The sequence below is a fragment of the Rutilus rutilus genome, assembly GCF_951802725.1.
Source record: "Rutilus rutilus genome assembly, chromosome: 11".
Lineage (NCBI taxonomy): Eukaryota > Metazoa > Chordata > Actinopteri > Cypriniformes > Leuciscidae > Rutilus > Rutilus rutilus.
In genome coordinates this window covers 31957345-32214934 of record NC_140216.1, presented here as the reverse complement: position 1 = coordinate 32214934, position 257590 = coordinate 31957345, and the positions used below count along the sequence as shown (strand labels likewise).

At 38.6% G+C, this 257590-nt stretch overlaps 16 protein-coding genes and 2 long non-coding RNA genes across 48 annotated transcripts; 7 read left to right on the top strand and 11 right to left on the bottom strand.

Annotated features, from left to right (window-relative positions):
* Positions 1–4376: 4376 nt before the first annotated feature.
* rxrba (retinoid x receptor, beta a) lies at positions 4377–21046 on the bottom strand. 17 transcript variants are annotated; one of them, XM_084423474.1, is made up of 14 exons: positions 20826–20973; positions 20122–20258; positions 19212–19441; positions 17811–17837; positions 17145–17298; positions 15998–16177; positions 15364–15387; positions 14412–14572; positions 13254–13383; positions 12936–13068; positions 9999–10040; positions 9437–9528; positions 8922–9027; positions 4377–8761 (listed from the first exon to the last, which is right to left on the bottom strand). In XM_084423474.1, exons 2-14 carry the CDS (start codon positions 20135–20137, stop codon positions 8614–8616), a joined length of 1443 nt encoding a protein of 480 aa, XP_084279600.1. In that variant the 5' UTR covers positions 20138–20258; positions 20826–20973; the 3' UTR covers positions 4377–8613. The 17 variants fall into 17 exon arrangements, with proteins under 17 accessions (XP_084279600.1, XP_084279591.1, XP_084279601.1 ...); XM_084423465.1 differs by having other exon boundaries at positions 20859–20973; XM_084423475.1 differs by having other exon boundaries at positions 14412–14569; positions 20859–20973.
* Positions 21047–22452: 1406 nt separating this feature from the next.
* On the bottom strand, positions 22453–32873 carry sdha (succinate dehydrogenase complex, subunit A, flavoprotein (Fp)). Its single transcript, XM_084423463.1, has 15 exons — positions 32767–32873; positions 31874–31957; positions 31143–31304; positions 30401–30544; positions 30073–30237; positions 29848–29996; positions 28414–28538; positions 27935–28103; positions 27546–27741; positions 26510–26681; positions 25504–25622; positions 25222–25333; positions 24396–24526; positions 23973–24086; positions 22453–23081 (listed from the first exon to the last, which is right to left on the bottom strand). The coding sequence occupies exons 1-15, from the start codon at positions 32824–32826 to the stop codon at positions 22995–22997; spliced, it is 1989 nt and encodes a 662-aa protein (XP_084279589.1). The 5' UTR covers positions 32827–32873; the 3' UTR covers positions 22453–22994.
* Positions 32874–33502: 629 nt separating this feature from the next.
* ccdc127b (coiled-coil domain containing 127b) lies at positions 33503–35116 on the top strand. 2 transcript variants are annotated; one of them, XM_084423496.1, is made up of 4 exons: positions 33503–33829; positions 33920–34004; positions 34121–34252; positions 34347–35116. In XM_084423496.1, the coding sequence occupies exons 3-4, from the start codon at positions 34132–34134 to the stop codon at positions 35027–35029; spliced, it is 804 nt and encodes a 267-aa protein (XP_084279622.1). In that variant the 5' UTR covers positions 33503–33829; positions 33920–34004; positions 34121–34131; the 3' UTR covers positions 35030–35116. The 2 variants fall into 2 exon arrangements, with proteins under 2 accessions (XP_084279622.1, XP_084279621.1); XM_084423495.1 differs by lacking the exon at positions 33920–34004 and having other exon boundaries at positions 33570–33829.
* Positions 35117–51555: 16439 nt separating this feature from the next.
* LOC311299700 (major histocompatibility complex class I-related gene protein-like) lies at positions 51556–68666 on the top strand. Its single transcript, XM_084423484.1, has 5 exons — positions 51556–51691; positions 53470–53730; positions 63355–63633; positions 64198–64491; positions 66068–68666. Exons 1-5 carry the CDS (start codon positions 51643–51645, stop codon positions 66316–66318), a joined length of 1134 nt encoding a protein of 377 aa, XP_084279610.1. The 5' UTR covers positions 51556–51642; the 3' UTR covers positions 66319–68666.
* Positions 68667–68934: 268 nt separating this feature from the next.
* On the bottom strand, positions 68935–75341 carry LOC311300227. Of its 2 annotated transcripts, none has more exons than XR_014629243.1 (3): positions 74466–75341; positions 70432–70501; positions 68935–70119 (listed from the first exon to the last, which is right to left on the bottom strand). It is a non-coding gene; the product is annotated as an uncharacterized lncRNA (long non-coding RNA). The 2 variants fall into 2 exon arrangements; XR_014629244.1 differs by lacking the exon at positions 74466–75341 and adding an exon at positions 70933–70965.
* Positions 75342–76955: 1614 nt separating this feature from the next.
* On the bottom strand, positions 76956–80094 carry LOC311299333. Its single transcript, XR_014629104.1, has 5 exons — positions 79975–80094; positions 78759–78946; positions 78544–78652; positions 77970–78109; positions 76956–77098 (listed from the first exon to the last, which is right to left on the bottom strand). It is a non-coding gene; the product is annotated as an uncharacterized lncRNA (long non-coding RNA).
* Positions 80095–115151: 35057 nt separating this feature from the next.
* oxr1b (oxidation resistance 1b) lies at positions 115152–171664 on the bottom strand. 5 transcript variants are annotated; one of them, XM_084423762.1, is made up of 17 exons: positions 171564–171664; positions 167289–167376; positions 153835–154031; positions 140015–140100; positions 136310–136417; positions 135410–135526; positions 132276–132419; positions 131063–131247; positions 130199–130872; positions 129111–129279; positions 123457–123625; positions 120238–120318; positions 117899–118018; positions 117467–117619; positions 117206–117301; positions 116869–116942; positions 115762–116788 (listed from the first exon to the last, which is right to left on the bottom strand). In XM_084423762.1, exons 2-17 carry the CDS (start codon positions 167303–167305, stop codon positions 116653–116655), a joined length of 2526 nt encoding a protein of 841 aa, XP_084279888.1. In that variant the 5' UTR covers positions 167306–167376; positions 171564–171664; the 3' UTR covers positions 115762–116652. The 5 variants fall into 5 exon arrangements, with proteins under 5 accessions (XP_084279891.1, XP_084279888.1, XP_084279889.1 ...); XM_084423763.1 differs by lacking the exon at positions 120238–120318; XM_084423764.1 differs by lacking the exons at positions 153835–154031; positions 167289–167376; positions 171564–171664 and adding an exon at positions 147157–147265.
* A 512-nt stretch (positions 171665–172176) lies between these two features.
* naxe (NAD(P)HX epimerase) lies at positions 172177–175986 on the top strand. 4 transcript variants are annotated; one of them, XM_084423445.1, is made up of 8 exons: positions 172214–172229; positions 172386–172401; positions 172933–173116; positions 173254–173362; positions 173451–173561; positions 173682–173792; positions 175072–175219; positions 175415–175985. In XM_084423445.1, the coding sequence occupies exons 3-8, from the start codon at positions 172950–172952 to the stop codon at positions 175615–175617; spliced, it is 849 nt and encodes a 282-aa protein (XP_084279571.1). In that variant the 5' UTR covers positions 172214–172229; positions 172386–172401; positions 172933–172949; the 3' UTR covers positions 175618–175985. The 4 variants fall into 4 exon arrangements, with proteins under 4 accessions (XP_084279572.1, XP_084279573.1, XP_084279574.1 ...); XM_084423446.1 differs by having other exon boundaries at positions 172177–172401; XM_084423447.1 differs by lacking the exon at positions 172386–172401 and having other exon boundaries at positions 172180–172225.
* On the bottom strand, positions 175979–180023 carry rab25a (RAB25, member RAS oncogene family a). Its single transcript, XM_084423449.1, has 5 exons — positions 179049–180023; positions 178659–178854; positions 177464–177657; positions 177082–177162; positions 175979–176920 (listed from the first exon to the last, which is right to left on the bottom strand). The coding sequence occupies exons 1-5, from the start codon at positions 179083–179085 to the stop codon at positions 176805–176807; spliced, it is 624 nt and encodes a 207-aa protein (XP_084279575.1). The 5' UTR covers positions 179086–180023; the 3' UTR covers positions 175979–176804.
* Positions 180024–180029: 6 nt separating this feature from the next.
* On the top strand, positions 180030–182847 carry sf3b4 (splicing factor 3b, subunit 4). The gene is made up of 5 exons (XM_084423444.1): positions 180030–180104; positions 180413–180541; positions 180627–181169; positions 181989–182312; positions 182406–182847. The coding sequence occupies exons 1-5, from the start codon at positions 180071–180073 to the stop codon at positions 182570–182572; spliced, it is 1197 nt and encodes a 398-aa protein (XP_084279570.1). The 5' UTR covers positions 180030–180070; the 3' UTR covers positions 182573–182847.
* A 1112-nt stretch (positions 182848–183959) lies between these two features.
* Positions 183960–191614, bottom strand: gabpb2a (GA binding protein transcription factor subunit beta 2a). The gene is made up of 8 exons (XM_084424157.1): positions 191419–191614; positions 190486–190593; positions 189220–189387; positions 188920–189114; positions 187148–187289; positions 186873–187040; positions 186092–186204; positions 183960–185811 (listed from the first exon to the last, which is right to left on the bottom strand). The coding sequence occupies exons 2-8, from the start codon at positions 190591–190593 to the stop codon at positions 185482–185484; spliced, it is 1224 nt and encodes a 407-aa protein (XP_084280283.1). The 5' UTR covers positions 191419–191614; the 3' UTR covers positions 183960–185481.
* A 2000-nt stretch (positions 191615–193614) lies between these two features.
* On the bottom strand, positions 193615–195476 carry mllt11 (MLLT11 transcription factor 7 cofactor). The gene is made up of 2 exons (XM_084422571.1): positions 195341–195476; positions 193615–194157 (listed from the first exon to the last, which is right to left on the bottom strand). The coding sequence occupies exon 2, from the start codon at positions 194149–194151 to the stop codon at positions 193912–193914; it is 240 nt and encodes a 79-aa protein (XP_084278697.1). The 5' UTR covers positions 194152–194157; positions 195341–195476; the 3' UTR covers positions 193615–193911.
* Positions 195477–197187: 1711 nt separating this feature from the next.
* mindy1 (MINDY lysine 48 deubiquitinase 1) lies at positions 197188–208264 on the top strand. Of its 4 annotated transcripts, none has more exons than XM_084423659.1 (12): positions 197188–197277; positions 197375–197439; positions 197741–197815; positions 197949–199005; positions 200072–200129; positions 202039–202103; positions 202652–202810; positions 202889–202991; positions 204175–204317; positions 205145–205333; positions 205559–205699; positions 207669–208264. In XM_084423659.1, exons 4-12 carry the CDS (start codon positions 198397–198399, stop codon positions 207747–207749), a joined length of 1548 nt encoding a protein of 515 aa, XP_084279785.1. In that variant the 5' UTR covers positions 197188–197277; positions 197375–197439; positions 197741–197815; positions 197949–198396; the 3' UTR covers positions 207750–208264. The 4 variants fall into 4 exon arrangements, with proteins under 4 accessions (XP_084279785.1, XP_084279784.1, XP_084279782.1 ...); XM_084423657.1 differs by having other exon boundaries at positions 197207–197277; positions 205145–205336; XM_084423658.1 differs by having other exon boundaries at positions 197201–197439.
* An 879-nt stretch (positions 208265–209143) lies between these two features.
* On the bottom strand, positions 209144–221895 carry rfx5 (regulatory factor X, 5). 2 transcript variants are annotated; one of them, XM_084423551.1, is made up of 10 exons: positions 221843–221895; positions 220398–220545; positions 219511–219544; positions 219033–219115; positions 218733–218852; positions 217996–218112; positions 217407–217485; positions 217072–217270; positions 216620–216714; positions 209144–215176 (listed from the first exon to the last, which is right to left on the bottom strand). In XM_084423551.1, exons 2-10 carry the CDS (start codon positions 220487–220489, stop codon positions 214181–214183), a joined length of 1815 nt encoding a protein of 604 aa, XP_084279677.1. In that variant the 5' UTR covers positions 220490–220545; positions 221843–221895; the 3' UTR covers positions 209144–214180. The 2 variants fall into 2 exon arrangements, with proteins under 2 accessions (XP_084279677.1, XP_084279678.1); XM_084423552.1 differs by lacking the exon at positions 221843–221895 and adding an exon at positions 221655–221695.
* An 815-nt stretch (positions 221896–222710) lies between these two features.
* Positions 222711–225098, top strand: mrpl24 (mitochondrial ribosomal protein L24). Of its 2 annotated transcripts, none has more exons than XM_084423550.1 (6): positions 222711–222844; positions 223111–223297; positions 224227–224322; positions 224417–224520; positions 224618–224748; positions 224846–225098. In XM_084423550.1, the coding sequence occupies exons 2-6, from the start codon at positions 223115–223117 to the stop codon at positions 224980–224982; spliced, it is 651 nt and encodes a 216-aa protein (XP_084279676.1). In that variant the 5' UTR covers positions 222711–222844; positions 223111–223114; the 3' UTR covers positions 224983–225098. The 2 variants fall into 2 exon arrangements, with proteins under 2 accessions (XP_084279676.1, XP_084279675.1); XM_084423549.1 differs by having other exon boundaries at positions 222725–222844; positions 223114–223297.
* Positions 225099–225749: 651 nt separating this feature from the next.
* prcc (proline rich mitotic checkpoint control factor) lies at positions 225750–231306 on the top strand. Its single transcript, XM_084423314.1, has 6 exons — positions 225750–226400; positions 226478–226525; positions 228273–228758; positions 228849–228941; positions 229879–230025; positions 230164–231306. Exons 1-6 carry the CDS (start codon positions 226170–226172, stop codon positions 230314–230316), a joined length of 1158 nt encoding a protein of 385 aa, XP_084279440.1. The 5' UTR covers positions 225750–226169; the 3' UTR covers positions 230317–231306.
* Positions 231307–232351: 1045 nt separating this feature from the next.
* mrpl9 (mitochondrial ribosomal protein L9) lies at positions 232352–236518 on the bottom strand. The gene is made up of 7 exons (XM_084424663.1): positions 236224–236518; positions 235744–235903; positions 235547–235671; positions 235117–235170; positions 234901–235002; positions 234641–234724; positions 232352–232524 (listed from the first exon to the last, which is right to left on the bottom strand). Exons 1-7 carry the CDS (start codon positions 236329–236331, stop codon positions 232411–232413), a joined length of 747 nt encoding a protein of 248 aa, XP_084280789.1. The 5' UTR covers positions 236332–236518; the 3' UTR covers positions 232352–232410.
* Positions 236519–245355: 8837 nt separating this feature from the next.
* lix1l (limb and CNS expressed 1 like) lies at positions 245356–255252 on the bottom strand. Its single transcript, XM_084422988.1, has 6 exons — positions 254774–255252; positions 249393–249556; positions 249042–249182; positions 248253–248348; positions 248097–248174; positions 245356–246551 (listed from the first exon to the last, which is right to left on the bottom strand). Exons 1-6 carry the CDS (start codon positions 255105–255107, stop codon positions 246297–246299), a joined length of 1068 nt encoding a protein of 355 aa, XP_084279114.1. The 5' UTR covers positions 255108–255252; the 3' UTR covers positions 245356–246296.
* Positions 255253–257590: the final 2338 nt, after the last annotated feature.

Here is a 257590-nt window from a genome sequence, read left to right as displayed (position 1 = left end):
ATATGGTTGAGGTTTGTTTACTTGACTCAATATGTATTCACACACTCCAGTTCAAAAGTTTGGGATCGGTGAGATTTCATAAGTCTCTAGTTGACTTATAAAACTTATTGATTTAAATTACTTGTTGACTTGTTTCCTCCATGGATTAAAAAAATGGGTAATTGCAACTTTTTCCTCTCAGAACTGTGAGATAAAAACTCAGGGTAACTCGAGGTCCAATTCTCACTATTAACGAATTGCTTATTAGCATAAATTACTATGATATTGGTTGTTTATTAGTACTTATAAAGCACAAATTAACGCTTTATTCTGCATGACTATATTCTACATCCCTTAATCCCACCCAATACCTATATTTAACAACTACTTTACTAACTGCAGTAATTAGGAGTTTATTGAGGTAAAAGTCATAGTTAATACTGAGAATTTGATCCTAATCTAAAGTGTGACCAAACTCGGAATTGCAAGAAAAAAGTCAGAATTGTTTGATACACTGAAAAAAATGATTCTTTGAATTTAAATATTTTTTTTTATCGTAAGTGGTTGCAGACAATTGATTTTAGCTACATTTAAACAAATGCATTAAGTTGAACTAAAATTGATTAAGTTCAACTTAATGCATTTGTTTAAATGTAGCTAAAATCAATTGTGTGCAACCACTTACGAGAAAATGTTTTATTAAATTCAACGAATCATTTTTTTCAGTGTAAAAAGTTGCAATTATCATTTGTATTTTTTATTCCTTTGCCGAAACAAGCTTCCATACTTATGTTCACTGGATTAATTTTTTTAATTTTTTTTTTATACAGTCAAAACAATAATACTGTGAAATATTATTACAATTTATTTATTTATTTTCTATTTTAATACATATATACACACATAGGCTATATACATAAAATGTAACATATATTCCTGTAATGGAATTCAGTGTCAAATGATCCTTCAGAAATCAATGTAAACTGTCACTTTTGATAAATTTTTAATGTCTTAAAACCTTACTAATCCCCAATTTTTTAACAACAGTGTATAATGTGAATTAATTATGATTGTTGGTATAATCTCTAGTCTCAAAGATCTGCAAAGGTAATCCAGGTCAAGGCCTCCATAAGACAACAAAAACTAAGGAAAGGAAAACTAAATGGCATAAATGTCAGTTACTCCAGTGTAGTTCACTTTTCCAGCTGACACAACAGCATAGTGAGTGACAATCAAAAAACAAACTGTTACAAGATGAAGAAGATTATACAGAAGGTGTAACAGTGTGCGTGACACGAACATCAGAGTGAAGGTGAGGAACTGAAATACACATGATGATGAACAGCTGTGATGAAGATGAGTGTCCCTGAAACTGATGAGTGGCAGGACATGTGATGAATGAAAACGAACTAAAAGTCAGTGAAAACAAAACTAAGAACAAACAGTAAATGACATGCAATAATAAACTCGTCTCTTTTCCTCGCCATCTTACGGTTTCTGATCTTTACTCTAAGTATTTGTGCCTGTTTTTTTGTTTTTTTTTAAATGACGAATTACAGTGTTGGTTAGTATATCCTCATATGCACTTGTTTTCTTTTGCTCTCCAGTGCTCTTCTAGAGGAAAACATCGCATTCATGAAGAAATGATCTATAAGTAGAAGTATGTTTTTAAGAGAACAAAAGGCTTTGGACATCCACACTGCCACACAGCAGAAGCACAGACTGCAATTTTTCATGCCTTCCTTTGCTATACAATCACAGAACATCAACAACTATAAAAAGACAGTTCTTTAGCACAGATCTGAAAATATGAATATGGACGACAGACAAAATAATACACAACTTCAAACAAATCAGTATTAGCTACTAATTACATCTTCAACTCTGTAATTAGACTACTGTACTAATTACTATTTAAAAAAAAAAAAGTTGCATTACTTATTACTTTCTAAATCCCATATCAACCTCCATCAGTTGAACGATATATAGACTTGAAACTACTATTCAAATTTATTCAAATAAACAATTGTGTGAATTATTCTTGAACTGACCAAAGAGAGGTTACATTAAATTTTAACATTAGACGTTAAATCTGTTATTGTTTCATTTAAAATTGTTCTATACAGTATTTAATGCAATTATATCAGAAGTAACTAATTAAATTGACAAATTAAGAGTAATCGCTTTACTTTTTCAAGGGAAAAGTAATTAAATACAGTTATTAATTTGTAATGCATCACATTCTGAGACGCATATGTTCATATTGAGGAGCTCATAAGGACATTTGCCATCAGAATTGATTCACATATTTAACCACTGTTTATGAACAATAATAATTTGGTTAAAGGGATGAATGAAGTGGAAATCAACATCCAGGACTTTCCTTAAAGATTCAGAGTTCTTATTTCGAAAACCCATTTCACTTCAACTATGACTTGAAGTTTGTGGCCATTAACTGCAGTTTGAGCATGGCTCTGTTAAACTCACAAACATGCAAACCTCTTATATGGCTGATACATACTGATCATGCAAGAATAATGCTCATTAGTTAAACTCATAATGATCTCTTCATTTTTTCCACTTCTTGTAGTCAGTAGGATTTTTACAATTGCAATATTCCCTGACAGAGAAGAAAGTTTAATTTTAAATATGCGTTTAAAAAATACATTAAGAAATATATGGCCAACATACGGTCTACTTTGCTGGGAAATTAATTCAGTTTTAAGGAACAGTGATGGTCATTGAAAGAGAGCAGTGAGGTTTCTGTCCTGTATTCACCTCACACACACTCACACACACCGCTGCTGGTCCTTGTAACTTAACCGATAACTGAGGAGACAGTGTTACTTCACACGGCTATTTTAAGTTTACCAGAGCTGTAAATGCATTGTCACGTTTTATTAATGTTAAGCTCTGCTCAAGGGAACCTATACATTAAAAATATTACAAAAACAAAACAAAAATTAGACCCTTTTTGATATGTAATTTAAACATATCAGTTCAGCATCAAGGCATCGTTTCCCCCAACAATCAAATGACTCACTGGATACAAGGTGAAGGTGTTATGAGTAAAAAAAAAAAAAACGGCTTGTTGTGCCTTATTGTAGTCGTGGCAGAAATAGATATTGTTGCAAACTAAATTCTAAAATTGTTAAGGATTAGGTTTTGGCGTCAGTTCTAGACCTGCAGAATGTTTACTGCGCAAATATAACTGCGAAAATATGCCGCACTCATCATTCCATACAGAGGAGTCATTGTAAGAGCGACACCAAGCGGCGGACGGAGGAACTGCAGGCGCATCTCACTCAGGAAAACAGCTTTTGATAGACAGCGGGTTCAAAACACGCATCGAATATTACATATTATAATCTCATCATACATTATATATTATTTTTTTTAAATAATAAGCAGTGGGTAGTTGTAAAATTCAAGCGCCATAACATCAGATAAGAGACTAAAGATAAGGCCTGCTCAAATAACTCTCGTTGCATTCCTTCACAGTTGTAAGCCGCACTGGATAAAGGCGTGTGCTAAATTAATAAATGTAAGAAGAACTCATTAAACAACCTGGACATTCACACTACAGCTTTTTATCCATTCTGCTTTCTTTTTGCGTGCGTGGCCTAGAATTTAGAAAAGGAAGAAGGAAGTGAGGGAGGAGTCAGAGTTGAGGCAGAATGTCATTGGTGCATTCCCGGAGTGACGTTGCAGAAGCCCTCCCTCTAGCGGCCGGAGCACGACACTGCAGCGCCAGCAGCGGCTCAGGGCCCGGGGGTCCTGCTGGACTGAGGAGTGAGGAGGACCACACCAGTTCTCCCAAAACACAAGACTCCACTAACTCAGAGGGCAAGAGTTTCTCTTAGTAAAGACAGGTGAAAGACCAATTTCAACAATATGGTGTAAAAGAGGGGGGAAAAGAATTTGAGCTTAACTCGCATGTCCATTAACTTTTTTAAACATTAAGATTTTAAGCTAAAATGTATATTATATATTAACGTATTGGTTTAGATTTTGTAACTACAATTTTTGTTATTATTTTAAGATAACATTTGAGGTTTTTGCAATTAATTTATGCAAAAATGACAAAATTATTTAAAAATGTATTTTTCAAAGTACAAATATTTAATGTAGTATATCGCACATTTGTAGAATACAAGTCACAAACTATACAGTGATTAAATGCGTGTATAATTTATTATAGTCGCATGAGTCACATATTATGATACTGCTTCAAATTTAATGTCAAGTGTTTAACGAAAGAATAGATAAATCATGATTACCTACTGTGTTCCTTTAAACTAAAGCAATCCTACAGGTCTGGCAAGTGAAAGATGCTTCAGAATGTTTGTGAAAAGGCCGGCAGATTGCTAAGATAAGAGAAAAACTTCACACAACTGTACTGTATTAAAACCTTTACTTACACATGGTACATCCAACAAAAACAGATTCTGAATTAATGACAATAAAGCAAAAAGAAAGACATTTCTTTCTCCACACTCAATCATTTCCACAACTGCTGGAGACAGATTAAAAACTAGACGAGAAAAATGAAGAGGGAAGGGTGTGTGGAGAGGGGGGGAGACCCCAAATAACATAACAGTTTTGCACTAATACGTCAGGATACACAAAGATGTAAAGCATAAGAAAAGAGAAGTCAGAAAACATAGTGAGAAGCGATATTTTTGTTGCCGTTTTTCTTTCGATGGGAGTAAATTAAGAAAGCTCTGTCATATCATATCAAGTATGAAATCTCTTTCCCGTTAAACAATCACCGTATCACCCCCCCCACACTTACAAGTACAAAATCATCATCATCATATTAGCCCTCCTTCAGCTGTACATCCATTCAACATGATCATGTATGGGTGAACCTCACAAAAAGCATGTCCAGGTCACATTTCAACTCAAAATCAATAGAAAAAAACAGTAATGCATCCAGAAATGTTTATTCCAATTATTCTAAATAGTGATTAATTACTGTACGCCAATCATTTTGATTCAAGTCAGCATAAAATACTTCACACTTCCAATGATACATCACTTTGTTTAGGTGACGAAAAGCGAAAATTGTCCATTAAAGTGGAACTTGTTTTTCCGTCTTTCGATTTTGCGGTGAAGTGTGACCCGGTCACATTCTTGACAGGTTTTGTGCAATTCACCTGTATGAACCCACTTCACCTTCGCAAATGCTTCAATTTCACTCATATCTTATGCATATATATCTCATTACAGAAGCAAACATTCACCGATAAGCCAAAAACGAAGATAAAAGTGAATCAGCTCTCAGACTGTAACATGCACACCCACTTCATTCTCAGGCAGAGATTAATTCAAGTTTGCACTGTGCATATTTCAGAGCGCCACTCGGCTTCAAATACACAAACAGGAGGGCTTTCCCACATGTGACGACAATTGCAGCAACAAGGCCTTAGAAAAAAAACACACACTACCAGAACCCTCTGGATCTCTGAATCAGCTCAGTATAAATAGTTGCAATAGGGGCTCCGTTTAGTGATCATCACAGTACACAGTCAACCAATAGGGGTTAGTCAGCCAAAAAAAACTAAAACGAAAAAACACTCCCCTCACACCTGTTTGGCAGTGCTGAATCAGTTCAGGTGCATGACGGATAATTCAGGGGTTACGGTCCATTGTAACGAGACGTTGTACATTGTACAAAATCCTGTGCAAGCCTTATTCATTTTTATGAATGCCTTGCAACCCTAAGCTAATTTTGAGAGCTGATAAAAGGTAAGATTATGAAAAAAGTAACAATTTTGGGGAAGAGAGAAAAAAAAAAAGTGGACCCCAAAAGACAGGGAGGGTCGGCCACACAAGCTCACAGCGCATGTCTGGATTAATATGTAGTCAAGCGAAAAGTCGATTATGGCAAACTGCAATCAAGTAATAGGAGACGGCCATTGCACTCCATTTCAAGGAAATACGGTGAAGATTTTTACCACATGATGACTCTTGTATGCATCTTTCACATAGGATTTTTTTCTGCAAAGCTGCACACACACACACACACACACACACACACACACACACACACACACACACCACACCTACACCCTATAGGCTGACTGGCAACTCTGTCAAAGCTCCAGACGCCCACTTGAAAACACAAGCACACAATCAAACGAGCCTTCCCACTGTTCAGATATAGAGCAGACACCAACTGAAATAGCTTTAATTCCTGGATAAATGGAACCTGGATAGACCAAACACACGAGAAAATACAGAACCTCTTTGAGGAACTAACGGGAAGCCAAATTTATAGGACCAGAAGTCAGTCGTTGATCACATTAAAAAGGCTTCAAAACAGGATTCTTCTTCTTACCACTGGCCCTAACAAAACTAACACAACAGGGAAGTTAAGCTAGGGGGCAATGCTAGTCACAGAGAACCAAAGCTATAAATGGAAGTCTGGATTCAGTCAAATGTCAATGGCTAGCATATTATGGATTACAGTACGATCCAATGATCCTTCAAACATATGAGAACGATCCTATCCGATGTTAATTCTTCCGTCTTTCTGGCCGGTTTCGGCATGACTATACTCTCAACTGGAAATTAAGCACCTTATGGATATATAAAATCTGGATACTACAACTGAAATCATTATGCAGAATTAAATCTTATGTATTAAATAAGAAATTGGCATATCAAATTCAAGCTTACTGGAGAAATTGCATATTTTGACCACTGCTGTGTTTCTATTTTGGTGTCAACGTTTACGTCTAACTGTTGTCGTTACTAGCACCAAAAAATGGTGGGACCACTAGCAATCTCTAGATATTTTTCTCTATAAAAACTTCAAACACTGTCAGTATTTGATCTCAAGTCTCTGCCTAAAATTACTTGGTTTGAGCCACAGAAACAGGCATATATGAAAATAGTGCCCACCATCAATACTGGTGCATTTTCTAGATCTTGTTTAACGGCCTGAATTCTTCCTTCCAAGACTATACAAACGTCCGCACATAAATGCATAGAGATTGTAGTGGATGCTGGTTTTTGACACTTCGACCTTTAAGATTGAACGCAAAATTCTTACATGACCCTAGTCCCTCAGTCCCTGTTGAATAATTCAGAGTTGCTATGAGGGAGGCAACCAGTGCAACTGGAATGTAGAAGGTGATTCTCCTACAACACATTAAAGCTGGAATACACACTACACTACCTTTAAAATCAGAACAGATTTTTAAACACTAGGCATTATAAACTTGCAGACTTTGTAAATGGTTACAGAGATAACATGCAGAAACATGCTTCTTGTTGCTAGATGCGTGCCAAATGAAATCTAAAATCGGCATAAACTATTGAACGTTTGATATTTTCCGACTGGATGGAATCACAGTCTGTGCCCATCATCATACACTACACGGTTTTCTCTGAAATCGTTCAACTTCGACTGTCCAAAAATTGCTCTCAATTTCTTCCCGACTGTAAAACCAAGGCAAAAATCTGCAAAAGTTGTGTAGAGTATTCCAGCCTTTACACGAACCAGAATCTCTTTTGTTGTTTATCATGCCAAAGTTAATACCAGTATATTCCAAAGGAGCCTGATGACAAGCTGATTTCATAAACACAAAAGAAAAAGGCCTTCTGCACCGATCACGTGGAAAGGACAAGAGTGGTTGGACATACTACACAGCACACACACACACTTTATAAATATCTGTCCTTTCGGGGTCATATGGTGTGGAATTGGTTCCTATTTGAGGAATTGGTGAAGAAATCGATCAAAAGAACATGGGGAAAATTATGAAATGGCAAAGGTGTAAGGTCCTCTAGAAGGTACCAAAACCTATTTGCTCATTTAAAATAAAAAAAACCAAGAAAAACAAGGTCGACCCTCCTATTGCCGCCAAAAAAAAAAAGCAGGATTTTCCTGCGAGAATTAATCTGTGCCTTTAGGCCCTCCTTGGAACATGATAAAAAATTCATGTTCAAAAAACCTGCATACATTTATTCACAAATGTAAAACCCTGGCCTGCATTTCATATGGGCCAGATGAAGCAGGCCGAGAATTTCCAATGCCGTTTATAAATCAGACTCATTTCATGAGTACAGTACAAAGTAGGATTTCAAGGTCAAAATCCCAAAGATAGCAGTTAGCAGTATTCCACAGTCAAAAACAAAGAGGCAGGTCTGCCGCGACTCGATTCGTACCAGCCAAATGGCTCGCCGGATTCTCGCCCCGGTCACACATGCACTGTAAATTCAGCTGAAGGGCTGTATAACTGCAACGATAAACGAAAAAGAAGTACAATTCGTGCATTCAGAGTAACATACAGACCAAAGCAAATCAATATGAGAGTTGGAAGCCAAAGTCTTTAAATTGAAGCTTATGATTTAGAACCTCCAAGGAATTTGAAAAATAAGCTCTCTCTGGACAGCTCACACTGTGTAAAACCTTACATGGAAAACAAGTTTTTTTTTTTTTTTTTCAGACAGCTTTGAGTCTTTTTTTTCGGGGCTGTACTGGTTTGAAGGTGCGGCAAGGAGAACGTGTAGGGGAGTGGGGGAAGGTGTTAATGGGAAGTGAGACAGTAAAGCCCCAGAGTCCAGGGGGGACTGCGATACCCTGGTGCAAACCGGATTGAACTGGATCGAGCCTAGTCCAGGTTAGGTCAGCTGATGAGGCGCTTCAAGCATTTCCATTAAGAAGGTGTCGATTGGGGTGTCTCCAATCAGCTTGAAGAAGAACAGGTGCTCCAAGCATTTTAAGCCAATGGAGCGAAGCGCTGGGAGCCGGAGTAGGAGCTTGGCAAACCTGGAAACCAAGTGAGATGTTGAGAAACTGCACTGAACTGCAATATTAGCAACAGTAATGATCACCCTTTTTTTTCCACTATGAAGATTGTAAATGGGATTTTACTGAACCCTACTGTTGTGAACTATTGAGGGATAGAAGTGAAAATGATGTGCTGTACCTCCCCTGCTGGTCAGGATATCTCTGTTTACAATAAGCCTCCAGCGATGCATAGACCTTCTCTCTCAGTAACTCCACTTCACTTGGGCTTGACAATCCCTTTGCATCTGCACAACAGACATAAAACAAAAAGTTGTCATCAGGTAGGTCAGAAACAGTAGGAGTGAATATCAAATCAGAAAAAAAAATAAAAAAATTCTCTTGATCTGAACTGGACTTTGCACAATTACAGTCTTAGCTCATTCTAAGTTTGGATTTTGGTTGAATAGAAATTGACTATGAACTAGAGATGCACCGATAACACCTGGTATCAGTGCATCAAACAAACATTTCTGGGAAGTTTGTAGTTAAATAATTCTATTAAATTTTAAATTACAAATGCAATGAAAATGCGTCACTGGCGAGTACCAAAAATGAAAGTATCTGTGTCGTATTTGATCTGGAAAAAAAAGCTATATCAGAATATTCTTAGTATGAACAAATATGAATTGAATGTTTATGACTTTGCGGACTGACCTGGGTTGAAGAGGATGATGGCTCTCAGGCAGCCCAACTCTGTTTTATCCATCTGCATGTCTCTCATCTTGCTCACCAGCTCCGTCAGCACCCTGACGCCATGAAAATGGGGGCAGGAAGGAGCATGGGATGAAAACCAAGAAGGGAAAGGTGGAAAAAAAGAAGAAGATTTAGGTTAATTTCTGAAGCACCACAATTCACAATCAGGCAACAGAAAAAAGCTTGGTGAAACCGTTTTCATAGCCACTTAAAAACATAAAAATCCCTGGTATAACAGGAATATAAAATAAAACAGTCCTCAGATTTCATCTTAATACGACAAAAAGAACATTCAGAAATTAACTTTTTAAAAACAGAGCATGCAACATAAAACATCAGTCACTCTTGCTAATATTAATCCAAGCAATGCATTCAATCACACAGACACACATACAAAAGGTCAGTTTGGTCTTTACCTGCCCCAAACAGCCCCAGACACAATTTTATCCAAAATAAACTCTCAAGCTACAGGCTTTTCTGACTGCTGCTGTTTGTTTGTTGGCGTGTGGCGGAGTGTCATTACCTGTCGAATATGGCCCCAACCTCTGCATTGTGCGCACTCTCCCTGTGTGTTCAATCACAATGTGTTATTAAAACGTCATTACACATATCATAGTTATATAATGTCTCCCCGCTCCAGAAAGGCCCAGGCAGAGACGTTAAGACTCCACGTATGTTGGCGGTAGGCCCAGTTCAAAGAGTAACAAGCTACAGGCTCTTGTTGAAAGGAAGGCAGACGGATCATTGGATGGCAGCAATGAAGCTAGAAATGACAATTCCCAGCGCAGAACAAATATAACATAACATGATCAACAAAAAAAAACAAAAATCAGGATAAGAACAGGGCTCAACAATAAGGATGGACACTTTAACGACTGAATCATGTACATGTAATTTCAAGTCATGCAAACTTTGATGATTTGAGCATTGATGTTTTGCAAAATCTGTTGATGCAAACCGTACCAAGGTTCTCTTAAAGTCCCCCTGTGGTGAAAATGAATTTTTTAATGTTGTTTATATGTTTCTGTGGTGTTTTTAATATGCTTTTAGACAAACCATGTGCAAATTTAGAAGTCAACACCATTGCAGAGTATTTTCTCTTTTAAACTGCAGTGATCTAAAGACTTTTTCAGTTTTAAATCACTGGTGTTTCTGTCATCACAAACTACCTTGTAACCAATCACGTCAACGTGTGGGCAGGCTTTAGCATATCATTAACTGTGAAACAGGGGAGTCTCAAGAGAAGCCAGGTTATCCCGGAATATTTTTCTGCTGATATGAAAAATCAGGTAGATTTAACAATATAGCGGGTGTATCAACGTTATGATGAATATATGCCTTTCTCCACTGACGTTCTGAGTTGTTCAAACGAACGGGAACATGGTTTGTGTAACATTAGCATCACATTATTAGCTGTTTGATAACACAGTCAAGCAAAGGGCTAATCGTATTAATTACCATTATCTGTCCGACGTTGTAAAGAGCGATACCATTGTGCAGTGTTTTCCTCAGTAAGTTGACCGAGAGGATCTCTGAGCTGGTGTGAGTGAGTGGAGGCGGGGCTAATTTGCATATTCATGGGTCCGCATATACTAAATGAAGCAAGGCTTTATTACGTAATTTTAATTCACACACAATTTCTAGCTACTGCAAATTAAAACATATATATATTTTGATACAAAATATAACACTTTAAAACTACGAAAACTGTCGATAGAATTTTTGTACATTTTTATTTCAGATTTTGCTAATGCTATGATATGTAAATATCTGAACAATAGTAATAATGTATACAAAATCACCGTTGAGCCCGGAAGGAAAAATATAATATTATTATTGTTGTTGTGGAATATAACAGTTCATTCGTTTAGTTATGTTATCATTATGCGCTATATTTACTCAACATGCCTTAATTGCTTAAAATGCACATAAAATGATTCTGAAGACACATCAGATTTTGCACAGAGGATTAAATAGCATCTCGAGCATGAGCCAATAAAGCAAAGCAAGAAGCATGTGTACACAGCACATGGCACCAACAGGACGACAATGAAGCGCTGCGAAATCAGGTGAGATGGACAGTGAAGCACAAGGACAGGGAGGGAGGCTCATTTCTGAAGCAGAGACATTATGACAAGATGAATGGCAACAAAAGACAATTTCATATGAGCATCACAACAAACTGTAGCACAGCACATCTAGAATGAGCTAATTTAAAACAACAGCCTGTAGCTCATTATTCCTGGATTTGCATTAGACAAAGACAAAATATGGAGTCTTCAGAAGACTAGGGGAGAAATGTGCTAAATTTGTTCCTTGAAATAAGCAATTGCTGTAATAAACAGCGATTACATGACAGAACACACTTCATATGTGTGCCTGTACTGATTATGTAAATGGGAGTGTGTTGAGACTAAGCAGAGGAGAGCGTTGGTGCACATATAGGTGTTTGCATGTATGTGCATATGTCCTGTCTGTCGTTCAGTGTCATTCTAAAAAGCACACTATATATAGCAGCGTCAAGGCGGCAGGCTGTTGGGAGGTAAAAGGTATTTTTTCTTTGTCATGACGCAGGAAAATCCAACCACCTTTGCAGCCTTAAATGTGTCATAAAAAGCAAGAATCAAAGCTGTTAAGTTTTATGAGCGCAGGTTTACCACAAACTATGATACAATAAACTATTTCTTGCCTAATCCTTTTCACACATAAGCAAAGCAGGTCACATGCACATCCTTACATAATTGCAACAAGAAATTATTCAAGAAAAGCACTGAATTGAATAATATTAACAAATGTAACAAAATTAATTGTCATTAAGTCTCATTTGCAAAGTCTGATTCCAGCTAAATGAAAGTGCGATGCGAATATGAATCATCATCAATAGCTATGTTTCAATTTGTGAATTTATGCGGAAAATAGGAATATCGCAAAAACATTGCACGTTCCAGCCCATGTGAGAGAACAAAAATCGTCACTTCATGGGAAATTGGCGCAAAATATCTAATAAAAATGGAAGTTGATGCAATTGGGGAAGCCACTGTGGCTCTTTTTTCCTACATCATACATGACTTGTGTCTCAGAGCGCACAGACGAAAAGCAATAAACGCTGTCATGTTATCTTGTGTTCAGATGTTGGGTTTTGGGAACACAATCATGTGAGACACTTCTAGGAAGTCATTATATCAACTTATTCTGATGAAAGACTTTGGCTCAGAATGATTAAACCAACAACTGAGATGCTGTGCAATGAAATTGGTCTGCTGGAAATCTCATCTAATGTTGAGGCAAAGTCACGCAATTATTATTATTTTTTGCGCATCAAGGGATGTAATCAGTAAATGCGTTTCCATTATAGTTTATGCGCATGTCGTCTTATCTGATTAAAAAAAAAAAAATGCATCCACCTTTTTAAAATGTATGTGCATCTTGGCAGTCTGCAGTCATGGGACATGACTATTACCTGTCAAAGATGGCTCCCACCCCAGCACTGTGAGCACTGTTCCTGTGCACATGGAGGCCAGTGGCCAGCAGAATGCCATCCTTCACCGTGATGGAGCGATGAGAGAATGATGCGATCAATAGCTCATTCCAGCCTGACAGACAAATAAAAGCAGCATAAGATGAGTGGGGTTTAATATTGAGTAAAGTAAATTATTAACAGTGTTTGCTAAGGGAAGCATCACTACAATACAGTTTGCAGATTTATATTATTAAATGGTTTTCAGAAATATGAAAATACGTTATTCGGAGTAAAAAAGACAGAGGCAAACAGGTTTACCAGCACGCAGTAGGATGACCTGGTCATCCAGAGACAGCTCACTGAAGTGAGGGATCCTCTTTGCCCACTCCACCAAAGTGAACAGCTGTTTATCAGCTGCCTGGCAGATATTTGTGACTGGGTCGTTCGGCTGAGGAGAGGTAAAAATAAAGTATTATGGGTAAGTGGTAAGCAGAGGAAATTAAACAAAAACAGTAACATCACACTAGTCTTTTTTTTGTTATATAGCAGTAGAAATCTGCATTTGAAAGAGGCCATATTATCCTCTTTTACAAAGTCTTGATTTTGTTTTTGGGGTCTACTAGAATAGATTTTCATACTTGGATGTTCATAAAACACATTTGTTTTCCTATATTTGACCTTGTTGCAACACCTCTCTAACCCGCCTGTCTGTAACACTCTGGGCTGCGTTTCCCAAAAGAATTGTATGCCTAAGTAGATGGTAAGAACCATTGCCAACAATGGTCTCTAAGATCTACTTTGCTCATTATGCTTTCGAGAAATGCAGCCCCGTTTAATTCCTGTCTCAATGAGGCCCCTCTTTCCAAAAAGCGCAATGTGCTCTGATTGGTTGGTTGGACCAGTGTGTTGTGATGGGGAAATGTTTTGAGCGTGTTTCGGAAATGTCCACGAGTTTCAACACACTACTAACGCAACCAGGCCTCACCCCGCCTTTTATATGCCTATGCCTTGGGTAGTGGCATAGTGTGACGTGTACGTTCCCATGAGAAGAAAACTCAAGACTACAATTGTGGCGTTTCAGGGAATAGAGAAGAACTCCCTTTGGAGCGACTTTGTGTTTTGTAACTTTGCAGATATTATTCATGCACAAACAGCAACATTACACACTAAAGAAAGTTAAAAATGTACAAAAATAGGTCCTCTCTTTAAAATCTGGAGATGGTGCTAAATATGCATTCAGTCTGTCTCATTACATCTACATGCATATTGCAAGTAAAAATGTCAAAAGCTTCATTAAAACTGAATGCTCTAATATGAATGGCTGGCTCTATGAAACTTCCTGCATTGGTCAACCAGCCTAATGTCATTGGGCTGCTACAATTAGAGCCCAATTACTTTAAAGGTCTGGATCACGCAACAGATCATCCTGGCACTAAAGATCATAAATCCTCTTTAACATGCTTATCTGTTACTTACAGAGCTTCCACCTGAGCTGCCATCCGCATGCAGCTCAGTCTTCTGCTCCACGGCCATTTCTGCTTCCAGAATCTTCTCCACTGGCATCTCTTCATTCGCAGCGCTGGTGGACTCCACCTCTCCTTCCCGCTCCTTGTTCCTCTGACGCTCCTCCTGAACTGCTGTATCGCACACAGGGAAATGAAGAAAAGGACCAAGACGGGGAAACAGAGATGAAGGATAGAGCAGAGGACAGTGTGAGAGAGATTAACATGATGGGAAAAGGAAAATGGAAAGAGAGAAGGGGTAGTGAATAGGGAAAGCGGTAAAGATGAAAACAGGTGTAGAGAGACACAGAGATATACAGACACATGTAGTTCCTGGATAGTTTTCAACACATTCATTCACACAATTAAGTCCTCCAGCAACATTCCTTCTTCAATGACCCAGTAAAAGCTACAAAGGTCCCTTATTGCACAAATTCAAAACATCATTCTCACATGACTAATATTTTTTTGCTGCATCGTGTCATTAAAGGGGTCATATCATGTGGAATTAAGTTTCCTTTGACCTAATGATAACAGTTTGATGCACTATGAAAATATATGGTAAATTCAGACCTGAAAATTTGCCAGTTAATCTGCAAAAAGTCTAGACTGCATGTATGCTATTACTTAAACATTAAATAAATTAATAACAGCAAAATATTGTGCTGTTTCTAGCTGGGTTGGGGGCTAGTGATTATTTTTAACAAGGTCTCTTATCATTTCAGACTCTAGGCATCAATTTGAGAGAAAAATTATAAATCACTTTAAGAAAATATTTTCATATTTTCAAGCGAATCTCAGAAGAGGAAAAAAAGATGGCATGACCCCTTTAATGGCTGTGACTAATATCCTACAGAGCAATTCTTTTACCATTCCCACATTCACACACACGACCAACCCTCCCTCCCTCCCTGCTTTCTCCTTACATCGTTGACGTTCATCTTGGACCACTACAGAAGGAGAGGGAGGAAGAGAGAGAACGAGAGGAAACAAAAGAGGGAGAGAGGGGGACAGGTGTTAGTGGCGACAACAGCTCTCCCTCCCCCTCTCCTCTCCTCTCTGGTTTGTGCTGTGATGTATATGACTTATGAAATCTACAAGTCTCTGCTATACCTACTCATGTCATTACATATAATCATAAAATAAATAAAATTAAAAGTGAAATAAATAAAATAAATGTCAAACTAAAAATATATATAAAAAATAATACATTTCTGCCATTTTTGGGTAAATCCCAATTGCCATTAAATTGTACATAACATTTCAGAGCTTGTTTGTCTATCAACCACCCTGCTCTCTAGATATTACCATCAGTTTGTTTCCTCCACCACAGCAAGGAATATTTCACCCAAATTGTGGAAGATCAATCTTTCTATTGCATTAACTCATAAATATAAACATAGTGACCAATGTAGTTTACAAACAAATGACTATTAAATGTAGGGGCATTTATAAGGGGAGGAAACACTGGCATCAGACACTGAAAACCCTTACAGTGGAACTCATATTGGGTCTGTAGTATGTGTATGTGTTAGGTGGGACAGGAGTTCTGGTTCTTACCCTCTCTCTTCATCCCCATGGCCAGGCACTTCTGGTAGCGGCAGTACTGGCAGCGGTTCCTCTGGCGTTTGTCCACCAGACAGTCTTTATTGTCTCTGCATGTGTAGCTCAGGTCCTTCCTCACGGTGCGCTTGAAAAAGCCCTTGCAGCCCTCGCAGCTGTACACGCCATAGTGCTTGCCTGGAGAGAAGACACATGAGGCCAGTTTAGGTTTGTTAATTAGGAAGTTAATCCACAGATCAGTGAGCACAAATTCGATAATTTCATAATGTTGACGCACAATGTTGTTACATAAGTGTTACATAATGAAAAGCGTTTTTTTGTTGATATGTCATGAATCTTTTTTTGCTTTGCACAATCAAACGGAAAAAACCATTGAGTTGAAGTACTTTTTATTTGTAAAATATTTAATTACCACATGGCTATGTAATACACACTCTCCGTCACGGCCACTTTATTAGGTAAACCTGTTCAACTGCTCTTTAATGCAAAATCTAGTTAACCTTATCTAATCAATGAATCACATGGCAGCAACTCAATGCATTTAGGCATGTAGACATGGTTAAGACGATCTGCTGAAGCTCAAACTGAGCATCAGAATGGGGAAGAAGAGTGATTTTATTGACTTTTGCTGCTATACTGGGGTTTTTTTTACGTACAACCATCTCTAGGGTGGGGAAAATATCTATTGATCATCAGTTCTGTGGATGAAAATGCCTTGTTGATGCCAGAAGTCAGAGGAGAATTGCCAGATTGTTCGATCTGATAGAAAGACAACAGTAGCTCAAATAACCAATTGTTACACCCAAGGTCTGCAGTAGAGCATCTTTGAACGTAAAACACATCTAACCTTGAAGCAGACATATCAAGGCATATCAAATACATATATAGCATTTTTTCCATTACATTAACATGAAAAAAAAATGTTTTGTGATTTAAACCGTGTCAAAAATATCTTACACTAAATTACTCTTACCCGATTGATGATACTGTTACTCTATTTTATTCTGATTCACTATTTTACTCACCTATCCAATAGCTATAAACAGGCTATAAACATTTAAAAGGAAAAATACATGTTCATAAGGAATGACAGTTTCAGTTTTAAGATCAGACCACTTAGGATTAGTGTTTATGAGTGACTTACCAGAGGAGCGATCCCCACAGATGGCACACAAACGCTTCTGTGAGAGCATGGGTCCTGGGCTGTGGCTGGACAGCGGCTTCAAACCGAAGGGTGGTTTCACGTCATCAGAGCTGCTGACGGCATGCAGGCCCGACATAGACACAGTGGAGTTGATCTGAGAAGGGCGATGAGAAAGATGAAGAAAGAGATAAGGTGGCAGAAAAAAAGACAAAAGTTGTATTGAAACTATGAACACTTGAAAAATGTAACACTTCCTATTTTGTTAGTGATAAACAAAAATCAAATTGCAAAGTAAAAGAAAAAAAAATACATGTTAATTTCTTATGGTCAGTAACACATGCCTAATTAGCCCTTAACCCTTAACTGATCATAACCAGACATTTTTCCCCAAATCATTCAAACACCATTCCATCACAAATCAACTTGAGCACAAGTGGAAGATGATCAATCATTAATCATTTTAATTTGATTGCATTTTGATGTCATTTGAACAAAACCCCTTAAAGACGGAACATATCCAAGGAATCAGAGCAACATCCAAACAGAGCAACATTTCAACATTTATGAGCAACAGTAAAGGGAAGAAGACATTAACATGAGAGGAGCGACTAGAAAACGAGGAAAGCATGAGAGAGTCAGGAACTGAGAGAGGGTACAAGGTCTCACCTCTATGTTTCTGGGAAACATGTTCATCTGTGAAACAGAAATGCAGTGATGAGGAGGGGCGCAAAAAAGCCTGTGGAACGAGGGACGTGGTGCTACAATACCAAATCCACTATGCTATTTTGTATTGTTAACAGTAAAAATTTTGACTAAAAAGAAATCGGGTTTCGACAGAAACCTACCTAAGAGACTTTGGAAATTAAGGTCAAAATACCAGACGGTCTGTTAAAGATTAACATGAAAGGCTCAAATAAACTCTGTAAATAAACTGGGATTTAGATATTTTTTTAAAAGCTGAGCCAAACCTTTGAAATTTTGCAGGTCTAGTTGCATATTGCTAGTCATTGTACAATACCATTCAAAAGTTTGGTGTTGATAAGATGTTTTAATGCTCTAATGTCTCTAATGCTCACCACAGCTGCATTTATTGGATGCAAAAATACAGTTAAAACAGTGAAATATTATTACAATTTAAAATAACAGTTTTCTATTTTAATATATTTTAAAATGTAATTTATTCCTGTGATCAAAGCTGAATTTTCAGTGTCTTCAGTGTCACATGATCCTTCAGAAATCATTCTAATATGCTGATTTGCTGCTTAAAGATGATTGTGCTACTTAATATTTTAGAGGAAACTAATACTGTTTTTCAAGATTCCTTGATTAATATAAAGTTTTGGAAAAATTCTTTGAAAAAGAAATATTTTCTAACATTATAAATGTCTTTACTGTCTCTTTTGATCAAATGAATGCATACTTGCTGAATAAAATAATTAATTTCTTTGAAAATTTCTTTTGAACTGTAGTGTACATTAAGATGTCGACGACAACTATGATATTAATGCAAATTTAACTATTTAAGTGCAGCTTTTGTCCTAAATCTACACTACTTTGTTGAATTTTCATGTACTCAATACCAAAAAAAAATCTGAATTCTGCCAGACTTTTCTGCCAGGGGCTTTTACACGACACCGTTTTCAACTAAAAACGTAAAACTTTTTATCTGTTTTGGCCGTTCATTTACACGACAACCTGGGGGCCTGAAAACGCAAACTTTTGAAACCAGGTTTCAAAGTGGAAGTTTTGAAAACGATATTATCATCATCTCTGTAAACTACAAAAACATGAATTTGTGAAAACGGTGAAGTCAAGCACATGCATATTACATGTTCAGTCTATAGGCACAGTGTTTTCTTTACAAAGTGACAAAGTGCCTGTGTCAATAGGGATCGTTTTGACAATGTCTGTTCGTGAAACTTCTATTTTAGTACATTGTGGTCGTGTAAACGTACCCTCAGAAACCAAACAAGCTGGGCTGTTTATTTCAATGCAAACTCAAAGGCCTGTAACTGAAATAATGAGAGTCTGGTGGACAGTTGGGATTGATAACATGAAAGTGCTCACCTGTGGGCTGCTGATGGGGCCGTAGCCTACAGAGGGAGTTCCAGGAAGGCAAGGAGAACCCAGAGAGGAGCTGATGACTGAGAAAGGTGAGCCCATGCTGCTGATGGGACTGTTCACGGCTGAGGTGATGGGTGGCAGAGAAGTCATGGAGGCGGCTGAAGGGGCCAACGGGGGCGAACGCTGACCTGATGGTGGTGAGGAAACGGATGAGCTGTCTGGACTACGAGAATCTGTGAGGAGAAGCAGGTTTATGGATCAGACCGAAGCAAGCATGTCTATGTGGCCAATCATATAAAAGGAATTTTTCTGATAGATTATTAAATAAGCACATTTGTCAAGCTTTGTCTCATGAAATGCAATGAGCTTCAAAAAGCTAAATGTAAATTATCTAAAAATAAATAACTGTAGCCTTGATCAAACTAAGCGAGAACACAAACTGCTTATTTATCTTGGATACATGCAAAATAAACCGGGTTACACTTTATTTTAAGGTGCCTTAGTGAAATTGTACATTTAACTAATGAGTATTATTAATTAACGATATGTACTTACTATAGAGTTAGGATTTGGTTTAGTTACATGTAATTACACACATATTACTGCTAATAATATAATAAGTACAAGTAACGTGTAAAAGACACTAAAATTAAGTGTTACCATAAACTAATAATGAGACTAAGGCATTTAAACTAAAACAATCATGAAACACTGGCAAATCAATGAATAAATTTAGCAGGAGTATTAACCTTTACGTATCAACTGATTATATGCAAAACACAGTGTCATTCATATCCTTAACACTGAACTTAAGATGAGCAATGCAATTAAAATCTAAGCTTACAGCTCGAAGTGTAAATTTTACTGCACAAACGTGAGGCCACATGTGGATATATAATCAAAACATTCTCACCTCTGCTGTCGCCCATGGTGTGCAGCCGGGCTCTGTTGTTGACACCGACACACTCGCTCTGATGTCGGATGGCTGTTCAACTCAAGACCGCGGACTGAGGCCCGGGCCCCTGGATCTTTTACCAACTGAAGGTATCCCTACAGTTAACCAAACGCAGCGTGAATGACATGTAATATCATGTAAACGACAAACACGAAAAATATAAATCGTCACTATACCCCAAAGCGAGTTATATTGCATTTCTATGTAAACATGACAGAAAAAATTTGATTTGTAAGAGTAGTCACGTGGCTTTTTAACGCATATGAATAGTTAAGAAAAGATTCAATATGTTCTACACTGAATTAGTGTGATGAAACAGGATTAATCACGTGTAAGCATGCAGAACGTAATTTACAGTCTCGGCTAGCTGATTAGCCTACTGGATAGCTTACATTTAACAGCAAAACAAGCCATATTACGCCTTAGAAAATTGCCCTAAATGTATCCGTAAATTCACTAATTATGTTTAAGTGTACGGAAGATTTTTAATTTACAAGCGTCGTGTGTAACAACACGCGTATTTATATTTGCATTCGGCTACTCGAGTCAACTAGCATGTTAGCTAGCACGCTAATAACTCTGCAGGCACAAATTACTGCCCACAAACAAACAGCGGAAAACCGAGCAAAGTGTTATTATAACAGGGTTATAACTACATATACCTGTCACTTAATGTAAACAACAGCAGCATTTACCCGAGGTACGTAAATATGATGAATATTGTATATTTAAAATGGCTTAATTAGGGCCGCGACTCTCCGTTCCCATCTCTTCGGTGTGATCCTCGCAGTCGCCCTGATCTTCCTTTCTGAGGAGGAAACTGAAGCTGTTTACGTCCGAGCACGGAAACTGACGCCATTTTGGCTCGTGTAAAGTCTCGAATGGAGCCAAAATGTCTTATTCCAAAAATAGTTTATTTCTTCATTCAAAGTACATTATATAACTGCTTCTGGGTGATTATTCACATGTGTCACATTAACATGTTTACATAATAGATTTTTTTTTCGATGTTAATATGTTAAATGTTTTGTTAAATTCATTTTTTATAAACAAACAGGCACAATAAGGTGATATTTTGCAATTAATATCAATATATTTATAATTAGTAGATTTTATATATTATAAAAAAGCATAAAGTTTAACTGTAATAACTATTGTGTACAAAATGACTTGGTAGGATTTTTTAATATATTTTTTTAGATAAATTAATAATTTTATTCAGCAAGGATGCAGTGAAAGCAATCTATAATATTACTTAAAATACTTTTGATTTCAGATAAATGCAGTTCTTTTGAGCTTTACACCAAAGAATCCTGAAAAAAACACACACACTACATTACACAAAAGATTTGGTAGCAAAACTTTTCAACATATTTGAACATATTCTGAAGGATCATGTGAGACTGAATTTACTGTATTTTTATCAAATAAATGCACTTGATGAGCAAAAAAAAGACTTCTTACTTGACTTCTTTAAAAACATGAGTAAATCTTACCGACCCCACCCATTTTAAGCAGCGGCTTACATTACAATAATGTAAATATACATCATCGGTGCATCTAAACTGCTAAGTCTTTTGTTTGACAGAATGATAATGTGTTCATACATCATAGCATGTCTATATGAACACTCAATTCTGGTTTGTACCTCACACTTATTCATCATGTTAAGTCTTCATTTATCTCCATATTATGGTTTCCAAAATGGTGTATAAATAAACAAACACTATCTTGCCACTGAAGTTTGCCAAGATAACTAGTGCCTAAGCTTTTCAGTGAACTCAGCTGCCATCCACAGGCAAGAGTACTCTACTACAGTCAAACATACATGCATTTAGATTTAATTGCAATGTAATTACTTTTTCCCTGCTCAAGTATCTGCACAACTCAAACAAACCTTTCAGATGTGCTGTCATTCTGGTATGCAGAATAGTAGGACGCAGGAGAAGAAAGATAAACACTCTTACTTCAGCAATATATATATATATATAAAAAAATGGCACAACCATTGTTTATCTAAAGTCATTTTTGCTTATTAGTATGGTTGAATTGGATCATTGAAGGTCAGCAGCAAAGACATTGGTTAAAAAAGTGAGATTAAATACACAAAGTATATGTGTGTTGTTTAACATTTTTAATTATTTGCATAATATTGAGTTTGCATTTTGCGTGACTTTACTAGTTACTTGAAAAAAGTAATCTGATTACCTAACTCACGTTACTTGTAATGCGTTAAATTCTCTCTCTCTAGTGAACACCAAAACATGTCGGTCAATATCAGAGACACAATCATTATAGCCCGGATCATCTTTATTGAGTTTAAACAGAACCTACAGAACAGAACATGCAAGATGTACAGAATTGTATATACAGATGAGTTGTGAGTATATTTGAGAAGCAGAGGTCACCACGGTCAAATACACGTGAAACCGGACATTACATTAGCACCACAAACTGTTAAGTAATGAGCTAACTACTTAAATTTATTTTCCACAAGGTGCAAGTGCTTCTTGACTGCATTATGACAAGAATTCAACATTTAAGCATTAAATATGTAATGATTTACTTGCCAGCACGTGTAGAGCAAATGTGATGGATGCGTTTCAGAGAATAAAGCAATATCACACAGCCGTTATTGTTAACAGAACAGTTACTTTAACAGGAAGTCTGACTACTGTAGCTTGTCATTTGCTCTGATATTTCAGTGAGTAGTATTGTGATCACATTTAAATGAAGTGTAGCCTGTCAAACGCAAGATATTCCTTCATTTATTTACTGGCTGATTATAATAAGCAAAAGGGCGGAGTCAGCTGGGGTATACCAGGATGTGTTTAATAGGAACGGATAGCAGGGGGAATGGCAGCACATTCTTCTGCGTTCAGAGAGTGATCAATCACAGGTCTGTATTCCAGAGTAACCTGAAACACACGTTTGTTCATGTTAGCTCATACAAATGGATGTTTTCTTCCTTTATGCAGACTAACAAGACAGATTTAAAGTGCCCCATTATGCTATTTTAAAGGTTTCTAATTTTGTTTTGGAGATCTACTACAATAGGTTTACATGCATCAAAGGTTGAAAACACTTTAATTTTCTCATATTATACATTGCACATCACCTCATTTCTCAAAGAGCCTGAAAACAGTTTGTTTGAGATTCAGTCTCTCCAAAACCCTCCTTACAGCAAGCTTTCTCTGCTCTGATTGGTCAGACGGCCCAGTCTGTTGTGATTGGTCTACGATATGCTAATTACCATATCAGGATTTCAGCTCCAGAGGCTTCCTCAGCACTTGATACACAGTAATACGAACAATTTTATTTTTATTTACCCTTTATTTTACCAGGTGATGTCCCATTGAGATATTCAAATCTCTTTTACAAGGGAGCCCTGGGAATGACAATGCCGTCAGTTTTTACCGTATCAATTCCAGCATGAGTCCTCATCCTTTTTAAGAGCATGCAAAGTGGATTCTCGACATGTTGATAACACGAACCTAACTCTTCCAGTCTCAGCTACAACTTGAGTGTTTGAGGGTCAAAGTAGACGTTGTTCATGAGCAGCCAATGAAGACCATAGTCTGGCATTATGCAAATTTGTTACATTGTTATGTAGGGACGTAACAGGGAATGAGACTGGAATTCCTGAGGACTCGTTTCAGCAGTTCAGAATCGATTATTTTTTAAGGACATAATAACTTTATTTGTCATGCACTTTGATCTTTAAAACATTTTACATTCACAAACAGCTAAAAAGCATAACAGAGGCACTTTAAATGTGAACAAAGGAACCGAATACATTCTATATTTACCTTTCCTGTCTTGGGATCCACGTAGGACAGTGTGTGTTTCCTCCAGTGCTGTTCATAAGGCTTCTGCACTTGTCCCTGCAGGGGTTTGGAATAGTCGTACTCATCCACACGCTCCTGTAACAAGAACAAGGAAACAGAAACATTAAAAACACAAACATTATCAACATGACAGTTGTGTCTTTAACACTATGATTCCTACAAAGCTGCAAAACCAGATTACAAATAACTGAAAGCAACAACATTCCATGTCAATGAATACTATATACTCTGTACTATGCACTGTATTCTATTTTATAATAGATAAGATGTCAAAGTTAGACAAAAATGTACAGAGCACAAAAATCAAAGAACTTTATTATGGCTCTGTTAATGGTACAAAATATTGTTGTCCTTAGAGAAGCATGCTGGTTTCAGAGAGCTGACCTTGAAGTCCTCGCGAGCGTGAGCGCCCCTGCTCTCTTTACGGGCCTCAGCAGAGACGATCGTCTGCACTCCGTTCAACATCAGATTCTGCAGCTCCAGAGTTTCCACCAGATCAGTGTTCCACACAATGCCTGAAGACATAAAAGATTAATTTAGTGTACAACGCAATAAGAACCATCATACTGCAGGGATAACACAACCTTAATGTACAGTAATGAAGATTATCAAATGAACAGCGAAATTCTAAGTTTCTAAACTCCCATTCTTAGACATTCTCATTAGCAAATACACTGGCTAGTTTGGGGTCCATTTTTTAAAATTCTCTTATGCTGATCAAGACAGTATATATTTGAACAAATATAAAAACAATTGAGACACATTACATTTTGAAAAATGTAAGATTTTCCATTTTAATGTGACGCAAAGCTGAATTTTCAGCATCATTACTCCAGTCTTCATTGTCACATGATCCTTGAGAAATCATTCTAATATGTTGATTTGCTGCTCAAAAAACATTTCTTATTATTTTCAATGTTAAAAACTGCTAAATAGTTATGTGGAAACCGTGATACATTTACTCAAGATTCTTTCATGAATAGAAAATTCAATAGAACAGCAATTATTTAAAATGATCTTTTGTCACATTATAAATGTCTTTACTGTCACTTTTGATCAATTTAATGCATCCTTGGTGAATAAAAGTGTTAATTTCTTATCTTAAAGATATTAGTGACCCCAAACTTTTGAGCTGTAGTGTATGTTAGTGTTTTTTGGAGGTATTGAACTTTTAATTGATTTAATTTCTCCTGTGCCAGTCTTCTCTGACCTCTGTCAAATGTCTTGATGTCATCCATCGACTTGTAAACGGAGTCCATCTTTTCACAACCCTCCTTCAGGACGTCTCCTGTGCGGAACACGGCAGCGTGAGTCTGCATGGTCTGAGAAAGAAAAACAGAAAACAGAAATTAAATTAAAATTAAAATATAATAATGACCACTGGAGATCATAAGATGAGGCTTCAAAGTCTAAACAGTCAAATTGCTATTTGATCAGTCTATAAATATTGCATTTCTTTTAGGAACTAGAGAACTCCAGTGAGGTGACGTGCCTTCTGCATGTTGAGCCTGATTTCTGAGGTTCTGGTACTGCCGTTAGCAAAACGGATCTTGTCCAGATTGGAGACAGATGCCTCTCCTGCATTGGGTTTCAGAGGGGAAAGTTTCTCTCCTATGTGACAGGACAAAAATATCACACAATTTATTAATAGTTTGTACAATACTATTAACAAGTATTAAAGGGGTGGTTGATTATGATTTCACTTTTCTAACTTTAGTTAGTGTGTATAGTTGCTGTTTGAGCATAAACAAAATCTGCAAAGTTACAATGCTCAAAGTTCAAAGCAAAGAGAGATATTTTATTTTAAAGAAATAGCTTTTTAAGGACTACAACAAACGGCTGGTAGGGACTACACGAGCTTCCTCCTAGGTCAGTGAAATCACAAACCATAGAATTTACATAAACCCCACCCCCGGGAACACGATTTATAGGTCATCATGACACAATATGCTAATCAATGACTAGAAGATAACTACACATAAGCTACATAAATTCATCAATTAACCATTTAGAAATGTCCTATTGCATTCTACATGTTGTCACTTCTTCTTGAGTCTCTCCATCATTGTCTGACTCCGGTTTGAACATAAAAGGCTAAAAGTTTTTGAAATTTTCAGTGCATGTCTGTGTGAGGTAAAAGGACACAAGCTCTTGAAGCTCCGCCCTCTGTGCTGTGAGCAGCAGCTCATTTGCATTTAAAGGATCAGACACAAAAACTGTGAATTTTTGCTCACCCTCAAAAAGTGACAATTTTAACATGTTATCTAAAAATATCTGTGGGGTATTTTGAGCTAAAACTTCACATACACACTCTGGGGACATCAAATACTTATTTACATCTTGTGAAAAGGGCATTATACCACCCCTTTAATAGTTTTTAGAAAACATATAAACTAATGACTTTATAATGCCTTAAAACTCCATTTGTCTTGTGTCTAATAAAGGGCACTCTTCAATTTGGAGCATTCCTTCATGATTTCTGAGTGTTATGAAGCTACCTGGAGTGTTTACTTCAGCAATAGTCAGGGCACAAGCGCGTCCAAACACAACGAGATCCAGCAGTGAGTTGGCGCCCAGGCGGTTGGCACCATGCACCGATGCACAGCCGGCCTCGCCACAGGCGTACAGGCCTGGCACCACCTTATCCTCTCCATCCTGATAGGTGATGACCTGCGAGGATTACAGAGAGGATATTAGTATTATGTTCTCATAAGAGTAGAATGGAAACAGTGACTGTAACATTTGTGTTTAATTAATCAAATGTAATATTAATGTACACTTACAGTATCTTTCAAAAGTTTGGGATCACTAACATTTTTCATGTTTGTGAAAGAAGTCTCTTATGCCCATCAAGGCTGCATTTATTTGGTCGAAAATACATTAAAAGAGTAATACTGTGAAAAATTATTACAATTTACATTAACTTTCTATTGTAATAATATAAAAATGTAATTTTTTCCTATAATGGAATAACTGAATTTTATCATTTAATACTCTAGTCTTCAGTGTCACATTATCCATCAGAAATAATTTTAATATGCCTATTTGGTGCTCAAGAAAAGAAACATTTCTTATGATTATCAATGTTGAAAACATTTGTTGTTTTGCTTAATATTTTTGTGGAATCTGTGATACATACAGCATTCATTGGAAATAGAAATATTTTGTAGCATTAAACAAGAATCTTTTCTAATTTTAATGCGGGTCCTAAAGCTCTTGCCTGATCATAACCCTTCTTTTTCCAGTGATATTCCAATGACCTTTTCTCTTTTGTAATGTCTCTCAACCATCTCTCTGTCTACAGTCTTTCTTCAAATCTCCCTCTTGCTCCCCCTCTCTCCTCCCCCATCACGAGAGGACACGCCCCCTACTGCTGATTGGCTACAAGTGTGTTGTGCTGCTTGGTCCGATCCACTTTCAACAGCGTTTCTCAGAAATAGCTAACTGAACCCTAATTTAAGGGTTCGAAGTTTGTTCCAATTCCTAACCTAAGATGAGCAGTAGTCAAAGTGATGGTGAAAATGGGCAGAATACCTGTCCCTTGTAGTTGGTGGGGATGCCGCCCATGTTGTAGTGGACAGTGGGTAACACTGGGATGGGTTCTTTTGTGACGTCCACTCCAGCAAAGATCATGGCGGTTTCAGAGATGCCGGGCAGGCGAGCGGCGAGCTGCTGGGGTGGAAGATGATGGAGCTGCAGGTGGACGTGGTCTTTATCTGGCCCAACACCTCTGGTGGAAACATGGGGGAAACTCTTTTTTTAGAAAGTTAACACCATACATTTTTTCAATCAATCACATACTGTCTGTGCAAGTGAAGTGAAAAACAAAACTTGCGATTCATTATATAAGCAGCAAACTGGTGACTCTGTTGTGGGCACAAAATAGCAGATTATTATTATAGAAAAAATTAAGTATTTTATACCTTCCTTCTCTGATCTCAATGGTCATGGACCGTGAGACCACATCCCTAGAGGCCAAGTCTTTGGCATTGGGCGCATAACGTTCCATGAACCTCTCGCCTTCACTATTGATTAAGATTCCTCCCTCTCCACGGCAACCCTCTGTGATCAGGCAACCGGCTCCATAGATACCTAAGGGGATTACATCATAGGTCATTTAAAACCAGTCACAGGTTGGCTGAAGGCATCTGGAACTCAGATCATCAAGTATCAACATAGATGCATGTAAACACAGCAAAGAAATAGTATAACCATGCATGTAATATATAACTACTAGCTAGATAACAGATAGATACAACTAATGTGACATGAGACATAATCATGTTGTAAACTATACTGAAGTAGCAACTTGAGTAAACCATTTCTTCACAATCGGTGGCAAAGATTTATGCCATTTATGCCAAAGAGAACTTTTCCAGGCTTATAAAAGAAATAACCTTACCTGTGGGGTGGAACTGAACAAATTCAAGATCCTGGCAGGGCAGACCCGCACGTGTCACCATGGCATTACCGTCTCCTGTGCTCGTATGGGCTGATGTACAGCTGAAGTATGTGCGGCCATAACCACTGCAGAGAAAATGAGATAAATATCTTTATTTGCATGTTGTAAAAACACACGCTGTATTAATAATATGTACAACCTCATACTTTACCAATAATAATTATAGTTTTGTCATTAAAAAATATAGATTCAAATAAAAAAATCTTTTATTATTAATTTTGGTGAACAAACAGAACCAATCAACCTTAAAAGATGCAATTAATAACAACTGTAAGAAAAAGCTTTTTTAAAAGCCTGTGAATACTAACGTTGCTGCTCTCAAAGGGATGGTTTGGAGTAAAATCAGCCTAGGGTCCTTTGCACCATGACCTCGAGCCAAACACCCCCCTAGAAGCCTTTTTTTCCCTTGGTTGAACATTATTAAAGTTAGAGCTTATTTAGAGAAATCAGCCGAATGGCTTAGTGCAGGCGCTAATGGATCCAAGGCTGTATCTCGTAAATTACCCCACTAATAATGCCCGGAATGGTACCAAACTTCTACAGTAGTACAAATAGGTTCTGTACTCATAAAATGAGGCATTGGAAAGTTTGTAAGTACATCAGGAGTTTATTTAAATAACACTTGCCTGATGGCTTATGCTATCGCTAACCCGGACGTCGAGGTCACTTCCGTTATTTGGGAAAAGCCTGTAAAAGTCCTGGCAGAAAGCGACGCATAAGGATGTAGTGTAATGACGGCCAGTTCCAGGAATGCACTAATATTTTGTTGGTAGTACCAGTTTGCAACAATTATTAGTTAACACTAAGTTGTCAACACTTAGACGTCCAGGTTAGCGGTAGCATAAGCCATCAGGCAAGTGTTATTTAAATAAACTCCTGATGTACTTACGAACTTTCCAATGTCTTGTTTTATGAGTACAGAACCTATTTGTACTACTGTAAAAGTTTGGTACCATTCTGGGCATTATTAGTGGGGTAATTTACGAGATACAACCTTGGATCCATTAGCGCCTGCACTAAGCCATTCGGCTGATATATCTAAATAAGCTCTAACTTTAATAATGTTCAACCAAGGGAAAAAAAGGCTTCTGGGGGGGTGTTTGGCTCGAGGTCATGGTGCAAAGGACCCTAGGTTGATTTTACTCCGAACCATCCCTTTAACTAACACAAAATATTTATTAAAAAGTTCTCAAAATATAATATAAATATTAGATGACTATAAGTTCACTAAAATACATAAAATTGTTAAAACTGAAATTAAAAATGTAAAATCTATATTTATTATGTAATCAATAAATACTTTAACTGTATATAAATAATACAAAAATAACACTGCTGAATGCTTGAGACAGAAAACTAGATAATTTCTCTTACCCAGTGGCAATAACCGTGTTCTTGGATCTGAAACGGTGGATGGATCCGTCCTCCATGCAGAGTGCAATGACTCCCTTACACTCTCCATCCTCCATCAGCAGATCCAGGGCAAAATACTCGACAAAGTAACTGGTATCATACCTCAGAGACTAGACACCAGCAGACACAATTAGACAGGGCTCAACAGGTGTTCCAGTTCAAGCTGACTTTCAGAATCTCACTCACCCGTCCATAGAGTGTGTGAAGAAGGGAGTGACCCGTCCTGTCTGCCACACAACAGCATCTGTGAGCCTGACCTCCTTTACCAAACTTCAGACTCTGACCTCCGAAGGCACGCTGATAGATCTTCCCGTCCTCGGTACGGCTGAACGGCATACCAAAGTTTTCCAGCTGAAAAAATATAACATCCGCTGATGAGATTGGAGGAAATCGCAATCTATATCAGTCATACCGTAATGTTTGAGTTAAAGACAAGAAAACAACAGGTCAATAATCATTCCTCAATACTTTCAAAAGAATTATGACAGTGACAGGTCATGTGATCATCTCTCACCTCCACCACTGCAGCAGGGGCTTGCTCGGTCATGTAATGAATGGCATCCTGGTCTCCCAGCCAATCAGATCCCTTCACTGTGTCATAAAAGTGCCAACGCCAGTCATCGTCCTCCATGTTTCCTAATGCAGCATTAATCCCACCCTTTTTTATAAAGGGAGAAATAAACGTTAAAAATAAATAAATATATATATTAAATACCATGTTTTTAACCTTTACAAAGACCATATATATATATTGTATGAAAAATATATATTTTTTTGAATCTTAAAAAAAATAGGCAGTGATTAATTCATGGTCATACTTTCAGAGAATATTAATTTTGTATTAGAACACATGTATCAAGTCTTTTGTTTTTTTCAAAGTGGTGTAAGAATATCCGAGGTGTCGTTTCAAAGGTTGAGCTGCCTTGTGAACTTTAGACTTCTTGAACTGAAAATCCCTGCACAGCTCTCAGACGTTCTACATGACTGATTCTCATTCAATCTCTTCCTGAGCAAACCACCTGATTCTGATGCATTAGAGTCTTGATATTATGTATTGTCCTTTAAAAAAAACAACGAAATCATTCCTAAATGAAATATCAGCAAACCCTGATTTGTAAAAACTAGTATACATCCAGAGGATAAATTGTTATGCTGTTGCAGTATATAACGGTATAGGAGACACATATTGCTTTTTCTTACTAAATAATAATAATAATAATAATAATAATGAGAAACACAAGAGGAAATCTCCAAACCTGTGCGGCCACTGTGTGTGAGCGGGTGGGGAAAAGTTTGGTGACACAGGCTGTGTTGAAGCCGGCCTCCGACAGACCGAAAGCGGCACGAAGCCCTGCGCCACCGGCTCCCACAACCACAGCATCAAACTCATGGTCTACTACTGGATACTGAGTGGAGATCTGAGGAGACAAACACCATAAACGCATTGATCACACAAGGCCACTCAACTATGACATCTAGTTTTGCTTCTTTAAAGGTATAGCGGAGGATTTTCTTTTTCCGGGTGGATCATCAAGACTATTGGTCCTCCTAAGTGTCAATCATTCTGGGCATATGTTTACGTAAGGCCGTCGTACGTGCTCGTGCACACGATTCACACGATGGCGTGCGCTCAAAACACAGGTTGGGCTTCCCACTGATGCCTCAGTCGTGAAGTTTCTACTTGACAGGTAAAGTTTGGCATGCTATTTGGAGGAATCCATTTAAAATCACTGCTAGTAAAAGTTAATGTAAGCTATGATTAGCTCGTGCATGCTCTCTCGTGCACACGTTTAATAGGCGTTCCCTCTCGGGAGCAGGTAGAGTGTTGCGCATGTGCATTTTTTCAAAAAGTGGAGAGGGCGGTTCTTTTCTAAAATTCGGGAAAATCCTCCGCTAGTAATGTTAGTGCATTTAATTGCCAATGCCAGATCCTACACGCAAAATGAAACCTGGTGAAACCAAACAAGGAAGCAGCATAAATACTTACACCATCTGAGACTTTTGCATCTCCCTTTTTTCCATAGATGGAGAAATGCAATTTGCGGTTGCTTGCCTGGCACACGGCTGGCAGCTGGATGGAACAACAAAAATGTTTAATTAGCTTTTAATTAAATTTATTTTATTTCACTTTTAGTAACAAAACATCACTGTAATATAATACAGATAGTGACAGCACTCAAATGTAAGCTGGTCTTTATCGGTGACATAACAGTGCGATATCTGATTATTGTGTTTTATTTTAACAAAATATAGTTTGAGCAGTTATATTGTAGACTTATAAGATAAACCCATTTGCTGTGCTTGTGTATGTTTATGATTAGTAGGACACATATTGCCATAACACATCCACAAACTTTTAACAGGTGACTGTAGCTGTCAGTTATGTCTGTAATAACACTAGCCAGCCACAATTCAACTTTCATAGCAGTCTGTTTTTATTCTCACAATCAATGAGAAATGAAATAAAAATCATGCATTCAAACACTTCAGAAGAATTCACGATAATAACATGAACTTCCAGTATCGCATGGCTAATGCTAACGCTGCCAGCTTGACCTTCAATAGACCCATAATTACAAAACATATAAACTTCACTTCTATGAAATTACACATTACATTAGGTTTAAAACTCTTAAGTATTACTGATAAAAGGATAAGCTCCATAAATAAAACAGCATCATATAATGCGTTCACTCATGTAACAAAGACACTGATATGTAACAGGGTTACCTAACACAGCAAATGATGGTTACAAAACCAACACATAACAGACTACAATAGATTACAGCGTCACCTCAGTATAAAACGATTTAACTCTCGGCATGCAAAGACTAAATGCCATTACAATAGAAAGAATGCCCAAGATCTGACAGGACTTACAGCTTTAGATGACACAATCTTTTTGCCGAGGACACGAGAGGCAGCGCACACTGCAGCCATGTTGCCCGATTCTGTCTATGTGTGTGTATGGCGCTCGTGTACGCTGTGATGTAAGCGGTAAGGGAAGTCCGACTCATTTCCACGAATCGGTTCTTTCGAACAGTTAAAAAGATTTGGTGAGTCTTTTCCCTACTGCGGTGTAATAGATTCATTTATATATATATATATATATATATATATATATATATATATATATATATATATATATATATATATATATATATATATATATATAAGTTTGTATCCCACCTGATTAAAAAAAAAGTCGTTGAACTTTTCACAACATCAGCCAAATCCTCACTTCAAATACTCTTACTTTTAATTTCGCTGATCGTTCGAAGCTTATTCAGTTATGGGTTCGGTTCGGATCGGTCTGCTTCGTGAATGGGTCTGGTCTGTCTCTGTCAGCTGTTATACCTACAAAAACAAACGATATTAATTTTAAATAAGTATAAGTGCTCACTATACAGTGAATGATAAAACAAATTGGAAATAATGTGATTTATTTATCTTGATAAATTGATACTTAATAATAATAATAAACAAATAATTGAACATCATTACTTAGTAATTTTTATAACTAAAATATTTGAACATTTATCACTTAATTTAAAACGTGATTGCAGTAAAGGTTGTTACATGCAGAGCAAATACAGGCTCAAGTTCATCCGGGAGCGAATCGGTTCGAATGATTCACGAATCGGACATCGCCCACCAGTTTCGCAGCTTCAGTTGAGGACCGTACCAATAATTGTCCACGCTGGGGGGATTTGTTTGTTAGCGTCATGCAGAAAACAAAGTCAAGCATGTATTTATACTGGGTGGAGTTATTTACTGTAAATGCCATTGTATATAATATAGCCTTCACACTTTAAATAAGCGATATTCTTGTCCAAGAACATTAACGCAGGTGTTAGCTTTACCTTGTCATGGTATAGCGACTATTTTAATCTGTTTGATAACGGGGGTCAAGTCAACTTAAGGTGCTTTGGATACTGGCAAGGTAACATGGACATCTGATGTAGTATTGTATTGCCAGCATGTATTGTGCTTGCATGATTAATGGGACGTTTTCTTTGTTAAATATAACTAGACAAATCGCAAAAGCATGTCGTGGAAACAGGAAGTGTCATATTTCAACTAGGATATCGTCTTGCGCTGCATTAAATGAATTAAATGTAAATGCTACCTCAGTTTCATTATGTTTGCATAAGGACAGTATTTACAGTAGCATTTCCCTTTTTATATAATATTGGTCATATGTTTGATTTAGAAGTATGTGTTTATTTTTCAGCTGCAGTCCCCATGAACAACCTGAATGACCCTCAGGACTGGAATATAAGGCCAGAGAGACAAGGTGATGGCGGTGACAGCAGTAAGTGGAACTATGCCTTCCTGGTGCCCATGCTGGGGCTCGCTGCCTTTCGTAAGTAACACTATTGCCCTTTTCTAGTGTGTATGTTTTAATTAAGTGTACTTAAATTGTAATTTTTTTCTTTCTCCTGGGGATGGATTCCTAGGATGGATCTGGTCCAAGGAGTCTCAAAAGGAAATCGAGGAGGCCAAGGTCAAGTACGAAAAAAATGTAAAGACAATCCAGAATGACCTGGATGTGAAGTACCGACAGACGCTTTCTGAGAACCGCAGAGAAACAGTTCAGCTCGAGTTTGATCTAGAGAAAGAAAAGCAGCGGGCACATGGCTACCGTCAAGCCCTGGCATCCCAGAGTCAGCAGCTCGAGGAGCAACGTCGAGGCATGAGGTTGGAACGAGAAGCTCTAGAAAACGAGAGATCTAGATTGCGTCACGGAGGACCTGGTGGCGCCCTCTTCCACGAGGCTTTGCAAAAGGAAAAAGAGCGAGAGATGAGGGCTTCATTGGCTCTGAAGGAAGTAGAATACAGGCTGGTGGAAAGACAAAGGGCCTTTTGCAGTATTTTGGTGCCTCGTGCGAGGAGGGTGGAGATGGAGAAAGACCTTCTGGTTCGTACGGCCAAAGAGCCAAATCTTACACATCTAGAGATGGAGGACGGTCTCAGGGATATTTTTAAGAATGATCGCAGTTGTGCAGAGTATCTCAACACAGATGAACGGAAGAATGGAAGTCTCATGTGGCTGTATCTCAGATATTGGCAGCTGCAGGCCACACTTCAAACGCACCAGAGAGCTGAGGCTTCTATACTCGGGATACAGACAAAAAAGTGACATTGGTAGAACAGAAGTGAATCTATATCAGTAAAATGATGTACCTGTATTTTAAATGACCTCATTGCCAATAAAGTAAATGAGATTAAAAATGTTTTTTATTTATTTATTTCTGTGAAGCGCAAATCCAAATTTGTACATACAGTACTGAAAGTTTCAATACCATATACAGAGTAAAATACCTCATATTTTACTGTTGTAACTTGTAAACTATTTTTAGGACTAATAGTCAATATTCAAATATTTAACAAAACTCATCCATACCTCGTCCATCCTATCTAAGTAATGCCACTGTTGACATGAAGACACCAGAAAGAGAGAAGCAGTCCATATCAGTGTGAACTTTTCCTGGTGTGTGTAATATGGAAATCACATATTTAATTTACATTTATGCATTTAGCAGATGCTTTTATAACCAACCAGTGCTGAATAAATAGTTGAGGGTGGATGACCATAAAAAGATTTGAGGAATAACAGCATTGTGTTCAATTCAGTCTATTTTGATATTTAAAGGCAAGCTAAATTAGTCTTACATATTACATGAAGTCTTAAAAGAATTTAAGTTTAAGGTAAAAAAAATAAAAATCCAGTATGCATACCAATATGAGTTGTGTAACAACATAAAGCTACCACACCTACTAATTTGTAGAAACATGTTGTTGCTTGCAGTGAATATTTTGTCTTCTTGAAACCAGTGAAAGCAAGTAATCTGAAGATATGAGCAGGTTAAAATAAAAGCTGATGTACTCTTTTTATATTTACTGATAGTTAAAATTAATTATCTGAATGCACGTTTTGAAAGGAATAATAGAGCAGCTGGAAATGGTGGGAATAATAAAAGATAGCTGGATCTGGCCTCTGCTGATTTCAGTGTGACTTAGTGTTGTACCCTAAGTATTAAATTATGTGTCAACATGGTTATGTTTGGCAGAAATCATTTGCAGCAAAACTGTGCCTTATTTTGCTCAACGAACCAGAGAGGAAGACTTAACCAGCATGGCCTCCAGTTTAGCACGTCAACTCAATATAAAGGCTCATCTCATCAAGTTATTCCAGCATCCGGTGCCCTGCTCAAGAGCCACAATAAATATGTGCGTTGATGAAAACTTAAGGGTTTACTTGAAACTGAGCAAAAATAGAAAAGGACATTCAAGGGATTATTTCAGGAAAAATCATATGTTTGACCCATTGGCACTATAGTATCTTCGACACAAAATTAATTTTACTACTGTTTACATTTTAATATCAGGAGCCTGTTTCAGAAAGGAGGTTCAACCAGCTCTGAGTTAAAACTTGAACTCTGAGTTTTCGGTTACAGAACAGCAGGGGCCTGTACCATGAAGGTAGCTGAACAAACTCGGGGTTACAGGATTGGTTTTGAGTCGACAAAACCAAACCGATGCAATCAGGCTTTATTGGTACCATGATGCAGCTCATCAACTTTCTCTGTCAACTCAGGCTTTGATCCTTAAAGAGCATCTTGCAGGTTAGAAGACCCAACAAGTCAATGTATAGAAAAATAATGTAGGAACTAGAATTTCTTTAAAAAAAAAATTATAAATACGCTACAGTGGCTTCTGGAGTCGTTTTTGTGAGAAAATTTTACTTCCGCATCTGAAAATGGGCATGACGGGCGAGAGTCGTGACGTAGCACGAGGGAGAGCGGTCGATTCAAACAGGGAAAAATGGATCGCAATGACATTTCGGACGCTGAGGAAATTGTTGACGGACCACAGCCATACAATTATGAGCCTGCTAGGCAGCCAAGAGAGCAGGGACAGGCCAGGATTAATGTTAGACAGAACATATTGGAACTTACAATAACAGAAACTAAGCTTTGATCAGGCGTTTGTACATAGCTCGGCGATTACTATCTTTTACATGAGTCTACAAGGGCGATTATAAAAAGTGTCAATGATGTCATCTTACTCAGCAAATATATGAAGAGTTTGGTTCCAAAACGCGACAAATGTTATATATTTAGGTCCCGCAAAAATCTGTATTGTAGGCCTATCTGGTCGGTGTTGAAAAGTCCATTTTTAATTTTACGTAAAATGCGATATCCGCCGTGTTATTCTGTCATGTTTTCTCCCTTTCCTTTTCCTTTTCCTTTTCTCTGCAGAATGCGATACGCTCAAGCTCAACTAATCACAGCGCCGTGAGCGCACCATTCCACGCTTTGTAAACCGTAACGGCGGCGCTTTGAATAAACCCGGCATCCTATTTTTACTTCTACTTTGTGATCCACACTTTTTTTTTTTTTTTTATATATAATAATTTTGACGGCATTGGTGACCCTGTGGTGGTTTCTGCGGTGGGGAAGAAACGTAAGCCATCGACATCTAATCATTTTTGGCTACTTGAGGAGATTAAAAAGATGAGGCTCGCGGGAGGAGGAAAAATGCCGACTGTTGCTTGTTCTCACACGACAGCATCAAACTTCTGTTACGCTGACACTTTGACCCCAGGGGATCTCTTGAAAAACTTTCAATTGTTTTACTCAAAGTCAACGAAAACCGAGCAGGACCAAGCGTGTTTTGAAACCAAACTCTTCATACACAACAGATATAGGCTATACAGGAAATGTGGTCATCACTGGTTGTGAAGGCGGTTCATCAATTGCAAACAAGTCATTGCGCATTGTGCCGATCTGAGTCGTTAAGTCTCACCGCTATTCCTGTGATGAAATTATGTGTGTTTCTGTCTCGTAGCCGCTTCACTCGCTGTCGTCTTGTAGTAAGCTGAAGCAAACTCAGATGTAGATGGCTTATTTTCTCCTTCTCGCTCATCTGTTCGTGTCTAATATTGTACTTTGCACAACGCTGCCATTGTCACCGCATGAACTCTCACGCGAAGATGACAGCGTAGGTTATGCATATTATGCATACCTAATCTCGTCACCAGTCTGTGTCCCAGCCCAGCAGTCTGCAGTCAGCACAAGCCCATTACCAGTCTGTATCCCAGCTCAGCGGCCTGCAGTCAGCACAAACTAGCTCTCAGTCTGTGTCCCAGCTCAGCGGCCTGCAGTCAGCACAATTCCGTTACCAGTCTGTGTCCCAGCCCAGCAGTCTGCAGTCAGCACAAGCCCGTTACCAGTTTGTGGACCAGTCCAGTGGCCTGCAGTCAGTACAAACCAGCTCTCAGTCTGTGTCCTAGATCAGCGGACTGCAGCCAGCACAATCCCGTTACCAGTCTGTGTCCCAGCCCAGCAGTCTGCAGTCAGCACAAGCCCGTTACCAGTTTGTGGACCAGTCCAGTGGCCTGCAGTCAGTACAAACCAGCTCTCAGTCTGTGTCCTAGATCAGCGGACTGCAGCCAGCACAATCCCGTGACCAGTCTGTGCCTCTGCCCAGCAGTCTACAGTTAGCATAAGTCCGTGACCAGTCTGTGCCCCTGCCCAGCAGTCTACAGTTAGCACAAGCCTGTTACCAGTCTGTGTCCCAGCTTAGCGGCCTGCAGTCAGCCTAATCTCGTCACCAGTCTGTGTCCCAGCCCAGCAGTCTGCAGTCAGCACAAGCCCATTACCAGTCTGTATCCCAGCTCAGCGGCCTGCAGTCAGCACAAACTAGCTCTCAGTCTGTGTCCCAGCTCAGCGGCCTGCAGTCAGCACAATTCCGTTACCAGTCTGTGTCCCAGCTCAGCGGCATGCAGTCAGCCCAATCTCGTTACCAGTCTGTGTCCCAGCCCAGCAGTCTGCAGTCAGCACAAGCCCGTTACCAGTTTGTGGACCAGTCCAGTGGCCTGCAGTCAGTACAAACCAGCTCTCAGTCTGTGTCCTAGATCAGCGGACTGCAGCCAGCCTAATCCCGTTACCAGTCTGTGTCCCAGCCCAGCAGTCTGCAGTCAGCACAAGTCCGTTACCAGTCTGTGGACCAGCCCAGTGGCCTGCAGTCAGCACAAACTAGCTCTCAGTCTGTGTCCCAGATCAGCGGCCTGCAGTCAGCACAATTCCGTTACCAGTCTGTGTCCCAGCTTAGCGGCCTGCAGTCAGCCTAATCTCGTTACCAGTCTGTATCCCAGCCCAGCAGTCTGCAGTCAGCACAAGCCTGTTACCAGTCTGTGTCCCAGCTCAGTGGCCTGCAGTCAGCACAAACCAGCTTTCAGTCTATGTCTCAGCTCAGCGGCCTGCAGTCAGCACAATCCCGTTACCAGTCTGTGTCCCCGCTTAGCGGCCTGCAGTCAGCCTAACCCCGTTACCAATCTGTGTCACAGCCCAGCAGTCTGCAGTCAGCACAAGCCCGTTACCAGTCTGTGGACCAGCCCAGTGATCTGCAGTCAGCACAAACCAGCTCTCAGTCTGTGTTCCAAATCAGCGGCCTGCAGTCAGCACAAGCCTTTTACCAGTCTGTAGACCAGCTTACTGGCCTGCAGTCAGTGCAAACCAGTTCTCAGTCTGTGTCCCAGATCAGTGTCTTGCAATCAGCACAATCCCGTTACCAGTCTGTGGACCAGTCTGGCATCCAACAACCCGCTCAAGCCAGTTCACAGTCTGTGGATCAGTCTGGCATTCAACAACCCACCCAAGCCAGCTCACAGCCTGTGGACCAGTCTGTCATCCAACAACTCACCCAAGCGAGTTCACAGTCTGTGGACAAGTCTGGCATCCAACAACCAGCCTAAGCCAGCTCACAGTCTGGCATCCAACAACTCACCCAAGCCAGCTCACAGTCTGTGGACCAGTCTGGCATCCAACAACCAGCCCAAGCCAGCTCACAATCTTTGGACCAGTCTGGCATCCAACAACCAGCCTAAGCCAGCTCACAGTCTGGCATCCAACAACTCACCCAAGCCAGCTCACAGTCTGTGGACCAGTCTGGCATCCAACAACCAGCCCAAGCCAGCTCACAATCTTTGGACCAGTCTGGCATCCAACAACCAGCCCAAGTCAGCTCACAGTTTGTTGTACTGTCAGGTAGCTTGTTGTCAGCCCAAGCCAGCTCATAGTCTGTGGACCAGTCTGGCATCCAACAACCAGCCTAAGTCAGCTCACAATCTGTGGACCAATCTGGCATCCAACAACTAGCCCAAGCCAGCTCATAATCTGTGGACCAGTCTGGCATCCAACAACCAGCCTATGTCAGCTCACAATCTGTGGACCAGTCTGGCATCCAATAACCAGTCTAAATTAGCTCAAAATCTGTGGACTAGTCTGGCATCCAACAACCAGCCCAAGCCAGCTCACAATCTGTGGACCAGTCTGGCATCCAACAACCAGCCCAAGCCAGCTCACAGTCTGTGGACCAGTCTGGCATCCAACCACCAGACCAAGCCAGTTCACAGTCTGTGGACCAGCTCAGTGGTCTGCTGTCAGCACAATCCCGTTACCAGTCTGTGTCCTGGCTAAGCAATCTGCAATTAGCATAAGTCTGCTACCAGTCTGCGGACCAGCCCACTGGCCTGCAGCCAGCGCAAACCAGCTCTCAGTCTGTGGACCAGTCTGGTATCCAACAAACAGCTCAAGCCAGCTCACAGTCTGTGGATTAATCTGGCATCCAACAACCCGCCTAAGCTAGCTCACAGTCTGTGGACCATTCCAGTGGCCTGCTTTTAGCACAAGCCTGTTACCAGTCTGTGGATCAGCCCACTGGCCTGCAGTTAGCACAAACTAGCTCTCAGCCTGTGTCCCAGATCAGCAGCCTGTAGTCAGCACAATTCCGTTACCAGTCTGTGTCCCAGCCCAGTAGTCTGCAGGCAGCACAAGCCTGTTACCAGTCTGTGTCCCTGCCCAGCAGTCTGCAGTCAGCACAAGCCCGTTACCAGTCTGTGGACTAGCCTAGCATTCTGCAGTCAGCACAATCCCGTTACCAGCTTGTGTCCCGGCCCATCAGTCTGCAGTTAACATAAGCCTGTTATCATTCTGTGGACCAGTTCAGTGGCCTGTAGTCAGCATAAGCCCGTTACCAGTCTGTGGACCAGCCCAGCAGTCTGCAGTCAGCACAATCCAGTTACCAGTTTGTGTCCCAGCCCATCAGTCTGCAGTCAACACAAGCCCATTATCAGTCTGTGGACCAGTTCAGTGGCTTGCAGTCAGCACAAGCCCGTTACCAGTCTGTGGACCAGTCCGGCAGTCTGCAGTCAGCACAATCCAGTTACCAGTCTATGTTCCGGCCCAGCAGTCTGCAGGCAGCATAAGCCCGTTACCAGTCTGTGGACCAGCCCAGCAGTCTGCAGTCAGCACAATCCAGTTACCAGTCTGTGTTCCGGCCCGGCAGTCTGCAGGCAGCATAAGTCCGTTACCAGTCTGTGGACCAGATCAGTGGCCTGCAGTCAGCACAAGCCCGTTACCAGTCTGTGGACCAGCCCAGTGGCCTGCAGTCAGTATAAACCAGCTCTCAGTCTGTGTCCCAGCCCAGTAGTCTGCAGTCAGCACAATCCTGTTACCAGTCTGTGGACCAGCCCAGTGGCCTGCAGTCAGCACAAGCCCGTTACCAGTCTGTGTCCCGGTCCATCAGTCTGCAGTCAGCACAATCCAGTTACCAGTCTGTGTTCCGACCCAGCAGTCTGTAGTCAGTACAATCCTGTTACCAGTCTGTGGACCAGCCCAGTGGCCTGCAGTCAGCACAAGCCTGTTACCAGTCTGCGTCCCAGCAGTCTCGATTCCAGGTCTTTCCTAAGCCAGAGCAGTCAAGTTATAGGTCTCTCTCCAGTCTTGGTCCCGAATCTTTGGAGCAACCCACTAAAATACCACTTCAAGACTCAGAGTCATTCTGTCCGCTGGATTCACTCTGTATCAGGACCACTGAAGGACAATGTAAAAGAAGAAAAATGAGTTCAGCATCGAGGGAAAAGAAGAAAAAGAAGTGTTTTGTGTTTTACTCTGTATGTGGTGCTCTAATCCCCCATGCCTTTATAAGGATCCAGGATCTTACTAAAAAATATGGTGAAAGATTATGGTAGGACAACAGTTTAATGCACTGACTATAAATGTAATTCGAAGGTAATATATTGTGTATGTACTTAAAAAATATATTGCCAGTATAAAAAATAAATAAAAATAAAATAAAGTTGCCCTCCGAAGAGGGGGGGGGTGGAGGTGGGCAAAAAAAAAAAAAAAAAGAAATGTGTCCGAGTGCGGTCCGCCTTGCTCTGATGTCATGCTGACCTACGTCAAAAATCTCTCGCGAGCGCAAGGCGCACGTGTCGGATTCTGCAGTCGGGCGCAGTTGCTCACCACCGACTGCGCTGATCAAAAGCATGATGGGAAACGACTTACTGACGACACAGCTTAATGCTCATTGGTTTAAACAACTGTGATGTATTGTTGTCTTTTAAAATGTTTGGTTTTAAAGGGATAGTTCACTTTGAAATTAATTTTTGATATGTTTTAGCTTACCTCAAGGGCATCCAAGATGTAGGTTTCTTTGTTTCCGCAGTAGTTTCAATTTTGATATTTTTAGGTCAAACCGTTCTTGTCTGTCAGTCATATAATGCAGGTCTATGGTCACTGTCTCAAAACACAAGCACAGAGTCCAAATTAAAACAATTCCCCATCGTCCAAATGAAACAATTCCCCATCATAAGTACACATTGATGGCCTAAGACACGAAACGAGCGGTTTGTGTGAGAAAACGAACAGTATTTATAGCGTTTTTACCTCTTATACACAGCCACGTCCAAGTGATCTGATCTGACGTGTACGCAGACTGGTGCATAGATATATACACTAGATGTCGCCTTAAAGACATTCGTTCCAATGAACTGCTGTAGACAAGGCGACATCTAGTGTATATATCTATGCACCAGTCTGCGTACACGTCAGATCAGATCACTTGGACGTGGCTGTGTATAAGAGGTAAAAACGCTATAAATACTGTTCGTTTTCTCACACAAACTGCTCGTTTCGTGTCTTAGGCCATCAAGGCAAGGCAAGGCAAGTTTATTTATATAGCACATTTCATACACAATGGCAATTCAAAGTGCTTTACATAGAAGAAATTAAAATAATAAAAAGAAATAAGAATAATTAAAACAGTTTAGAAAAATAAAAAATAAAATACAGTACAAACAGTCGGACGAACATTGGCACAGTGCTCATTCAGTAAATGCATAGTTAAACAGATGTGTTTTGAGTCTGGATTTGAATGTGACTACAGTAGGAGCACATCTGATCTCCTCTGGAAGCTGGTTCCAGCTGCGGCTGGCATAATAGCTAAAAGCGGACTCGCCATGCTTAGAGTGAACCCTTGGTATTTCAAGCTGATATGATCCTAATGATCTGAGTGATCTGTTGGGTTTATATTCAGTGAGCATATCTGCAATGTATTGAGGTCCTAGGCCATTGAATGATTTATATACCAGTAATAATACTTTAAAATCAATCCTAAATTTAACTGGGAGCCAGTGTAAAGACCTGAGGACTGGTGTGATATGTTCATATTTTCTGGTTCTGCTCAGAATCCTGGCGGCAGCGTTCTGTATGAGCTGCAACTGTCTTATGGTCTTTTTGGGAAGGCCAGTGAGGAGTCCATTACAGTAATCCACCCTGCTGGTGATGAAAGCATGCACAAGTTTCTCTAAGTCTTGTCTGGAAACAAAGCATCTAATTCTTGCAATATTTTTCAGATGATAGTATGCTGATTTAGTTATTGCTTTGACATGACTACTGAAACTAAGGTCTGACTCTAGTGTCACACCAAGTTTCCTGACTTGATTTTTGGTTGTTTGACCCCTAGAGTGAAGGTATGCGTTCACCTTGAGAACTTCATCTTTGTATCCAAACGCAATGACTTCAGTTTTGTCTTTGTTTAACTGAAGAAAGTTTTGACACATCCAACTGTTGACTTCATCAATGCATTGGCACAGGGAGTCAATGGGGCTATAATCGTTGGGCGATAGGGCTAAGTAGAGCTGTGTGTCGTCTGCATAGCTGTGGTAAGCAATTTGGTTCTTTCTCATTATTTGGCTCATTGGGAGCATATACAGGTTGAACAGGAGTGGCGCAAGAATTGAGCCTTGAGGGACTCCGCATGTCATGGATGTCCACTCAGACTTATGGTCTCCTATACTCACATAATAACCTCTCCCATCTAAGTATGACCTGAACCATTTTAGGACTATCCCAGAAAGCCCCACCCAGTTTTCCAGCCTGTCCAGAAGTATGTTGTGATCGACAGTGTCAAATGCAGCACTGAGGTCGAGTAGTACCAGCACTGATAATTTGCCTGAGTCAGTATTTAAGCGAATATCGTTTATTATCTTTATGAGCGCTGTCTCTGTGCTGTGGTGCGGTCGGAAACCAGATTGAAAATTGTCAAAGTATCCATTCGAGCATAAGAATATGTTCAGCTGATTGAAGATAACTTTTTCAATGATCTTGCCTATGAAAGGAAGATTTGAGATCGGTCTATAGTTGCTTAATATGGTCTTATCCAGATTGCTCTTTTTCAGGAGGGGCTTGACAACTGCAGTTTTTAGGGAGTTTGGAAAACTCCCAGAGAGAAGTGAAGCATTTACCACTTCTAGAAGATCTGCTTCTAAACTGTTTAACACACTTTTGAAAAACGATGTGGGAAGTGTGTCAAGAGCGCAGGTTGATGTTTTAAGGTGCTGTACGGTTTCTTCCAAAATTTTGCCATCAATTTCTTTGAAATCAGACATAGTAACTACTTTCTCAGGTGGTTTGATCTGTCTGACCCCAGCGCAACTCAAGGATGTGCTGATCACCTTTCTGATATTATTGATTTTCTCAGAGAAGAAAGAAGCAAACTCACTGCACTTGTTGTCTGAGAGCATTTCACTGGGAATCTGGCTTGGGGGGTTTGTCAGTCTCTCTACAGTAGCAAAAAGAGTGCGTGTGTTGTTTAAATTGCTGTTTATAATATTTGAGAAGAAAGTCTGTCTAGCTTTGCCTAGTTCCATATTGAAAGCATGAAGGCTGTCTTTGTAGATGTTATAATGGACTACAAGTTTTGTCTTCCGCCACATGCGCTCTGCTTTTCTGCATTGTCTTTTCATATTTTGCACTGCTGTTGAGTTTCTCCAAGGTGCCTTTTGTCTGCCACTCTTCTCCCTGACTTTCACAGGAGCAATATCATCAATTACACCTTTAACTTTTGAGTTAAAAGAATCAAGGAGAAAATCAACAGAGTCTGCAGATATGCTTGGTGTTAAAGATATAGCCTTCATAAATAGGACACTAGTGTTCTCATTTAAGCATCTCTTCTTGACAGACACAGATCTAGCTTCAGTGGCAGGAGAGATCAATATATCAAAGAAAATACAGAAATGATCAGACAGTGCTACATCCTTAATAACAATCGATGAAATGTTTAGACCCTTACTGATAAGTAAATCTAAAGTGTGTCCACGATTGTGTGTGGGTCCATGTACATGCTGAGTCAGATCAAAAGTTTTTAAAACAGTTTTGATTTATTTTGCCATATTGTTTTCTGCATTATCTATATGGATGTTAAAATCTCCAGCAATGGCAAAACAGTCAAACTCTGAGGTAATTGTTGATAACAGTTCTGTAAAGTCCTCAGCAAAGGCTGGAGAGTATTTTGGAGGCCTGTAAATAATGAAAAGTAAAATGCGTGGAGCACCTTTTAACACAATACCCAGATATTCGAAAGACAAGTAATTCCCAAATGATATTTGCTTACATTGATAGATATCTTTAAAAAGAGCAGCTAGACCCCCACCTCTCTTAACTGCTCTGCAGACACTCATAAAAGTAAAGTTAGGAGGGGCTGCTTCATTGAGGATTGTTGCACTGCAGCTGTCTTCTAGCCAGGTTTCATTTAGAAGCATAAAATCCAGGTTGTTTGTGGTTATTAAGTCGTTGACTAGAAGTGATTTATTTTTAAGTGAGCGAATGTTTAAAAGAGCTAACTTAACAGACTTACTTTTCCCCACAGCAATATTAGTTTGACGTGTAATAGGCACCAGATTAGTTGGGTTTGCTGTACGGCTATTGAAGGCCTTAGACTTTCTATCATGTAATAGAACAGCAATAGAGAAAGATACAGGCACACTGGGTTCCCGCTTGTTTTGTAAACATTTGAGAAAGTTACTGTTATCAAAACGGGGACCCGACACATATCACTGAGAGCTGGTATCAGTTGTTTTTGGTTCACCTCGAGCAGATGGAGGAGGGTGTGGGCCCTGGCGTTGTGGCAGAGGCCGAAGAGCTCTCACAGGAGGAGGGGGAGGGCGAGCTGGGCCCGCAGGCTTTGGTGGTAGTGGTGCCTGTCTTTTTTTAGTTGGTATCTGGGGGCTTGCAGCAAAAGAGTGGGATAGTCTGGTTCCAGCATGCACCAGTTCTTCCATTTTCTGTGAGAAGCACAGTAGTGGCGTTGCAGGGGAGAGGGAGAAAGTGTCTGGTGAAAGGGGCTGTTGCTCTGGTCTTATAGGAGGCTGTAATATGCTGTCCTGGCTTCCCTGGCTGTTTTCCAGGAAGTCGTCCTTGGGTGCTGAATCTTCAAGCAGTTCTGATATGGCTGTCTGTGGTGAGCTCTGTGTGCAGGGCTCAGCTGAGATTGTGTCCGTGAGCAGAGGTTGTTGTGGCGGAGTGGTGTTATCATGTCCATTTTGCTGCTGAAGTGAAGTCCCGTGGTCATTCATACTGTGTCCAGGTGTGTGTGTGCCGTTCAGATTGAGTGGATTGGCACAAACCGCAGAAGGATGATTTAGGGAGAAGTAGATATTGTCCTTTAACACTCTTGAACCAAGTTTGTTTGGGTGATGGCCATCCCGATGAAACAGTTGTCGTTGACTCCAGAAAAGATTGAAATTGTCAATGAAGTTCACTGCTTTTATATTGCAGGTTTTTTGCAGCCATGTATTTAGCCCAAGCAACCGTGAAAACCTGTTTGTTCCTCTTGCTGGTAGTGGTCCACTGATGAATGTTTGAACTTTCAGACTTTTAAGTGTTTCAAAAAGTTCATAGAAATCCTTCTTAAGGAGTTCTGACTGCTCTTTATGAATATCATTCTTCCCCACATGTATGATGAGTCGATTAGCAGTCTTATGTTTCATCAGAATGTTCTGAAGTTCCCTGTTTATATCAGAAGTTGTTGCTTGTGGAAGGCAGCACGTAGTTGTATCCCTGTTGCTAATGTTTCTGATTATGGAGTCCCCCACTATCAGAGTCCTGGGCCCGGCTGCGCTCTGAGCTGAGTGCCGCTGTCTGCTCAATCAGTGCCATCAGTGTGTACTTATGATGGGGAATTGTTTCATTTGGACGATGGGGAATTGTTTTAATTTGGACTCTGTGCTTGTGTTTTGAGACAGTGACCATAGACCTGCATTATATGACTGACAGACAAGAACGTTTTGACCTAAAAATATCAAAATTGAAACTACTGCGGAAACAAAGACACCTACATCTTGGATGCCCTTGAGGTAAGCTAAAACATATCAAAAATTAATTTCAAAGTGAACTATCCCTTTAAAACTCTATTATCATGTTTTATGTGTATAGCCTATGTTATGTGTGAATATTCCCAAACTATCTGACTATACTAAAGATCTCTTTGGGTTATGCAATTTATTTTTTTATAAAAAATAAATAAAAACACATAGGCTATATGTCTGTATTAAAGAAAAAAATATTGATAAACATGTATTTGGAATGGAATTAAATAACAAGTACTTTGGGTGTCTTGTTCATTTTATTTATTTTCATATAGAAGCAACAGAACTTAAATTCCATCCAGTTTATTGGCAACACTGTGCACGAGCGTGAATCCCGTGAATCCCGCAATTTGCGTGTACACCACAACTATAAAAAAGCCAATATAAATGGAACGCAGATATTATGAGTCACCATGGCAACAGCACCAGACAAAAAGAGGTCTTCATATTTCTCACCAGCAGAACTGGATGTGTAATCTAAAATTAATCTAATACTGTAATTTAATTAAAGGGATTACTCTTAATTCTTCTGTAATTTAAAGTAAAATCTGATGTAATTGCATTAGATAGAACAATTCTTTATATTTAACATACATTTTTAAAAGGTATATTTTTAATGTAACCTTCTCCCTCTACACACTTTGGTCAATTCAAGATTTATTCATGCAATTGTATATCGTTTATTTGAAAGCATTAAAAGTGCAGTTTCTTGTCTCTCCTTGTATTGTTCAAGTGGTTGAGGTTGATATGGGATTTAGTCATTAATAAGTAGACCAATGCTTTCTAAAGATAGTCATTACATTAATCTAATACACTGTTGAGTTGAAGATGTTATTTGTAGTTAGTAATACAAGTAACTTACCAAACTGTTATAATATCAGAGGTGAAACTGGAAGAACAGTATGTTATTAAACCTAATTTTAATTTTCATGTATACAGGTGCAATCCTGCAGGTATTAAAAGAACATGGCAGCAGCTGAAAATTAAATATAAAAACATAATTCAATCAAGTAAGGCTTGAGCATATCATGGGTGTAGGCTACCAGACTTTACAAACATTTGACATATTAAATAACTAAATAGCATCCAGTGTCTAGAAGTGCAGCAGCATTTTTGGCTGAGGGAATTCCTGGAGGGACTTCAGAGCCAGTCACTCCCGAAGATCCAAGGGGCTTCATAAAATGTAAGAGGTTTACATATGTTATTTTTTAATATCAGCTATTTTTTATTTTTCCATTTATTTTACTTTGGGTTGGGTTTTTTGTTGGTCCCAACAGATTCTGATGGTAATATCTGTCTTTTGGAGCCTCCTGTCCCAACAGAACCCCAGGCAGCTGTAAGTAGCCTGCTCAATACACCAGAAATTATGACAAATAGTGTTATAAAATGTACTCAACCAAATGCTCATCTTCACAGGATGATGGGGATAAAGAGTTTCTGCTGCCACAGAGAGGCCTCCCAGCAAACATTTGGACGTTTAATGACCGTTGAAAAGACGTCCGACAGAGATGTCCCGTCATGGTTGAAAAATAGTTCCAAAATGGAAGTTGAATCGACGTCTTTGACGTCGTCTGGCCGTGAATTCCACGTCTTTTCTGGCCGTGAATTCCACGTCTCTTCTGCGTGTCCCAAGACTACTACAAGAATAATCCTTGTCTGATATATATATATATACTCTTGTTACATTTATATATATATATATATATATATTGTCTTGTTATATATATATATATAAATATAGCTGCGAGCAGTGATGGAGGGCCTGCTCGCAGCTATATTTATTATTCTTCTTCTCCAAAGTGAATCGCTTTTTAGAGGGCCTAAACATGCTCGAAAACTCATGAAACTTTGCACACGCTTCAGAAGTGGTGACAATTTACGTGTGATATGGTTTTCAAAATTGGGGGGGGCAAATTCGGTAAATTATTGCCCCACATTTTGCCCTGGCTCTACGTTTCACGTACAGGTATGAAATTTGGTACATACATGTAATGACCCAATACCTACAAAAAAGTCTCTTGGAGCATAGCCCTAAACACATTTTTTGCAATTTCCTGATGTTGTACTTTAACGAACTCCTCCTACAGTTTTGATCTGATCCTCTTTAAATTTGGTGAGTGTAATCTTAAGGCCTTTGCGACGTTAAATTGCGAAGATCTTGAGTTTTCGTCGAAGGGTGTGCCCTCGGCGGCCTGACAAACATACACCTATTTTCGGCCTTTTGGTGATATATGCATGATCAGATAAGTTCAATATTAATGTTGCTTGCAGTTCCGATGTTGCTAGGCAACCACAGATAGCCTGCACTTAGGCATACAATTTCCAATCTGCCCCAAACTTCACATGTTTGATAAGAGTCCTGTCCTGAACACATGACCATGCTCATATTTGGTTATAGCAATAGCGCCACCTGCTGGTTGCAGGAAGTGTGGCAAATACAAAATGTGCTCGAAAACTCATGAAACTTTGCACACGCTTCAGAAGTGGTGAAAATTTACGTGTGATATGGTTTTCAAAATTGGGTGGGGCAAAATGGCTTAATTATTGCCCCTACATTTTGCCCCGGCTCTACGTTTCACGTACAGGTATGAAATTTGGTACATACATGTAATGACCCAATACCTACAAAAAAGTCTCTAAGAGCGCAGCCCTAAACACAACAGGAAGTCAGCTATTTTGAACTTCCTCCCAGATTTTGTGCAGTTTTTGCCATTTCCTGATGTTGTACTTTACTGAACTCCTCCTACAGTTTTGATCTGATCCTCTTCAAATTTCGTGAGTGTAATCTTAAGGTCTTTACTAAAGGCGCCGGGTGGCGGTGGCAGGGGTGCGAGTGCCCTTTTCATCGCTGCTTGCAGCTTTAATTATTATTATTGCTGATATTTTATATTTTTCTTAAAAAAGAGACATTTAGATACAATTCTTCCATAAGCACCTGATTCATTCTAATTAACTTACATACTTCTGACAAAATTCTTACTCTGCTGTTTTACTAATTGCTCTTCCACACCTACCTCTGTTCTTTCTTCTTCTTTTCTTGTTTGTTGAAACTTTTATTAAATTAATTGCTTATGCTGTCCCTCTATTGTCACTTTAAAACTCTTTTGTCCAAACTCATAAGCCTGGTGCAGCACTGACATAATCTGGAAAAGGAAGGGATACATGAAAAGTCAGTTCTGAGCACCACAAATCTAGATACAGAATTGTATTTCTTTTTTCTTTGTTTTATACTTTATTTTAATATGGATCACAATGTTATTATATTGTATGTGATTGAGATTACCCAGAGCTAATAACTATTCTAAAAACGCTGTGAACAAGTAAACCTAAACTTTAAATAAAGATATTGAAATGATTGACATTCATGATTGAAATCTTGTTTAAAATTCAATGAGATGTGTGGTATTTTGAAATGTCTGTTATTTTCATGCACCTGCAGCTGATACTCGATACTACATTAGACACAAACAGTCCAAGCATGAGTTGAGCCATATCATGGCTTCTTGGGATATTATGTGTCTTAATCATGACAGAAGAGATCTGTGCCTCATCTTAACTAACTAGTCTTAATCACCAGGCCATTACTGCACTCCTCAACTACCATAACTTTTATATCTTTATTTATGTGTTTGTGGGTAGCTATTGTGTATTGCCCTTGTCTCTCGCTCTCCCTCTCTCATTACTTTAAAAAAAATAACAGCCTTCCTGATTATTGATTCTGGCCTTAACTCTTGATATCTGTTTGGCTGATTGATCCAACACCTCAACCAAACAAACCAGAATGCATGTAAAACGTGATAATTAAGCTTTGTTTATTAAATGACCTTCACTGATGAGACCGTTGCTTTTTGTGTATGACTATGGTCTTATAGCACTGCCCTGTGAGTTGTTTTAGTTTACCTTGACAAAACATATGAACCAGGATAAGGGTAGCCTATACCTTGTACAAGGATATTTAGTGGTGGCCATAACCATTAATTTTTGCTGGCATCTCAGCTCGGATAGTTGAATTTTAAAATAGGGGTTTTAATGTTAGCCTATAGTCGTATGATATGTCCGTTGTCTATAGGCTAATAATGACTTCATTTTGGGTTTACTTTCAGAATGCAACCTAAGAAATACAACACAGTGACTGATGACGTTACTATTGTTCTGAAAATCTATTGGCTGGAATTCGCTGTCGTTTTACCAGATCGCAGACTGGTACTGCGACACATTTTCAGGCAAAGTTGTGATTTTTTTTATAGCCAAAATCAAACATGCGGACCGTGGTTCTCTTGCTCCTCGGAGTTCATCTAGCCTATGCTGGTGAGTTGATGGTTTAAAGGTGACTATTTAAATTTTCATTATGGCTCTACTGTGTAGCACAAATATTTTGAAGGGTTTTTTTTCTGCATCACTTGGGTCACATTCTGCATTTTACAAATTAGGCCTACTAAAAATTATTTTAAAACAACTTTACTCACATTTGGAGTCTGAGCAATTAAAATAGGCTATGTGATGCTCTGGAATGCAGAACATGTTTGAGAATATTCCATTAGAGAACTAGAACGCGAACTCCATGAAGGAATCTGAATAATTTATAAATAGTTTAATTTCGTTTGTTGTTTTACATATTATTTTAATAATATTTAGAATGTGAATTGTTTTATTTAGATACCTTTTTGAACTTCTTGAGTAGCCTGTGGCATGTGGTAACATAGCGGGTCAGTTTCATTTGTGACCTGAAAGAGATTTTTCTGCCCGGAGAGTAACGACGCAAATGCTTACTTAGTTCTTTTCTCTTAACTTAAATATTAATTGTTGGCTATAATGGTTGATTTTTCCATTTCATGACAAATGTATAATCAATGCATAGCCTACAAATAATTGATGTATAGAAACTCAAAAGAACAAACTTGTGGTGAAAGATCAAAAGCTTATTAAAGGATTTGCAAATGAAGAAATCGATTGTTGAATAATTGAATATACAAAATTTACTAATCGAATAACATTTAAAACGCTTACGGTTATCACATTACATATAAATATGCCTGGAATAACTATATTATTTCTACCTTTATTGACCACTAGATGACAGTAAAAGGTTACCCTTATCTAATGCCACAAATGGGTTTTGAGTTAGGCTACATCTCATACCAAAAGAAATATGTGACTCCTTTCACAATTACAAAACCAGCTATTTTAATCAACATCCATATGAAAATGCTCTAATGTGTCTTTCACAGGATATATAGCAATGTTTATGACACTTCTTGGGTTTTATGTTCAAAAAATGTCCCCAAAAATGTTCCTACTCAAATGAGGGAAACATATTAAGTTAACCCAAACAAATTTAGATAGAGAAAGAGATATTAACAAAAAGAGATCTAATCGATTGGTTGCTGCATTTATCAAACCCAATTTTGCTCATTTTCAAAAAGCCTTTAAAATGTTTTTATAATCTGTAAAGGTTAATTTTAAGTAAAAATTTTTCTTTCTATTTAAATTATTGTACCGTTTCAATTTATACTTACAAAATGTGAAAATGTGTGAAAGAAATGTGTCAAGAACTTGCTGTTGAATTCTGTAATTTTGAAAGTTAAAAAATGCCATCAATAGGCTCTAAATACAACTTTTACATTGCCATATTTTATATTAATGTCGGAATAATAATAATAATAATAGCCTAATAATAATAATAATATTACAAACATTTTGTTTTAAATGTTTTAAATCATTTAAAATTTTAAATCGTCTAATCTTGTTCATAACCAAAGGACCATCAATCATCATGCTTTGCTTGATTGTTGAAGGTTATCTTATAGCACATGCTCTTGTTGTCTTTATGACATTTGATCAATTTTATTTGTTATATCTGAAGGATTTGTTTTTGTTTCTCTGCAGTTAAATGATAATGTGCAGTTAATTCGTGCAAATGCTTGTTTCATCTGAACGCTACAGATTTCTTTCTTTATTGTTTTTGTTTTCTTGATAACCGTGTGAACACTGTAAATCTCAGAAAAGATAAACACAAGGATCTCTTATTTCAGGTAGTAAATACATTTTATTTATTTATTTATTTGTGTTTGTTTGGTTGTCCACAGGAACACACTCTCTGAAATACTTCTTCACTGGTGTGTCTGGAGACATCGACTTCCCAGAGTTCACTATTGTTGGTCTGGTGGATGAAGGGCAGTTTATTTATTTTGACAGCAACATGAAGAAAGTTGTGCCAAAAACAGAGTGGATGAGAGAGAAAGAAGGAGCAGATTACTGGGACAGTCAGACTCAGATTGCAACTGGAGAACACCAGAACTTCAGAAACAACGTCCAAATCGCAAAAGAGCGGTTCAACCAATCAACAGGTATCTTCATCATGAACACACAAAAACTGAATACAGTATTGGAATACTGCATTATACAGCCCAAACAAATGCCCTAAAAAGTATTTGGGCACAACACAAAATTATATTAAAGTATGCTTTGGGCTTTAATGTGAAGCAATTTTATTTATTTAAAACAAAGGAAGTCAAATTTTTCTTTGAAATTAGAAAAGTGTTTGAAAACTTTTAAGTAGAAACATTGATCCATTCATAGTCACAAATGTCAATAAGTCATAAACAAGCTCAATAAATTAAGAACATTTTTTATGTAAGAAACAGATCCTCTACTACATTATCATCAGTCCAGTAGATCCCTTTTATCTTCCTTTCATCTTCTATATACACATATCCTCTTTACAGAAACCACAGGTTCTTCCACAGTTAACTCAATGCAGATGGACTCTAGATTAAATGCTGCTCTTTCATTTTTCTATGATTCAAGAAATATCTCACTTTTCCCCACATATGTTTTAGTCTGTCTTCTGCACATGGGGGTATTGCAGAAACTTTTTATATTAAGTCTTGAGTTCAGATCTGACAAGTTAATTTAGGATTTTTCACAAATTCGTATTACAGATGCAAATCTTAACTTTATTTGGGATTCTTATCCTATCTTACAAAATCTCATTTTATTAGAAAATCTGAAACCCCTCCATCGAGTTCAGTAATCAACTCTCAGGCCTGTTACCAAGCAACCAATGCACAAGCAGCTGCTAGACATTAAAATGGAGAAACAAAATAAGTGTGCTTTTAATTAAGTGTTGCAGAAAGAAAAGTTTTGATAAGCTTGGTAGAAAAGGAAGTCCGATATTATTTATGTTTGGTTGTCAAAGTGCAGCACATCATTTGGGTGTTCAAAAGGTCTTTTCACCATCAAACATCGCTGTTCTTCATCTTGTATCTTTAATAAATGTGACGTCAAAATTATTTAAAAGCCAACTGTAAAAATCACATAATAATAGCCCTGTCTGAGAATGACGTCACATTTATTAATGATACAATATGAAGAACAGTGATGTTTGATGGTGGAAAGACTTCGTGAACACCCAAATGATGTGCAGTGACAAAACTCTGACAAACAATGACAGACTCCTATGAAATAAAAGGAGTAGGCTTTGCCTTTTCTACCAAGCTTATCAAAACTTCACTTAATGAAAAGATCCACTTATTTTGTTTCTCCATTTTAAAGCAACAACATGGAACTTTTCAACCTTCATAATATATTTCCAAGACCCTTGTGATGGTACATCGACTTACAATAGGTTGAATGACACGTCTGCCATAGCCTGACAGGGTCTGTATCGTTTTTACTGGCACTATGTAACTTCAGGGTTCGGGTAGTAACCAGAGCACAAAAAGAACTACACAATTTGACTGCTTTACGGCATACGTCACTTCCCCCACCATTTCGTCAAATTTGGACGTGAGCGGTCAACCAGTGTTTAGGCTTGTTCGACTTCATGCAGCTCTGCGCAGACCGATCGGCGGCTGACTTAAAGCAGTGCATGCCGGTTAGAAATTTTGTCCGACTTGATACAGCGCCGACACCACGTGACTGTGACGTATGCCATCAAAGTACCGCGAGAGCGATTCGAGAGTAGCCGGAGAACTCAGCCAGCGCAGCTTCTCAAGAGCGGCTGCACGAGGGCTGATGACGACACAGCTGTTCCACGATTGGCCGGATTCACTGCATGACAACGATCACGTGTGTTTCGTGTTTATCCGAACACCTTTAGTTCCTCTAACGCTCACAAATCATTTTTTTTATAACAGTAAACACTCTTTTCATGTAGTTGCGATGTTATATTGTGTCATGTTTATTAAATTAAAACTGATTAAAAAACGTAGACTCCACTTCATTGATATAACTTATGTTGAACTTTATTCTTGTTCAAACAGACGTTGCATGAAGCTGTAGGCCTACATAAAGTATTGAATGAAAATGTCTCTGAAACATTATTTGGCAAAAATTGCATTTATTTCACTTCAGCTGTGGTATGCAAACACCACGTGAGCGGTCACTACGGGAACCAGAAAGTGTCCGACTTCACGTCTCCGTTTGCAGCTCCTCCCCGCCTGCACACGCGGCTACTCTCGCCGATCGGTTACATCCAGCCGCAGCCGATGTCGAACACACCTTTTGTTTTCGGCTTTCGTGCGTATGTTTTTGTCATGGGGGCTGTTTACACCTGGCCACTTTATGCGTTTTCTCAGATCTGATAGCTATCCGATCGTGAAAAGTCCAGGTGTAGTAAATGCCCTCCGAAATGCATTCGAGACGGATTTGAATCCGATCCCTCAAACCACTTCAGGAGGAGATCTGAGACGCATTCCAGACGAAACTGGACAAGTGTAAATGCATGTGGTTGTTGAAAGAAACCAAATTGTACTCCTCCCAAAAATAAAAAAATAAAAAATAAAAAAAAACGTGTGAGAGCGTGTTATAGGCTATATGTTATATCCAGATATGACGACGCTACTGGAACACGCATCACCGCAGATGAGCAACTGCATCAAGCCAACGTGCAAACTATCGCAAATCAAAGTGAAAGTGAGTCGCAGACGCTTAACACACAATCTTCATCATTAAAAGTAAAGAAACAAAATGAACTTACCAGGCTTACTGCTTTCTCTTAGGCTATTGCGGTCTTTGATTTTGAAATTTTAGCTGATGATCTGTGAAATGCAGCTCATATCTGTTGCTTTCGGTGACGTGCACTCCATTCAATCTGCATATAGCGCGAGAATTGAAGATCGGATTTAAATCCGTTTCGCAAAAATACATTTATGTGACCAGGTGTAAATGGAATCGTTTTGATAAATCAGATAGCTATGCCTCACAAATAAGTTTGCCAGCTGAACTCAGGTGTTGTGAGGTGTATTTATCACGTAGTCCTGAGGGATATCAGACTACGCTGTTGACATAATTTCTGCGATTATCATGAGAACAGTTTTCAATATCTCACATAATTATCAGGACATAAATAAGCCTAAAGTAGAGGTTGCAAATAGTATGAACGAGCACAATTTGCAAACTATTATGATAAATTGCAATAATCATGTCTAATGTCTAAACATCATAACGGCCAATGTTATGAAATAATGCGACGTACATTTAACTTAATTGATGTTATCTGGCATTTTGTAATGTTTACATTCCAGTAAAAACAACAGAAATTAAATTGTACAGTAGGCCTAGACTATAGCCTATTTACTTGTGATTTAGCTGCAATCATGTAAAAACGTAATAATATAGACCCCTTCAATGTTTGTAAACATCGAACGCCTAGGTTGGGTGCGCGCGCAGCATGGGGTCAGAAAAATGGTGCGGCTAATAGACCGGCATATATATGCACTGTCTTTGCCATCACAGGAACGGGAACAGAACCATAATAAACTTGTTTTAGTTAATGGCGATTGTCTGCCTGATTAGAGTCCTGCACGGGTTCGGACGAGTGACCCGCAAATTTTGCTCAAACGGGTGAAAAATATCCAAAGTGTGTCGGGTCGGACACGGGGGAAACACGGGTCTAAACACGGGTTTAAAACAATCACATGCAAACGTAAAAATATATTCAGATTTTTAGGAACACGTCTACAAAAATATGCCTGATTGCCTGTATTTCAAGTTGATAAAATAATTTAAAATCCACATCAGTTTATTTGTCCACGCGCCACGCCCTCCCAGGATCTTTCACTTTTAAAAATGCATCATAACCGCGCGCGCGCGCGCGATCTGCTTGCAGTCGTCGAGATGGATGCTGAGGTGAGGAGTTGAAGAAAGAATAGCTAGTGGAGATTGTAAAGTTGTCGACAGTCATCAAAAATCAAGTCCAGTGTGTGGGAGAAATTTGGAGTTATCTGAAGAAAATATTGTGAACGGCTTATTTGCTGCATGCATTTTCGTGTTGGATAGCCGCACATGTGGAACTTCATCGCCGAGGAACCACGCAGATAACTGTGGTAACAAAACCAAGCAGTTCTGTCGAACAGTTTTTTTTTTTTTATTTAACACTGTTAAGTATGTGTATTTTTTATATAATAAACGGGCAGACTGGGACATAATGCTACGATCAAAGATGCTCGTGTTTAGTGTTGTTATTGACAGTTATTGTGACAACAACGGTATAGTTAAGCCCTGGTAAGTAAACAAACGTTTTCTGTAAACTGTAGACTGGTTTAATAGTTAGGTGAAGTTCGATATCTGGCATTAATTGTGACCTGTGTCATGCTACTTAGCAGATAGCAGCAGTATCTGAACCATGACTGTAAAAAAATAGATCTGAACAGATGTCGTCTATTTTTTTTTTTTAAACGGATGAAATCCTGCAGGAATCCGGAAAAACTTGACTCCACAATTGGTGTGATTTTCACAGTCCACGACGCAACAATAAGGCATTTTTTGACTAGAAATTCTCTGGTTAACACACAATTCAATGGGATGGAATGAACTTTCTGACCCCGACATGCGCACTGCGAACTTAGAATTTTCCTGTGACGTCGACCGTGAAGGGGTCTATAGGCAGGGGTGCACATAACTTTTTTAGTGAGTTACTCAGGTGAGTACCAATAGATGGTGTTTGGTACTCACCCCATATGTAGCGTGGTCTTAATAAGTGCAGTCTTCCTCACTGTCCTCCTCAGTGTCGCCACCACTGTCCTCTGCTTCAGATTCCTGCATGGTAGATGATGAAGATGCTGCAGATGCACCTCCCTGTCCTTGGTTGAGCCTCCGATTAGCTGTCTCCATCCAGAGGTCAACAGCTTGCTTTGGGTCAAATGTCTCTGTGGTCTGCTTTGACAGGTGTATCTGCATCAGGGCTGAGAGACGAGCATGTGACAGACGAGATCTGTACTTGGTTTTTATTATGTTGAGATGTGAGAATCCCCTCTCACAAGCTGCACTGCTTAAAGGCAGTGTAAGAGACAGCTTAACCACCTTGTTGATGTTGGAGTAAGCATCTGGGTTACTTGTATTTACTATGTGGACCAAGTCATACACAGAAGAGGCTCCCAGGCGTTTTCCTGCCTGCTTTAAGTGCATCCATTCTGTCACAGTGCTGTCTTTGTCAAGTTGCAATGTGGCCTCATATTTCTTGAGAATGCTGCAAACTGTTGCATTTCCAAAACTGTGGAGGTCTTGCATTTCCTGAGGCCATGTTGAAGGATCAAATACTAAGAAGTGATCACATGATTTGAGGGAGTCATATCTGATTTCAAACTCTTCAATTAACCCCCTGAGTAAGTTTGTCTTGTCTTTGTCAGCATCAGCATTAGAAACAGTGTGTGCCCTGTAACCTTCACTATCAAGCAGAAGTGTGAATTGCCCAATGGCCACCATGAGTTCATCCTTACATTCTCCAATGGTCAGCTTTTCCTTCTGAAACCTAATGGATGTGGTCTTCAAAATGTTGCCAATGTCAAGCATGTGTGACAGAAAGCACTGAAAACGTTCTGTGCAGATATGCTGCAAGTCACTGTTATCCCTCGTAGCCAGTTGCATTTTAATGGCTGGCAATAGTCTTGATATTTTTAACAGTGTTTCATGCCTCCATGCAGACCATCTGATATTATGAAACTTACCCAGTTTCACAAAGGAGATCCCATTTTCGTCACAAAGCTTCTTCAGTTCAGCAGTTTTTTTTGCTCCCCCTTTTTGTAAATAAAACTGCAGCAGCTTGACCACAGAGCGATTAAATGTCTCACAGTAAGTAACGTTGCGATCAGCTGATTTTGCGCAATTCTCCAGTGTGTGTGCGGTACACAGAATGTGCACAAGGGAGTCTCCAACCACAGCAAGTCGCCGGAGTTTTGGCACAACGCCGTTGTACATACCGACGTTTACAGCAGCCCCGTCTGTGCACACAGCAACCAACTTTGTTGTCCAGTCATCCAAGCCTGTGTCCTGGAAAAGTCTAACAAGTCCGTCTGTTATGGCTTGCGCAGTTCGGTCAGCACCCAATTCAATCAGTCCAATAAAGTCTGAGGTAAACTCCCCGTTGCTGGACACAGAAACAATGTAAACGATTTCCTGCTCAGTTTTTGTGACGTCCTCAGATCCATCAAAAAGCAACCCCCAAAATTCAGCAGACTGCAACTTGGCTCGTAACTCCCCGCTGATGGCGCGGGCGATGCTTTGCATGATCCGTGTGCCCCCTTCACGTGAATGATATGCACCTCCGACATTTACTCCTAGCCGCTTCAGTAAAGGAATATACTCAGAATAGGAAGACATGGGACGTGCGTGTTTAGCTTTATGGAAGGCGAGGAGAAAAATATTAAACAGAGCTTGCCGCTGTTCTTCATTCAGCTTGTCTCGCCATCGGGCAAGTGGGCGACTGGACATTTCTTCTCGGCTAGCTTGTTTATTAGCAATAGCTTGTGCCACATTCATGTGCTCCTTGCTCTTTTCATGTTTGTCAAATAAAGGATGGTTGAAATTCTTTGAGCCTTTATAAAACGCACCTGTTTTGTCTGCTAGTTGTGGATTTGAGCGGCAAATCTTGCACCACATTTCAGTTCGCTCATCGTTAGCTTCAAGCCACTGCACATCTTTGAGCCACTTTTCCGAAAAAAGTCTTTTTTTCGGCTCTGACTCCAGTTGACGTTTCTTTGTAGGTGGCGAAACGCCAAAGAAGCTGCTTAATGTTTGTTGCTTTTTGGACATCTCTGACAGTATAACTTAGTTGAGAAATAGTCATGTCATGTGCAAGGTTAGATGAAAAGATCGGGTAAGAACGCAAAGGCGCGGAGTAATACAAGTCGCATTACGCATTCCTGATTTTTGTCGCGCATGCGTACCTGCGTACCAGTTATGTGCACCCGTGTCTATAGGCTAATATATTTACGACAGTGCAAGTACTCAACAGCGACTCTAGGGGTCGCTGTTTGACAAAAACACAAATTCTACTTAGTGTGGCTTTAATCTCTAGAGTTTCCCTTTTACTTCACAGCAGCTGTTTGCACTCATTGGTTGCTTGGTAACAGACCTAAAAGTTGATTACTGATAGAGGGGTTTAAGATTATCTAACTACAGATACAAGTTTGTAAGATGGGATAAGAAATCCTAAATCAACTTAAGATTTGCTTCTCTAATGAATTTGTGAAAAAATCATAATATTGTTCTGAAAGTGATTCCAAAAATATCATTTCTCTGTGCCATTATCGTTAATTCTTAATTCTTAATTAATTAATTATTTAATATGGAGAACGATTTTTTTCGCTATCTTTAGTTATCGTCCTTGGTATAAACAAGCCTTAATTGCTTTCACACAACAGTGGGACTGTCTGTCTAACTGTCTCTCTTATCCACAAAAAGGGCTCCACAACTATCATCTATTAAAAGTATGTTAAACTTCCAGACGAGGATTTGTCAAGGCAGAATTAAAATTGAACTTGAAGAACTTTACAAACTTTAGAGTTTGAATCTGAGAAGGAAAGAAAAAGAAAAAAAGAAGACAAAGTAGCCGATATAGACATCAAAGTAAAATATGCTAAAATAGTAAATATTTTGACAGACAGAAACAAAGAGTTTCAGACTTTCTATTCTGTTTTTTGAAACATTTAAAACTCTGAAACATTTGAACAAACTCACATAGAAATATATTAAAGGAGGACTTACATTTTTTACATTTACAAGTATGGATATGATATTTATCCATAAATAAAACAAAATGTACAACATCACAGAAGGGTGAATTTAAATCACACTTAAAAAATAACACATCTTGGGTTATAGGAGGAATTTAAAATTCTTTGACTGACAACCAGCTATGTATATCAAACAAAAATTTAGAAGTAACCTCACAATAAAATAATAAATGATCAAGTGTTTCAGGAAAAGAAGAAAATAAGGATATAAGCCATAAGGATCCACCTCAAAATGAAATCGTTGTATAAAATCATTGGCTGGGAAAATCTTAAACATAATTTTGTAGTGAGTCTCCTTGACCTTTGAGCAACTGGGTATGCCATATAACAGGTAAAAGACATGACGGGGAGTAATTGTTGGGTTTCCATGTTTTCTGGGTACTTTCCATAGACTGTTAAAAAATACCACTTTAAATTTACGGTAAAAAACTGGCAGCTGTCGTCAGAAATTCCATAAAAAAATACTGTCAATGTTTCCAGTTTTACAGGATGCCTATACATTTTACAATTATAACCGTATATTTAATTTAGTGATATAATGTTAACATCCTTACTTTAACTACCAAAATGTGCCTTTTCACCTTAAAATGCTCTAATAACATCACAATAAAGGAGGCACATATAGGTCTATTAATAGATCTATTGATATTGATATTGATCTATCTTTCTATCTATCACTATAAACAACTACCCTAAATACCCTAGCAACCACATAACATCACACTAGCAACCACCCCAAGTACTTAAGTAGCCACATACCAACATCCTAGCAACCACCCATAATACTCTAGCAACTACATAGCAACACCCTAATAACCACCTAGCAAACATTCAGAACATCCTAGCAACCAACAAGAATGCCTAAGCTACTTCATAACAACACCCAGGCAAACGTCTAGAAACCAACCAGAACACCCTAGCAACTGCTTAGCAACCATGCAGAACACCTTAGCAACTGCCTATAAACCACAAAACAACACAATAGTTACCACCTTGCAACCATCCGGAACATCCTAGCAATGGCTAGCAATGCCCTTGAAACCAAACTGAACACCATTGCAAATACATAGCAATCTGTTTTATTTGTCTGTCTGAGAGCACAAATGTCAGGACATGTCAAAACACCTCCAGAGCCCAGAGGGTTAAAACCTTTAAACTTCAAGCTTTTTAAAATACTGTAATTCACAATTCAAACTGCTTCAAAGTTAAAGCTTTAGGAACAAAAAATTGCTCATCTAGTTTATAATCCTTTTTTCTTTAACGGGACCTAAAAATGTCCCCACAATATATATATATATATATATATATATATATATATATATATATATATATATATATATATATATATATATATATATATATATAAACAGGTTTTGCTATCGTTGTGGGACATTTTGTCCCCCTCTATGTTGAGATGTCTCACCAATCAACAGTGTGAAGAATCTTGATCATTTTGCTACGAGATCAACCAAAGGGAGTTTTGTAACCAGAGTTGGTTACTTCAGAGACATCTGCTCTGAAAAACTACTCTTTCTAATGTTTCTATGAGATTATTCATAATAAAACAGAGAAAAAGAAGGGAAAAAGATGAGTAGGGGTGGGAATTGTATAAGGTTTAACAGTTCTGGTTCTGAGACACAGATCTGGTGCAGTGAATAATTCAACAACCACTTTAAGTCAGTGAGAGATTCAAATTGATCATTTAAAACAAAGACCAACTGATTAAAAAGAGACAGTTCATAAGAAGCATTTATTCCCATTATTATTGAATACACTTCTGCACATTATGATTTGTGAATGCGGAATGGAGGCTAAAATACAAAAATAATATGTTCAGTCAGATTTATTTGATTCTGAGTCAGACATGTTGGGACTTTCTGATTGACTGATGATTTTAATCTGATTGTATGAATTGATTAATTATTCAGATTCATTCAAACGGTCTCTTTTCCTCAGGTGTGCACACAGTCCAGGAAATGTACGGCTGTGAGTGGGATGATCAGACTGGAGCAACAGATGGGTTCCTGCAGTTTGGATATGATGGAGAGGACTTTCTGTCTCTGGATTTGAAGGAGCTGAGATGGATTTCCCCAGTGCAGCAAGGATTCTCCACAGCACATAAGTGGAACATGAACAGAGGCCTTATTGAGAGTGACAAACATTACTTTAACACTATGTGCATTGAGTGGTTGAAGAAGTATGTGAACTATGGAAAGAGCAGCCTGCAAAGAAAAGGTACATCAGTTCTTATCCAGCATTGATTATAAAGCCCTACATGTTCTGTTAAAAAAAATGTATGTACACTAGAATTGTCATTGTAAAAAATTGTTTTGTAACTTGAGATATCTCACAATGCTGTAGTGTTCTTTCCTTCAGAGTATTGTTTTGATTATTTTAAGCAATACAGATCATGTGATCATGTAGATATGAATTAAAATGTATTCTTTAAATGACTTACAACAAAAGATCCAGGAAAAGCATGTTAATCGAATCCTGTCAATTATGAACCGCCTAGAAAAGCATAAGCTAAGTTGCCATTATGTGTTGTAGTGGCTAAAACTCAGTGTTCAGTTACAGGTTACTGTACAGACTCCTAAAGTTAAGAAAACCCTTAGATTACTTGTGTGTTTATTTACTCGGTGTGACAAAGTTTCATTGAAGGCCAGGCACTGCAGGAAGACTGATAGTAGCCGAATTTTTAGATAATTAGAATCTGGATAAGCAGGTGCTTTAAAATTGTCTTGTTTGGGAAGACGTCAAAATTGTGTGTTGTCTCTCTCTCTCTCTCTCTCTCTCCAGTCTCTCCTCAGGTGTCTCTGTTGCAGAAGTCTTCCTCTTCTCCAGTGACGTGTCATGCTACAGGTTTTTACCCCAGTGGAGTTACAATCACCTGGATGAAGAATGGACAAGAGCATCATGAGGATGTGGATCTTGGTGAACTTCTTCCCAATGAGGACGGAACCTTCCAGAAGACGAGCACCCTCAGAGTCACACCTGATGAGTGGAAGAACAACAAGTTCAGCTGTGTGGTGGAACATCAGGGTGAAACCATCAGCAACATTCTGACAGAGGACAAGATCAGATCTAACAATGGTGAGAGTGATTATCTGGGGTGCATTTCCCATACAACAACAGAACTCGCTGCTTATCTACTATAGTGCGATGCATCGTTGAAGGAATCAACTAGCTAATCACGACTATTTCCTGAAACCACATTGTAGCAAATTGGTTGTTCAATCACGTTGGTTAAGGATGTCACACACGTGGTGGAGTAACAATTTTAATGAATCTATTTAAGATCAAATTAATGCTAGATGTTTCGCTATAAATTACGGGCATGGCATCTGAGGACTATTTATAATTTTTCTGTTATTTTTCTTTATTTCTAGATTCATTCATTGGCTCGTTTTGCGTACCAGAGCGTATTCGCACATGCGCACTCTTTAAAAACGACGCTTTAAATCTCTTGACAAACTAAAAAGACACAAATGACAAAGTCATGAGTTGAATCCATTTCAAATCTTCATTTTTTGGATGTTAGTAAGTGTGGTGTGCTGCTTTATGATAAAGGTATGCTGCCCAAATTGTAAATGTGCAATAAAAATATTAAAAAGACAGGAAAGATGTTTATCATTTTAATTAACATCTCTTTTTCAAAATAATTTCAAATTACTCACATTTCTATTTCCCATTTATATTTAATGTTCAAACAAATACAAATGCATTCACAACCTTGCAACCATGTTATTGAAATTTTAATAGGCTACATAAAGTAATACATCCTTTTCATTCAACTTTTGGTCTGCAACAAGAGAATAATAACAAACAATTAAAAAAAATTGTTTAGCTTTTAATGCCTTTTACGTGACACTGTTTCTTTTCATGGCCATTGATTAAAATATAACATAAAATCAGTTGCCATAAAAAATCAAATAATCAATCCTCCTGATGTTCTCTTGTATACTTTCCTTATGTGGGCTTCTAGGTCGCTAGCGCCTTTATTTGACACTATAGGCGCGTTTCCATTACAGATTTGCGCAAAACTTTTGCGTTCTTTTTCTTCTTCTAAATGTCGACAAAAAACTATTGTGAAATGATGGCGTTTCCATTAACTGATGTTATGCGACTAAAGCCTATTTTTTTCCTCTCGCAATGAGTCATTCCAAAAATCATGGCGATGGATGTTGGTAGGTTTACGTATATCCCAGCCACTGCGCTGGCCATTATTTTTAATCGAAGGAGACGTATGTGTGTTATCCAAGCATTACTGGTAAGGAAAGCCCCTTATACTTGGAGCGGCTGGTGTTTCTGGGTGTTTCTCCCTCATATCTGCTTCGAGGTCTTGATTGTGGCATTTCTTTGAGGTTTAGAATCCAGTATTCCTGTAATTCTTTTGTCTCGTATTCTGTCCAAACATACCGCGTCATCGACGTCAGGTGACTGTAAATGAGCAAAAACCGTTTCCATTGCAGTTTTGCGAAATATTTCTTTTTCGAATCGCCTGAAAAACCACCTCATGCGAGCATAAACTTTTTTGCGATAAATGGGAGTTTTTGCAACATTGACGTGTTTCCATTGGGTGTATTTTCAATTCTAAATTTCAATTTGCGCAATTTGAAGGGTAATGGAAACGCGGCTAATGACACGTTCTCTCTCTCTCTCTCTTTAGTCTCTCCTCAGGTGTCTCTGTTGCAGAAGTCTTCCTCTTCTTCAGTGACGTGTCATGCTACAGGTTTTTACCCCAGTGGAGTGAAAATCTCCTGGATGAAAAATGGACGAGAGCATCATGAGGATGTGGATCTTGGAGAACTTCTTCCCAATGAGGACGGAACCTTCCAGAAGACGAGCACCCTCAGAGTTTCACCTGATGAGTGGAAGAACAACAAGTTCAGTTGTGTGGTGGAACATCAGGGTGCATAGCCGCGGGAACATATTTTATCAGGGGGGTGCTGGGCAGCGGGGCTTAATGGGTGGGGCTTGATATTGCAGGGCGGTGCTATGTTAGAATTTTATTTAAAACAAAATCCTAATATTAAACAGCCCAAACAAAAAGATGAACATACAAATGAATGAGTACAGAGTTGTGAGAACGCTCAGAACTCATGATACATTTTAAAAAGCACGTAGCACACAAATCTGCATATTATCTTATGATAGCTCACTCAGGAGTGCTGGTTCACACAGAAAACAATCTTTCACTCCATGCGAGATCGGCTTATTGCCTTATGATCTATTAATTCCATAAAAATGTAATATTACAGTTTTATAGTCATAAAACCCTATTCGACAACATATAAAAATGAAATAATCTTTAGAGTAATTTTATAAAGGTTGAAGGTGTTCTTAAAAAACAGGTTGAAAAACAAAAAGTTATTTAAAAGTCATGTCATCTTAAATTCCAATGTAGTGAAACAGCTGTCGTCAGGGGGTGCTGCAGCACCCTCAGCACCCCTAGTTCCCGCGGCCATGTAAGGCCAATATTATCCGTCTGCAGTCCCAGGAACGCATTTCTAGGACCCTAGTTTTTGTGACAGCGCCACCTACCAAGTCGGAGAGCCGCAGTCCCAGGAACGCATTTCCAGGACCCTAGTTTTGGAGGACCGAAAAAAGTGCCATCAAGGCAGTATTTCCACCTAGTTTTAACTACATTAGAGTTTTAGAGGTTTTTAAAAGTTTTATTACACCCAAATACTATTTTCTTTATTGAAATAAACCTGGTTCCTAGGAATGTTGAGAAATTATTGGGTCTAAGTAGCATAATATAATAACTCAAGTAAAATAAACAAGGAATCATGTTTCAGTCACTAGATCGACCACATTTTCAAGTACAGAGGGAAGACTCTGGGGGTAGATTTAAGATTTTGCAATTATACTGCCTTGATTAATGCTTGATTTGCTTTAAACTGATGTAACCTATGTAGTAATAATGCTTTTGCTTAAGTGAATATATGTAACCCAATTACTAATGCTGCACAGAAAATGTGTGATTTCACTATTATTAAGAAAACTACTTACTTGCATGAAATGTATGTATTGACTGATTTAGAGTAGAAAGCATTTATGTATTAGAAATTGTTTTTATAATAAACAGAAAATGTAGTAGATAAGATATATTTTACAGACTATTAAGAGGAGAAAAAAGAGAAAGAGAGCTCGAAGACGACGCCGTGAACAACTAAAGGCTCTGGTGAAGGACCTGGCAGCACTCCATGTGATGATGTCAGAAGAGAGTTTGGCACCAGCGATAGACCGTTGTTGGAAACTTTTTATTTCTTCATCGAAGCAAAACCAGGAGAAGTTGGGATATCGTTCAAGTAGAAGTTATTCTTTATTGAGCGTGCTGCAGCTCTTCCGAACAGTCTAACTAAGGGAACTTTATATGGTATTTTATAGGCATTCAGTGGGCAGTTCCTTAAATGTTGACCTTAGACACAGTCTTAGAGATGACCACTAAATCTAATCATCTAAAGACAATAGAGATAATTACCCCCGACTGTGATTGAGTCAAAAACAAATGGTCCTCCAGACTTGTATCCACATCACATGGTCACAAGAACTAAAGTTATGTAAACCATCACACCTGGTTTGACTCTTAGTAGGAAGGTCAAAGACCAACTGCTGACTTGCAGCTGACTTCTAATCGGTGAATTTATGCCATCATGTTCACCTTGAATGCCCAATACAGTGTAGTTCACCTTAATTTTTCATGTGATATTATAAAGCATGTAGGATCAGCAGATCTTAAACATATTCTTAAATTTGTAATCCCACATTTCCCCCTTTGGGAGTTCTTAAAAACTCTCACAAAATACAAATTTAGACACTTAAAAGTTCATTCTTGTAACTTGTGTAAGTTACAGGCACATAGCAAGTTCAATCTTGTATCGTGTGTGATAGTTACAGGCACATAGCATGATCTTTGTTGTTCATCTGTAATTGCATGTTGACACAGAAACAAACATGCAATTAGGGTCCGTGAAGTCTCTGCATTGTGTATTTTTTTTCGAACCATGAAGAATTATCTTCAGTCATCTGGTGTAATGCTGTTGAAAGATCAAGATTGCTTGTTGGTTAACCCGACATTAACCCGGTGTAGCACTCATGTAATGGTGCAGGCTTGTAGTCTTGATCATGTATTGCCGTAATCTTTGCGAGGTCTCACTCACAACGCACAACTTTGTGTTGGGTGATCCAGGCATACCTTTACTAAAATATTATGGAAGTCGTTGTACCGTAATTGTAATTAAACCATTTTTTATTTATTAATATTATGGCTTCATGATGATTTCAAGTTTTTGTTTGTTTGTTATTAACAAATACCTACTAACACTTCAACATCCGGCGCAAAATGAAAGAGATGTAGGCCTATTATTTGAGACCCAGGAAGGGAAAAGATTACTGTTAAAATGCAGACCCAGAAAGGGAAACGATTACTGTTATAATACAGACCCAGAAAGGGAAAATATTATTGTTAGGCCTATAATACAGCCCAGAAAGGGTTAAATGTGCACATAAGAAATAAATTGAAGAGTGAAGACAAGAGTAATAGGCCTATAAAAAGTGAAGAAACCACTTAAATAGCTCTATATTAAAGAGGCTAAGCTATGGCAGCAAAAGCTAAAGAAAAATCCAGCAATATTTTTATTCAAGCATATACATGGGGCGATTCTCATGTATTAGGATGGCAAAAAATAGCCTTACAGGCAGAGACATTAGTCCAGGAGACTGAACCAGGAGAAATTCTCCTTTGGCTTCCCTCCAAGGAGGGACTGCAGTTAGGAAACTTCAAGGAAAGTGAAGTAGGTCTGGCAGTATTGCGATGGATGCAAGAACTAGCAAAAAATGAAAACTGTACATTACAATTACAGTGCAAAACTCCAGAGGCGGAAAATATAATCAAAACTATTAACAAAAAAGATGAAGGCAAAATAGAGATTTATGACGTGTGCGGTAAAGCGTTAAAAAGAGAAAAAGGACACTTACCAGACATGGAAAGAGTTAAAAGATACCAGACTGGTATCAACGACTTTGAACAAGCGGAAGAAATCCGCTTGACGATACCAATAACTGAAGATGAGGACTGGGCCAGTGTTATTACCATTGCCCATCAACACACCCCTACACCAGAATCATACGAGCTACAAATAGGCAGAATAAGACTGCTTGTTAGAGACAGTTTAATCGAAAGAACAGAAGGAGGCGTTGTAATACTAAATGGAAATAAACAAATGATAACTGGCTCTGGAACAGCAGGGGCAATTTTCAATAAATTAGGTAATCAAACATTACAGGAGATAGAAAGTATGAGAGCCCAGCTCAGACCGCAACACGCAGTGACAGTGAGAATAACCTCTGGCCTTCCACAGTGGAATTATGTAGCGCATACAATAATGACTGATTGCAGAGACGAACTCTGTAGTGCAGAACGCTCCTGGTTAGAGGCCAGGACAATAACAACAGCAGTAATAAAAAAAACAATAAGCAGACAGGAAAATCAAATACATATGACTTAAATGGGAACAGGACAATTTAAACACCCAGTAAATTCGGTATTAGAAGACATAATATCGGGAATTACAGATATGTCCCAGGAAGGTCACTTGACCATAAATCTATTAATGCCTAATATAAATCAAGAAGAACTTGAAACAATTCTTGAGAAAAGGGAGGAAAGGGACCAGCATGGATCCTCTCAGCCGTCTGCTCCTCTATGGAATGTTCCTGCAGGGGAGAGAAAAATGCAACAGGGTGAGACAGAGTCTGAGGACGAATCTGAGATGTCGGAGTTAGATTATGACTCAGACATATCAGATTCCTCACCATTTTTTATAGATAGTGAAAGCAGTGAAACAGAAAATATTTACAAAGAATCTAGACTGCGGAATAAAAGAGGAGGCCAGATGAGTGACAAACCAAATACAAAATGATTGGCCGGAAGTTCAGGTAAAAGGAATTTCATTCAAAAATCCTCCCTTGAGAAAAGAGGTAAGACATTAGGACAAGAAGATTGTTAATGATAGAAGTTTGACTTACGGACAAATGAGATCAGCAAGCAGCTCCCCATCTCCCCAGAGAGTCGCTCGGATGGAAGGATGGTCTTACACTGGTAAACAAACATTGTTTCAAGAAGGATACGAATACAATAGAAAAATAGTTAAAGAACTAGAAAAAGTAGTTAATTCATTAAAATCAGAAATTAAAAGTCTGAAAAAAGAAATAGAAACATTAAAAAATACGGAAGTAATAGGACTGGAGGACAGAATTAAGGAGGACGGTGGTAGACAGGTCACAAAGCAAAGAAAAACAGTCAGGATTCGGCCAGCAACTCCTGGATTTACAACTTCTCACAGACAATTAGAGACTGCAGAATAGTGTACATGCGAAACTGCTGGAATTACAATTAACAGAAGCGGTTAGGAAGCAGGTAGGAAATAAGAAATCGCACGAGGACCAGAGTGCATACGCAGAGCGGATAATGAAAGCGGCTGAGAATGCGCAGCTGAGTCGTGATGCCGCTACGAGACTAGTACAGACCTGTACGGGGCACCCTATCTCCTCTGAGGCATTGGGAAAGATGAGGACTTTGACAGGTATAGAAGATAAAATTAAAGAATGGACAAAAACCCTCATTAATGCCCAAAAGAGCAGATTCCCTTATTAGGAATTTGGCTATCTATCGAATCCCTAATTCCGACAAAGTTCCCTTGCTGAGGCACGTGGGGAAGGAGAATCCCAGGCGGACGTAATCCCAGGTGGGGGGGGGGGGGGGGGGGGGGGGGGAACTCCCACAGAAGTCAGGCTTCATTCCAGCAGACAAATGGGAAGATATGACCCCCGCAGAACGAAATAAAATAATTGAAGACCGAAAGAACAGAAATCATAAAAAAGATTAGGAGGACTAAGATAATTAAAAAGGCAGAAAAACAATCTCAATTAAACAACGAGGAGGACACATGCAAAATTAAGAAGAAGGAGCGAGTCAACTCTGATACAGAATGAAGGTTAGCTGGCCAGTTGAAACAGAGACTGTGTGACCCAAGAGTTAAAGGAACACTCCACCGTTTTTTGAAATAGGGCTTATTCACCTTCTTTCCTACATTTAGATAGGTGGGCAAATGCATTTTTGTCTCAGTGCATGCATTGTTTTAGTTTGACAGGGTCAGCGCTAGCTTAGCTTAGCATAATGAATGGAATCATTTGTTGCCAGCTAGCATGTCCTGAGTAAAAGTGAAAAAAAAACAAAAAAAAAAACTAATTACTTCTTGTGGCCTGCGTATTCACAACGAGTACAAATAGTGATGCAGATTAACACTAGGCGATTTCCTAGGCAGATATTGACTTATATATTAAGGACTATATTAAGGGGAAGCACAGGCGAAGCACTGCTACTTGGGCGTGATATCTCTGCACCCAAGTAGCAGTGCTTCACCTGTGCTTCCCCCTAATATAGTCCCAAGTCAATATCTGCATAGGAAATCGCCTAGTGTTAATATGCATCAGGGACGTGCACAGGAATTTTGAGGGGCAGTTGCTCTGAACTGAATCCCCCCCCCCCCCCCCCCCCCCCCCATTTTTTTTAAAAATTAATCTCGCACTTGTTCATAGTTTTTTGTATTATGTCTGAATATATTCAGTTGAATTTTGCCCATACAAATTGCCTTATCTGACCGTGTTTATGTCCAAACTCAATGCCTCATATTATGGTCTTATTAATATTTATAAAGATTGCAAAACGTCAGAGATGACAGGTTTATGATATACAACTTTGTAAACAGTATACAAAATGTATTAACAATATGTTAAATGTCACCAAAATACACATGAGAAAAAGAGTTCCTCATATTATTGTTTATTGTTTTTTTATTATTATTATTATTATTTTAAATTTGAAAAGAAATAATCGGGATTGAATTGACAGATGGGGAAAAACTCGCTTAAAAAAAAAAACGCTTAAATTTCTGGAAAAAATACAATCCTTTTTTAACCTTTTGGCTTCCCGTACATTCAGTTGTGCTTCTTGCTCGTATCAGTTCTGATGGTACGTATGGTAACTGGGCAACTACGCATGATTTGTAGTATGATTGCATAAAGGGAACAGGAATTCCGGTAGGGAACAGAATCAGCTGCTACACCGGTCGCGTGCAGCGCTGCAGCCACTTAAACAGAGTTTGCCCTTCCCCTACTGACTTTCACTTTCGGTGCCCGAATGGAAGTGAATGAGGCTTTGCGAAAACATTTTTTTTTTATCTAGGCCTACGTGAAATTCTGCATCCATTGTACGATACGAATTTTTTTTTTTTTTTTTTTTCTCGGAAGGGCAACGTGAGTCGAGAAGGGCATATGGGCAGTTGCCTGGGCAACCCCCCTGTGCACGTCCCTGATATGCATCACTATTTGTACTTGTTGTGAAAACGCAGGCCACAAGAAATAATTAGGTGGGTTTTTTTTATTTTATATATTACTTTTACTCATGACATGCTAGCTGGCAACAAAGGATTCCATTCATTATGCTAAGCTAAGCTAGGGCCGACCCTGTCAAACTAAAACAATGCATGCACTGAGACAAAAATGCATTTGCCCACCTATCTAAATGTAGGAAAGAAAGTGAATAAGCCCTATTTCAAAAAACGGTGGAGTGTTCCTTTAAAGAAGAAAATGAAAATTTCTATATTGATATTCAGGGATTTAAGTATTTTGTATACACCGGTGCTGAAATTTCTGTTTCGACTGAGCCTTTAGAGACAAATGGTACGATAAATGTACAAAAACATATGACGGACAAGTTAAAACAGAAAAAACAGGTGAACGATATGGAATTAGCCTACTAATTGAAGGTTCTGAAAATGTATTAGCAGCAAAAGACCTGAAAAAAGGTTTAAAGATTAAAGCCGGTTGATTATGAGCAAGAATTAAAAAGAATTGAGAATGAAATAAAAGGTTCACAGTGGGCTAAGGTGCAGTTAATGACAGAGCTACGTAAAACTTGGAGCAAAAATGACTGCGGCAAAGTAGATGATAGATTTGCCCGTTATTGAGGGTGGAATTCATAAACCACAACGGCAATACCCAATTAATAAAAAAAGGAATGGCAGAACTAAATCTAACCATACAAGAGCTCGAAGAACAGGGAGTTATATAAAACAAGTTAAAGGAGCTATAACTAACTCGCCGATGCAGTTAGCTGCGAAACCGGATAGTCAGGTCCGAATCTTCAAGATTGTGTAACCCTGTAGGCATTTTTGAGGAAAAGTTGTTAGGCCTATACCACATTTTTAGAAAGTTCAATGTCTCCTGAATAAGGATCCACCGTATAACATTGAAATAAAGGTCCCATTTTCTTGTAATTGTTATTGAAACAACAGGTGCATTATTCACAGCCGAAACACTACAGGTGGATAGGGTAAAATTTGTAAGTTATAGATATGTAACGAGTATTTAACTCGTCTTGTAGGGGAAAATGTGTTAGCGCTGCCACGGAAGACTGAATAACGAAAAGATCTTAGTCTCCGCTTTCAGTACTTTTAATCTCATTACACACTAAATGTAGGCTATGTATGCTGTGTACTACTTTATTGGAATGTACAGACCGACGAGGGTAGGCTTCAGTTTGTGTAACGTCACAAGATGGCTTCCTGAAGTAAAAGTGAATGTGTGAGACTCCTCCCTCCCCTGGTCTAATAAAGTAGCTGAGATGCCCCTACTCCTTGACAGCTCTAAACAAAAAGGTACAATGCAGGTAAGTACAAAAATTTTACAATATTTATTCTCTGTGTACTTTTCTTTCTTGTAATCAAGCGGTAATTCTGGACTAATAATCACAAAATAAAAGAAAATAAATAAAATGTATGGTCTTTGTGTTTTCTTTTAAACTCACTACAACACAACCACTTTCGATGTAAAAGCTCTAAACCATTTAGTTGTACAATGGTAAATCTCACTTCAAAATGAAAAAAACACACTTGTAATCACCACTTAATGATCAGTTTTCAAATGATCAAACAATCACATTTTGAAAAACAACAACAATGGTATACACAATGAAATTTCACATCTGGAAGAGCACTTACGTGAAACGTCCCTTTATGTGTTCACTCACAGTTCACTTTAGGTTCTGTGACTCAACTGAACTCTCACAGTTCAATGTTCATCGGACCAAAACATAAAAAAAAAAAATAGATTGAAGAGTTGAGATGAGTTGTCTTGACGTAGCGTGCGTTGAAATTAACTTTCGTATCAATATCACTCAGGCTCAATGAAATGTTCCACAAAAGAAAACTATTAATGAATCAAAAATGAGTCAAAAAGCAAATGAATCGAACTCAGATTCATGAATCAGAATGAAATGTATCAACTGGAATATATCAAACTGAGATACACAAACTGAGATGAGTCAAATTAAGATGTCGTTGGATGGCAGGGTAATACAAAATAGTCTTAACCTCAAATCTTCTCGGAAAAACTATGTTCAGCACCAACTGCAAACAGCAATTCCCATCTCACGTGCGACGACACGGGCCGAACACACAGATACGCGCGATCAGTCTGGTTGAAACGTTAGTTCGTAAGGGTGCTTCTCAATCAAGATGAAAGGAGTCAAAAAAAAAAAAAAAAAAAAAAAAAAGACAAAAATCTCTTCAATCGTCACCAATCAAACGCAACTTTAAATGCACTCACAGTTCTCGTAGCCTTCACAAAACATTACTGCGTCACTCTAGCAGCCCAATCCAATGCGGTTCACGGATCAAAACTACGAAAACGTGGGATACAGCTCACAAAAATCACTTGATGTCGTCCTTTATTCGACTAAAGCCCCGATTAACTTCCGTTTAAGTTACTTTACCGGACAAGCTTCTCGAACACGACACAACGCTCACTTTCTCTTCTCTGCCACACTCTCATACACTCCGCTCTTCTTCTTCTTCTCTCGCCGCGCACACTCAACGCCGAAAACCAATCCACCCGTCAAAATAAAAGTCTGCCAAAAATAATAATGATTTTTAGGTAATATACCGTTACAGATATCACCATAAAACCTTTCCAGTTTTTCACTTACATAGAGACAGACATTTTTTGTATTACAAGTTTTCTGAAATGTCATGTGGGCTGGAGTGCCCATAGAACGAGTTTCCTGGCATGTTGTTATATCAACAGATGCCTCCACAATGGGCTGGGGCGCCATGTGCAATGGACATGCTGCCGCGGGCTCCTGGACAAGACCCCAGCGCCTTTGGCATGTCAATTGCCTCGAGTTGCAGGCTGTACGTCTCGCCCTGCACCGCTTCTGTGCGTTGCTCAGGGGTCAGCACGTATTAGTCCGATCAGACAATACCGCCACAGTAGCGTACATCAACCGACAAGGTGGTCTGCGCTCCCGTCGTATGTCGCAACTCGCCCGCCACCTCCTCATATGGAGTCAGAAGCATCTGAGGTCGCTTCGAGCCATTTATATCCCCGGAGACCTGAACCGTGCAGCCAATCTGTCTCGGTTTCGGCCTCTCGCTGGAGAATGGAGACTCCATCCCCAGTCGGTTCAGCTGATTTGGGATCAGTTCGGGGACGCACAGGTAATAATAATAATAATAATAATAACTTTATTCTTATATTTATTTATGTATTCGTTTATTTAACAGGGACAATGCAGTATAACATTGCTACAATTTCATGCAGCCGATGCTCTACATATAGGCTTCTAGCCAGAGGCTAATTTGCAGCCCCAGTCCCTGGTTGGGCTAAAAAAAAATAAAAAAAATAAAAAAAAAATAAAAAAAAATAAACAACTAAGACTATGTACAACCATCAATGTTCACATATCTGCTTTTGTTTGAACCACTTTTTCAGTTTTCTTTGAAAAATATTCAACTGTGTTTGCATTTTCAATTCAGCTGACAAGCTGTTCCATAACAACGTACCTCGAACTGAAAATGTAGATTGTGCAAATTTAGTTTTTCTCTGTGGTGCTATACAGTTCTGTGTAGTTGCACCTCTTGTAGCGATCCCCTTACTACACTGTAAAAAATGCTGGGTTAAAAATAACTCAACTTGGGTTGTTTTATAACTCAGCCGCTGGATAAATATTGCACCAGCCCAGCAGTAGTTAATTTGACCCAGCAAGATGGGTCGGTCATATTTAACCCAACAGATGAGTTAAATATTCTACCCAAATGCTGGGTCAAACTAATTACAATTATGGGTTGATTTAACTACATACTTTGGTTAAATAGTGTACCCAAATGTTGGGTCAATTTAATTACAATTATGGGTTGATTTAACTACATATTAGTTATATAGTGTACCCAAATGCTGGGTCAAATTAATTACAATTCTGGGTTGATTCAACTACATACTTGTTATAAAGTGTACCCAAATTCTGGGTAAAATTAACCCAAATGCCAGATTAATTCTAACACATTACAGTACAATTTAAGAAAATAAATTGCAATAGACTACCCATAGCTATAAAACTGTTAAACTACAAACTTAGAACAGAATACATGCTAGATTTATGCATATATTATGCAATAAACACTTAAACAATACAAAAACAAAACAACAATGTAATCTCTGAATTTTTTTAATTAACATTAATTAATTGCAACAATATAGTGGAACTGGTGCAGTTCATAAAAAAAATATAGTGGAACTGGTGCAGTGGAGATTTGCATGCCTTGGCCTCATGAAGGTACTCCATGTTTATTCCAGGCTAAAAAAGAAAGAATACAATAGAGCGAGAGTTAGAGAGTGCAAGTGAGTAAGGACCAAATGTCTACCGACTACTATAGTATAATTAAAATATAGACATTGTGAGGACCATTTTCCTGGTCCTCACTAGAGAAATTGTTTTATGATAAAGTCTAGTTAACTTTACAATTTGGAAAAGATTTGGTGCATTTATAATTCAAAAAGTTGAACTGTAATAGTCTACATCTCATTGCACATAGCCTAACAAAATATTTTTTTAGTAAGTCTTAGAGCATAGCTCACATTACAGAAAACAATTTCAAAAAACGATTCAGACCTCAATTGACCTAAAAAGCCATAAATTGATTGATGATATATCATTACAATAAACATGTTCAGAAAACGAATGTGGCCCACCTATCTGACTATCCTATCTGGCCAATGGGCAGCGGGGTTAGGCGGTCAGATAGATGGGCCGCAAATGCTTTGTAGATTTAGAAGACTTCTTTAGAGTCAACCTCATAGAGTCAGATCCAAATTGGTTAAAATACAACAGTGTCAACTTTCTGATAATTATGTTAATTTCTGCACTCAATACTTTGTTGGTGCCTGTTTTAGAACAAATTACTGCATCAGTGCAGTGTGGTACAGAGGTTACCAGCCTGTGGCACTGCTGAGGTGTTCTAGAAGCCCAGGATGCTTTGAGAGTGACCAACTTTATAAAGCTTATAGAACAGCCATTTTCCGAATACTGTCAGGCTATATTTGATGCCTGTCCCCAAAAGTATAGTAAAAAAACACCTGGATATGCATGTGTGCATGCACAGTCTTGAGCTCAGATATGTTGATAAAATGAATAAAGTTTCCCCCTTTAGATGTGCTTGAGGACTTACAGGCTTATGGTCGATGAAGGCCAAGCTGCATTCCTGAATGGTGTGGCAAACCACTTTCGCACCGCAGCCATGGCCAACTCTCCAAGTTGTAGGTGGAAGCAAGGCTGGCAGTTGCCTCAGGGCGAGTTCCCCAACACCATCTGTAAGACATAGGTGTCAATACAATGTGGAATGGCATACCTGTGATTTCACAATCCCCGCAATATCGTCGCATAAATATCCTGCATATTCCATCGCATTTTTTAAGAAAACGTGCCACATAATCAAGGATTTTTGCCCGTAACAATCACAAAAAAACTCTGCGTTTTTCTGGAGGGACTGGTTAATGTTATTAGTTACACCGGTACTGCTGTGTTGACTCTGCTGTGAAAACTTGGCATTTTTTGTACCCAATTAGCATAAAGAGGCTGACGGATTTATTTAACTATTCCTATGATGATATCACTCACTATTCTCTATTCACTAAGTCACTATTCTGGCCAAAATTATGTGAAAAGTTTTTGGTCAAAAAACTTAAAAAATGTTGGAAAGAGGAACGCTAACATATTAATATATTATATTACGAATATATTACCTGGTGTTAATCCATCCAGGGGCAATGTCAGCTCTGTCTTGCCAGGTACAGGATCTTCTCAGCATAGATGGGTAGCCATGTTTCAAACAACTTTGATCTTCTGTGCAATCTATAAAATGGAAAACACATTTTTAAAATTAATTCAATGTAGCACACTAATAAAACGTTTTAAACAATGCATCCTCATATTCAAGATCATATTTCCCTATACCTACCATGCCTTTGGTCATCAGGCGAGGGAACTCTTCGAGGATCTGATCGATGGTCCAATTGTAGTCCCTAATCCACTTGGCCCTGTAGACTGCCGTGTTCTGCATGTGGGTCTCTATCTGGCTGAGGGGCTGAGAATTGTTTCTCAACCATTATTTAAGCTGTGACGCACGTTCGTCTGATATGGTACATTCTGTAAAAAAAGAACAAAGTTGTCAGTCACTGAAATATGATTGTTTTGCTTCATCAAATAATTATTCCATTTAATAATTACCTGGTATGAGAGCCCTTGCAAGAGCGCCATCAACTTAAGTTATACAAAATATAGAGAAAACAATCCTCCCTCTCTACAATTCATATGACAAATTGCATAAAGTTACATGTAAATAGTCTATGTTTTTACTGCACAATAATATTTGTGGCTGCTCACTGCATAGGGCACAGAAATATATTATATATTTCTTAATGTTACAGGACCCGCGCAGAAGGCCAAGTAACGTTAGAGAGACAGTTCTGCAAAATAAGTGCATCCATCCGATCTTTATATGTATACATAACTTAAACCAAACACAAATAAAAGTAAACTCATAATGAACACTATAACCTTGTAACTGGAGTCAATTTGAATCGAATTAAACGCATTTCACAATAACCTCGTGTGTTACAGCGTTCACAAAATGGCGGACAGTCTGCATAGACCTATATTCAACATATTCACAACGTTACCCGAAATATCTGCGGTATGAACATATACATTTATATTACAGTGCATATTATCAAGTTGTTGTAACAATAGTACCTGCAAAATAACAGGACAAATTGATGAAACCGGAGACACCGCGTCACGTCGCACCAAATCCTCAGATGTGAGGGGGCGCAGGCGCGCACAGAGTCCTCCTTTCAGTTTTCAAAATTGTCCCGGTTTCTCACCACAAAAGACTATATTCTTTTTACACTAATCCTGTAATGATTTACTTTCAAGTCCCACATATCCGCATGAATAAAAATAAACTTTTGCTTAATGTATAACACCTTACAAAAATGTAATTCAGACCAAATAAGCAGGCTATCCGTGCTGATAACGGCTAAATGGCTAACGTTAGCTACGTTGTTAGCCAAACCAACCAACTAGCCTCGACATCGACAATATACGTGACAGATAGTAATTTAATAGGTAACGCAACACATACAATGTGATTTAGACATGTAGTGTACACATACCTTTTATTATTTGTTTGCCTCGCTGGATGATCAGTCAAAGGTTCTCTGCTGTGACGAGCGCTCGGTGTGTGGACTCCGGTGACGATATGATGACGTTCGAAGCACAAACAACCCACGTGCTGGGTCAAACGATATAATGTTGGATTGATGGATTTTGACTCAACACATGAGTTGCACAAAATAACCCAACTTCCATATAAATAACCCATAATGGGTAAAGAATTTCATAACCCAGCGGTTGGGTAGATTAAATAACCCAGCATTTAAAAAAAAATACCCAACTTCCATATAAATAACCCATAATGGGTAAAGCATTTCATAACCCAGCGGTTGGGTAGATTAAATAACCCAGCATTTTTAAAAAAATACCCAACTTCCATATAAATAACCCATAATGGGTAAAGAATTTCATAACCCAGCGGTTGGGTAGATTAAATAACCCAGCATTTTTTAGAGTGTACTCTGTTTTGATATTAATTTGCATATAACTTTTGGCGCAAGATTATTTAAACATTTAAAAAACATTTTAATAAGAGATGAATTTATAAAATTTTCAAAACTAAGCAAACTATATTTTTGTAAAATGCTACAGTGATGCCATCTGGTTGGTTTCTTATCCAAAACTTTTAGGGATCTAACAGGTTTAATAGTCAGTTGAGAAACCTGACTCCAGACAGTCACACAGTAAGATAAGTGTGAAAAAATCATTGCATGCATGTATAACTTGGCTGCTTTCAAGGATATATATGGTCTAATCATGTAAAAACAATTCAGATTTGTTTTGATTGTTCTACATAGCTTCTTAACATGCATATCAAATTTCAAATGAGAGTCTAAAATAACACCTAAATATGTAAAATTATTAACTGTTTCAATTTCCTTTTGATTGATCTTAATTATAAAACCACTCATTTCCTTCTTTCTAATTGAAAAACACATTGAGACAGTTTTTGTACAATTCAGGGTCAAACAACTGTTCTGTAACCACTGTGACACACCAATCATTTCATTTGTTAATATTTCTGCAGCTAAACCTGGAGTCTTTGCAGATACATAAATGACTGTGTCATCTGCATATAACTGACATTTTGTTTGCTTACAACAGTTTGGAAAATCATTAACATATAAGGAAAACAACAATGGGCCCAAAATTGACCCTTGAGGGAGACCCATATTATTATTTCGTAAAGCTGATCTTGAATTATTAATTTTAACACACTGATCTCGGGATTCTAAATATGATCTAAACCAATTCATTGCCTGCTGAGTGAAGTTAAATAAATTTAATTTGTGTAGGAGAATTTCATGATTCACAGTATCAAATGCCTTTTTAAGATCTAAAAACACTGCACCTACTACATTACCTTTATCTAAAGATTCCTTAATAAATTCTGTGAGATAGCAGTTTGCCATTTCTGTTGAATACTTAGGCCTAAAACCAAACTGTTTAGAATAAAGTAAATCATGTTTTTCTAAATAATTGATAAGTTGTTCAGCTACCAATTTTTCCAGAATTTTTGAAATTGCAGGAAGAATAGAAATTGGTCTATAATTCTGAACCTCATCAGCTGATCCTGCTTTGAAAATTGGAGTTACAATACTAGTTTTCCAATTTGAAGGGAATTTATTTTCTCTAATTGATAAATTTATCAAATTTACCAAGGGCTTTATCAAACAAGCACTATATGTTTTTACAAATGCAGTATCCATTCCAAATATATCTTTAGCCCTTGAGTTATTCAGTTGATTAATAATTTGAAGTATCTTATGTTCATCAACCTCAGAAATATGAAAGGATGAGGGTGTGTCATTTATTACATTTTGAGGTAGTTGTATAGTTTTAAAACACATAGCAAGCTCTTCCACAGACTGAGTAAAATATCTATTAAATTCATTGGCAATTTCAGTGCTATCAGTACTTAATCTACCATTTATGTTCAGCTCCACTAAAGGTTTTCTTTGTGTACCCTCTCTTTTAGAAAGTTTATTTATACACTTCCAAAGAGATGAGCTATTTCCTCCTGATTCTATAATCAATTGCTCAAAATATGCAGTTTTTGCCTTCCTCATATCACTAATTACTTTATTTCTTAATGATTTAAAATGTATAATATCTGTCTGCGTTTTTGTAAGCAATGACTTTTTCAAAGCTATATCTCTCTTTTTCATTAGTTGATAGATATCTGAATTTAACCATGGTAGAGATGCATTTTGTCTACATTTTAGCGGTTGTGTGTATTTTTGAATAGTTTTTTCAATAGTTCTCATCACAGTTTCACTGTTTTTGTCCAATTCACCAATTTGTACTACATCATCCCAATTTATGTTTTTCATATCATTTTCAAATTTTAACATTTTGCTCTGAGGAATACCTACTTTTCCTGGTTTAAAAATTTGATGAAAATTATTCTGCAAACGTTTCTTTGTTAATTTCCTAACAACCAGGATCATGTTATGGTCAGACAAACCTGTCAAAAGATTATATGTTTTTATTACCCGTTCAGGTTTATTTGTAAATACCAAATCAATAAGAGTTTTACTTGTTTTTGTTATTCTTGTTGGTCCTTTTATTAACTGGTTAAATTTGTGTTTTGCTATAATTGATTTCAGTTTTTGCTTACCATGTTTGTCTGACCAATTTATGTTAAAATCTCCAAATATAACAGTTTCAATACGCCCATTTAAAAACTTCAACATTTCCTCTAAATTATTATAAAAAGACATATCATATGAAGGTGGATTATACAAGATCACAAGATTAAAATTCATTTTTGGGGACAATATAACATTTAACGCCAAACATTCTAATCCAACAATATCTAGTTGTACCTCAGCACATTTAAAAGTATCCTTAATATAAATCATTACTCCCCCTCCTCTTCGTGATGGTCTATCCTTTCTATAACAACTATAACCAGGAATATCAATCATGCATGATGGTATACTGGTAGACAACCAAGTTTCACTTAACGCTAAGAAGTCCAGGTTTGAGTTCATAAGCAGGTGTTCAATTTGGTCCCTCTTTGATATAATACTTCGGATATTCAGGTGCCCCCCTAAAATACCCTTTGGTTTGAGTTTTGAGTCCCAGATCACTCTGGCGTGATTCACAGTCTGAAATAATTTAAACTGTTTCTGTTTCTGTGCAACATGGTTGATGGCTCCTTTTGTCTTTAAGTGTTCATGAAGTACTTGTAGTTCGTCTGTTTGTTTTGCTCCAGACAACATATCATTTTGTCTATGGAAAAGAGATTGTTTAGACTCACCAAAGTTCTCTGAATCAGGGACAGGTTTACTACAGAGCTCTGATGTTTCAAGCATATATGCATCCTGCAAGATATCCAAAGGTAGTTTGGCCAAACACCCAACATCTCCCAGCTTGTGCCCTGAAGGTCCACTGATCTCTTCCCCACAGTTCACTCTCCAGTTTGAATTACACTCAATTGATCCACTTACTGGTTCAGTTATATGTTGATTTGTTGATGGTCCTGGGTTCATCTGTATATCGCCGCTGAGCAAGAGAAGAATCAGTAGAACCTTTGCATTATACCATTTACTTCTCTTGACATACCGATGACTTTCTTTTCCTTTACGATGATGATGGTTACTTTGCCAGCAAATAGAGTAAATAATGTGGTATCCTTGGGTGAAGAAGTTCAGTCTTGGTGTATCAACCATGGGCATGAGTTTGGGAGATGTAATCTGTGTTTCATATCCAGCAGCACTGATAGCAAAACCACATGGACTTATCAGGAACCACAAACAAAGCATCCACATGCAACAAGACTCATTATCCCTCTTTCCAGCGTTTAAGATCCATCCTTGGCCGAAGATTTCTTTAGTGTTGATGAGGAATTGTAAAAAAAGGTTACACAAAGGAGCAAGTGTGGAGCCCAACAAACCACACCTGCACCCGGCGGCCATCTCAAGGCGCTTTACATACTAGAACAAGCAAATTTAAAATACAGCACTACAATAAAATACAATACAACAATACAACAAGATGCAACCAAAAAAAAATTAAAAATTAAAAAAAAAAATCAAGTAAAAGCTAACCTAAAAAAATGCGTTTTTAAAAGAGATTTGAAATTACTTAGAGACTGTGCATCTCTGATATTTGGAGGGAGAGCATTCCAAAGCCTAGGAGCATAGGATGAGAAAGCCCTGTCCCCCACAGTACGCAATCGAGTCTGTGGGACTGCCAATAGACCAGCTTGTGAAGAGCGTAAATGACGCTTTGGTGTGTATAAAGTTAAAAGCGCAGACAGATACTGAGGTGCCAAACCATGCAGTGCCTTATATGTGAGCATAAGGATTTTAAAATCAACTCGGAACCTGACCGGGAGCCAGTGCAAAGACTTTAAAATCGGGGTAATATGCTCATTTCTCCTGATTCCAGTCAAAATCCTAGCAGCAGAATTTTGTACACATTGTAATTTGTTAAGTGTGGTTTTAGGAACCCCAACAAGAAGTGCATTGCAATAGTCAATGCGAGAAAAAACAAAGGTATTAATAAGCCTTTCAGTCACCGAGAGGGATAACATAGAGCGGAGTCTAGCAATGTTTCTGAGATGAAAAAAAGAGTTCTTAACAATGTACCGCACATGAGAGTCAAAGGACAGACTAGAATCAAATATAACTCCCAAGTTTTTTTATTTAGTCTGTGCCTCCAAATCAGAGCCATCTATGTTTAAAATTAGTGAACCAGCCTTACGAAGCTGATGAGGGGTGCCAATAAGCAAGACCTCAGTCTTATCACTATTGAGACACAAGAAATTTTGGGACATCCATGTTTTTATCTCAGAAATATAATGTGTTAAAAAAGGAACATCCAGATTTTGACCAGGCTTAGAGTGAATATAAATCTGAGTGTCATCTGCATAAAAGTGATAATTAAGCCCAAGTGATCTTAGTAGCAGTCCAAGTGGAAATATGTAAATGCTAAAAAGTAACGGGCCTAGAATTGAACCTTGAGGAACACCCGTACGGACAGAGCCGATCTCAGACCGAAAGCCACTCATACAGACAAACTGCTTACGATCAGAGAGGTAAGATCTAAACCAGGTTAAAACAATCTCAGAAACACCAAAGACAGTTTCCAGACGGTTGAGTAAAAGACTGTGATTAACAGTATCAAAAGCGGCACTAAGATCAAGGAGGATAAGAATAGAAAGAGAACCAGAATCTGAGGCTATTAACAGATCATTGGTGACCTTGACCAAGGCTGTCTCAGTACTATGAAATTTCCGAAAACCAGACTGAAGGGGCTCAAAAAGATTATTTACTGTGAGATGACTGTGTAGCTGCAAAGCCACAACACGTTCCAAAATTTTTGCCACAAATGGAAGATTTGATATCGGGCGATAATTATTTAAGTTGTCCAAATCTACATCATGCTTCTTCGGAACAGGTGTTACAGCAGCAGTTTTCAATGCTGCTGGGACAACACCAGAACACAAAGATTCATTGACAATGCCAAGAACAGCTGGGCACAGTGAGTCAAAACAAGATTTAAACAAGCTTGTAGGGAGGGGATCAAGTAAGCAAGTGGTAACTTTCATACATGATACCACGCTAGTGAGCAGCTCAGAGTCAACTTCAGAAAAGGCAGTAAAGGATGTGCCAGAGAAACTAGGCAAGCAAAGTACAGAGGAGGAACCAGGTATAGCATGAATGATTTTATAAACATTGTCAATTTTAGAGCTAAAAAAATGAAGAAAGTCATTACACACCTGATTTGAGACAGGCAGAGAGGTACCAACATTACATGTGAGAAGTCTGTTTATAGTATGAAAGAGATGCCTTGGATTTCTTTGATTATTATCTATTATCTGAGAAAAATAAACAGATCTGGCAGACTCAATTGCAGATCTATATTCCCCCAGGTGATCTTTCCAGGCTTGATAAAACACATTCAGGCCCGAGTCACGCCACTTGCGCTCCAATTTACGGCAAGCTGCTTTCCTAAAGCGCAGGTCGTCATTATACCAAGGGGCAGAACGAGTAAAAGAGACTCTGCGTGACTTCAAGGGAGCAAAATAATCTAAACTAGAGGCAAGAACAGTATTCAGGTGCAAAATCTTATCTTCCAGAGGAGCTGACGGAAGACCACTAAGAGAGGAAACAACAGAGTCTGCAAAGTCTGACGGATTAATTGATTTCCATTTACGGAAATGAACAGAGTGTGAGGAAGACACAGGCGGAAGAGGCAGTTCTAGATTAAAAAAGATTGCCAGATGATCAGAGAGACCAATATCAACTGAACACTGCTGTGATACAATTGCTTCGTTTGCAATCACAAGGTCTAATGTATGACCTTTGTTATGTGTAGGGCCGCTGATAAACTGTTTAAGATGAAAACAGTCTAATAAAAATAGGAAGTCCTTTGCCATCACACAGTCATTTTCATCAATGTGTATGTTGAAGTCCCCTAGAATGAGGATTCTCTCAAATTTATAACACAACATTGACAACAAATCAGCAAACTCAGTCATAAAAGCTTCATTTGCCTTTGGTGGTCGATAGACAGTAGCGATGGTAATTGCCTTTGGAGCAGAAATATTCAAAACAAGGCATTCAAATGATGAGAACTGTGGTACACTCACAGCGCTGATGTTTGATTGCAGATTATGAACCACAATAATGCCCCCACCTCGACCAGTAGGTCGCGGGAGATCAAACAGTCCATACCCCTCTGGAGTGATCTGGTTGAAGAGGAGACCGTCGTTTTGTTTATGCCATGTTTCAGTTAAAAACAATAAGTCCAGTTTTCGCTCTGCGATGATATCCGATAAAAGCAGGGCTTTATTGTTTACTGAGCGTGCATTGAGCAACGCAACATTTACGGGGCTCTGGCACATCGCAGAATGCAACTCTGATCGAATGAACGAAGATAAGTTACTCAAGACTGCACCAGTACGAAACGCGCTTTTAGCCTGACGGCGACACATAGGTACGCAGATGTTATTAGAGGAAGAGAGGCCATATCTGCGGCCAAAACTCCGATGTATGTACCGTCTTTGTCTCAGCAGGCCAGCGTTACGACCAGTTCATAAGCATCTTTTTGTAAATAGTAGTTTTGTTTTAAATTCAGCAACTGGTGTGCAGTGTACCTTAGAGCCATGCTTCGTTGATCCAGGATCGCAACAGTCCCAAGGCAGCGAAAGTTCAAAGTAAGGCCACAGGGTAAACTCCTCCGATAAGGCTCCAGGGTCCTCCAGAGAACGCAGGCAGATACAAGCAATAATCCAACGAATGTAAAATAGTCCCGCGACATTGCAACAAGTCGGAAGACTAAAAACAGCAGGTAGAAAACCCCACGTCAACATAAAAACAAACAAACTGTGAGAGGAGCGGCAGCCAAAGCGTGCCAGCGTACCCTCGTCGTTCTATAGGTAGATCTGTTTGCCTCCCACGACTCGTCCCACTGCGACCTGTTTTATTCTCTGACCGAGGGCACGCTCGGCACGGATGCACTGGCGCACAGCTGGCCGCGGGGCCTCTGCAAGTATGCGTTTCCCCCAGTGAGCCTTCTTGCGCAGACTTTGCGCAAGATCAGGGAGGGCGAGGAGCAGGTAATTTTGGTTGCCCCGTATTGGCACAACCGCACCTGGTTCCAAGAACTAGTACTCCTCGCGACAGCACCTCCCTGGCCAATTCCTCTGAGAAAGAACCTGCTTTCTCAGGGACGGGGCACCCTATGGCACCCTCGTCCCGATCTTTGAAATCTCCATGTGTGGTTCCTGGACGGGACGAGGCAGGTTTGAGTACCCTACCACCAGCGGTGGTGGCTACCATCACTTCCGCTAGAGCATCGTCCACGAGACATGCCTATGCGTTGAAGTGGAACCTCTTAGTCAACTGGTGTTCTTCTAAACTTCAAGAATCAGTGTCGTGCTTTCCTTCCTGCAAGAAGGGTTGGAGCGAAGGCTGTCTCCCTCCACCCTGAAAGTGTATGGTGCCGCCGCCATTGCCACACATCATGATGCAGTTGATGGTAAGTCCATTGGAAAGCACGACCTGATCATCAGTTTCCTGAGAGGAGCGAGGAGATTGAATCCTCCTCGCCCTCCTCTCGTTCCCTCTTGGGACCTCTCAGTGGTTTTAACTGCTCTGCAGAATGCTCCCTTTGAGCCTCTGCAATCAGTGGAGCTTAAGTTCCTGTAAATGAAGACAGTGCTCCTGGTTGCATTGGCCTCCATCAAGAGGGTAGGGGACCTGCAGGCATTTTGGGTTGATGCCTAAATGCCTAAACGGTTGACGAAGCGTGCCTGGAATTTGGACCGGCTAACTCTTACGTGATCTGAGACCCCGGCCTGGATATGTGCCCAAGGTTCCCACCACACCCTTTCGAGACCAGGTGGTGAACCTGCAAGCGCTGCCCTCGGAGGAGGCAGACCCAGCCTTGGCACTGCTCTGTCCAGTAGTCTCCATGCTTACGTAGACAGAACGCAGTGTTTCAGGACTTCAGACCAGCTCTTTGTCAGTCATGGTGGGAAGCTGAAGGGAAAGGCTCTCTCCAAGCAAAGGTTGTCTCACTGGATAGTGGACGCCATTGCTTTGGCTTAACAGCAGCAAGGTCGACCATGCCCCCTTGGTGTGACGGCCCACTCGGAGTGTGGCATCCTGTTGGGCTCTAGCGCATGGCGCCTCGCTAACAGACATCTGTAGAGCTGCAGGCTGGGCGACACCTAACACGGCCTCTGGGCGACCCCCACGTGTGTAGTCCACTGTAAGCCTCTCTGAGCATGTGTCTTTCCCTCGGCAAGCCACCTTGCCACCCCTGGGTTTGAAATATTCCACCTGCGGCTGGACACCCCAGTGATTCTCAATATGCAGCCCCCTGGGGTCATGTGTATTCCAAGTTCCCCCCTTCGGGCTGGGCATAATTGCATATTTCCATTGATATATGCTTCCCAGTGTACCTTGGTATAATTCCAGCAGCCATTAAAAACTGTCCCTTTCATGTTAATGTTGTTTTTTCATTGTTTACATGTTTAAATATTCTGAGAATGCATAGTTTAGTTATAATGTTTAATGTTTAAACTGCAATAAATGCATTAAAACGTTTTTTTTTGGCAGCCATTTTGTTTTTATTGTTTATGCCAAAACAGTGATGTTTACAACTTGTTATACGGCAGAAATGGATTCAGCACCTAAAAATCAGATAGAAACAACACTTTAGGGATGGCCCGATACCGATACTGGCATCGGGGATCGGGCCGATACTGTCCTCATATACTCGTACTCGTACTCATAAAAATTCGCCGATACCACGTACATTTTGCGAAACGAAACTGGCCGCCGCGAGTGCTTTGTCGAGGTGAACTGAGGCATAGACGCGCGAGCTGGTCAGCACATCCCTTTAAACAGACAACAGTGGAAAGTTTGTTCAGTCCGATGTCAATGGCAACGAAATTAAACGAGGCTTGTAGCTTTAGCTTATTATATTAACGTTAACTGACGAGAGAGACAGAGAGCGAGAAGCGCACTTCTGTTGAATGCTCTTGATTGCTGATCGTTCACTCAGCACGTTATTTGGATGAAAACTAAATCGTATATGCAAGTAAAGTAAAACATGAACTGTTACCTGACTGAAGTATAACGAGTGGTTCCCTACATTATTACAGGACGTGTGCAGGTCAAGAAGTTTCATGAATGCAAACATCCGAAGCGCGCGCCCCTCAAACCAGCGTCTCAGCGCGCGAATACTGAATTAAATTGTCTTTCACGTCTTGCGCTTGTACGGACGAATTCACACACAACTATGTAATAACGCCCGTCTTGGTGAGTATCCTATTGAGAATGAGGACATACTCATAGGTAGCTTGCTGTCACGTGACGAATTGAGCCCGTCCACCATTTTGGGAGGATACGCTATCGGTTGCCAGGGGCAACAGTGCAAGAGCAATACAGAGACGGAGCAGGAAAGACGGCTCGAGGAATTATAATAGAAATTACGAGAAAATTAAGAAGAAATGGAGAAGAATGCGGCAAAAGAGAAGGGTCCTTACAGGGAGAAACTTACTACCAATGCCAAACAAATTTTATTTTATTTTTTTACTTTTAAATTTTAAAATATGAAAAAACTGTAACACATGGTTCCTACGGTTTCCATGACGATCGTGTGAGACACTGGAGCAGTTTTTTACACAGCAGTGTTTTCCAGGCATTCTAAAATAGTGCGACAACCTCCTCTACTACCAATACAAACAATGAACGGTGCTGGCGGGTATCCTCCCAAAATGGCGGAAAGGGGAGGATGACGCGGTCTCTGAGGGCGGGGGCGCTGTGGCGTGACGACATCTCATTCTCAATAGTAAACAAAGTCGGTTATATCTCAAATGAACGTAGCATGTTCAAATGCGGTCCGTGCGTTCGGTCTTAAAGGGGCAGCAGTTTGATAAACCTGCTTCTGTGTTTTAATGTTAATCAAACAAAGGACAAAGAAATACTCACTGCTCTTGACTAAATAGGCTACCCTTTTCAACTTCACAAAAATATCCATCTATATGTAACCGTATGCTTCTGTCTGCGTTGTGTTGTGTATTAAGTGCAAAAGAAGACAGGAGAGCGCCGGATTGGGTCTGCATAAGAGAATATATTTTTATAAACAGGCCGTCACGCCAGCTTCAGCTCGATCACAGTGACACTCAGTTCGGGAGAAAGGCAGAAAAGCAATGGAAAAGAAAAAGCAAAGAAAACAAAAGCACAGAGACGGAGAAAACGCAGTAACTCCATACACTTAAACATGAAAACCGATCATATAAACTTAAACACAAAAATAGGGGTTGTCAATGCATACCTGCATAAGAGAATATATTTTTATAAACAGGCCGTCACGCCAGCTTCAGCTCGATCACAGTGACACTGCCAAACAAAAAAATAACATTCCCAAATATTGTATACATATCTTACATCTGTAAATAAAATAAATAAAAACAACTTAAACATTGTGTGTGTGTGACTTATTTTCAACCAATGCTAACAACTAATCGGTAGCATGGAATACAGCATACCTCAGTTCGGGAGAAAGGCAGAAAAGACCGCTCAATGATCAATACAGCGGATATAGCTGCCTGGACCGAACCACTTTGTTGTAAAGAGGAGGGGGGAAACGGTCGAACCATCACCTCTTTACAGACCCTTTTTAATGAATTTAATGAATATAAACAATTGTGTAAATAATAGTAGAACATCCTTAAATGAATAATAACAGAAAAATCTTGTGAAATAAATAAAACCATTTTAACCTCGTTACACTCACCCCCACTGATTTCACTAGATTTTACATAACATCATGAAAAGAGTAATACATCAAAAAGAAACAAAAGAAAATAACAAAAAAAAATCATGCCCAAAACACTCGACTCTACAGTTAGATGACTCAGCAATCAGGTGTAACCCTCAAACATGAAGACTGAAGAAAGTCTACCAACATTATTGCTGTCCACAGAAGGACTAGGAAAGACAAAGGTTAGCTACTCCTTTACCTAACCATAGGAAGACATGCCATATACACATCTTATCGACAGATTACATCCAAGATTGCATAATTGTCTATTTTAATAGACTACACACAAATGTGCATTATTCCTTTTTTTCAAGGACACTTAAAGTGTGAAAAAAAAAAAAACAATAATAACAACACAAGAACTCTGTATCAACTCATTTCGTTTTCTCCAAACAAGGTCGACAAAACAAATAGGTTATATATAGTCTGAATGAGCCTATTTAACGGCTTAACTAGTCTTTATGAGCCTATTTAACGGCTTTACTAGTCTTAATGAGCCTATTTAACGGCTTTACTAGTCTTAACAGACTATACACTATTACATATTAACCCTCTTAAACAAAATAGAAAACAGAAAAGAATAGACATAGTCTGAATGAGCCTATTTAACGGCTATACCAGTCTGAATGAGCCTATTTAACGGCTATACCAGTCTTAACAGACTGTACACTATTATATATTAACCCTCTTAAACAAAATAGAAAACAGAAAATGTATCAATAGAAATCCTAACAACAACAGAACAAAAACAAAAAAAATATATACAAGAATAAGTAACCATCTACCAATTACTCATAGTATCATTTTCTTTTACCCAAAAAGATTCTTAACAAATTGATTAGACATAGTCTGAATGAGCCTATTTATCGGCTTTACAAGTCTGCCATGTCTAGTACGATAACCCTCACTCTGATCAGGCCTTTCCACTGACAACTCCTTTCCAAAGGTAGATGGTTGTACAGAAGGGGAAGGCTCATTAACCAAGCTTTCTTCGTGAACTGCCTCAATCTCAGTGACATTCTCCTCATTAAAATTGACACCCGGTGCCAAATCATCCTGATTCCCATTCCTTAATTCAGAGAGGTCACAACCGCGTTTATCATCGCCCACATGGAAGTCAACACCAGTAACCCTAACATCACACTCACTGGTAGCAGATGTTACCAACTCCCCCTCAACTTCTACAACATCACCTTCGTGAACAGTTTCCTCACACATCACATTCTGCTCATCCAATTCATCTCTGTATGCTACAGAACCACCAGAGCTGCTAGAGAGGTCAGCAACCCACTGAGTAGTCCTTTCTTCTGCTAGCTGCTCAAAACTAGAGTCCTCAGGTTCATCACCACTCATACTGGATAACTGTTCCTCGACAGTGTCTGCATCAAGCAAAGGCAGAAAGTCAACCGGCATAATCAGATTCCTATGAACAGTTTTAACAACACCCGAAGGGCTTCTGAGTTTGTACGTGTTCATCGAGGGATTTTTGTCAATCACTACATAAACTGTACTCTCCCAACAATCTGCCAGTTTCTTTTTACCTCTTTCGCCTTTGTTGGCTAGTAAAACTCTTTGCCCAATGTCAACTGACTGTCCTTTACTCCTTTTGTTATACATTTCTGCTTGTTTGTGTTGTTGTTTTTCTGAATGTGACTGTGCAAGTTTCATAGCTTCACAAAGGTCTCGCTTGAGTGACTGCACATACTTATCAATGTCAACTGTTTCTCCACTCAAAAGTACAGGTTCAAACATCAGGTCAACGGGTAGTCTCGGAGTACGGCCGTACATGAGAAAGAAAGGTGAAAAACCCGTAGTTTCATGAACTGTACAATTATATGCAAAAGTCAAGGTGTTCAACATTTGCGGCCATCTGACTTTAGATCTGGGGGGCAGTGCACGGATCATGTTACCAAGAGTACGGTTCAGTCGTTCCACCTGGCCATTGCCCATTGGATGGTACGGTGTGGTGTGCGTTTTGTCAATACCAGCCAACTGACACAGCTCCGCAATCAATAGACTCTCAAAATTGGCGCCCTGGTCAGAGTGAATGCTAACAGGAAAACCATACACGCAAAAGAAGTTATTCCAAAGAACCCGTGCCACTGTCTTTGCAGATTGATTAGGACAAGGATATGCACACGCCAACTTCGTGAAATGGTCAGTGACGACTAAAACATCAACAGACTTATTGTTGTTGTCCTCAGCTGACCAAAAGTCTATACAGACTAATTCGAGCGGCGACGAAGTGGTGATGGAAACTAATGGGGCCCTAGCCTCAGGCTCTGGAGCTTTGCTCACAATGCATCTCTTACAGTTGTGTACGTAATCCTTGACATCTTTCTCCATTGTATCCCAATAAAACCTCTGTCTGGCCAACCCCAATGAGCGCTGCTGACCCTGATGGCCCGCATCATCATGAATGCCTTTCAATACTGCCATTCGGAGCGATTCCGGCACAACATATTGGTAAGCTTTCTGTTTGGTCACTGGGTGCTTGGAAACACGATACACTATCCCTAGGCGCGTGGTCAGTTTACCCCACTGTCTCAATATCCTTAACGTTCCACGTGATTCATGAACTTTTTCGCGCCTAGAGGGGCGACGACCGCGGTCAATGAAAAACTTGACCCGACCCACAACACCATCATTGACTTGTTTGGTAAGAAGTTCATCATGAGTGAAAACGGGAACCGGGTTCTGCCCCACTGCAACAAGAGATTCCAAGTTCTGCACATGAGAAATAGCTCTTATAGTACCTGCGTCTTCCCAATGCTGATGTGCCCGCATGACAGCAGAAACCTCATCACTGCACACATGTACACTTCCTGTAGTACACACAGCTTTCACAGTAGCGTCCCCAGTACCAATCTGAGCATTCACACCCCTCATCTCAGGAAGCTCCGCCGAGAGCCGAAACATATTCTGAACTTCATCCGTTTTGAAATTGTCTGCCTGCTTAAGAAGGGCGGAATAAGGAGCTCTAGTTAGTCTGTGCAAAATTTTTGACTGCACAAAAGGCTCTCTGCTGAGGGCATCAGCCACCACATTTCTAGGGCCTGGAATATACTGGATGTCGAAGTCAAACGGTGCTAACTGCGCCACCCAGCGCTGCTCGCAGGCATCCAACCTGGGCTTGGTCAGTATGTACTTCAAGGGATTGTTGTCGGTCCACACAGTGAACCTGTGACCACGCAACCAATGGCTAAATTTATGACAAATTGCCCATTTCATCGCGAAAAATTCAAGGCGATGTGCTGGATATTTTGCCTGAGCATGATTTAGAGATTTGCTGGCAAAAGCTATTGGTTGTGCTCTGTCACTGTTGTGATGAACTTGCGACAATACTGCACCAAGTCCAGATGTAGACGCATCAACGGATAAAATGAACGGCTTACTAAAGTCAGGGTGAGCCAAAAGTACTTCCTCAACGAGTGCTGCCTTAAGATTCTGAAATGCCTGTTTACACTCCTGAGTCCAATCATTTGGGACAAGTTTGCGGGACAGCGAAGGCCTTTTCCTACTTTTTGAATGCAGAGGCCTTTTCTGACCACCAGTCAGAGCAAACAAGGGTTTGGCCAGTACAGAACAGTTTTCAATAAAATGCTGGTAGTAGATAACCATCCCTAAAAAGGAACGTATTTTGGAAGGAGATGGAGTGACACCATCTAACTCCATCAAATCAGCCTCTTCAACCTTGACTATCGCTTCTATTTTATCCGGATCCCTCGAAATTCCATGTTGGGAAATTACATGACCTAGAAATTTAACTGAGCGCCTCAAAAACTGACATTTTGAAGGTGAAAGTTTCAGGTTATGCTCCTTCAGACGTTGAAATACCATCTCCAAACGGGCTAAGCTCTCTTCTTCAGACTTCGCAAATACCAACAAATCATCAAGGTAACACAGAAGACTCAAAAAGTTCTGGTCACCGAATATGGTAAGCATCATTCGCATAAACGTGGCTGGGCTATTACACAGACCCTGCGGGAGACGATTGTATTCGTGCAATCCTAACGGTGACGAAAACGCAGTATACTTCTTGTCAAGCTCATGTAGGGGTATGTTGTAATAGCCAGCCGTCAAGTCCATGGTACTAAAGAACATGTTTCCCCCTAATGCAGCCAGGACGTCGCTCTGATGTGGAAGCGGATGGGCATCTTTAACAGTTCTGGCATTAAGCCATCTGAAGTCCGTGCAGATTCGTAGATCGCCGTTCTTTTTCCACACGAGAACCAAGGGAGAGGCAAATTCACTACAAGATTTACGAATTATGTCTTTTTCCTCCATCTCATCCAAGGTCTCTTTCAATTTGTGATAATGAGCAGGCGATATTCTACGATATGGTAACCTGAATGGTCGGTCGTCTGTTAGTCTAATACGATGGCAGAAATCCTGCGCCTCACCACAATCTAGATGATTTCTCGAGAAGACAGACTCATAGGCCCCAATCAAATCAACAAGTCTCTCTTTACACTGCACAGAAACTTCACAACCACCAATTGGAATGGAGCTAAGCCCTAGCTTTTCCAGCTTATCATTCACATCACAGATGTCACTACACACGCTTCTCGCAGTGAGGCTACCACAGGAACTATTACCTCGCACTTCCCCCACATTTTGATGAACAGTCAGAGTGTCAGACAACTGATCAAAATCCTGTAAAGCAACGCAGGGAAAAACATCTGCAATTTTTGAATTTCTGCGTAGAGTTATTTCTGCATTAGTGGGGTTGATAATCTTCATGGGTAGCCACCCATCTCCCCACAATGGAGAAACTATTCGCCCAACCATTATCCGTCTGTTCACACATGGTGATGTACAAGGCTCAACGATAACCGTACTGCCAGCTGATAACACGGTACCCGTGGGTAAACGACCCCACACCAAATGTTCAGTCATAGGCTGAAGAGTTACAGCACCTTTCAACTTCAAAGTTCCGACCTTGTCTGGGATGGACTCCCCACGCCATCTCTCCAGGTTAGACAGAAGACGAAGAAACTGGCTACTGTCACTCTGGCCCGGTGCATCAGGTTTACTCATAACACGCCAAAATCCATCATTTGACTTGAAATGTCGTATAAGTGGCTTAAGCACATTAGTACCCAGAACAATGGGATCAATCTGTCCTTCAACAAACAGGACTGGGACTAAAAACTTGTACCCATAAACTTCAAGTCTCAAATCACATAGCCTAGCCCTAAAGGACTGGTTTGTTTACCCCCACAACCCACTAGAATAATATCCGCTGGAACAAGCATGTCATCTGTCATCACGCCTGCTTGTTTTAACACGGGTATTATATCAGCACTGATGGTAGTCGCCATTGACCCAGTATCCAACATTCCTTTCAACTCAACTTTATTCTGCACTAAAATATTAGTGTAGAACAAACTTTCATTTTGAGCTGTTCTCATGGTGTTTTGCAAGATTACTTTGCTAGACTTTGGGACATTTTCACAAACGAAAGCATATACAGACTCAATGTCATCACTATCAAAGGAGGTTGAACTCATGTGCCTACCATCGCCCTCCTCCAGATGTAGGCTCAATAGTTTCCCTGAGGGGGCTTTTGACTGTGACCATCGACAGTAGCAGTCGAGCTGTTCGGTCTAACCTGTGAAGCAGACATCTCACACGTCACGTGTATGTCCAGGAAGGTAGCAAGTGAAACACAATTTGTGCAATCTACAGTGAGCAACTGTGCTGTTACATGTCAATGCTTTCTCCAGCATATTTAGTATCCTATCCATTGTGTTACTTTCACATGTTGGATTATCAGGCTCAACTGGGACTTGGGTTCTACCAGGTGGTGTACCACCCACATCAGGAATGACAGGACTAACTGTTTGTTGTGAGACTTGACACTCGTATACTTTGCGGTCTCTTACAAATTCATCTAAGCGGTCCTGTACCTCTGCAGCGGTCCACTCACGCTGTGGTTTGCTCAAGAACATCATGGAGAGACCTTTATCAGGACAATTACGTATGAACATAACTGCAAGCTCCATGTCCCGGTTTTGCAATGTTCTGCCCTCACTTTTAAAGGAACACTCCACCGTTTTTTGAAATAGGGCTTATTCACATTCTTTCATACATTTAGATAGGTGGGTAAATGCATTTTTGTCTCAGTGCATGCATTGTTTTAGTTTGACAGGGTCGGCGCTAGCTTAGCTTAGCACAATTAATGGAATCCTTTGTTGCCAGCTAGCATGTCCTGAGTAAAAGTGATCAAAAAAAAAAAAAAAACCCACGTTATTACTTCTTGTGGCCTGCGTATTCACAATGAGTACAAATAGCAATGCAGATTAACACTAGGCGATTTCCTAAGCAGATATTGACTTGGGACTATATTATGGGGAAGCACGGCTACTTAGGCGAAGCACTGCTACTTGGGCGCAGAGATATCACGCAACACATGAAATTCCACGACTTCTGTCAACATACCAGCGTGCAACGAGTCAAAACACAGAAGAACAACACGCGTAACCTGAGTGTCTTCGCTTTTGGATTATTTTTTTTTTTGAGAAGTTACAGCTACAGTTACAGCAAACATGGTAAGTATCTAGGTAGCAAAAGGTTGTGAGAACAAGCAAAGGACATACACTAATGTAATGTTTCACAGAATTCCATCGAATGTGGAACTGAGAAATAAATGGCTAGCTGCTCTGGAGATCTGTACTTCAACGCCTCTCTACAAAATCAAACAGTATCGTGTTTGCGAAGAGCATTTTGCACCGGAGGACTAAGTTACTTTGAAAAAATGGAATATGGGCCCAGAAAGACGGTACTACGTCTGAAACATACGGCTGTCCCATCCCATCTATTTTCAAAGCACAGGCAGAACAAAGTGCACATGTAAGTTGTCTTTTATTACTCTTCCTTATGTTAATCTGTGTCTTTATTCGGTTGTACGATAGATGCTGATAAGCTGTATAGACTACGGTTCAAATAACGTTAGCCTCCTCTAGTATAACCTCATGTTGAATTCAACCTGTTTAGCATGAACACCCAAACTAAAAAAAAAAAAAAAAAAAAAAAATCGCTGTTATCGTTACCTGTAAAATGAAATGACTGAGGGCTAAGTTGGCTATATTTCTCTCACTGAGTTAGCCTGGTTCTTTTGACTCAGGAGTTTTAGTATAACTACTATGAGGAGAAGGCTACAAGAACACATAGACAGGAACACATTTCATGTGTTGCGTGATATCTCTGCGCCCAAGTAGCAGTGCTTCGTCTAAGTAGCCGTGCTTCGCCTGTGCTTCCCCATAATATAGTCCCAAGTCAATATCTGCCTAGGAAATCGCCTAGTGTTAATCTGTTAATCTGCATCGCTATTTGTACTCGTTGTGAATACGCAGGCCACAAGAAGTAATTACGTGTTTAAAAAAAAAATTTTTTATCACTTTTACTCAGGACATGCTAGCTGGCAACAAAGGATTCCATTCATTGTGCTAAGCTAAGCTAGCGCCGACCCTGTCAAACTAAAACAATGCATGCACTGAGACAAAAATGCATTTACCCACCTATCTAAATGTATGAAAGAATGTGAATAAGCCCTATTTCAAAAAACGGTGGAGTGTTCCTTTAAGATGCTGTTCAGCTAGGTCAGCGGCTTTGTTTAATCTGATCCAATAATCAAAAGGACCCTCATTTTGATATGGTTTCGTAGCATAAAAATCAGCCATAGGAAGACCTGTGGATATCACACCCCCAAAGTGCTGTTTGAGGACGCGGAACACCATATCTACATCACCAGTCCTAGAGACTGAGGCGCTATTGCGCAACCATATCTGAATGACATCCCTTGCACGGCCCATCAATTTGTTTATGATTTCATCAATGCGCTCTAGACCAGAATCATTTCCTTTTTCAAGGTAAGCTCTCATCAACTCTTCCCACTCAAAGACTGAACACCCATCTGAACCGTCACCACGGAAGCACGGCGGCTCTCTACCACTTTTCAGTACAAGGTTCATCTTTGAAGCATCAATGATGGTGGTACCGCACTGAGTCACTTGTGAGCACCTCTGACAGTCATTAAACGAAGTTGATGTAGGTAACTGACTGCTAGAAAACAAGCTGGCTTTAATCGACTGACTGATATCAGAGCTCAGTTGTTTTACCTGTTCATTAGATAGTACTACCGTAGGTTCTGATAAACTCATTTCGAGTGGAGGTATATCGTGAGATACTGGAGTAGAAAAATGTACTCTGTTAGCATCATAATCAGTGCTATTCAACTTCCCAGGAGTACACGGAACACTAAATGGCAAAACCCCTCTGCCTCTACACAAATGATAGCCACCAAAATAACTGGTATCCTTGTTAGAGTGCATCATTCATTACCATACTTAAAAAAAAATAAAAAAAAAATGAAATAAAATAAAACTTTCACAGCTGAATAATAAAACTTTTATCAAATAAAAACTTTTTTTCAGATTTTACCCCTAATAAATTGATTAATCACTTAAACCATTTAACCTGCTATCAAATCAAATCTATATCTGTTTGATACCTCTTACTCTTGCTGGTTCAAAAATACTGTAAGCTTAATTAGTTCATGCGTCTCCTCGGTGAACTGGTAAAACGGCAAAGTCCGGCGTCTTCTTAACCTCTGTAACAGCAGTCTGTGCGTCTCCTCGGTGAACTGGTAAAACGGCAAAGTCCGGCGTCTTCTTAACCTCTGTAACAGCAGTCTGTGCGTCCCCTCAATGAAACGGAAAAACGGTGCGATCCGACGTCTTCTAATCTCCGTGCAGCATTCCGCGAGTCCCCACGATGAAGCAGGAAAGCGGTGAAATCCGACGTCTTCTAATCTCCGTGCAGCATTCCGCGCGTCCCCACGATGAAGCAGGAAAGCGGTGAAATCCGACGTCTTCTAATCTCCGTGCAGCATTCCGCGCGTCCCCACGATGAAGCAGGAAAGCGGCGAAATCCGACGTCTTCTAATCTCCGTGCAGCAACCTCGGGAGTTCGGCAGCCGCTGAACAATCGAACGGGTCACGTCACCAGTGTAACCGTATGCTTCTTTCTGCGTTGTGTTGTGTATTAAGTGCAAAAGAAGACAGGAGAGCGCCGGATTGGGTCTGCATAAGAGAATATATTTTTATAAACAGGCCGTCACGCCAGCTTCAGCTCGATCACAGTGACACTTAGTTCGGGAGAAAGGCAGAAAAGCAATGGAAAAGAAAAAGCAAAGAAAACAAAAGCACAGAGACGGAGAAAACGCAGTAACTCCATACACTTAAACATGAAAACCGATCATATAAACTTAAACACAAAAATAGGGGTTGTCAATGCATACCTGCATAAGAGAATATATTTTTATAAACAGGCCGTCACGCCAGCTTCAGCTCGATCACAGTGACACTGCCAAACAAAAAAATAACATTCCCAAATATTGTATACATATCTTACATCTGTAAATAAAATAAATAAAAACAACTTAAACATCGTGTGTGTGACTTATTTTCAACCAATGCTAACAACTAATCGGTAGCATGGAATACAGCATACCTCAGTTCGGGAGAAAGGCAGAAAAGACCGCTCAATGATCAATACAGCGGATATAGCTGCCTGGACCGAACCACTTTGTTGTAAAGAGGAGGGGGGAAACGGTCGAACCATCACCTCTTTACAGACCATTTTTAATGAATTTAATGAATATAAACAATTGTGTAAATAATAGTAGAACATCCTTAAATGAATAATAACAGAAAAATCTTGTGAAATAAATAAAACCATTTTAACCTCGTTACATATATATAATTCATACAGTAATGAATATGCTTTTTTTCACATTTGATTACTTTATTCAAATTTCTGTACCTGTTCGATCTACCCGAAAAACTCTAAAAACACTGTTTATTTCATTTGTAGCCTTTCTTTGTTCTATTGTATATATTTGTCCTATTTGTAATTCAATTGTTTGTTTTTATTTTGTTACTGACTGCTTACTTGTTTTAAATTCACATTAATTAGGCTGCTAGTTTTTGTTGTAGGGGAGAGGCGGGACGATTGAAACGCGGGACGGATGAAACACGGAGATGTTCTTGAAAACCACTCACGTCATGTACGTCAAATTTCGTCAGCAGGTACAGCACGCAATGCCTAACATACCCGCGAAAACATTTCTTCTTTAGGCTACGTCGTGTCGTTTTGGAGTTAAAGCCGCAAAGCTGTTTTTGAATGCGGTGAGTGAATTCTTTAGTGCGGTACTTTTTTTTGACTGACAAGTTGGATTTATTGTTTCATGTGCCATTGTAATGATAATACGGCAGGTGTATTAGTACTGCAACACCCAGCAAACACAGAACGTTGGCACAACGTAGCCAACCTTCTAACAACGTTTTAACAACATGGCCAAAAGGTTGCTATAACTACGTTGTGTGGTGAAGTTGTTACAGCGTTGTCACAATGTTGACATTAAACCATCGTTCAGGGCCATTGCTTAAGGTTGTGCCTAGGGTGTCTTGACAACCACTGGACTACATAATGTACTCGTCACTGCCCTGAAGCGGGAAAATCAGCCTTTTAAATTCCAACTACCTGTTGTTGGGCTCATTGTGTTCTCATTCATCATCGAGCAAGGATACGTGAGTATTGCGTTTAGCCTAACAGTTACCTCAGCTATCAAACACAACCTACAGCTTTAATTTCTAATGTGATTAATGAAGCATCGCTCGCACTGTTTAGTTTTTGTGAGGAAATAATAGGAGGATGCAAGATGCAAGTAAAACTCAGTTTATTGTTGGTGGTCAGATGTAAAGACACAGGTCGGGGACAAACACTCAGGTGGCTGTTGAAGCAGGGACGAGATGGCGATCCGGTGATGGTGCAGTGGTAAGCGTGCTCGAGTGAAACCCAGGAACCGTGGAACATCCAGACGACACGAGGAACTGACGAAATCCAGACGACACGAAGAACTGACGAAATCCAGACGAGGAACCTTGTAGACGAGGCACGAGCACAGGACACACACCGGGAAACAACCACAACGATCTGACAACATGAGAGTGAAGTTACTGGGCATATAAAGGAACCTGGGATTGATGGCAGCTGGTGACACTAATTAACACAACGAGTACAATTACACCCACACAATTACACTCACGCAGACACATCAGTGAGAGACAGCCGATTCATGAACCGTGACAGTACCCCCCTCCCTAGGAACGCCTCCTGGCGTTCCCAGACAACCTTACCTGTCGATTGTAATCATCGATAAGGGAGTGATCCAGAATGTCTCTAGCAGGTACCCAACTTCTCTCCTCCGGACCGTAACCCTCCCAGTCCACCAAGTACTGAAATCCGCGTCCCCTCCGTCTCGAGTCCAGAATACGGTGTACCAAATACGTAGGTTCCCCATCTACGAGTCGCGGCGGGGGGGGAACCGGGGCAGGCGGATTAAAGTGAGAATAAAACACGGGCTTGACTTTAGACACATGGAAGGCGGGGTGAATTCTCCTGTACGCAGGAGGGAGTTTGAGTCGGACTGTCACCGGACTAATAATCTTGGTGACAGGAAACGGGCCAATGAATTTGGGAGCTAACTTGTTAGACACGGAGCGGAGCGGAATATTCTTGGTAGAAAGCCACACTTTTTGACCCACGACGTAGACGGGAGGCTTTGACCGGTGGCGATCGGCCTTGGCCTTCATGCGCCCCCCTGCTTGGAGTAGAGTCTCACGGGCTCTAGTCCAAGTACGGCGGCACCTCTGGACGAATGCGTGAGCGGAGGGGACCGCGACCTCGGATTCCAGACTCGGAAAAATTGGTGGCTGGTAACCTAAACTACACTTAAATGGCGAAAGGCCCGTGGATGACACTGGTAATGAATTGTGGGCGTACTCCACCATAGAAAGCTGTTGGCTCCAGGACGACGGATTCTTGGCAACCAAACATCGCAACATTCTCTCGAGGTCCTGGTTGGCTCGTTCAGACTGACCATTGCTCTGGGGATGATAGCCCGAGGACAGACTGACCGTGGCCCCCAGTAACTTACAAAATTCTCGCCAAAATTTGGATACGAATTGGGAACCTCTGTCAGAGACCACGTCCATCGGGAGGCCATGTAACCGAAAGACGTGATCTATGACTGTGACCGCTGTCTCCTTGGCTGAAGGTAATTTGGGCAAGGGGATGAAATGTGCCGCCTTCGAGAACCGGTCCACTACGGTTAAAACAACCGTCATGCCTTTGGAGGGTGGGAGGGCGGTGACAAATTCTAGAGCGATATGGGACCAGGGTCTCGAAGGGACAGACAGCGGTCGAAGTAACCCGTCTGGGGGTTGGTTAGATGTCTTACCAGTGGCACAGACTGAGCAAGCCAAAACAAAATCGTGAATGTCGCGAGCCATTAATGGCCACCAGAATCGTTGCTTAACTAGAAAACTCGTGCGAGTCACTCCTGGATGACACGCCACGTTGGAGCAATGACCCCATCGAATAACGTCGGACCGTAACCCCTCCGGAACAAACAAACGACTCGGTGGGCAACCAGGCGGAGGCGTTACCCCTTCTAGGGCTGTCTTGACCCTCGATTCGACCTCCCATACCAGAGTGGAGATGACAACCTTCTCAGGTAAAATACACTCGGGAGTCACCGGGCGTTCGGATGGATCAAAAATACGAGATAAAGAGTCGGGTTTGATGTTCTTGGAACCCGGGCGGTACGAGAGAACAAAATCAAAACGTCCGAAAAAAAGAGCCCACCGAGCTTGCCTGGAGTTGAGTCTTTTAGCAGATCTGATGTATTCAAGATTCTTGTGATCGGTCCAAACGATAAAGGGTACCCCCGAACCCTCTAACCAATGACGCCACTCCTCCAACGCTAACTTGACTGCCAACAACTCTCTGTTACCAATGTCATAATTACGTTCGGCAGGCGATAGTCGATGAGAAAAAAACGCGCAGGGATGCATCTTGTCGTCTGAGGAAGCGCGTTGTGAAAGCACTGCTCCTACTCCCACCTCTGACGCGTCGACCTCCACCACGAACTGACGTGTGGGATCAGGGGTGACAAGAATTGGAGCCGAAACGAAGCGACTCTTGAGGTTGGTGAACACTGCCTCGGCAGTGTTCGACCACCTGAACGTCGTTCGGGGGGAGGTCAAGGCAGTCAGAGGTGCGACTAGTTGGCTGAAATTGCGAATGAAACGCCGGTAAAAATTGGCGAACCCCAGAAACCGCTGTAGGGCCTTACGGGAATCTGGACTTGGCCAATCAACCACAGCCTTAACCTTGTCAGGATCCATGCGCACTCCCTCAGAAGAGATGATGTACCCTAGGAAGGGAACAGACTGTGCATGAAACGCGCATTTCTCCGCCTTGACAAAAAGCCCATTCTCTAACAGTCTCTGGAGCACTCGTCTGACGTGTTGAACGTGTTCCTGGAGAGACGAAGAAAAAATCAATGTGTCATCCAGGTAAACATATATGAATTGATCTACCATGTCTCTCAACACGTCATTCACGAGTGCCTGGAAAACCGCTGGGCTGTTGGAAAGCCCGAAAGGCATAACCAAATATTCAAAGTGCCCCCTGGGGGTATTAAAAGCGGTTTTCCATTCATCCCCCTTCCTGATGCGAACCAAATGATATGCATTGCGTAAGTCCAGTTTCGTGAAAATGGATGCTCCCTGCAACCTCTCGAAAGCTGAAGACATCAACGGCAAAGGATAAGAATTCTTTACCGTGATGTTGTTCAGCTCTCGGTAATCAATGCAAGGTCGCAGAGAACCATCCTTCTTCCCAACGAAAAAGAACCCCGCCCCCGCAGGAGAAGAGGAAGGCTGGATGAATCCAGAGGCCAGAGAATCAGAAATATATTTCTCCATGGCCTCCCTCTCGGGAACAGAAAGAGAGTAAAGTTTGCCCTTAGGCGGAGATTTACCTGGCAGTAGATCTATCGCACAGTCATAGGAACGATGCGGAGGGAGAGAAGCAGCACGAGACTTACTGAACACTTCCTTCAGATCGAGGTACTCCGCGGGCACGTTAGACAAATCCGCTGCCTCACCCTGAAACACAGAACCAGACACAGAGGGACAGGCAGACACTAAACAGGACTCATGACAGTGGTTACTCCATGTGGAAACAGTATTAGTGCACCAGTCGACACGGGGTTGTGTCTTGAAAGCCACGGGTGTCCCAAAACCACTGGTGCAAGTGGTGAGTCCATGAGTAAAAATGAGATGAGTTCTGTGTGATTGCCAGAAGTGATGAGGGTGATGTTTTCAGTAGAATGCGTAATCCGGGGAAGTTCCTGTCCATTGAGTGCGTTGACGATAATCTGGTGCGGGAGGGGAGTGACGGGAATCTGAAGTTTAAGTGCAAGTTTGGAGTCCATGAAATTACCCTCCGCTCCCGAATCCAGTAGTGCATTGGTGCAGTGCGTCGACGTTCGCCATCTCAGTCTTACCGGGAGGAGGGTCGATGATGGTGATGAGGTCTTTTCGGCGGAGATCCCACCCGATAGTAGCCTCATACTTACTACCGGGCTTGCTTCTTTTGCCGGGCAGGAGTGGATGAAATGGCCCGCCCGGCCACAGTATAGGCAGAGTCCTTGGGATCTCCGCCTTTCCCTCTCCTCCCGGGAAAGCCGAGCTCTCCCCACCTGCATGGGCTCGTGGTCGAATGCGGGGCTGACCGCGCTCACACCACCGGGCTGGTGGTCCCCCGTGTCGGGCTGTGGACGGCTGGGATGCGTCAATCTGGTCACACGATTCAGTCGAGCGTCCACTCTCAGAGCAAGATCCACCAGTCCGTTCAATGACTCAGGTAAGTCCAACGTATATATCTCCTTTTGAACGCGGTCAGCCAGCCCATGCAGGAACATATCCCACTGCGCCTCCTCGTTCCAACGGCACTCTGCGGCCAGGGTGCGGAACTGAATGGAATAGTCCGCCACCGAGCCTTCCCCCTGTCGCAGTTCGGCGAGTAATCTGGCCGCCTCCTTACCCGCCACTGCACGGTCGAACACTCTCCTCATCTCCTCGGAGAGTGCCTGGAACGAGGTGCAGCAGTTGTTTCCGTTCTCCCACACCGCCGTTCCCCAAAGCGCTGCTTTCCCTGACAGCAGGGTCAATACAAATGCCACCCTTGCATGTTCACTCTGGAAAGTGCGTGGCTGTAAGGCAAAATGCATGGAACATCTCGTGAGGAATGCTCTGCAATATTCAGGCTCCCCGGAATACCCCTCAGGTGTAGGTAGGCGTGGCTCCGGTCCTTCCGCTGCTGCGGGCGCTGGTGGTGGGGGAACGGGCGGTGTGGGGGGCGCAGTGGGAATCCGTAGCTGTTGTATCTGTTGGGAGAGCTCGGACACCTGCTTCACGAGTGCTTGTACCGCACGACCTGTGCCCGAGACGTTCTCCTCTTGTTGGTCCATACGTGTGATGCAGTGAGCGATGAAATCGTTGAGTTGAGTTGTGCTTGCTGCGTCCATGATTGGTCAGATCGTTCTGTGAGGAAATAATAGGAGGATGCAAGATGCAAGTAAAACTCAGTTTATTGTTGGTGGTCAGATGTAAAGACACAGGTCGGGGACAAACACTCAGGTGGCTGTTGAAGCAGGGACGAGATGGCGATCCGGTGATGGTGCAGTGGTAAGCGTGCTCGAGTGAAACCCAGGAACCGTGGAACATCCAGACGACACGAGGAACTGACGAAATCCAGACGACACGAAGAACTGACGAAATCCAGACGAGGAACCTTGTAGACGAGGCACGAGCACAGGACACACACCGGGAAACAACCACAACGATCTGACAACATGAGAGTGAAGTTACTGGGCACATAAAGGAACCTGGGATTGATGGCAGCTGGTGACACTAATTAACACAACGAGTAACCACACCCACACAATTACACTCACGCAGACACATCAGTGAGAGACAGCCGATTCATGAACCGTGACAGTTTTTCGTTTGATTTTTCCGCTATTTAGTCTCATTCGTTTCTTTTCTCCTCTGGATTTGTGGATATGTTTCCCCGGTGACAGCTGCTCGGCTACTATCTGCCATACAGACCCGGTTTTGTTCATTAAATGTTCTGATCTGCCTTTGCTTTTCATGTTTTATTTATTATACTTAAAATAAATGTGTATTCGTTTATTTCTTTTTTTTTTTTTTTTTTACAAATGTATGACTTTTGGAAGTGCAATTTGATTATATGCAATTTTAATAAAGTTGAATTAACGAAACCTTCTGTCATTTTTACTCTTTAAAGTGTAGGCTACACTTGCAGGTGTTGATAGCCCCATTAAATAATATAGATAAACAATAAATGATAAAAAGTATATAATTATCTAACAAAATAGGCTACACCATATAAAAATATTGTCAGAACGTCGTCTCTCAGTTGCTGAATGTCGCGCAACAACGTTGCTACAGCCCTGTCACGTCTTACAATTCTACGTTGTTACAATGTTGCGAGCACGTATACAGCGACGTTGCCATAGCAGAAATGCAACGTGCCAGAGACGTTGCCACAACGTAAATGTGTTTGCTGGGCACACCCTTAAGTGGGCAAAATCAGAGTTTTTTAGTTTAAGAGCAAAAGAGGTTTAAATGACAGGATGCGCTGTCGGGATGGTTGAAACACTGTTTCAACCGTCCCGCCCGCGCGTCCTGCCCGTTAAACCTGGTCATAGCATATACTGTTCATAGATTTATATACTGTTTCTAGACTTGTGCTTCTTTTAATGCAAATTAATTTTCAATTACGCAACACATGCTATCTCTGTAATAATCATCAACTGTCCAATCTTCAATATACAATAAATTTCATTTATCGTCGTCTGGTTGACCTCGTTTTCTTCATAATAACAGGCTATTCAACTAGCAAACACAATATGACTCAAGGAAGAAATGTAAGAAAATTAATTGTAAACTGATTTGTCTGTCTTCGTCAAAATAGCCTGTTAGAAAGATTACAAAATGCGCATAGGCTTATCGCTTATTGTTTATTGGGCGACAGAACAAAAATGGTTAATATGAACCTTTAAATAAAAATAAATCACAAAATATGTTTGTAACAATATGTACATAAGTTACTTGTCGGGTGTTGTTCACAAAAAAAAAAGCATTAGATGAATAGTTGCCATTTAAACTGTCATGTTTCATCCGTCCCACCCCTGTGTTTCAACCGTCCCGCACAGGCGGGACGATTGAAACAAAACACAACTCCCGTTCAAAGTCATATTTTACCTAAATCATTCTATATTTGTACCGAATAACACATGATACTAAGAGAACACATATGTGAGTTGTTAATCACAAAAAAATAAAAAATCTATCTGTAACCTTATTTTAGAAAACGACATTTATCTGAAAAGTGTTTCAACTGTCCGGCTCTCCCCTAGTATCAAAATTGGATTAAATAATTGATATTTCACTGGTTTTGACAAACATTTGAACCGCTGACCCAGTCCTCAGCACTGAGCCCTGCTGAAGCAGCTCTACATATGTGCTGTGCTATTAAATGAAAGATAAAATATGATAGAGCAATAGAATGAACAGTGAGTAGGCTTACAGAAGCTCATATGCATTTTAGCAGGCTTAATTAAGCATGAAAATAACTGAAAGAAATATATATATTTGATGAACAAATTAAGCCAACTAATATGATTTATAATCTTTTGGTTTATCTACTAATACATTTAAATATTACAAATGCAGTGAAAATTCAGGTATCGGTTACGGTATCGGTATCGGCGAGTACTAAAAATTACAGTATCGGTATCGGACTCGTTCTGCAAAAAGTGGTATCGGGACATCCCTACAACACTTGAAGTACTTTTCCTCAAAAATGCCTACTGCATCTTATCCAGGGCTATTTATCTATTTTGGGACTCGACTAGGACGGGACATTTAGATTTCTTACAAACTTTAAGGCTTTGAATCGTTTATCACGACCAGATAAACGTTATTTGATTAACGCGCGAGATTAATGGACCGAAAAAGCTGAAGAAGCGTTGACAGAAATATATTAAACAGCTATATTAAACTCAGGACAGCTGGAAGGAAGAAATGACGAGAAAAATTTAGAAGCTGATTTAGAAACAGAGGAAATAGGGTACCAGATAAATTAGCGAAGAAGAGCATGCTGTATTTTGTATAAAGTTTTTTGTTGTTGTTATTAACTGTTTTGAGAACTGGAAATGCACAATTCATGCATACAAATCTGTAGATATTAATAAATGAAGATGAATAAATCGAAAAAACGAAATTCAGGCCCTGCATTTATTAAGACAAACTAAAAAGGAACAATGCCACCTACTGTCTAAATGCATTAAAATTAAAAGTGTGAGGTGAAACTCTTTTGCATAGACATAAGTAAATGGGTTTGTCAATTAGCCTGAAAAAAAAAAAAAAAAATCAGATCTTGTACATCCTCACATTGGAGTCCCGAGTTCATGTACAAAGTTTGGTTTCGATACGTGACAGAGTTCCTGAGATATGGACGACTTCCTGTTTGGCGACTATGCCGCCGATTTCGTTTGGCTGTGACGGGCAAACGCTTCCGAAAATCAAAAATCCTTCTAGTAACTTTTGTGAGGCTTGGTCCAAGGATCATGTACGTCCAGTTTCGTGAAGTTCGGACCAACCCAAGCAAGCCAGCTTGATTTTTTGGAGAACAATCAAGAAGCAAGGAGGGAACAACAGGAAACAACAAAGGCAAAATAAATGTCCAGCTAACAAAACAAGAGCACACAGACGTAACATAAGGAATCTGTACTAACAGCATATTTCATTATAATCAGGGCGTGTTAATTGTGTTTTTCATTTAGCAAAATAATAATAATAATAACAATATAGTTATAAATAAATAAATTACTGAGATCTGTTCAGAATTTCCTATGTCGTTTTCACTTCTTTAATTATCCCTTGTAAGAATCATGCAATGCACGTGATATTATACACTAACATTAGTCATTGAAGGCACAGTAACATACCTTGAAGAAGAAAATGGCTGTGTCACAGGCATCCAGTACAAGGACAAACTTTCTGGAAAAATAAAGGTTAGTAAGAAGACCACGTGTTTAAAACATTTTGATAATACGTCAAAAATATTGTATGAAACATCATAACTTTAAGAATGAGTGAAAAAAATCATGCACCAGTAGGGATTATTATTGATTACATTTGTACTTGTAGCCTATAACCTCAAAAATATCTTTTGAGGATTGCTTTAACATTGCAAAGTTGTTAATAACAAAATATTTGCAGTATTTTAAGTATTTCATTAGGAGAATTGAGTCACTAGTTAAGCTGAGTGTGTTTTGCAGAGGTTACGCGCCCCTCTAACAGTGGTGGCAGACGGATGTTTTTCAGAATTCAGAAAGCGTTTAGGCTCGGAAAGGGTTCAGACCTGTTCCAACTTTGTAGGCTGCATAATGAAGGTACGAGTTGCTCTGATGTAATGTCATAAACTTTTTACTATTTCACAACCATTAAATAATTGTTTTTGAAAGAAAGCTCAGCAGCTTATTTTAAATTTAAACTTAACACACTAGTTTTATTGCATTGGTTTGTTTCCTCAGAACTCTCCTCAGTTCAAGCCCAACTATGCTGAACTAGTTCTGAGCTGCCATGGACCGGTTCTGATCTATCAGATCTCCTCCACTGACACACGCGTTCTGGTGGACATACAGGGACGTCTCCCCAAAAACCTGAGCCAATACATGATTGAGAAGATCCATCCGCAAATGCCAGGTCCGAGAACTAATATTATTGTCAATAAGAGCGTATTTAAAGGGATAGTTCCCCCCAAAAATGAAAATTCTGTAATCATCTACTCACCCTTACGTTGTTCCAAACCTGCATGAGTTTCTTTCTTCTGCTGAACACAAAAGAAGATATTTTGAAGAATGTCGGTAACCAAACAGTTGACTCCCATAGTATTTTTTTTCTCCATACTATGGAAGTCAATGGGGTCCATCAACTGTTTGGTTACCGACATTCTTCAAAATATCTTCTTTTGTGTTCAGCAGAAGAAAGAAACTCATACAGGTTTGGAACAACTTGAGGGTGAGTAAATGATGACATCATTTTCATTTTTGGATGAACTAACCCTTTAAAACAATCAAACAGTTGTTTCCTAAACCTAAGGTTTCAGTCCACATACATGAGCTGACATAAAAATGGGGTTGATATGGATTATAGATATTTTAGCTAATTTTCTTTGCTTTGTTGTGCCTGATAGATCACTTAAAGGGGCCGTTTTTGTTGGCCGTACAAAATAACCGTCTGAAATCCATGCCAGCATGTTTTCTGCCATCATCACCTGTCAATAAACCAGGTAACTGCTCAATATAGATACAACATTTGGTAGAGATGCAGCAGTAAAAATGTATCATTGTATTTAGTACATAGTACATTGTACATAGATTTAATTACAAAGAAGCTTTATTATTGTTGTTATTTAAGAAATGTGTTACCTATAATGTCAGAGACTTATAAAGTGTGGACCATTGCAACTGAATTATATTAAAATAGTCCAATCTGTCCTCTTGCCAGGAGTCTTGCTTCTTGGAGATGCTTATAACATGAGGCATCCTTTAACTGGCGGAGGGATGAGCGTAGCACTCATTGATGTCATGATTTGGAGAAGTCTGCTTCAGAACGTTCCGGATCTCAGTGACAACGCGGCCTTGTCGCAGGTTCAAAGCCTTGGGTTTTATTCAGATAAACCAGAATTTAAAAATATTGAAACATTTAATTGATTCAAAAAAGATTCGCTCTAATGTAATTCTCTTACAGTCAGTGTATTATTATTCAACCCCCAAGCACAAGCACTACATGAGTTATTTGCTTCAAAAGATGGTAAGCATATGCTTTTATGTTTCTGAATTATACAGTTGAAACAAAATCCTATTTCCAACATCTTGAATGGAAAATTTATGTTGCCACTAGAGGGAACTCTTCAACCATAAGCCAAATATTCATCTTCAAAGACTCGCCCCTTATGTAATTGATTGCTGTGCTGTACACCATAAACACTTGCTGATTATAAAAATATAGATCGTCAGACCATTTTAATCGCTGCAATCGTAATTTAATATCTCATCATAACTTATCATAATTTGTCTCCTCCGTTTGCAGATTCAATATTAAATCTTCGAAGAGCCTGCTTGTGTTATTTTCAGTTGGGAGGGGAGTGTGTATCTGGGCCAGTTGGACTGCTGTCTGTGTAGGTCCAGACTTCATTACAATCAAACAAATCGCTATAAATGTACATAATCATTGTATGCATATTATATCTAACATCTGTGTCAATCATCAGGCTGAATCCCCGCCCCTTGACACTGATTGGTCACTTCTTTGGTGTTGTATTGTACGCAGTCTACTTAAACATCAGGCCAGAGGTAAGACAGGAGAGGGCAGGAGTGCTGCTGAGGAGCATGGGAATTCTTTATCGTGCATGTGCCATCATATTCCCTCATATCTTTTCTGAATTGAAATACCTCTTTTATAGATTTTTTAGGCCTTTGCAATGAGTGTTAACTGATTGATATTTTGTATCATGTCATCAGACAAAATAATAGTTATTATAAAGTCCCTATTTAAAACCCTTCACTAAAATGTATATGCATTTCGGTATTTAGACTGTATATATAATATTTTATATATAATTATATGCATTTATATGTTTTTTACAGAATGTACATGTACTTAAAACTGTTAAATAAAGTTTCTTTTAAAGTTGGTTTCCATGATGGTGCAAAAAAAAAGCAGATTATGGCTTTAGTGACTATCATAAATACAGATCATTCTGCATGCCCTTCAAAATGTATTTACCACAAAATCTGTCTGCTGACAAATGGGTTTGCCTCAACTATGCTCATATTCAGAGAAAACTGAGTGTGAAAATGATCCAATCAATCAAAATTCAATCAAAAAACCTTTGAAGCCATTTCAGTTCCAGTGGAGGCATATTTACTGTGTTTGGTCATTGTCAAACACTGTCTATCCAGTTTACAAAGCTCTCCAAGATTAAAGGTGCAATCACATGGCTGAAATTTCAACAAAATTTCACAGGAAAAATGTTCATTGTTCATTATCACTAGTATAGTGACGCATGACACACAGCTCACACAGAAGTCACTTTCAAACCATCAGCTTTCTGTTGGTCAACCTGACAAATTCACACGACCATCTTGAACATGAGCGAAATCTGCATAGGCACCCTCAAGCGTAACTCCTAATAGCATGGATTCCTATTGAAATCACTGTATTTTGGTCACTTTTTGTTTTACAAAGCAACGATGAATGTGACCAAAACTATAAATCGGAAATTAGCATAAATGTTTGGCGCTCGCGTGAAATTCTCAATCCGGTGGATTCCTGATAAAACTGGATTTTGCATGTAAAAATGTGCAAAGCAACAGTAATTTAAGATGCGGTCATATTGGAAAAAAAATTGTGGCCGTGGATTGGAATCCACTGCTGCTTCAATGTGTATGTAATGAGTGATTATAATTAAGGTATTAATCAATATCTTTCCTTCTAAATATCAAATGAGTTGAATGACTTCTCTGGATATTTTACTTTGTTATAGAAGTTACCAGTGTGACTACTGAAATGTTATTTTCATGTATTCTTTAATGTCAGTATTTGATATCTGAATGCAGTAACAGTGTTTGCTCATTTAGCCCGGCTTCCAGAAATGAAATAGGGAAATGTTTTGTGTTTGAGAAAGGTCTTCAACGTGTTAAAACATATAAGGGTCATTGAAGTCTATAGTTTAAGGGACCATTTCTCAGTTAAAGCCTATATTTTCCATTTAGACTAAAGTGTCCTATAGAGAAAGAACTTGTTATCTTGATGTTTTGAGACGAGGCTCCTGTTTATAGTTAGAGCCTGGCCAAATCCATCCTTGGAACCGTGTTGGTGTGTGTGTTAGTCTTCTTGGTTACAGGTTAAGGAACAACTGCATTATTGGAGATTGACTTGAGTTGTTGTTCTGGACATGCTGGCACCCAGCAACCCAAATCTGCGACCTGGAAGGTCACGACATGCCTGACTTCAGGGTCGGAGTGTCAGCTGCATAATCTATGGAGATATGCTTCAGTCTATCTGTATATGTGTGGAAAATTACTATGTTTATCTATTTCTTAGCCAATGAGAATCATTAAACCTGTAAGCAATGACGTAGCTTAGACCTTGGAAATGGTATAACTGCTGTGATCTTTGTAACTGTAAGCGGGGCGGCCTACGAACTCCTGTGTGAGTCTTGAAGCTGAACTTCTGCTGATGAAACTGCAAACTATCTTCAGTAAAACTTTTCTTCAATTTATTATAATTCTGACTCCGGGTCTTCATTCAAACGTCGGGTCCTAAACTGTTAACCCCTAACATTGTCAATAGTGTAGCAATGCACAAAGCACTGCTCACATGCAGGACATCTTCAAACCAACCAAACCAGCTTTCTGTTGGTTAACAGTAACAGTACCACAATACCATTTGGATCCTGATGCAAAATCCTCATTGGGAATTTTTTCATGCTTATGTGTACATTTTCAGTCGTGTGAATTCCTATTGAAACTGGATTTTGCATGCAAAATTACGCTGAGCAATGGTAAACGTAACCATAATTCAAGAATTGGTCAAATTAGCAAAATTTTGGTGGCAAAAAAAGGTTTGTTGTCATAAGTGTAGCAATGCATGGAGCAACGCTCACTCAGGGGTCATCTTCAAAACAAGAAGCTTTCTGCTGGTCGACGTGGCAATTTGTGAGACCATTTGGATCTTAATGGAAAATCTTCATAGGGAAAAACACGTGAATTCCAATTGAAAATTTTGCCAAGCCACGGTAAACGTAACCACACCTTTACTTTTTATTTCTCTCTTCTTAATGCACACACACATACACACAAAAACACCATTATTACATAGACTTTATTGTGATTAATACATTAATACATAATCTGTTAGGGATCTTTGAGGGGATTAATGACATTTCTTTGAGCTTCCACACGGCCATCAAATACTGGAAGACCAGAAATGTGCAGGTGGCCCCAGAGGGGCGTCCCGAGTCCTTCAGCTCTACGATCTCAGGGCATGCAGAGAGCATCAGACCTTCACAGCGCTACGCCTGCTCTGACAACAGACGCGCGCAGTCGGGTCAAATGTTTGGGCATGTTTTCAGCTGGCCACAATGACAAATTGGCATCTCTGGGCTTAAACTTCAAGTCATCATAATACTGCAAAAAGAGCCATTTCCCCATCAATTTTCTCTGTGTCTCTGCAACTTGTGTCGATGTGCCTCTTTGTGTGGCTCTCTGTAAATGTTGCAGTAACAGGCGTTCTCATCATCGCTGTCATCCATGAGCTCTGGTTGCACCAGTCATTTCATCACCCTCGAACGCCCAGGTCACCTTATATATGGTTCCCAGGTTACCACCGACGAGATGAGCCAGTCTCAAGAGACCGGTTACCTGATGAAAACTCCCAGCCGACAACTCCACGTTCACATTGGATTAGCGTTAATGTCGTGTGCATATAGAAATGTATTTATTGGGAGAAATTTACAAGGAAAATGTACAACTGAGATTATACTTCAAAGACAGTAGCGCAAACCATATCACTGTCACACATAACAGCAATATTGGAAGTAGTTATGTACACAGTACACTAATAAAGGTATAAATATATAATTGCTATATGTATTTATATATGTATATATATTCCTTCAGATGCCCCGCCCCCGAGAAAGGCTTCCTAAAACATGTTTCTCCTGGCGTAACTACAGCACTTCCAGACAGATCAAAGAACTTACAGGAAAGCATATTAATATGGAAAGGGCACCACACGTTAAATTGCATGTTACACCACATTTTTACAGCAACACGGTACTGAATATTACATTAAGTAGTGGTGTTTGGTTATATAGAGCCTGTGTGAGCGCACAGACAAGACATTTTAAAAACAGGGGTTTTAAGGTTAGATATTAAAAGTGCTTAAAATAGATGCAATGCTACAGGTGATGAAGGTAGTAGGACTTAAAACCCAATGCTTTATGACTCCTGGGAAAGTCTGGAGCTACATTTCTTTTGGAAACATTCTGGAACAGCCATTAGCGCCCTTCCTTATCCTCAAGACTAGAGGACCTCAGGCAGCAAATGGGTAAAAATGTGTTCATATGAAACTTTCGTTGGGACACCAACGATGAAGAACCCCCCCATGCTGACCATTTCCATAAATTAAGTGCAATGTACACTGTTTATCTGCTCTGCCTCTATCTGGGCTTCTTAGGAGCCAAGTGGAGGGTGTACAATCAGTTATGGGGGTTTAGTGATGTGGCCTCGTTACCCCTGTATATTTTGTACCGAGTCTGTGAGGAGGTGGTGGTGGTGGTGGTGGATGGGGGGAGGTAGGGGGGTGTTATTCAAAGGACCATATTTCAATGTCTTGCACATAGAAATCCTCCGTTTTCGAGAGCATTGGATTTCCAAAGGTCTTACATGAGTGAGTTCTGCCATGATAGAGGTCGCCATCCAACCACAGGCCAAATTCACCACTGAAAGGAGAATTAAAAATGTATTTAGACATTAAGTCAGTAATTAATGAAGTGTATGGCAACTTATTCTCTTTACATACCCTCCACCACCAAAAGCTAAGGAATCCATATCTCCTTTGATGAAGAACATATTGTCACCAGTCCATTTGAAAACCTAGAAAGGTTCAAGTTGCTTAGCAATGTTAACAGTCAAGGCAGGAACAGACAATATACAAAGACATACAATAAGTATATACTGTAAATATACACACACACACATGCACAAACACACATACACTTTAAATTAAATATTCAATAAAATATAAAAAACGACATTATAATACTATTAATGCCTCTAACATACATAAATAAAACTAAACTATACATAACCTTCATCTAAGATCTACATCTACACTTAATCTATTCATGTATTCCCACCTCTAAGTCTGGACTGAAGCTGAAAACGAAGGTCTCTCCGGTGCCATAGAAGCCGTCACTGACTTTAAATGGCTCTGAAGCAAGAGCTCCAAACAGCTGCCGAAAATAAGCCAAAAGATTGTTTGAATATTTAATGAACTACATGCTGTGAAACCTATGATTTAGAGAATTACACAATCTTCACAATCTACACAAACAGATTTCCAAAAACAATTATGTAAAACCATACACTTCAGCTAAAATGCAAAAGCTCAAGCATACCTGTCCATCACTGTCCTTGATCACCATGAGAACCGGGGAGTCCTGGCTCTGCATGGTGCGATACAGGCTCTTGATGCTCATGCCGTGTTTGGACGTGCTGAACGCCAGGGACCAGGGATAGCCGATCGTCCTGGGTGGGAGGTGCTTGGCCAGCTGAGGATTAGAATAAAAGGTCAGAAGTAAAGAAAAGCCCCCAAAGGATCAGGACAGCACAGAAAAGGCACTTGGGAAGAAACTTTAAGGTATACTAAAAATAAGGGCCTCTGGGAGCCAATTATATGACTGAAATGCCACAGGTAGACAATGAAAATGTCATGGAAGTCCCATGAGCAGTATCTAAAAGATGAAGGAGTGGTTCCTTACTCAATAGTGCATCAGAGTTGAATATGATGAGGTCAACATAGATATGGACCAAAATAAACTATAGCTTGCCTTCTCGATTTGATCGGGTTGCAGCAGGTCACTGGGCTCGTTCAGACTGGGCCTGAAAGATTCGGGTTCTGGCTCACTCTTCACCATGTGTTTGGAGTTCACCTCTTCCTTGGTTGTGATCTGATTAAAAGAAAGAAAAAAGGACTGATAAACATAGTCCCATCATTTGCTTTCCCCAAAATTTCACAAATATTGTCTTACATTGAGAGAGCACAACTATGTGGTTTAGCCTCTATATTTATGGTCCGCTTTCTTTCTCTATCGATCGATCAATCAATCAATCAATCAATCAATCAATCAATCAATCAATCAATCAATCAATCAATCAATCAATCAATCAATCTATCTATCTATCTATCTATCTATCTATCTATCTATCTATCCTGCAGGTAAATGGAATCATCAATATCAGAGCTATCTATAATGCTAAATAAACAGTACTCTCAAAGTAAGAAAACACCTGCAAAATTTTGAAATAGTATCATGTCCAGTCACAGAGGGCATCATAAACAGTACAGCTCAATAAAGGAGAAAGTCGCACTACAGGATGTGAGGAGTGAAGCTTACAGCGACACACATTTATCAGCCAAAAGAATCAGGCTTTAAATCTGGTAATGTGTGTTTCTACATCAGTACAACCTAACTGATGTAGACAGAGGAAGATGGATGGATGGATGGAGGTCAGCGAGATTTGGCTGGCAGGAGAATGTTTACAAAGGGTCTTACATTGGGAAGGCTTATCTCTCAGGTTAAGGAATGAAAAGTATAACTGTAGTTAAGCACAGGGATAAAGGTTAGCAGGAAAACAGGGTAGTTCCTCAACAGCAATGCAAACCATGGCAAATATCCAAGGACCACATGACAATTTTCCATCCACAAACATCAGACTTGGAGCTGATATAGGTTTTTTAGTATAGTTAGAACAGTGTGCTCAATAAAGCCTTGCATTCTTGGATGTTTGCACTGTTTTCATGTTAGCAGGGAATAGGGTTAGCAAGACCTCATCAACACACTTTTTAGGAATGTTTTTTCCTTTAAAATCAACATGAAATGAGACTCGCAATCCATTGTACGTCAATCATACAAGCTTGACCACTTATTTAATTCTGGCTAATGTAATAACTATTAGAAAGTCTGCATTTCCTACAACATTTACTTTCCAATAGTGCCTACATAGTTAAAGGGATAGTTCACCGAAAAATGAAAACTGTCATCAATTACTCACCCTCGTGTCATTCCAAACCCATTAGACTTTCCCTTAATCTTCAGAACACAAATGATCAGGTTTATATGCTAATAAAATCCTAAATTAAATCGGTTTGTCGTATAAAGCAATCATGTCTCTTTAAAAGACTTTGATTAAACTGCTTGATTCATTTGGGTTTTTTACAATCTCTTTATGAACGTTTTTAAGCTTCAGAGTTTTGGGTGAATAGACTTTCAATGGAGGGACAGAAATCTGAGATTTCATTAAAAAAATACCTTCATTTGTGTTCTGAAGCTGAACAAAAGTCTAATGGATTTGGAAAAACATGAGGGTGAGCAAATTATGACAATTTTCTTTTGGGTGAACTAACCCCATTTACCATCAACACAGCCTTGGTGACATCAGGGGGAAAAGGTGGAGCAAATTATTATTGTTAAAATCTAAAAAATAAATAATTGATATAATAATATAATTGTAAGTTATTAAATTTTGATTAAAGAGTACAGAAAGGTCATTGGAACAATATGCAGTGACGAATCAGACACAGTACCAATTTATTAATAAAGAAAATCGGTTTTATTGTAATTTCATGTTGACTTTAATAGTGTGATGAATACTGTCAGAACAAGCACTGCAGTCAAATGCATGGATACTTGATTAAACCCTTCTGAAAGGGTCTCTGGCGGACAGCATGTGACTAATTACTATCAAACTTTATTTGCTTTTTTACTGCTTCCTCATATTCAAGCCGTCGAAAACCCATCCTGTCATCCAGATATCCAATTTCAGTACTACTGCAGAAACTCTATCAGCCTTTAAGTGTCATCTCATATTAAAACGGCTATATCTCAACTCAGGGCCAGTTTTATTATTCCACACTCCACATAAAGACCAGTGCAATCTGCTGATCAAGGGGAACAAATTCTGTAATACAGACAGTAATGCATTCTTACTTAGATCAAACAGTAGAATAGTCTTCTTTCATTCAATTTGTGAAAAATCTGATATTGGTAGAATCATACGTGATGATACTCTGACAGTAACTGTCAGTTCATGTTGTAGTTAATGTTCCTTGATCGGCAGACATGATGTGGCCTTTGTGATGGTTTGTGTGGAGTTGAGCGTGTGGCACCTGAAGACGTTTGCAGAGCGAGCGCAGGTCCTCACTCTTTAGAGCATCTATCCGCCGGTAATACTCAGTCACAGATACTACCTAATGCACAGACAGAATAGTGGTGTTGCATGAGAAACAGCCCGACACCAAAGAATTAGCATGTTAGGGGACAGAAGTTACGTGACACACTTCTCTTCTGCTTAAAATGATCAATTGGAAATGGAGGAAGGGACATGTTAGTAATATCAAGACATTTACTTTCTTTGCACAACCTAAATGAGAAGTCCAAAACAAAAACTGCAATATATAACCACTAAATGACTGAGAAAAACACTTTAATTCCCTCTTGACTCATGTGTTTACGCAGACAGCTGCAGTCAGGTCTCATGTGCCGCGAATCAGTTTAATCTAACAGGATTCACCTGACGAGATCAAACAGCACCATCTCAAAGACAGAAAAGACATCTGCAATGTCCACAGACCAGCTGCTCATTAGTATGTCATGCCGCAAAGCAATATAAAACAGTGTTTTCAAAGCTGAAATATAGAATTTTACACTATGACATGGGTGTAACAAGAGGTGTGGCTATGGGTCAGCTGTCTGCATAGATTTTTTCTCTGATATGTTTAATATTTTGAAAGTATTATGCATTTATGAAGCATATTTGCTCACATCTGCAATCCACTCTAGAGATATCACATAATAAAATGAAAGCATATGCATATAATACCCGATGTAAATAAGACCCAAAGTAAATTCACTAATATAGGCTACAGCTAAAATTGTTAAAAAAAAAAAAAAAAAAAAAAAAACACATCGCCCAGAACTCTTTGGTCCACTTAAAAAAATAAAATAAAATAAAAAGTCCTGTCATCATTTACTCACCCTCAAGTTGTTTCAAACCTGTATGAATTTCTTTCTTCTGCTGAACACAAACATTTTGAAGAATGCCAGTAACCAAACAAACAGTTGATGGACCCCATTGACTTCCATAGTATTTTTTGTCCTACTATGGAAGTCAATGGGGTCTATCAACTGAATGATTACCAACATTCTTCAAAATATCTTCCTTTGTGTTCAGCAAAAGAAAGACATTTATACAGGTTGAAACATTAAGGGTGAGTAAATGATGACAGAATTTTCATTTTTAAGTGAACTATTCATTTCATTTGCCCACCCTCATATAACCAAATGCCCTATCCTAGAAATGCCATTGGGTTTTTAACTCCTACAAACAGAAAGCATGCTTTAGCATTTATGCAATCTATGCATAGGCTACAAGGCTAATGCTCTTAACATGTTTTTGCAGCTTTCATCATAAAAACAGCCAAGTACAGGGTTTTTTTTAAAGAGAGGGGGAAAAAAAAGCTTTTTCTCATGTAACTATAATAAGGAGGTAGTATTTCGATTTAAAATCGCCACTAATGAAAAATAACGTAATCGTGCGGTGCTGCAAAAAGTCTGTTTACATCGTCACGCGTCACAAGAGCGTTGCGTTTTCAACATGTCAACAGGGTAAAATAGACTTGCGTTCAAAGAAACTAAACGCAACGCAACGGAAATCTGTGCGTGCAGTTTCATTTCGTTGCGATCCGATTCATTGTAATAAACATAACACAAAACTTTTAAAAGGTGACACTCGGAAGGATACATTTTTCATGTGGAAAAAATATCGACAAAATATCGGGTGTTGCGGTTTTATTAATTTATAGCAAAACTGCGTAAATCATATAGGCCTATGGTACACACGAAATGAAATATTAACTTAACATTAAGCTACTTAATACATATCGCACGGTATGCAACTGCATAGTATAAGTATGCTAGGCTACAGCAAAAAAGTGTCTGCACTGCAGACTTTACTGTCATGTTTAAATTACGTCAGTTACTAAGCCTAGAAAGCTACAGCTGCTTGATACATAACCACACTCCATATGCATGTCAAGTGCGCTTCTGCACAAGTCACTCATCCACACACAAACATTAGAAACACAGGGGTCGTTTTTTACCAGGCCAAAGCTGTATTTAGGCGTTAGCTGACATCCCTCCTTAATTCTTCTGGAGAAAAACATCACTTCTGCTGAAAGCCCCAAGATATGCAGGTGTATATCCAATATTTAGTATCCACGTGGACTCACTGAAGTACAGACACTTTTAGAAGTGAACTAGAGGCTTTGTGCTGTTTATATCCCACAGGGACCAATAGGATGGCAGGGCAGCAGAAAAACATGAACTCATGTGGCCTCCCCTCTGGCCAGCCCTGATAACAGGGCTTGAGTCATATTTTATAAATAATAGCCAAATAGCTATCTGGAAGATATTATAAATAAAAACACATTTTTATGTAGCCTAGAAAAATGGCTTGCTGAGAGCTGGAAAATTTTAATAAAAACAGGGCTTGATTATATATTTATATATCTGTATCATCACTATTGGGCAATTAACTATTGTTGTCTTTATCTTCTCCGTGGAGTTTTCACACTTTTTATCTTGACTTAAATGCATAATCCACATTTATCAGTCAGATGGTCTTGCTCACTGAAGTCTATAAGTGGTTTAAGAGGGATGATGAAATGATCGTGTCCATTTGCAGACAAACACTCAATACAGTAACAGCCAAGCCAAACACACATTTCAACGAAAAAAAGACATTACATACCAGTTCATCACATCCTTTGAAAGGAAAAGATGTTATTATGAACATAAGACACTGCAACAAGATATTAAATAGACATTGACAATGACTGGCAACAGGAACAAGCATGCATTCAAACTCAATGTTATTATGTGCATAAACATGGGTTGAAGTGGCTGAATAGGACAAAAAGAAATAAAAAGACACACATACACACACGGTCCAATGCTGCTGTGAATAACAGGCTCATGTGTTCGGGAGAGAACATAAACATCACGTAAGCATATTCATGATCACATGTCTATGACAACACAACTGCGACAAAAACATCAGCCTAATTATTAAAGCCACACAATACACACATATCAATTAAAAACACGTGCATTAATTAACATCAGTATTAATATTTATGACAATCAAATAAATCACATTATAAATAATTAAAATTATAATATTTAAATATATTGCATGAATGCATTCTAGGTTTTTAGTCATAAACTAGTAGAATTGACAGTTAATAGATGATTAATCTATTATTTATTTATTTATATGTATTATTACAGGTTAAGGCTTGTTATCTTACAGTAGTTGTTGTTCATACCTCCCAGTCCTTGAACGTGATATCAGGCACTGGTTTGTCGTGCTCCCCGCTCTCAGCATCCTGGTTCTTTTTAACCACTACAAACCCAGGCTCTCGGGTCACTCCGCTCAGCCCTTCACCGTACACATCAGGGGTCCACTGGACAAAGAACGCATACAGGTGGTCCGACCTACAGGAAACACACACAAAAATAGGTATAGGGTTTATACGGTGTAGATCAGGTCGTTGGTATCCTAATACTTTAAAATTGCCCATTAATAAAATACTGTGCTCCAGTGTCCATGACTGTTAGATGTGTTTTTTACTAAATGAAAAATAAAAGGAAGCCTCTGGAGCTGAAATTCAGATATGGTAATAGGCGTTTCGTTTCCGACACATGCTGCGAGCGATAGACCAATCACAACAGATGGGCCGTCTGACCAATCAGAGCAGAGTATTCTAGCGGAAAGGAGGGGTTTAGAGAGACTGAATCTCAAACGAACCGTTTTCAGACTCTTTGAGAAATAAGGTGATGTGCAATGTATATTATGAGAAAATTAAAGTGTTTTTTGATATTGGATGCATGTAAACCTAGAAGACCTCCAAAACAAAATTAGGAACCCTTTAAAATAGCACTAGGAGCACTTAGCACAAGTCATGGAAATCTCTATAGTATCTCTACAGGATAGGATAGGACTTTTTCTAGTGTTTCTTATTTTAGTCAGAAAGTGTAGGAAGCTTGTGTAAAGCGCCATACATTATAATACACGTTTTGTATAAACAACTTAAAATATGGTCCAGGTCTATACTGACATCTAAATCAACCACAATGCATGTCTGTAGTCTGATATACCACTTTCCTTGATTGCTCTGTTCAATTTATAATGGTATATTTCAACAGCAACTTATAGGTGATTACGCCATGTTGACAGTGATGAAACCCTGTCCTGTAGTCCTGCTATAGCAAATGGCTCTGATGTTGAGAGATCATTTACAAAGAACTGCAACCATAAACACACACATACAGACATGCACAAGCTCAGACACACATATGCCTGCACACGATGATCTGGTTATGGAGAGCTTTGGACCAGGCGACTCATGGGGACATGTGGCAAAGCTTACAGCCTATGAGACGTACGTAAGTATGTGTTTTCCAGCTAACATGGCTAACTTTGCGGTTCAGAAATGATCAAATGGACCCTTATCATATCTCAAATGGATCATGAGACTGGCCACCAAACTGGGTCAGACAACAGTAGAGCAGTTATTTGTGCTGGCCTTCCCATAGCCACATCTCTGATACTTAATGAGACATCTTATCCATGGATGCAACTCTGGCACGAACGCAGACACGGTTTGTGTGAGTTTAATAGGTCAAGATGGAGGTTGTGAACCATGTGTGAACTATAGAACTCTCAAATACAAAGTTAAATCACAAAAACCAAGCATGCAAAACTTACGCTATATATAAACACCATAGGTCAAATGAGCGGAAATGTCAGAAGACTAAACAAAGTCAAACAGACACAGGGTGAAATTACGCTTTTTCACACATCACAGAAAGCAAACGTCAGACAGAACGCAAACGTTACGCAGTACAAAGCAACTTTTTAAACGTCATATTTGATTTTCTTTTATGATCATAAATGTGGAATCACATTCCAGAACTCTCATCTGTTCGAGATGATGTCGTTTTAGCTAATTATATTGATTTATTGCTCCAGGAAAAACCTCGATCCATGCATAATTCAGTTTGGAGATGAAAACCCACATATGCAGCATGCAAATCTCTCTTAAATCTGTCTGACTGTGGCTGAATAGCTGTATTATACAGAAGTAACAGATTCTGTGACGGATTACATAAGGCTTTGCTTTTGAACATTCAGATTAGTAGGTCAGGTAATTAGCCTCAGTCATTTCTAGAGTCACCAGATAGATCTCATTCCCAGAAAGACTAAAGGACTGACATAGGATAAACTAGCAGATTCATGTACTTAGATTCTTAATGATAAGCACAAGCTATCCCTCATGTCATGTCATGGTAAATATATTACTCTTATATTATAATAGAGCTGCTGTGCAAACACTCCCGGCCCAGGTCACCAAGACCATTTATTGAAACCCTCGCTTACTGTTTTGACATCACATGTATAAAGTTTAGCCAGTATTTAAAGAGGTTTCAAGGAGGAAAGCAGTAAAAACAATCCATTTAGGATCATAGACAGGGTGAAAAAATTATAACCGCAAAACTAAATCACTGTTTTTTGTGCATGAAAATACAGTAATATAAGTGGACTTCAAAAGTTTGGGGTTGTTAAAGGAGAACTCCGGTCAATTTTAACATTGAGCTCATTTTTTTGTACATTTGGAGTGCTGTCAATACAGAGAACAACGACAAAAATCGGTGTTGCCTACACCGTGTTATCCTCTTTTTAAAATCTGCACCCTGTTGACTTCAGTGGGGCAAGTTTTAAACCTGCTTTTAGCCTCTTAACATCCTTGATGTGTCATTACAAGTGCACAGGTCATGTGAGTGATTCCTTCGGGGTGAACGCTGGTTAATCTGACTGCAGTAGATGTGAAAGATAATGATAAAAATTATCTTTATTCAGCCAGCGCTCATACCTGTATTTACATCATAGAGATTTACATCCTGTTTTCGGTCGAAGTCCACAGTAATCGATTGTCGAGTTCACGCGCGTGATCATAGATACTAAACCTATGCGCGTGAACTCGACAATCGATTACTGTGGACTTCGACCGAAAACAGGATGTAAATACAGGTATGTGCGCTGGCTGAATAAACATCATTTTTATTCATATCTTTCACATCTACTGCAGTCAGATTAACCCATGTTCACCCCGAAGGAATCACTCACATGGCTGGTGCACTTGTAATGACACATCAAGGATGTTAAGAGGCTAAAAGCAGGTTTAAACATTGCCCCATTGAAGTCAACAGGGTGCAAATTTTAAAAAGAGGATAACACGATGTAGGCAACACCGATTTTTGTCATTGTTCTCTGTACTGACAGCACTCCAAATGTACAAAAAAATGAGCTCAATGTTAAAATTGACCGGAGTTCTCCTTTAAGACTGTCAATAATTTTTTGAACGAAGTCTCTTATGTTCACTTATTTGATCAAACATATTGTGACGTGTTATTACAATTTAAAACTCAATTCTTCACTGTCACATGATCCTTCAGAAATCCTTCTAATATGCTGATTTGGTGCTTTTTTAAAACATTTTTATTATTATCAATGTTTGAAAACTGTCACCTTTATTTCTAGCACAAAAAAAAAAAAAAAAGATTGTTTCAAAACAGCTTTACAGTAATAGACAGTAATGTATTCATTACTTCAATGAGCTTATTTTTTCTGCCTTAAATTAATACATTGTTTAAATTAATGCATTATTAGCGAACTGCACAATTTGTATATGTACATTTCTGAAAACCATAACTTGGACAAGGTCACCTCTGATAACAGATCACTCTAAATTGTAATGTAGACATACATTTTCTGTAAAGCTGCTTTAAAACAATATGTATAGTGAAAAGTGCTATACAAATAAATGTGAATTGAATTGAAAATAATGATTCAATGATGCAAAAAGAATTAAATTCTGCAGTAAAGCAGCTCTAAAAAGACAACAGTACACAGTCATTATTCAGCTGAAATCAGATCAGTGTTGATTCATTTCCGTTCAATAACTGTGTAAAGATCATCAAATATGAAATGAATTCAATTCAGTTACAGTGCTATGCATAAGTTTAGACACCCATGCTAAAGTTGACTAAAAAGAGGAATAAAAAATCATCTTTTGGAAATTGAACTTAATGCCTATATTTAAAAAATTTGGAAAAATCCAACCTTTAAGGACACCAATTTTCTTTGTGAATGAATAATGTATCGTAAATAAATAAATGTTCTTCCTTAAAATACAGGGTGCATAAGTTTGGACACCCCTATGTTAAATTCCTATAGAGGCAGGCAGATTTTTATTTTTAAGTATTTTTATTGAATTTTTTGTTTAGGATACTAAGCATCCTGATAAAGTTCCCTTGGCCTTTGGAATTAAAATAGCCCCATATAATCACATAGCCTTCACCATACCTAGAGATTGGCATGGGGTACTTTCCATAAGATCATCTCTCAATGCAAATCAAACTAGCTATTAGGCTAACTGAAATAAAACCATGCCAATCTCTAGGTATGGTGAAGGCAATGTGATGATGTGGGGCTATTTTAATTCCAAAGGCCAAGGGAACTTTATCAGGATGCATAGTATCCTGGATCCATGAAGTAACTGGCCTTTAAAAATAAAAATCTGCCTGCCTCTATGGGAATTTAACATAGGGGTGTCCAAACTTATGCACCCTGTATTTTAAGGAAGAACATTTATTTATTTACGATACATTATTCATTCACAAAGAAAATTGGTGTCCTTAAAGGTTGGATTTTTCCTAATTTTTTAAATTAAGGCATTAAGTTCAGTTTCCAAAAGATGATTTTTTATTCCTCTTTTTAGTCAAATTTAGTATGGGTGTCTAAACTTATGCATAGCACTGTATAAAACAGTTCTGCAGAAAACAGTGATTTCATCATCATCCAGCTCAGTTCAGTTCTCATCCAATACTGTCAGTCAGTGAAGTCAAATCAATAATATTGCTGAATACTAAGTGTTCCCCAACTAAGCAAGCCAGAGACAGCGGCAAGGAACCGAAACTCCATCAGGTGACAGAAATGGAGAAAAAAACCTTGGGAGAAACTAGACCGGGGATACGGGTGGGCATAATGATTGTGATTTCGCTTAGTTTTATAGTGGTTTTGCTCTCTCCTCTTCTGCTTTGTTTTTGTTTTAATTTTTCCTTGTTGCGGCTGCTCACAGCAAATCGCACTGCGCTTTATTAGGTGCTTTAGTGCTTAAAGGGATACTTCACCGATTAGCATTAAGCTTTGTATCAATAGAAACCCGGTAGTATTTTCGAATGACCGTGCTTCCCTCCCTCATGTCCCCCTGAGACGAGAGATTTCTGTATCGTGTGTCTGGAAAAAAAAACTCAGGAGGCTTTTTTAGTCCAGAGGTTAGAGACTACAGCCAGTAGGAGGAGCTAGTTCTGCATGTTTTCAACCCGCCCATAGGGGGATCTCAGGATAAAACAACGTCTTTTCAGATTCGAGTCAACTAATAGCCTAGTTGTATCATTTCTGCCCTCTGTAACCGGTGGGCGTTGCTTGGGAGTGGCCTTGTAGGGCAGCAAAGCAAATGCATTCTGGGAGTTGTTGTCTTTCATCCACATGAGCCAAAAATACATTTTCTGGCTTTTCTCAATCTAGAAGGCACCAACTTCTAAAATAATTTCACATTTCTACTACATAAATGACCCAATTTAAATACACAATCATCTTTCCAGCGGTGAAATATCCCTTTAAGTCATGGGTGCAGAGACCGGTCTATCAATTGTTTTTTTCCTTAAAAAATTAAGCGGGTTGAGAAACATGGGGTGATGCCAAATATTCTGGCCTACCCATCATTTTAAAGCATGTTTTAAAGAACTTCCTAGATCCTACACCTGGGTCTGAAGCAGTAAATCAGTAAACAATTCCATTTTGGCAGTACAGGAAAGTGACATTTAAAGTGGAGTGCAAACTGGGAATAGCACTGACCTCTCAGAAGGAACAGCGAACCAGTACTCGTGCTTCCTGTCTCTTTGGGCGTACTGCAGCATTGAGGCACTGGCGTGGGAGACAAAGGTCTTCCGCATGGCTCTGCCAACACGCAGGCACAGGAACTTGTGCGACTTGGACTTCTCCTTGCCTTTGGGCAACGGCACCACTGGGAAAGGAAACAAACAGCACAACTGCACCTGTTTTTCATAGTCATCTCAGCGTGTAAAACTAAAACATGAATCTTGCATCCCATTTTGATTAATCTAAATTGTAGCATATTTATGCATGCTGGATGCAGCATATGCTAAATGAGCTGTCATGTTGAGTGAGCTGATGTTATTAGTGTGCTGGAGAGAAATAAATAAATGGAACAAATTAAATCTGTGGATCTCCTGCACGACTAACTGAAAATGTATCTTTCAGCATATTTTTTAGTGCCACATCCTCATTAGACTGCAGCAGTGATACAGCAGGATCAAATGGAGGCTGACACTTCGATATATTTGTAAGTTATGTTATGTCATCAAGGATCGGATATCTTTTATTCAAGCAATATCCTTGGGGAAAGAGAGAGCGAGCTACAATAAGAAATAAGCTTAAAGTCAACATGAAACATTGCAACCCATTTTACTTGCATTTTCTATGTTCGAAGTTCAGACTTTTTTTTAAATCCTTTCTCAAAAAATTATCTGTCAATAGCATCTTGATATTTCCCACTACTTTTTCAGATGTATCGCTACTTGCAATGAACAGCTCTATTTTTTATTAAAAAACATTAACAAAGATTAACAAATACAGTAATAATTGTATTGATCATGGTTAGTTGATATAGATATGTTAGTTAATACATTATCTAATGTTAACTAATGAACCTTATTATAGTGTTACCATATATACATATAAACAAAATAAATAAAAACATAAACATAAAAATAAATATACTTTAAAAAGTACATATTTCAATATATATGGACCAAATTTTTATGATGAACTGATGAATCAGGTACAAATAAGATCATGTAATGGTGTCAAATTTGATTTCATGTTGACTTAAACACATGTCACATGTGCTAACAGTAGGTTACCTTCCTCTGTACTCTGTCCCTCGTCTGCTCCAAGCTCAATAGCTGGTGTGAAATCATTGGAAATCTTTTGTTCTCCTTCCTTCATATCACTGGTGGATTGCATAGTCTGAGCTTCCACGCTCTTCTGTGACTCATGGGCTTTTGCAAAATCCTCAACAGCCACAGTGTCCGAACAAAGCGACTCAGATGTGGTGCGGGATTTGGCCTCATCTGCAGGTTGGTCCCTCACTGCATTCTCCAGAACGTTCTCAGACAGCACCTCAGTGGATAAACCTGTGGCATTCAGACTCTGCTCAATGCCACCATCCCTCCATCCTCTTCCCTCAGTTCCTGTATTTTGTACAGCTTCTTTTACATCCTTTTTGTCATCCATGGTAGGTTCTTCAGTGGTTGTGGCGGCCTGGTTGATGGTTTGCACAGATTCAGAAGACGCACCAGAGGACTTTATCTGCTGCAGCTCGTCGGAAGATGTTGCTAGGGGATCATCGCGGACTGGAGAAAGTTCTGACTCGGTAAAAACGTCTTCGGACAGAGAGGCTTCCGTGCTGCGAGGGGCCGTACTGGTGCTGTCGTTGCCCGTCTCGCGGATTCGGTGTGCCGCATCGCCTGCATTGAGACGTGTTGCCCTCTTGAGATGGCTTACCTCAGGTATTGAAGGCTCAAGCTCTAGATCTCTGGGTTGACAAAAAAAAAAACATGACACATTGCTATATGACTTGCATTTCCCTGCTAACGTGATCAAAGTGGTTATTATCATGTTGCTATGCAGTTGCTAGAGTAATCTAGGGGGTTGTCTGATCATATAGCAGTTATCATATCTGTAGCAAAAATTATGTACAAGTAAGTGTCGCTTAAGTAACTTACGGTGGCACGAGCTCTCGGACCCTGATGTCGGTGATCTCCCTGCACATGGCTGCGGACTGCACCTCCTCCAGCGGGCACATGATCCCGTACTCCTCACATCCTCGCTCCTGCACCAGCCGGTCCAACTTATGAGGGTCAAACATGACGTTGTTTGGAGTTACCAGAAGCACACCACTTACTATACCCTAAAAGATTGAGAACAGAGGAGAAAGATGGCAATGACAAATCAGTAGACCATACACTACTCTTTTACATATCCAGGAATGATCATCACAGTAAAAATCAGTACATATTGTTATTGCATATTGATTATTCTGGCCACAAACCATCCACTTAGACAGGAAGAGATCAACATGAAATGCAACCAATGTTTTGGATTTGGTTTTCATGCACTGTTTAGGGGTAAATCTGAAATCAGTGATACCACAATAATAGGTCAGCATGGAAAATGTAGCCTATATGAGTGATTGCTCAAAAAATACTGTAAAAATTTGTGACAATGTTTGTAGACTTTGTGATCATAATTTCTGTCCGTCCCAAAGTAACAAGTACCATATATTTCACATAATCAAAGTGGAATATGTATTTATTTATTTTGCAATATTATTCATTTTGAAGCAAATTGAAATTTGCAGTACACAATGCCAAGTACACATGCTAAAGCAGAAATTGAATTTTTTATAAATAAAATGTATTTATCTAAATATTTATATACTTACAGCACTAAATATATAAAGAAATATATAAGTACATTAATAGATTAAATGTTCAGAAAAAATATAGATACATATACATACACACACACACATACATTCGTATTTATTTATGTTTTTTCTGAACATACACACTACTGTTCAAAAGTTAGGTAAGATTTTCAAATATATTTTTTATATATTTTTTACATTTCTTCTCTTTATCAATGGTGAAAACAGTTGTGCTGCTCAATATTTTTGTCGAAACCGTGACACATTTTTGTTCAGGATTCTTTGATGAATAAGAACAGCGTTTGAAATTTAAATCTTTTGTGACAATGTTAAAGTCTTTACAGTCTCTTTTGATCAATTTAATGCATCTGTGCAAATTTGGGTATTAAGTTCTATGGTAGTGTATATATTTCTAATACGACCTCTAACAAACAAATGTGGCAAATTTTGGTAAATCCAGTGACTAGAAACAATCACTGCGCCAGAATCTGCACACAGAAATCACTCACCTTGCCATCTGTGATGTATTTGCAGTTCATTTTAAGGAACTTTTCCGTAAGAGCCTCTTCTTCCTCGGAGGTGGACGACACCACTCTGGCTGGTCGAGGGGGCCCGTGACATAAGCTGTGTCTCCGGTGGACATCATCTGAGTCCTGGTGGGATGAAGATGGTGTGAGAAACAGCTCAATCAGAGGTAGCCCTCGCCACATCACACTGAATATGCCCCAACCTTTAGCTCATGGTACGTCCTCTAACACCCACACCCACATATAAACACACACACACACACAGTCATCATAACAAGGAGGCTTGGAAAAAACAACCCATTAAGGCATAAGGTAGATCCCTTGAGGGCTCTCTGCTATAAGAAGGCTGACAGGCGGAAACCAAGGAGACGGAGGCAGGTTTCCTAACATGATTCTGCACCGGTTGAGTGACTGTCAGCATCTTTGTGTGTTTGTATGTGTGTGAGCTCATTATAGGACAAGAAAAAGAAAAGCCACCGCTCACTTGGTGCTGACACAATAATACAGATCTAATGAATATAAAAAGTTACTTTTAGCTTTACAAAATTTCACATGCATTGCAGCAGAATCCTGAGCCGATACTCTTGGATTTGAGCTAAAATTGCAAATACGGAACACACGTTTGACTCCTCGCTCAATATATTTCAACTTCTCACACAAAGAGCTCTGTGAAACAAGAGCACACTGCAACCTCTCATAACTTAACAAACAAACATCACTTGCTCATTTAACACTAATAAAAGAAAACCAGGTTGTTTACAGGAGTTCACAACCAAGCAAGTGATGCACACATATGTGACCTTGGACCACAAAACCAGTCACATGGGTACATTTTTTGAAATTGAGATTTATACATAATCTGAAAGCTGAATAAATAGCTTTCCATTGATGTATGGTCTGTTAGGATAGGACAATATTTGACCGAGATACACCTATTTGAAAATATGGAATCTGAGGATGCAAAAAAATCGAAACATTGAGAAAATCGCCTTTAAAGTTGTCCATTTATGTTCGCGATTGTGCTGCATTCACTCACAAAAATAAATGTTTTACATATTTACTGTAGTAAATTTACAAAATATCTTCATGGAACATGATCTTTACTTAAAATCTTAATGATTCTTGGCATAAAAGAAAAATCGATAATTTTGACCCATTCAATGTTTTGTTGGCTATTGCCACAAATATACCCGTGCGACATGTGACTGGTTTTCTGATCCAGGGTCACATTTGGCCCTCAACATAACCAGCAAAAAATGCTCATATGTAAAACTACAACTGATAGGCCATGATGGCCCAACACATGAATATTACATGTGTACAGACTGTAGACAAGTATATAAATGTATGGCTGCTGTGATTGACTGCACAGTTTAGATGCACTCCACTGTGTATGAATAATCAGCAAAAAAAGCCAGCACTGAGTTACATGAATATTGCATGAATTCATGTGTTTTCGTGTAATGTGCTGACAATGTAACAGTCAATTCTCCAGCCTATTACAATTACAGGGATATGAATGCGCATTCTTATTTGTGAGATGCATGTTGATACCTGAATACATTTGAAGTTAGAACAAGCATGTGCTTGCTTTATCTATTGATGACTCATGAGGAAATGCAATCATGAAACCCCTGAATCTCTGGCACTGGGCAGCGGGACCAGTAAATCCATGACCATATGGAGCCGGAACTACACACTGAGTCACACACTAATCCAACAGAGGTGACACAATCCATTTGGCAACCTCAAAATGGCAGCCCAGGACATAAATTAGACCCTTAAACCACACAAGAACAGATGAGAGCTTAAAAGTAGCCATGGTGATCTTTCCAAGATATCTTCCTTCTTATTTGTCATCAACTAGGGACAAACATAGCCGGGAGGAATGCAGTTTGTCTGAATACAACAATTACTGGAATCTCTGGCTTCATAGAGGAATAACAACTGTGCCCAAAAGGGAAATTCATCGCCACCCCCTTGTGGACACAAAACTATCTGAGCCTGATATTAAAGAAACAGTCCACCCAAACTCAACATCATGATGTTTGTAACATGCATGATATCTTTTATCTTTTCATAGAATTATAATTGATGGGAATGGAGTTTCAAACACACAAACATAAAGAATTACACATAAGATGGTGGTGTGGCGCAATGGATAAGACACATGCCTTTGGTGTGAGAGACCCGGGTTCGAATCCACTGTGAGACACCAATGTGTCCCTGAGCAAGACACTTAACCCCTAGTTGCTCCAGAGGCGTGCGACCTCTGACATATATAGCAATTGTAAGTCGCTTTGGATAAAAGCGTCAGCTAAATGAATAAATGTAAATGTAAATGTAATAAGATGTGCGTTATACAGTGGGTCAAGTCTAGGATTTTTAAAGGGGCGGCAAAAAAGAAGTAAAAAAAAAAGTCTAACAACTAAAATAAATAGAAATACATATATGAAAGCAGGTCTTTAAAATGTCTGAAGCATGTAAAGTATGGCCACTGATTTGGATCTCTTGTCCAATTTAATTTGACAGGCTTAGCGACTACAAATTAAAAAGCTGGTTGAAGTAAATGGAAAATAATTGAACTGATGTAAAAATGCAAGCTATGCAAAATGATAGTCCATGGCACTTCTGTTTCACTTCACATGGTCTATCGCATAAATGTAGACATAGAGCATTAGTGTGAAATGATCCAAGCAGTTTCACTTAATAACTTGCTGGTTTTTCAGCTGAGCAAGTCTTCTTATTAAACTGGACGGCCCTTAATGAAACTCAACTTATTACATGGATTATTGAATTTCCCCATTCCCGTTCCAAATCATGGAAAAATATGCTTATACACCACAATGAGCTAAAATATCTTTAGACTTCACAATAGAAAGGTACATAAAACAATGCATGCTCAAGGGTCAAAACGCATACGCGGTGAACAGTATAAAAAGCGATTCTTCTTGCTTGAGTAACAAGTTGTGCGAAACTGACCAGACCTTGGCAAGCAAAATCATTTAATCATATACATGTGCAATTTAAAACAATGATAAAGGACAAATATAAGCCTGTTCTTTTGCTATACAATCCCCCTGACAGCTGTGGATGAAGACTGAGGTGGCACTTACTGTGGTGGCCTTCTCGAGATCAGCCTCTGAAGAGGTGAGGGAGAGGGGGCTGATGGGACTGAGGGAGGGAGAGCTTTCTGCACTGGAGATGTATTCCGGGTCAGGGACGTACAGCACCTGAAGAGCAAGACACACTCAGAATTTAGATTTATATCATCTCACATGCAAACAGCAATGGCTTTTAGCCAAGTCAAATGAATGAAATCAGTGAATTGAAACAAGCAGACAGCTAGCTTGATCTCCAACAAAACCAAATGACAAAAGAAAGCAGAGAGCATGAATTACCATTCAAAACTCAGCAAAGAAGCAGTTTACTGAACAAATAGAACGTATATTCTTCTACAAAAGATGCAGTTCTTTTTTCCGGGACATTTCCCCCGTTTTAAATGGTTTCAATTCTTACCCTGAGGATCACGATATCTCTGCTCGTTAATGTGAAACTGTGGAGGCACCAAGATGAATTTGCTACTTAAAGGGATAGTTCACCCAAAAATTAAAATTCTGCCATCATTTACTCACCCTCAAGTTGTTTCAAACCTGTATGAATTCTTTTTTTTCTGCTGAACACAAAAAATATATTTTGAAGAATGTCGGTAACCAAAAAGTTAATGGGCTCCATTGACTTCCATAGTATTTTTTCCCATACTATGGAAGCCAATGGGGCCCAACTGACTGTTTGGTTACCGACATTCTTTGGAACAATTTGAGGGTGAGTAAATGATGAAAGAATTTTCATTTTTGGGTAAACTATCCCTTTAAGAAGGCATTTGAATTTCGAGGTGGCACATTTTATTTTTACCTTACTCCTACTACACTAGATACTGGGAAAAGCAATTGACTGGAAGAGTTCAGCTGGACATAGAGACCATCTGCTCTGAAAATTACTACACCATACAGTACCTTGCCAGGAACCACAGCGCGAGAGAAGAGTTTGTTGAGCTGGACGAGCTCGTTGGGAGTCGTGTCAAACTTCAACGCAATGCTGTTGAGTGTGTCCCGAGACTCCACCTAGGCACACAAAAACAAAAGTTAGATATCATTTTATTAGCTAAAAAAAAGTTCTAAAATCAAGACATCCGCTTCCAAGTAACACGGCTGACTAAGCATTTGAATCTGTTGGAACAGCAAATCAAGGCCCCAGTGAAAACCATCCAATGCATTCGTCTAAAATTACTGTTCCCTTTGTCTCCTATCCATCTGAAAAAAAAGTGTACAATTAAAAAGAAAACAGCATTATTTTATTTTCGTAAATTGCTACATTCATCCAGTGTGTAGCATGTAAAATACAAAATAAAAGTCCTAGCTAACAGCTAAAATGTGACCGTTTAAATGTGATTTTGTCCATTTAAACCTAATGGGTATGTCCAAAAAACATAGTGAGATGCATAACTAAACAGCTTTATATAAGCTCTAACTCACCAGGTGTTAAATCAATATCTTTTTGATGGTTTGATTGTGGCTGAAGCCAGAGCGCTAACCTTCTCTCAACATACAATATCTGTCCTTCAATGCCATGGGGAGATGAATGCAAATAGCATTCAAGAATCTCTGAATCTCTAAATGTCAGGTTAAACACACAAAAGAGCGCACAGAGGGACGTATAGAGTCGGCTTCGAGTCTGAAAAGCTTTGAGAAATATCTCGCCCCATAAAAACAAAAGCATCTTTGTGCCACAATGTTTGACAAATGGTTTGAAGAAACATAACATCTATAGAAATTACATAATCATAAAAAAAGAAAAGCATTCAGTGAATTCAGTCATTATCTCGAGACACACATTATAATTCAGCACATTCAGGCCGCATGATGCATGAGTGTGTTTACTGCAATGGCGACAGTGAGGAATTCATCCTCTGGTGGCTCCTTGCAGTTGCAAGATGTGACATTTGTATGTTTTGATAAATCCCCAGGTGGCAGGATCTCAGATCACCGGATCACTCAGTCACCTGATCCAAATCATTGATTCTCATTGGGTATCGCTTACAGTCCAACAGCCGGACATAAATAATTGAGAGCCATCTCTCCGTCTGCATTCAATTTATCCTTTAGAGGCATCCTTCACTGAGTCTCACACACATTTGCATATTATATTATATATATATGTGTGTGTGTGTGTGTGTGTTTGTAATGTGACACTGAAGAGCAGAGTAATGAATGCTGTAAATTTACCTTTCCTCTTTTAAAATATATAAAAATATAAAACAGTTATTTTAAATTGCAATAATATTTCACACTATTACTGTTTTTACAGTATTTTCCATCAAAAAATGCAGCATTGATGAGAATAAGAGACTTATTTCGAAAAACTTACTTATTCCAAACTTTACACAGACACACACACACACACGCACGCATATAAACAAACATCTACATGAACACAAGGTGACAATAATAAAGTTTCAAATTGTTTGGGATGTAATACACTGTCTATTTCAAAAGATATCTTACAGTTTTTCATCAAATCTTCTATCCACGTGCAAACCCCACTTCCAATATGTGCTATGGAATGAAAACTCATATGAGGTACATGGATCTCATCATAACCTGAGGAATGAAGTACAGTCGCTGTGTAGCTCTAAGAGCATTGATTGATTAAGCCCATCAATCTCTGTGGTCACAGGGCCACAAATCACTATGATTGGTTAGTGTGGATATTAGGGTGTGCAATTACACAGGGGAAGTGTACGGTTTCACAACACTGACAACAAGAAAGAGAAAGGTGGGGGCTTGGTTACAAAACAGAAACAGTTCCAGCTAAAACTTCAGGAAATTCTTTTTATTGCCTTAATAGCAGTTTCATTCCAACTTTTTCAGTGACCAGGGAATATAGAAAAGGGCAGACATCGATATCCCAACACTAAGTATTTGGGATGTAACTTGCACTGCACCATTTGTGCTGAAGACACGAATGAGACTATCATTTTGAGGAGAAGAAAGCTATTACTTTCTCAAGTGATCAGACGATTTTCCCCTGATGGATGATAAAATGAACAAAACAATTCCAAAAATGGGACCAAAGCCTAAAAGAAATTCAGAGTGAATATCATAGAAAATATGTGGTGGACTCTTTTGACCTACACCAATAAACATTCACCTAGAAACCACCCTGATTGCCTTAGCAACTGCATAGCAACACCTTGTAAAACACACACAATTCCTTAGGCATCATAGCAGCTAGTTTTGCAAGGGTACCACTCACGTTTTTTCTTTTTCTCTTAGAAAATACAAAAATCTACTTTTGACACTGATATCATAGTATATTATAAAATGTATACTACTTGCATGAGTAGTAGCTCAAATTTAAGATGCTTTAAGTAAAATCAGATTTTAAAACCTTTTAACATGCAGTAAAATGGTTGAAAAAATCCATCCCGATCAGGGTTATTATTGTTAACTAAAACTATTTAAAAAATGTTTGTTAATACAAATAAAGCTGAAATAAAATGTTAATTTTAGATGAAAAACTTAAAAAATGTAATGAAAATGAGAAATATTGCCTTGACAACTGAAATTTAAGTAGTTGAAACAATAAAATGATGAACTGGAAATAAAAAAAAAAACTAAAACTGAAAATAAAATATGAATATAAAAATCTAAATATTTAAAAAGAACAAAAAAAATTACAAAAACATCTAAAAAAATTACAAAAAAATTAAACCGAAACCTGAAAATATAAAAATAAAAGCTAATGCAAAATATCAATACAAACTATAACAGAAACAATACAAAAAGGAAATAAATAATACTAAAATAACACTGGTCATAATATTATTTTATTATATTATATTTTATTTATTAGTTTAATCAGATCATTGCTATAATTTAGATAAAATGAACTACATTTACAAAATAAAAATAAATAAAAATAATAAACTACACATAAACATACACAAATAAAAAAATTATAAAAAAATTAAATAATATATTCTCTGTGCTGTATGTACACACACAGACTTTCGAAATAAATCTCTGTTCCGTGCACATAAAGGTTTGTCTAAAAGGCAGCAGGCTGACAGAAGCACCAGCGATCTGCCACCTCGTCTCCCAGCATCCCCGGCAATCCCACTGTTACCATGGAGAAAGTCACCACCTGATTTGAGGTCATCTCAAGAGCAAATGGAAAAGCTTTCTCTCGCTTTCTCTTTCTCTCTATCTTTCTCAAATCATTTATAATGATAAAAGGCAGGAGAAAGGCATGTTTCTGAACAGACTTTAAATGCTCACACAATAAGATGTCCCGCAATCCCCTAATCTAGCCATTTTATTACACGCTTTACATATTTTCCTTTCACAACACCTTGTTTCGCTCCTGCAAATATACATCAGGTAAACTACTGTACCACGAAAAAACAGCAATTAAAGTCATTCCTGCAGAACATACGAACAGCACTGCAGCGGGAATGAATCATACCTGATGTGCACGCTCACATTTCCATCCCAAACATAATTACATACATGCGGCTGTGTGTACACACATTCATCCTTAGTCAAGCGGACAAACACACACACACACACACACACACACACACACACACACACACACACACACCGGTGCATTATGTAAACAGAGCCACCTGGATCAGACAGACAACACTTACTACTCACCACATACTCCATGGTGCCTTTGGGCCTCTGGAAGGATATCCTCCGGACATCTTTCCTCTCCAGCGCACTCTTTTTCTGCCCGGTGTCTGAAAGTAAACGAGGGAGAGTGTGGGTTACGCTAGTCATGGTCCTCCTCTCTCTTCTCATCTCCTCTGCACTCCTCACGGTCTGTCCCCCCCCCCCAACCCCTCGTCCATTAGCATCAGCCGCGGAGCGACAGAGAGAGAGAGGAGGCTTGTTAGTCCGCCAGCCCACACACACACACACACACACACACACACAGGGGAGTGGCTCTCGGCTATCACTGTGTGCCTGGATACACCTCTCCGGCCCCGGTCTACTGGGACGTATGACCCGGTCTGTGAGTCTAAGTTTCCCGGTGACAAGAAAATGCCATTAAACGGAGGTGTTGTTTTGTAAATGGGTTATAAATGTAATTTTTATGAGCATACTTATGCGGGGATCAATGCACTATGCCAGCTGATACCGTATGTGAACGTCTGTGAGTTTATAGAGCAGAAGATTTGATTCTGAAATTTGGACATGCCTAATAAAATAAACTACACTTGCCTTTGGGTGGTTTGTGTTTGGATAATTAAAAACTCCACTTAACGACATTTAAAAGAACTGATATTGTGAAAATCTTCATAAAACTTTGTAAGCATAATCAAATTGGCTGTGCAAGTCATTATTTTGATGAGTTAAAGTAATGGAAAAACATGTTGTCATGACATATTGATCTTATTTTTTACAGTGAAGTTTATCATTTTGAGTAGAAAAATCCCAATGCTGTGGTTCCTCGTTATTTTTCTGTATAATGGATTAAAACAAACTGTAAAATAAAGTAAAAGTAAAATAATGTAATACAATAAAACATGCCTATTCCTTGCCTAACACTCTATTTTTGGCAACTAAAATGCATCATAAAAACATGAATTATCACAAGTTCTAAACTATGAAACTCTAAAAAAAAAATAATAATAATAATCCAATTAAACTGTAATTTTGGTAAATTACACAAAAAAATTGTTTTGTTTTTATTTGATTGTAAATTTTGTACAAGATAAGGGAGTTGGATAGATTAAATAAACTAATTTGGCCTACATGGCTGAAAATGGCCATAGTTGAAGAAATGCTAATATATCTATAACAAAACAAAGCTCAGTAGTTACAGAATAAACACTGTAGCTTTTACAAAACTAGAATGCCTGTCATTAAAACTGAACAAATCCCATTCACTTTGTCTGTTAATTTATTAATTCCACAGATTTGGCCAAAAAGGTAGTGAAAAAAATGTGAACAAAGTCATTAGTGATTATTAAACACCCTGCACGGCTGCACAATGTAAAAAATGTATTTCGGCAGTTTTCGAATTGAATAAAATGTAATTTATTACTGTGATGCAGAGCTGAATTTTCAGCATCACTACTCCAGTCTTCAGTGTCACATGATCCTTCAGAAATCATTCTAATATGCTGATTTGCTGCTCAAGAAACATTTCTGATTATTATCAGTGTTGAAACAGTTGTGCTAGTTAATATTTTTGTGGAAACTGCATTTATTTGAAATAGAATGTTTTCTGTACAAATGTAAAAGTCTTTGCGGTCACTTTTGATTAATTTAATGCAGCCTTGCTGAAAAAAAAAAAAAAAAAAAGTCTTACTGACCTCAAACTTTCGACCAATAGTGTAATACCAAAACCTCAATTTACAGTTGACACAAGCAGCCCACAAACACTGGTCTAAAAGACCACTGACAGCAAATCAGCCATGACATTCCCCTTTCTATCTGCTCTGGACAACAAATCACAGCTCTGAGCCTCCTATTATCTTGGCACCTTCGGGCATGACAGGTTATTTTTAGAAGCAGGTTCCCATCAGTGTCGGAAATGGCTCCCTGACTGAGACCCACTAGCAGATGCCTTCACAGACGCTCGCCGACGGGGGTGAAGGGTCTCTGGATGAGAATGGAAGGTGTCCACTTTGACACAGGCTTCCTGTAGAGTTTAGTTTCAATTCACCCCAGACAAACTAATCAGAATCACCTGGAATGGTACAAGCTGGTGGGATATAACAGGGTTTGAGCAGAATTGAGCATCCCTGATCGCCTTTATCCGGGAGCTGAACTTTTAATTCATACACACATTTTCTAAAGAAAATAGGCAAGCTGCAAATAACAGGTTCTTCAAAAGGAAATCATCACTGCTATCACTTGTAGTAGTACATATTCAAAGTATAAGACAAAACTTCTCTTAACTAGGCTGAGTGTGCATAATAAACTCATTCTCGTTAAAAGACAACTCAAGGGATGATATACTTTCTGGCCGGCCTCAACTGATTCTTCGTTATTCGAAGATTAAAGGAAGCTGGTGTGCCAATTAAAGTCATTCTTACTCCGTGTAAGCCTGATGTAAAGACGGCGTACCAGGATTATTTGAAATGCCAGCTGCACACTTCAACCCAGATGAGAGCCCAGGGACTTCTCTGTCAAAGCACCTGAGCTAGAGGCTGAGATGCTGAGGATACAGCATGAGCACTAAACACGACTTATGCAGGCCAATTTATTCGATGGTGTCCCTTTTGTCCTATAAATGTTCCATCATAATGAAACCGCAAGGGCCAGCAGTTTAAGCCAAGCTTTAAAGGGACCAGATATTGGGGATTTTAAAAAAGGACTTTATTTGCTCAGTTCAGTGCACCATTTAGACACAAAACTGCCTTTAAAGAACCTTCAGATGAATACTAAGCTGAAAAAAGGCCATTGCAAAACAGTCATGGTTATGATGTCAGAAAGGGCTCGAGCACCCACTAAATCTTCTCGTTTTTATAGTTCATTTAAGGCCGTTTGCTGTTATTTTAATGACAAATGTCAAGAGTGCATTATTGTAACACAAGAGCGCATCCATGTAACGAATCTCTCCGTTCGCAGGTGGATTTCTTTCTCTAGCACAAAACTGGACATGCACTTTCAAATATAAAGTGGTCTCATGGCTTTACTCTCGCTCAGATTTCACGCGTACATGCTAAAACTTTGTCCTGTGCACTTTCTCTAGAATTGTCTTTTCTCCTGGATTTAATGTTGATTTAACGATTGACGGGATGAAATAACACGGTGTACCTTTAAATTGTAAAGAAATTACGGATTCACTTTTGTTTCATGAGATTTCAAGCTGATTTTAGTCAGCAAGATACAATAAAGGTATTTATTGAATTTTATTTAGTGAACTGCTAATGATCATCACGTAGCATAAGCTATATCAGCAAGAACGTGACTCGCGACAATACTCATGGATAGAATGTGATTTTGTTTGGTTGATAATATATATTTATTTGCAGTCTGTGCATTTTTCTCAAATAACTTATATAATGTACTTATAATGTAAACTTATATATGTATAATTCATTCATCGAGCGCACCATCGAACTGAAAAGGACAGTAGAAAAACTAACAGAAGGCTATAATTAACTACTGAGAAATGAGAATATTGAAATGTTTTAAGGGACATTTGTTGCATAGGCTATGTAGCTATAATTAACACATTTGCTCATGAAAACAGAAGTGAATAAAAAGGTGTTTTATTTTTGGTTGGTAATGTATTTGCATGAGACCCCCACCGACAGAAACATAAATCGGAGCCTATGATGACAGAGGTCATTTACATACAGTTGTAATCAAAATTATTCAACCCCCATTGCAAATTAGGTTCATTGGCAAAATTTACAGACTAACAAATCAAATCGAACAAAAATAATTTAAATAGTTCAACACAACAAATGTTTCAAGTGGTTTCCCCAAATTCAACTGAAAATGCAACTGTTAATCACTGCAGTCTCACAATTATTCAAGCCTATCATGGCAAGCATCTTTAGTGCTTAGTAGAACACCCTTTTGCTGCAAACTAGAAGTATAACCAGGCATCAGCTTCTGGCAGCGTTTCCAAGGATCTCCAGTTCAGTAATTCTTGGGTTTGCGTGCTGCAATCACCACCTTCAAATCCCACCAGAGATTTTCTAAGGGGTTCAAGTCAGGTGACTGTGATGGCCATTGTAGAATCTTCCACGACTTCTTCTGCAACCAAGCCTTAGTGGAATTTGAGGATATGCTTGGGATCATTGTCCTGTTGGAAGGTCCAATGACAACCAAGGTTCAGCTTCTTCACTGACGGCATGACGTTTAGGATTTCCTGATAGTTCAATAAATCCATATTGCCTTCCACATGCTTCAGGTTTCCAGTGCCAGAGGATGCAAAGGAGCCCCAGAGCATCACGAGCCCCACCATGCTTAACTGTAGACAAAGTGTTCTTTTCAGCATATGCTTCATTCTTCTTCCTCCAGACATACCACTGATCCATAGGGCCGAAAAGTTCCAGTTTTGTTTCATCACTCCACAGAACAAAATGCTTTTAGGTCAGTAGTGGTGTACGTCTTGGAGTTCTGGCATGCGTTACGTACGCGCCTTACTGTGCAAGCTGAAACCTCAGTGCCTGTAGTCACCAAGTCTTGCTGCAGGTCTTTTGCAGTCACTCAAGGGTTTTTCTGAACCTGCCTTCTCATTAATCTGGTTGCAGCCTTTAACTTTGAACTTGCGAATTATGCTTCCAACGGTGTCTCTAGGAACATTTAGTTCCTTCGCTATCTTTTTGTATCCTGTTCCTTGTTTGTGAAGTGCAATGATATCTTCTCTTAACTTTTTGGACCAATCTTTTGACTAGGCCATATTTCTAACATGCAGTCAAATGTGACACTCAACAAACCAAGCCAGTATAGATATTTCATGTGTTCTAGCTCAAGCACACCTGGTGCAACTAATGAAGCCCTTGTGAAACACCTGTTTTGCAGATTTGTGCTGTTGTGAGGGATTTTATTCAGGGTGTTGAACAATTTTGAGACTGCGGAAGTCATTAAAAGTTGCATTTTCAGTTGAATTTGCAGAAACCACTTGAAACATTTGTTGTGTTAAACTATTTCAATTACTTTTGTTTGATTTGTTCATTGTAAACACCTGAAAGTCTGTAAATTTTGCCAACAAACCTGATTTGCAATGGGGGCTAAATAATTTTGATTGCAACTAGAGAAGTCCTAAAGGATTAGTTCACTCCAGAATTAAAATTCGGATAATTTACTCACCCCCATGTCATGTACGTAAATTATCAGGAAATTTTAATTCTGGAATGAACTAATCCTTTAATGGTACCCTTAAAGGGTAACTCACGCCAAAATGCAACCTAGGGTCTTTTTGTTAATCTACCTGAGGCAAACTTTCGTTTAAAAGCATAATTAGAATGGAAACGCCACTTTCAAGTTTGACCGTATTTTCGTTTTCGGTCAAATTGCCTTACTGAAGTGCTCGGGGCACTTCTATGATAGCATCAAAAATCGCTATTTTTAAAACACTAAGAAGCCTCGACACAACATGAAACTTTGCTCGAAGTATCACCAGGGGCTCTACACATGAACTCGAGCATTGAGAACATTGTTTGTGTACACAGAGTTTACTAAAAAGAAAGATTTTGAACAACTCACTGTAGCTGTGTCCACCCGCATTTTGACAGTCAAAAATAGTCGATCTCCGAATGTGAATGAACTGACTCTGAATTTTAGTATTGCTTCTTATATGAGGATCCTTTTTCAAATACAAGGTCAATATTGATTTTCACTAACGACAAAACAACAAATTATCCGTGAATTTATATGGAACTAAGCTATAGGAGCTTTCCATCTTTACTCTCCACCCTGTTACATTACATTCGGAGATCTACTATTTTTGACTGTCAAAATGCCGGCGGACACAGCTACAGTGAGTTGTTCAAAATCTTTCTTTTTAGTAAACTCTGTGTACACAAACAATGTTCTCAATGCTCGAGTTCATGTGTAGAGCCCCTGGTGATACTTCAGCACAGTTTCATGTTGTGTCGAGCCTCCTTAGTGTTTTAAAAATAGCGATTTTTATGCTATCATAGAAGTGCCCCAAGCACTCCCATTCAAAAGGCTATTTGACCGAAAACGAAAATACGGTCAAACTTAAAAGTGCCGTTTCCATTCTAATTATGCTTTTAAACGAAAGTTTGCCTCGGGTAGATTAACAAAAAGACCCTAGGTTGCATTTTGGCGAGAGTTACACTTTAAATCATGGTCATTATCCTGCTTGGAATTACATGCTGATCTTTTTTTACAGAACTATCATTTTAAGAAAAGTAACTTGTCTCACTAAAATAAGGATTATGCATTACGTCAGATTGACGAATGTTGAGGGAGGATATGGCTGTCTAAATAAAGATTTTAATTTAGATTACACTTTAAGATGGCAGAGTACAACAACATTTTTAAACAACAGATTTATGTCTGTATATGATCTCCAGACTGCAGCACGTATTCTCTTGCAGTGAGATTTGCAGGAGACCAAAGCGGGGAGGGTTGAAAAGTGTGTAGGTCAGCTGTGAGAAACACCAACTCAGCAGTTTGCTGTCTCCTCCTATCACCTGTCACATTACAGGCAAGTGGAGCAGGACTCTGGAGTCATTACATGGATTTATAAACCGCTGTCAATCAAAGTATCTGTCACTCCCTCCACTCCCCAGCTGCGGGATAGCACGAATCAACAGCTTTTAGAGTGGAGATTGATTATTGCTGAAAAGAGGTAGAAGGTATCTGGATTTATCATAAGACAGCTGTTTCAATAAAATAAAATATAAACGTTGTATGCAATCACCCAGAATACCCTGGTAACCACACATGTTGAAACATGGTTCAAACAACACCTGTTAGAATGTGAAGGAATTGAATAAAATGTTAACAAGCATTTGAAATTTACTTAATAAACCAAATCATTCCATGTTTCACACATTTAGGCAGATCATCTGCATATTTTAAAGCAGGACATCTGTTACAGCAATAAAACAGCCAGCCGGCCGGCAATCAGTATAAATCACTTTTAGTGAATCTACAAATGAGAAACGAGTCCGGAGGCAAGTTTAGATTTGTGATAGAAAAAGCTTCATATATTGAGTCAAATTATCCTTGCACATAGCAGCCTCACTTTGCTTCTGCGATAAATCTGTGATAGCCTATATATGCCATGTAATCTATAGCTGAGCTGAAAAATAACATTTAAAATGCACAGTTTAAACAGCTCCACTACACACCTGTCTTGAACATGCTCGCAGCTACACCAACAAAAATCAATTGAGAAGAAAAAAAGGACTCCAATACGAGAGGACAAGCTCTTTCATTTGTTATTCTGCTTTAGACTGCGCGATGCAATCATAACCAGGAATTTTGGACTCTTGAAACTGCACTAAACAAACTTTTGACAGCTGGCGTGATGCCTGGTGAAGGAAAAAGTAGGCCACAAGTAAAGTCAAGTCAAACACAGGCAATTGTGTCCATGAACTTTGTTGTATATATTTATTTTATATTATATTATTTTATGTAATTATAATAATAGTCCACACATTAAAACATTAAATTAAAACATTACCATTATTTATTATGCAGTGGAAAACACAAGTTTAGTTTAATACGTTTTAATTATCTAGCATTGTTTACATTTTATTAATATGTTGAGGATATACTGTAAGTTTAATACACCCTCTGCTGGATCATCTTAGTAGTGTCTGAAAATAGGTAACCTGTTTTCAAACCATTAGAAAATCCAACAATTTAGATCACTTATTATTTTATATTTTATATTATTGTCCCTTATTTTGTTTAAGATAGATTCAACTGTATAAAACTGTATATAAATAACACAAATATCTAATCAGCCAATCACATGGAGGCGTTTTCTCCCACATAACTGCCGCTCAATGCATTTAGGCATGTAGACATGGTCAAGACGACCTGCTGAAGTTCAAACTGAGCATCAGAATGGGGAACAAAAATTATTTAAGTGACTTTGAATGTGACATGGTTGTTGGTGCCAGACGGACTGGTCCGGAGTATTTTAGAAACTGCTGATTTACTGGGATTTTCTCACACAAACATCTCTAAGGTTTACACTGAATGGTCCAAAAAAGAGAAAATATCTATTAATCATCAGTTCTGTGGGCGAAAATGCCTTGTTGATGCCAGAGGTCAGAGGAGAATGGCCAGACTGGTTCGTCTGATAAAGGCAACAGTAACTCAAATAACCAATTGTTACAACTGAGGTCTGCAGTAGAGCATCTCTGAACGTACAACACATCCAACCTTGAAGCAGACGGGCAACAGCAGCAGAAGACACACTCCTGTCAGCTAAGAACAAGAAGCTGAGGCTACAATTCACATCGGCTCACCAGAATTGAACAATAGAAGATTGGAAAAACGTTGCCTGGTCTGAAGACTCTCGATTTCTGCAGCAACATTCGGACGGTAGGGTCAGAATTTTGGCGTAAACAACATGAAAGCATGGATCCATCCTGCCTTGTATCAACGCTTCAGGCTGCTGGTGGTGTAATGTGTGTTTTTTCTTGGCACACTTTGGGCCCCTTAATACCAATTGAGCATTGATTTAAACACCACAGTCTGAGTATTGTTGCCGACCATGTCCATCCCTTTATGACCACAGTGTACTTATCTTCTGATGGCTACTTCCATCAGGATAATCCAACATGTCATAAAGCTCAAATCATCTTGTTAGGGGTTAACAGTTTAGAACCCAAGGACCAGATGTTTGAAAGAAGACCCGGAGTCAGAATTATAAAAAATTGAATAAAAGTTTTACTGAATATAGTTTGCAGTTTCATCAGCAGAAGTTCAGCTTCAAGACTCACACAGGAGTTCGTAGGCCGCCCCGCTTACAGTTACAAAGATCAGAGCAGTTATACCATTTCCAAGGTCTAAGCTACGTCATTGCTTACAGGTTTAATGATTCTCATTGGCTAAGAAATAGATAAACATAGTAATTTTACACACATATACAGATAGACAGAAGCATATCTCCATAGATTATGCTGCTGACACTCGGACCCTGAAGTTAGGCACGTCGTGACCTTCCAGGTCGCAGATTTGGGTTGCTGGGTGCCAGCATGTCCCGAACAACAACTCAGTCAATCTCCAACAATGCCAGTGGTTCCTTAACCTGTAAGCAAGACGACTAACACACACACCCGGCCGGCACACATCTTTTCCAAGGTTGGATTTGGCCAGGCTCTAACTATAAACAGGAGTCTCGTCTCAAAACATCAAGATAACAAGTTCTTTCTCTATAGGACACTTTATCCTAAATGGAAACTATAGGCTTTAACTGACAAATGGTACCTTAAACTATAGACTTAAATGACCCCTATAATGTTTTAACATGTTGAAGACCTTTCTCAAACACAAAACAAGTCCCTATTTAATTTCTGGAAGCTGGGATAAATAGGCAAGCAATGTTACTGCATTCAAATATCAAATACTGACATTAATGAATACATGAAAAGAACATTTCAGTAATCACACTGGTAACTTCTATAACAAAGTAAAATCTTCAGAGAAGTCATTCAACTCATTGATATTTAGAAGGAAAAGTATTGATTAATACCTTGATTATAATCACTCATTACATATACATTGAAGCAGCAGTGGATTTCAATCCACTCCCTTCAATCTCAAAACTGGTTTCAACTGGTTCACTATACTCAATGGCCTCCACAGACACCATATCTCATTCCAATAGAGCATAGCCGACAAATCTGCAGCAATTGCATGATGCTATCATGTCAATATGGACCAAAATCTCTGAGGAATGTTTCCAGCGCCTTGTTGAATCTTTGCCATGAAGAATTAAGGCAGGTCATAAGGCAGTTCTGGTACTAGCAAGCTGTACCTAATAAAGTGGCCAGTGAGAGTATATACACTGTATGTATACTGCATATAAATATGGCCAAGTCCGTAAGTTTTCACAGTATCATGCAGAAAGAAAACAAATAAATACCATATTTGATATGACATACTGAAGACAGAGTATGGGGAGGTAAAACTCTCATTTTCCATCCACTCTATTTTAGTGTTTTTATACAGAAGCTCTGCGTCCATTGCACTTCACTTGAGAAGATTACTTTTTGTGACTGTGTGTGTATGTGTGTGTTTGTGAGGGAGCTACCAACAAGAGCTAATTCTGAGCTGTGAGGTTCAATCTCCAATACAGCCACACAGCTATAAAAGGCTTTAAAAGCCAAGAATGCCTAGACCTGTGCTTTTTCTTTTAACCCCTGATGTTTTTGAAAATGGAGAGAAAGCATCCAAGACATTCAACATTTAGGAACATGTACAAATGTGTAAAGCCTCAGGGAAAATTCTATATCTGAGCCACACTAAGTCTACTGCTAAAACACTTATAAAAGGCATTTATATGAACTCTGATGTGATGCTGCTTAAGACAGCGAACAAATTACCATGATTAACAGTCTAATTAGTCTGACTTATGGCATCTAGTACACTAGCCCGACGGAGATCTGATCAAAGAGCTTTGATTAAAAGATTTTTTCCACAGACAGTTAATTGGGAGAGACACCCGACTGCTGGAGAACTAATGGCAGAGCTGCATCATTAGGCTCAGGAGACTGAACTGAAGCCTCAGGCTGGCGTCGACCCTGCCCTGTAGGTAACAATGAGAAACATTAGCCGTAACGGAAGCGACGCAGGGACGTCTCAAAATACCTCCAGTATCTGTCCTTTGGGAAAAAAATCTTGCTGAAGTAATTACTGCAGCTCACAAAGTTAACTGAGCTTATGGCGTGACTGTCTGGGTATGAAACTACACACAAATGCACGTTTACATGCTCACCTGAGGGTGCAAGCACATTTATTCACCACCACAACAGCCAGTTCTAATAAAATGGCCATTAGGAAGCTTGATGCATCATGGCTATTTGTAGTCGCGCTCAAAAGATCAGAAGCGGTTTGAAAAGAGCAAGACTATTTCGGTGCATTATTTATGGTGAACTACCTTGCAAAATATTCTTAAGCTAGGAACTTTCAAGTTGTTTGGTCTAAAAAGCCTTCTGAACTTCACATGACCCAGGTAATCAAAGATTTGGAAAATGTCTCCTTGTTAGGCCCTGATGAAATTGATAGTTGAAAGTGAGGCTGACACTTGCCAAGTGTTAAAACTAGTGCTGTCAACGTTAACGCGTTAACGCATGCGATTCATTTTTGTCTGGTTTAACGTGTTAAAATATTTAACGCAATTAACGCAGCATCCGTCTTTTCTGCCATCCGTTGGCTAGCTTTACATTATATGATCACGCTCTTATTCATTTAAATGCTTTTAAACATTTCAAGCGCGGCAAGACAAAAGAGAATGCGCTGTCTGTGAATGTCCTTATGTGACAGACACACACACACACACACACACATAGACAGGGCGCCAGAATCCAGTTCTCTTTCGCGCTTGAACTAACAATAACAATAACAATAACAATAATTTTGTCGATTATCCTCATAAGAGCAGTCTTAAATGATTTATATAAAGTCTAAAATGAACAAAGAGTTGCGAGAGAATGAGGCGCGTGAGATCCATAGACAGTATATAAACGGTGAGCTCCGCGTGTGTGTGTGTGTGTGTGTGTGTGTCTGCTCTTAAAGGGACAGCAGCCAATAAAGCTTCCTGTCAGTAAAGTTAAAGAACAAAGGGAACAGAGAAAATGACTCACTGCTGTTGACTAAATAACTTTTGTAGCTTTAATAAGGATTAACTATTTAATTTATAGTTTATGCAGTGCAGACTGCATATAACTTTGATAACTTTATTAAATTTCTGTATATTTCCTAACTGTTAAGACAGGAAGGGCACGAATAAATATGACATTTATTATGGGTTTATGTTAGCATTGTTTTAAGTTCACTTAAATTAAAAACTGTTATATTTTTGAAGCCTAATAAATGTGAAAAAAAAAAAAATATCAGTAATACTGGCCTTCATTCATAAAAAGATGCCATTAAACAATTATTTAAAATATACTGTCTTTATGTTGTTTCTACATTAATTTGATTAACTGTGAAATTATTACATTATAAAATATATTAAAAACGTACAAAAACATTTCTTTTTTTATTGCGATTAATTGCGATTAATCACAGAAAAAATGTGTGATTAATCTAGTTAAAATTTTTAATCGATTGACAGCACTAGTTAAAACATAACTCGATTTTCATTTTCATTCACCACAAAGATAGCAAACAGTAAGTGAGGCTATATTTTGCCAAGAAAACTTGGGGAAAGTTTTTCTTATAAGAAACAAGAGAAAAAGTATATGATACAACAACAAGGCTATAGGACATGTAAATCATGTGACCGAGACGATATACGATATTGATATTTATCATAATATTCAATTACCTACCCTTGATGGGGAAGAAAATGCTTTGCACATATTTGTTAAGACCTTGAGAATGAACGCAAACATTCATATTGTTCACAATTAAACTTCTAATGTAAGGCCCCCATGGAATCCACTTTATTTCCCCCTAAATTCTGTATTTTCCATTTTATTTATTTGGGATTCTGTGTTTTATGATTTAATACAAGTTTATATAAACATTAACAATGTAAGCAAGCTTTTAAAATGTAATGAAATAAAAAATATAACATTAATTTACAACAAAACATTACATTTTTATTTTTTGACAAATAAGTTTAAAACATGGATGAAAAAACATCTTAGTTGTATGATATTTCTTAAAAATAATAATATTATCATTATTACGTTGAAAAGTACATTTTAGTATGGGCTACAGTAGTGATATATTTCTGTCATCATTTCTTAAACTTTTATTTTGACGGTTTAAAGCGAAGATCTTTCCGTTTTAGTTACAGTTCAGTGTGTATTTGATGGCACTTTTTCAAAGCTTGTGAAGTGACTCTCCAAGAGGCTCTGGAGATGAGTTCATGTCCTCATATTTGAGACGGCAGATGCTAAAAACAGCGTGGGCATCACATGTGTGAGTTTGTGTATCATTCATTCACACACAGACACACAGAAATCACTTAATAGCGACATGCACTAACTGGCTGTTGTAGCGTTTATTTCTGTTAGATTAATCCATATAGAGTATAAATGTCCAGAGCTTATCACCATTATCTACATAACTTTTATTGCGATCTCAATATGATATCATTTATCGCCCAGCCCTATATTTAAATTCTAACAATATTACTGCTTTTACTGTATTTTTGATCAAATAAATGCAGCCTTTGTGAACATAAGGGACTTTCGAAAACATTTTAAAAAACTTTCGAACGGCTGGATATCTTTCAAAAAGACTAAAAGACTGAAATGACCAGATTCATCAAGATGTCCGTAACAGTCAGAGGGTTAAAGTGTGTTTATTATTGTTACTGTACGGGTCCTCTGTCTAGTCTAGAAGCTGGAGAACCTCACAACTCAGAAGTAATTACTCCGTGTGTGTGTGTGTGGAGGTCCACAGAGGGATGAGATCCTCTTTTCTCCTCTGATTACAGTCTCAAAGGTATCCATTTCCCTCTTACCGCAGGGCCAGCCAGCCAGATCCTGTGCCAACACTGGATTAAGCATAACTAACAAGTCTCACTGGAATATTCCTTTCCATTGTAAGATAATGCTCATGTTAATGTGTTCGATTTGCACTAGAAGTGTTTTCTAATGCACCATAACATGCTCAGTAAGTAAAACTACACCCTAAAATCATTAAGTACTTCGATTAAAACAAATACATTGAGTGATTACAATACTAAAAATGAAATGAAATAGGAATAAATACAATAGAAATAATAAAATGCAACATAATAACCCAAGATAAGCTGTTTTGCTCAGGAAGCCAAAGGAAACTTGTTCCTAAAGATTATGATAACATAATAAAAGTATGAAGAAGTCACGCACCTATGGTATAACCTCGCTTCAGCTCTCCACGTCGAGGACTACGAGCCTTTTGGATGTTGGTGGTATTGATCCCCTTTTCTTCAGTTTTGGCTGATCTGGTCACATTCTGTATCATGGGTGACGACAGCAGATCTCTGACGAATGAACCGGCATAACTCTCATCAGGGATGTCCACTGACTGGGACTTTTTCTTCAACCTATAATACAGAAAGGAAAAACATTTGCATTTGATTTAAATAATTTCAACTAATAATTCTTTATTTAATATATATATATATCTTATTCTCACCAAGGTTGCATTTATTTGATCATAAATACAGTAAAAGCTGCAATTAAATATTAGTACAATTTAAAATAACTTTTAAATATATTTAAAATTTGTATTTATTTACTTTTTTTTTCTTTTTTTTTTTACATATACAATACCTTAAAAAAATTCAGCAAGGATGCATTTCACATTGATCAAAAGTGACAGTAAAGACATTGTTACAAAAAAATTATATTTCAAATAAAGTCCTTTTAAACTTTTTATACATCAAAGAATCCTGAAAAAAGTTTACTCACCTGAAATCTGAAATCACAGTTTACTCAAGAATTTTAATCAGCACAACTGTTTTCAACATTGATAATAATTATACATAAAAAAGTTTCTTGAGCACCAAATCAGCATATTTTCTGAAGGATCATGTGACTGGAGTAATGGAGTAATGATGCTGAAAATTCAGCTTTGCATCACAGGAATAAATAAAAATTTAAAATATATTTAAAAAAAACTGTTATTTTAAATTGTACTAATATTTAATTGCAGCTTTTACTGTATTTATGATCAAATAAATGCAACCTTGGTGAGAATAAGAGGCAAAAAAGTGGACTTTTGAACGACTTTTGTATGTCTTAAATTTGCAGTCGCATAAATTTTAGTTAATTTTATACATTTATGTTTATTTTCTTCACCAAAAGCATTAAGCAGTCCATGTTTGCTTCTGCACCGTCTTTTGCAAGTGAAATGAGCAACAACGGGTCAGGTCGAACATTCAAAATCAATTTTTTACTCATATTTTATTGTCTCTATATGAACTCAATGACATCAAGCATCTTTGCTGTTATACCACACGAAATCAATACTTATTGAATTCTGCTTATTTTGCAGAGTGCATAAAAGAAGCCTTGATAAACATTTTTAGTGCCTCTGCCATGAGAGTCCTTTTGGATTTGCAGCAGAAAAGACAGAAGACCAAGACCAAGGGCTTCAGACGTCACAAGTGATGGGGTCAGACAGCAGCCCTGTCTAGATGTACTGACCTAGATCAAGAAGTCTCACACTCACTCATTCACCCGAGCAATGAACTCAAGACAATTTCATGGGTCCTTTTAGGAATTAACCAACCATCCACTGGTGTCTCCTGCTACCAACCATGTTCAAGCTTAACACTCCTTCTGAAAACTTAGATATCCATATTGAAAAGTGTCATGGTAACGTCAATAAATATTGACAAACTAAAGCAGTTTGCTAAAGGATATTGCTGTTGACGTTGGTAAGGGGGTTAAAAAATCATTGTCACGGCTAGATCACCAGCTTTTATTGTCCCGTAGGGAGACATTAAGATGCCATAAATCTGGGCTGAACTTATCGTCTAATGGACTCACTCTCATTTACGACATGCAATTGTCACGGTGTAAATGTGAAACTGTTCGCCAGAGCCCTCTCCATGTCAACAGTATTTAAGTATTATCTGAGCTTTCATTAACAGCAGGTAACCATCCTCTGCAGAATGACCTAATTGCTTGTGGTTTGAGAACTTCCAGAGCAAACAAAAGAAAATTTATGGCCAACTCGCACGGAAAGAAAAGACACAAAGAAGACTCACTGAGAGGATAATTTCAGGATACCTGTGTCTTTTCACCAATGAATTTCCATGACTCTTCCTGTCATTTCAGATTACTGGATTTTTACAAATAATTTTTTAGCAACTACTTAGCAACCACTAAAAACTATTTTTAATTCTAAAATTCTCGAATATTTTCCCAGGTTTTCCATGACGTTGTTTCTTGACTTTTATTTAAATTTCTTTCGTTTTTTCTATTGTTTAATTAAGTAACAAAAGTAAACGTGAACACACAGGGTCTCATTCATGAAACACAAATCTGAGTAAATTGCTTGAAAAACACTTCGTGAATGTAGATTGTTGTATTGATTTGGACAACATTTTAAAGGGTTTTAGTGATATTCACACAAATTTGTTCTGCAAATGAAGCCCAATGTGAGGATATTTTGGTTTGTGTTGATTATTCATGCACACACTCAATCCCAAAAGCCAAGCACTACCACACTGTGTGTAAATTAGCTTATTAAAATGGTGGGCAAGAAATAAAGTTTCATTGAGAGGGGTGACTGCTCGCCTTCAGAATATCAAGGATTTTACAGCCAAAAGCAAACTCTTATACAATACTTTATTAGGTTTCACTTTTATTAGGCATTAAGAGTCAGTTTCCCGCATTAACCCACTGAAAAAATCTCCATTTAAACACAAATTATTGCCACAAATCACAAAATCCTTAAACATTTTTACCCTTTACAGACACTTGGTTCTTTAAAGGGGTCCATTGCTGTTTGAGCATGAAAAATGTCTGCACATTTACACAGCACAAAATCTAATTTTCAATATCAGTTACACTGTGTCTGAACTCCCTGAAATGCCTCGATTGTAGTCATGAGTTTTCTTCTGGGAACGAACTCATTACAATATTCCTCATTTAAATAATTCTTGCCCAAGGCATGTGCGAAATAAAGAGGAGTCCTGGTTGAGTTGTGTTATTAGTGTGTTGAAACTCGAAGTGATTCTTGCAGAACGGGCTTGACATTTCCCAAATATGCGAGAAACATTGACCAAATCACAACACACTGGTCCAGCCGACCAATCAGAGCACATTGGGGTTTTTGGAAGGAGGAGCTTCATAGAGAGGAACTATAAGAGCGTTACTGAGAGACTGGGAAAAGAGGTGCTGTTGCAATAAAATAAATGAAAATGCATGAAAACTTATTCTAGTAGGCCCTGAAAAAATCAAGACTTTGAAAAGGGGAATTTTAGGTCCTCTTTAACAAGCATATTTATTTCTAAATCGGGGCCAGTCCGTGATATAGGCGACATAAGTAGAGTAAGCAGTTGTCTAGGGCGCAAAATGACAGGGGAGCTCTGGAGAGCGAAAAAATATGCTGTCCATTTGTTTTTGTTATTTACAAGTTTTTGCAGAGTTGACCGTTCGCAAAGACACGCCTCCTTTAGTTACTGCTGCTATGTCCGACAAGCTACGCCGCTCTCACGCCACTCCATGTTCTCACGCAGTGAACATTTTTAAAAATACATCGCGGAGGAGAGAGGACACTGACAACGCACTGACAGACAGGACAGAGCAGGTTACTTTTGATATGAAACAAAGTCTAAACTTTCAAATAATTTTTTAAAAGAAATTTAAACAATAAATACCATTTTGTGTCTGACACATCGCTAGAGCCTCAGTTAAAGCTGCTCGTGAACGATCATCTCTTCCTTCTACTTAATTTATAGCATCAAATAAACATGAATGAACATAAGAAGGAATGTTGTTTTAACCGCGGAAAGACATCAGTACACTCCGTTTTTCAAGTTCAAATTCCCCAACGTTAATCTACTAACTCTCCTGACCATAGATATCATATAAAGGCTAGATGTCTCGTGCGCACTGCTGGCCAATGGAGGTCGACGTCCGCACGTGGCGGCCATCTTGCCACAGTGTACTCGCTCACTACTTAAATGGTGCATGTACTTTTAAATAACCATAACTTGCTCATTTTTCTACCGATTTTCAAACGGTTTGGTTTGTTATAAACGTCAGAGATGTAGTTATGACACTGCATACATACACTGCATACATATGAAAAATTATAACATACATGTTCAAGCATTCGGAATTATAGCCACGTTAATAACGTTTGTAAGAAACCAAACCGTTTGTAAATCCGTCAAGATTTCAGCGAGATAAGAGGATTTGTGTGCGTGCTGATCATTCACCTTAATGCACAGAGCACTGTGACAAGATGGCCGAACGATGATGCCGGAAGTGACTGCGCCATAAGACATCTAGCGTTTATATATGATATCTATGCTCCTGACTGCTTTGTCGGACAAAAATGGCGGAGTCGGCGGATGGCGGATTATGATTGGTCAGATGGCCTGTCAATCAAACTCCCTCTGAAGGGTTAATTCAGAGCCATATAGAGAGAGAGTTGCGACAACGGAAGTTCAAAATGCTTAGTTGTCACGTGATTCGTGGTTAATTAAGCCATTCACTAGAAATGTTTTATTGCGCCAAACGTCAAAATGCGCATAAATTCAAAAAATGCGCATAAAAAACGTATGCGCTCAACGGAGTCGGATACATTTTTTATCCGATAAAAAAACGTGCATAAACTACGATGGAAACACATTTACGGAATAAATTCCTCGATATGCATCAAAAGACATGTGACTTTGCGATGGGACGGTACAGGACCAACTAGCGGAGGTCGGCTGTGCAACCAAGGGGGTAATCTTTCAGAAAAAACTGAAGCTTCCCCGGGGGCCACCATTGATTAGCAGACCATCACCTGCTGTTAGCATTCCATTGACTCCCATTCATTTTGGCCTCACTTTGACAGCGAATAACTTTACATCTGAGATGTTTAAAGACTCCATTTGTCCATTATTTATTTCTAAAGAAAAACGAAAATGTGTAAAAGGCTCCATTACCTTGTATCTTACGTTATGGCCCCGTAGAAGCAGTTTTTGTAAAAATAGGCTAACGATTGCGTCATAACCACGCGACTCTCTGTCGCACAGTCATAACCATGCGACTCTCTGTCGCACAATAGATAAATTACCGTATGGACAGGAGGAGAAGCTCGCGGGCAATCGGAGGGACGTGGAGACAAAATGACAAAATAATTAATCAGAATACTTAGCAAAAGTTTCTCCTGCTCCTAGCTCATGGACACCTCCTACTCACGCTCTCCGTCTCTGCAAGTTTCGGAAGAGAATGGTTCAGATTTCTCTAGAAGACAGACGGGTTGCTCACGTCACATCTACGTCGTCAAGCTCAGCTTGAGTCTGCGCAGTACGGTCAGCCATCAGGAAGTGAGTGCTTCTAATTGACTTCACTTTTCTCCGTTGAATCATGAATGGGGTCGCTGTGTCCATTTCTTTTACTGTCTATGTGTGCAACCGGTCTCGTTGCACAGCATCTGAAATGCTGTTTTGGTCATTCTGAAACACCTGAGCAAAGTCTGTCGTCAAAGTGGCACAGTATAATTACCTCCCAGAACTGTCTTACACGACTGCGTTCCCAAACAGCAACATCTGCCTCCGAAAGCAAGATAACATGTTTATGTGTTTCGTCTGCACGCTCTGAGAAGCAAGCAATTCATTATATACGGCGGCTTCTCTTCTTTTCTTAGTGATATTTAGCACCTGTTTATCAGGAAGTGATGATTTTGTTCTCTTCGACTCACTGGATGAAAACCGTGCTTTATTCGCAAAGGTTTTATGTGATATTCCAACTCTGCGCATAAGCTATAAGCAACTTTGGATGGAAAAGTTGCATCTACAGTAAAGACATGTCTGTAGATCTCTGAATGCAATGATCAATCAGAGGTGTTTAAGTTATTCAGTATCAGAATCAGAAAAAAAAGAATATATAAGAAAACAACACTGAAGTGACAAAGATTAATGCATTAAACAGAACTTGTCATTGTAATTCATTTGTATCAGCATGGGACATGTTTAATGAGGGGAGAGAGCATTAATAGAGATTATGACAGATTTTAAGCTTCTCAAACTCCTGCTGAACTCCTTAAATATTACATAACAGCAGCAGGTGTTATATTGATACCCTATGGGCACTGATCTTATTAGACATTAAAATATGAACTAACTTTAATCTGAGTGTTACTATTCTGATTTAGCCTATACTGTATATTACCCAAATGCAAAGTTTGTGAAGTTAGAAGCATTTAAAGGGTGTCTGAAATATTTTTTCAAATGTTCACTCCTTGAAAAAACTTACAAGACTTACATCCAAGTACGTAAAAGTAGGGGTTCTTTTGACTTGCTCAAGTAAGTAACCACCCACAACACAATCCTCCTAGCAACCTCCTAACAACCACTCAGAAGACCTTAGCAACCCTCTGGCAACTGCCAATGCCAACAAAAGCCCGTTTTTGTAAAGAAATTGTTAAATCCAGCAGAGAGCTTGTTATTGCACAAGCCTGATGATAATATGAGGATATTAAATATTCACATTCTGTGTTGAACTGAGATTCTGACATCAAAGTCTGGAACTGGGTCATTGTTGAATATGTTGTACAAGAGCAAACACACACGCACACACACACAGACACACAAAGACTACTGGGGAAACTTCTGTTTTCACAAAGTCAAGACGGAAATGCGGAAATGCACATTTGAATCTAAAATAGCAATGTACTCCATAAAGATTTCTGCTACAAGATAACTCCACTGATAACTCCACTGAAACAACATTTGACTGACTGGGCTTTTTACCTTGGCCTTAGATGGCTTTTTTTCATGTGCAATGGGCAATTTTAGATACACATTTATCATGAATAAAAAATAATACAAAAATTAAATAAAATAAACAAAAACTAAAAAACATTTAATTAAACAAAAAATACTTATTAAAAGAATTTCTATTTTAGTATTATTTCTATTTTAATATTAAGATTATTTGATTATTTGATTATTGAACACGTATATAAAAGTAAAGCAGATCACAAAAGCAGATCATAACATATGCACTATAGGCAAACAGAAACCAGAGACGAATCAATTTTTCTCAGAGGTTGTTTTCTGTCTAAACTGTCAAACAGAATTCAAATAATCATAAATGTATCCTTCAGTTTTGAAATGATGCCCTTGAGTGTATTCAAATGAGTGGTATTTCTCTGGGGATTTAGATGTAATATTGAATTATTTAACATGCTGCAATCAAATGCTTATTATTTGCATAAGTTTCGATATGACTACAAATTGCACTATTGCATTCAATGTTTTTTTTCCTCTCATCACTCTTGAAACATCAGCCAAGTTCTCCAGGCTTATTACGCAAGCACTTGAGTTTCTAGTATACAGACTGCATAAGCCACTCTAAGAAAAGTACTCCGTGTTCCTTCATGCTCTCATAGGCACTCTTGTAGTGACTCTAGTGTGACTTCCATTCTTAGGAGTTCTTTGAAACTTTCTCTGGGAAGTGCAGTGAGTGTATTAAATGCAGCTACAGAACAGTCACTCTGAATTAGCCGAGTGTGTCCACACACTGTGTGCGCCTGGATGTTTATGTTCATATAGGATATATGCGCTATACAGGCTTCACATCAAAAGCATGCCCTACTATTGCCTTCCTAAAAGGACTTACATAATTCAAATGGGACTACATGTTTCATTTATCCCCCAAGAAATGGCTTTCATCTTACAACATTGTATTTTGTGGAGAACACATGGCATCGCTCCTACTGGTTAGTCTTTGCTGTAAAATTTGGACATCTGTTCAAGTCTTTACAGAGCCTCTTATGCTCACAAAGGCTGTATGTATTTGATCAAAAATGCAGTAAAATTGTGAAATGTTATTAAAATTTGAAATAGCTGTATTCAATTTTAATATATTTTATGTAATGTATTCCTGTGAAGGCAAAGCTGAATTTTCATCATCATTATTCCAGTCTTCAGTGTCAAATGATCCTTCAGAAGTCATTCTAATATGATGATTTGCTGCTCAAGAAACATTTATTTTTATTATCAATGGTAGTGTATCTAATTCTATACTTTTCAATCTTTGGGATAGCCATGATATCCATCATGGATAGATGGATGGAGATAGATAAATAGATAGGACATTTTTTAATATTAAAGTTACATTATGTAACTTTTGGCCCTCTAGCGGTTAAAAAATGCATGCATTTTGCAGAAGAACATTGTTTTGGTTGTGCTTCGATGTGACTGAGCGGATGAATACAGTGAGGAAAATAAGTATTTGAACACCCTGCTATTTTGCAAGTTCTCCCACTTGGAAATCATGGAGGGGTCTGAAATTGTCATCGTGGGTGCATGTCCACTGTGAGAGACATAATCTAAAAAAAAAAAATCCAGAAATCACAATATATGATTTTTTTTACTATTTATTTGTATGATACAGCTGCAAATAAGTATTTGAACACCTGTCTATCAGCTAGAATTCTGACCCTCAAAGACCTGTTAGTCTGCCTTTAAAATGTCCACCTCCACTCCATTTATTATCCTAAATTAGATGCACCTGTTTGAGGTCGTTAGCTGCATAAAGACACCTGTCCACCCCATACAATCAGTAAGAATCCAACTACTAACATGGCCAAGACCAAAGAGCTGTCCAAAGACACTAGAGACAAAATTGTACACCTCCACAAGGCTGGAAAGGGCTACGGGGAAATTGCCAAGCAGCTTGGTGAAAAAAGGTCCACTGTTGGAGCAATCATTAGAAAATGGAAGAAGCTAAACATGACTGTCAATCTCCCTCGGACTGGGGCTCCATGCAAGATCTCACCTCGTGGGGTCTCAATGATCCTAAGAAAGGTGAGAAATCAGCCCAGAACTACACGGGAGGAGCTGGTCAATGACCTGAAAAGAGCTGGGACCACCGTTTCCAAGGTTACTGTTGGTAATACACTAAGACGTCATGGTTTGAAATCATGCATGGCACGGAAGGTTCCCCTGCTTAAACCAGCACATGTCAAGGCCCGTCTTAAGTTTGCCAATGACCATTTGGATGATCCAGAGGAGTCATGGGACAAAAAGTCATGTGGTCAGATGAGACCAAAATATAACTTTTTGGTCATAATTCCACTAAACGTGTTTGGAGGAAGAAGAATGATGAGTACCATCCCAAGAACACCATCCCTACTGTGAAGCATGGGGGTGGTAGCATCATGCTTTGGGGGTGTTTTTCTGCACATGGGACAGGGCGACTGCACTGTATTAAGGAGAGGATGACCGGGGCCATGTATTGCGAGATTTTGGGGAACAACCTCCTTCCCTCAGTTAGAGCATTGAAGATGGGTCGAGGCTGGGTCTTCCAACATGACAATGACCCGAAGCACACAGCCAGGATAACCAAGGAGTGGCTCTGTAAGAAGCATATCAAGGTTCTGGCGTGGCCTAGCCAGTCTCCAGACCTAAACCCAATAGAGAATCTTTGGAGGGAGCTCAAACTCCGCGTTTCTCAGCGACAGCCCAGAAACCTGACTGATCTAGAGAAGATCTGTGTGGAGGAGTGGGCCAAAATCCCTCCTGCAGTGTGTGCAAACCTGGTGAAAAACTACAGGAAACGTTTGACCTCTGTAATTGCAAACAAAGGCTACTGTACCAAATATTAACATTGATTTTCTCAGGTGTTCAAATACTTATTTGCAGCTGTATCATACAAATAAATTGTTAAAAAATCATACATTGTGATTTCTGGATTTATTTTTTTTAGATTATGTCTCTCACAGTGGACATGCACCTACGATGACAATTTCAGACCCCTCCATGATTTCTAAGTGGGAGAACTTGCAAAATAGCAGGGTGTTCAAATACTTATTTTCCTCACTGTATATGACCCTTCACAATAGATAATGCTTTACAATGAACTCTGTTAAGTAGCTATATGGCAATTGATATGTTCAATAAAATACCTTACTGACCTGCTGAGTAATAAAAATGCCATCTCTGCATTGCTTTAACAACATTTCAAATCCCTCAGTTCTTGCCATCTCAGAAAAGCCAAGCCAATGTTGATTCTAGTTTTATTACGAGCTCTGTCGCGTTCTCTTTTTTCGAGCAGACTCTCCTCTGTTCAGCGTTTTTTTAAAGGTTAACTAAGTCACTTTTTTACCTTAACCGAACAGCTTCGGAGTCATTGGAATAGTTATATGACTTTTTTCGGGTTGAATGGTGGTCGTCCCGCACCCCCCCAAGCGCCTGTGAGCCGAAAAACCACCCTTGCAACTTTGGGCCGGCGGGTATATCAGGTCTCGCGATGTAACGAATTGCTTTACGGCAAAAAAATCTGCTAAAATTCTGTCATTATTGCGCTCCCTCACGCTGTTCGAACCCGAATGAAGAAGACGTTTTAAAAAATGTCCCATCTGCTTTGATGTCGTTGATCTACTAGCCTCTGGTATCTGAGAGTCGCCAACGAGTTTTTCGACAGTGTTGTCAAATATCTATTCCGAAGCTGTAGGGGGAGCTCTATAGAGAAACCTGCCAGCAAAAAGCGAGAATAGCCCTGCTTTAAAGCATGTGATTCTCTGTAGGTTCGAGATTTAGCAGCTCCATGCCAACCTTTCTGCTCATTGTGTTCTAACCTATGCCACTCACACCCAATAAAGTAGCCGGAGACATGTAACCTATGGGGCGAGTGACGTACTATATTTACACAATTTCCCATGAAAACCATCCCGACAGGTTTAAAATATAAAAACGTATAATAGGCTTACCTAATGGTGTGTTCACACCAAACGCGAAGTGTAAATTTGCATTGCGTTACTCGCTCTAGATTACTCGTGGGATGTTTCTTGTTTTTCGCATCACTCGCGCGATTAAAAACATCTTGCAAAAAGGAGTGTCTTCACACACATCAACAGCAACAACAAAATTTCAAAGCGTCATGCGAATTTTCCGCTGAAGTTGAAATTTTTCAACTTGCGCGGAAGACGCGATTGAGGCGAATATTGAGCGTTCGCGGCAAACGTGTTGCCCAATTCGCGTCATTTGCACCGCCCGTCTGTTCGCGTCTTTGCATCGACTTTGTATGTAAGTTAATCTACTCGGACAAATAATTAAACTCGCGTTTGGTGTGAACACGCCATTAGTGAATCAGGGTAAGACAAAAACACATTTTGAAAGAAGAATTGATGATGTATATTTAGTTAATTTTGAACAAAAACAATACATAGTGTTCCTTTAAATAATTTACTAATTTACTGATTATTTAATTAAATACTCAATGGTTCGCTTGCTTTCTGTTGCAAAAAGTTGTTTTTTTCCCCACAAATTAAACAACCGTAACTTAATACTGTAAAACAGATGGATTTCTTCTGTTCTAAACAGACAGTGTGCGTTCAGGTAATCAGGTAAAGGCAAAACAGCTCTTAGCTTGATTTAGATGGTGGTGATTAGTTAAACCTGCCACTGTGATCCTTATTCACCTGAACCAAGAAAGCTGTAAACCAATACCTTTCTTTTCTAGCCTTACGTCATGTACTTGCGTAGTTACTCCATTAGCCGAGACAAATCCAGAGATGAGTCTTGATAATACTGCCACTGGGATAACCTTTCAAAATGAGAATGTCTGAGCTCGTAAAATCTTGAATCTGACTATTCTCGTCACAGATAACCCCTTCTAGTTTTAATATAATTAATAGGAAGCTATAAAAATGGTGGAATGTATCTTTTTCCAAGCAATCCATCACTGTTTCATGCAGAGATAACAGCCCGGTGCTGCTGCAGGTAAAAATAACTCTAAACCTCAAAGGACCTTCCAAACATCCCCAAACACTGCTGAAATAGGCATGAATGCATTTTGACTGGCACAAAGGAAGAAATAACTAACAATATATAAATAAAAGAGGCCCTTTAACAATCCCCAAAACAGCCATCAATAAAACACAAATGGAGTCAGTTCTCTTTAATGATATTGGGCTGGCCATTAGAGCATGTCTGGAAGCCTTGAGGAGAATATTTCATCCTCAGAATGGTGGAATGGAAAGTGCATATGGAAAAATGCAGATTATGGCATCCATCAAGCAGGATGACAGATGTGCAGTGGGGAGGGGAGGGGTGTTAGGGGTTAGAGAGGATTATGTAATCCTCTTGAGATTTTTATGCTTCAACCCCCTAATGATGATTCGCAGGGCTAAAACAAAAAATTCAAGAGCCCTGCTCATGTTCAGCAATATCCTGTTTACAACCTGCATTTATTAGAATCCAGGAGTATCTTCACCTGGGGTCTGTGTCATTTAAATGATAATGCCCTGATCTTATCTCCTGTGGTTTCCTACCAGAGCTTTATTCTCATCACAAAGTTCACTTTTAGAAAACTCATTGTCCTGCTCTGCCTCGAACTTCCTCTCTTAAAGTGATCTGCTTTTGTATGTGCGTGTGTATGTGCCTCAAGCATGGTGCAGTCACATTGAATTCATGAGGATAAAGTCATGCGGTCATACTGATTTATGGTCAATCAATAATTTGATGATGCATATGTTTTGAATGCAAGTCAAACAAGTATTTATACTGTTGTTTTGGTCCATGCATCAAATAGGATGACTAGCTATTGTAAACAAATGTCCATTGCCTGCCACTACTCTACAAATCTACCTAGTAAATATTGTTGTTTAAATGCATGCAAATGACAAGATTAACACAATTATTTGTTAAGCATTTGCATAAAATCAGTTTGCAAATGCATAACGCTTCTTTGTACTCAATAGGCCTATGTCACGAAAAAATTGAAGACCGGAAGTACGTCTTTTAGTAAGGATACGGCTCTTCCGGTTAGCTTTTTGCAACGGCGGAGTACCGCATAGTACTGGACCAAATCTCTCCGCAACCTGCCTGAAGTCACATATGACGATGTGGTTCGGATGGTAAATTAAAACTCTCAAGTGGAAACGTCAAAACTGAGGAAAGGGTACAAGTTCTTCTGGGAGAAATTCATTTTCAATTACAGAGGTAAGTGTTTGAATTCCGCCGCCAGTAAGGTAAACGTTTCTATGGTAACAGCAAGTTGGACCAATCAGCAGCTACGCTTAGGATTGTGGGTAGTGTAGTTTTTTTTTCATAAGATCACGGATAAAACATGTTTTTCTTAAAACAAGGTTGATTTCATACGAACTTATAGCTTCTACAGGAGCAAAAACCTTCGTTTCACAACCTCATAGCTCGTGGTCAGTCTACCTCGGATGGTTTAGACATTATGGCTGATAATCGAAATCCTTATCGAGAAATACTGTTGACCGGAAGTTCTGAATCTCTACTCCGCGTTCCGGAAGCAGGAAGTGTGACATAGGCTTATTATCACAAAACTCGCTGATACGATGTTATTAAGTTGTAGGTGGTTGCCAAGGGGTTGCTATGCGGTTTTTAAAGCACATTGCTATGCGGTTTCTGGGTGCTTCCCAGTATTTTGGTCTCTAGATATGATTCTGGTCCCTCCTTTATAAGAGGTTTCGTTCATGTGCATAGTTTCACAGTAAAGTGATATTTAGGGTTAATGATTTGAATGTACATTTAACCCTAAGTATGTGCACTAGTATTTAATCATGCTTGACTCAAACAATGGCACTGATATCACAGTTAAACCATCAAAAACAATGCATGTAAAAACAGTGTAAACCACTACTGTGTACTGACCTCTTTGTGTTAAACATTCTGACTCCTTGTTATCCTGTGTTGGATGGGTGACACAATGACAGCGATAGGCCAGCTCTATGGAGTGGACCTGTAGGAAGAGAGTATGGTTACAGGGAGAGGTTCAATCAACATCTCATGGTATCAGGTTTAAGAAAATCCAAGGACCAATAACCTCATCTCTATAAGGGGTGTGACCTCTATGGGTGAGCAAATTACAACTGACACTCACAATCCGGCAGTCTTGAACAAAATCAGAGGGAGCTGGACAATGTTAGTTTTATGTCCACTAATTGCCGACCAGATGGTGTTTACCAAGGGATTAGTTTGTAGATTTCCTGTCTACAGTCTTATCTTTGGTTATATAACTTTACCAAAGAGCAGAAGAAGACATGCAAATGATTATTGCCCACTTTGCTTGGAACCACTAGAGCTATCTCTGTGCTAACTCAATTATACTGTCAATAAGAAACCAAGGATCAGCTTTAATTGACCTGCCCTAAAGGCTATTAAAATGCTAATGACTATAATTCCTGTTTTTCCACTCTCTATTTGAAATGCATGATATTGTATATATGAATATTCAAATATCTGCAGACACCTGCCTTTGCACAGGTCTTATTTCAAAACCAGCACAGTCGTACACCAGGTCCTAAAACATCTTGTGCTTGTCAAAATCTTTGTTAGCTAATAAGATCAATTGCGAGATAAGTCATTTGTCAACTAGGGCTGCCCGTCCAAGCAGAGTGCATCAATAATGTATGAATATGGCCGGTGTAAGACGTAGGCACTGGTAAACCTACTAGTCATCAACCTACCTCAACCACAAAGCATAGTTAATAAATCATAGGTATATCAAAGATTTTAACACGTCAAGCTAAAGGAAAGGTGTTTAATCTCTGGGATTGGTTTGGGAAAATTGAAATGAGCAGCCTGTACACAATGGTGACCTGAAATAGCATGGCTCCTGGTCTTAATATTGATGAAAAGAAAAGGAGATTTGAACTGAAGACTGTTTCAAATGTCTCTCGTCTTAGAGGTAATGGATAACTTTATGAATGGAAATAGATTTTCCTTTAATTGAGGATGACCTTCTGGCCATCTGGTTTCATTACAGTGAGCCATAGCACGAAATGACAACGGTAATTGTTCTTCCTGTGATGAAAACAGATCCAGTGCACTATAATCCAATTGCCCAAGACCATGACTAAACATTGAGGATTTCAGGCTGATGCATATACAAATAAATTCACAGTATTTTGCCTATGAATGCATTCAATCCATTGCAAACTCTGTACATTTTGCAATTCTTCAAAATGCAGTCATCATAATAACATTAACTTACTGGGTCAACCATATCTATAAATCAAATGTACTTTAATGTGCATGTTGCAAGGTATAAATACAAAGTACGCTGTTTTGCATTGGATCAAAAGTCACTAATGAGCCTCATTAATAAACATCTGGTCCATATATCACACCACAGCAGGGAAAGACCAAAGCGCAGAGAATAACTACACTCATTACTTACAGATGCTGGGTTTTGCCAATTACTTTATGAATGGCAATTTCCACCACTAGTGAATTAGAAAAAGACATTTTCTTCTTAACCACAGCACAGTTTAGACAGAGGTGGATTAAAAACAAATATCTTTTTGGTCATTCAATTATTTAAGACAGCTTAGCTGGGTTTCTCCTAAGAGAATTGCACAGTTTCAACATTTATTATAGATGCATATGCAAACTTGAGTCACTGCAGCAAGTTTATGGATTATCTACAGCAGACTTCAAGACTTTTCACTGCACCAACAAACTAGGGAAGAGTGGGACAAGCTTAAGTTTCCATCCAGGCGCGAAGAAATTATATAGAGGTAAAACTAACACATCTAAATATATTTCAGAGTGTCTGCTAACTGAAATGAATCGCATTCCATATGTTGTCTTATTATGTCTTACAACCATATTAATTAAGTCACTGACACACTTTATGAAATAGGCCTACCTAGTGGCAAATACTTGGAAATGGATTAAACACCACGTTGTCAAAGTTGGTATTGTGGCTTTATATATGGTAAGATACTTGAATGCGTTATTATATTAACATTTTACCAAAATCAAGCTCAAATGGCGTTTTTTCAAATCGAGAATTTTGACATAGTGTCTTGGTCCATTATTAAAAGGGCCGTATCTGAAGCAGTAATTGCATCGCATTACATTTTCACCAACTTACAGGTTGATTGTAGTTTATTAGCTATGTGGGCGCTCAGTTCATTATATCATTTGGCCAAAATCTTGTGTCATTAAAGACGAAATTCTGCGCAAAGGCTATTTAAGAAAGTTAAATCAACAACAAATGCTAGACTAAGACACTCTTCTCCGCTCCTCAAATACATAAAACATTAGCCTTTATTTTGACTAAAGAAAACACTATACTTATTCAAACAAACAGTTCTCTATTAACTCTTGCACTGCAAACAAGCAGAGACGTCCCAACCTGCGTGTGGTAGGCCTTCTTCGTTCATTCACGATAGAGGCGGGATGGAGTTATGAGGTTTGACTGACAGTTTGAGGATCCAATGGAGTTACGAGGTTTAGTCACAAGCTCTTTTTAATACTTTTCATTGATTAAATAGTTGCAAAACCCACAGACAGATGTAAAGATGTAAATCTAATATATATTATATTAGAAAATATATTTAAATTCTATGGCTAATTCTACCGGAAATCTGTCCAATCTAATATTGGTACTGATTTCAGCACTGGACAGCGACCAATGTCCAATGAGAGTTCACAATCTAGACAGCAATAATATCTGCAAATCACATGATTTCCTTCTACAGGCATACGTTGAGGTCTCAAATCTCAAGTATCTGGTCTACATTAATATGTACTATATGGCATCCTAAGAGACAAACACGGTTCACTAAAAGCTCTTGCTGGAAAACACGATGGCATTGTTAAAGTGCAGCAGCCATGACCATGGAAGCACGATAAGCATCTTTATGTAACAAGGCTAATTTACAGCGAAACATGCACATACACAGCACTCATCAATAAAATGAATATTACAGAGCCTCTTCAGTTTGTGAGTGCATAGCCACTGCCCTGTGCAAACTGCTCTTCAGTCATTTCAGTGGCTGGATCTTTAAAGCAGTGTGTCTAAGCCAGGCAAACAAGCCATCTCTTTGGTAATTTATAGACAGCAAGCTATTATAATTCACTGGGTTTTTCTATTGCAGCTTTCCATGAGTGTCCAGCTGGATGTGAAAGCACTGCTGCTCTAGGATCGATCAATCAATGAGGACATACCAACAGCGATACAGCCTCTCTGAGTTTCCATTACACTGAGTTTGCATCCAAATCTGCTGTTTAATGAAATAACAATCTGATCATGCTGAGACACTTTCACCCAAACAGCGAGAAAAAAAGTACTGTGATGGTATCAGATGGTAATACTTTGATATATATACCATAGTACTGCATAATTACCATGTTCATGCATCATTGTATTTAGCCAACACATTCTACAGTACTTCAAAGAATACCATGGTACTACCAGATACCTTTTGGCAGAATAGCTTAATTTGTACCTCATAAGATTCATGTTTAATCTTATTATGTTTAAAATGCATGACCAGATGAAATTATGATAGAGAGCGGGGGAAAGCTTGCATATTTACCAATTAACGCTATCAAGGTTTCTTCTTATAAAGAAATTACACGTTTTTTTTTTCATTGACATAGGGATTAACCATCTGGAAATCTAATACTGAATCAGTGCAGGTATAATATCTATTAAAGTGAAACAAAGTATCTTTAAGACAAAACAGTCATCCACTTACACAAAAAAACTAAATTATAACATACTCAAAAACAATACATATATGCATACCTACATAATTATAATATAAACTTCCTTTCTGGGTTCCTTCCTTCAAATTATATAGCCCAAAATAAATACTTTCATAATAAACAATACATGAAATGCAATGCATAAAATTAAACTATAGTGCAGATGTCGTATACAATATAGTCCCATTGGCAATTTCAGCTATCCCCAAAATATCCCTCCTGTCAGCTAAAGCTCCAAGAAGAAGAAAAAAGTATATTATTTCATAGACTGTTGTTTTGTCCTCTACGAGTGCTGCCCCAAGAAACAGTAAAGTTCAAGTTAAATCTCCTTTTATATGTTTTCATTGTTTTATTTACATCCAGACTCAACTGTTTATTCTTACTAGATTAAAAAACAATTATCGCTTGAAATAAAATCGCGCTTACCTTAAGCCAGGTAATGCGTCAGCAAATCAAGTGGATGTGTCATATCATGCAGTGTTTATGATTACACCTGCCAGAGACTACCATTCACACTATGCCAGCATTAGCCGTATGAGAGTGGTATTAAATGGCCGGAACATACCATCACAACCTGAGGTAAAGGGGTGCGGAGGAACCCAAAACAACGAGACCAAATCTGAACACATGGATGTCAGCTCTAAATAATGCGTGGATATGTTTCATATATAAGGCGACATATAGAAACATTACGTATACACGATATTCAATGGTACAATCATAGGAAGGGAAGGGAATAATTTCTATGACCCTCTGTTTTCAAACATATGTTCATCCACACATCTCTTTTACACACGAATAAAGTTTATGTCTTGGAAAAAAAGCTCTAAAATAAGTATTATTATTATTATGACAAATGTTTATGAGGAATATAATCATCATCATTATAAATGATAGTAATTATCATTAATAATTTAATTTAATTTAATTTAATTTAATTTAATTTAATTTAATTTAATTTAATTTAATTTAATTTAATTTAATTTAATTTAGTTTTAAACAAAAGTCAGGCTGTTATTATGAAAAGCGGCTTACGTTCACTAACCCGGATATTGTTTTTATATACTGGATTTCAGCAGCAGAGGGCTGCAAGTATCTTTTCTGTTTAATACACTTCTGCATGTTTGTATACTGTAAAGTTTTCACTGAATTGGTTTTTGCTCTGTTTAGTGTTTATTCACCCGACGACGGTGTCTTGAACGTTTCTTAGTGTTAACGAATGTTACTGAGCGTTTAACCTTAATGTAGACACACTTACTAACAGGTACTGAATGCTTTTGGTTTTTATAAGTTGATTCTTCCCTATAACAGTTATTTAACCCAATGGTATCTTGTTAAAAACTGTTCAAAATTATTATCTTTAATGTATAATATGTGTTTTTTTCTTTCTTTTTTTTTTCTAATCATAAAGTTGGCCAGGTTGAGATATATGCAATGGTTATGTATATTATATGTAAATTTATATTAGACTACATACTAAGTATACATAATATTATGTTTATTCATATTATTTGCATATATATTATAGACTATTTACACACTATTCACTATACATATCACTATTTACATTCAAAAATGCATATCTACATATCTTCAGTAACCTCTTGGATATGGAATTATGTCCTTACCATAAAATGAGTGACCAGGTTTATAATATATAGGCTGCAGTTTATTAGGTTTCTCGTCTCAACATTATTATTGTGCCTTTCCCAGAATGAGGCAAGATATGTGAGCAGAAATCAATGCCATGCGCCATCCTTTCTTAACAACTTTCTTATTGTTTTTTCCTGTTCAGGTGCTTTAGCCAGGTGAATGTTGGGAGTTCGAGCCCTGTTTGGAATCGGTCTTCTTGTGACATCACGAGGAGGCTCTGTCCTGACACATACCGGAGCATGTGCACATGTTGCCAGTAACATCTACACTAAAGGTCTCGCTCATAGACAGGCTTGCACTATGGCCAATACAATAAAGTACCTGGGGTGAGTGTAAATGCACTACACTCTCTGTGTGATATGATACGTATTGTTGCATGTCAGTCATCCATAACATGATGTTACATTACTGTTGTTGTGAATGTCAATGTACAAGTTTTTATTTCTGGTTTCTGTCATCACAGACAAGAAGAGGCTCAGCACATTGACGAGGAGCTGTTTAATGAGTACAGCTTCAGTGTGGATCAGTTAATGGAGCTGGCCGGGCTTAGCTGTGCCACAGCCGTGTCAAAGGTACATCTGATGCTCCACCATCATGCAGAAAGGATCACATACAGCTTATACACATAATACACAATCAAATCACTGGTTTACTTCATAGGGCTATCCTCTACAATCACTGCTCAAGAGTCCACCCAGAGTTCTGGTGATCTGTGGCCCTGGAAATAATGGAGGAGATGGCTTGGTTTGTGCTAGACATCTCAAACTGTTTGTGAGTTCGAGTTATGGCTTTAAATAAAATGACTGCACCTGTTTCAAATCTTTCCCTCATTAAACGTAATATTTTATGAAGGCGTATTGACTTTATTCATATTGCATGTGAATCTCCTAGGGATATGAGCCATCTGTATTGTACCCGAAGCGCCCCAACAAGCAGCTGTTTCAGAATCTTACCACCCAGTGTGAGAAGATGGATATATCCTTCCTGACAGAGATGCCTGAGGTACAACAGGAACCTCAGCGGTCAATACCACATTTTTTACACCATGGGGGGTCTGAATTTATTTTTTTATTTTTTTACCCTTCATATGGGTTCCTTCTCCTCATTAATAACTGATAAAATAATGTGCCTGTTTACACTGAATGTCTAACACCTATCTGACATTCCAGTGTTTTTTAGTGTTTTTTTTACCTTCACATAAATTGATTTATGTTCATTTATTGTTAACGTTAATGGATATATATTTATGGTTTTGTATATGTACACAACCATTTAGAAGTTTGCGGTCAGTAATTCTTTTAAAAAAGAGAAATGGATACTTTTATTCAGCAAGGATGCATTAAATTGATCGAAAGTGGCAGTAAATACATTTATAATGTTACAAAAAAATTCTATGTCCAATAAATGCTGTAAACTTTCTAATCGTCAAAGATTCCTGGAAAAAATATGTAATTGTTTCCACAAAGATATTACGCAGCACAACTGTTTTCAACATTGATAATAATCAGAAATGTTTCTTAAGCACCAAATCAGCATATTAGAATGATTTCTAAAGGACCATGTGACACTGAAAACTGGAGTAATGATGCAGAAAATCCAGCTTTGAATAAATTACATTTTGAAATATATTAAAATAGAAAACAGTTCATTTTAAATGGAAATAATATTTCACAATATGTGACCCTAGACCACAAAACCAGTCACATGGAGCAATTTTATGAAATTGAGATGTATACATCATATAAATAAGCTTTCAATTGATGTATGGTTTGTTAGGATAGGACAATATTTGGCCGAGATACAACTATTTGGAAATCTGGAATCTGAGGGTGCAAAAAAATCGAAACATTGAGAAAATCGCCTTTAAAGTTGTCCATTTATGTTCGCGATTGTGCTGCATTCACTCACAAAAATATATGTTTTATATATTTACAGTAGGAAATTTACAAAATATCTTCATGGAACATGATCTTTACTTAATAGCCCATTGATTTTTGGCATAAAAGAAAAATCATTATTTTTGACCCATACAATGTATTGTTGGCTATTGCCACAAATATACCCACGCTCCTTATGACTGGTTTTGTGATCCAGGGTCACATATTAGATAATATTATATTATTTTTAATCAAATAAATGCAGCTTGGTGAGCATAAGAGACTTCTTTGAAAAACATCTTACCAACCCTAAATTTTGATCGGCAGTGTATATATGTAAATATGTATACTTTGAGTCTGCTATATTCTATATGTCATGCATTCTCCCATCATGCTGTCTGTAGGCTGATGTGATTGATGAAGCTTATAACTTGGTGGTGGATGCCATCTTTGGATTCAGTTTTAAGGGTGCGGTGCGAGAGCCATTCGGTGGCATTCTCTCCCGACTAAAGAAAATCACTGTGCCCATTGCTAGTGTCGACATACCTTCAGGTGAGAATGCACGCACACCATCATCAGGAAGAAATAATCACTGAATTTTATTGCAATCCTAGTATTAAAATATTTGATTAGCATTTAAGAGCCAAAAATCTTCTTTTTATTGCATAAAACGCCTGGTAATGGTAAGTCAAATAGTAAATGTTGCCTTATTATGACAAACGATGTTCCTTTTCTTTCACTCTTTAGGCTGGGATGTGGAGAAAGGCTCTCCTGATGGGATTCAGCCTGACATGCTCATCTCCCTCACAGCCCCAAAGAAGGCAGCCAATCACTTCAAAGGACGCTATCACTTCCTGGGAGGACGATTCGTTCCTCCTGCACTTGAACAGAAGTACCAGCTGAATCTGCCTCAATACCCAGGCACTGAGTGTGTGTATCAGCTGAACTGAACATTAATTAGGCCTTCATGTCACTGTTGTGTCAGTAATCACAAAAATAAAACAGATGGTTAATAACTGTCTGGTTTACCACTCTGAATACTTTTCTTATATTGGGTACATATGGGCTTGGTGATTAATCAGCATCAATCAATAATTGTTTATGATGATGTTTAAAGATATTGACTCTTTATTGCCAAGAACCAGTCTGATTAGTTAAGGATTTATAAAACCTCAAAATAAAATAATGGTTTTTGATGATTTTGGAATTTAGTGAATAATTGCTGTATTATTGTTTTGTGTTTAAATATATTAATGTTGCATATTTATGTATGGGAATATGTAGCATTTGAACTGAAATAAAAACTTTATGCTGACATAACAATGTTAATGAATATGTTTATAGACAAACAAATCAGCACACACACAGGTAATTGTATAGAGCAAGTCACATGATTCATAATCATGATTTTAAAACATGATTTTATAAAACAAAAAGGCAGACAGGCATAACATATGGAGCTAGAGGAACTAAATACGATGAAATGATGAAACAATACAAACTGTGATGATTAGAAGAGTGTGTGCAGGTGTGAGCCAGGAGGAATTATGGGAAATGGAAGTGTGCTGTGGTGAAGTGACTGAGGATTGTGACATTTGCAAGCCGCAGCAGTGTGCAGAGCTCTTCACATTTCTATTATGAGTATGAAATTATTTCAGTGTTCAAAAAAAAAAAAAATGTAATGCCAAAATATCAATCATCTATAAACACCACATACTTTCCATGAGAAATGTCTAATTGATCAGTCCAACATATTGTTTCAAAGACTGAGAAGTTCATTTTGTATCTATATTTTACAGACCTGAAGTATGTACTGAAATATATTTCTGTTAATTTCAACACCATATAAATAGCTTTATAATACAACACAACCCATTTGTGGTTTATCCATAAGAGTAATTTACATTAATGTGTAGTGGTAATTAACAATCATCAGTTCCAATTGTTTACATCTTTTAAAAGTAAAAAACAAGCCACAAAACAATAACCCTAAGAACGCCTGGTCACCTCCCTATTTTGCTCATTGCTATGATATCCAATGAAGGCCAAGTATGAAGAAGTTCCTCCATGCAGGTATGACGTAATCAATGTCATAGGGAAATGTCTTTGTTTTGCTCTTGATGACATTGGGTGTTGTTCAGGTGCTTTTACAGCAGGACTGTTTCTCCTCCTTGTACTCGCTGGACGGGCCCAGGGTCACGGCGCAGATGGAACCTCTGGTGACCTCTTTACTAGCAACTTTCTTGTGTATTGCTGATGGATGAAACATCATTGAACATTGTCTTCATGAGTTAAAGTCAAGGATTTTAAACTTAAGGTATGAACTGGTTTTGACACCATGATAAAGATAAACCCAATAATATATTTGCTGTGCTTCAATGTTAATCAGTGACAGAAGTAAAAAGAAAACTCACCAGTTAGAACTTCAAGGAAGGCAGATTCAACGTTAGTTGACTCTAAAGCAGAAGTCTCCATATATAGTAAGCCTTTGGCCTCTGTTTTATAAAAAAAAATGAATAGATGTCAATACAACTTTATTTCATAATATGTCTTAAAGCGATAGTTCACCCCAAAATGAAAATTCTGTCATAACCTTTATGTCATTCCAAAACTGCATGACTTTCTTCTTCCGAACACAAAGATATTTTTGATTGGGGTCCAAACAACATTGGACCGCACTGACTTTTATTGTGTGTGCAAAAATGTATTCCACAGAAGAGAGTGAGTCAGATTTAGAATAACGTGAGGCTAAATTATAACAGAATGCGGGGCAAACTAAATAAAATGTATTGATACCTGCAAAGTCTTTAGCCTCCTCTGTTGGTACAGTGCGTCCAGTTCCCAGGTCACTTTTATTTCCCACAAGCATGACTACTATATGAGGATCAGCGTGGTCGTACAGTTCCTTCAGCCATCGCTCAACGTTCTCATACGTCAGGTGCTTGGTGATGTCATAAACCAGCAGTGCACCCACAGCTCCCCTGTAATACCTACAAGAGCCAAACTATTCGTTATTACACATGCAGAAGTAGAAGTGTGTATTGGCTCAGATTGCGCTTTGTGGTTCATTATTTGGTTTACAGTGAGGAGTAAGGTACTTTTTCAATACCGTTAAAAAGTTCCGGGTCAGTCAGTTTTTATTTTTACTTTCATACAGCAAAAATGTATTCAATTGATAAAAAGTGACACTAAAGACATTTATAATATAATAAAAGATTACTATTTCAAATAAATAAATAAAGAATCTTGTAATAAATGTATATCAGTTTTCACAAAAATGTTTTAAAGAAATTCAACATTGATAATAAGGAATGTCTTGAGCACCAATTAAGCATATTAGAATGATTTCTGAAGGATCATGTGACACTGAAGATTGGAGTAATGATGCTGAGAATTCAGCTTTGCCACACCAGGAAAACAGAAAACAGTTATTTTCACAGTATTAATGTTTTTACTGTATTTTTGATCAAATAAATGCAATCTTGGTAAACATAAAATACTTCTTTGGAAAAACATTTTAAAAAATCGTACCAACCCCAAACTTTTGAATGGTATATTAATACTCTTTCATTTGGAAACTTATTTTGTTTCCCTGATAATTATATTTAAAATATAATATCATTATGGAATATAATATCATTATATAAGTAGTGGTGGTTCCCCAAAAAAGTATTCTGGATGCTTAAAAATGTCACTGAATTAGATTCAGTGACAAAAAATATAAAACCAAATGGCATCTACAAACAAGCTATGATACAGTAAAAGAGTTAAAAGTCATGCAAATACATTTGGGACAACTCTAGATGCCAGTAACATATCAGTTATACTTTAACTGTATATCCGGTCAAAAAAGGAGTGGTTCTGGGTGTGATGCTAATCACAACGAATTCCAAAGCCTCCATAATCTTAAATAAGGATTCATGTGAACATACAGATTAGAGGTATCTGTAGGATTAAAGGATAGCTTGAGATGACATGATGAGGGACTTACGCTGAGGTAATAGCCCTGTAGCGCTCTAGACCCGCAGTGTCCCAGATCTGGGCCTTGATGGTAATATTATCCACTTGAATGGAGCGAGTGCTGAATTCCACCCCGATGGTTGTACGGCTGTCATGATTGAACTCGTTTTTGGTAAATCTTGACAGTAAGTTGCTTTTTCCAACCCCTGACTCCCCAATTAAAACCACTGAAAGACAACAAAAGACAAGCTTGATTTTGTTCTAATTCACAAAATTTATAAAAAATCACATGTAAACATAGAAAGAGAACATTTATTCACTTATTTATTATAGGCTATGGATTATTATTTTATGGGTTTCAGATCAAAATGATCATTGTAAAATCATAAATCTGATCTCCAAACAAATGAATCAAACTTACCTTTGAAGACAAAGTTGTAGGTTAAATCTGTCCCCATGTTCACCTTAGCAGTGATGTGTCAGTCTGTATTTAGTGCTTATGTGTTACTCTAGCTCAAAATCCACTGGGAGGAGAAAAGCAGACGCTCACGTTTCTGAAAAGGTTTATAAATCCATTCTTGTGCTGGTCTAAAGGCAGATTCCACACTGCAAGACTCCTCTTTGAGACAGTTGGGGTGGGAGAGCAGGTGAAACAGGTAGAACCACTGATACACAATTGGGAGTGACTTCATGATCTCACGCAAAACGGTTAAATCAGTCGCTTCTCAATCCAACAGCACATATATCCTATTCTGTATGTCTGCAAATCAGAAGCTGAGTCATAAAACCAGCCGTCCTGTATCAACAGGCATTTCTCAAACCTGTAAAATTCAGAACTCTGTTCTTGTGAACATAAAATAAAAGGGTTTTCCTTAGTATTCCTATCATGTATAAGCAGGAATGTCGTACTACAATACAAAAACAGATGCTAATTTACCTGTTTAGGCCAGTGTTTCTTTAATATTAGACTGGTAAATTACACCTCTACTGGTTATGCAGCATTTACAAAATCATTATCATGTTAATAGTTTTGCATATTGATAGGTATACAAAGCTCATGGTGATATTAATAAACTGCATTCTTTATTTTAAGGACAGTTTTGTTACTTTTGTATGATAAACAACATGTAGCCTAGTGTGCTAGGTTGCCACAGATGCCCAGTCAGTGCACAATGTAGGTCTTAAAACACTGGTATATTATCGCACTGGCTTCAGTGTGTGACCTTTAGCAATATTAAAAGCAAAAGCAAAGCAATTTCACAAGAAAGAAGAGCAAAGGACGCTGTAAATCAAAATTTTGACAGCCACAAATGAGCGAGCGTTCATCCTCCTGTCCTGTGGGTGGCAGCACCGCGTTGACGTGGCGCTGGTGTGTTGTTTTGTGACGCGAATCGCTACGGGGGAAAAAGACGCGCTTCCGTCAGTACACACGCCGGGTTCATCATGGCGGCGGGACCGATTTCAGAACGAAATCAAGGTAAAATTGAATAAATATAAACTCGAAGGGATACGTTTTATGTACTGTTCAAGAAAAGTATTGCAGCACATTTTAAGCTATTCCTGTCTTCTCTACAAGCATTGAGTCGCTCACTTACATTTATTCAAATACGCTTGCTTAAAAACTAATAACAAAGAAAAGTTTGGGGTTTAATAATTAAGTGCATCAAAACAATATGATATATAACTACTACGAGTTATAATAATAACAATAAGCTTAATAATGCATATCTTATAAACTGCCATATCTTTGTGTCCATGTTTATTTTGATCATATTTTATTTTCAGATGCCACTGTATATGTGGGTGGTCTTGATGAGAAGGTCTCTGAGCCTCTCCTGTGGGAGCTTTTTCTCCAAGCTGGTCCTGTGGTAAACACACACATGCCCAAAGACAGAGTAACGGGACAACATCAGGGTGAGTTTCCACATCATTGAGCGTTCAGATGAAAAATTTCTATCGTTTTGCATGATTTCAATTGACATTGGTCTTTGTTCTTCAGGTTATGGCTTTGTGGAGTTCCTCAGTGAAGAGGATGCAGACTACGCCATAAAGATCATGAACATGATCAAACTATACGGCAAACCCATACGAGTCAACAAGGCTTCGGCGCACAACAAGAACCTCGACGTCGGCGCCAACATCTTCATCGGCAACTTAGACCCTGAGATCGACGAGAAACTCCTTTATGATACTTTCAGCGCTTTCGGTGTGATCCTTCAGACACCGAAGATCATGCGAGACCCGGACACAGGCAACTCGAAGGGTTATGCTTTCATCAACTATGCCAGTTTTGATGCCTCCGACGCAGCTATCGAGGCCATGAATGGCCAGTATCTCTGCAATCGGCCCATCACGGTTTCATACGCATTTAAGAAGGACTCAAAGGGCGAGAGGCACGGCTCTGCTGCAGAGCGTCTCCTGGCCGCCCAGAATCCACTTTCACAGGCCGATCGCCCCCATCAGCTTTTCGCAGACGCCCCACCGCCCCCCTCCATGCCCACACCTGTCATGACCGCCATGGGTGGAGGGATGCCAATGCCAGGTTAGATAATATGAGAGTATTGAACTATTTCTGACATTTTTCAGGTATTTGACTATCACACAGCCCTGCATTTTGAGGACATGCAGTTTTTAATTTTTTTCAGAAATAGGAATGAAGACTTTTTACATTTATATATAATATATGCATGTGTATATTTCATAAATATGCATTCATGTATATAAAATAAAATAAAAATCTTCATTCTTATTTACTTATAACTTCTTATAACTTTTTAAGATTTGGTCTCAAAACCGAAAACTCATTTAACAATATAACAAGCAGACAAAAGTTTATTTTTTTTATGAGAAAAAGTAAATTTGTAGTTTAACTTACAATCTGCAAAGGAGTGGAAAATGTTCAAATACTTCATTTAATGTCAAAGACCTTCACATAAAGTTTTTGTTCTTCACAATATCTTTGATTTTCTGTAACTGATAGGATGTAGCATGAAACATCTGGATCATGTTTGCATTTTCTTCTGTCACCGACCATAAATCTAACCTTGAAATCAGGATTCAAGACATGAAATAATATCATACATGTGAAGCTGAGACAAACTGTTGTAATCTGCCTCAGAGGAAGATGGGAATCATGGCATTGTCAAAAAAAGGCAAAAATGCTACAAAATGCATGTCATATGTTGTAAGAAAGTGACGTTTTAGAGCAAAAAATCCAAAAAATTTGGAATCAGCACACCAAACTTAGTAAGAAACAAGTATTGGGTTTCATTCAGCAAATATGATACCGGGCGGGAAGTGTTATTTTTGGTACAATAAATGTATTTTGCATCAATTTTATTTTTGTACATTGATCTCGCAGGGATGCCGCCTCCTGGTGCTTTCCCACCTGTTCCTCCTCCTGGCACAATGCCACCTGGGATGCCGCCCGGTATGATGCCTCCTGCGCCAGGCACTCCTTCACAACAGGGTGGAGGGCACCCACCGGGACCCCCGCCCTTCCCCCCTGGAGGAATGCATCCACCAGGAATGCCGCCAATGCCGATGCCTCCGTCGGGACCTCCCGGAATGGTGCCTCCTCCACCTGGCCCGCCTGGATCTTCTCAACAAAGAGCACCTACTCCACCTGGCATGCCTCCTCCCCCCATGGGAGTCCCTCCCAGAGGACCATTCGGTCCCCCAATGGGTATGTGTGTGAAGAAGTGGCTTGTGCATTTCAACGGAAGCAAAATAGACAAAATGTTGTTGTTGATGCAATAATTCCTCCCCTTTTTTACAGGTCCACCAATGCATCCAGGTATGAGAGGGCCTCCACCAATGCCACCTCCAGGTTATGGTGCCGGCCCACCCCGACCACCACACTTCGGCTTTCAGAGAGGGCCTCCCTTGCCGCCACGTCCTCCTGCACCACCGAGGGGTCCGATGAGAGCACCAATGCCCCCCTAAGCCCAAATGTGAAGACCTTTTTGAAACCTTCGTTGTTTTTATTTACATTCTGTTCTTTACTAGATGGACCACTTGCTTCTTTGTATACAGATTTCTTAATTTTGGTCATTGTACTATTTCAGAATTAGCAAGAATAAACAATTTTATATAAAAGTCGTTTTTTTGCAAGTTTGTTTACAAAAGGATTTCAAATAAATGCTGTTCTTTTGAACTTTTTCTTCATCATAGAATCCTGAAAAAATGTGCCACAAAAATATTAAAGGGATAGTTCACCCAAAAATGAAAATTAGCCCATGATTTACTCACCCTCAAGTCATCCTAGGTGTATAGGACTTTCTTCTTTCAGACGAATACAATCGGAGTTATATTAAAAAATATCGTGGCTCTTCCAATCTTTATAATGGCAGTGAATGGCCGTTTCTAAGTCCATAAAAGTGCATCTATCCATCATAAACGAACTCCACACACCTCCAGGGGGTTAATAAAGGCCTTCTGAAACCAAGCGATGCATTTGTGTAAGAAAAATATCCATATTTAAAACTTTATAAAGTAAAGTAACTAGCTTTCCGGCCAAACAAACATACAGTAAAGCGCAACTTATGCGAGTAATGCGATGTACTGCTGATATTTACGCTACGCCATGATGCACTATGCTACTTCTGATGTCACAAGTTGTGTAAGTTGTGCCTTAGGCGTAAGTGGAATCCTTATGTTCCTTTTGGCCCGGAAACTAGTTATTTTACTTCATAAAGTTTTGAATATGGATATTTTTCTTACACAAACGCATCGCTTCGCTTCAGAAGGCCTTTATTAACCCCCCAGAGCAGTGTGGAGCACTTTTATGATGGATAGATGCACTTTTATGGACTTCAAAACAGAAACAGCCATTATAAAGCTTGGAAGAGCCAGGACATTTTTTAATATAACTCCGATTGTATTCGTCTGAAAGAAGAATGTCATATACACCTAGGATGACTTGAGGGTGAGTAAATCATGGGCTAAATTTCCTTTTTGGGCGAACTATCCCTTTAAGCAGCACAACTGTTTTAATAATAAGAAATGTTTCTTGAGCACCAAATTGGCATATCAGAATGATTCGTGAAGGATCATGTGACTGAAGAAATGATGCTTAAAATTCAGCTTTACCATCACAGATTTAAATATATTAAAATAGAAAACAATTATTTTGAATTATAATAATATCCCAGAATATTACTACTTTTTCAGTGTTTTTGATGTTTTTCAGTGTTTAGTGTTAAAAACATAAAAAATCTTACTGACCCAAAACTTTTGAACAGTATCATAGATTACTTTAATGTGATGATATGAGCTACTTTTAGTGGGTCGAATATAAAATGAACAAAAGAAAATATACAGAAGCTGACAATTGATATTTGCAACATTTTTAATCAAAAATAAGTCAAAAGCTTTATACATTTAAGCATATAACAAGTGGGAGAAACTCTAAAATCAAGATCTTGCATTAACACCAGTGTAGGTCCATAAATTGTAGTGCCAGTATATTACTGTGGTTAATTTTTACAATGTGAGGACGGTGATGTCTTTACATAAAAAAAGAAAGAAACTTAAATTATTTAAAAAAAGTAAATAATTACATATTTCCTATGTGAGAAGCAATCAAACTAGTTAAAATGGAAAATTTCTTCTGAGGTTACTACAATTATGTCTGTAACTATTTTTTTTGTTTTGTTATATAGCACAAAATTGGATTCAATTAAAAAGTCACATACGCTCTTGCCATCTAATGCATTTGAACATCTCAGATTATTCTGTGCCTGAAAAACCAACGATTATTAGCTCAGGGAGATAACATTACACATCATAAAGGCTAGCCAGACAGATACAAAACCCTGATATTGAAATCAGACTTTTTACATTTGTGAAAGCAATGTTAAAGGGATAGTTCACCAAAAAATGAAAATTCTGTCATAATTTCCTCACCCTCAAGTCATTCCAAACACTTGATGGACCCCATTGACTTCCATAGTAATGAAAAAACTGTTTGGTTACCTATATTCGTCATAACATGTTTTGTGTTCAGTAGAAGAAAGAGATCCATTCAGGTTTGGAACAACTTGAGGTTGAGTAAATGATGAGAATTTAAATTTTGGGGTGAACTATCCCTTTAACTCACTGTGAAGAAGAGCTCTCAACTTAAGATTCAAAGTAACTAAAACAAAACAGCAACCACATTATACATATTCAGAGAAAACAAATACATGTTACATAAGGAATGTGAGTTAATGAATGGGAGTTATGCTTTAGACCCATTGAAACAAATACTATATATGCAATAATTCATGTAGAATCCTTTATGAATAAAAACTAAACATGACCAAAAATACACCAAGGCACTTTTAATTGACCTACAGATAAAAAAAAAAAAAACTAAAATTAAATTCTTGAAACTGGTGCATTACTTTATTACCAATGCATAGAACACAAACCACTGCTGCATTCTGAGATGAATTTTCAACGTGTAATTTCAGAAGCGATGAAACTAACTGTCTGAATAAGACAGCTGCATTTCTAGGGGAGCTCAAAAGACATGCAGTTTGCAAAAGAGTTCCATCCTGAGTGAACCTTTTCCAGCTGTTTGAAGAACCCCATCTAGGACAACTGATGGGTGAGCACTTCTAAGGACACTACAGATACAGACTCCAAGAAAGAATCATCTTCCCTGGTCGTGTGTGTGTGTGCATATGATGCACATTGTGGTTGTTTCTTTGTGAACTTTCATTTGAAGCAAGAAACGTTCACCAAAACAGAACAAGGAAATAAATTACAAAAAGGACTTAATTGCTGAAAAATCAAAATGAACCAAACCAAAACCGTGCCGAAGCACTCTTTGGTTGCTTTGAGGATTGAGTCCACGCTCTTGGGTGCTCTTATGAGATGACTTCCGTGTGACCCGCCGTGGCTTCCACTAGAGTGATCTGCTCGTCCACACAATCGATCTCTTCTGTTTTGATGACTACGCCACCTTCTGAAAACATGACAACTTCCTCTTCTCCCTCTGTTGTTTCTTCGATACCGACCTCTTCCTGCACAAACACGATGTGCTCCTGGTCCAGCCCTGTGGTGCCGTTGCTCTGTCCGTTTGACATGGCCTCCAGTTTCATGCGGTACCCCTCGGCTTCCTGCTCTTTGCGGAGCAACTGCTGACGATAGGACTGAGCTTTCCTGTTAGCTTCCTGTAACTGCCACTGGAGATGCTCCTGGAGATTGAAGATAAATCGAGAAGGATAAATGTATATTTTAAGAGTTCAGATGCAAAAGCCTCTATGTGCCATCTGAAATTTTCTTCTAGAATGATCATTTTTATCAAGCTCGTAATTTTTAATTCAGTAATCTCACTTAAATGGCAATGAAAATGACCTATTAATTGTAATTTAAGTGAAATTACTGAACTTAAAAATATGAGCTTGATAAAAATGATCTTTCCAAAAGAAAATTTCAGATGGCACTTATATATATATATATTTATTTTAGACTCACCGTTTCACCAGTCTCTGCATTATTGGATGAAACTTCAATTTTCCTTTTACGAGCAGGAGGTTCGGAGTCTTCTACCACTTCCTCTGTGATTTGATTGGCTGGAACTGCCAATACTGATATAAAAAGAAAAGAAAATCAAAGAGGAACATGCTTAATTCAAGGTATAAGAATGTCAAGACAGCCGATAGATCGATAGATAGACATACATACATACCACACACACACATACACACAATTCAATAATATAATAATCATATACACTACCGGTCAAATGTTCAGTACGATTTTATTTTTAAAGAAATTAATACTTTTGAGCAAGGATGTATCAAACTCATCAAGTGTGACAGACAGAACTATTACATTGTTTTAAAAATATATATTTTTCCAATAAATGCTGTTCTTCAAACTTCCTATTCATTAAAGAATCCTAAAATATCAGTTTCCATATAAGCACTAAGCAGCACAACCTTTTTCAACATTGATAATTAAAAATGCTTCTTGAGCAAGAAATCATCATATTAGAATGATTTCTGGAGGATCATGTGACACGAAGACTAATGATGCTGATAATTCAGCTTTGCCATCACAGAAATATTTTTAAATATATTCAAACACATCTATATCTAATAATATCTCACTATATTACTGTTTTTACTGCATCTTTGAGCAAATAAATGCAGCCTTGGTGAGTATAAGACTTTTAAAAAAACTATATATAAATCTTAAAATTACATCATTGAGAGTTCAGGTCAAAATCCAAAATAAGGATAGTTAGTTATACCTTGTCGTCCATCCTGCATTGTGACAAAGAACGGTTGGCCGAGTCCATTTGTCTGCAGGTTTCCATGTTGATCTGTTAATATGGTTATGACCCTCTGACCTGATTCATTCACCACTTGTTGGATACTCGAGTCCAAGGAACTGACAGCTATGGCCTCCTCGGTGTCACCTAAACATCATGAGAAAAACAAAATGCAATTGTTGGTTCAAAGTCAATCTAAGATCATAAAATACCCAACAACGTTAGTTTACAATTATTTCCTAGTCGTATCGTACCTGAGCTGGCTTTGATCAAGTCAGAGAGGTTGACGACTCCCCCTTGGATGTTTGGGACGCCCTGAATGATGAACTGTGAGGTGGAGCTGCCGTTTATGATTGACGCTTCGGCATTCCTGTTCACCTGATTCTGCATTCCCTCCTAAAGGCAAAACGAGGATTTATGAGGAACATTTCTTAGGGCTTCTTTACACCTGGCTTCTTTGGAGCTTCATTTTCTCCCTAAATTTGGTTCACTTACCCACAATTTCACATACAATGCTTAAGCCTAGTCCCAGACTAAAACGCATGTTTGAGCTGTTTTAACTGAAAGCAACTTGCACTGACATATCTTCAAATATGTCAGAGCCATTGTTTTGGCTCGAGATGCACACCAGAATTCAAAGGCACGTTTGTAAAAGTTACTTAAATGCCCTAACTGTACTAATGCCTAAACTTGGCTTGATCTAAGCCCCGTCTGTGAAACCGGGCTTTGGGCGAACATATACACGGAAATTACGCTCGGATCCTCAACACAAATTCGAGCAGAGATAGCCTGACCGAGGTGGTCTCGCGCTTGAAATCGAACTCTGGAGCAGTTTGCTTGAGGTGAGAGAGCAATCTGACACAACAGACCAAGTTGCATCACAATATATGATTGTTAATTAAAGGTGCAGCAAGCGATCTTTGAGAAACGCTGTTGAAAGTGGAATGAACCGAGCACCACAACACACATGTAGCCAATCAGCAGTAGGGGGCGTGTCCTTCATGATTTGAAGAAAGACCGCAGAGAGATGGTTGAGAGACGGTTGAGAGACATTACAAAAAAAGAGGAATATCACTGGAAAAAGAAGGGTTATGATCAGGCAAGAGCTTTAGGACCCGCGTTAATATTAGAAAAGCTTAGGTTGCGTTGTTTCTGTTCTAGGTTGATATGCTGTTGTTGTATTGTTAGCTATACATTATTTTCCTTAAGCTATGATAAAGAAACATCCACTCTTGCATTGTGTGTTTGTGCATTTTGGCGAATGGAGCAATGAAGGGAGGGTTGATTTCAAAACTCAACAGTTTGTCTCAGAAATCACTTTCTGCAACTTTAAATACGTAGCAGCAATGCTTGTTTTGCTAATGCCTCTGAAAACGAATCGTGGGTTAGGCGAACCTGGAGTAAAGAGGAAGTGAAATGTCTAATTCAAATTTGGTCAGATGAACATTTCACAACAACTGTACAAAACTCAAAAACACAAACGAAGTTGGCACCTTGATTCTTGCTCAAAATTATGAAGTAATATACCGGCATCAAGCTTGCAGAGTTGTTGTCTATCCATCCTGACAGATGACCGCTATGAGCAGAATCCCAAACATTAACAGGTGCACTCTGACCAATGAGAGAACAGTTTACTCTCACATCACTTGTGTTAAAAATGTTTTGGGTTACACTTGATTTTAAGGTGACGTATTACAGATAACTACATGTACTTACTCTAGTAATAACAGTAAATTATGCATAATTACAAGTAACTAACCCTAAACCAAACCCTAACTGTAATTCTATAGTAAGTACATGTAGTTAATTAACATTACTCAGTACTTACTTGAGTAAGTACTACGTCACCTTAAAATAAAGTGTAACCAATAGTTGGTTCCATTTAGAAATGTTGCCTGGTGAAAGCGAACCAAGAAGAAATTGCAATATTGTAACTATTTGGAACATGGCAAACGGTTTACAGGTGTGAAAATGCCCTTAAACAAATGTCTCTAGTGTTTTGCAGTTTTCCCCACACATGACAAACCTGTAACAGGTGTATAAGTTCTGCGTGTTGTATGTCGATAGCGATATCAAAAGCGGACTTGTCAAACTTGCTGAGGGCATGTACATCTGCACCATGTTTGACCAACAGCTCTGCGACGCTGTGATGGCCGTGCTGGGCTGCCCAGTGAAGAGCGGTCATCTTCAACATGTCTTTGGCATTGATGTCGGCACCACTCTAAAACACAAAGAGAGACTTTTGTCAGTCTCCTCAGTTGACAAATTGGAATAGTTTATAGAACACCTAGTCAACTATCGCAACACAGGACAAGCCTCGTCTTACCCTGATTAATAAATCCACGATGACCTCATGGCCCTCTGTAGCCGCCATGTGCAGTGGGGTCCTGTCCACTTTGGTTCGGGCATCTCTGCTGACACCCGCCCTCAGCAGGACTTCAGCAGTGGAGTAATGGCCGTGCTGGGCTGCTAAATGTAATGGAGAAGTTCCAAGCTGCAAAATAGGTACATAAAAATGAGCTTTTACATCGGTGTAAACTATTTTTTGTTGTACTGCCTTGTAGTTCCACCTTGCGACAATTTACATTGTGCTATTTACAAGCAGATAATGTCAATGACACATCATATGAGTCAGGATGATGTAAAGATTGTCAGATCTTTATAGATTAGCTTGTTATGATTCTTAAAAAGCATTGATAACACTGTTTTTCTTATTGATTGCATCTCATAAAGGCTAAGCTCTAAAATCATATTAAAGGGTTAGTTCACCCAAAAATGAAAATTCTGTCAGTAATCACTCACCCTCATGTTGTTCCAACCCCGCAAGACTTTCGTTCATCTTCTGAACACAAATTAAGATATTTTTTGATGAAATCTGAGAGCTGGCTCACTCCTTCATAGGCTTCTATGTTATTGAAACTTGCCGGCCCAGAAAGTTTGTAAAGACAATGTTTAAAATAGTCCAAGTGACTACAGTGGCTCAACCTTAAGTTTATCAAGCGACGAGAATACTTTTTGTGCGCAAAAACAAACAAAAATAACGACTTTATTCAACCATCTCTTCTCTTCCATGTCATTCTGCTAAGCTGTTGACGTAGTGTAACAGCGCAGCGCTTCTGTGTTGTACTTCAGAACGTAGGCTTACTATTGGCCGATGCTGGTCATGTGTGTGATGCTGGCCAATAGTGAGCCTACGTTCTGACGTACAACCCAGAAGCGCTGCGCTGTTACACAACGTGAACTCACTCAGAGGCCCACACAGAAGAAAATGAATAGTTGAATAAAGATTTTTGAGCACAAAAAGTATTCTCGTCGCTTGATAAACTTAAGGTTGAGCCACTGTTGTCACTTGGACTATTTTAACAATGTCTTTACTAACTTTTCTTGGATGGCAGATATCGATTACCTAGCAGCCCATGAAGGAGTGAGCCAGCTCTCAGATTTCATAAAAAAATATCTTAATTTGTGTTCCAAAGATGAACGAAAGTCTTACGGGGTTGAAACAACATGAGGGTGAGTAATTACTGACAGAATTTTCATTTTTGGGTGAACTAACCCTTTAACTCATAATATTATTGATAACATGACCAACCCAGTCAGTGGTGAAGGGGGCTCCGTTGGCCATCAGCGTCCGGACCTCATCATCATGACCATTCCGAGCTGCTTCTAAAAGACGCTTTCCCAAATCCACCAATGACATCTAGGCCAAGACAGAGATTAAATATACCATTTAGGACTAAAACTGTGTTATTATGATGATAATGTCTGTGCATTAATCTAACAAAAGATACATTGTACTGAAAAAAAAAAAAAAAAATCTGCTACTGACCAATACAAAACATCATTAACTTCATTTCAAATTGCCTATTTGTAAATTTCACTTGTAGTGTGAGATATGTACCAAATTATGAGATTAGTTTTCATTTTTGACCTATTTTAATTTTTCACATATATTTTATTTTTGGGAAAAGTGGATGTATGAAAGAATAAGAAGAAAATTATGTTGCCAACTACTTAAATATATCAGTGCTTTGTATTACATCTCTTCCAGAAAATCGATCTGACCTTAACCGTTAATCATGCACAGATTTCGACGCGTCATTCGCGTTTGCTTTTCAGAGGATGTTTAAAAAATACATCTGTACTACTTACACCAGTGCAGTAACCAGCTGAACACAACACTTATAAGCAGGCAAGCGAATAATCAAAACGTAAATGATTAAACAACAGCCTTTCCGTTCGTAACATTAGAAAATAAGTGATGAAAACAGTGGACAGAAATAGCAAAGAGAAACTCCGTATATATATCAAAGCAACTACGTGTAAGAACACATACACCAAAAACATGTGAACTTATAAACAGAAAAATTTGTTTGCACCAGTAAGCAAATATTTAAGGGCGATTTTAAAGCTCGTATTTTACATGCCAAACTCAAGTGCCATGTGGAGTCAAAAACAGAGCCGAGCAGACACACATCCTCCATCTGCGCCACGAACTAATAAAGACTGCGCGGATCAAACTCACCGTTATAGCCTGTCTGTCGGACGTCTATTGGGTGATATTAAAGTACTATATAGTTCTCCGTGCTGTATTTCTGAACTGGCTCAACATAAACATGTCTGTGTTTAAAGCGCATTCAGATATGGCGGCTGCTTTAACCCCGGAAATAAAAGGGAAGCTGCTCAGCCGCTTCGGACGTGTCTCAACACTAGCGAGCTGCATACTTCGACATCATGTTTAGGCCTATTAAGTGCGGTTACTACGGGGCTGCCTACTTAGATAGCAAGTTTGGGCCTATTAAATGCGGCTACTAGCGAGCTGCCTTCTTAGACAGCATGTTTGGGCCTATTAAGTGCGTTTGAACCATAGACTTATAAAAAAATGACCCCCCAAAAACAATGCACGAACCCTATAATGCAAAAAAAGGCTGACTAGGTAGGCAGCTCGCTGGGTTTTGAGACACTGCCTACCTATTAAACTATATAGATTCATATATAGATTCATATATTTCTATTTATTTTTTACATTTATAATCTTTATAAATATCTATTGTAAGTGTGTATAATTTAATGGGAGAGGTTTATGTTTGAGTTTCTATGTAAATAAACTTAAAAATGTATATAATGTGTGTGTGTGTGTGTGTGTGTGTGTGTGTGTGTGTGTGTGTGTGTGTGTGTATATATATGTGTATATACAGTACAGGCCAAAAGTTTGGAAACATTACTATTTTTAATGTTTTTGTAAGAAGTTTCTTCTCCTCATCAAGCCTGCATTTATTTGATCAAAAATACAGAACAAAAATTTAATATTGTGATATTACAATTTAAAATAATTGGTTTTCAATTTATTATACTTTAAATTATCATTTATTTCTGTGATGCAAAGCTGAATTTTCAGGATCATTACTCCATTCTATCACATGATCCTTTAGAAATCATTCTAATATGATGATTCATTATCAAAGTTGGAAACAGTTCTGCTGCTTAATATTTTTTCATAACCTGTGATACTTTTTTTAGGATACTTTGATGAAAAAAAAAAAAAAGAAGAAGCAAATGTTTTAAAAATAGAAATCTTTTGTAACAACAATATACACTACTGGTCAGTAATTTGGGGTCAGTAATTTTTTTCCTTTCTTTTTTTGAAATAAATCAATACTTTTATTCAGCAAAGATGTGTTAAATTGATAAAAAGTGATAGTAAAGAAGATTTATATTATTAGAAAATATTTTTTTTATTTTGAATAAATGCAGTTCTTTTTAACCTTTTATTCATCAAATATATGAGGCAGCAGAACTGTTTCCATTACTCATAATAAATCATCATATAAAAATGATTTCTAAAGGATCATGTGATAGACTGGAGTAATGATCCTGAAAATTCAGCTTTGCATCACAGGAATAAATGATCATTTAAAGTATAATAAATTGAAAACCAAATATTTTAAATTGTAATAATTTATCACAATATTAAAAAAAATTCTGTATTTTTGATCAAATAAATGCAGGCTTGATGAGCAGAAGAAACTTCTTTCAAAAACATTAAAAAATAGTAATGTTTCCAAACTTTTGGCCTGTACTGTATATATATATAATAGACTGTAAAAAAAGAAATCTTTTTTTTTGTTTCTTATTATGGATGTTTAGAAATTAAGAAGTCTTGATCTTTACTGTGATGTATAAAGGAAAAACGTTGTAAGGTATAATATACTGCAAACTCTTTGCAGCTTTCTGCTTTCCTAAATTGCTACACAGCTGTGTCAAAACACCTGTGCCTATTAGCACAATAAACCACAGTGTGGGAGGATATTATCATAACCAGAATCTACTGCTGGAGTTGTAAAGTTAGGACTACAAAACTGGTGCACCTGTATTTGAAAATGTTTGTTGAATACTCTTATTCTCTCAGTCAATGTTCAAAAATAATGTATTATTTTGTGTTATACCCATTAAACAGAAGAGGAAGAAAAAACATGAACACAAATGCATTTTTTATTCATTTAGCAGCAAGCTCACTTTAATTGGCATCTGACATTTGTCATCAAACATGGTGGGGGGAAACAGCGAAAAGCAATAATAGGTGTGCATTTTAACATGGACATCTGTTCAATACAAAAACACCTTCAAGTGAAATGTTAGTTTAAGCTAGTAAAGTTACTGTATGCATTAATATTACAAATAATTTGGCATACAACAATATCATACAGTTTTAGATTTACCATTTGTTCTGAATCCCCTTGAACATGAAATGAATTGGCAGATTTAGGATCTGAATATCCTAATCTTATTTCATGTGCACAACAAATTGAGCAGTCATGTAGAGTTTACAGGGCAGTAAAGTACTAAATAGTGTAAATAACATCCATATTCAGTAATGCCTTGATAGTTTTAGCATGGTTATCACAGTTATACTGACATAATACATGAGTCAATCAATTTCTCACTATCAGATCAGAGTAGATAATTGGTGGCATAAAACACAGATTTGACTGGGAACTGATAATTGAATTGCAGTGTCTTATAACAGCAGGTTGAAATCCAAGATATCAATACTAGCAATGGGCTCTTTCCAGAAGTTGAAGGTGGAGAACTTCAACAGCTCTGAATCTTCTTCCTCCCTCCTGCCCTTGGTCAACTTTGCTTCCTTGGACTTGGACATAGAAATGCCGAGGTCTTCCAGCTCTGACAGGTCCAGTGATGGGATGGGCTCCCTCCAAAACATGAAGGAGTTGAACTGGCTGGTGGCTGTGTCTAACATTTCGATCTGTTCATTTAAAAAAAAAAAAAAGAGAGAGAGATTACACCGTTTAAACTAAAAACTGATTTTCTTTTTTGTGCGCATTTTGGCCATTCATTTAAATGCAATTTTGTAGTTAAACAATGAAGACAATATTTTGACTAACTGCATTGCCTGCTATTTAAAAACCTGTTTACATTTTCCCTTAGTGAGCTCCTGACTTTCCCCATGAGCTATTTTCAGTTACCTGCTATTTTCAGGGAAACCTGAGCAATTTACATCTGTAAAACAACTTTCATATGCAGGTCAAAAGCTAAAATATAATATAATGTAAAACAATTCATGACATTTCACTAACTTATATATGAATTATGATATAATTGTACTATAATTGAATTAAAAATACATCATTATAATAATAATTATGAGTAAAATATTATTTGTAAGCTGTGATACTGAAATGTAAGCAATGTACATGTGCAAATCATTTTCAATAGTACTTCTAGATTTATGATTATTATAATTTATTTAAAAAACACAACAGATTAAGCAATATAGTATCTGCACTTCAGTCATCTAATTATATTAATATATTATAATTAGATGCAAGATTTAAGTCCTTACAGGAATAAGAACAAAGCAGCATTATCTTGTTACAAAGAAACGAAATCCTTTGGGAGCTGCAATTTAAAAAACATGTGAAATCTAAAAACGACAATGATTCTAATGAAGCTGTTCTAATTAATTAAACTACACCACGTAACGTTTCATGTCTCGCGCATCGACGTCGTGGGATGATTTAGCTCTGGTCACACAATGCAGAGGCGGTATACGCCCAATATTGAGAGAATCAGTGGATGAGATCCTGGCATGACCATCATGGATACCCTGCATGATTGCAACATCTCACAAGAACATCTATTAAAAGGCAGGCTCGCGCAGCTCCTAAAATAGTGATGGCGCATCTCATGACAAAGCATTTTAGAGATGCTTCAGTACAACAAACCTTACATAGGCCTTCAGTAAAAACATTTACTAGTAAAATACGTTATATTATTTTATTTTCAACTGACAAATAAGGTCATAACAATTTTGTTACCTTGGACATCATGTCTATTTTTTGAAACACCAAAATCATTTTAAATGCTTTAAATAAACTGGACTAAAAAAGAAATATTGCTCAACAAAAGGATAATTTTATAAAACATACCCTTAATATGTGGTCGGGTTCTTTCTGTTGGAATTACAAGCTGTTAAGTCGTAATTCAGATTTGAAGAAGAATAGACGATGCTGTTTGGTCTCAATCTTCTAGCCGGCTGCTCGTGCTCAGCTTGAAGTAACCGCACCCAACATCACTAGTGGGAGATTTACATTAGTCCCGCCCACCTTCTGTGGGCGATTGAGGGACCAGTGACAGGTGCATGATTAGCGTCGAGTGGGCGTGTTACATTGCTTGTTCTATCGAAATAGAGAAAATTAGTAACTGCATTTATGGTGTATGTTAGCATTTTTGTGGTATCTGTACAGTTTGTGCTTCACATTTGCATTTGTTAACAACCCCTTCTTCTTTTCTTCAAGTGCAGTGGTCTTGTAAGTGCTGCTCGTTGATTGGCTGAGTCCAGCGTCCATCAGGTCGATTGATCCGTCGTTCTTTCCACTGACTGAACTTGGCGCCCCCCTGAGAGCAAAATTGAAATTTATTGGTATTTTCAGTGGACTAAAATGTACTTTTTAATCCTTAAAGCAGCACAACTTTAGTTTTGGTACATACATTTTTTGGTACATAAAAATAAAGATGCGTTTAAGGAAGTCAGAGATTTACAGGAATATAAAGAAAGCTCTAGAAAAAGATAATACAAATTATATAATTATTCAATATCATTATATTGATGAGATATAGGATATTCCATAGGCTACTATTACATTTGATAATTTTACGAAGTTGGAACATTTACACTCGCACTTGCTTCATTAAAGTGACCTTTAATACCATGATATGAAAATACCATCAAGTTTCAGAAAACATCAAGCACACAAGACAAAATTAATTATTTACATTTGTGAGCTCAATGAGTTCAGCTAATTCCCAGTTATACAAAAACTCAGTCAGGTGAAGTTAAACATTCACTAAAAATGCATTCTTGTACCCTACACTGTGCTTCCATCAAAGCAGTCAGTAAACTAATATAACATAATATAATGTAATGTAATATAACATAATATAATATAACAAAAATGGCAGTTATATAACGTTGCTGCACTCTAAAATGTTTTATAATAAAGTGTAATCATTGATGTGTTTCACAGGATTAATCAAATGCATTGCAGAGACAGTTATTTTGAAAATATATCATCATCAGTATCTGTCTTATATCTAGAACTAATTGTAAACTGATGCCAGACCAGGATTTGGACTCTTTTGGATTAGTATACTAATGTCACGTTGCTTGTATAATAAGAAAGTAAGAAAGAAAGAAAATTATCTCATTATATATTCACCCTCAAAACTTGTATGCCGTTCTTTTTTATGTGGAACACAAAAGGAGATGTTAGGCAAAAATGTTTTGAACTGACAGCCTTAGTCACCATTCCCCTTTCACTGCATCATTTTGTCTACATGTGAACTGGGACTGAGGCTGCCATTCTTCCTAACATCTCCTTTTGTGTTCTGGCTGCTAAAGAAAAAAAGTTGTATTGTTTTGGAAAAATCGGGGTGACTAAATGATGACAGAATTTTCTATTCTATTCTATTCTATTCTATTCTATTCTATTCTATTCTATTCTATTCTATTCTATTCTATTCTATTCTATTCTATTCGCGTTGGCATCATTCGTGCAACTCGGACCTGCATTTCCATCCTCCAACCACCAGATGCCACTAGACACCTGATAATGATTTGTTTCCCATACGTCTTAAAATATCAAAACAAAATTTACAGCAGAATTCTTACCAGTGTAAGCTAACAAAACACTTTGCCAAGATAGAGAAAATAGTACTGAGTAATAAATAGTTATAAGTTATTAGCTTCCGATATGACGTCACTGTTTACAAACACAGGCACCGGAAGTGAGACTGGCAAAAACAAGATTACGGAAAGAGTGGCCAGCCAGAGAGAGAGAGAGAGAAGGAGAGAGAGAGAGAGAGTGTGAGTGTGTGACGTGCGCATGTATCAGTCGGACTAGTAGACAACAAAACCTGTACAGTTTAGCCAGACACCTTCACTGCTTTATTGTATTTTACAGTGGATGTCTTAGGGGCAAAGAAGAACATTTTTAAAGACCTAAAGACCTGCAGAAAGGTCGCTATGGTAAGTTGCTGCCGCTGTTGTAAGTAATATAGGGTGAACTGCTGCCTGTTACTTTTATCAAGATTGTTAGTATGAACTTGTATGTTTTTAAACACACCACAAACTGTACTTAGTAGGAATTGCTTATTTACAAAACTCTACCTTATTGTTCTGGTAAGACACAAACCTTGTGTTGCCAGTTCACTCGATGAAAAGCTCATTGGCAAATGGAAGTTATTGTTTAAAATGACAGCAAACGCTCATTTGCACTATTTAGTTTAGCATGGATATGTTGTCTGAATCTTCTTCCTGTTTATTTCAGGGTTTGTGAAGTTCAAAATCTGAGATGAGAAACATCCAGACCTTTACATCCAGAGCTTCACTCTTCAGTGATCAGGTAAAACAAACTTAGCATGTACTTCTAGCATGTCACATGAAATAGTTTTTCCAAACAAAGTCTACTTTAGAATGGCAAAGTAATGCATTTTTGTTTGTTCATGTAGAGTAAATTCTGTTTGTGTGCTTCACAGAAAGCCTGCCTGTGACTCAGCTGTTCCCAGAATTAGGCAACTCTAAAACAACACTACTAATCAGAGGTGTGCCGAAAACTGCCTCTCTAACAGTTTTGGGCTTCATGTCAGTAATGGATGTGGCGTAAAAGCAAGGACGGACCAAGTTTTTAACTTGAGAAGGAATTGATATAATATTTCTGGCTTTTTGACACAAGTGATTGTTTTTAAGAGACTGCCACAGGTAGAAATCAAATGCAAAGGAGTTAAAAAAATAAATAAAAGTCCCTCAAGTGCTAAAACTCAACATAAAAAAATGAAGTAAGCAAAATTACAATTTTGGGAAAAAACAAAGTCACTGCCAGACTTTTTTATTTATCAGCAACTGAACAGATTTTTAAAACGTGCTGTTTCATCCTCAAGTTCAGTTCGCTCTGTTAATTGAAGCACACAATCTCACTGTCAGGTCATGGCAGATTCTTGCCCAGACACCGTTGATGGTGAGATTATAGGCATTTCTGAGGGACAGCAGTTAAATGCCTCCAAAAATGTTGACCCTGGTAGACCACAGGACAAGAAAACCAGTGAAAAGGAGGGTGTTACCACCACTGAGCAATCCTCTGGTAGTATGAAAGATGACCTCACGCCATGCAAAGATCCTCCTACAACCTCAACTTCTCTTGAAGATGACGCTAATGCGGCTCAATCGACCTCTGTGACCAGTAAAAGCCAAGATGAATCCATGATCATCAATAGCCAATCCTGCACGCCCAGCCAGTCAGAGGTGACGCCCACTTTCTCAGTGGCAAGCCTGGAGTTCTCAGAGGAGACTAATGGGATTCCTCCTGATGGACCTTTGATTTCACCCAAATCTGCTCAGGATGGAAACCAAGTCCCCTCTCAGGGGAACGAAGGGGTCGGTGCGGGGGCTGCTAGGGCATCAGAGCCTGGGATGCCAGCATATTATTTTGTCAAGTGGATTACCTGGAAAGAGAAGAAGACGGCCATCATCACGCAGAGCGAGAACGGACCCTGCCCCCTGATCGCCATCATGAACATCCTGTTGTTGCGATGGAAGGTTAGCCGTTCTGCATTAACCGCTTGTCACACACAAACACATGGTGTTAAACAAGTACAATATGTGTGATGTTTGCAAAGGCATGCATCACTTACTACGTACTAAGTATGAAGAACTTTCTTTGTGACCATTTAGTTTTTATCTTTATTGCAGTGAGTAAAATCTATATTTAATAAAATAATTATATATATATATATAAATAAATATGCTATAAGGTTTTCTCACACACACACACACATATATATATATATATATTAGTGCTGTCAAATCGATTGTTTACGAATAATTGCATCTAGTTTGTTTATATAATATTTGATATATATATATATATATATATATATATATATATATATATATATATACATATACATATATAATAACACACACATATATTATATAAACACAAACTTTTATGTTAGATGCAATTAATCGATTGGACTGCCATAATTATATATTATAGGCCTACAGCAAGTGTTTTCAACATTGATAATAAGAATTAATGTTTCTTAAGCACCAAATCTGCATATGACAATGATTTTTGAAGTATCATGTGAAAATTCAGCTTTGCCATCACAGGAATAATTTACATTTTAAATATTCAAATAGAAAACAGTTTTGTTAAATAATAATATTTTACAATATTACTGTTTTACTGTATTTTTGATCAAATAAATGCAGCCTTGTTGAGCATAAGAGACTTATTTCAAAAAGCAAAAAAAAAATCCTACCAACCCAAAACATTTGAACGGTAGTGTATACAACTATATCATAAAATGCAATTTTAGAACTGCAAAACTTTATGACCTTTCTTTGGCCTAGTACTAGATTTAACTCTCCTTATCTGTTTTTGTGTTACTGTATAAATATGATTTTAGCTTACAGTAAAACACTGATAACACATTCAGGGGAAAAAAAGCTTGTTGTGAAATTTTAGAAGAAAACAAATGTAGACAAGGTTGTGTCATGGCTAAAAGCAGAAGTTTTTGTTTGTGAAATTCATGTGCATGTAGTTTAGATTATATGCATGTAAAAAACATGAATTGAATTGCCTGTGTTTATTCTTTAGGTGAAGTTCCCGGCTCAGACGGAAGTGGTCACCACAGAGGAGCTGATGGCTCACCTTGGTATGATGTTTTAGAGCACTGTTTCTATACGTTACATTAAAACACAAAGTGTCGAGTCACAGCACATCTTCCTGTTAATGGACTGTAATAAGTTAAGGAGCCTTAGTGGTGTGCCATAATTAACTTTATGGTTGAAAACAGATGGCTAGTGTGACTTGAGAAGAAGGGGGTGTGGTTACTGTGTGAAAACATTTGTGTTTCAGTACCACTAATGGCACCCCAATCACGGATTATACCATTAAGTCTCTGCCCTTGGTGTAAGTAGTAATTTAGCAGATGCTTTTAGGTTAAGTGCCTTACTCAAGGACACAATGGTAATACTTTTTGACCCCTCAGTTGGTTTGAATGGTTACTAGTCCAGATGTTTAAAGTGCTCCTGTTATGCTATTTTAAAGGTTTACGAGGTCTCCTACAATAGGAACATGAATCCAATTTAGTTTTCTCATAATAAACATTGCACATCACCTCATTTCTCAAAGAGTCTGAAAACGGTTAGTTTGAAGATTCAGTCTCTCTAAACCCTTTCTTTCCGTGTGCCTACTCTGCTCTGAATGGTCAGATGGCCCAGTCTGTTGTGATTGGTCTGTTGCTTACACCACGTGTCGGTAACGAAACGGCCATTACCATAACACTGCATTCACACAGGGCGTCGACGCTTGACAGAGGCCGTGTCTGAAGCTTGGTGCTGACGCGACCGTCATCGTGACAACAGCCAATCACATTACTTCCAGCTTGGAATGCAACACGCTAGGGTATTTGCATAAAGGCGATCTGATTGGCTGACGCCTGCGTTGGTGCTTGAAAAGTTGAACAATTTTCAACTTCTGCCACAAGCAATGCCAATAGTGCGACGCAATGGAACCCACAATTCAGTTCGGCAACGCATGACGTCACCCATTCAAAGTAAATGAGAAGCGTTAACACTGACGCCCCACGTGAATGCACCGCAATTGAATTTCAGCTCTGCCTCAGCGTGAGATACACAATGATATAGTAAAGTTGGCGTTGGTTTTTCCATATAAATTCCAGCCCGAGTCCTCATCCTTTTGAAGTGCAAAGTGGATTCGCAGCTTCTGGACAACAATACGAACCAAACTCTTCCAGTCTCAGCTAAAACTACAGTGTTTGAGGGTCAATGTAGACGTCATTCGCGAGCAGCCAATTAAGACCATAGGCTGGCATTATGCAAATGTGTTACATTGTTACGGACATGTTACGGAAGAGAGACTGGAATTGCTGATGACTCATTTCAGGAGTTCAGAATCAATTCTTTCTTTTAGGAGACAATGACTTTGTCATGCACTTTAATCTTTAAAATTTAGCAGTTTTTACATTCACAAACCACTATATTACACACTGCATGATAAGGTAACATTCAAAAAAGCACAATAGGGGCACTTTACCCGCCACTCTACTGATCAGCTATGGGTGGAGGTTTTCTTTGACCGTGTTGCTAAAAGTATTTGGAAACGTTTGCACATTTAGGTCACATGCATGAATGTCATTGTATTGCATAACATAACATTTCAAACCAAGTGGCAACTAAAAATAATCTCTAACTAACTTTTCTGCTCCATTTTTTTTAAAATCCTATTAACCAACTGGTTTCAATATAATTTTATATATTTATGCACATATAATACAATGGCATTCAGACATTTTAAGCGTGGCTTAAGTGTCCAAATAATTTTTGGAGCCGCTGTATATCATCTTTTATTAGGTTATAGCTGGAAAGGTCAACATGTGATGAGGATGTTGTTGAGTGATAGGGAGATAAACCAGAAGTGCTTTTACTAACAATACAAACATCCTTGACATGAAAAGGTGATACTTCTCAAATCACGTAGTGACAACAGCCTTTGACAGAAAGCTGAAGTGTTTTTAAAATCCGATTCTGTTCTCGTTCCAGGTGAATGTGTGCTGTCCATCAAACCGCGAGAGAAAGCGGAGGGCATGGAGCTCAATTTCCAGCAGGTAAATAATAGTGTGGTGGAAGAACAAGTGAAACAGGCTCTGCTCGGCACAGATCTTCAACACATGTCTAGTGAATTGAATTAACATGTTAAGCAGACGGGCTGTGCTGGAAACCTCAGAACTGAAACACATTTATAAGCAGATATTGTGAATGAGGCCTTCAGTCTATGAATGAAGGCTTGTGATCCCTTCATTAACAATTCCAACAATTACAGCGCGTGTTTGTGCTTATAAAGATGCACAAATGAAAGCTTCCTTTTGTCAATGTGCCGTTGACGTTCCTTTTTTGCCCGTGATTGGAAATTAGATGGATTTAATAGAAGAATTCAAGCTTGTACGCAACTACATACTGTTTTTTACATGATTTTAACATAATAGGTTAGCTAAGTGGAATCAGCATGTTGTGTGGTAAATATTACTCACCGCTTGACCTAAAAATCTCAATAACTCACACTCTGAAGTCAGTAGCATTACCCTGATAAATTCCCCTGAAGGTATTTTGTGTCAGAAGATTTTATTTTTCATTGTATATCTCATTCCCTTCACAGAACATGAGTGACGCGATGGCTGTGCTGCCAAAGTTGTCCACAGGCCTCGACGTTAATGTGCGTTTTACAGGTGTGTCTGACTTCGAGTACACACCTGAGTGCATCGTCTTTGATCTGCTTGACATTCCGCTCTACCACGGCTGGCTTGTCGACCCACAGGTATGTCAACAAAACAATGTTCTAATGTGTAAATTCTGTACGTTCAAACAACACTGCAAGTACTACATTGTTCTTCAGAGTCCTGAGGTGGTGTCTGCAGTTGGAAAACTCAGCTACAACCAACTGGTGGAGAAGATCATAGACTTCAAGCACTCGACAGATAGCAGTCATGTCAGTGAAGGTATGTTAAATGTTATTTCTACAAACATATGGTTGATCAGCTTGTTCTTCTTGACTGTCATTATTGGACTCGGGCTGAAACCATAGTTAGCATAGTTACAATAAGGTTTACAGCACCTCAGGAAGCCTCCGCTGCTAATGCTCGCTGGTTATGGTAAGGGGCGTTACATTTACGACACACTCTCTAAGCAGAACACCAATCACAGCAGACTGGGGCCGGCTGACCAATCAGAGCAGACTGTGCTTTTCGGAAGGCGGCCGGGTTTTAAAGAAACTGAAGCTAAAACAAAGCGTTCAGACAGAGGGTTAAAACAGGTGCTGCAACAATATAAGTTATAAGAGATTCAGGGCCCTATTTTAACGATCTGAGCGCATGGTCTAAAGCGCAGGGCGCAAGTGCACTTAGGGTGTGTCTCAATCCACTTTTGCTAGTTTAACAACAGGAAAAATGGTCGGCGAGCCCGGCGCATGGTCTAAAAGGGTTGTCCCTATTCTCTTAATGAGTAATGGGTGTGTTTTGGGCGTAACATGCAATCAACCAATCAGAGTCTCATTTTCCATTCCCTTTAAAAGCCAGTTGTGCTAGCACCATGGCGGCTTTACTATTTACATGGCGGAATTTGCAAGCAGAGAGACTGAATGCTTCTCCAGAGAGGAAACAGGTCTGCTTGTGCGCGAGGTTAAAGCGAGCAAGCAGACCATCAACGGGATCTTTATGTACACAATAAGAATCTTTTGCATTGTAATCCTTTTTATTTGTAATATTTGCCATGTTTGTGTGTGTAATGAAATAATTTGTGAGTGTACCCATGTTGTGCACCCGCCTATAAGCGGGTATTACTAATGCGCCCTTTCAATAACAAAAAAAAAAACGTTTTCTTTTTTGTCTATTTCAGTTGCCTCAAAATAGCAACGCTCCAACAATGCGCCTGAACACACCTCGTTTTCAGACCAGGGCGCCATTCAGACCAGGGCGCCCATGGCGCATTTGTGCCGTAGTCATGTAGTTGTGTTCTAGTAGATCCCATAAACAAAATTATGAACCTGTAAATTAGCATAATAGGACCCCTAAATGAGCCATTTGTATACACTAATGGTTCAGATATTGTGTATCAGAGGTGTGTGAACTTTTCTGCATTGTATTAATGGCTGATGGTAAGTCTTAATCTCTTGTTTGTCGACAGGTTTGATAGCAGAGCAGTTTTTGGAGTCCACAGCAACCCAGCTGTCGTATCACGGCCTGTGTGAGCTCAACACCACTGCCAAGGAGGGCGAGCTGTCTGTGTTTTTCAGGAACAACCACTTCAGCACTATGATAAAACACAAGGTGTTTACCAGCCTTCCCACACCAACACTCTTCATGGCCGCTAAGCTGATTATAACGACCCCAGCGTCGTCAAGCCGCTTTAAACCCACCACCAAAAAAAAAAAAATGGAAAAGTTTTGAGGGCATAATTTATATATCAAAAATAGCACATAAGTATTTATTTATTCATTCATGTTTTTTACCCTGTGTAAAAAAAATACATCAACTGGAATGCATTTTGCTCAAATTTTGAGCAGAAAGAGGCTCTATAATGCAGATATTTTGCTTAGTAGACTTATAAAACACAAATCGTGACTAAAAAACAGTTCAAATCACAATCCCCTTTTCACATTTCTGGTGTTCATAGAAGTGGAAGTCCTCATAGTTGGTTAGACTTCTATAGTGGCGAACTGAAACTACAACAAATATATTTGTTGTGTTCCTGTTTGTTCCAATATCTAAAGAAGAAAAAAAATCAACGATAGCATTTCTATGACTTTCCAAAACAGGAACTAATATTGAGAGATTGATTACAGCAGTCAGAAGAGAGAACGATGTCAAATTTGCTGTCTCTCCCTTAGAAACACCTACACAAAAAATATTTTGCTAGATTTACGATGTGGAAATGTCATAGTCCATCATTTTTGCAGTTAACATCTGAAGACATTCAGTGCCTTTTTTAAATATAAATCAAATCAAATCAAATACAAGCTGAAAAAGCAACACGTTTCAAGTTGGATGATAACGATGGTACTTGAACCTTATGGAAATGCATTTCAAAATTTGAATGGCTTTGTTTCAGCTATTGGCTGAGCAATAATCATCATGTTCAATGTGTGAATCTGCAGGGTCACCTTTACCTGCTGGTCACAGATCAGGGCTTCCTGCAGGAGGAGAGCGTGGTGTGGGAGAGTCTCCATAATGTGGAGGGGGATGGGAATTTCTGTGACTCAGACTTCAGATTGTGTCACCCATCCCAGAAACCCCCAGCAGCCAGCCAGCCCTCCGTGCAACAGCAGCAATTGCAGATCGACCAGGTGGTAAAGGGTTTGTCTTTTCTTTTTGGTACAACGTAAGTTTAATAGTAACCAATAATATCATAGCCTAAAATTTTGCACCTCACAATCCAGTCAAATTCCGATGCAATATAAACCTAGTTTATTTCCCACTGATTATTCTGTTAGTTAAATGCATTGAGGAAGCCGTTTCATGTTGGCATCTACAGGAAGATCGGTTTGCGAGTGATCGAATGTGTTTTCCAGGACTATCTGGTGGCGATGTCCCTGCAGCAGGAGCAGGGTGAAGCTCCGGGACCCTTGAGTGATCTTGAGCTGGCCAGACAGCTGCAGCAGGAGGAGTATCAGCAGCCACAAACACAACAGCAGCAGCCCTCGGCAGGACAGGTACTGCTTTTCCCTGAGGAGGAAACTCCTGCGCATCAAACTTTAGGGATTGTTTCTTAGAGAGGAAATGGGCCTTATTCATGAGACACTTGCAGAATGAATGTCTGTGGGAATCATAATTTATAAACCATTGTGTAAATTGTTGATTAATTCATGATTTAGTTCTGCTTGTGTTATGTGAATATCAGATTGTTTTCAAACCCCAGAGAAATACACTACCTTTTAAAAATGTGGGGTCTGTAAGATTTTTTGCTTTTGTTTTTAAAAGAAATCTCTTTTCCTCACCTAGGCTGCATTTATTTGATTAAAAAAATACAGTAAAAGAGCAATATTATGAAATACTATTGCAAATTAAAATACCTGTTGTCTTTTTGAATATGTTTTAAACTGTAATTTATTCCTGTGATGCAAAGCTGTATTTTCAGCAGTGTCACATGATCCTTCAGAAATCATTCTAATATGCTGATTTGACGCTCAAGAAACATCATATTGTTATCAATGTTGAAACAGTTTTGCTGCCTAATATTTTTGTGGAAACATACTTTTTTCCCCTCAGATGTTTTGATGAATAGAAAGTTCAGAAAACAGCATTTATTTGAAATAGTGAAGACATTTATAATGTTACAAAACATTTATTTTTTTGAACTTTCTATTAAAGGTGCTCTAAGTGATGTTGGGTGACGTCACTTCTTGTTGACGTTTAAAGTATTGTCGAACAAAACGGAGCCTAGCTAGACCCTCCCTCCTCCTCATCCGTGCACTAACCCCCCAAACCACACCCCGAATCCTTCTTGTCGGTTATTGGCTGGAACAGTTTGTTATGTTTCGTGGTCCAGGTTGGGCCAGTTTGTTTTTCTTGCCGTTTGTGGAGCCTGGGGTGTCTACAGAGGGCGTGTTTTTTTTCACTGTGTTCAGGGGACAGGCAGCTAGTGGATAGTGAGGAGATGTTTGCTGTATTTGACAAAAAATGTTTTGGCCTAAAAAACGCGTGACATCGCTTTTTAAGGTCCTTGCACACTGAAGTCAGAAATTTTCGCATGCATTTTTTCATATTCGTGAATATTCGTGATTCGGTGGCTCTAAACTGTCAAAACACCATTCAAAATGCTTGCTACGGACGCGAAAAATGCAGAAAATCGAACCTGATTCGATTATTTTTTTTTGACGGACGAAAGTTTCGGAGGCAGTGTGCAAGCGTGATTGACATAACGTGAGGTCTGTTTATTTTTTAACGTGCGAAAATTTCGGATGCGAATTTCGGACTCAGTGTGCAAGGGCCTTAAGACTCCTAAAAATACTTTTACTCAGCAAGGATAAATTAAATTGATCAGAAGTTGCTGTAAAGACATTTATTATGTTACAAAATATGTCACTTTTGATATCAATTTAATACATCCTTGCTGAGTAAAAATATTTATTCTTCCAATTTTTTTTTTATTTTTTATTTTTAGAAAAATCTCATTGACCCCAAAAATGAAAATTCATTCCCTCTTGTCATTCCAAACTTGTATGACTTTTGAAGAATTTTCTATGAACTGTCATTATGTGAAAATGAACAAACAAAAATCCCTTTTGGATGAACTATTCCTTTAAAAGCCTAAAACCAAAAAAGTTGTCAAATGCCCTTCATAAACATCTCCCAGCTCAAGTCAAGTCACTTTTATTTACATAGCACTTTCACAATACAGATTGTTTCAAAGCAGAAATAATGCCACAAAGATTGTGTTGGTTGTACAGCAGATCTAGAAGAACGTCATTGTCTAGCTTAAGTAAGTTTTTGATTGATTCATTTCCATTGTGAAAATCGTTAGTTATTAACCGTTTTCAACTGAAAACAGAAAACTTTTAACGCGTTCTGGCCGTTCATTTACACGACTACTGTGTTTTGATGGCGCAATAAACAAAACTCAAAAGAGTCACTGAAACTGACCTCTAGAGTAAATGTGTCCTTTTTGTCATATCCCCACAGATGAGAGGTCAAGCCGCATCGCAGCAGGGAGGACAGAGGCGTCGGGAAAAGAAGGAAGACTCCGATTGTTGTATTCTTTAAGTCCGAGTCCACTCACCACCATAACCAGACTCTCTAAAGCCACTTGAGCTTCAGTTAACATGTTCTTCTTTACCACTACTGAAACAAGGGACTTCACTCTTATCTGACCTGTCGTCCCAACACCAAGCCTGCCTTTACAGTACGGTTGTCCCCTTTGTTTTTGCCTTTTCTTTATCCTCACGGTTGGAACTGTTGCTCATCGTTGTCTACAGGACCAAATAAAGGCAGCATCTGTTTCTAAGCACTAATGAGCATCTGTTTGAGTGCTAGTATGGAGCTCCTAACTATGCCCTTGAAGACTGTATTGGTAAATAATCAGGTATTGTTATAAGAATTTAATATTACACTGAAATGCTACTGTCTCAAGTTGATCTGTACATAGTTTCATCCAAAGTGATGTACAGTACATTAAGTACGCCGTACTCCGTGCTTTGATTCGCTCGGCACACACCGTGTGCAGCTCCAAGTATTCTGTAAGCTGAGCTAATAAAAGCCACCTCTGTGTTAAAAGGAAATGTGTGGCCATTGATTTATGAAGAGTCATAACTTGTGCTGGGCTACTTGTTTTACACAAAGCAACGTAGTGCAGCATTTTTTGGAGCAGAGTCATCATTTTGCACACATACACAGTTTAGTGTTACAGTGAACACATGAACCGTGTATAAAGTTCAAGCCCACTTGTAAAAATGCTTTTGTTTTTTAATGTCATCATTACAATTTGCATGAAAAGTGCTGACATGAACAAAACATGATGATCATGTTCTCCAGCACGATTCGAGATCTGAAGAGCGTCTTGAGCTTCAATGGAATCATGAACATCAGACCATCTGTGCAAAGAAGTCACATGATCACTTTTTTCTTAAGCAGAACATCAGCATATTAGAATGATTTCTGAAGGATCATGTGACACTGAAGATGATGCTGAAAATTCAGCTTTGCGTCACAGGAATAAGTGACTTAAAATAGAAAACATTATAAATAGTATTATTATTTCACAATATTCTATATTTCTATTGTATTTTTTGATCAAATAACTGCAGCCTCGGTGAACACTGAAAGAAGGCTTTTCAAAAACATAAAAAATTCATTATGACCCCAAACTTATAGGTATTAGTGCATGAAGCTCCATTCATTTATTATATTATATTTTAAAAAATATGTAATTATTATATCAAATATTGAATGTAATTTATTTAGGCTGAAACAGTTAGGAATTTGCTTTTTTTAATTATTATTACTTTTCAAATCTTATCAGCATTCTAACTGCAACTCAAAAGTAAAACTGACATTTTTAAAATCTGTATCCTAAGAGATATAAGAATTAAGAACTATTGAGAAGTTATATAAATATAATTATATATCATTAAGTAGTTCACAAACACTTGATATAAAGAAACACATCATACATATTGTTTATTAGTGCTGATTTATGAAAATGTGCTCACAGTCAGAGATAATTTCATTTCATTGTTTTATATGGAAGATGTCCAATTGTACACTTTTACCATGAAAAAACATGAAATACAAAAAAGAAAACCTTTTCGAAAAGAGGACTTTATAAGTACAAAAACAAACAATGTACAAGGTGCTGCATTTCATCTTTTTCTCCCCCTGTGTGCTTTCCGTTGAGAAAATTAAAGTGCAAGACAAACACCAGGGTTCAAATGTTTTAAAAAGAAACTGCCCAACTCCGAACAAATGTCAGATCCTTTTGTAACTTTTTAAAAACACATTCAATACACAAACCATGCATGGACTGACTGAAAAAGAGCTGGTACTTAGATTATAACATTAGACATGTTAGATGTCTATGGTAAAAATGGCAGGGTAAACTCATATAGCATAGTACTGACACGCACAACAAATGAACACGTACGCAGATTCCACGGGGTTGATAGAAAAACGAATGAACAATTCTAGAAGTTAATGTGCTAGACAAGTTCGCAATTGGTTTCTTTTGAGTTTGTCACAATGAAACATAAGAATTGCCAACACTGATGGGTAATTACAACACACGATCGTCACCTCGACCACTCATGTGACCAGCGTGTCATTTTGGTTTTCCTTCTTTTTGAGGGCAACAGTTTTGTGAGCCTTTACCAAACAGTAAAAACAAAACGATGCACTCCACGCTTCAGAGCGTAATCACAACCTCATAAATAATGCAAAGAAAATGGATATTTACAGAGCACAGTGGTTTGTATGAGGCACTATGTTGTACTGAACGTTTTACATTTCCGCGGTGTGACGTACTTGCAACAAAAAATGACATTATTTGTCAATGGACTATGAGGATATGAATAATCTATCCATAAATGGATGGAAGTGATCATACGCCCGAATGTTTCGTTTATTCCCATGGAATAATATGGAAGCTCATTTCCGCCACAAAAAAAAAAAAAAAAAAAAAAAGGTGACTGCGAAAAAGTTTGTATCTCACAATTCTGACCTTTTTTTCAGAATAGCGAGTTTATATCTTGCATTTCGGACTTCATAACTTTGCAACTGCGAGTTTATAACGGACAATTCCGAGTTTAGATTTCTCAATTCTGAGAAATAAAATCAGAATTGTGAGGAAAAAAAGTCAGACCTGCAAGTTTTTATCTCGCAAGACTTTATAACTTGTAATTGCAAGTTTATATCTTGCAATTCGGACTTCATAACGCACAATTGCAAATTTTATCTTGCAATTCTGGCTTTATAACTTGCAATTGCAAGTTTATATTTCTCAATTCTGAGAAATTAACTCACAATTGCGATAAAAAAGTAAGAATTGCGAGTTTATAGCTCACCGGACTTTATAACTCGCAATTGCAAGTTTGAATCTCGCAATTCTGACTTCATAACTCGCAACTTTCTCAATTCTGAGAAATAAAATCGAGTTTTTATTTTGCAATTCGGACTTCATAACTTACAGTACAATTGCGAGTTCTCTCAAATCTCTCAATTCTGAGTAAAAAAATTGAGAATTGCGAGATATAAACTTGATTGCGAGAAAAGTCAGAATTGCGAGATTTAAACTCAACTGCGAAAAAATCCGAATTGTGAAACTACTCAATTGCGAGATAAAAAGTCAGAATTGCGAGTTTAGATGTCTCAATTCTGAGAAATTAACTCACAATTGCGATAAAAAAGTACGAATTGCGAGTTTATAGCTCGCCGGACTTTATAACTCGCAATTGCAAGTTTGAATCTCGCAATTCTGACTTCATAACTCGCAACTCCAACTTTCTCAATTCTGAGAAATAAAATCGAGTTTTTATTTCGCAATTCGGACTTCATAACATACAGTACAATTGCGAGTTCTCTCAAATCTCTAAATTCTGAGTAAAAAAATAGAGAATTGCGAGATATAAACTCGATTGCGAGAAAAGTCAGAATTGCGAGATTTAAACTCAACTGCGAAAAAATCCGAATTGTGAAACTACTCAATTGTGAGATAAAAAGTCAGAATTGCGAGTTTAGATGTCTCAATTCTGAGAAATTAACTCACAATTGCGATAAAAAAGTACGAATTGCGAGTTTATAGCTCGCCGGACTTTATAACTCGCAATTGCAAGTTTGAATCTCGCAATTCTGACTTCATAACTCGCAACTCCAACTTTCTCAATTCTGAGAAATAAAATCGAGTTTTTATTTCGCAATTCGTACTTCATAACATACAGTACAATTGCGAGTTCTCTCAAATCTCTAAATTCTGAGTAAAAAAATAGAGAATTGCGAGATATAAACTCGATTGCGAGAAAAGTCAGAATTGCGAGATTTAAACTCAACTGCGAAAAAATCTGAATTGTGAAACTACTCAATTGCGAGATAAAAAGTCCGAATTGAGAGTTTAGATGTCTCAATTCTGAGAAATAAAATTAACTCACAATTTCGAGAGAGAAAAAGTCAGAATTGCGAGAACTCGATTGCGAGATAAAAAGTAAAAAATGTGAGTTTATATCTCACAATTGGGAGAAAAAAGTCACAATTAGTTATTTTATTTCCTGGCGTAAACAAGCTTCCATACAATAACACTTTTAAACTGCTTTCAATCACTTTTCAGGTATAAAAAGGAACTTTTCTGCTTCAGATCTGTCAAATCTGATTATTTACACTCATTCCTCAACTATGTAATTTCTCAGACCCACATTAATCTAAGGTTCCAGTTTTCAGTCATTCATTTGAACGTTGCAATTAAGAACCGTCTCAGTAAATGACTTCATTAACTGTTTGTGGTTATTAATGTAAATTACATGTTTTTTTTGTCAATGTATTCTTTAAAAAAGTAAGTCAGATATTTTATTTCACAGGACACAGAATTGCTGTTGTCAGGATATTGAGATAGAACGTAAGTATTGAAATCTCAAGACTGCAAATGAGGCAGAATATTAGAACTGTGCACTGCCTTTACAAGGGAAAATAAATCATAATATAAAACACAAACGATCAAAATGCAACAGGCCCTACCAATACCACAAAATAAAAGCTCCTTCAATTATAATAAAGACTTCAATTAATTTTGGTTAGAGTCAAAATTTAAACCTTGAGTAAACTGAGCAGAATTAAACAAGACATTTATAGCGCATTCATTTGACGAGCCTAAATGTGTTTTCTGCTGATGCACCGCTAGCAGGCTGTCTGACAGCCGTTACCGTTCTGCTAACATTGTACCGTAGTAATTCAGTACCAGTGAGCAGCGGACGTTCAGTGCAGTCAAACTGCTGATTGCTGAAATCACTGCGTTGTGAATCACAATCATTTGCGTAGTTAAACCCGTTTCGCTTTTTTAAAGCACCATTACTCTTTAGTAAAGTTATCACTTCCACTCATTTCCCATCTCACATATATTACTACAATATTTGAATAAATAACTACATCTGACTCCAAATCTCTTCATAAATAATTGGAGTGGCTTTGTTTTTTAAACGAATTGCCTATTTAACCCCTTTATCCATCAACAGCCTCCGCTGAGATTATATCATCTTGAGTAAACTTTAAAGGAGATTTTTAACCTCAGTTCATAGCCTTTCAATACTTTTGAATTTAATAAAGCTAAAATCAAATTAATGATCATTTTGTAAATAATAATGACGAAATTCCAAATTAAATGACAATTTTATCACAACACTTTTCTCTCACATTTATTAACTTTTGGCTAAGATCAAGTGTGATATCTGAAACACAAAGCACTGATAAAAATAGTGTATTTAAAGGCTATAGAAATAGAGCAAAATTCTCTTTTAAGAGATGATCAACACAAAGAGAAGCTGTTGTGTTTTTGTTTTTACTAAATAAATAAATAATTAGTACATATTTCAGTCTAAATTTAAATAATATAATCAAATTTTAGAAATTTAACATCATCTCATTTTTTTTTGTACATGCTTTTAGGGTGACAGTGCACACTTTACTAGTAACTAATAATAGGAATAATATTTCATAGTAGCAATATAGTGACGATGGCTATACATTTGGAGAAAAAAATTAAATTTTAACCTATGAAGATATTCTTCTGGGCTCACAGATAAACTATTTACATCTGTTAAGTGCTATTTATGTTGCTGTAAGAAAACGACTGGACAGACCTGAACGAGGGGGAGGGTGGGGGGGGGGGGGGTTGAGAACGATCCCGAAATCACAGCCTCATTTGCATATTTAAAGGGACTTAAGAGGTCTTCGTTTTTCTATCCACCTACATTGTGCACCATCTGAACCAGTAGTGTCGTCTTGACCTTCGCAACAGCAACTAGATGTAGTAATTTCGAAGCTTTGTATATCTTTCTCTATTTGTGACGTTAATAATACTTTAAAAAACTGAACTCCTAACTACTAACCCAATCATTGGGTGAGAGAGGGACTTTTTTAGAACCCTGAAGTTGCAAACCCGTAATATAACTCTTTGTCATCTGAACAGCTACAAACACACTCAAATGTCTCAATTCATGTTTACAAACACAAACATGCAAAGATGGTTAGAGCAATAAAAGACGGACCGCCCTTTATGGCACTGAGCGTGGTGACAAACGCAGACGGATGGAAAGCAGGTCTTCTGTAACTATGAATTGTCTTTTTTTAGATGTTTAGAACTGAGCTGGACCAGATTGGACTGTTATTTGCGAGTATATCTGTTCAGTTTCCAATGCACTGAAATTCACTCTTTCTTGCCAAAACATTTGTTTTAGGTCACTTAAATGTATAATCTCTTCAACAGCATTCCTGAAATCTTCAGGAATTCACTAATGTGTCATGTTATTAATATGAAAATATGAGTGTAGTTGCTGTTTGAAGGCAACAATGACAGGTTGTACTTTTTTTTTACACAGAAAGCAGACATACCCACTCAAGCTCAGCCAAGATGGTAAACCTCAGTTTGACTACAAGCTAATATGCGATTCACAGAAGCACTGGAAAGGCTCTGAGAAAGGAGACGGTTTGCTGTGCTGCTGTCACGGGGCGTCAGGTTTGGGGGTTTCTCCAGACAAGGAGCCGAAGCAGCTGGAGATACCTGTTGAGTTTGGCATGGAACCGGCATGTGGCTCCACAGGAGTCAGAGTAATTTCCACTTCTCCTCTGTCCTCTAATAACGTTGCAGGCGGGAGGTACGAGATGGCGCTCTGTGGCACTTCTAGGGGAACAGGCCGTCCTTCTCTGTATAACGACGCATGTTGGATGACCATCCTCCTGGTGTTCAGCTCGAAACCGGGTTGGTTGGGATCTTGCATTACCAGGACGGACTGCTGCTTCTCCGGTTCTGGTGCAGGCTGACACTGCACCACTACGCCTCTACTCTCAGCGTCTGTCACTTCCTGGATGGTCGGAAGTTGGCTAAGCATCAAGCCTGGCTGGTCCTGGATCACAATTTCAACCAACTGCGAAGGAGTTGCGGGAGCACAAGAAGGCATGGCCTTTTGGATTACTCCTCTTGTGAGCAAAGCTGGATTTGGATTCGAGGTTGGGGCTGACAGTGCCTGTGATGCCATGTCTTCAGGTCTTGGCTTTCTGGGTCGTCCTCTTTTGCGTTTTGGAGCAACGCCAGCGGCTGACACTGAGGTGGAGGGGTCAGGGCCCCTCTTTGGAGCGGCCGGTCGCGCTCTCTGGACGACAGGGGTCGGAGCGGCGGAAGTGGCGACTGTAACCGAAGTTTTCTCACGCTCAGGGTAAGACAGACTCATGCCTGATGGCAGAATCATAAGAGGGACGGTGCCGCCTGGTTGAGAGGGTATCGTTGTGACGGTAATGGGCAAAGTGACTTGAACACTTCCCGAATCGGCTGGTGCCAGACACGGTGGGGAGGTTTTCTCTGGGACGGTGCCCCTGGGAAGGAGCTGAGGCAGCTTCTTCATGTAGGCCTCCACTCGAGCCGACTCCACCTTGTTGGTCGGTTTATCACTGACCTGCTGCTTATTGGATGGCGGCTGTTCCACACCGTCTTTATCTTTTTGCTGCCAAAAACATCACAGTGATACTTTTTTTCTTAAAAAGAAACTGTTTACTACTGTTAATATGTGACATTATCGCAAAACAAGCCCTTAAAGGGTTAATTCACCCAAAAAATGTATTATGATTTACTCACCCTCAAACCGTCCTAGGTGTATATTACATTCTTCTTTCGGCCAAACACAGTTGGAGTTATTTTATAAAATATCCTTGCTCTTCCAAGCTTTATAATGGGAGTGAATGGTACCTTCGATTTTGAAGCCCAAAAAAGCGCATCCATCCATCATAAAAGTAATCCATACGGCTCCAGGGGGTTAATAAAGGCCTTCTGAAGTGAAGCGATGCGTTTTTGTAAGAAAAATATCCATATTTATAACTTTACAAACTATAATCACTCGCTTTTGGTAATGGCAGTATGCGAGTCTAGTTCCGGCGTAAGAGTGACCTCTGACCCGACGCATGGCGTATTGATGAACGCTAAAGTACAGAGGATAGAGCAAAACAAAACAGGTCTAAAATGAGTATTTTTACAGAGAAATGTGGGAGGAGCTTGAGTGTGTTGCCCAGCCCTATTTGTTTGAATTACGAAATGCGACTACTCTCACCTAAGCTTACGCTACTCCTACATCCTACATCAGGGGTGCCCAACCCTGCTCCTGCCGATCGACTGTCTTGCACAGTTCATCTCCAACCCTAATCAAACACACCTGAAGCAACCAATGAAGGTCTTCAGGATCACTTGAAAATTAAAGGCAGGTGTGTTTGATTAGGGTTGGAGATGAACTGTGCAGGACAGTCGATCGGCAGGAGCAGGGTTGCGCACCCCTGTCCTACATCATACGTCGGGTCAGAGGTCACTCTTCGGCCGGAACTCGAACTCGAACTCTGGCAAGCCAGTGATTATTGTTAATAAAGTTATAAATATGGATATTTTCCTTACAAAACGCGTCGCTTCGCTTCAGAAGGCCTTTATTATCCCCCCTGGAGCCGTATGGATTACTTTTATGATGGATGGATGCGCTTTTTTGGGCTTCAAAATCTAGGGTACCATTCACTCCCATTATAAAGCTTGGAAGAGCAAGGATTTTTTTTTATATTACTCCGATTGTGTTTGGCTGAAAGAAGAAAGTCATGTACACCTAGGATGGCTTGAGGGTTAGTAAATTATGGGATCATTTTCATTTTTGGGTGAACTATCCCTTAAAGGATTTATTTTGTGCTAATGATTGGCTGACAGTAAATTATACAACTTAGGACCTGGCTACTTAACAAATAAATAAATAAATGGCCAATTAATATCTAATTCAGTTAAGAAACATAACAGTATAGAAAAACAAATGTTATACAAATACTTGCAGCAATCTGAATCAACTGTTCTAGAGAGTAGAGCAAAATTGACTTATGAATCATTTTGAATTATTCAGATTATTTTATTTGCACAGTAATACCTTATTGTCCACACTGCCACTATCCTCCTCTGCTCCACCTGCTCGGGAAGCTGCTGAAATCTTTTTGATAACCTTATGAGGTTTGGAAGATCCACCTAATAAACCAGGCAAAACCAATGTTATTATCATTAACTAAAACCATTTAAAAAAAATCATCTGAAATAAGATAAAATATAAAAACAAACTTATTTCATCTAGCTGCCAAGGCAACATTTCTCATTTCTCAAGTTGAAATACTAAAATAACTAAAACTTGATAAACACTACATAAACATATTAAAAAAGAAAAACTACTAAAAAAGGCAAAAACATAACATTCTAACTAAATTGAAAAAATAAAATATAAAAATAAAATATAATTAAAAAAATTAACAAAACCTATAACCGTATATGAATGATACTACAATAACTCTGAGCAAAATGTAACGTCATCTTACTGTACTTGACATGTACCTGCAAGAGCGGCTGAGGTGACGAGCTCGGCTTGGCTGCAGCGTGGGTTGACGATGTGCTCCTGCACGAGGAAGCGTGCGATTTCTACCACCGTGTCAAAAGAACGCTTCAGGATCTTTTGGGCCCAGTCACAGATGAGTTCACAGGCTGCTTCGGTGACCTCTTGCTTGTAGGTTTGCACCAGTTCTGTCAGTTCAGACTGGAGGTGGCACATCAAATGGATATATAAATAGAATATTTTAGCATAAGCATATGTTTATGTTAAAAATAACCGATAGCCTGTATTTATTATTTTCAAATTAGAGAAAAAGTCTGTAGTGAGAAGACAATCATACCGGGTCATTTTTGAGGTCCAGGTTGGGCAGTAATGGCATGTTTAACACAGTCTTTCGACGTATCCCACTATAGCAGTATGTGCTGGAAATTATGTTAAGGGACAATATACTATACACTAACTCTCATCAAATTAAAAGAGATTTTTAAATGACAGTTAAATGATTATCAATTGAATGGGATGAAATTCATTTGTCAAAAGTATTAGACATATAAGACATCTTAAAAACCAAACCATTACAGATATATTCCACCATGGAATAAAAAATAAAAAAGGTAATTGTGACTTTTTATTTCGCAAATAAACTTTATATCTCACAGTTGCAAAAAGTCTGAAAGGAGGTTTAAACTAGTGATTATGAGAGTATAATTCTGTGGCGGAAACAGGCTTGCATTGTATCAAGAGTGTTGACAAAAAAAATCTTTAACAGTGCAATGTGTGTGTTTTCATGACATTTATGAATCACTGTATAATCAATCTGATGATATGGTGTCTTGGACTTCTCTAGATAGGGTTTTGGAAATATTTTGAGGCAAAAATGTTTGTCTATGTTTTATACAAATTAAATTAAATCAGGGACAAAAGGATATTTGGACTGTCCTCTACCGCCCAGTCTTCGTGCTTTAATGTTAGGGAAGATGTCTCGGATGATTTTGCCAAAATTTGCTGCACTTAGAGGCCGATGCTGTAAGTTGTCACAGTGCTTCCTGTTTAGATATAAAAGAGGTCAGTAAGCAATCACTGTATTTTTGTGAAAAACTGCAAACATGGACAGAAAAAAACAGATAATTGTCCCTTAAAAGTCTAGGCAAACAGCTGGAAAGTATTTACCAATATAAGATATACATTTATTAGATGTAACCACAATACTGCCTATTGGAAGTATCATAATTACAAGTTTCCTAGTCGTAAATTAGTCATGAACGCCCTCACGCCCTCTCAAGTCGTATTTACTACTGGGAAACTCTGAGATCATTTTGATACCCGAGTTTCTGATTTGGATGTGTCACAAACTTTAAACGATTGCTGCTGCAACTGGTATTCTTTATTAGTTTTTTCCACAACAGCTGCATCACCTTGTCTTGTCGTTAAAGCGGTACATATTAAACATACATAAATAACCATTTGAAGCATATTGTATGTTTTATACACACCGAAATTTCAATATCATCAGCAAGCTGACTATCTAGTGCGGTGAATGTTTATATGGTTGTACGAATGGGATGCTAGATTTTACTAAAAATTAAATATCTTCAATACAGTTTGGCTTCAATAAGATTTTTCCCAAGAAATTCCTATACTTTTCCGACAACAAATCAGTCCTTACCGGTATGTCTCGTAAACATCTTGTTTAGGCAGGCAGGTGTCAGGATGTTCTTCCAAGTGGCTACGGATCCAGTTACAGGTGTGAAGCTGGTCTGCTGTGTTGACCGAGTTTGAATCGCCACTGGTGCACACAGAAAAGCATATAACATATAACATTTCTTGTCACATTAGGGTTATTTCTAGCTCGCCTGATTGGCTAGGATTTAAAAAAGGACCTCAAATATTACTATTCAGAATTGATATATTAAAAAAAAAATAACATTTTGTACATTGTACATTTGTGTGATTTTATGAGCTGTACCTCTTCTCTCCTGTACTTGGACCTGAGGGTAGCTGTAGATAAAGGTAGAGTTTGTCGTTGTCAGAGAAACGCTGTACATCTTCCTGAGAGGAGACATGTCACAAGGAGAAAGAAGAAATGAGGGGAAAAATGTGCTCAAAAACACTGCAAATGTACATGTAAACTGAATGAGTGTGTAATATTATATTATACAATCAGACACAGTTGTAACACAATATAAACAAGATTGGTGGTAGCCTAGTTGTTATAGATCTGAACTGCTAATGTAATAGTTGTGGGTTCAAATATAATCTACCACAATTGTGCCTTGATGAGATACTTGAGTGTTTCTCCAGTGTTCACACTATAGCTAACAAAAAGTGTCACTCTGTTATATCCTTGTTATAAATAAGAATATAACAACTATAACTGAAAATACACTTGATATCAACTATACAATTTCAAAAGACTGAAATCTCATTATACTTTATCCACTTACCAAAATTTTTTCCACTTTGCCTTGCACATTTTTACTGTGGAAAAATAAAAAAGATAAGAAACATACATGTATATTTGTGCAAATTAAGGACCTAACATTTCTTGTAATAACGGTAAAAAAGAGAGTCATTTCTGTGCCACTAGTATCTATAACTACCATTTTAAAAAAGGTTTCACAAAAACTCTATACTGTCTGCCACTGGTCACAAAAAAAGAAGTCTTGGCCCAAACGAACCACTAGCTGAGCCAATGTAGCTGCTGGGGTTCATCATACAATGACGTAACTTGCTGCTTAACCACCATAGTACGATACATCATTGGAGAAACTAACTAACTAGTCACAACTGTCTCACATAGTAACTTTGTCACACATCCATCATTCGAACCACATTGGTTCAACAATTTAGTTATTTAATGACTTCACACAGGTGAAGACTTAACACGTGAATGAACCTCATTGGTTCTCGCCGAAGCTCAAACAGTGTCTGTTTACTGTAAGTTGATGAATGTTTATATGTGAATAAAAGCCTAAATTCGATCTGTTCAGTGTTTAAAGCGATTGTGTTTCTTCAGAAAATTTGGACTAAACCACTCGATTTATATGGATTAGTTTTATGATCTCTTTATGGACTTTTTGAAGCATCAAAGTGGTAGTTGCATAGCTTTCAAAGGAAGGACAGAAAGCTCTCAGATTATATCAAAAAGATCTTCATTTGTGTTCCGAAGATGAAAGACTTGGAACGACATGAGGGTGAGTAATTAATGACAGAATTTTTGGGTGAACTAACCCTTTAATTTTAAAGGTAATATACCATTTCTTCTGGTAATACAGATTTAAGATCGTCTCTGAAACACAATGAAGAAAGAGTAAAAAGTAGTAGTTCTTACGAAATGTTGCTCTTAAGCTTCTGCAGCAGCATACTGGGCTCCGTCTCCCCCTCCCCAGCCGAGGCTTCTGTCTTTACCTGATCTTCTGCCATGTCTCAACCACACTGGACTGACAAACTGCATTCAGAACCCTCCTGGACCTGAAGCTCTAGATAGAATATGAGGCAAATGTTAATGTGTGTTCACATTAGGTTTCGACTAACTTTGCAACTGATATGCAACAGCATGTTTTACAAAAGTAAATTAATTATAGGTTTATTGAGAGATGCAACCAGGGGTTAACTAACACAATTCCACTGTTGATTAATGCAACTAAATGTCAACAGTAAAAGTTGTAGTGTTTGCAGTTTTTAGACCATATTTGTGGTATTAGGTTTTTAAAAAGCACATTTGTTGTTTTACAGTATTTCTTTAATATGCACAACAACATAAAGTCTCCAGACAGTCTTAGAACAAACTGCTTACTGGTAAACAATCAATTCGTCACATGTCTGTAAGTGATAATCTGTTTCACCACAAACTAGCACATTTAGGCCATGTTTACACATGCAGATACAGACTGTAAACACGCAATAAAACCACGCAAGCGCCTAAATTCTCCCACGCCTAAACGCTCAAGACATTTTCCCCGTTGTGAAAATACAGCCACTCATGAAACTGTTGTCAGGTCAATCGGATAGCGACCATGCCCAAATACTGCAGGGCTGTTTTTCCTGCCCCAGTCCAGACATTTGCTCATATTCAGCACACACGCGCCAAATGAAGTTCTCAACATAAGATACTGATGCTTTCGGCCGGTGTATGCATGATACCAGGATCAAATCCGATCACACAGTATCACTTAAATGCATGATTTAGTCTAATATACGACTAGCACACATGAGACATGCACATTTCTGGTTGATTACACCCATGTGTATCTCTATGTGGGCGTACAGAAAGGCCAACCAACCAGAAACTAGTTGAGGCCATTGGTTATTTATGACCAAAAGCTCATTTTAGCGTAAGTTAACCAAATTCTCAAACGCAACTTCTCATTGATCACTAGAAATAAACAAGTCTGACTTAGCAGCTAATAGGCTAACGTGAGTTCGAACAGGCCGAAGAGACGTCGACTTAACGAAACCGACAAAAACGAAGTTATTTTACTATAATTCAAAATTTAATGACATAATTTGTAAAAAATAAATAAAATAAATAAATAACTTTAGCTTTTAGTGTATGTATGCACAAGCTAGCTATCGTTAATATCATTACCAGGCTGTTTCTATAGAGCTAGCTAGCCACATTTGTACGCCTCGAAAACCTTCGATTATTACATTAAAATACCTGGCTTTTCTCATAAAAAAATACCCATTATCATTGTACAAAGTTTACCTAATGCAATATCTCATTCAAATACAAAATAATGATACCGTTTATTTTATAAACGAAAAAGAAACTACCTGAGACAAATATAGAGCAAAAATCCCCTTTCGGCTTATTTTGTGATTGGACGACTGTGTTATGTCTGCCTGACTACAAAGCAAAGCTCGACGCTAGTTGGTTGGTCTGAGTCATCCTACTTGGATACAGAATGAAAGGGCGATTTGATTGGTTAATGGTTTTATGCGAGCCAAAAAAAAAAAAAAAAAAAAAAAAAAGAGAATCCTTTTAATATTCTGTCAGGCAACTATCATTTTTGTGTACATTTTTATGAAATATAAACAACTACATTGTAATTGGACACAATGATGGACATTTCCTAAAATATAGAAAATTCTTAATATGCTTTTGTATGGTGATATTAATACCAAATTAGCCTTAAAGTAGTAATATTCAATATATATATAGATATATATATATATTTTTTTTTTTTACAAATTCAAAGGTAACTTTTAAGTGTACTTGTATTTACTGAAAGCATTAATACAACCCGTTAATTAATGTCAAGCTCAACTAAATCCTAGGAATATGAACATATTTTTACACTCACTTTTTTTTTTCACTCCAGTTGTCACATAAAAAAAAAAAACTTAATTTAAATTAAGCTTTAACGTCTCAGGGATAGGACAACGTCTATATCTATAAATACAAGTGCCAACAAAACCTTTCAGGAAGAATTTCAGAATTATTATAAATTATTGCTAAATTTTTTATTGCTACAAATGATCATTATTATAGCAATTACCATTGCTTTTATTAAACAATTGCTATTGTAAATCCTAACAAATTAAAACAATTCAATATAATACCCAGACGCAATTTATGCTGCTTTGTCTTTTCTTTCTTTTTAATACCGATCGAGACTTTTATTTTGACACTACTTCACTTGTCTCGAAAAGGAAAAGGAAGTAACGCATGTTCTACACAAGTTTGACCCTTGTGGGTGATGGATTTCTGATTACTACAAATTAATTTAGTTATTTTATATAAATGTGCCTCTAAAAGCAGCAGCAATAATTCAGGTAGGTAGAGTGCCACTGTATTATTTAGATAATACACTGTATTTTGTATAGAGTGCCACGCTCATGCATAAACACTCATTACAAAGCCCAAGAAAGTGACCGCTTTTATTGAAGATGCCGCTGCTGTAGTATTACAAACTGTCAGTGGGGGAATATAAATTACCACCCAAATATGCTGTATTTTTGTAAGATGAAATGCATGACATGTGTAATTCAAGAGTAGATTCCACAAATAATTTATGTATTTTTTTTTTTATTGTCCACAGCAGTATGAGACTGACAGCGCTGCTTTCGATGGCAGCAAAAGCTGCATTTCCACATGATTATCGTTACGGGACAAACAGACCTTGGACGATCGCAGCCAAGCGGCTCAATCCACCAGGCAAGAAAAGAAGAAAGGTGTTTGTTGAACCTATTGCAAATGAGGAATGGCATGTCCTGAGAGGAGACACAGTAAGTGATCCTTTATGTGTTTATGTATGAAAACATTTAATATGTAGTGAAAGGATGTTCAGTTTTTTTTATCCACCTGACGTCTTCCAGATCAGGCGTCTTTTAGTCCACTGGAATGTAATAGTACTGATATTGTTTTCAAACAATTTTCAAACTCGGGGTACTGTGGAAAAGTTAACATTATTTTTGATTAAAGTCGGCATGAAACGGAAGTTGTGTCCGTCTTTTCTTCTCCATTGTGACATATATCCAAGTGAAACGTCTTTTCGAACAAGAAAAAATGTAAGGTGGCAATTGATTGGATGGTTGTGGTTTGCTATTGCTGTGATCTCATGTGAGTGACAGGTTGCCCCGCCCTCACGCCAGTCAACAAGTCATCTGTGAAGAGACTATTACTGCGTTTGAAATCGCATACTCTCTTGAGTAGGCACTTATTTTGAATAAGTACTTTGCGACTGCTAGAAAAATACGCTCTAGTATGAATGTGTGTAGTATGGATGTAATCCGGACGTACTATTCACCATGTTGTCATTACCATGTGACCTACCAGCATGTGACAGTCCCATGGCCTCATGGGACAGTAAAGTGTCTTCACAACCTCGCCCGAAGTAGTAGTAGTAGGTTACTAGTAATTATGCATAATTTATTGTTATTACTATATTAAGTACATGTAGTAACATATGTAACTACTGTATGTCCCCTTAAATTAAAGTGTTACCTAATATATAGCTAACATTTTAATTTTAGAATGGGGTCTCACACTCAAGGATTGTTATATTTGGGGGTCCATGGCAAAAGATAATAAAAAAAAACTGTTTTTGAATAATTTCCCTGTAGTGGATGTTTTAGCACCATTTAACTTGTGCATGTTTTGTATTATTTCACAATGCATATCTGTATAACATGGCATTTAAATCTAATTCAACCAGGTGGAGATTTTGTCTGGGAAGGATAAAGGAAAGCAGGGCAAAGTTGCTCAGGTGTTCCGGCGTCGAAACTGGGTCATTCTCGAGGGCCTGAACACGGTAGGAGTAAACCGTGTATTTAATAAGACTCTTTTCTTTATGATTTTATTAAAAAGCAGCACTTTAAATTGTTTTAAACAATTTTTTTTTCCAGCATCACAGGTATGTTGGCAGATCTGGAGATTATCGGGGTACTTACATCGCCAGTGAAGCCCCTCTGCTGCTGAAGGATATTAAGCTTATTGACCCTACTGACAGGTGAGCATTAATATTGCCTTCTGGAGCATCAAACATTCAAAACCGTAATACAGTAGAATGGCTCTCAATGCATGTGTTTGTGTCTAATGTTTCTTAGGAAGCCCACAGATATCGATTGGAGATACACTGAAGAGGGTGAGCGAGTGCGTGTTTCTGTCAGGACAGGACGGATTATTCCCAAACCTGTCTTCCAGAGAAAAGACGGCATCATTCCCCAGCAGTGGAAAGGTGGGGTTTCTGAGGAAGGGAAAGGGGTTGAATGTTAAAAAAACAATGCATTTCTTCCTAGAGTTATAAATATTCGAATCTTTTATCTACCTTCCAGATGGACCCAAGGACACATCACCAGAGGACACGCTTCAGAAAACATACATGCCATCTTTGAAAACCCTTGAGGAAGAAGTTATGGAGAAATTAAACATTCAGGAAGATAGAAGGCCTCGTAAAAGCTACTGGTACTGAGTTACCACAGAGACTGTGTATTATGTTTGAGCTTAACAACAACAGCGAGATTATTTATCATGGAGAAATAATGTATGTGTTCTGAAGACTTTGTCAATAAAACTAAACAAATGTTATACTCCGTTTCCTTGATTTTATGCCACAAACACATGTTACTAACCATTACACATTTGCTTATTTTCTGTACAAATGTATACTATGGTTCAAACGTTTGGGGTCAGTAAAAGCTTTATTAAGAAATGAATACCATAATTCAGCAAGGATGCATTAAATTGATCAAAAGCTACACTAAAGACATTTAAAACGTTATAAATGATTTCTATTTCAAATAAATGCTGTTTAAAAAAAAAAAAACATCTTGAACATAAGAATCTTGAAAGTGTTTCCACAAAAAATATAAAATTTTCACAATATTACTCATTTTAAATTTTTTTGATCAAATAAATGCAGCTTTATTGAGCGTTAGAATCTTCTAAACAAAGACAATGAAAAATCTTACATATCCCACTCAATATTCTGCCTAAACATTAACCAAATTACCGTAACAACCTCTTTACCTCAGCAACAACAAACCGGCTCAAATAATATTCGCAATTTCGCATAAAGATACTTTTTTGGGTTATCTATCGGTCTATCTCCACAATAATTCCCAGTTTCTCTCAATATAATATTTATGTTGTTAACTTGTTCGCAGTTGTTTTGTTTATTCGAAGATTTATTGTCATGGTTCGTCACGTTTATTGACGAGATTCCACTCCACGCCGGTTGGTGTCAGTATCGCTTAATCCTCTGAAACTGTGCAGCGGATGTTGAGGAAATCCTTCACGATGGTGGAAGAAACCCGTTTATGGGTCTAAATGGTTAAAGAGGAAAGATATGTTTATTAACAGTTATTGCTTGTTTGTTTAGACTATTATATTCGTTTGATATTCGCGTTTTGCAGAGAAAATATTGATTTAAAAGCTGAGTTTCCAATGCAATCACGGGTCCTGCTGCAAGCGTAGATTCACCTGGAGGCGAATTTGGCATCGATGTTGTGATCTAACGTTAGATATTTACGCACAATATTTGTCCATATAAGTTAAACCTGGAAGGACCGTACAGAATGATATGAGATCAGTTGAGCTCCGTTGTCAGCGATTGTTGCGTCTGATTCACTCTCTTATGAACACATCTGATCTGTGGCGATGTCTCTAGTAGCGTACGACAGCAGCGACGACAGTGATCGCGATGACTCGCCGGGTTTACCCGCTCGACCCGCGGGCAAGATCGGCGGACTGTTCGCTTCTCTGCCCGCGCCGAAAAAAACACAAGAAGCATCAGCTCCTCAGCCTAAGAAAGTGACCATGGACCTGCCGAAACCCAAGAAACGCACAGAACCCGTCAGAATCACCGTTCCTGAAATAAAACCAGCAGATGTGAGTTGTACTGATCTATTAAAGGCTAATTATTGTACTGAATAGTCTTTCTGATTGATGGTGTTTGTCTGTTTTAGTCCGACTCTGATGATGACGAGCCAGTACGAAAAAAATCAGCTCCTCAGGTATGGATAAAAATCTCTCTCTTTTTTTTTATTACAGCTGTACTTTATTTTAAATAAATATTTCACCTTCTTCTGACCTTTAGAATAAGAGAAAAACCCTTAGAAAAATGACACATTTAACTACATAAAATATTATTTAATTTATAATTATAATTATTAGATATACATATATTTATTAAATATCAATTATTTATAATTAGCTATTAAAGGGTTAGTTCACCCAAAAATTAAAATTCTGTCAGTAATTACTCACCCTCATGTTGTTCCAACCGCGTAAGACCTTCGTTCATCTTCGGAACACAAATTAAGCTATTTTTGATGAAATCTGAGCCATGTCTCACTCCTCCATAGGCTTCTATGTGACCGAAACTTGCTGGCCCAGAAAAGTTATTAAAGAGATCGTTAATATAGTCCAAGTGACTCCAGTGGCTCAATCTTGAGTATATCAAGCGACGAGAATACTTTTTGTGCGCAAAAACAAACAAAAATAACGACTTTATTCCACTATTCATTTCCTTCTCTCTCGACCTCTAGTTGGTTCGCGTAGTGTTTTTGCGCAGCGCGTCTGTGTTACACGTCACCACGTAGGCTCACTATTGGTCGACGCCGGTCATGTGTGTGTTGCGTGATGACGTGCAACACAGACGCGCAGCGCAAAAACACTACGAGGCCCAGAGAGAAGGAAATGAAAAGTGGAATAAAGTCGTTATTTTTGTTTGTTTTTGCGCACAAAAAGTATTCTCGTCGCTTGATAAACTTAATGTAGTGCCACTGTAGTTACTTGGACTATTTTAACGATGTTTTAATAACTATTCTGGGCCGGTGAGTTTCGGTCACACTGGAAGCCTATGGAGGAGTCAAAATTCTGTCAGATTTCATCAAAAATATCTTAATTTGTGTTCCGAAGATGAACGAAGGTCTTACGGGGTTGGAACAACATGAGGGTGAGTAATTACTGACAGAATTTTCATTTTTGGGTGAACTAACCCTTTAAGTATTTTTACTACTGTATTAAGAATCTCATTTGTTTTCCCCATAGTGGAATTGATTTTTAGTGGTAACTTATAAACCTTTAAAGACAAACCTACTGTATTCCTCCGAAGTTGTTAATCGATAATCGTAAGTCATGAGCACACATTATTTCTACTTCTTTTTTTAAACTAATTGTGTATGCCAACAAAATTCCGGGTGGAAAAACTACATTACCCATGATCCTTCCCATGATCTCCACCAATCAGAGAATCGCGACAAGCAAATTTCTCCACAGGAACTGTTTATCACCAGAGCTGCGGATAACATAACCGAGTCAGACGATATTTGTATGCATGTATAGTTTGTATGCATGTATAGTTCAAATCAAAGTTTGTAAATGTTGTGAATCACCTTGAAGCATGTTAGTTTGGTTTATGGCTTGTAACTCTTAAATCAATACTTAAAAAAAAAAAATTTGCCTATGGAAAAATTAATAGGAAAAAAAATTCTGTAACTAATGCCTCGGAAAAAGTGGCCAGGACTTTTGCACTCTATATGTAAATGACCTCTGTTATCATTGGCTAACCCCTTTCACGGTTGAAATAAGTCACAGCGCCTCTCCAAGTTTCTGAATATTGAATGAGTGGGCATATTTTAATAAGCTGTTGGTTGTGGCATCATCATCACAACATTTTTCTGGATTTTCATCATATTTTGTAAGTATAAATGGTCTGGGTAGACTTACCTCGTAGTAAATAAGAATGTTTTCTTCCAGGGAGGTGGTGGTCTGTCCTCTCTGCTGCCCCAGCCTAAGAATCTGGTGGTGAAGGAAATGCATCGGCCCCTGGTGCCGCACACCCTAACCAAACGCCCTGGATCGGATAAGCCGAAGGCAACCACAGGAAAGTCCCAGGGTGTTTCTGGAACCAGCCCGTCCCCGTCCGCCATCAAAGCCGCTGCAAAGTCAGCGGCGATGCAGTTAGCCCAAAAGATGGCCGCGGATGAAGAGGGAAGTGACGATGAAGTCGCTCCGGAGAACTACTTTTCCCTACCAGAAAGCTCATCAGAGCCTGTGATGTCTAAGAACCCAGATTCTCAGCAGTACGTTCCCACTCTTCACCCTCCACCCGCTGTGGAAGACTCTCCATTGGACTTTGGTTCTAATGCAGACAGTGGGCCAGTCGGAGCCGGTCAAGACTGTCAGAAGGAAGAATACCCACCGCAGTATCCTGAGAATCCACTGCCTGAGACTTCTCCACAGGTACTTCAAACACCTGTCCTTATGAAAAAGCACCATACGCCATATTCCTTGTAATTTCAGCAGCTGATGCTTTATGCATATGTTTGACAGGATTACCTTGAGGAGGGATATTACCAAGACCCAAACGCTGCAGCCGACGAGCAAGGCGATTCAGGCTCCTCTTCAATGTTCAATGATGAAGCAGTGAGTTGTTTGTAGCATCGCTATTTTCTTTTCTGTATTTAAATATGATTTGTTTTTCAGTATTTATATGGATTTCCATATTTCTGAACCTGAAATATGACCCACATGAATTGCTTAAATCCGGGGAACAAAACTTCTGCGTTTTCAAATACTTTTAATTCACAGCCGTAATATTATTACATCATTCTGTAAAACAAAGGAATAATAATAATCATTCTTAATTTTTTATTATTGTTGTTTTTATTAAATGTTAAAAATATATTAATAATTAATTAATTTGTGTATTTAATCATTATTAAAAAATAAAATAATAATCATTTTTTACAGTACAATAGAATTACTGCAATCGTAATATATTTTATTGATTTGTTCGTTTTAGTATTTTAAATAATAAAAATATTATTTTGAATAATAATGACTTATGAATATGAATAATAATGAATTATTATTAAACGATCATGTTTTATTTTTCAGTACAATAGTATAGTTGCAATAGTGTTGTTTCTTCATTGATTTGTTTATTGATATTTTATTTAAATAATAAAAAAAAACAATTGTTTTTTTTTATTTTGAATAATTTATAAATACATTTTATTCTTAGCCAATCACATGCCTGATTACTATTGCTCATAGTTACATTTTTGTCTAAGTATTAATCTTTGGTGTGCATTTGTCCAGTTCCGTTGAATGTTTCGTCATTGACATCATGCAACTAGTTGAGGTGTGCTGTTACTTTTCCAAGCAAATATACTTGTGGATGCAAAAGAAGTGTACAATTCTGTAAAGAGTGTACTTGGGCCAATAAGTTACCACCTAGCAACCACTAAGAACACCCTAGAAACCATCTATTCTAGTGCATCCTAGCATCATGACGTTTTGCCATGACTAAATCCTGATTGATCAGGGTTCAATTCCAATATTCTGTGTATTTCTCCAGTTTCGGCGGCTGCAGGGCAAACAGAATCGCGGAAGAGAGGAAATCAAGTTCCTGGAGATCAAAGGAGACGATCAGCTGAGCGGCAATAAGCAATGGATGACCAAGAACATGTCAGCAGAGGCCGAGCCGCGCAAGTCCTTCAGCAAGGTAAGCAGCACCTCCAATACAAGCCATTACATGAGGACATTTCAGTTCAGACAAGTGCAGGAGTAGCTAACAGTGTCCATTTTCTGAGGGATGGAAATAAATGAAAGAGAGAGACTGACCTTTCCATCTCGTTTTCAGAAAAAAGGAGATCAGCCAACGGGGCAACAGAGACGCAAGCACCAAATCACGTATCTGATTCATCAGGCCAAGGAACGCGAGCTGGAACTCAAGAACAACTGGGCCGACAACAAAATGACGCGGAGACAAACGCAAGCCAAGTACGGATTCTAACGGACTGGATGTCAGGATGTCGCGCACACATCTACCTAATGTGGAGCAGATTTTGTTGGCCTATACAGAAATCTTTTTGCCAGCTTTTAGAGCTGTAATGCCAGTTCGTATTGTTTCCGAAAGGACCGAAGGACTTCAAAGCTCTATTGGCTGCTATGACTTTAAGACGTCTACCTAATATGGTCTCTCCATTTGAACAACATTGGGTTTTGTTATGAGGCTTTAGTTCTGTCATAAATCACTTGTAACATTACAGTAGCTGTGTGGGTTCACATGAATTATTATTATTATATGTTTGGGATGTCATGAATTGTTTGTCCGATAGGGTATTGTCTTCCACACTGCCATCGTTAAGCAGTGGCATATATAAAACGTTATTGATGAGACGCTTTACAATAAGGTTCTGTATGTTAACATTAGTTAATGCGTTATGTATTATGATTTTTTTTATAGCATTTAATAAGTTTGGTCAATGTTAATTTATGAATATGCTATTGTTTATTGTTAGTTCTTAATGCATTAATGTCTAAAAATTAATGTTTGTGTGTAAATTAATTCATGTTAATGTATTGAATCTTATTGTAAAGTGTTATGAAAAAACCTTGTAAATCTTAAAAAGTGTTTGAGCGAATCTTCCCAATCCTCGTTTTCATTTGAATGTAGATTCTTAATGAAAGACCCTCGTGTAGAACCATGAGTAAAGTGTAACAGTTTCATGACACCTATAGGAAATGTACTAAAATGTTTCATTTTGTGTGTAAAAACACTTTTATGTGTGAAATAGTTCCTATATCACTGCCAGAAATAAAAAATATACATTAACCTGCACAAAATAAGGTTGGTTCACAATATAATTTTGAGTTTTACAAGATTTCTACATAGAAATATGGGGGAGTATGTTTTTAATTTATGCTAAATGTGTAAATATACGTCTCAAATAGTAGGAATGGGTTCAAACCACAAACATTAAATTGAACAATGATTTAATGTTGAGTTTGGGTGTTCTTTACACTTAAAAAAAAAAAGTAAATTATTTGAACAGGATTTCACACGGTGTTGCCAAGTCTGTGGTTTTCCCTCGGAAATTGGGCTACTTTTAATTCTGCGGGATGACATTTTGTTTCCATGGGTTGATTTCAATTAATTGTATTAATATTTTAAATCAGCTTTTATTTAAAAAAAAAATCTTTTCATGTTAATTTTTATTTCTACTCATTTCATGTAGTTTTGTCATTTTATTATTAGTTTTTAAATATTATTTAAGTTTAATTTATTTTTATTTTATAGTTTTTATTTATTTATTTCCAGTTCATAATTTTAGTAATCCAACTTAAGCAGTATATTGCAAGGCAACATTTCTAAATTTCACTTTGTGTGTTTTCCCAACTAATTTTTATATTTTATTTCAGCTTTATTTTAGAAATGTTTTTAATAGTTTTATTTAGCGATGATAACTCCGCTAATGCAGCATGTGCAGTAGTGTAAAAATGTAATGAATGGGAAGATAAGTGAATACGATAACACGCCACAATTTACTATACTGAAAATAGTGTCACAAAAGTATTTAATAATTCAGATTAAGCATGTTTTCATAAATTGAAAAAACAATAGAGTGTTATTGCATAAAAAAACTATTATATGCACATATTGATCAGTGTTGGGCAAGCTACTGGTACTGGTAATTAGTAGTTACATTTTGACGTTAAATCCACTTGTTTTACATATAACTTTTCTATAGTCTATACAGTATTCAATGCAATTACATCAAAAGTAACTGTAATTAGAAAAATGATGAGTAATCTCTTACTTAAATTACAGTAAATAATGCATTACACCTACCTAATACCGCATATGATTTAATTTTGGGGGGAAACCTGTCAGTCATTTTGCAATATATTTTAAAGATAAAAGCATCATAGCAATAAAAACAGCACCTCTCAAATTACAAGTACAGACACATTTAGTGCCCTGTTCTTACTGAGCATACACATACTGATGTTCATTTATTCAGGCCAAAGAATGAAGACTACACGGGAAGAAATAAACAATCATTTTATTTGTACAAATTCCTTGTGTATATTCTCCAAGAAAACACTATTCTGAATCGGACTGTTCTTGCTTTTGTTGCTTCTTCATCAGCAAAAGTTGGCTGGGCTCCACATACGGCACCACAGGCATGGGCACCCTGACCGTGTCCACTCCATTCACCTGAGAGACCAAACACTGTTCAGATAGCAAGTTCTGCCAGAAACTAGCCTAGAAATCTAGACGCACCCTAGCGGCAGCAAAATGTATTTTGCAGCCAGGGTAGTCTAGCAACTCTCCGTTGACTTTCGGAGCTGTAAAAAACTAAATTGGGTCAGGCCAATCACATCGTGTATAGAGTAGGTGGGGCGGGCTTAACATAATGACGACAGAGTTGCGACGGTTCCCTGCTACTTGAAAGCAAAGAATGGCTGCTGCTGCTGGCGAACAGTCTTTCGAATCGGCTTTGGCCGCGACTCTGGAAGTCTTGGAGTTAAAGGGATGTGAAAAGGGATTTGAAATAAAATTTTGATATGTTTTAGCTTACCTCAAGGGCATCCAAGATGTAGGTGTCTTTTTTTCCGCAGTAGTTTCAATTTTGATATTTTTAGGTCAAACCGTTCTTGTCTGTCAGTCATATAATGCAGGTCTGTGGTCACCACCTCAAAGAGCATGCACAGAGTCCAAATTAAACAATTCCCCATCGTAAGTACACATTGATGGCCTGAGACACGAAACGAGCGGTTTGTGTGCGAAAACGAACAGTATTTATATCGTTTTTACCTTTTGTACACAGCGACGTCCAAGTGATCTGAGGGCGCGGGCGCTTCCTAGTGTGTGACGTGTACGCAGACTGGTGCATAGATATATACACTAGATGTCGCCTTGGTGACGGCAGTACACTGAACGAATGCCATAGCCAAGGCGACATCTAGTGTATATATCTATGCACCAGTCTGCGTACACGTCAGATCAGATCACTTGGACGTGGCTGTGTTACAAGAGGTAAAAACTATATAAATACAGTTCGTTTTCTCACACAAACCGCTCGTTTCGTGTCTTAGGCCATCAATGTGTACTTACGATGGGGAATTGTTTAATTTGGACGATGGGGAATTGTTTTAATTTGGACTCTGTGCATGCTCTTTGAGGTGGTGACCATAGACCTGCATTATATGACTGACAGACAAGAACGGTTTGACCTAAAAATATCAAAATTGAATCTACTGAGGAAACAAAGACACCTACATCTTGGATGCCCTTGAGGTAAGCTAAAACATACCAAAATTTAATTTCAAAGTGAACTATCCCTTTAAGCTTTTCTTTGAGAAAAGAGCATAGAACGGCACTTAAGTCATTCTTAAAAAAGGAAGATGTGTTCGTAGTTTTGCCGGCCCGATTCAAAAGTTGAATCTATCAACTTACGTTAGCTCCGCTGTTGGGAAAACGCTCTGGTTGGTTGAAGCGCTGTCCTATAGAGCTGGTAAGTCCCGCCCCCTTCGCTAACCCCGCTGGACCTCTAGGTTGAAAAATCGTCAATGCAAGTGAATGGGAGAAAATAATTATTTTCTGGTCCCGTTTGAATTGTGCCATGAATGTGAACATATGTTGTCTCACTTGTCTGTGAATTTTTTATATAATCTTTCGTGTGAAGAATGCTACAATTTAGCGGGTAGAAGTTTGATACGGTTAGACTTTGTGTGAGAGCAACTCTTCGCTGCTTTCGACGCGTTTGAAACGTCACCACCACTCGCACACGGACACTAGCTCACGGATCCCGCTAAACATGGCTGTGTCTTTGGTGCACTTCACCGCCTTCTTTCAGGGAGAGGACAAAATCGTTGAGGTTGGCGAAAACCACGGGTAAGTCAACTTTATGGGGTGACGTCACATAGGCGACATGTAGTCTTTCTCCTTATGTCTTTCCCACAACTGCTAGCCGAAGAATCATACCATATACTGTCAAACTCGTAAAATGAAAGATTATATAAAAAATTCACACACAACATGTGTTCACATTCATGGCACAATTCAAACGGGACCAGAAAATAATTATTTTCTCCCATTCACTTGCATTGATGATTTTTCAACCTAGAGGTCCAGCGGGGTTTTACGGAAGGGGCGGGACTTACCAGCTCTATTGCGAGCAGAGGGAATTCGAAGGACAGCCGTTTATCCCGCCCCTCGGATTGAGCCCTGTCTATGGTGAGTTGCCAGGCTAGCAAGAAACCATTCAATCCCAGAAGTGTAAAATGATCATATAACTGTACTGTTTGCACTTGGAAAGTCAATGACTTACCGTGACATCACACCAGTACTCTCCAGGCCCTGTGATTGGTTCCTCTGGAAGAGTCAAGGCATGAGTCGGCACAACCACACCGAGCTGAGGACAGAAATACAGTCAATGGTACAAAACCACAGACAACAATGTAGGCATGCATTACTTTTTTCCTTTTTTGCACTTGCATTTTATGTTGCATTTCTGAAAATTAAGATTCTGTGTTGGACAGAATTTATACTTCCAATAAAAATAAATGTTTCCTTTTTCTCGTATCTTACCTGTCTAAGAAACCGCCTGCAAACGATCTCTTTTGTGAGCGAGTACTGTAGTGAAGTGTGCATGGCAACTACAAGCTGTGTTTTCTTCAGGAATTCAACAGTCTGCAAAATGAACACAAACACAAAATGAAGCTGCTCATGTTGACAGCAATATATAAAACCAGCAATTTTGTTTTAGAAATTATGTTTTATAGTTTAAAACACAAGATAACTCACTAGCTGTCCTGTGCGTGTCTGGATTCGGTCCTCTGGCCGTCCCTCACGCAGAAGCTACAGGAAAAACCACATAGGAAAAATAAATAATGCTTTGGTGTCAAAATTATTACATTAAAAAGTCAAAATATAACATAGAAAGTCAATTACGAGAAGTCGAAATTCAACAAATTTAACAATTTAACAAAAAGTCAACATTATGACATACAAAAAAATGTTTCTGGAATAAATCACAATTATGATGCAAGTCAAAATTATGACTTATGTCATCATTTCGACTTTTCATCTCATAATTATGACTTAGTATGTCATAATGTTGACATGCCATAATTATAAGTTACAAAAGCATGATCTTTTTTCTTATGTGGCAGATATTAGCTTCCATATGAAATTATGTTAATGACAAATGAACTGATTTGTAGATGTAACTAACCCTTATTTCCTCTGCAAACATGTCTTTATTTTCCTGTGAAGGGTAGACAGCCAGGCCTTGGGGTAGCAGTTTGTTGCGGCCCAATGATTTTTTCACAAAAACTGTGTCGCCTCGTCCACCAAGCTCTGTAAAAAAACGTAACATCAAAAATCCAAACGAAAAATATGACAATATTTTTGTAATGCAAGAGCACTCACTGGGCACGGTCTCGGAGAGGATGAGCTCCATTTTATCCTGGGAATCGTGTTTTCTGTCCTCAACCATGCGGTACACTCTGTGTCGACGTGGATGTAGCTTGGGTGGCTTTCCTTCCTTTGATAAAGGAACCTTCCAACAGCGTTCGACAATTACTGTATTCTAGAAGAAGATTAAAAAGTCAAAAGGTGTACATGTATTTTCATCACAACTCCATCTTCAAAGTAATTTCAGTGAAACTGCATTACATATGTGCTTTCATGAATTGCTGTTGATCTGTGTCTACTGTCTAGTCATCAGACTAGACACAGATAAACAAGATGAGCAATGACGAGCATGTTCAGTCATCAGTTTATAAAATTATGTATATTTGCAACTGTGCAAGATGAAGTCAAAACAATAACTGGCAGAAATCACTACAAATCTGCAATCTGTGATATCAGTCAGTGCGTTATTAAAGATGCTCATTTTCTTCTGCTTACCTTGCATGCTGTTTGTGACAGATTCTGTACTCGACTCAAGGAAGATTTTAGATGTGAAAGATTCCAGCAGCTTTGAAGGACAAACCTTGATGATGCTACCGCCCACATGATTAGTATAAGATTAATGAATTTAACGTTATTTAGTTGCGAATATTAATCATAGCCACCACTCGTAGCACGACATAAATACTTGTCAAAATTCACAAATATTTCAGCAGATATCTCTCACAATCTGTCATTGCATTCACTAACACACATGAACAGCGCCGGGGGTGATAAAGGACCCCTAAAAGGTAGTAGTGTATTTTGCCCGACAAAAAAATGTCAGCAAGTTTGTTTAATGAGCTGAATTTATCACTTACTTTAAAATATGAATATAGTACAGCACGTTTGTTTTTCAAATTGGCGTATTATATTGTAAACAAACATAAATATATAAAAGAGTTATGACGTTAAACATTACTAGTTCCCCAAGTAACTCATTGGTTTAAAAATAAAAGTCCCTGCTCAATAAAAGTCTAATTTCTTCAATGGAAGCTCAATGTATTTACGTGGGACTGTTTCTGGGGATTCACTTTTTATTTTACCTACCTTTTGTCTTCTGCATTCCCCTTACCATTGTCTCCTGTTCTTCCCTCAGACTCGTCCCCCAGAAACAGTCCCACGGACCCAGCCCCAAACCCAATCTCTTAAAAATTAATAAAGGCTGGTTTCTAAAGTACTTCTTCCCGCCTCTATGTATTAATGCTCATGGGTAGCCTAAATGGGTTCCATTCAGACCTTAATATTAAGTATTTACTGTTATGTGTCAACAAGATTCAACAAGACATTTTCACCTGGCAAGACCCAATGTTCAGATCTGTTGTGGTATTTATGCAAATTAGCACATACATAATTATGCACCGTTTGTCCATGTTAACAAACAATTAAAAAAACCTTGTAATACATTTTTTGTTCGTCTTGTTGTAAGTAATCAACTCAGTAATTTTCATGGTGATATCTAAAGGTTAAAAAATTTAAGGTGTATGGTTAGAAGATTAGGTGTATGAATAGGCTATATTTGGGTCTTTTTCGAAACTTTCCCCTAATGGGATTCTTCTGGGCTTTTTTTTCCTTACTCAGGACATATTGAGGATACAAAATCAGTTGAGTTTGCTTCTGTTGCAATTTGTTCAAGGTTGACCCCCGTTTTGGCTTAAAATGACTGGACTATAAAGATTGTGAGAAGTTACACTAAAATAAACACATATATGAAAAGGCTCTTTATTGATTTGTAAAGAATATAAATCAACAAAAAAATTGGCTATGCATCAAAGTCTTGTAAAACATGAAAAATGGCAGTTAGACTATTCATACAAAACAAACAGAGAATGTATAAAATGTCTCGACATGCACCGATTCAAATTCACTACCTTAAGTATTAATTGAAAAAATAAATTTGGTAAACAAGAGTGTAAAAACAGCAGGGAAAAGGCCCAACAAATTGTATAAAATTATATGCAATGTATATGCAATGCACATGTATATGCAGTTTACATGTCAATACACTTCAGTGAAATATGATGGATTCAAAAGACAAAAACAAACAAACAGAGGTCTTGAAAAATTACATTGAAAATACACTCACAAAGAAATCCTTTTCAGAAACATGATACAATTCATATAATAATTACATTGAAAAAGATATATCGATAGTAACTGCAAATAGTACTGTTACTGTAATGTATCATTGTCATTTCACAAAATTCATGGTCTGAATAAATAAATAATTTGAAGGGATCCTAAATAATCGCCTGCACATCGTGAAAGTTTAAAGAAAGGGGGATTTAGATTATAAGCTGTATTTTAACAAACTCTGCGTTGTTTCTTATGTCAAGTTATGGACTGTAATATAGTCTTCCAATTTTAATAATACAAGCCTATATACTACAAGGGCTTTAAATGAATTAAGTTCTGCAGTTTAACTTTGATGTTTGATGTTCGACACAATTTCGATTACATTTAGCCCTTAAAAGTATAATTTCAGAACTGTGCCTGGCTAATAATGACAATCATTAAAGCTCCGCACTATACGCACATCCTCATTATGATGTGACGAGTATCAAGATTTAGCAGCTAGTCCTTTAAAGTTCAGTTCAAGCAGACCGCAGTGATCCTTCGAAGCTGATCCAATATGATCTGAAATGTAACTGACTGATGACATGCTGTCGTAGCCTCTAATACTGAAGCAAATGACTGGGATGAAACATTAACAAGTTTACATCATCACTTCACCCAGTAACACATAAGAATCAATTGTAATACAATGAATTATGATGATGGAATAAGAATGGGGTTACATTTTAAAATATTTGATAGCATTTTAATGATTTAAACTGTAATTATTTTATAAACAGTACAGGCTATAAGGCCCATTTTGAGTTGGGAAACCAACAAGTGTCTATAAGACGCCATATACACTGCTGGTCAAAAGTTTGGAAGTAGATTAGATTTTTAATTATTTTGAAAGAAGTCTCTTATTCTCACCAAAGCTGCATTTAGTTGATGAAAAACACAGTAAAATACTAATATTATAAAGTATTGCTGAAATTTAAAATAACTTATTAATTTATTCCTGTTATGTCAAAGCTGAATTTTTAGCATCATTACTCCAGTCTTCAGTGTCACATGATCCTTCAGAAATCATAATAATATGCTGATTTGCTGCTCAAGAAACATGTATTATGGATCCCCGCACATGCAGACAAATCTTGTCATCTTTTTTGACAAGAAAAAGTTGACAACGACGTTTTTTTAGCAAAAAAAAAAAAACGCTGGCAGCGTTCGGTTACAAATAGCAGCCGAGAGCGTCTTTTGTTGCTATAACAACAGCTGCAACAGTAGCCTAGTGCTGTGTGATGCAAAAAATGTCGAGAAAGAGAAAGTTGGCTCTTGCGTTGGCTTTTGAAGTTACCGGGGAGGAGAATGTCGGTTCACAAAGACGTTTGTGGGTGCACGACATTATACGGGGAAGGAAACTGTATGGTGCTCCATTTTTTCTTGTTGTTTTTGTTGTTATGGAAACGACAGGTCTCGCTACTCGCTTGTCATTGGTCAGCTGTCAAAAAGGCGCTTGACGTAGGGCGTTCTTTTCAGAAAAGTTGAACTTTTTTCAACTTAAAAAGACGCTCTGAGCTGCAGAAAAAGACGCCGGCGGTGGCGTCTAAAAAGCACTCAGGACGTTTTTGAAAAAACGGTTTACTCCATAGGGTTATAATGTAGAACAGACGCTGGCAGTTTGAAAAAAGACGCTAAGTGTGAACATAGCCTCGTTTTGATTTAACTAAAACAAGGGAACTAATTATTACAACTTTTTTGTAAAACGAGGAAACCACGTTAACATTCACGTCACACGTCACGTTAACGTTTTATAAATCGTTGCCACGATTTATAAAAACGAGAGAACGAATTGTTAATTTGTGGCCACGATATATCTATATATATTTTTGTCCGCACAATTTACTTAAAGTGATACAATTCTGTCACTTTTTGGTTACCAACAATCTTCAGAATATCTTCTTTTGTGTTGACAAGTGGGGTACATTTTTGAGCGAACTATCCCTTTAAAACGAGGGAACAAATGAGTAAAATGTGCTGACCATGTACATAATTTCCCCCCGCATTTTTTGTTCGGAGATCCGTAGTAAACAGTTTTATACAACAATGTTTTTGTGGAAACTGTGATACACTACCGTTCGAGCTTAAAAAAAAAAAACCTGAATTGAATCGAACACTATTCAATGCATTAAACTGATTCAAGTGACACTTAAGACAAGTTACAAAAGTTCCCTTTCAAGGCGGTCACTTCGACATTACGTCACTGACGTATATGGGAACTCCTTCCTTCTCCATTTTCACTGAAATCTTATAGGCTAACGCCAGCTGGAGACAGCTGGCCAATTGACGCGAACATGCAAATGCTGACCGGTCCGCGGGCAGTATAAATAGCATGGGCGCGACAATACGTCAGAATCTCTTTCTTCACGCTAGAAGTCTTATCTGAAGTCATCGTGGAAGTTGCAATAGAGGTTACTCACCATGTTTCCTCCCCGCATCCGATGGCTGCTAACCTATATGCCAGATATGTGCGGGTCCTATTGACTCGCTCTACCCTAACAAGGATCAACCGAGGCCGCACTCACGGACGACAAAGGCTGTGCCGGACAGTGTGCGTCCTCAGGGGAATAAACTCGGGCATCAGCGGGGATGAGGCCCACTGCCGCCAGCAGGCCGCTGGTGGGCCCTCTCCCGCCCTAGTTGACGCTGCCCGTCGCCACTCCGGTCCTCTTCGCGGGCTCGCTAGAAGGACTCGACGCGATAGGCTCTGTTGATAATACTTCAAGAAAGACTCCGTCTTCCACGACGTCCTTGGTAAACTCAGTCGTGCGCAAGACGCGCGTCTAGATAGACGAGGCAAAGGCCATGGCTCCGTGTCTAAATGAGAAAGTGCGGATGCTATGAGTCTCTAGACGCCCCGCTCTGACAATGGAAAGTGCACAGCCGCAATCCGGTGAGTGTTTACCCCCCTTCTAGTCAGTTTTGACTACGGGGTTGCGCAGTCGTTACCGCTTATGCTGTTGACGCTGGGCCTACATAACATTACATATTGATGTGCTTACAGCTTATGTTGTCAGGCTGCCCTGTATCCTTCAGTGCAACTGGCCATGCTGATTTAACTAACGTTACGTATTCACAGTTGTTGTCGCTACGCCACTGACGCTGTGTTTATGTACACACTGCACACTATTATGTGCTATGATTTGTGCCGTTATATATTGCCCTGTATCCTTCAGTGCAACTGGCCATTCTGATTAACTTCGTATTCACAGTTGTTGTCGCTACGCCACTGACGCTGTGTTTATGTACACACTGCACACTATTATGTGCTATGATTTGTGCCGTTATATATTGCCCTGTATCCTTCAGTGCAACTGGCCATTCTGATTAACTTCGTATTCACAGTTGTTGTCGCTACGCCACTGACGCTGTGTTTATGTACACACTGCACACTAATATGTGCTATGATTTGTGCCGTTATATATTGCCCTGTATCCTTCAGTGCAACCGGCCATTCTGATTTAACCACAGTTGTTGTGCAGCGCAAATGACGCTGTGTTTACGTACACACTGCACTCTGTTATGTGTTCGTGATTTATGCCGCTATAAATTGCCCTGTATCCTTCAGTGCAACTGGCTATTCTGATTCAACTATGTATTTACAGTTGCTGTGCGATGCCACTGACGCTGTGTTTATGTACACTGATATGTGTGTGTTATGCTTATGCCACTATATATTGCCCTGTATTTTTCAGTGCAAATGGCTATTCTGATTACTGCGCAGTACGTATTCACAGTTGTTGCGAACTGACACTGTGTTACGTACACAATACACACTGATGTGTTATGAATTTTGCCATTGCCCTGTATCCTTCAGTGCAAATGGCTATTCTGACTACGTATTCACAGTTGTTGCGCGATGCAAGTGATGCTGTTACGTACACAATACACACTGATATGTGTTATGAATTTTGCCGTTGTATATTGCCCTGTATCCTTCAGTGCAAATGGCTATTCTGACTACTACGTATTCACAGTTGTTGCGCGATGCAACTGACGCTGTTACGTACACAATACACACTGATATGTGTTATGAATTTTGCCGTTGTATATTGCCCTGTATCCTTCAGTGCAATGGCTATTCTGATTACTACGCAGTGCGTATTCACAGTTGTTACGTGGTGCAACTGACGCTTTGTTTACGTACACACTGCACACTGATATGTGTTATGAATTTTGCCGTTGTATATTGCCCTGTATCCTTCAGTGCAAATGGCTATTCTGACTACTACGTATTCTACGCAGTGCGTATTCACAGTTGTCGTGCGATGCAACTGACGCTGTGTTTATGTACACACTACACACTGATATGTGTTATGATTTTTGCCGTTATATATTGCCCTGTATCCTTCAGTGCAAATGGCTATTCTGGATTACTATGTATTCACAGTTGTTGTGCGATGCAACTGACGCTGTGTACACACTACGCACTGATATGTGTTACGATTACGCCGCTATATATTGCCCTGTTTCCTCAGTGCAACTGGCTACTCTGATTACTGTGTATTCACAGTTGTTGTGCGATGCCACTGACGCTGTGTTATGTACATTGATATGTGTCTATGATTTATGCCGTTATATATTGCCCTGTATCCTCAGTGCAACCGGCTATTCTGATTAACTACGTATTCACAGTCGATGTCACTATGCCTCTGACGCTGTGTTTTGTACACATTAATGTAACTATGCTATCACATTGCCCTGTTTCCTTCAGTGCAACTAGCTATCCTATCTAACTGTGCATAGTCACAGTTGTCGCTATGGCGACTTGCGCTGCATCTGTGTACACACTAAAGCGTTATGCTGTTATGATGCCCTTCAACAACGGACTATTATGTTTGAACTGCGCATATTCATGCAGTTTCGGTCGCTTCGACGACTTGCGCTGCATTATACACACATGTTTTAAATGTGCGCACTGATGTGTTATGCTGTTATGTTGCCCTCTATCCTTCAGTGCAACAACCAGCTGTCCTATCTAACTGTGCATATTCACAGTTCTGTCGCTACGGCGACTACACTGCACTTATGTACGTACAAGGACGTGTTTTTGCTATTTTGTTGCCCTGTTTCCTTCAGTGCAAAACTAGCTATCCTAATCTAACCGTGCATATTCACAGTTTCTGGATGTATGTACGTACACGGATGTGTTATGCTGTAATGCTGCCCCGTTTCCTTCAGTGCAGCTAGCCATCCTGATCTAACTGTGCATCTCAGTTTCTGTCTCTACACAGTTTCTGTCGCTATGGCGACTTACGCTGCATTTTATGTACATACATGGATGCGCTATTCTTACGCACTTGTGTTATGCTGTCATGTTGCCCTGTATATTAGTGCAACTAGCTATCCCAGTCGAACTGTGCATATTCACAGTGTCCGTCGATACGGCAACCTGCGCTGCTTTTATTTGCACATGGATGTGTTCATGCTGCGGTGTTGCCCCGTATCCTTCAGTGCCTATACTGAGCTACTGCGTATATTAAGTTGGCGCTACAGCGACCGATGCTGTTACGTACATGTGCTACGCTGTTATGTTGCCCCGTTTCCTTCAGTGCAACTGGCTATTCTGTACTAACTCGTATACTCATAGTTCTAGCTACGGCTACGACTGTGTTTGTGTACTTACTGAGGTGCTATGCTGTTATGGGGCTATTATCTAACTGCGTATATTCACAGTTGTTGTCGCTACGGCCACTAGCACTGTGTTTATGTACATTCAGTTATGTGTTAATTTGCACTTCTGTACGTCGGCTACAGAACATCGGCTATGTTCTACAAGGGAGTGTCAGTTTCCTCGTGACCCCCTTACTGGCCTATCATCCCCGGTTCATGGACCTGAGAGAGTTATGGGGCCCCCCATGACAATCCCCCTCAGGAAGGTCCTGCTTCTACAGGCGATCGGCACGATTGGCACCCCAGCCCCAAGCTGTGGAACCTTCTTGTGTGTCCGCTGCTGGGTCCATAGTTGAGCAAGACACTTCACACTAATAAGTGCTGAGAGCTCTCCTTGAGATGGCCTTTCCACCTGCTCTCGCCCCAGCGAAGCACTTTGGAGACCTACGCTCATTCTAAGTGAAAGATTTTGCATTGTCTCGGACCTGGTGACTGCAGTGTCACTCTCAGTCCGATACCAAGCTGCGTTCCGAAGTCGCTTACACCGTTCAGAGCACAGATTGATCCCTGCCCGCCTTCTGCTGAGCCGTCAGCCTCACGTGATGCTGATGCTCAGAGTGCTGTTGGCCCTGTAAGGGCTTTGCAGATGTGCGTGGATCACAAGGCAGCAGTCTGTCTAGCTGTTTGTGTGCTTGGTGGATGGTACTAGGGACGTGCTGTTTTATACTGAGACTTTCTCACTGAATTCGACGCTTGCAATGCTGGCTTAATGCCTACGGGATTTAGGTATGCTGGCTGTCTTCTCAGAACACGTTCGCCAGGGTTTCAAGTTTGATGCACTGCCTATAGCGTCGTGGGTTCGGTGAGTTTTATTCATGTACTCATGAACTGTTAACCACCAGCTGTGCAGTAGTCTGCATTATGCAGAGTTACCATTGCTGCTAACTCTGTGTTATGACTGTTACATAGCTGTTCCGCATTACGCAGTAGTTTTCAATGTCTGTTAACTCTGTGTATGGCTATAAGGTTATGCAGCTGTCACCGCTATTGCCGTCGACACTGTGTTAACTCGTGCTTGAGTGCTTATGGTATTGTGCTGCCCTGTCCAGTGCAGCCTTCGCTTCATTGCATTGGATATGCAACTTGGTAAGGTCGGAACAGACGTTTCTTGGTCTAGTTTTGCCTATCAGTTCGAGTGCTCCTAGCGGCGCTGCTGGCTTAGAACTGTTGTCTCGTGGGAGTGTAGCTTGACCCCGTTCAGGGCTTATCTTCACTGCGCTCACGGCGGGATTCTATACAGTTCCCATATACGTCAGTGACGTAATGTCGAAGTGACCGCCTTGAAAGGGAACGTCTCCGGTTACTATCGTAACCTCGGTTCCCTGAGAGGCGGGAACGAGACATTACGTCAGCCGCCGTGCTCGCCGTTTGATCAGCTGTGCTAGCGTTCAGTCTTATTCTGACGTATTGTCGCGCCCATGCTATTTATACTGCCCGCGGACCGGTCAGCATTTGCATGTTCGCGTCAATTGGCCAGCTGTCTCCAGCTGGCGTTAGCCTATAAGATTTCAGTGAAAATGGAGAAGGAAGGAGTTCCCATATACGTCAGTGACGTAATGTCTCGTTCCCGCCTCTCAGGGAACCGAGGTTACGATAGTAACCGGAGACGTTTTCCCTTTCAAATTTTTTTTTCTATTCATCAAAAATATTTCCACAAAATATTAAACAGCAAAAAATAAAATTCACTATTGATAATAATAAGAACCACCATTAATAACTGACCACCAATAATGATTGACTATAAGTGAACATCAAATCAGCATAAGAGACTTATTTAAAAATTATTAAAAATCTTATTTATTACAAAATGTTGACTGCCGGTGTATGGTTTAATTTCCTGTTGTTCCTTAGTGAAGCATCTAATTGCAAAGCATTGCTCATCTTAACACAAATCCCATCTGCACTCATATGTATATATGGTAAAAAAAAAAAAAATTCACAAAAGTTTTGAGAAAGGAGGTAGAAATAAAACTTTGCCTTGAAATGAGCATGATTGCTCTACAATCACGAAGGTAACAGGCAATCGGATGAGGGCACAGCTTCATAGGCAGGAGGAAACAGCCTTGGTATGTTTCCTGTGCTATGACAGTGTGAGAAAATCTGACCTTTGTGTCATAAAATATAGTGTGGCTGCTTCCTTAACAAACACTTATGGCTCTCGCGGAAAAGTTTAGTTAACTTAAAAGTACTGTATATAAATGCGCGTTTACATAAACATACTTTAGATTAACATTACAAAGAAAAGGTCTGTATATTCACCAAAAGCACACAATATGTAGCGAATAAATGAGCAAGGCTATTTTGTGAATATAAACGCAGAATATTGGAAATTACTATATCGCTTTGTCCACACAACAAAAACTAATGGGCAGTGCTTTGGCGAGTTAGCTAAAAGAAAAGCAGCAGCGCCCATGCGTAATAGGATTCATGAGAATACAATGCAAAGATTTTTTAAGAAGGCCTCAAAACTGATTTTCCCGACTCAGACATGGTATGTCATGTGCCAGTACAGTCAATCAGTAACACTGGAGGATAATACTGGTATAGTAATAATAGCAATATAGCACTTGATTCGGTTTCAATGTCAACAGAATCAATGTCTGTGGAATTATTCAAAATGCTGATTATTTGACTCGCACACAAACACACTTCCATACATAGTTAAAAAAAAAAAAAGAGTGTTTTGAGTTTTGGAGTGCTCTCTGGTACAATCATATGCCACGTCTGACACGTCTTCATACTCTTCAGCATGTGCAGGGCAGAGTTGTAGTGTTTGACCCACCTAGCTGCCCCACTGCCATTAGCAGAATGTCTTTCTTTTCCTTATAAAACCTCAGCTCCCGTCCCGCCAGACGAGCCTCTTCCAGCTCGCGCTCGGTGGCGGCCATCTCCCGATTGATGGTCCCGGATAAAGTGTGTTCTCGGCTGACCCAGTCGGCGGCCATTTGAGTACGCATGTCATCGTCTAGCGCTCGGTGCGAGTAATGAGCGAGCACTTCCTGTTTACCAAAGAGGATCATTGTTATACATACTGTAGACAGGTCTGTGAAACACATCAATGCGCCAAATAAATATTTACAAGGAACAAACAAGGGACTAATAACAAATAAAAAAAAGTATACAAATAAATAAAATAAAGCTTTTTGTGGCAAATGTGTATTTTAGATTTCATAAACATTTCTCCAGTGTTATTTTAGTTTCATTGAGATTGTATGATAGTATTAATATTTAGAATTGGTTTCGATTTTTATATTTGTCACATTTAATTTTTTATGAACATTTTGCCAGTGTTATTTTAGTATCTACTTTTTAATCGATATATTGAATTCGTTTTTTTTATATTTTTCTACATTTTTATTTTAGCATTACTTATTCTAAAATATCAAGTTAAATAAAATTTAAATAAGAAAAGATACAACTATCTTAAAATAAGTTTTTGTATATTTTATATATTAAAGGTATAGTGGAGGATTTTCTTTTTCCGGGTGGATCATCAAGACTATTGGTCCTCCATTTTATATATTAAAGGTATAGTGGAGGATTTTCTTTTTCCGGGTGGATCATCAAGACTATTGGTCCTCCTAGTTGTCAATCATTCTGGTGATATGTTTACGTAAGGCCGTCGTACGTGCTCGTCCCTAGGTAGTTTTCGCTTTCTGTGCATGCGCACTTTCAGGTGTATATGTGTGGTGAGCTACGGTTTCAGCCATTCATTGAAGCTCGCCGTTCTCACCGGGTTTTTTCAAAATGTCTGAGGGTCGCAAGAGAAAAAGTGTCTACGAATTGTATGACAAGAAGAGAAAGGCCTCTGAAGAAAGAAACAAGACCAGAGTGTTTTTGGGAGAATATTTCACACGCTGGCGTGCGCTAAAAGCACAGGTTGGGCTTCCCACTGATGCCTCAGTCGCGAAGTTTCTACTCGACAGGTAAAGTTTGGCATGCTATTTGGAGAAATCCATTTAAAATCACTGCTAGTAAAAGTTAATGTAAGCTATGATTAGCGATGCTAGCCCTGGCACAAGTCACGCACACAGACAGCAACTTGTAAACAGAGCGTGCACGAGGAGAACTAGGCTCGTGCATGCTCTCTCGTGCACATGTTTAATAGGCTTGTCGGGAGCAGGTAGAGTGTTGCGCATGTGCATTTTTTCAAAAAGTGGAGAGGGGCGATTCTTTTCTAAAATTTGGGAAAATCCTCCACTATACCTTTAACGTTTCTTTTATTTCAAGTTTTTTTTTATGGTTTTAACTTCAGTTAACTATAATTCCTCGGCATACCTTTCTAATATAATTTGTGATAATAGCTACGCTACTTTTTTCTTTTATTACTGTGACTGGCCTGGCCAAGTTTCTGAACTCAATATAGTTGTTGTTGACATGTAAAAGTGGGCAATCATGTCCGAATAATTGTAATAAATAGTATTTTTGAAGTTTTGAGATCTGAAAGTCACAGCATGTTTTCGTAGTGCGCTAAACTTGAAGGACTATGTGATTCATCATGATATTACTTTTTTTGCAACTGAAAATAGAATATTTGTCTTCACCTGACGGGAGCACTGCCTTTCTCTCATGGCTTTGAGACTACCATTCCAATGGAGAAGCTGGAAAACTGTCATCAGTTCCTAAGAAAAATTATAATAATGTTAAAATCACATGTACATTTACATCTTTCCATGCCGTCCAATCATGATCTCACTTACCTGGAACTCTAGCATAGACTTGCCCTTATTAGACTCCAACATGAAGCGAAAAGCACCGATGCCTGTGCTAGGATTATCAGCTTCTTCTCTGTTTCCCTGCAGTAAATAAAGATGAGTAAAGATAAACAATGTCAACAATACACTCCTGTTCAAAAGTTTGAGGTCAATCAGATTTTTTTTTTAATGAATTTATACTTTTATTCAGCAAAGATGCATTAAATTGATCAAAAGTGACAGTAAAGATGGCGTTATAATATTATAATAGTTAAAATATTTCAAAAGCTCATTAAATGCCATTCTTTTGAACTTTCTATCCATCAAAGAATCCTGAAAAAATATTAAGCAGCACAACTGTTTTCAACATTGATAATAATAAGAAATGTTTTAAATCTGCATATTAGAATGATTTCTGATTTCTGACACTGAAGACTGGATTAATGATGCTGAAAATTCAGCTTTTCTATAACAGAAATAAAATGCATTTTAAAATATATTAAAATAGTAAACGGTTATTTTAAATTGTAATAATATTTCACAATTTTACACAATTCATTTCTTATTAATTGAAAATCTTAACATTTCTTTGACTGCAGCCCATGAGTCACATGATCTGCTTTTATTAAACTTGAAAGCTCCAGTGCATGCTTTGTAACTGCATGAGAATCAATCAGCACTTCAAATCAACTTGTGTTTCACAGAAGAAATCAAATCAACAAGTGTTTTGAAGTACATGAGGGTGAGAAAATGAACTATCCCTCTAACCGAATAAAGATTACTGTGAGAACTCACGTTAAAAGAGGCAAGAGCCTCACACACACTCTTCTCTATGAACTCATCTGTGATGCGTCGAGATGGATGCTCATTGAAAACAGAATTCATTAGGGCAATTTTGGCCGCGCTCCGTCTCGCTTCGGCTTTGGTCGGGCAGAACTGAGAAGATCAAAGATGCTATTTAAACCACACTGTAATCGAATCCTGAAGATGCTCACAGAATTCACTTCCAAGAGATCCTCAAGAGAAAACATTAGACACAAAAATATGCAGACGCAGATGGCAACCAAAACACATTTATTTATTTTTCGGAAGATCTGAGAGAAACGCATCGGAGAAAGCAAAGGGAATGTGGCATGAGGTGCTTGCCTGAAAACTCCCGAAGCAGCTTCCCCCGGGGAGACTGACGTAGCAGACGTAAGGAGGGTTGTTGGATGGGACCATCTCGTAGACCACAAGAGCGCCGTTCCTCAGGTCGGCACCCCGTGACTGCTTCATCTGCCAGAACTCCTGTAAGGCCTCCACAACATTCACTGTGGGAATCAGAAACATTGTATCAGAATATACAACACCATTCAAGTATATTTTAAGGCTCATGAGTTCAAATGTAGCTTGAAGCAACGGCAATCACATTTCACATATCATCAAACTCATGATATCTTGTTATATTTAAGTTGAAGTAACTTAATAGTACTTGCGTACACACAAATACATTGGACGAATATTTTAAGGGTCAGACCAGGTTTATATATGTCCATGTACACTCACCTAAAGGATTATTAGGAACACCATACTAATACTGTGTTTGACCCCCTTTCGCCTTCAGAACTGCCTTAATTCTATGTGGCATTGATTCAACAAGGTGCTGAAAGCATTCTTTAGAAATGTTGGCCCATATTGATAGGATAGCATCTTGCAGTTGATGGAGATTTGTGGGATGCACATCCAGGGCACGAAGCTCCCGTTCCACCACATCCCAAAGATGCTCTATTGGGTTGAGATCTGGTGACTGTGGGGGCCATTTTAGTACAGTGAACTCATTGTCATGTTCAAGAAACCAATTTGAAATGATTCGAGCTTTGTGACATGGTGCATTATCCTGCTGGAAGTAGCATGGTGGTCATAAAGGGATGGACATGGTTAGAAACAATGCTCAGGTAGGCCGTGGCATTTAAACGATGCCCAATTGGCACTAAGGGGCCTAAAGTGTGCCAAGAAAACATCACCCACACCATTACACCACCACCACCAGACTGCACAGTGGTAAAGGCATGATGGATCCATGTTCTCATTTTGTTTACGCCAAATTCTGACTCTACCATCTGAATGTCTCAACAGAAATCGAGACTCATCAGACCAGGCAACATTTTTCCAGTCTTCAACTGTCCAATTTTGGTGAGCTCGTGCAAATTGTAGCCTCTTTTTCCTATTTGTAGTGGAGATGAGTGGTACCCGGTGGGGTCTTCTGCTGTTGTAGCCCATCCGCCTCAAGGTTGTGCGTGTTGTGGCTTCACAAATGCTTTGCTGCATACCTCGGTTGTAACGAGTGGTTATTTCAGTCAAAGTTGCTCTTCTATCAGCTTGAATCAGTCGGCCCATTCTCCTCTGACCTCTAGCATCAACAAGGCATTTTCGCCCACAGGACTGCCGCATACTGGATGTTTTTCCCTTTTTACACCATTCTTTGTAAACCCTAGAAATGGTTGTGCGTGAAAATCCCAGTAACTGAGCAGATTGTGAAATACTCAGACCGGCCCGTCTGGCACCAACAACCATGCCACGCTCAAAATTGCTTAAATCACCTTTCTTTCCCATTCTGACATTCAGTTTGGAGTTCAGGAGATTGTCTTGACCAGGACCACACCCCTAAATGCATTGAAGCAAGTGCCATGTGATTGGTTGATTAGATAATTGCATTAATGAGAAATTGAACAGGTGTTCCTAATAATCCTTTAGGTGAGTGTATATTACCTTTAAAGGTGCAGTAAGCAATTTCTGAGAATCATTGACTACGTTTACAAGCTGTTAAAATTAGGGTTATGGTCGGGTTAAGGTCACTATTTGGGTTTCTGAAACATTCGGAATAACCCGTTTACATGCGTGAGCAGAGAGAGTTACTCCTGTATACATGGAATTTGTAATCAATTGGCAATATCCCGATGTAAACGGCGACGCACGGTTAGCATCTGGACGTACGGACAACCTTAAGATGCAATATGCGTCATTTCCGATTCTTCTTCCTGTATCCAAAGACAACAACAACAGCAGCAACACGCGGATAATGAATAGTTCGGGGCAGATAGCGATCGCCTTTGTTTGCGCTTTCCTCCTCGCTCCAAAAGTGTGGTGCTGTGCTGCGTCTCGCCATGTTTACCTCTACTTCTTGTTTACTTCCGGTATACTGCACGCGGGTTTCTGTATGCGCCGTCTCTACTCAAAAGACCAAGATTCCTTGCGAATAGAACATGCGCAGAACACAAATCAATGTTCCTTTTGATGGGGATATGCCGATACGCGTTTACATGACCAAATATTCGGGTTAGAAAAGGGGTACCCCAGGTATAATATCCGGGTTTTTAAAAACCGGCCGCGACCGGGTTATTGCTAATATTCCGGTTTTGAACGGGTTATTGGCTGCATGTAAACGTAGTCACTGTTGATTATAAAATCAACCCAAACAAACACTCCGCCCCCAAAATGCACAAACACGCAATGCAAGAGTGGATGTCTCTTTATCATAGCAGAAGCAAGAGTTTGTTGTTAGTAGCCACCAGCACACACTCAAAATCACGTTACTCGCATATGGAGCAGAAACAACGCAAACTCTGCAATGGTTTTCAGGCCTTATCCCCCTTTGGTCTCTCCAGCACTGGAAAGCTTTTGTAATATTAACGCGGGTCCTAAAGCTCTTGCCTGATCATAACCCTTCTTTTTCCAGAGATATCCATTTTCTCTTTTTTAATGTCTCTCAACCATCTCTCTTTCTACAGTCTTTCTTCAAATCTCCCTCTTGCGCTCACTCTCTCTCCTCCCCCATCATGAGTGGACACGCCCCCTACTGCTGATTGGATACAAGTTTGCTGTGGTGTTCGGGCCGATCCACTTTTAACAGCGTTTCTCAGAAATCCCTTACTGCACCTTAAAAGGGGTAATTCACCACTTGCAAAATGACCTTTCAATAAAACTTGGGTGTCCATTCAGTAGAAAGTCGAAAGCAGATTTAAAAAAATAAAAAAACAAGAAAAAAGGCCTGATGGCCTAAATAGGTAGATAAACTTCAACACCCATAATGCATTGGGCATGTTGCCATCTAAGGCCACTTCCAGTCTGTTCCTATCAGATTGACCAGAGTCAAATACTGCTTGAGTAGGAAATACTTCTTAGCAAATTTTTAGTCATAATGGTGTCGACTTATTCGTGCAAGAATTAAAAGAGTAAACATCTAGCGGGAGTGAGTAGGATAACTTTCCGTTTTCCAGTGAAGGATCCAGCCTGTTCTAGGCAGTGGCCAAATGTTGTAAAGACTCATAAATTTAGAGTGAACACCGCAATGAAAATCTGAGAAACCTCTGTGTTTGTAGTCTCCATTGCAAACTGGATGACTAAATGCAGTCGCTATGTTCGAAATAGAATACTTCCTATAACTATATCGCATGCGAAAAACACAGTTTATCCAAATACATAGTAGGTGAAAAGTACCAGGATGACCTATTGCTTCTGCAGAGAATCTGATGGTGAGCATCTCATATCCCAAGAGGACATAGGAGAGGATTTGTGAATGGCGGTATAGCGATGCAACTCACGTGAAGTAAGTTTCAAACCAAATGTAGTACCTACTATGGCCTTGAGTATCACCTCCACTTAAAAAAAGATGCAATCTAATCCTGATTACATGAAATAAGCTGCTCCCGAGCATGCTTGAGATTACGGATCTGTTGCTATGACAGCAACTCCGGGATGAGCTTCGAAGAACCTAACAATCTTGGATCATGTCAAATCGTCAATAATGAAATCCAGCTAATTGAGTAATCCACGTACGAAGAACAAACCCCCAGTAAGACAAAGAGCGAGTAATCATTGTTCATTTACATATACTACTGACACTGTAACAATTCAAAGCAGGTTGAAAATCGGGAACTTGCGCTTTAAGTTTGTTTAGAGATAGCATGGTAGAGGGCTAAAAAAAATCGAGCAAAATATCTACAGTGAACTTTTGCAAAACAGTTCATAAATCTTTCGCTATGACTGTCTCAGCACACAATGAAAAGCACATGCTCATTTAATATATAAAGGAAGCTTGTTGTTGTGGAATTGCTTATGGTTTCTAACAGGAAATAAGGGTGGTTTATTTGGACGAGAGTAATGTGAAAATGATCACAATGGTCTTTCTTCAGCAAATGAAAGATGAGCTTGTTACATTCAGATGGTCTGAGGTGTCTCGGAGGTAGATTAAAACACTTAACCTGCCTCTAAAGTGCATTGGCAACAGAATTTATCTGACAATAATCCCTTCGATGTATTTAGGTCAGCATGTCAGGGGACTTAATCTGCTTCGAGCGCTCGTCAACATAATTGAATGTTGTGCTACAGTCTTGTTAGGGGGCTGAATCTTATGAAGAACATGTCTGGGTAATATTTATTTCAGATAATATTCCAATATATTAAAAATCTAAAAAATTAAGCCAGTTTTTAGTTGTTGTTGTTTTTTTGCAGTGTGACATTTTCATAACAATGAAACCACCATCTCTCTGATTTTGTTATTGATGACTCTCAACTTAATTTAAATAAATTATAAAATCAATTCTATAAAATGTTAAAAAATGTATCAAAAATATTATTTGCATTCATCTTTTTTCGCATTACAGCAATGATAATAAGGAGAGGGATGTGCTTAATCATCATGAAAATACTGGCACAATGGAAAACAAATCATAATGATCCTAAATATAGGATTGATATTTACTGCAAAATATATATTTCTTTTGGAGTGGAATGAAATTCAAAACCCATGCTGCTAAGAACACATTTCTGAACGTGTTTGCTTGAAGTATCTTGCATTTGGTGCTTCTTTTTTTTTTTTTTTTGGTCCAGATCTAGCTTATTAAATAATTCAAAAATACATCAAAAATTTATTACAGAGAATGAAGAAAACCTCTCCTATTACGATCATGTTTATAATTTCTGAATTGAAGTCATATTTTGGGGGGGATATAAAGTCAAATAAAAAAAAATTTAATAATATTTGAAAAATGTAAGTCTGCCAAATTAAAGTCAGTGCAACCAACATGCAGAAAGGCAATTGTGTTGTGAAAATGACAAACCCCCTTGTGCTAATACATAATCTTACATATTAGCCTACATATTTTGTGCTTTTTATGAAAGAGTAACCCTAGTTATGGTAGCATAACCCCAGTAAAATTGAAGGATACTCATTATTTAAAAATGAATTTGTGAAAATAAAAATATGTAACGTTAGGCTACTCACGTGCTCAAGGTGCAAGTATTACTTTATGTTGGTTACACTACTTTTTGAATACACTGTTTTTAGTCATTACATTTTAAAGTAAATATATAATAAAAAATCCTAAACATGCATCAACTTGTATAGAAGAACCATATTTGAATAGCCTATACACATTAAATTTCTAAGCGCTTTACATTTAGAACTATGTTTTTAAAAGCTTTGTCATTATTCATCATTGACCCGTATGATTTCATAGTGCAAACATCTCCATGTTGACCCCACATACCCCTGCCGTATCCTTGCGTGTGTTTGGCAAAGCTCCTGACCACCGCGTCCACCGCCTCCCGCAGAACCGCAGGGTTGGTGGGATTGGACAGACCCAGACCCGCCGCCATGTCCACCGAACCGAACCCGCTGCCCATGATACCGGACCCGAGGCTGTGGAGCTGAAGGGGCGGCAGTGGTGGCGGCGGCCCCGGGGAAGCAGACACCGAGATGCGGGAACCCTGTGCCGAGGAAAGAGTGCCCGTTACACCGGGCCGCAGGGACCGAAGCGTCCCGGTCGCGCTCGCTCCGTATCCGATACCGGGCTGTAAGCGCTGATGGCGAAGAGACTCCATTGTCTCGAAAAGTGATGCAAAACAAACCAACACAAAGAGAACGACTACTACAAACGATTACAAAGCCGATTAAAAATGCATATGACAGTCATAAAAAGTGTTTCTCAAAGGTATGCGCTTTGTTAGGCTGATTGGGCAAAATATTATTTAGTGTTTGAGGCGTAAAACTGCCATAGGGAGGAAAAAGGAGCAGCATATGCTTGCGTTTGACCAATGGATGGATTCATGCTGTGTGACGTGGCACGTCCGGCCAAACCTTCCCAAATGCTCAAATCTCTGTAACCAAATATATATAAACAACGCAATTTTCAGATATTTGTTATAGGCTACAGGTTTATGTATGTGCGTACATAAAGTCATCTTTACAAATGTCACGCGCACAAAAAAGTAGAAACTAGAGAGCAACTAAGATGGTTGACATAATGAGTTTTCCCTGCTTCCATGCTAGTAGCTTACTGTGATTTTGATAAAGTAAACAATTTTGTCAAATATCGTTCTTGAAGCAGGACACCACCGGTGAATAGGCTAGTAGAAAAATATGAACTAATAGATAGTAACCTACGTCCAGGTGATTACTCACAGACAGTACATAAAGACTTTTTTTTTTTTGTATTAGCCTACATGTTTTGTAAAATGTTTTGATTAAATATGCAAATGCAAAATGTTTTTAAATATAATTAAATCTGATTAAATTTTCACACACTTACAGAATCTTGAATTTTGATGATAACGGACATGAAATGTCATTGTTTTAAAGAAATAATATTATTATTTTTTGTAGAGAGTTGCACTTAGAAAAAAAATCTGAACATTGAATAAAGCCAATTGTTTAATTTTGTTGACATTAGAGTTAAAGGTTTCTACAGAGGATATTTTGGATGTTTTAAATCAGAAAAAAAGACAGAAATTTGTACAGTTTAAGAAAACAGTTGGATTTAAGTTGGATGCTTTCTTTCCATTAGTCAAGAAGACTTTATGAATGTTATGGAAGTAAAATAGTCCAAAATATCAAAATTGACCAGTGCAAAATAATGCAATAAAAACATATCAGACATTCAGCAGTGTTGAGTCAGGTTTCAGTAACAAAAAGTATGATAATAGCTACTATGGTTTTTGTCTGCTGGTTTATCCATCTTTCATGGCAGTTACATTGTATTTTATAGTATTTTGGAGTATACCATGTAAACACAGTGAGAATGACCTGAACTTTTCATCCAGTTTTTGATTGTTTTGGCTGTTAAATGACAGAACTAGCATCATGTGAATCAGAATGTTCTTCTTATTTAATGTGATATATTATACATGTAGATGTTTTCATCTAAATCTTGGCTTAACTTTGGAAGCTTTTGTTACAATAGCACTCTTTGTACTTGATGTTAATTTGCACTCACCACATGTTTATGTGATCAATTAAAAATGAGTCAGTTGATTCCTTCTGCATACATTTATGTTCCTCTGTTTAAGGCCATGAGTGTTACCAATTTTTTTTTTTTTTTAACTTGAATTCCCCTCAGAGCAGTAGGCTATTGATGATAATTAGTGTTGAGCTAAAGTCTCAAGGGTGATCATATGTCTCCTGCATGGTTTATAACAAGCTGGTCTTTGCTGTCAAAGGAGTAAGATTGAAATATAAAACTGGCAAGAGCTCTGGAAAGTTCACTGAAAGTATTCACAAAAACAGCACAAAGCACTTGAAATGTCTGAGCTGCAGTGATTACTCATCGCTCTGCGGTTCCTCAATGATCCGGTTGCAAGCATTGAAAAAGTTCCCTCTGTAATGGCACTAGAACATTCTGCAAGTCTTATGGTCGCCATATGCTAACCTTGGGGCACTGCTGTCTGAAGAAGCCTGGTTGAATGTTGCTGATATGAATATAAGATCCAAACCCAATGCAATACAGTGCAAAATGCTCAATGCAATCTAAAATTCTATTGACAATACCCAAAACGTATTAGGACACTTAAAAAGCAAACAAATTCCATTACATTAACAAAATAGCAACCATGTGATGTTACCTTTTGCTCATAACTAATTTTAATTTTGTGCAAAGGGATTTTTATTTTATTTTTTGAATGTATGCAGTAGCCTACAAGTTCACACAGGTGTCCCCTAGCAGAAGTACAAATTAACTATGGACAAAAGTGTCCTGTTTGCTTCAGTAACTGAATGGCATTCCCAAGTCACTTCTGTGAATGGCACAGAAACCTGCAAAATATAAATACCTCACAATGTACGCCATATTATGATGTGGTTCTCTGGAATAATTGATTCTAATTGGTGAATAGCGCCATCCAGCGGATTGATATTTACTCAATTTTACAATTGTCAATGGCAATGCTGTAGGCTATATCAATCCGCTCACTCAGGCGACTAAAACCGGCGCTACTTTCCCGTCTCTCGTGCGGTGCCACTTTTGGAACTGTGCTTTATTTATGAAGCTTCGAAACATTTACGAATCTTTTGTTTCGAATCAGTTGTTCGG

Excerpts from the sequence above, each read along its gene's own strand:
- rxrba (XM_084423474.1), bottom strand. Across the intron at positions 17,299-17,810 it reads TGTTTCCCAGAAACATAGAG|ATCAACTCCACTGTGTCTAT; the intron begins GTGAGACCTTGT and ends CGCCCTTCTCAG. Across the intron at positions 10,041-12,935 it reads GTGGGAGCCATCTTTGACAG|GGAGAGTGCGCACAATGCAG; the intron begins GTAATAGTCATG and ends TTGAACACACAG.
- sdha (XM_084423463.1), bottom strand. The coding sequence starts at position 32,826 with ATGGCTGCAGTGTGCGCTGCCTCTCGTGTCCTCGGCAAAAAGATTGTG. Across the intron at positions 30,545-31,142 it reads CACACACAGTGGCCGCACAG|GGTGGGATTAATGCTGCATT; the intron begins GTTTGGAGATTT and ends TTTATAAAAAAG. Across the intron at positions 25,623-26,509 it reads TGCTGAAGTAAACACTCCAG|GAGAGAAACTTTCCCCTCTG; the intron begins GTAGCTTCATAA and ends CCTGTCACATAG.
- ccdc127b (XM_084423496.1), top strand. The coding sequence starts at position 34,132 with ATGAACAACCTGAATGACCCTCAGGACTGGAATATAAGGCCAGAGAGA. Across the intron at positions 34,253-34,346 it reads GCTGGGGCTCGCTGCCTTTC|GATGGATCTGGTCCAAGGAG; the intron begins GTAAGTAACACT and ends ATGGATTCCTAG.
- LOC311299700 (XM_084423484.1), top strand. The coding sequence starts at position 51,643 with ATGCGGACCGTGGTTCTCTTGCTCCTCGGAGTTCATCTAGCCTATGCT. Across the intron at positions 51,692-53,469 it reads AGTTCATCTAGCCTATGCTG|GAACACACTCTCTGAAATAC; the intron begins GTGAGTTGATGG and ends GGTTGTCCACAG. Across the intron at positions 53,731-63,354 it reads GCGGTTCAACCAATCAACAG|GTGTGCACACAGTCCAGGAA; the intron begins GTATCTTCATCA and ends TCTTTTCCTCAG.
- oxr1b (XM_084423762.1), bottom strand. Across the intron at positions 132,420-135,409 it reads ATCTCGAGAAGGCCACCACA|GACTCAGATGATGTCCACCG; the intron begins GTAAGTGCCACC and ends TCATCCCACCAG. Across the intron at positions 118,019-120,237 it reads CGCTCTGCAAACGTCTTCAG|ATCACAACCAAGGAAGAGGT; the intron begins GTGCCACACGCT and ends TCTTTTAATCAG.
- naxe (XM_084423448.1), top strand. The coding sequence starts at position 172,950 with ATGTTGGGAGTTCGAGCCCTGTTTGGAATCGGTCTTCTTGTGACATCA. Across the intron at positions 173,793-175,071 it reads TCCTGACAGAGATGCCTGAG|GCTGATGTGATTGATGAAGC; the intron begins GTACAACAGGAA and ends TGCTGTCTGTAG. Across the intron at positions 175,220-175,414 it reads TAGTGTCGACATACCTTCAG|GCTGGGATGTGGAGAAAGGC; the intron begins GTGAGAATGCAC and ends TTCACTCTTTAG.
- rab25a (XM_084423449.1), bottom strand. The coding sequence starts at position 179,085 with ATGGGGACAGATTTAACCTACAACTTTGTCTTCAAAG. Across the intron at positions 177,658-178,658 it reads TACAGGGCTATTACCTCAGC|GTATTACAGGGGAGCTGTGG; the intron begins GTAAGTCCCTCA and ends TGGCTCTTGTAG. Across the intron at positions 177,163-177,463 it reads GGAGGCTAAAGACTTTGCAG|AGGCCAAAGGCTTACTATAT; the intron begins GTATCAATACAT and ends TTTATAAAACAG.
- sf3b4 (XM_084423444.1), top strand. The coding sequence starts at position 180,071 with ATGGCGGCGGGACCGATTTCAGAACGAAATCAAG. Across the intron at positions 180,542-180,626 it reads AGTAACGGGACAACATCAGG|GTTATGGCTTTGTGGAGTTC; the intron begins GTGAGTTTCCAC and ends TTTGTTCTTCAG. Across the intron at positions 182,313-182,405 it reads ACCATTCGGTCCCCCAATGG|GTCCACCAATGCATCCAGGT; the intron begins GTATGTGTGTGA and ends CCTTTTTTACAG.
- gabpb2a (XM_084424157.1), bottom strand. The coding sequence starts at position 190,593 with ATGTCATTGGTGGATTTGGGAAAGCGTCTTTTAGAAGCAGCTCGGAAT. Across the intron at positions 189,115-189,219 it reads TCGTGGATTTATTAATCAGG|AGTGGTGCCGACATCAATGC; the intron begins GTAAGACGAGGC and ends TTTGTGTTTTAG. Across the intron at positions 187,290-188,919 it reads AACTTATACACCTGTTACAG|GAGGGAATGCAGAATCAGGT; the intron begins GTTTGTCATGTG and ends TTTTGCCTTTAG.
- mllt11 (XM_084422571.1), bottom strand. The coding sequence starts at position 194,151 with ATGTTAGACACAGCCACCAGCCAGTTCAACTCCTTCATGTTTTGGAGG.
- mindy1 (XM_084423656.1), top strand. The coding sequence starts at position 198,397 with ATGGCAGATTCTTGCCCAGACACCGTTGATGGTGAGATTATAGGCATT. Across the intron at positions 199,006-200,071 it reads TCCTGTTGTTGCGATGGAAG|GTGAAGTTCCCGGCTCAGAC; the intron begins GTTAGCCGTTCT and ends TTTATTCTTTAG. Across the intron at positions 202,992-204,174 it reads TAGCAGTCATGTCAGTGAAG|GTTTGATAGCAGAGCAGTTT; the intron begins GTATGTTAAATG and ends GTTTGTCGACAG.
- rfx5 (XM_084423551.1), bottom strand. The coding sequence starts at position 220,489 with ATGGCAGAAGATCAGGTAAAGACAGAAGCCTCGGCTGGGGAGGGGGAG. Across the intron at positions 219,545-220,397 it reads AAGCTTAAGAGCAACATTTC|TAAAAATGTGCAAGGCAAAG; the intron begins GTAAGAACTACT and ends ATTTTTCCACAG. Across the intron at positions 219,116-219,510 it reads GCAAAGTGGAAAAAATTTTG|GAAGATGTACAGCGTTTCTC; the intron begins GTAAGTGGATAA and ends GTCTCCTCTCAG.
- mrpl24 (XM_084423550.1), top strand. The coding sequence starts at position 223,115 with ATGAGACTGACAGCGCTGCTTTCGATGGCAGCAAAAGCTGCATTTCCA. Across the intron at positions 224,323-224,416 it reads TTCTCGAGGGCCTGAACACG|CATCACAGGTATGTTGGCAG; the intron begins GTAGGAGTAAAC and ends TTTTTTTTCCAG. Across the intron at positions 224,521-224,617 it reads CTTATTGACCCTACTGACAG|GAAGCCCACAGATATCGATT; the intron begins GTGAGCATTAAT and ends AATGTTTCTTAG.
- prcc (XM_084423314.1), top strand. The coding sequence starts at position 226,170 with ATGTCTCTAGTAGCGTACGACAGCAGCGACGACAGTGATCGCGATGAC. Across the intron at positions 226,526-228,272 it reads GAAAAAAATCAGCTCCTCAG|GGAGGTGGTGGTCTGTCCTC; the intron begins GTATGGATAAAA and ends GTTTTCTTCCAG. Across the intron at positions 228,759-228,848 it reads TGCCTGAGACTTCTCCACAG|GATTACCTTGAGGAGGGATA; the intron begins GTACTTCAAACA and ends TATGTTTGACAG.
- mrpl9 (XM_084424663.1), bottom strand. The coding sequence starts at position 236,331 with ATGTGGGCGGTAGCATCATCAAGGTTTGTCCTTCAAAGCTGCTGGAAT. Across the intron at positions 235,003-235,116 it reads AGACACGCACAGGACAGCTA|ACTGTTGAATTCCTGAAGAA; the intron begins GTGAGTTATCTT and ends TTCATTTTGCAG. Across the intron at positions 232,525-234,640 it reads AGTACTGGTGTGATGTCACG|GTGAATGGAGTGGACACGGT; the intron begins GTAAGTCATTGA and ends TTGGTCTCTCAG.
- lix1l (XM_084422988.1), bottom strand. The coding sequence starts at position 255,107 with ATGGAGTCTCTTCGCCATCAGCGCTTACAGCCCGGTATCGGATACGGA. Across the intron at positions 249,183-249,392 it reads GCTGCTTCGGGAGTTTTCAG|TTCTGCCCGACCAAAGCCGA; the intron begins GCAAGCACCTCA and ends TGATCTTCTCAG. Across the intron at positions 248,349-249,041 it reads AGGCTCTTGCCTCTTTTAAC|GGAAACAGAGAAGAAGCTGA; the intron begins GTGAGTTCTCAC and ends TATTTACTGCAG.